We start from the raw sequence: 286,368 nt of genomic DNA on the forward strand, positions 1-286,368 counted from the left end.
ACCATCCTGTAACGTCAGTACCTGGGAATAAATCAAAAGCTTCCATGGAATTTCAGCCAGTTTAGCTGGAATAAAATTCTGGACTAAAGAAGCCCTTTGAAATTGTACTGCTCAGTGCATTGAATGCAAAGTAATCAAAAAGCATCTTTAGTACATTTTTTTTAATGTAAGCTTAAAAAATATAAAATAAAATAAATAAAATAAAATAAAATAAAATAAAATAAAATAAAATAAAATAAAATAAAATAAAATAAAATAAAATAAAATAAAATAAAATAAAATAAAATAAAATAAAATAAAATAAAATAAATACTGACCCATGATCTGAAGGGGAGATTGGAGTGGAAGCCCATGCATAGCCATAAATAAAGCAGGAACTATCGCTTGAGTAGTAAGAGTGAGCCTCAGATATCTCAGCAATAAGGTATCGAGCCTGTTCTGCTTGCCTCGGTGAAGGCAGGCACAGCGAGGCGCTGCTGCATCAGCTCACTGCGAGGGGCAGCCAAGAAGCAGCACCTGCAGTGCACAGATGAGGGGATTATGTTGAAGGATGTACATGCTAACTGTACAGACATGTCTGTTCTTTCAGCAGCAACAAAGAAATCATTCTGCTTAAAAAATGCACTTTACTGAGAAGCTGCTGTACCTTCCTTTGGAAATGCCCCAGGTTTTCCTTCTGGTTTTGCGCTGGGCTTGTGATCTCAGCAAATCACTCTGAAGGTAATGATGTGTGGCCAGTCACTTCCTCATGTCTGAGACTGTGCTAAAGCTGGTAACTTACATTAAAAGCAGATCCAGACCTATACAATCAGCTCAATTTCCATGACAGTATCCGAAGACATGATCCCAGCGCTGTCTCTGATACGCAGAGTGTGTTGAGCTGTATTTCACTCCTGCACTTGTAAAGTTTCAGAAGGGGGCATAGCTAAGCCAGAAAAGCACATAAGCATTAGATTCATATACACCTAGGAAACTGTATACACCTAGGAAACTGTTAACAGCATGCACAACTCCTTCTAATTCAGCAACAGACCTCACAGAGAGCTGGATGTAGACTTACCAAAAACAAAGTTAAAAACTTTTGGAGCAGGGCAGGAATCCGGGGGAGGGTTTTTAAGTGAGGAGGGTGAATGCACCTGAAAACTCACATTTTCACTACAAGACTAGAATGGCTACAGGCTTATTGCCTTTTCACTAAATTTCAAGCCCTCACCCTTCAGTGTGTTTTTGTCAGATGAGACATTGCTTTTGAGAGGAAATAATTAAATCAGGAACAGGTAGAAAAAGAAGAGGGACATTTAGCAGTTTGTTACTTTAGGAGAAAAAAAAAGAATACAGTCCATCACTGATTTCACATAGTGCATATTCTGCAGCCCTTAATAGAGGATGCTCAGCTTAAATCAGGAGTTTCAAAACATTGGCACTGGACAAAGCTACAGACCCTACTATAACAAACTTTGTGCCCATGTTCTTCTCTAGGATTTCTGCATTTGTAATGGTTTTACTCTTGATCAAAGCCCTGACACTACGGGGTATGGATATAACGGGGTAGCATATATACAGGGGGATGTGCCTACACAAATTGGGCTTAATATATTTGATGTAGTTTTGCTCTTTCCATCCTTGCTAAGGACACTCTGGGAAACCCAAAGATGAATTTATTAGGTTATAAGTGGTCCTTCAGGCTCTTCCAAGAGGGTTTTGAGAAGAGGAAATGAATACAAAGACAAATAAAACTTCATCCCCTGAAGAACTGGGGAGAAAAAAAAAAGTCTGTAAGCAAGAAATTTATGGATCTAAGCGAGAAACTATTCACCTCTTCCAAGAAGTGTCTGATGTGTAAAAATATGGCAACCTGAATTAATTTCATATGCCGTTTGTCCCAATTGCTCTCTATGCCATTTTCCTGTCAAAAGCTAGCTTCACAGTTGTGTCTTTCAAAAAAAAAAAAAAAAAGTAAGGAAAAAGGTGGATAATATACATTTGTAATTGCTCTTTCAGCTGCAGGTCCTTTGCACCATCTCCTTCAGGAAGAAATAAATCAAAGTCACACAGGAGAAAGCAGTAGTTACGACCATGATGATTACTACTTCCCATTATTTTGCAGATTATTTAACAATTAAATCAGAGGAAGGATGTTCTTGTGCGATCAGTGATGTTGGAACTATAAAGCAAAACACCACCCAAAGAAATGAGTTTAAGGGCATGGTTTTAAACACAGCAAAGCTGTTCCCATGGCAGGCTGCTGCTAAAATGCAGTCCCGTTTCCCTTCCCCACCCATGACCATGTGCAACGGCCTTGGGTTGATGCTTACCTGATCCTACCATGAGCTGGTTCAAAAATCAAAGCTAACAAAAAAAGAAAAGAGCTAGAGTGAGGGAAGGCTTGGGGACATGTATCTGCAATATGGGGACAGGAACAAGCTGGGGTGTCCCCATCCAGCAGCAGTCATTGCCACAGCTTCTCTGGATTGCCAAACAGAAACCTACCCCTTTCTGCCTTCTATTTCCCTTTAGTGACTGATTTTTGAGAAGACCTCCATTGGATGGAGAATCTTTTAAGGTTTGTGTCTTTTATTACAGTCCTCTTCATTCAGCTTAAACCACCTCCTCCCTCCCCCCCCCCAAAAAAAATTAAGTATTGCTTTGCATCTTGTAGATGCAAAGTTTTCTCTAATGCCTTTGGCTTTCTTCAACACCACACATTTTCCTTTTCTTTTTCTTTTTCTATTTTTTTTTCTATTTCTTTTTCTATTTTTTTTTTCTATTTCTTTTTCTATTTCTTTTCCTTTTCCTTTTCCGTCTTGTAAACATTTCTTAGTTCTTTCTCTTAACCAAATTTTGCTTGTAATTTCTTCTTTGGGAAAGCTAATGTCTTTCAAATACCAAAAAAAAAATAGACAGACAGTAAGTATTACAACATCTGGCTAGTCTTAGCTATCTTCAGTTGAGAGGGTTGTTTCTGATTCAATCTTTTTCCTAGCTAACTTGAAGAAGAAGAAGAAGAAGAAGAAGAAGAAGAAGAAGAAGAAGAAGAAGAAGAAGAAGAAGAAGAAGATGATTAGCTGCCATCAAAGAACTTCAAGAAATGTTATATATATTTCCTTTCAACATCCCACAAATGACTGAGGATTGCTTACTTCCATGTTACTCTATCCACCTGCTCTTCAGACCTGTAAGGCACGTTGCTAAGAAGTGACACTAAGATGCCAGCCCCATCTCATAGAGCCACTGAGGATCCTGCATGGAGAAGGGTCTGAGAGGAAGAAGAAGTTGCGAAAGAGGCAAATGCCATCACCAGGGGTTGAGAAGGCATGAGACATGACTTTAACATGGTAATCACATGGTTATTTAATGATGTGCAAAAAGTATCTTTTATCAGTATACAAGTGATAGCTCAGTTGTGACAGTTTGGAAGTAGGAGAGAGTGGCAGAATCTAGCTGCAAAATTCCCTGCATTTAGAGAACAGTTGAACAGGAAAATGTCTCGGCTTCCTGAGGTAGGGAAGGATTTATGATTGGCAACATAAAGAGTAGGGGCATAACAAAAATATTCAGTGGAAGTTTACCTTTTTGCATTTCAACAGTATTTTATTTGCAATATTAGTGAAGATGTTTGTTGGAAATTCTGGTTAATTTCCAACACACCCTGGTATAAAGGTTTGCCACTGTAGCAACTTATCAAGACATCATCAAAGTAGACCAAATGTAAGATTTTCTGTAAGGTTTTCAGCAGTTGCAATAAAGCTGCATATCCCTCCAGACGGGTAAGGGCATACCAGCAGGGATGGCTCCAGAATTTAATTTCATGTTTATCAGCATTAAGAGTTTGGTGGAAAACACTCTGAATAATAATTAATTGATGATATGATGATTGTATTTGTGCAAGTACTTTGTTCTCCCATGAGCTCTGTCTTTAACCGCATCCTAGCATGGCATTAGCTGTGTCTGCATTTTGCTTTATTGTTCAAGTTCAGTCATTCTTTCCATTTCTAGAGCCACCACAGAATTCATAATTAAACAATTCCATGTAAAAGAAAAATGCATTCTGCTATAATTAAACTCCCTCTGTGTGCTGCAAATATCATAACAAGTCAATCAGCCTTCTGAAATTTGTTCAAATGACTACAATTCTTGTAGCCTAAATTCAGATAATGGTCCTTTAAATTCAGAGCACAGGAACAATGGTTAAATAAGAATTTTTCCAAAGGAATAGTAAAAGGAGGAAAAAAAAGAAAACTTCTCTGGAAACAATAATGACCATATTATATTCCACCCCAAACTTCTAGCAACAGCAAGGCAGTGTCTGTACATTAAAAACTGAGCAAACCACATAGTCTTTCTCCTTCATCTTCTCCTGCTATACGATTTGGAATCATAATGCTGCATGATGCAAGGATGAAGGTCCTCAACTCCTTCTAAACTTCTCCTGGTGCCTATAATTGTGTAAGGACCTAAAGCACATAATCACTTCTGCCAGCCTTCAGCTTTAAACAAAAAAATCAAATGATGGGCAGCAGATAAACACTGTAGAAACTCTAGCTGGATCTTCATCACGTTCATCATTTTTTTTCCTGTAGGCAGCCTGATCAGATACTAACCTTTACTTAATTTGTTATCCAAGGTTCCTCTCCTTTCAATTCTAGAACTAAGCCTTAAGAAGGTAAACAACTGTCAAGAGACTTGTGATAAAATCATCAGAATCAGTGTGGAAATGCAGCACCGTGTGGAAATGCAGCACGTTAGGAATATTATGCGACAAAGATGGAAAGTAGACTACAAGAGGTAAAAGTCATTGCACACACAATATGGCAATCACTTCAAGATTAAACATTTTTCGGGTCACAGACATTCTTGTCTCTGCTGATTCATCCACAGATCACATCATGTCTGATTCTTTTTTTCCCAATTAAATAAAATGAAATCTTATTATCTGATTGCTTTTCTGGCAAGGACACAGTGTTTTCCTCTTGCACTTCTTAAAAAGAGACGCAGATTCTTTAACAGCTGGACGTCCAACAGCAATGATCTCATTCTTTAAATCTGTAGCATCAAAACAAGACAGAAATAACCTTTGAGTGCAGTGAATACTTTTGATGAGATTAAGGTCCTACGCAGGAAATGGGACACAGAATTGTTTTGAAAATCCTTAATATGTGTCTTCAGAAAAAAGCTGAACTGACTTTTGGAAAGGAAGGATGAAGTGGGTTTAGTATTTTCTTATGGCTGCACCATAATTAAAGCTATTGTTGCCAGGCTAATTTATACTCACTAAAAGCTTCTGCTTTCCCCTTTGATTGCATGAGGAATTTGACAGCAGGATGGAAGAAGTTTTTCCAGTATCCTGGGTAATCCCCGCTCTTCCTACCCATTGCTAAAACCATTCTTTGCATTAGTGTGGTTTTCAGCTGCATTTTATATCTGAAAGCAGAGCTCTTAGTTGGTGAAATGAATTCCAAAACATTGCGAATAATGCTACAGACAGAGCTATAAATCATCATGCCAATAATGGGTAAAGTTGAAAAAAAAAATGTATTCCTAGGAAACTCAAATTGTAATGTTTTTGTATATTTTAGGCACTCTGGCAAGCACTGCGCTTCAACTTGATTGACTCTGTGCACCATCCCTCAGGTTGCCCTGAAGATTCAGGTTTTTCACAAGGTATATACAAATCTCTTTGTGTCTCCATGAGATCCAGAGTCCTGCGGAGGCAAAAGAAGCAGTGAGCAGGTATGTACGTGACTTCCTGAAAAGCCCTCAGCTCCTGCTTCCTGAACGGCACTGCTCAGCACCAAAACACCAGGTGATTTTCAGAAGCAAGACAACTAACCTAGCTCACTTCCCTTGGGAGTTTTAGGGGGTTTCTCTTGTTTTGTTTTGGATATTTTTTCCTTTTTTTTTTTTTTTTTTTTTTCTAGCCAAGGAGTTTAAATAAATTTGGGGTGTATGCTGGAACAGCTAGAGAAGGAGAGCAACACTTGTGAATGCAAGGGATGTTCCCACTTCGACCGATCTTTCTCACATTTACTTGAAAAGTAGTTATACTTCTCTATGTATGCCCACATACATGAAAACATAATATACTGTAATAACAAACAGGATACTTCGGTCTCTGGAAAGAACTGCAGGGGGCTTTAGAAAGAGATACATCCTTCCTGTAGCAACCAACGACAGCAGCCACCACTGTGAGGTCAAACTGCAATTAATGGTCCTGGTTAATGTCACTTGGAGTCCTCCTGAAGCCCTGGCAGCACATAGCACTTTGACAAGTTCCTAGGGTGGGTCAGCCCAAAGGCTGCTTGCTGCCTAAATTTCTGCCTCAAGCTCTCTCTTTTCCCATCATTCCAACAGGTTCACAGGCTAATAAATGGGGATTTGGGGCCTTTGCTCTCCTCTGGGTGAGAGAGGAGGCAGTAATTTCAAGGACTGCGGCTGCGTGACAAGGACCATTGCGACTTAAGTCATGCAGAAGCACATCCAGCAAGCTGCCATTTCAATATTCCATTATTCCAAACGTCAGAGGACAGTGCTCCAGATGGACAACAAACCAGCTGTCCCACACACTCATCTGAGGGCCAGGCTGTCTTCTGTGCTGCTGTCATGGGCTTAGGATGATTAGGGATTGAGCTCTATAAAAACGTATCTCTTATGGCCTCCTCATGCACTTGGCAGTTTCCTTGAAGAGCTGACAAAACTGCTTGAAAATAAAGCAGCTGTGCCTGTGTGTAGATGCTGATAATGACACAAACAATTAGAGCTGGTCAAAAACACAAACACAGAGTTTTTTAATATTCTGCCCTAAATAAGGATGAAATGAATAGTTTTTTATCTAAGATGAAAAATTTTTAAGTATTTTAATTATAATCAGAAATATAAAAGTTATAATAATGCATTGTAACATAGAAATAAAGCATTTCCTTCCTTAACATGTTAACCTTTTAAAGAGGCAGAAAAAACAATATTCTCTTGATTTTTTTTTTTTGTAATTTTCCACTGAAAATATTAACACATGGAAACGAGACCAACAAAACATTTTGATTTTACAGAGTCACACTTTTACAAGGGAAATCATTCTGTAACAGAATTTTTAATTGCCTCAGCAGGTTACATTTTAAATTATCCTCAAGTGGATGAAAGGAGAATGACTGTAAAAACAATTACACAGTGATATATGCCATCAGCACACTTCTTAAACTAACATTTGCTTAACGGATGTATGAGATTTTTTTTCTTTAACCTGATGTTACTTTATTTGAGAGAGGGTACTGAAACAGAGCAATCTGTTTCAAACACTGTCACCACCTAGACATGACACTTGACTCTTACCAGTCACCTTGTAACACTGTGGCCTCCAGATGTGCCCCAGCTTGGGCTACCAAGATGGAAACACACCCTTTTTGTTGATCAAAAATGGGTCATACAGATATCAAATGGGCAGATCTATGACCAAAAGGTGAAAGGGCTTTGCCAGACCAGGTTAAGCAGCCTCACACCTTCACTCAAAACGTGGGGGATGGAGGTATGACAAACTTTTCATCATGTGGAAACTAGTGACTGGTTTCATGAGCAGCTTCTCATGGACCCAGAGCTCCCACAGAGATGTCCTTGGTGGACAGCAAATCCCACCTGCGTACAAAAGTACCCTGAGCTCTACAACCAGGAGAAGCTTGCTGTATCACAGGGAAGTGTTATTGCAAGCCAGTTCATGAACATATCCTTAGATTTTAGAGACAGATAGGCCTTATGTCTGCTTTTCTGACTACCCACCTATCACAAGACTTCCAATCTTGTGGCAAAGTGCACCAAACAAAGTGTATGTATTTTGTTGGAGGCACTTTTACTCCAAAGTTCACACTCCTCCTGCAAGAGCCCACAGTCTGCTCACCAGGGCTCCCAGGCTGCTCCAGCCTCCCTTTCTCATCTCAAGCTGCACCCAAATTCATCAGAGCAGATCCCCTTACTGCTGGCCTGGTCTCAGGAGAAGAAGGAAGAAGTTCCTCCCCCAGGCAATCACTAAAAAGGATGTTTTGGCTGTGCTGCTCTATTGTGTTTCCAAAGGAAAGCCTCCCATCTCTTGATTGTCTGTTCATATGCACCCTGGCAGGCCTACCTGACTCACACCATCTGCTGTTCCTCTGCTTGGGGAAAGAAATCAGTCTCTCCAGTCTCTGCAGGGAACCGTATAAAAACAAATGATGAAAAACTAGTTGTCTCTAACGTATCGCAAAGGCTTAAACCAGTAGTATTTATATCCCGAGCTACATTAAATTTAGGCTGTGGGCAAATGCCCAGACCTTTTTGCGAGTCGTTGCAAACGTTTGTTAACAGTAAACATGTGACATTAGTATCCAGGATGTCTGTGAAGGAAGAGATGTTAAAACAACACTTCTGCAGACAACTTGTTCAGAATATATTTTTGGAAACTTGCAACTGAAGTATGCTCCCTACCTTGACATCAGTTGTAGATTTACTATCTCAAGGCCTGAATGTTAGGGGAAAAAAGTCCTTTTAAAAAAACAAGAATGTCTTCAATGTTTAAACAAATAGAATAAGAATTGGTTAAAAAAAAATGTGACTGTGGAAATTATGCCCTTTATTCACCTTTATGGAAGTCCTTTTCTATACCTCACCTCTTCATCCAGGATGTATCATTGCTTTATTGTAATGCTTTGGGTCAATGAGATTTTTATCTGAACTGATAAGAAGGGCAAATCTTTAAGGAAAAAAAAAAAAAAAGAATATTAATTAATTGTGCCAGAATTTCTGGGTTTCATGAGAAAACTTTCTGAGAAGATTGAAGGGGCATTTAAAAATGGAAGCTTTTTTTTTTTTTTTTTTTTATTTTAAAAAAAAAGAGTACTTAAAGATGGAAATGTTAAATCTTATTCATAAAAAGTCTGGAGGGTGGTAATCTACAACAGCAGTTAGTAATAATCCTATTTCTTTTGCTTTAAGGAGCAAAATAGCTGTGAAATCTGCATCTTAGAAAAATTCTTAGATTATGTAGCTTTATTGGCTGCTTTATTTAAGCAGGAGTTGTCTGACACTGCCATAGTAGTGTCAGAAGGTGTTCGCTTCATAAACCATCTCTGATTAGACTGTGGGCAGATATCTTAGCATTAAGGCTATTAGACTGGTTGATTTCATTAAGTTTAGGAATACATTTTCCATAAGTGTTTTATTTTTTCTTTCAAACAATAAGATTAGAATTAAATACACACGTCTTTCTTTAATCAATGCATATTGTGAAGGACCTCCCACACAGCTTGTATTGTTCCTGTGATCTTTTTCTGCTTGCAGAGGATAATAACCTGCTGCTTCCCAAGTACACATCCCCTTGAAAAGGACCTTGCACCTTTTTGTGAAAGGTCTGCTCCTCCTCAGTGCTGTCAGATTAAGTTTCTCTGTTTCAGTGCAGCAGCGTTCTGTAGCCAGCTGGAACTTTCTTGCCTTTCCTGTCCTTTTTTTCATACTGCTTTCAAGTAGTGGGACAGGATCAACATCTTTCTGGAAGTTCTCTCACAGTTTCCAAAAGAGACATGAAGTACTTTGCATCCCAGATTTTCAGACAGCCATAGGGGAAGATGTAGACTTAATGTCTTTCTGTCTGAAATTGTTTTCATCATTGCCCTGGTACTAAATCATATCCAGAAAGTGAATACAAAATAATAAATAACAGAGTGGTACCATATTTACCTTGAATTTGTAGCAAGATGTTTTACATAGCAAGGTGCAGGACAACCAGAATTCACATCCTCTGTACCATACAGACATGGGGTTGTTGTGCTAAGGGATTTTCGGAGGTAACATCTAAAGGTAACGCTACTTGGAAGGTCATTATCATGGTCTGCTACAGTGGTGGTAGATGCCACATGGTCTTAAAGAACTGTACCAAGCTACTAACAGACACTGCGTTATCATTAGTAAGCAGTTTGGGTAAAAGATTTTTGTGAAGACTAGAAGTGGTAAGTACTTCATAGTCACGATTAATGCCAGCACTGTGGACAGAAAAGGTCAACACTGAAATATCTGGCAGACTCAGAGATGGACTGCATGTTGCCATGACCTAATTCTATCCAACTTACTACAGAGACTTCTTTATCACAACCAGCAAAAATATTCCATTAAAATGGAAAAGTCTGGTGATTTCTACACTTTCCCACTTGAATAACAAAAGAGGGAATAACATCTCAGAGCTGACTACCATCAGCACAGTGAACTTGTATCACCGTACAAATGCTACCCGGAGGTAGAAAGCGTTTCCTCACTCACCTTAAAGTGATTGCAATAAGCTAATTAAGGATTTTATACTCTGCTAGATGATTGTCTGCTTATGTGTAAAGGAGATTTTGTGTAGTCGAGGTTGGCAGCATACTTCTCACCTAGCAAACCCTAAGCTGCCTCTAGACACAAGTAATAGCAGGCAGATTGCAAGCATTGGCCTCTGGGCAAGAAGGGAGGTGGCAACTGCTTTATGTACAGAATTGGATTGTATTGGTCCTAAGCCTTCAGTTAGGCTTTGCTCTGAAAACTGTGAAAGAAAAAAATGATTGTGTTTTTCTTAGTCTGTTATTAATTGACATTATTTCTAGTTATACCGCCTTGCACCCTTTTTCTTGGCTTTCAGTTTACCACTGAGAGAAATGGCTAAGCAGACAGTACCCACGAGGTCGTGATCGCCTTCCATCTCCTTCATTTCAGTGCCAATTACATACAGGGAACTGTAGAGCAAGGAGCAAGGAACTGTAAAAGAGACAGAAAAAGGAACAAACATAACATTTTAAAGAACAACATGGATGATGTTACATCTTCTCCTCCCCCCTTCTCTCCCATCCTTTCCCCTCCTTCTCCTTCTCCTTCTCCTTCTCCTTCTCCTTCTCCTTCTCCTTCTCCTTCTCCTTCTCCTTCTCCTTCTCCTTCTCCTTCTCCTTCTCCTTCTCCTTCTCCTTCTCCTTCTCCTTCTCCTTCTCCTTCTCCTTCTCCTTCTCCTTCTCCTTCTCCTTCTCCTTCTCCTTCTCCTTCTCCTTCTCCTTCTCCTCCTTCTCCTTCTCCTTCTCCTTCTCCTTCTCCTTCTCCTTCTCCTTCTCCTTCTCCTTCTCCTTCTCCTTCTCCTTCTCCTTCTCCTTCTCCTTCTCCTTCTCCTTCTCCTTCTCCTTCTCCTCCTTCTCCTTCTCCTTCTCCTTCTCCTTCTCCTTCTCCTTCTCCTTCTCCTTCTCCTTCTCCTTCTCCTTCTCCTTCTCCTCCTTCTCCTTCTCCTTCTCCTTCTCCTTCTCCTTCTTCTCCTTCTTTCTCCTTCTCCTTCTCCTTCTCTTTTTTCCTACATGCGCATTCCAATTCCATGAAGTAAAGCACAAACAGCCTTGCTGGTTGCAAAACTACAGAGCAGTCACCACTAACAAAGCTTTGCTTTTCCACTTTTCTGTGACAAAGACAGCAAATCTTATCCATTAACAGGCTCAAAAGAAAAGGCAGGGGAAGATGCTGACCTCCAGGCACTGCGAATGCTAACAGAAAACATAGTCCAATGGTAGGTAATTTATTTATTGTCATTCCTTTGTGGAATCACCATATTAAATTCCCATCATGGGTATGTGCAAAGATTAGATACTATGTGTTCAATTGGCCTTAAGCATAGAAATAAGCTGCTTTCTGAGGTCAATTAACCTGTCACTGAGAGTGCCCATCATCTTGGTATATGAGATCAAGAACCCATTAACACAGGGAAGGTGGGGAGCCGTTGGGAGGCAAGCATTTCAGAAGGCATTTAGTTGAAACTAATGGAAGGTAGGTACAAAACCTAATTGGATAACAATAGGCTAAGAGTAATTATTAATGGATCAGTGTTAAAATTGAAGGATTGATCGTGCAACATTTTTCTGTTAGGCTTGGGGCTGCAGGAATCTGGCCCAGGTCCAGTTTCGTTCAAAGTTTCCTTTGCAACCTGGGTGATGGACTAGAGAACATTTCTATTAAATTTGCTGACAACACGAAACTGTGAGGCACTGAGAGGATATTGGCTGACAGGGTTAGAATTCAAAATGATTTTGACAATTGGAAAACTATTCAGAAAAAATAGATATGAGAGAGAATTCAGAGGAAATGATGCAAAGTTTTACAATTCAGTCATATTTCCACAATCCTAAGTATGAGGCCTGTGCTTTGATCAGTGCCCTACCATAGTCCCGCTACACTCCTGCCACCTCCCACTTTCCTTTTTGCTAGGAGTGGTTATAATGTAACTCCATGCTGAGACAGTCCAGGAGGCCAAGGGCTAGCTTCATCAGGAAAGTCATTATTTCTCAGGCAGAGGAGCTCCTGGTGCCAGCTCACCACCCAACTGTATGAGTTCACACAACAAAAGGGACAGGAGCATGCAAATGGTGTTGAAGGAAGAGCTGTACCACAGCAGCCCAGATGCAAATCACCTTCAGGTACCAGAGCACTCTGGAAAGAGAGGACTCAGCTGGCTGCACTGCTAAGACTTTTCTGTGAAGAATTCATCCAGCAAAGAAGAAAAAGGGAGTCCCCCTCCGGCACCATCTTGTCCCATGAGAAAAGAGATGTCTTGTAACTGTGAGCTGAGCCCCACGTGTGGGGGAATTGAATGTAAAAAATATGTTTGACTGTCTGAAGGCCAGAGAAATAGCCCTAAAAGAAGAGAGATACCAGACTAATCTTATTGAGATTCTGCTTCTCTGCTGTCCTCTGTATGGTACTTGCAGGAGCAAAGAGGAGCAGATGGCACAAGGCAGAGAGTGAGAAACTCAAATGCAGCCACAGTCACCACCTGTGCCTGCCACAGCTTGTTCACTCACCTGGGATAAATGGGAGGGCCAAACTGTGCAAAATGCCCCGATCGACTCTTTATGCAACATCCCTGACTGCTGCTTGCTGTGCTGTGAAATTATGTGCATGCTGGAGTGAAAGCAATAAAAAACTGCTTTCTGCAAATCTTGCTCATGGTCTTTTTTTTAATGACACTTGTGCTGCTTTGCACACTTGGACCCCCAGCCTCTGGCAGCCCAAGGGATAGGACTGGCATAGCCTACATCCAAAAGGTTATTATTTCATCAATCACTCTCAACACTGCATTAATAGACCCCCAAATTATTATTGTCACTATTCGTTTTGGCAAAAAGAGAGTGCAGATACAATCCAAGTCTATTAAAGTGTAACAAAATTAGTTAAAATACAACAAAGTGCTGAGCTATATAAAAACTGCAGCTCTGAAAGACACGGTATAGTGACAACAGCAATGCTTAAAATCCCACGTTTAACCACGTAGCACCTTATGTCCTGCTGCATCCATCCCATCCACGGTGGTGCAGCCTCGGGAGGACCTGGAGGGCTGTGACACCCCTGCCTATTTCTGATGATTCTCATGTCTGTGTCACTGCATTTGCACCCTACAGCCGACATACCAATAAGGAGATTCGCTAGGTAAGGAAGAGGATTATGGGGATTTAGTTAAGATGTAATCAGAGTCCTCTCTTATTACATTGAAAGGATGCTTGCTCAGAAATCAGAGGCCCAGACAACCCTGCAAGCCATACTACGAATGCCATTCCCCTTTTGCATTCATGTTATTACTCAATTACTCTTTTAATTGCTTTGACTATAATTTGCTTTAATTAATTTCACTCAAATAAAAAAAAAGAATTACTCTTACTTACCTAGAACAGAAGCATTTTGTAACTTGTGCTTGTACAAATAGAAAGCATTGGCACTTAAGTGGGCCGTATTCTGTGGATTTAATAACATTTCTACAACAGATTAAGTTCATCATCCAGTTCTAATGCTGTTATTCTGCCCTTCAGTATGCTGCATGAACAAGTAATCTCAAGAGAACTTCTTCTGGAGGCACTCTCTGCCTTTTCAGATAGCATCAGATGGTGCCAGTAATTATTCTGTCAATCAAACCCATTTTACTGAATTACTTGCAAGATCTGATTTCCCTATACAAGGCAACAATAGCAATGACATAGAAGATGAGCACAGAAACTGCTTCAACAGCCTCTGACTCCTCACTTTAACTTCTGTATAGAAAAGTTCATTTTGCTAAGCTTCTCCTCTTTTTGCTAGTCCTTTAGAAGATATCTGGTGCTTTTGCTGGTATGATTGTGTGCCTCAACCTCATTGTGTGTTTCGTTGGAGCTGTCTGGGTGTGTTCAGATAACGCTACAAGGAGGAAGAAGCCTGGAAGCAGTCACGGCTGCCTCCAAAAGGACAGGCCAAAATGCTGTTTAGTGCTTTGCTATTGCCTATACTCCAGTGCAGAATGAAAACATAGAATACAAGTTAAAACCACTTGACATCAAACCTTGTTTCGTTCTCCAAACCTTTCTTCTTTCTTCAAATCTTTTTCTCTGCTTCTTCTCAGGTCCCAGTACCCTACTCCATATTTATTTATCCAAGTGATATTTCTGTCTCCTGTATACATGTAGACAAGTAAAAAAGAACAAAGCAAAACCCAACAAATTCTTCTGCTGAATTCTTCTGCTTTCTTTTGGGTGGAGCCTGCTGCTGTTTCATCAGCTTTTTTTTTTTTTTTGTTGTTTTCCATTAAAGTCTTTAGTAACTTCTTAGAGTTAGTCTTGAACAAGAAATTCTATAATGCTCTATCCATGACAACATACTCGCCCTTGCTGAATGAATCCCCATTTTTTTACTGTACACAGGACTTTGGGCCAAGTGGAGAAGAATATTATAAAGCAATCCTTTCACTTCTCATATGAATTTTATAGGTTTCAAATATGTTTAATCTAGCTTTGTAGACTTTACTTCCCTTTGTCTTTGTCTTCCCTTCTGTTTATTTATACAGTTTTGGCCCCTCCAGCAACACTAAATAATCATTTCCTTTCTGTTAAAATCTACCATTGTATAATGTTTATTCCAGTGTGTGTTTACTATTGTTTTAGCTGCAAATCACCATCACAACCAGCCTGAGGAAGTATAATACAAGAAGTTCTTACTGCAGACTATTGATTAAAAATTTAACTCACAGATATTAGGAAAATAAAAGCAAACATGGCTGCAGTTCAGCTGTACAAACCTGCATGAAATCAGAGTTATAACATCTGTTTTTTTTATAATATTCATTGCATGAAAATCAAAATATGATTCATGCTATAGCATTTTTGACATGCATTTAACAGAAGGAGCCAACAGAAGTGTATTTCCCATTGATACTGAGTCAGTAGGTCTGATTCAGCTCTAGAGTGATTTCCAGTTTGCAGACCTCTGTAGGCTTCTGGTCCCAGAGGAAGAAAGGCTAACTGCATGTTTCTCCAACAGAAGGCTCAGAAAGAACAGACAAGATCTCAGGACTGTTGAGATCTTTAAAACACTAATGTGTCCTGCACACACAAAAGATAAGAAAAAAAAAAGTTAGTATTTATTGGGAGATTTTTTTTTTTTGTCAGGTTGAAAATAAAAGGGTATTGAGGGATTTTATTCAGTCTTGCTCTAGTCAGCCTTTAATATGCTCATTCATCCATCAGTACAGTCTCACTACTGCTTAGTCCCCACAGTCACAGCGGTAGGTACTGTTCTTCCTTTGCAACAACACTTTGCTATGTGTACACTTCCCACCTGAGAAGCTTTAAATCATCGTGGGACTTCCTTAACAAGACAGATCCCAATGCGTAATCTTTAATCTTTTATTGGCAAGGTATCCAGTAACGTCACCCAAATGAGCAAAACAGGTCATTACACCGAACCACTGAATCACTGCATACTTCCCATTCCTCTGCTTCACATGCAAGTACTGTGTTTTGCTCTTCCGTTTCATTTTAGCTATTTTTCTTCTACAAAGTGAGCCCAAAGCATCACCAAATCAAAGTTCGCCATTTGTTTTGATGATAGGTTTTATAACACCTTGGCAGAAATTGAAGTTTTGTTATAAAATGAGGTCATTAAAGGACTGCCATATGAGGTCATAGGAGAGCTCACAGAGCCTGTTACATACGATGTGAACTAACAGAAGTGAACTGCCAGTATCAATCCATGACAAGAACAATAATAATGATAATGATACCCAGCTACCCAACAGCTGTTTGGAGTTTTACACAAAAATAGCACTTTCCAGGCAAAAAGGAAGTCAGGTTGTGCTAATAATAATTTATGAAGATGACTTACTGTTTTGTAACATCAAGCATCACAGCAACACAAGGTCTAAACACTCTTCTGGAATAGATTATTATCCCCACTGTACTTCTGGAAAACCAGAACTGTACAGAGGAGATCTGCACCAGCTAAGACACCTGGCCGAAATGTGGCACAGCTGGGACCTCAGTGCCTGTGATTTTATTATTGCTGTAATGTAACAATGATTCACAGTAGCATAGGACAGAACCTTCCTTCTGCAGAGTGCTATAACGTTGCTTTAATTCTCATGCCCCGAGTTTTCAAGCCAATGATTGCAGTCTATAGCAGAGCTGAGCCGGCATCACACAGAACAGGGAAAAAACAAGATTATACCAAATAATTCACATAGGCTGTCACAGGGAACTTAGGATGAGAACAGAGGAAGGTTAAGCACTGGCAAGAGGTCCTTTAATGAAAATAGAAGAGGAGAGCAGTGAGTTTAGTCAGCTGATTATTTAACTCGTATTAAATTTTGCTTGAACATTTGGCTGTGGGATACAAAAATGCTAATGTGGCTCTTTGGATATTCTTGAAAGCATAATAGATTTGAAGAGTAGATAGATAATCTCATAGAAATAAATACTTTGGACCATGCTAAAATGGCACTCATGACAATACCACTTAGACATTAGAGATATTACAATAATTGCTTTCATGTAAAACAGATAGCTAAAGACATTGGATTAGTTCCCAGGGGTGTGCTAGAATACATCATTGAAGATGAGTTCTTTAATTGAATGCATATAGGAATAGCTAATAACAGCTTGAGCCATATACAGTATGTCACAAACCTTACAAATTATGGCTATGTTTCGTTTTGCACATCATCCTATCCCCATAAAAGAGCTCGTTTCAGATTTAAAGGTACAGAATTCCATCTATTTGTTTAAGTGGACTTTTATATTCTGTGAGGAAGGAAACACATCATCTTGCTTTTTACCAAAGAGAATCTAGTGCAGTCCTGGAGCAATATAAATAATAAATCTCTCTCTTATGCATTTATAAAAACCCATCAGTATGATACATATTTAACATATGTGCACTTTAAATTTCATTATAAATGTATACAAACATTAACCGTCCTTTCTGGGTTTCCATCAATTGTTGTGTATAACTGGATTATAAGTATGGGCCAAGTATTTTTATTTTCATTTTCCATTTTTGGAGTACATTTATAGAAAATGAAAAAGCATTTGCAGCTATGTTTGTTCTTTTCCTACTCGGGGAAGTGGTGTCTCTTCATTTTTTAAAAAGGAGCTGACACTATCTAACCCGTTTTTTGATTAAGTGCAGGAAATGAAGGTTTTTCATCAGTAGAGTGCACCTACCCTGTTCTGATTTTGTAATTGTACATGTGGAAAAGTAAATACAGAGCTACTCAAGCCTGAAGGACCATTGTGATAAAATAATCTGCCAGCCTGCATTAAAGAACTTCCTCCAATCTTTATTTTTTCCATAAAGATTGGTATCACAAAGTGAATTATTTCTACCCTATGACACCGAGCTGTGTGGTGAGGTCAACATGCAGGAGGGAAGGGATGGCTTCCAGAGGGACCAGGACAGGCCTGAGACGTGGGCCTGTGCCAACCTCATGAGGTTCAGCAAGGCCAAGTGCAAGGTCCTGCATCTGGGCCAGGGCAATCCTAAGAAAAAATTTAGGCTGGGCAGAGAATGAACTGAGAGCAGCCGTGATCATCATAAGGATGATCAAGGGGCTGGAGCACTTCTCCTACAAAGACAGGCTGAGGGAGTTGGGGTTGTTCAGCTGGAAGAAGAGAAGGCCCCAAGGAGACCTTATAGAGGCCTGCCAGTACCTGAAGGGGGGTACAGGAAAGCTGGGGAGGGACTCTTTGTCAGGGGGTGGAGCAATAGGAAACAGGATAATGGCTTTAAACTAAAAGAGGGTAGCTTTAGATTAGATATAGAGAAGAAATTCCTCACTACAAGAGCAGTGAGGCCCTGGCACAGGTTGCCCAGAGAAGCTGTGGATGCCCCATCCCTGGAGGTGTTCAAAGCCAGGCTGGATGGGGCTTTGGGCAACCTGGGCTGGTGGGAGGTGTCCCTGCCCATGGCACAGGGTTGGAATTCAGTGGTCTTTAAGATCCCTTCCAACCCAAACCATTCTGTGATTCTATCTTTGAGCAAAAACAAGTGTGCACTCTAATATCTCTCATTTGAGAGTTATCATAAGAAGACAGCTTTAGAAATACAGTGTCATATTTTCTGTGAGTGGAAAAATAATGAAAATATATGAATGGAAATCATGTCATTTCCTTGGGATGTTATATTAAATCTCTTGGTTGACTCTCGTAATTTGCTTTCAAATTAATGCACTAATTATTTTTCTTTGTTACACAAGAAACAATGTCATATTTACACAAGTTTTCCAAAATTTAAAGAATGCTTTAGAAAAAGTTTGAATTGCTTTCCAAGTGGTATATGTGCTTTGAAGCATATACTGGCATTCATTATAAGTTTTTTTGCAGAATCTGTTATTCCCTTACAGGAGCAAATTAGATTGTAAAGCCATAAATGTTAAATTAGGTTGCTTGCAGTTTGCACCAGAGTGGCCTCACTTCAGAGATGTTCAGAAACCACACACCTCCTTTAAAACTGTGGAAACTGTGCTGGCTCTGTTCTTCTGAAATATACTTCACACTGTCGCATTATTTATAGATGCTGTTAGCGTAAACTTTAATGATTCACACAGAAATAACAATCAAATCCAGCTTTTTGAATTCATGACGATAACCTGATTCAGATGAGTGTGACTGGTCACGTGAATACCAAAGCAAGAAAGATTTAGTTTTGGATTTGTAAATTTAATAAAAACACTGTCTGGGTATTTTTAAATTTAGGATAGCAAAAGCTAACAGTTGAATTAATAACCTGAGCTCAGAGAGCCTGAATCTCCCGGGTAGCCTCCCTGCTGATCCCAAGAGAGAGTGGATTGCATCAGCTTTCAGGACGGTGAAGATGCTTTCCATGACGTACCATTCATGCACAGGGGAAGAATGGGGCAAATCCTCATGCTCAGCTTACTCTGACCCATGTGGACAGACTCATTCTGTGTAGAGAAAGTTTTGTCATGTCCTGGGGATGCTAATGCAGAGGAATTAAGGGGCTGCCTTAGGCCCCTTACATACATCAGAGAAAGAAACTGCACTGCATGCAAGCACTACTGCATTGGAATTCTTAACAGAAACCCAGTTGTTAATATTTCTTTTTTATTGCCTTTTTTGGATACTGTAAATGTTAATGTCAACATAAATGATGCTTTTGTTTTTGTTTTTAATTATTATTTTTAATCAGGTATACTTACTAGCTACTACACACCAATCAATGTAGTGGCATGTCATTTGTTTTTCTTAATTGATAATATGCCTGCAGGTTTTTGTGCCAAGGCATGAAATGTTCATTGCTTACAGGACAGGGTATTAAATGTGTTTTGATCTTAAGTGTGGGTTCTTCCTGGACTATTTAGGTAATTTTAGGTAGCACCTCTTCTTTTGTTATTTTAAGGCACATCATGATTGCATCCCTTTTCTTCCTATCTAGACTTTAAGAACAGATTATTTTCTTTTCCTTTTCACCACTCTTTTAGCCACTGAAAGCTGTGTACTCATTAACGCTTTTCACTACCTTTTAGTCATTAGATGGTGACACCAAGAGAAAGACTGGCAGATACCTTAAGAGAGTTAATGCAGCTTTGCTCAAACACAAGAAAAACAGCTGATGTAAAAGGATTGAACTTTGTGGCATCCGTAGGTCCATACATTTCTACTAGAGTCTGTCACTGTCTGTCCACTAATCCGGCAAAGCTTGGTAGGGATCAGCTGCTGATAACAACAATGAAAGGAGGTCTTTGTTTTAATGCTCTTGTTTTTTTGTACATGTCGAAGACCTCATAAGCCTTATTCAGATGGTCTGGTACTCACCAAACATGAACAGTGCACATAATTCACTGCTTCAGACAAATCTGTATTCTTCCCTTTGCTTTTTCCCCTACTGTTCCCAATAATCACAAATGGTTTTATTTACCATTAGTGCTTACGATTTAATTCCCTACCCTCGATAGATGCCACATAAATAAACATATTTGCTGCCTTCTTTTTAGTGGTAAAATAACGATTGAATTGATAAAGTTCAAAGCTAGAATGTTTTGCCTATAGTGGATTTTTTATTACCATCATAAATGCTATCTTCAAAGAGTTAAAGTTAGTTAGTTACCCCAGCCCTCCCCATTTAATGAAATTATTTTGTTTCCTTAAACTGTGCTTAATAAGTAATAAGGGAGACTGGGAAATTAATACATATCTTACTGTATTGATTTAGTTTTTGTTCATTCTGTTTTCTCTCTGAAGTCTATAAGCCTTCAGGTCCTATCTAATCTATTCATTTCTGACATGCACATCTTTCTAGTGCCTAAGTGCCTCTGCTATTCTTGAAATAGCCTCCGAGATGATTTAAATCCTTATGCTTTGCTTTTTCATCTGTTTACGATTTCCCACATAATTTCGTAATGTACTTCAAAACATTATAATTGTACTCGAAGAAACTCCATTATCATACCATGATTAACTTAACATTGGACAGTGTTATCCACCTACAGTCCCTGCACCCATTGTCCTTTAAGTATAGGAACATTGCCAGACCCTCCCATGAATTCTGAAGGTGCCTGGCAGCAGTTCCATACTTAGGGCTGTGTTTTAAAATGGATAGAACCAATGTTGGAGGGTTAAGTTGCGCATAAATAGGTGAGATGCAAGCAAAGTTAAGACTGTACTGCTAAGAGAAGTGCAATGAGAGCAGACTCCATAATTATTTAGATGACAGCATAGGAAACGCAATGGCATACTTAAAACCCACAAAAAGCCAAAATCAAACCTATAGCATGTCGGGCTATAGTGACTGAGGCTGCTAGATTTAGCAAAATGAGGCACCAGCCATAGCATTAGCTAGCATATTTAGGGTGAGCCTGTCAGTTTGGGAGAGATCCTCATTTAAAAACAGGCTCCTAATCCTAATGCCAAGAGAGAATGAAGGAAGAATCAATCTCTGCATACCAGTTTTGCCTCGTTCTGGGTATCAGGCGTAAACAGATGGGTAAACACATCAGCAGTCAGACTGAACTACACAAGAATAGAAATTGTAGAGATCAAAGTACTTTTTATTTATTTTTTTTTTCTTGAAAGAAGTTTTAAAACATCTTCTTAGACTAATTTTGTTTTGTACATTGAAATAAGAATGTTTCATTTTCAGAAGCTATTACTAAATACTAAGAAAGAGATGTTACACTCAGAACTGGTACAGAAGGTGTGGCTGTTTTTAAAGTCCTGTGATTACAACATTTTATAGTCATTCTCAAAATCCTTGACTGTTTTAAGGAATTTTAAAACACATTTTTAAAATGTTTAAAAACATTTTAGTATGTTGTTCTATCTCCAAAAGTGTGCTTATGCCTTTTCTAGAAGACTTCAAGACTTCAAAACCTATGCCAAACATAGCTTAAGTTCTAGCAATTTAGCAGTATGGCTGACTGCACTCCAGGACCCATGCTCCACCTTTTACAGTTAACTTATCAGTATATATCTGACATGCTGTCCCCTTCAAAGGAGATGCACCAAGGTCTGTTCTGTTCTTCAGCAGGTACATTGTCTTGGTAATGTTCAGATGCACCAATTACGTAAACAGCTGCTGGGAAGAAAAAAAAAAAAAAAAAAAAGAAATTAGAAAAAAAAAAAAGAGAGAGAGAGAAAAAAAAAAGGGACAATGTCTCAATTCTGATAACTTCATAAAATCAGATCCACAACTGAATTGAAGTTTTGTATATAAAATCCTGATACACAAAGCACGGTCTGAAATGGAAGATGGAACAGCTGCACTAGTGTGTAAAATCATCCTCAGAGACAGCATCAAAATAAAATCAACTAACGTGGATTAATCCAGGGAGAACACATCCTTCCATCAGTGTCAGACACTCACAATCATCTCAAAGTCTGCCTTCTATACTGAATGCTTTGTAGATGCGTCTGTTGTGACGTGCAGCTTCAATTCCCTTTCCCCAGCTAGGAGTAACTGAGATAGGCAGCAATCACAGGCCTGAATCGTCATTACTTCTGCCTGTGGCCAGCATTCAAAAACGCAAGAGCATACAAAGTAAAAGTAATTTGTTAATTCAGATTTGACTTCTTCTGTACTGCAAGAGGAATGCACTGCACAGCTTAGAGCTGATCTGCTTTCAGAGTCTCTTCCAGTCTGCCACACTCCAGCACAGAGGTGCACTGGCAATGTACTTCAGAGATGAGGTCAACTTTTCCTTTGTCCTTCCAAGATCTGCCAAACTCAATGGACAGCACAGCTCTAAATTTTCAGCGTATGTCACAAATACAGCTCACCAGTCAGTCCTGCATTACCATGACTTGTCCTGTAGGAGGGGCAAGACAGGACATGTTACTGCTTCATCTTCACGCCCTTTCCATCCCCAACACTTCCTCTTTTTTTTCACCTGCAGGCCTTTTCTGGAAGACCACTTCCTTGCCATCATACCAGTCAATGCTACTACTATCACCCCTCAAACTCTGGCACTTCAGCCCACATCCAGCCCAAATTATTTGAGGTCCATTTCTGAGAAAGAGATGGTCTGCTGAGATGGAACCCCATGTGGGAGCCTGGGGCTTGGGCTGCCATGTGGCACTGTGGAAACTGGCCAAGGCAGAGGAGATAGGGTTGGCAATTGCCTCAGGATGATGTCTCATACTGCACAATCTCATGGAATAATAAACAAAGAGTCATCGCCGTTCTAAAACTGTGACGTCTGGCAAAGTGTCTCCTTGGTGGGATGCCTTAGAAGTAAAGAGAGTAGGCCATAACGGCAACAGTGTAGACAGTACTAGTAAGTAAGGACAGTATAAACCTAATTTTTGTCTACTCCTAGTCTTCACTCTCACTTCCCCTTTCTCCAGCAGTAACCCTTGGGCTGAAGTTTGTAGGCCATAAAGACACCTCACCCTAACTTACCCCACATTTGAGTATGTCAAGTGCTAGGATATAGTGTTAAGAAAAAACAAACATGGACAGAAACTTATTAACAGTATGAGTAACCTCAAAAGACAGCCAAAACAAGCTTGTGGTGAGGAGATTCAGGAGTGAGAAGGGAATCAGGGCTTTCCCTTGACAAAGGTCAGGAGTTAGTGTGACTGTGCGTAACCAGCAGACGTGCGTGCTATGTTGCTTGCCTAAGATAATTTATATAGATAACACATTATTTCCTCACTGACTATAAAAGGAAGAGCTCTGCTCTGACACAGTGTTCTTACTGCACTGCACCCATATCCTAGATAAGTTTCCACCTACGGCTGTACTAGTATTTTTTAAAAATTTGTGAAAGTCATTTAAGATTTCCTTCCTAACAGTCTGGCCACCTCTTAGCAATCCACAAGGAAAATGTTGAGTTTTTTTGACCATACCCTCTTTTTCTCTCTCATTATCCACGTAGTCACAGATTTCATGGTGCTGTACAAACTATGTCTCCTTGGTATGACTTGAGGGAATGACCTTCTCCACAGAATCCTTCCTGCCTGAGAAGCCTCCTGGGCCAAGTTGTACAGTTTCTGTAGGCTCTTTTTACTATTACTCAGAGTGGCATAAGCACTTCTAGGACAATCCAGGCCATTTCTAGGCCTGAAGTTCCAAACCAGCAAAGTACAACCATCAGGAACACCTGCAGGACCTTGTTTAGGCAGATCACAAGAGTGGGACTATGACCTCTGAAGGGAATTCCTTTCTGCACTGCCTGCCATGTCCCCCATCACAAGGTAGTTGCCCTGCACGGTAAACCAACAAAAAATGTTAGTTTACCTGCCATTTTCCTTGGATTCCTGAATACCAGCATTGGGCGAGCAACCAAGGCAGCAAAAGATGGCTGCTTAAAGGCATCTAAGGCAGCTACTTCATCACTGCCTGATCGTTCCCATTCAAGGCAAATTATCTGACAGAAGGTTGAGTAGGTAAGGTGAGGACTTTACCCTACAAGGCTAGGAGACTTCAGGCTATAAGACTTACTTTTGTTTATTAATATGTTCTCTACTTTAAAGGTTGTCATATTTGATTTAGCAGACATTCACAAAGTACATGATTACATGTGCTTCACTCTGATTGGGAGACTGGGAAACCAAACATAGCATGTTTTTCTGTAAAATTCTACTTTGTTTTGAGCCAAGCTTCACTGCAATGGGAAAATTCTGAATTTCTACACTTACATTACCTGTTAAAACCAGGTAAACTTCAGTTTTAGTTCTCTTTACTCTGAATTTCTATACTTAGATTACATGTTAAAACCAGGTAAACTTCAGTTTTAGTTCCCTTTTTTGACAGTCCTACTTCCTCTGTGCTGCTCAGGCCCTAGCCAGATAGAATTATATTTAATATCCTGGGGTTTCATAGCATTTCGAGCTGTCTTTTTGGAGAGAGACCACCTTCAAGTTTTTTTATCTAGCTTCTAAATTCAAATTCCAGTGGCGCAATGAAGCACTGTTATCTTCTGAACTGACTTTCAGGAGCCTCTCCTTGACAGCAAATTTATGAGACAAATAAAAGGCCCTTTGTGTTTGAAAACAATACATTTTTTTCCTTTTTATTTTATTTTTTTTAATTCCTGAATCCAGGAATATTCCTCTTGTTTCTTCACATTGTGCCCAAGGGACTTAGTGTCTCTTTATTCCGAAACGTGATTCAGTTGAATTCCATGTCATTCCTGTCACCTGAAGATGGAGAACACTGCTGATTCAGTGACTGAATTCTAATTCTGCAATTTCTTAGAATATAAATCACCTTATTGCAAATTACATGCCAAGGAGGTGATACCACAAAGCACAGTGTACTGAATATGGTCTGGTAAGTGGCTCACGGACAGATCTTGGATATTTTCATTGGTGATCTGAAGCTGCATTATCAGAATAAGATCAAAAAGGCAAGCTATAGAAAGGCAGTTCAGCTCCAGTGCATTACCTTCTTTGGACACTCTTGAGCTACCAACAGGACGGATGTGGTACTAGTTTAGGGGTGACATGAAACTTTGGGAATTACCCTCCAAAATGTGCTTGTTCTTGTGAATGCTGTGAATGCAGCAGGATCTAAGATTGCCTAGGTACTAGCAATACTGAGTTTCCCTCTTCTGAGATTGCCCTCCTGCCCTTTTATTAGCAGGCTGGTTTATGAAACCAGTGCAAAGACCCAGAGGCTGTGGGAGTGAGGGATAATGACAAAGGGTGAAGTGAAGGTATGCAGTGGAAATACAATCTGTACAGCATGAGTATCTGAACAACCTTTCTGTGTCTGTAGCAAGGTAACTCTTCAGCAGTTGTTCTCCCTGAGGGCTTCCCATCTGATTCACATGCTAGAGATGGCCCAGGGGCCTGAAGCTTGATCCACGCAACACAATCCAGCCTGAGGCATCATGAGGGGGGCAGCTCTTGAAGGCATCCTGAAATAGCAGCATGGAAATAATCAGTTTGAGCAACTAAAGTGAACATTGGATTCCAAAAACCTAAAACATTCTTATATAACACATTGGAATACACACGGTCATCCAGGGCACGCCTTACAAATGCGGTGATAACAAGATATCATTACCAAATTTAAATATTAAAAGGTGAAGTTCTGCCAAAGTTCAGTAAGTAACATTTCCATTACACTGACAGGTTTACAGACCGAGACGTGTTTGATTTCACTGTTTAAGTAGCACAATCCCCTGCTACTGGTTAAAAGAGCATCTTCTGGAAGAAGCAAGAAATTGCACAAAGTATCGGTAGTCTGTTTTTTTTTTTTTCCTTGCCCTTGTCTACATCATGTTACTAAGTGTTGTTATTACAACACTAGGGAAAATAGATCTTTATAAATTACCCACAAAAGTCTGAGAGAGCAATACAATGGAACATGAATACAGATTAAGAGTGAGAAAAGTACATACCGCACATGCTTGCATCATTGGCTCCCAGGTAGGCACTTCCAAATTCAAAAACACCTGAAAAAATATCCTTTTCGGAACTAACTTAATTTGCAGAATTTTTAGACAGAGGTGCAACACATCTGTGGAAATAAATCTCCACAAATACACACATGAGAGCAAACCCAACATTTTCAGATAGGAACTATTTTCAACAGAATAATGCCAGGAGTTCATTCTTAAACAGTAGACACTGTTATTCTAAAGCTGCTACACACTGTAATTAGTATCATTAAAACATGAGTTAGACCCTAAAAATCACAGGTGTAATTTAAAAATAGCCAAATGTCTGCTCTTTTAGGGTTTTGTACCTTTTGAAATCACAACTAGCAGCCTTTCTCTAAAACTATGGGAACCGGTTTTGGAGAGTGGAGTCTGTTTTGAAAGTGCTTATCTGAACACTGAACACCAGGAACTGATACTTCAAGTAAAGTAATAAATATCTTAAGAAGACTTTGGATAAAACCACAGGATCGAGTAACAGGGCTTATCACACAGTGTATAACCTATCTGCTCCAACTTGCATGTACTCATACATTTCTGAATTTAGCACCTACCTGCCTGAAAATTGTCACCCAGTAATTAGCAGCTGACAGACTACATCTATACGAGTGCTTATTTTTTAAGTTTGAAGATAAACAACGAGGCCAATGAGATTTTCTATGAACCACGTTCTTGTTGCATTTCCTCAAACCACACCTTTAATAGAATTAATAAAGAATCCCTGTAAAATACCAAGTACATTACAAAGGCCAAGGAAAAATATTTCCCAAGACCTTCTGAAGTTATCAAAGAAAGAAATTCTGTGAAAAAACATTGATAAGAAAGAGAGAGAGAGCAACTACCATGAAAGAATTGTTATTGAGCTAGTCAGTAAAGGGCAATAATGACACATGACTACTGTGGAAAAAGAAATCCCTACACATTTTGAGTCCTATTCCAGGCAGCTGCTTAAGGGATCATCGACTATGCTAACCAGCTCATCATATTTTTTCTCCTTGCTATTCTTACAACTCCTTCTGCATGCCCTTTTGTGAAACAGACGTTAACTTTTGCCTCTGATCCATGATGCTAACCTCCAGCTTCGAACTGTTAAACCTCAAGGAGTCAAGTCTTAAGTGCTTCCTCTCACACTAACCCTCCTTCTCGTAATGATTCCCCCTTAAACACCCCAAATCTATCTCATAGTCTTTCTCGAAGACCCTACTTAAAATGTCTTCGGAAACATTTGGATAATAGCGTGCCAAGATCACAGACCCCCATACAGACCAGTTATGGCCCAGTATTTCCTTATATTCACTCAATTGCTTTCCCACTAGCTAAGATCCCCAGAGACTGCCTTATTCTTTTGTACTTGTATAGCACCTGGTCTGTGGTTTGTGCTTTTACTTACTGACAGTGATAGAAATCAGTATTTTTTTTACACAGATAAAATTTCTAAAGGCTAAAAAAAAAAGGGGGGGTGGCAGGAGAGGGGAATGTTATTTTTAAATCTACCTTGTGATTTTGAAGGTCTAACTCATGCTTTTAACAATACCCATCGATGAAACTGTTAATATTGGTTTGAAGTCAGCATAGGATGAAATTTTTGTACAAACCAAGTTTCCCGATTTTCATATCCTCTGAAAGTGAGAGAGACCTAAATAAACCCTGGTATTTCACACCGCTCTATAGAGATGTGGTCTATGAATAACCACAAGTTTAGATGCTTTTCAGCAGAGCAACCTGCAGACTTTAGGACATTGTAATGAGACATTCTACTGGACCACTTACTTACAAACTAAAATAATGGGGTTGGATGCTGCAATTAAGTATTGCTCATAAATATGTAGAGGACAGAGCTGAACCATTATCATACTGGGACCAAAAATTCTTGTGAAACTTGAATGTATCAGTGAGGGAACAGGGAACCAAAACCTAATTTACTGAGGTGTTAGAACTATAAAAATGATTGAAGAGCTGAGAAAATACCCTTTCAGTGAGAGACGCGGGACTGGCACACACTAATAAAAGCGTTACGGCAGAGTAACAAGCTACCACATGTCAGTTGACCCACAGTCACCATCTGTGTACACAGTCTTGGGTTGTGGCCAATACAAAGCAATTCAAGTCAGCTTTGCCCTCTTTCAAAAAGAGGAGTCGATCAGCCTGCTTTACCAAGAAACAAAACTGAGAAATCTCACTACGGTGTATAAGAATAGTCATACAGAGAAATGCACGAGTACTGAATAGCTCCTTAAACCACCAAAAAAGTTGTAGTACCAAGCAATAGCTGGAACACAAAGTAATTGCAACTGTTGTCATAAAACACTGGTAGAAGCACTGGGTTCTCCAAACTTTTGAGTCTTAAGATTGGATGTGTACCAGAAAACCTTTCAGAACCAACCAAGCACAAGTCTTTAGCTCCAGGATAAAGGAGAGTTGAGTGAAATGCATAATCTTTTTGCTTGAAAGCAAAAAGACAGACCAAAGTACCTGGCAGGTTCATTGGGATGGCAAATATTTGAAGCCATTAAAAGATCAAGAGATACTGCTGAAATCATCCAATCTAATCTGCTGCATAAATATGGTGTATAGAATTTAAGGCTTCATTGTATAAGGACACTGCCTTAGGTGCATATAGTATCAGGCTGAAGATGCAACTGCTAGGGACATCATTGATATGCTGCTGATTTGGACTATATCAAATACAGCTGTTGCAAAACATTAAAATCTAGTATTACTTGCCTTTTGGTCCTCAAGTTTTTAATCCCCTTCAAATTTTGTAAGTAAATATGTCACATTGGAAGATATGATAGTTTGAGAATGCGAGTGTTTACAAAATTCAGATTAATAGTGCGATGTTAGGTATTGCTCTAATGGTATCACCATCAGCTGATGATACAAAAATTAAGATGTAGTATCAAACGTATTTTTAGGAAGAATGAGTATTTATGCTAAGCCTGGTCACACACAGACAAGAAGTTTAACCCATTAGCACTGAAACACTTCACACATGTACATGCCCCATTAACTGAAACATATACAAGTCTTAACAAAGAGAGAGGTTTATAATATAAAATTCTATGGAGACAGAAAATAATTGCAGCGATTTTTATGAGAGAAAATAAAGAAAAACTAGTAAGAGTTAAATAAAGGAAAGCGTATGCAGATAGTCACTGTTCATTTGTCTGCTTTATTACAGTCAGTAGAAGAAATGTGGTTAACAAACCTCATTGTTTGTGTTAAAGGAGAACCTAACAGCGCTAGAAGGATTGCAAGGGGAAGTAACATCTGGTTCGGCCTGCAGTTATGTACTTGGACATTTTACAAAGTGCAGCGAAAGAGTACCTGCTTACACATCTGAATTCCCCGGGGAGTTTTAAATCACAGTAATAAAGAATCACTCATAGAAAGCTAATAACTGTAGCACCAGAGGGGAGTGAAAAGCCACTGGGGAGTTCCTGGGTCAAAATACAAACTTCCAAAGCTTTCTGCACTAACAGGCTGGAAATCCTGAGGGCTTTGAGGCCGGGAGAGATCGCCACTGTAGATCACATCCTTGTGTTTCTAACACAGGCACCGTGCCTGCATGGCGACACCTTGTCTGTCTCCTTTCTGCTGCCTTAGTCACGAATCCCGCAGTTGGGATTGCTTTTTGCATTTTCAGCCTCAATTCATCCATGTGGCTTCAGAGAAAAAAGCACAAAAAGCATCTGCTGTGCTAACAACGCCTCCCCCTCCAGCACAGAAAAAAAAAAAAAAGAAAAAAAAAAAAAGCTTTCTAAGAAACAAGACACAAACGTTAACTTAGTCTGCAAGTATTTTTTATTATTTTTTGTGTGGACCTCTTGGGAATGACAGCATTTCTCAAACTTTCCTTTGGAACTATGCAAGTGAACTCTTAAGAGAAATCACTTTCTGCTGTGGAAAGGTGGAGAAGGAGATGAGGAGGAGAAGGATGAGGAGAAGAAAGGAGGAGAAGGGAGAGGGGAATGAAGAGGATGATGAGGAGGAGGATGAGAAGGAGGATGAGAAGGAGGATGAGGAGGAGGATGAGGAGGAGGATGAGGAGGGGGACATCCCTGCTACCTGCCGGCCGCCACACAGGGACAACGCGGCCACCTGAAGCGCTCCACCCTTGCAGCAGGTAGCACCCCACCCTCCCCAGCCTTGTGCTCGCTGTTGTTAAACCCATTTTTTAATCGCACGGCCGGTGCCCGCCGTGGCGGTGTGTGTGTGTGTGTGACGGGGGGGGCGATGAAGGCGAGGCGGGCTGGGCAGGGGGCCGCCATCTTCTGAGGGCGGGCGGGCGGCGGGGGGCGAGGGGCGCCCTGTGCGCGTGTGTCGGTGTGTGAGGGGGGAGGAGGAGGAGGAGGAGGAGGAGGGAGGGGAGGAAGGCGGGGTGAGGAGCCAGCTCCCCGCCGCCGCCGCCGCCGCCACCACCGTTGGGCGTGTGCCCAGCTCCCGGTGCTGCGTGCCCGGGCGGGGAGGAGGAAGAGGAGGAGGAGGAGGAGGAGGAGGAGTGTGGGTGCGGGGAATTTCCTTGTGTGGCGGCGGAGGAACAACGGCCGGGAGGGCGCTGCCGCCGCCGGTTGCCGAGCGATGTGAGGGGGGGGGGAGCCCCCCATCGGCCCTCCCTTCCCCCCCCACACACCCCGGAGCCGCCCGCTTTCCCCCCCCCCCATCTTCCCCTCCCCTCTGCCCTCCCCTCATCCCCGCCCCGCCATGCCGGACCAGATCTCCGTGTCGGAATTCGTGTCCGAGACCAATGAGGATTACAAGTCGCCCACCGCCTCCAACTTCACCACCCGGATGGCCCAGTGCAGGAACACGGTGGCGGCCATCGAGGAGGTGAGCCCGGGGAGGAGGGCAGGGAAGGGAAGGAGGAAAGGGGAAAGGGAGAAGGGGAAGGGGAAGGAAGGGAAGAGGGGCGCAGCCCCCTCGGCCTGGCTGCGGCCCCGCCCGGCCCCGAGCAGCGCCCTCGGCCGCCGCCGTGAGGAAACGGGGCTCGGCCGCCCGGGCACGGGGAAGAAAGGGAAGGGGGAAGGGACGAGGCGCTGCCCCCCCCAGGCCCCCCCCAGCCATTTCTGGGGGGGACTCGGGCTGGCACAGGTGGGGTTGGATCCTCCTCCCAGCGCGGATTTACCCCCCCGAGGCGTGTGTGCTGAGGTGAGCTGCCCTCAGGAGCCCTGCAGCCGCCCCAAAAGCTGCCCCCCGGGGGGCTGAGCCCCTTCGTTTTGTCTCCCCATAGCCAGCCGGGCTTGCTGCAGAGCTGTTCGCCTTCCCTGCAAGGCAGCCGAAGCTGCTGGGGAGAGGAGGAGAGGAGGGCGGCTGCTAGCAGAGACGGAGCCCTTTTTCCCTGCCGTTTCCCACCAGCCGGGGAGCTGGGACAGGTCTGAACACAGTTGGAGCACATTCCTCGTCCCAGCCCCGTGCACACAATGAAAGGAGCCTCTCTGCAGCCTGCCTCCTCCAGCAGCTTCCCTGAAGAAACTTGTGGGAGGGGAGAGTTGTGATGTGGATTCATTTGCCCCGTCTACCTGTTACATCAGTTCTGGCGGTGTGTGTGTGAGCGGAGCTGGTTTGTTTTTGCGCTAAGCGTGGCTTTGGGAAAGAGCCTCTTCAGCGAAAGAGCCCTGTCAGTAGTTAGTGGCCCTTCTTACAAAAGAGCTGCCACTAGCAATGGATTATTAAGCGAACAAAACCCGGGTTAGGTGTTTAAACACCCTTTTCAAGCTTTTCCTGTTTTGCCAGTTCCCAAAACCACTAAAGCAAGGAGCTGAATTCGAAATAATCTGCACAGAAGGAATTACTGTTTTGTTCCTGAGGTAATTTTCTTCCATGCAAGCTTGCACTTAAGTGCCTGGCTTTAATTATACCTTATTAGCCTGATAGTCTTAAGATCAACAGTTTTGTATCTAGGATTCTGTGAAAGGTGACTTAAAGAATATTGATAACAGTGAACCACTGAAGTTGTAAGGTACAGCTGCCTAAAAAGTGATTGACACAAAATAGAAGTTAGTGTAAGCATTGGGATCAAAAGCAGTTTTTCTAGGTTGAGAGATTTTTTTTTTTTTTTTTTTTTTTTTTTTACTGCTCTCACAAAAATTGGTCTGTGTCTTAGCCTCAGTTTCTCTAGCTCTATGTCTGTGAGAATATCACATAATTTCTCAGGAGAAAAATTCAGAAAAGTTTTTGTTTTTCGTGGCTGTTTTCTCTTTCATGTTAATTTTCACAAAATGTACGTAGGATATGGAATCTGTAACTTACGTTGTGCATCTTAAGGTCTTTTAAAAATTCAAATCAACGAGTTGCATCTTGAATTTTTTTTTTAATGTTAGGAGAATGATACGCGTTGAGAAGTTTGCTCCAGTGGATTCCTTTCTTATTTAATCTGTATGCTTGGCATTCTTCTTGTATCAGGTCGCTGATACACCGCTCTTGGATTTGTAAAGAAACTCAGGATGTTGAGTGTTAGTTTGTATCGCTGCATATTTCAGATATTAGACACTTCAAAAATTAGCTTTTTTTTGATACAGATGGTAATGAACGACCTAGTGTCTTACAGATCCAAGTAAAGTTTGCAAGGCAGATGATGAGAAATTGCACTGGCTATGGCTTTCTTAATCTTATTGATCTACCTAGCGCTTTTGGCAAAATATCAGCAGTTGCTGCCTGTTCATGCTGATGTCCTACAGCATGTCTTTAAGTGACTACTGATTTTTTATTTATTTATTTTGTGCTTTGATGTGTCAAGAACAACAAACAAATTTTCATGGTTTCACACCTGTGAAATCTGTAGACGTAACACTACTTCGGTTTGGTAATACTCAGGTCCGTCAACGTAGTGTGCCTGGTTTTTCAGGTTAAATGTGATCCTTTGATAAAAATGTTGATATAAATTGTGTAACAGAGAAGTCAGCACTCAGCATGTTTTTCTTCCAAAAGGCTAGGCAAGAATTGGTTTATGAGGTTGTGAACAAAGACTCAGTAAAGAAGGCATCTCCAAACGGACAGGTAACGCAGGGAACCCATCTGCATTTCCAGTGTCACAAGCACGGTGAAGCATCAGTTCCCAGTGTGCACTACTCTGCTGCAGAATACGGTACGGTATGGAAAACGAGGAGGTTTGGCTCTGTATGATTTAGGGAATGTGTTACTCAACGTGGTTAATTGGTAAGTTGAAACCTGGCTATTGGCTTTGTGTAGGGATTGATTTTTACAAAGCCACTGTGAAAGAGGCGGTTTGTTAACTGGAGGCAGTTCGGGATTCCGGAAAATGAAAACTTTAATACTTAAATCAACAAAATAAAAAGCTCAGAGTGGTAAATAGTGCTGTTTAGTGGATGTCCTTATCTGCTTTTCCTAGGTGATCTGGTTCTGGACCGGACTGAGCCTGCACGAAGCTAGCTGGAGCCTCCCTCGTGCCCTGTGCTCCCTCGCAGGCAGAGACGTGGGGAGGTAGCACAGGAGCTGGGGGCTGGTGTGACTTCGTAGCCTCAGCTCACCTCTGTGCAAACAAAGATATCTGCTTCCAGATCCTAATGGGAAGCCTCCTGCGCTTACCGCTAACACTGCTGGCTACCAGTTCTGTAACTCTGTCTTAGTTAATGAGCAGGTATCTAATAATGTCTTAAAAGTTCCGTTAATGAGGCCTGGCTTTCCGTGATGGAGTGGTAAAGGGCTTGTTAAGCGAGGAAATCGATGAGATGCTGGACGCTGGCGTGTGGATAATTTACCAGTTAGGTCTCTGTGGGCATTGGTGTTGCCTTAAATCAGCATTTCCTGAACTTGGATGAACTGACCTCTGTTGTTTGCCAAGTATGATTGATTTTTAATATCAGCTGGAAATACTTGGAGTCTTACTGTTTTCTGTAATTGTATAGACTAATTACAGACCGCTCATTACGGTCTTTGAGATCCCCAGAAGTGCACACGCTTGGAAACCGCTGCCTATTCAAGGAAGAGAATCTGATCCTTCGCTTTCGGGAGTGGAAAGGGATTAGGAAAGGCATGCTCCTGGGGCACGGAGTGATTTCCAAAGGCAAGGAATGGTGTCATTTCTGTATTGTTCTCAGACAAGGATGTTGCTTAGCAAAACGATGGGGATCTCTTTAGCTCCCACTGAAGCCAAGTTACCAGTGAGCGGTACAGCTCAGGCCTTACAGGTTACTGTTTAATCTTTGCGTGCATGATAATGACTAAGATTAAACAAGTTTTAATTGATACAGTCCAGAGCGTGGTCACATGGCCGGGGGGAGGGGTTGCTTGAAACCAGTAATCTCGTTTGACAAATGCAGCCTTTTCAGCTCACTGCTTCTGGTCTCCCTTTATTACAGGATCTGAAACCGCGTAGTGACCATTCTTAAGCTGCAAATGCTTAAAATTTTGGTTTTAGTGCTGCTATTACTTGGAACATATACTTCTCTCTTTTATGTGCTCTACGTTAAATGAAATAGTCCCTAAACTGTAACGGAGCCTGCAAAATGGTCCTAATACCAGTGATTACTGAAGATTTGGGGAAATTATTATTTTACAGAGTGATTTAATGAACAGTATCCAAGCGTGCCGCTTTATTTTGAAGCATGGGTTAAGTCTTACCAGAAAAGACTGGAACCAAAGCTCACAAAAAACTGAATTATTTATTTTTCCTATATTTTTTTTCATTGTGAGGTGCTTCTGGATCAAAATGTAAGAGGCAGGGGGGCTCCTGTTCAGGCTACCCTATAAATGGGGAGTTGTTTGATGTGCCCTGCCTGCTTAAACTTCACAGGAAGCACATGAAGAGAGGAGAATGGAAACACTGACAGAAGTTTAATAGGTTAGTGGAACGTCCCCCCCAGCACAGCAGCACTTTCTACCACGCTGAACGTGTCGTAAGTAGGCAGGACAAATGTGTGGTGGAACGATGGAGAGCATACAGGCAAAAGGAAGAGCGTGGTGGTAGGCAAAGATGGCCTCTGTTAGCTGCATGTAGATAAGTGTAATTGTTTGGGGTTTGTTTAAAAGCCCCTGTCCAGGAATTTCTGTAAAATCTGTGGAATTAATGATGTTAACACCATAACTTGTAATTTTGGCTCTGTGTTTGCTGTTCTTCCCTAGGTCCTGTTCCACGACCATTGCACCTCAGTGTGTCTGTCGTTTAACAGTTACGAGTAGTTGTGTGGCTTTTTGTTTTTGTTTTGTAATTTCCATTCCTGGGACTGCAGCATGTCGTTTCAGTATCAGGTCCTCTCCTTCCTCACTGTCACTTACAACACAAATTTTTGTATTGGAAATGAAAACAACTTCATCCCCTGTAAGGTAATCCCACAGCTTTCAGCTGATTTAGAGAGGCGTAAGGGATTGACTCTTGTCGAATTCCTCTTGTATGTTAGAGGTTTTTTAATCCTCCCTGCTCCATTGTGGTTCTGCAAAGCTAACGAGGGCAAGAGGTAAAAACAGCTTGGAAGATCAGTGAACATGAGTCTGGATACACATATGTGTTACCAAAAGTTGTACTTGCCCTGTTAGGTGGTTTTGGTTTGTTAGGGCTTCAGGACTGGGGTTCTGTCTTCTACTACGCTTTTGTTAGTGTCTTGCTTTGGAAATCTGTGTGACAATGTTTTTGTGGATTGAGAGGTAGTAGAAAATGTCATGCTGTATTGCATTTTGGAAAACTTACTGCTATTCTCTGTGTACTTCCTTCTCTTAAAATATATCTGTGTACCCACTATAAGGTGGTGCTCCTTCTAGAACATACTTGCACGCTTTTCTTAGCTCATTACCAAATACAGTTCCATAAATACAGTGTTGTTTAAGACTTTTGTGTTTTCCACTTCTGCTTCCTTTCTGGAGTCATATTTGTTTGTCATTAGCATCCAGAGAAGTTTCTGGAAAAGTCATTATGACACAAATGGCGTTACGATTTCAGAAGGAGTGTGGGAATTTGTTTCTTTTCTGAGAGGAAAATAGAAGATGGAAGTTGGGGAAATACAGGAACTGAGTTGTAGGTTTGCAGCTGGAGCTCTGCGCGTGTTATAAAACAGAGAATTGCAGCCTTGAACATCTAAGGTGCAGAAAATGCAGTCAGATAAAACCATTTCAGGTCATGCTGTGCACCTTACCTTGGTGCATCCAGCAGGGAATCTGCTTCCTAATACCAAATGCCTTGTTCCTGGTAGGAGCATCAATGGAAAATACACACGTTCCCAAATTATTTTACTAACCGTGGCTTTTATCTTCTAACTTTTTCTCTAGTGCTGTTGCATTTCTCAGAACCAGCTTCACTGGATTGTCTTCGTGCTGCTGATAAAAGAGAGTAGACATGGAAAGAGGATAATTCTTTCTGCTTCCGTTTAACCCACCGTAGGTTCCTCTCCGTTCGTTCATGCTGTTCTCTCCGTACCAGAATATCCAGCAGTGCTTGGTAAATGTGGGGCCTTCGTTTTGTCAGGACAAGAGCCTGATTCCTGGGCCCCATTCTGAGTAGCTGTTTCGTCCACTGTCTTGGCTGTCACTGGAGCTTCCCTGTATTTTGTTGCTGCTTGGTCTCCTCCTCCTTCTGCCTTTCTTAAAGCTCTGCTGCTGAGCGTTTCAGCGTTCTGTCCTGCCTCTCCTGGGGGGGCTCCCTGGACTTGTCCCCCCTTGGGTGGCTGGGTGCTGGAAGGGGCAAGGCAGCCCTGTCCATGGTCCTAGAGCTCAGCGGGGCTTCACGCCCCTGAGGCCCTCCCTTAGGGATGAGCAAGTGGCCTCACTTGCTTTCTGTCCTCACTGGCTTCAAATAAATGTTATGTTCTTGATGCTGCTGGAGAGGGGAGAACATTCTCCTGTGGATAGGGAAAAAAAAGAAGAAAAGTGGAAAGTCAGGAGATACTCTCTGGGTGAAATCTTTCTGCGGGCTTTCCTGCTGTGGTAACGTCTTCCATCCCCAGTCCCCTTCCCATTCTGTTGAGTGACGTGTGTAGGTTCTGTGAAAAATAAGCGTTGGTAACAAAACTACCAGGTAGGAAAACGTGAGGGTGTGATTCTGAAACAACAAGTGGGTGCTGGTGGCTGGGGTAAGTCTGATCAGAAGAAAGGGGATCAGAAGTGACGAGGTGGTTGGTGCTGCCTGCTTGGGAGCATTAAAATCAAAACCCTCACATTTGCTGCAAAAGAGAGTGCTATTGCAAGTACCGAGAGGGATGCTTTGCGCAGAAGACAAATGAAAGGCTTTTTAGCAGTATCAGGAACGGATGTGGCTGAGGAAGGCTGTATTTGTCAAGGCCAGAATTGTGTAACAATCAAAATCAAATGGTGAGAAGCTCTAAGCTGTGTAACAGAGGTACTGTGCAGGAGGAGTCTGCGTGGCTGGTGGTAGGTTTCATTTCAAGAAAACCTGTTGGCTATTATAATCTGGTAAAGTGCGTGCTGGCGTTGCAGGCGTGGAGGAAGAGTGCAAGGGGGAAAAACACGAGCTGTGTTGCAGCTACATTATGGTCAGACATCTGTGATGACAGGCCGAGATGTTCATTTTTGCAGGAGGAAGCGTGGAGGAGCAGGGGAAGCTGCTGTGAGAGTCGCTGATTTAAAGGCAGCAATCAAATGGCTGCTGCGGATGAGACTGGAAACGAGCAAAGTGTTTTGTTGAATCATTAGGGGTTGATTCATTGTATGTCAAAAGCCAAACAAAGCAATTAAAAACAAAAACAAAGCAAAATAAGCCAAAAAGTTGTGTTTAGGAGCAAGCCATTAAACTGAGAGCTGGCTAAGTCAGCAGAACTGAAGAGTTTATTTACTAAAGCACGAAAAATATTTAGGAAACGTCCCAGGAAAGGGGAAAACTATGGGGGAAAAAAAACAACTATGGACTTGAAACACCTGGAAAAGAATGTCACAAACGAGCAGAGCCTGTCAGAAATGGAAAGAAAAAGGTCATCAGAGGAACGTAGCACCCTGAAAAGTGTGGGTAAGATTTGGAGAAGTCTGGTTTCTTTAGCTATAGCAGCAGGCGGTAAGGAAAACAAAACCATTCCTTCGGCACGTGGAGCCGTGAGGGGAGAAGGAAGGGATGTTACGTGGTTAGAACGTAGTAGCAGGGGTAATGCAGGTATTGCCAGGTCTCAGTGATTGCTCTGCCACAGTTTGGGAGCTCAGAGTGGGGGAGAAGATGGAATGGATTGTGGGAATAGAAATGCAAGTTGGCAAATCAGTGAACAAAACTCTGAGCTTGAAGCACTCGATTTGTTGGGGCTGGTTAACTTATTTTCAGGGATTCTGAAAGAATTAGGATGATGATGATGAGCAAACAGTCCTGACAAATCCTCTGAAAACTAGGATGATAACCTATTGTAAGCACAGATGGGTAAAAATAAAGTCAGGATGGAAGTAAGAAGTATTTACAGCTAATAAAAATGATGGCAACAGGTACAGAGACACAGACCACGGCTGTTAAATTGAGGAGAAATGTTCTTAAAGATTGTCAGTATCCCTGGGTGAGTGGCAGGCTAGCAAAGTAAGCAGCTCCTCTTCCTGCTTTTAGAAATGTTTGAAAAATAGTGCAAAAAGGTCTTTTCAGCCACTGCCGTTGCCAGAAGACCATGCTTTCATGTTTGCTTTCAGTTTTGAAGCTGTAGTCAGATGTGCAAGAACTTCACACAGGGAAAACTGGTGAATGAAGGGCTTGGGGAGTTTCTCAGGACGCTGCGGAAGAATGCAGCAGAGACGGACAGCGGTGGCACGGGGAGGGCACCAGAGAGCTGACGTGATTGTTTAGGCCATGAATGGCTTCTGAAAAGATTCGGAAAGTGCTTTGAAGTCATGTCTGATCTTAAGCCTGTTTTTCTTCCTTTAATGCCTTGATTTTTAAGACTTGTTTAAACAGCGGTTCTGCTCCTCTGGGTCCGATGTGGTGGCTCCTCCTGCACTCCTTCACCAGTGCTGGCAGTTTCTTATGAAAATCTGAGTCCCTGAGAACCGTGCTTCTGAAGCTGTAGGGGATTATTACAGCCAGGTTTCGTGTGAAGGTAAAATCCCTGCTTTAGTGCATTTTCTCCAAGGCTTTTTTTCTTAAACCCATCTGGGAAGTGTGGGTGAAGTTACGGGAGAAGCAGAAGTTTGCTGTTTGTAACCATTTAGCTCATTGCAAGCTGATGATGGGGAAGTTTTTTGTTTTCCCCAGCCTTTTCCCCACGCTCTCACATTTGCTAGCGCTGAGCTCGAGCTCTTCTCTATTCAGAGTGCTCACTGCATGCAGCAGCTCTTGCTGGGATGTAAGCTGGAGGAGTTTTCGCTGTTAGCTAGTAGATTTTCCTGTGATTAAGACAACTACCAGCTTCTTTTGTTTGGACTAAATCCAGCTTTCTTGCGTGAAATTTCTGTCAATGTTGGTGTTGAGGGGAGGAGTAAACTTGGCTAGGAAGCGACGGAAGAAGGGAATGCAAGAAAATTACAGTCGGAAGGTAGCTGGATTGTTTGTGACGTAGCATGAAGATGGGTCAAAAGGGAAGAGCAAGAAAAGGGAGTCAGGGTTAAAACCAAACTTGGAGAGAGGGAATCGTCCAGCAGCAAAAGCTCGGTGGTGGTGTATGTGGGGTGGAGGAGCATCGGGGCTGCCCTCTGCTCCGTTATGAAGGGCAGAAGGACAGGTATCAGGAGCGTAAGCAAGCTCAGAGAAATGAGAATGGCCATGATCTGCAGGGGAAGGGAGAATGCAGCGGTGTTGATGTAGAAAGTAGGACACAAAGGGCAGAGGGCTAACGTGAAGAGGGTCGGCGGGGGAGATGGAGAAGGGGCAGCGATGGAGGAAAGTGGCCGCCTGGTGATACCACGGACCCATCCTACCCCACAGTTCAGGAGAGTGGAAAGAGTTCTGAGCATCCACATCCAGAAAGTGGAGAGGGCTAAGTGTTACCCAGACTTCGTTAGCTGCTGTGGACGTCTCAAAGTTAATTGTATTTGGAAAGAGAAAATAATTTGCCTTATGGGGGAGAGTTTATTGATGGAGGAACTGAGATACGGTGCTGTAGCTGAACAGTGATGTTCTTTTAAGCACCGCTGCTTTGCAGCCAGAAGCTTGGGTAGCATTATGTAGTGCTCGTCCAGAGCAGGAGGCTTTGTTTTCGAGGCAGTAGGTGTTGGGCAGAATTTGAAAAATTTTCCTTTTTGTGAAACAGAGCTCGCAGATACAAAGATATTTACTATGGAAGTGACATTGAGCGGTGAAACTATTTCTTTGGAGCGCTCTTTAAAAAAAAAAAAAGAGCGCTCCAAAGAAAAAAAGAGAAAAGTTAACGTGAAAGAACCTCTGCTGTGAATTCTGGCATCTCACTTCGTAACCCAAGGAAGAACAGAGAACCGAGGGGGAAAGCCGAAGCCCTGCTCCCTGTTGTCTCGGAGCAGCACGGAGCACAGAAGCACCTGCTGTTTGCGGACCCCTCGGCTCTCCCCGATTAAAGACGAGATTATCAATGGAGTACTGGTCTGAAATCTATAATTCTGTCTGGGCATTATGCTAAGCATGCGTGCAGATACATCCAAACAGCTGAAGTGATTAGAGCTGAGCAAATGACTTTTACGTTCCTGGAAGCTTTGTTCTACATTTAGAGAGCATATAGGAAGGGAGAGAAGGGGCGAAGCGACGTGGACATCCGTGGGGATTATTTTCTCGTGTTTTATGGCTTATGTTCTGTGTTGCTGCAAGATTTCTTTCCTAGAATACGCAATTTTAAGGAAGTTTAGACTGTGTTTTAGGGAAGGCGAGTGAAAAACAAATGCATTTCCTAATCATTTTAAGCCCCTTCAATCAAACAGGATTACGGTTGGGCTCTAGCACGACGAGTGGAAATTTCCTTAGCCCATGCAAACGCAGAGCCCCTGTTTGGTTGTCACATGCAAAAAAGATGCAGCAGAGAGCCTTGCGAAGCACATGTTTCTAATCATTTGTTTGTTTTACAGCCCTGTAGGTGTATGTTACACAACAACACAACCAGGGACAGCAGAGTCCTCCCACACTTGGCTTCATGCAGGCTAGACACTAGCAGCGCTGAAGAGGGGAGCGCTCAAGCAGCAATGAATTAATAACTCCTTTGTGAGCTGCGTTTCTTTTGCTTTCATTTATTCTTTTGCTTAGTTTGTGCTTTCCTGTTACTTAACTGCTCTGCTTGGCGGGCTTCTCGTGTAAGGATTTTTGCTCTGTGCTGGTGTCAGCCGCCTCCTCCCCAAGCCTTGTGGGTTTGGTGGTGGTGTGAGGTCGCGGAGTTTCAGGCACTTGTCTCGTGAGTTTCAGGCACCAGCCCAGTAGCTGTTTCCCATTTCTTTTAGGAACGCAACAGAAGTGCTCACAGGCACAGCCCTGCCTCTCTGCTCTAAATTACTGCGATTTTACATGCAGAAGTTGAGCTGGGTTTTGTCCTAGGCTCCAGCACAGCCTGCTACCTATCTTCCCAGTGGTCAGTGTGGGAGGGAAGCTCCTAATCACTGCATTTCAGAGAGATTTGTGTGTACTTGAACTCCCTGATTATTTTGGCAGATGTCACCCTGTAGGGAAAGCTTTTATTTTTACATCAAATATGGTATAAATAGGTATTTTATGTCTATTGTGGATGCACTAATAACTGTGTGGCTTAAGATTCGCACGCCCTTAGTGACAGGGGTGCCCATGCTGTTAATTGTAGCTGTATATAAAGCTGCTGAGACTCCAGCAGAACTTCAGGTTGTTGTTTACGAGGCTGTAATAGTGTCCTGAGAGCTCTTTCCTTGGGCACCTGAAACAAATGGATGCGTTCGTCCATTTAAAAACAAATTCCCTAAATGCAAATTAATAGGCTATTATTTTAGGGATTTTTGCAACAGGAACTCAAGCTCTTTCCAGATAGCTACAGCATGACGGCATCACCACAATGAAATGAATGCACTTTCTTTTTCCATTTAGCCCAAAGAGGAAGACATTGATGTTCCCAAATGTTTGATTGCCATAACTGGGCTAATCTTTTATTTGCATTAGCCGCTGGTAATTGTGCTGTCACGCAGTTCCTGTTCCACTGCAAAAAAAAATGTATTAACGCTGAGAAACCACGCAGAGATTTTCAAAGGCGATATATACACTGTGTTATGGGGGGGAGGGCTGCAAATCCCAGGCTGAAGTCCAGACCCTGCTAGAGAACACAAATAATTTCGTAATGTTTCAGGAGAAAATTAGTTTTATCATTGGACACAGCTTTCATGTCAGAACTGGCAAGTGCAACTGTACAAAATGCATTAAAATGTAAAAGGAAGCAACTCATCAGTAAAGAAAACAAAACAGTGGTAATTAATATGCTGCCAGTATCCTAATTTTAACAGCTTGTGCAGTGTTTCCTAGGGAGATCTGGTACTGTCGAGGTGATTTGTCTTTGTCTCCTGAATCCCCTCTAGTTATCTGCCATTCCTTGTAGGAATATTGTATCCTAAAAGTTGCAGGAGTGTCGTAAATTGGACAAAGTTTGTGTGCCTTATATTCCCTTTCACCTCCTATATATATATATGTCACATATATACAAGCCAAAGATGTTTGTAATGCAGATCTTGATTTATTTAGGCCTTCCAGTACCTACAGGGGGCCTACAGGAGAGCTGGGGAGGGACTCCGAGTCAGGGAGTGCAGTGATAGGACCAGGGGATGATGGCTTTAAACTAAAAGAGGGTAGGTTTAGATGAGATATAAGGAAAAATTACTCAGAGGGTGGTGAGGCGCTGGCACAGGTTGCCCAGAGAAGCTGTGGATGCCCCATCCCTGGAGGTGCACAAGGCCAGGCTGGATGGGGCTTTGGGCAACCTGGGCTGGTGGGAGGTGTCCCTGCCCATGGCAGGGGGGTGGAATTCAATGGCTTCGAGGTCCCTTCCAACTCAAACCGTTCTGTAGTTCTCTTACTGTTGAAAGTCTGCTGAGATAGATAGAGGTTTGAATGTGCTGCATTGCTGTAGGCTCTTTTCTTTGTGAATTTCCAGCCCTGAGAATTACTTGATAAATAAATTTTAGAGTCAAAGAAGCGCTGGATGGGGAGGGATGGGTCACTTCACTGCATCCAGTTTATCTGTGCACACACACCACAGAGGTTTCATTTTTAAGGTGGATTAAGTGCATCATACATAGGGAAATCTTACTACTTAGTTTTTGATTGTTTTGTAGGGATTGCAGCTGGGATCTCTGCCTGGTTTAAACAGAGAGATTGAAAGACGACTGAAACTAATTCAGGCCACTGATAAGGGAACTCTGAGCACCTGGAAATTGTTTCATTTGATGATTATGCCCATCTACAACTCAGAATTCTCTATTGAAAGAGCTCATCATGTGCTGTATGAAAGGGCATTGCGTTCTGCAGAGATTAATTCTTGTTGGTTCTGATGCTGTATGAAAGGATTTAATCCTAGGGGAAAGAGCACTGAATTGAGAAATCTGCAAAGGGAACGATACAGAGCACGGATCAGCCTCTCCCAGCAGCTGGGCTCTGAACTGTGAAGGGCTTTGGGGGCTGCAGACAGAAATGTGAACACAGAGCTGGGGCAGTGTTTTACCTCTGGTATAGGAGTGCTGAAGTTTACTGGGCTGTTCAACGCAGGAACTTTGTCTTCAGAAGCATGAACCTTGGAAAAATGTTACTTTATTTTATATAATGATGCATCTTAGTGGAAGCATGCAGTATTAAATACGTGGGTATGGGGTGTCAGCAATGGGCTAGTGCATCTTGAATATTAAACAAGAAATAAAGAAATGACTTTTATTTCCACATCCTTTCTTTCATTGTAAAGAATAAGTGCATCAGGTCTCCCTTTGCTTATGAGATCTCTGAAATCTGCTCGCCTTGGCTTTGAAAGCAGATCGCTGCAATTTGGGTGGTAAGATTGTTAAAAGAGAAGGTAAATAGGGATTACATTTCTCACTACAACATAAAGCAGGGGGTGGATGTGTTCTGGAGAAACAGTTGGTGTAAGTAAGATGTCTCCATTCTTTTTGCTTAGGCAGGAGGTAGAGTCTGAACCTCTCATTTGAGATTGCTGTTCATTGATACAAGCAGTTTTGTAGAGAAATCAGGTTTTTGGGGATCACCTACTTGACTTTGTGCAATGATTTTATTTTTTCCTAAAACACAACATTGTGATCAGGTGTGTTGGTGTATAGCAGTGTCAAATTTTGACACTCTGTAACAGAATTGCCTTTTTCTTACAAGTATTAATTTCCCAGAGCAACGGTGTTACCTTCTTCCACCATGCTGGATGCACAGAAGTTCAGAGCCTGAATGTTTTCTGCCAGATAGCCCAGAGCTGGTTCCAACAGATGGCCTCTGCATTGGGCCCACCAGAACCACAAACCCAGGTGCTGTGGAAATCGTGTGTTGGTGGCAAGGGGCTTCTCAGGGCCAGTTCTGCAGCAAACCCCATCCCTTTTAATGCCTCACAGTCCCTGAAGGGAACAAAGGGAGCGGAGAGCAGTTTGGAGGGGTGACAGAATTTAGGACCCTTTTTACCACCTTTCATAAAAGAAAAGCGGATTGCAGCAGTGCAGAGTTAATTTCTCATTTTTAAAAAAAAACAAAAAACAAAAAACAAAACCACCACCACCAACAAACTGGGATAAAATAGTTGTGGGGCTCTGATCTTTTGAGTCAGAGAGGAGGAACTAGAGCAATACCAGATTACCTGCAAAGATGGGCCAGAAATGTCACAAGATTGCGCTTGCTGGTGTGGCGTGAGTGTTCAACCCCGCTGCTGTTACTGCAGAGATAAGAGCAGTCCTGAAGCCCACGAACTGGCTCTGTTCTTCCTGCACCCTTTTCCTGCACTCTGGGAAAGCCATTCCTATTGGGATTCAGCATTCACAGCAGCCTCTGGCATTATTATTTATCCTGAAATAGGGGAACGCGTTACACACAGAATGATTTATGGCTGTGGAGTAGCCTGATGCTTCACTGCAAATTACCAGAACTGAGGGTGAAGTTAAATTTTGCTTTAAAGATACAATGTTTGAATGTTTGTACTGGATCTAAAATGAATACGTTACACTTTATTTGTATCTTTGTTAGTTAAATGTATGATATGGGAAAAAAACACAAAGATTAATTAAAGAAAAAAATTATCTTGAGACTGTACAAATTCAGGTCCAAATAACCCGAAATGTGAAATAGTTAATTTTAGCCTTTCTAAAATGAAGCTTCTGTGGGTGAGAAGAAAGGAATGTAGCAGAGACTTCCCACTGTTTGAAGTTTAAGAAGAAAAAAAAAAAAAGAGCAGAGATGAAGGCCTCCTTCTTCCCCTTCCTCTCTCACGACTTCCCACCGCACATGGCCGGCCAGGCACGCGAGCACTGGGACTGTGCTGCAAGAAGGCACAGGGTTGGCTTTTCTTGCCCATGTGTGGAGACTGAAAGCTTGGTTTCCTCTTTTCCTCTTGCAGTGTTTGCTGCTCGGGCACCTCTCAGGCTTTTCTTTTTATACTGGTCGCTGGAATCGAGGAGATTGCCCTGGGGAGGCATGGATGCGTGCCTCCCTTTGGTTGCTGCCCCAAATATGCGTTGCTGGCCACTCCTGAGATAGGATGCCAAGTTAAATGGACTGCTGATCTGCCTCAGTGTGGTTAGTTCTCTGTTCCTCTACAGAAAAGTAATGTTTTTCTGAGCCAAATTTGTGTAAAGCACTGCTGTCAGGGCACTTAGGTAAGAAAAAGACCCAGACTTCGGTAAATTTGGCAGAAAAGATGTTTGAACTCTTCTTCTAACTTCCAATTCTTCTTCCTAGCTTTGAAGTGGCCATCTAACCAGTAGAGCCCATGGGCTTGCAGTTTATGCTACTACTGCCATTGATTTCCCCATATCCCTTGGTTCTGTAAAAGGTGCCAAATTCTTCTTTAGGATGTGTAATTACTCAGTTTGTGCCCCCAGTTAAATAGGGTAAAAATAGAGCAGTTTTTCCCCGCACTCAAAAAGAGCAAACAATACATTCATTTTTTTTGTAGTCAGCCTGAAATTTATTAAATATATTTTCAGTTTGAACCACCCTCCCTTCCAGAAGAACCCTGCCTATTGCACAGAGCCACTTAGACAATGCAGATTTTTGGCCTGATGCGAGTTTTGAGGCTCTCTGGGGGAAGTAACAATGAAATGTTTGAGTGTTGTATTTCCCAATGGGCTGAAATCCTCCTAGGCAAGGTGAAATGGGCTCGAACAGATTTGTTACTGCTTTTATTTTAATTTATTGGGACAGATAGTGACTTACAAACTAGGGTGCCGAGCAGCGTTTCGGGATGTTTTACAAACTGAGGACTGCTTTCTCCCTAGGAAGATGGGTTTGGTTCTAACGAGCTGGCACGTTTCTTTATTCCAACAGAAAGCTTTGAAGCTGCTAAAATGGAAATTGGCCCTTGGCAAGTGAAACTGGACTTGGTTCCTACCCGGGGAACAAAGCTTTGCTGCTGAGCAGTCAGTGCTACTTGAGTCCTTCTCTTTCTACCCTAGTTCACAGTAGGATTTTAAAAGCTGTGCTTGTTTCTCTTTAGCTTGAAGGGAAAAAAAAAAAGCTTCTGCAGTCATAATGTATGGGCTTCAAAAGTTCATCTGCTTCGTTTTGTCATTTTGAAGTCTTCCGTCTGTGGCGCTCCAGATACCTGAAGCTTGTGTTACTGAATCCTTTGGGAAATCGCGGCAGCAACGTGGCCAAAGTGTGTTTGTGCTGGGTGCCAGCGTGTTAATGGAACTAGCTAGGGGAAAAAAAAATACAATTAAAAAAACAAAACTAAACTTTTAGTGTGATTGTTGTCTGTGAGCACGTGTGGTGGTGGCTCAGAGGGATAAACTAATTGAAGATAGAGCAGGAAAAATGAGAAACTCCAACTGAAGCAAACACGTTACCTGATGTTTTTCACTGTGTAGTCACTGTAGATTGTAAGGTCAAGGACTTCTTACACTAAATCACATTTCTGTGCCATTTGAAGGGATTAGCTATGCATTTTGAAGGAAAATGCTGATACCAAGCTCATAATTAATTTCCTCGTGTTCATTTATTTTAATCTGATACTGCCCTTTATTTAGAAACCTTGAAATTCATGTCAAGAGAACAGGATCCACCCTAGTTGATCGGAGCATATTTCTTCGGGGCTGCTCAGCAGCTGGGCTCTCAAACAAACCTTGTCTGTGATCTCGAGATGCTACAGCAACACCACCTAGATCCTGCTATAAAAAGAAGTGTACCTGAGGATGACGAGCGAGACGAGCATCATAAGTCACATAAAAATAAATGAACAGAAGACCCAAACACTGTGCTCAGAAAAATATTGTGCTGGTAAGGGCGCGGTGGAGAAGGTTGCTTGGAGTTGGTTGCAGTTTGTGCCACACACCAGCAGTTCTGCAGTAAGGTGTCTTCTTTTCTAATGTACCCTGTCTATGTCATTCATTCTCCTTTTTTTTCCATAAATCAAAGTTGTGCTTGCTATTTTTAACGAGAGGGAAGTCTGAGCGCTCATCAGGAGAAGCCGAGTGGGAGCATGAAAATAATTTATCGGGCCTCTTTGAATATATTGTGCTGGAATAAACAGATGCCAAAATAAACAGTCTTGCAACAAAAAGGGTTTTTTTTTCCTGAGTCGAAACTGGAAACGTTAAATGAGAGGAGAAAATGATCCCACCACATGAATTACATGGTTACTTTTCTTCTGGTTCAGAGGTTTACCAGGCATTGTAAAGGGGTAAGAGAAATGCTGGGACGTGCCCCATCAGAAGCCATCTTAAATTTCACTGCTCTGACTCTGTAGGGAAGTGCACAAAGCGAGTGAATGAGGGGAGGGGAGGTTTTGGCACACGTGTGTGCATTGCTGTGGGGTGTGCGGGTTTATGGAAGGGAAATACTGCCTTCACAATTGAAAATACAATGAGGCTGAAGCTCTATTTAACCTGATTTTTGTGATAAGATTTGGACAAAGGAAAGGATGAGCGAATTTGAATAGCGGTGCTAAAGACAAAGAGCTCACATTTTAAAATTTTAGGCTGCGAGGACTGCTTTGAATCCCTGGTGGTGAATAGGGACAACGTCCTTCATCTAAACAAAAAGCAAGGTACAGTTCCCTCCCCAATTTTGGGGCACTATAAGCATGTCTAAAATGCAGTATTAGAGATAGGAGGTGTTGCAGTACTTCATCCACCTGTCTGTAGGCAGTCAGAGCCCCTCCTAAATGCTGTACTCTTAAAAGCTTTAACAGAGGAGGGGGAGGACTAGAAGAAACCTTGTACAGTGCAAGTCTGGCTCCTTACCACTGTGGAACCATCATAAAATCCTTTATAAATTTAGTCAGGTCCCTCTTAAAATGGCTTGGTATTTTTTACCCTTTTTTCCCCGTCAGAAGGTTTTCCAGGATTGGATTTGTTTCTCTCAATTTCCAGGTGCGGTTCCTTCACATACAGCTTTCACTTTAGCTCTTCTTACACTGAAGGGAGTTTTCAGCGTGTTTCTGGGTGTTTATCCCTTTTTCTTCTTTGTTACCACCACTAAGGATTTTAGGTAGGACCCTTTCAAGGCTGCAGGGACCAGGCTACAGTCACAGGGTGGCTGAAGAAGCACCAGGTAGGGGCACTCAGGACCACATTACCCTACAATATCCTCTAGGTAATAGCCCAACACCCCTGGGTGACTGGGGGTCCTTTCAGGAAGGCAGCCTGCCTGCTCCCCCTACATCTTGTGCTTTTTTTACCTATAATCCCCATCATGCAGGGGATATGTGCTGCTTCCCTTTGGCTAGGGGCTTAGTCTGGCTGACTTGAAGTTTTCTATCGCTTATTCCCACTAAGCTAGTTACAAAACCAGGAGAAGTTCAAGAAAAACTTGATTCCACTGTCTTTGTTTATCAGATTCAGAAATGCACTGGTTTGGAAAGATGTGTAAGCTGCCTAGACCAGCATTTTGGACCTCTGCTTTTTGCATTTTAAAGAGTATGTAGCACTGAGTGACCGGTTTGTTTCCTTGTCTTTGGGGGAAGAAGGTGACCTCTTACGTCTTCGTGTTTTATTTTTTCATGGCTATGGCACTTTGGCACGGAACGGAATTGATGTTTGTGACAATTTGTTCATTTTGTTAATTACAATATTCCTTTAGCTTTCATACAGAGCACTGCATGTCACAAATTACTTCTTTTTTTTTTTTCTTTTTTGGCTGGGAGAGGGAAATGGTAACAGGTTGAGTGCACATCGCCCTGATACAAGGACAGGATGCCTTGCTGCTGGGAGTACTTTCTGTGATTTTCATGGCTTTGGGTGGGATCAGCTGCCTGGACAGAAGCTGGGCAGAGTCAGCCTCTCTTCCTAAGGTGGTATTTAGCCTTTGAGCTGCAGCCATATCACTTCCCAGGGTGTTTCAGCATCATTCTGCAAACTCGGTGTCCACTATCAACATCAAAGCGTGGTCCCACTTCCCAGACAAGCTAAACTGCCAGAACCTGATTTATCCTGGTAATTGTGTGCGTTGAGATAAAAGACGTGCTGAGACTCATGTGCGTAATGCTAAGGGATGGGGGGAAGCAGCTGCTAGAGATAAGAGCTTGCTACACTCGTGCAGCCATTTAATTCTTGTTCAGGAAAGTCGTTGGAGATTTTCTCCAGCAGATGAGGAAGAAAAGCAGCCCAGGTGTGTTGGTCCAGCTCCTTGCTCCTGTTTTTCCTTCATCTTTTCAGTTGAGTGGTGATGTGTAAAGGCACTGCCCGGTAGCTGGAGTTGGAAAACTGATCCAGCTGAAAAATAACTTATTTTCTTTGTGTCCTTTAAGCAGGGATCAGTTCTCTGCTCCATTTCTCCATGTGGCCTTACAAACCCTGGCACAGCTGAAAGGGCAGGAAAGGGGAGAAAGAAGGACCAAACAAGCCCGTCCTGCCCATCCAGAAGATGTGCCCCCAAGTATGGCCTTAGGGTCCGCTTGCTCTGCTGCCCTCAGTCTTTCTGAGGGGTTTTCTTTCTGGCACATTCTGGGTTTGTAGGGGTGAAGCAGCCTCCTGACATCCCCAGATTGTAGGATTGCCATCACCAGCGTGCTGTGGTGTTCGCTGTCTGGTCTGCTGCGTAACCGCGTAACCCCAGCGGAAGCAGGACTGGGTTGGGAGGTTTTGGCAAACCAAAATGATGACTTTGGTCGAGGCAGAATTGATTTATTTTTTCCCTTACTGAGTGTGTGCTTTCTGACTGGGGCATTCGTGGCCCAGAAGGTTTTATGAGTCTTTAGGTCTGTCCGGAGCCCTCACCACAGTTTGTGTGTGGTTCCAAATCCATCCCATGCATTTATCCTTCTTAATTTGGAGAAACACCATCTTCTCCTTTTTCTTTTGCCCAGAACTAAGGTGCAGGGGTTAAATAATTTATCCGCTGCACACCCCAATCTGAGACTTAGCTGGGAACTTAATCTATAACTTTTAAGACTCTGGCCATCGTCCTCTTTGGGCTGTTAGTTGTGAGGCTTGTAGGGGACACTGCTTTCTTTTTGTCTCCAAGGGACAACCTGCTGAAGTAGGTGAGTGAAGCCCTATGTCACTTTGATGGACTTTCTTAGGGATTTTTCTCCCCTCTTCCTCTGAACTTCAGAATTGCAGGTGATGGTGGCTCTGCTAAGAAGTTTCAGGTGCAAACGGTGAAGGTAAAACTCGTAATGGACATAGCAGTACTGTGACACTGAGGGTAATGGGAAGGCAACACCTAGACCTGTGGGTGTCCACCGAATGCTCCAAAGGCATTGCCCAGGTCTGAACGGCTGCATTTTAAGAAAGCTACCTTAAATTTGAAGGAGAATCTTTCTTTTTACACTCTGTACATTAAAATACTTGGCTGGGTTCCTGGGGACTGGCTTTTCTGCATCATTTGTCTTAGACAAATGATTAACAGTACACCAACAGCGGGTCGTGTTTGTTGCTGCTGTGATTCACCGAAACCCTTTGAATGAAAGCTGCAGCGGGTTTGGTGCTTCTTGTTGGCTGCTTTAGCACGTATCATGCTAAACAGCTCTTGGCATAACGCGATCTGTTGTGTTCAGCATTGTTCTTCAGTCAGGTCTAAAGGCATCATCTCTGCAATTCATATGTAAATTTCCTTGCAGCTTCACGGTTTTGTGTTTTCTTTCATTCTTTTTTTCCAAAATTTCACTTGCATAACCATAATTCTGCCTCTTTGTTCCAGAACAATTGTATATTTTGGGTCTGCCCATATTTCACTACAGTAAGCAAAATGGTCGCTTGCTTCCACTTCTTTGTGTCTAACGGGATTTAAACTTGAATTTTATGTTGTGTTGGTAAAGCCTTGTGTAGTAACAAAATGTGTGAAAGACCAAGTTGTATTTTTGAGAGAGAGGCAATTTGTTTTGCTCAGCACAGCAGTCACAGAGTTCGCATGGTCGGGAGTGCAATTAATTAACTAAATTATTCAGGAAAACTGAAATTAAATTCCATTTTTAATATTCTGCCTGGAGAAGTGATACTGCTTGTTTCTTCAGCATCATATGTCAAAACATACGATGGGCTGAAACTATTTCGAGTAAGCCTCTTTAATAATTGAACAGAAGATACTGTATAAATACTTCCATTTTGAAATATTAATAAACCCAGGTGGCGCTGGGTATAAGTGAATCTGGTCACCAGTAAAAGAGGGAAAATGTGTCTTTGTGGACAAGGGGACAGAACAGGTTGGTGGATAGGAGTGGGAGCAGCTTGCAAGTAAGTTAATAATTACAGAAATTAAATTAACATAATGGTGTTGTAAGTACAGAAGATTTCTAGGGCATGGGTTTACCAGAGGCCAGCCCAGTATTTCACATTCAAATTTCTCTTTTATTTCAGGCTCTGGATGTTGACCGAACTGTTCTCTATAAAATGAAGAAATCTGTCAAAGCCATAAACTTATCTGGTCTGGGTAAGTAGATAACAATTCCTTGTAGTCTATATTTCACCTGTATTGGTCAAACTGGAAGATCATCTCAGTCAGTCATCTCCCTGAATCAGAAAGAGTTATATGGGGAACTGAGAAAATAAAAAATTATATTTGAAATAGCAATCTTGAACTGGCTAAATAATAGTGAGATCAGTAAGGGTGAAATTCTGTGAGACAGCCAAACCTGCCATATCTTAACTGCTCCCAAATGGGAGCTCCTTCCCCCTGATGAGGGCTACCTGTTCCTCCTGCCACCCCTGCTGCACAACAGATCCCTTGGTGCTTGCATCAAGTTGCACGTGCAGTGAAATCAACTTAACTGGGGTTAGAGGAGCACCTGAAATGGCAAGGTGTATGATCCACGGCCACTGAGGGGTGAAATACCCCTTTTTGGTAGCAGTAACAAGCTACATTGGCTCTGCTGTTCCTAATGGCTTCCGTTTATGTGTGTTGAGAATTTCATGGCAAGAGACAGCTGATGAGCTGCAGCGTTGTTGTCCTAATATACAAAGTCAGACACAAAATAAAACCACCAAGAACTATTGCTGTGTACGCTGTTTAGATGTGCCCCAGTCTCATGGCGTTTATCTTTTTTGAAAAAAAATAAATGAAGCTTTTGTTTTTGTGGGCCATCAGCAACAAGAAACAGCATTTTGTTGGGTTTTATTCTCCCTTTGCAGTCCCTAGCAATTAGAGCTGACAAAACCTATATTATATGCAAAATAGCTGTGCCCAGCAGTCTTGGAGAGCCACCAATGTCTGACAGATCTCGTGGGCGGGTTGGTGTGCAGATACAAGGTTATAACAAGAACGTCAACTCCGGCATAATTCTTATCAGCTAATTGAAAGGAAATTCCTTCTTGCCTGAACTAATGAAGCCAGTTTTTGGCTCGTGGAGGGTCCAGTTTAAGCTGGAGCCATCTGTCTGGATGGAGCTGTGTCATGGAACATATTTATTTGACACTCTACTCTGTTGTTTTGTTTCTTTTGGGGGGACACTTTTTGGGTGCCTGACTATGCCTGCTAATCAGTGTACTTGTTAGAGTATTGCAGAAAACTACTGCATTTTTGCATATAAATCAGCACCTCGATAGTTTTTAAGATCATGTTGCCCAATCTTGACAATTAAAGTTGGAAGGCGTTTCTCTTCCAGCAACAGAAATATTGCTAACCCAGCCACTCGCCAGCACTTGAGGTACCTTTTGACAAAAAAAATGTGGCCCTGCACTCATAAGAGCACAGTTTTTGTTTTGCTGTTTGTTTTTAGTGTAGGTTCAATAGTATTAAGTGCACCTGTTCTTTTTCTAAGTGTATGAGTTTAGAAACCATTTAGAGGGTAGAGGTTTGGATGGGGATCCCAGTTTGTGCATAATTTAGTTTCTTATTTAAAAAAAGCCCTCAAAGCCTCAAACTTGGCTCAGTTTGTTTGTTCGTTTGTTTGTTTGTTTGTTTATTTATTTATTTGATAGATTCCAAACCTGTTGGTAGGAAAACTTTTAAAGCCTATCTGGAAGATACCAGACTGCAAGGAGAGTATTTTGGGGCAGGTGCTGTGGATAAAATAAAAAAAAAAAGACCGTTACCTGTTCTTCAGGTGCACTTTTGGAGTACCAGCTCCAATACTGTATTTCCACAATACAATAGGTTTCTGAGAGTCTGAACAGGCTCACAGGATCTCTGTGGGATCAGACAGGTGGCTTAGGAAGCTGGAGCCTGCTAGGTTTATTTAGCAGGTTGTGTAACGAATTCATAGAAATTTGGAGAAAGGACATTGCAACACGAATCCTTTGGATATTAAAATGCTGACATATACAAATGGGCCTGAAATTAAACTGGATCATTGCTTGTTTGAACTAAAATTAATCTTCTCTAAATAGTCTTCATGGTTTCTGCTGGTTTCATGTAATGGCCATGAAGGATCCTTTGTTCTTATTCATGCATAATTTGTTTTCCAGGGTGCTTTTTTTTTTTCAACTTCTTTTGAAGCACTAGAATTTTGCCAGAGCTAGAATAAGAAGTAGGCAACGTTAAATTTCTCAGGTGCCAACTTGAAGAAAGCTTTTCCCACGTGTTTGAGCTTAACTTGTTCACTAAGTTTGGGTTCCAAATTCTTTTTTATTCCCCAGGCCATGTTGTCAGGCTTTTTTTTTTTAATGTCTGTCCACAGTGACCTTGTATGCTAGAAACAGATATGACTGAGACCCCTCAGATTTCCCTTGGATTTGTATTAGGGGAACCTGCTTTGGCCTAGATTTCATAATAACTCCCTTGGCTGAATAACCTCACAACCCACAAAGTGGGTGCTGGATGAATTGCGTTGGTGCAGCCTGTCTTCAGAGCCTATCCTCTCCGTTAGGCTTCTGCTTCTGGGGCAGAGCTTGTGGTTTTGTTGTCTCAGGAGGGAACCTGGTGGTCATGAACTGTTCTGAGAACTCAATCAGCACATGGTGAATGCAAACTGCTGGGATTTGCTTCAGATTACCACTGTATCGCCTGCTCTTGCAGGGATTCAGGACTCTGGCAATACACCTGATCCCCTCTGATTCTTTGTTCAGCACACAGCACTTAAATGAACTTCTGAAAAGTTTTTTGTTTTTTAATTTAGTTGTACTTTTTGTAACCCATTATCCTCTTACTGTATGTTCCTGTTTTGCTCTTTTTGAAGCTCACGTGGAAAATGAAGAACAGTACACACAAGCACTGGAGAAATTTGGAGGCAACTGTGTTTGCAGGGATGACCCAGATTTGGGAACAGCATTTTTAAAATTTTCTGTGTTTACAAAGGAATTAACTGCACTCTTCAAAAATTTGGTAAGTATTTTGCTTGCAGAATAATGTTGCCTTTGTAACGGCATTACAGCTCCTGTATTTCTGAATTCTAGCAGCTCTTCAAGTTGACAGTGATTTGTGTTTTAGTAACCACCATTTTTATAAATAAATAAATACTACATTAAAAAAAAATAATCTTGGCTTAGGGAAACATCCCATGTCTTAGCCTTTCTCCTTTCAAATCTCAAAAACAAACAACAACAAAAAACCTCTTCCAACAATTCTCACGTCTAAATGCTTCCCACAACAAAGCAGTTATAACGTATTACGAAGTGCACATACGAAACTGCTTTAAAAATGTGAAACCAGTAAAATCCAACTGGGTTTACTCTGCTTTGACATTGCTTTTTCTTTACTTTTTCACACTATTATAAAGGGATGTTTTAGTGTCCCTGGAAGAGAGAGTCTCTTGCTTCTCAGAGAAGAGGGTCAGGGAGAAGAAATGTAATGCTCTAATGACCATAGTGTCCACTGGGGACCCGTCCTGTAACTGAAGCCAGTAAGACTTAAAAGACTTAAAAGTTTTACTGGCTTACTGAGCAAAATGGGATGGAGCCAAATGGAAGAAACGGAATTTTAATTATGAATGGATAATTTTCAGCCTCAATTTCACGTTAATCAGAGGGCACAAGCAGAGCAGATTGTGATTCTCCATGCTACTAGCTAGAGCTATGTCTGAACAAGTCCTGAACTGCATAGAGCCACAGAACTCTTAAAGTTGGAAGTAAATTAGGAGCCAGGAAAGGGAGATGATCCAGATTGATACAAACATTTCAAAGCCTGTTTGTCTGCTGAATCAATGGGATGCAGACAGATGAGATGCTTTTGTGAATCTAGACCAAATGTCTAGTTCACAGCCAGCTGGTCATAATCAGTTCTTTGGGGAATGTTTCCAGCTGATGTGATTTAGGGCAGTCCCATTTGTTCCCTGATGCTGTCCTCTTTTTACTCAATCATAATATTGAGGAGAGAGGGACTGCCCCCCAAATGCGTTTATCTGTAGTGAAATGTATTTCACGTTGGTTGTATTGATTTGAATATCTCTGGATGTACAAATAGATTCTGAGATTATCTGTCATAAAAGGATCCTTATCGAGTGCGAGTCAGTCATTTATCCTGAGTAGTCTCTTGCACAGCAGTAGGCTGCTCATAGGGAGGGGAAATAGAGTGGGTTTTCTGATTAATACCTTCTGTTGACTAAAAAGCCCCTCTCTATTATATTAATTGCAATGTGGTGACTTCATTAGACAAATGAATCTGTGAAATGTGATGTTTGTGTGGTTTTAAAAAAGCAATCTACTAAAAGCTGCATCCCCTCCCCAGAAAAAAAACTTTAATGTATTGTATTTTAAGAAGACTTTCAAAAGCCAAAAAGTGTTGAAGTTTTACCAAAAAAAATCTTAAGTATTTGTCCTCCCCAAAACAGTAATTATAGTCTTTGCCAAAAATTTATGACAAGAATAACTTTTCTTCCACAAACATCAAAGCAAAATAAAAATAGAATATATGTCTATAGGAAGTGGGATGCAGCTTATTAAGTTTGTCTTATCCAAGACATAACTTTTTGTTTGTCTTCTCCATAGGATCTTCCTGAATCTTTTTTTCCTATGTTCTGCTTTAATACTAAAGACCATGTATTTTTGCTGCAGTTTATATATATAAGAAAAGAATAAGTTGTGAGGTAGCAGCTAAATCTTCAGTTTTTCCTCAATTTATGGCTCTGATTTTCTCTGTTTTTGAAGTATACAATAGTTTTCCATACACATGATGTCATTTTTGTTTTTCTTAACACTTCCATAACGTTGGCATCTTCTCTCTTAAAAAGATATGTCTGGTGAAGGTTAGGTTTCTGTAAGGTTCTGTTCTTCTCTGATGTGCTTCGTATTGTCAAGATTTGGAGTTTTTGTTTTCTCCTGGAAACAGAAACTGAAAGGGAAAACTGAAGAAATAGATGAATGTAATGGACCTTGAATTTAGTGTCTTTTTTTTTCTTTAGGAATAATTCCATCTGAAAAGAAAATATATATGTGTGTATCTGTGTGTGTGTGTGTATGTATATATAAAGCCAGGAGACAGAACTTTAATCATTGCTCCAAAATACCATACTTATAAACAAGAATTACAAAATTAGGAAAGAATTCTAAAACAAAATTATTGGTTTCTATAACTTTGCCTATTAGAAATTAATACCACTGGAATAAGTTGTTTGTAACTCTGCTTGCTTCCAATATCTGTTCAAAGTTGACTGATGTAGGTCTAATTTTCCAAGAGATTACAAGGGTATTGACTAGCATAAAAAGTCCCAGCTAGTAGTTGGAAATAATTTGGATTTTTTTTTTATAATTACAGCCATATGTGAAACAAGCCCCATGCTTTCTCACAGTGTTGAGAAGTATCCAACTCTGAGTGCCTGAAGCATGTTGGCAGTACAAACACCCCTCTTCTCCAGTCTTTCCTTGTAGCACCCAACACATTTTGGTTGTAGTTTCATCGGAAACGTAGCTTGTGATATATAACCTGCTGCTGTTTAAGAAACAAAAATAACAGAGTATGAAAGGTATTGTTTTAAATAGACCTGTCCCTGAAGTTTCGTAGGACACTGAATTTTCACAGAAGACCAGCTGAAACGAGTGGGGAATGTGCAGGGAAGTGAGAGGACGTGTTCAGACTGGAACAGATGCCAAAGCTGTTAACGCTGGCAAAGCTTAAGGGCTACTGTCAAGTTTTGCTTTGTCATGTATTTTGATTTTATTTCTGGAAGCTGATGTGTTCTGTCAGCTCTTGGTCTGGGTGGCATTTAGAGCTGGAGCTCTGACGTGCTTCTGCAGAAAGATGTTCTTTTAAACTTGTCATCAGTAAGGTAAAGGAAAGATCAAGTTGTTCTACTTTAACAGATTTTTTTTAGGTCTTCTTTTCTCTAGTATTTTTAAAGGTTTCTCAAAAGACTTTGATGTTTTCTGGGACTTATCACAGCATTAATGTTTTAAAATATTTCATTAAAATCTGAAAAGTTTCTTTTTTTCTTGCAATCAAATTATTCAGCTATGAACTATTTAAATTAAAGTTTGGGTCTTGGAAATGTTTGGGGTTTTTATGTGTGTTTTGCTGTACTTCTTTTTTGAAGAACTCTGGTTCTTCAAATTTGAAATGATTTATAGAACTTCAGGAGAAGAAATAAATTGATGTTTATTGCATATCAGGCCCCTGTAACTGCTCACTTTAACCTAACACCTTGCTTTGATCTGTTTATGATAAACTCTGCAATTTTTTTCTCTAGACATAGCTCCAATACCAAGCTATATGTGGTCTTTGAACTTCCTTTGGATGAGATCAATTAAAAAGTCTTTTTTGGTAGTGAAATATAAGTAAAGGAGGCATTTTTACAGCTAGCACAGTATTTTTTGTGGCGCATACAGTATTGCTTCTTGGACATTTTTCTTACTGATGGTAACCTTGGTGCTAATTTTTGACAGAATGGTTGCTCTGACAGTTCCCAGGTAGGTTAGATTTGTATGGCACTTGCTTATAGTGTGAATTACTCTGTCTTCTACGAAATTTAGCGCCAAGTGATAAAGATGTTAGTCTTTATTATGAGAAATACTACACAGCATAAATATTTTTTTTCCTTTAATCCTGTTCTTAGACTGCTCAGCCAGGAGGAAATAAAATCTGTAATTTCGTGTTGACTTTGTCAGCACTCCCTGAAGAGAGATTTGATTTGTGAAAATGAAGTGGCTATTTAACAAATGCCATTTTGTGTGTTTGTTGTTGTTCTACATATTCCTGTCCATTCTTTTTCATTTAAATTTAAAGCTAATGAAAGATGCTGAATTGAGAAGACTGGAATTTGCTGTCTCAACTGTGTAGCTGGAAGGAAGAGATTCCATGTGAGAAGTTTTTCTATTAATAATTCTTGGATTTTTAGCCAGGAAAAATGGAAAACATTGATAGACTTTTTTATTTTATTTTATTTTTTGACCATATGCTCCTATTTTACTTCTTTTTTTTTTTTTAACTGTAAGAAGAAAGGAGATTTGCTTAAATGCAAAAGGTAACCGATAAAAACTGAAGGAAATATCTTTTCTGTACTGCATAATGAACTTACAGAATTTTACGCCCTGATTTTTTTCTCTGGCATAATAGGTCAGCCCAAGGTTTTAAAAATATATTTGGTGTCTGATCCTTCACAAAAGTATTTTGTGTTGTCTTAGTTAAGTACATAAAACAAGCTATAGATGCATATATATGAGTTTTTGGGGTATCGTGTGAAGATTGATGATTGAAGATTGATGATTAAAGAGCAGCACAAAGGAATTCCAGCCAGTAAGTCAGCTTCATCAGTGGCCCAACTTATATGCCCGTATGGAAATGCATATAGTATGGGGAATATCGTCGTTGGGCAGTGGGATCAAGTTGCCCACTCAACAGGTTTGCATGACACCAAGCTGTGTGGTGTGGTCAACACAGGAGCAAAGAGATGGCATCCAGAGGGACCGGGACAGGCCTGAGAGGTGGGCCTGTGCACACCTCATGAGGTTCAACAAGGCCAAGTGCAAGGTCCTACAGCTGGGTTGGGGCAGTCACAAGCCCAAATCCAGGCTGGGCAGAGAAAGGATTGAGAGCAGCTCTGAGGAGAAGGACCTGGGGGTGCTGGTTGATGAGAAGCTCAACACGAGCCAGAAATGTGCGAATTAGGTGGTCTTTAAGGTCCCTTCCAACCCAAACTATTCAGATATCTGTGATTTAGGATGTGTTGCTTTTGTTTTTCACTGTTGCTCTTTAGGAAAGGTTGGCTTCATAGTGAGAGGGGTGAAAAAAAAATGAAGAGTGCTGTTTGATTTACAGACGTCTTTCTAAAAAGAAGAATTTACAGCGTAGTATTCTAAATCATGGAGGGTGTGCCAAGAAAAATATGGACATGTGAGGACTGATCTCCATTTTTCAGTCTTTTTAAATATTATCTTTAGGAGCTACTGAAGACAGAATTATCTAAAGGTCTACAAAGATTGAAATAACCAGAAAGTAATGTAAAATTTAATGTAGGTCTTGAAAGGAGATGTTAAAGCTTGCTCTTGCAGTGAGATATGAAAGTACAGTCACCGCAACAGGCCTTTTTGTCGTAGGTGCTAGGAAAAGCAAGGAGTAATAATTCCTCCTTACATGGCATGGGTTCAGCTCCGTCTGGATCCTTATCTGTATTTCTTTGCCAAAAAGATATTGATCCAACTGGAAGAAACTCAGAGGACAGTAACAAAAAACTGATCAGGGCTCGAAGAGGTTGATTTATGAAGGAAGCATAGAAGAGTTGTAGTGTATGGTTTGGCTCAAAGATAGCTGCGTGCTTGCAGAAGGGGAACTTAATAAATTGCATGTAAATGGGATCTCGCTGTGAAAAATATTAGATGAAGTGGCCCGTAGAAAGGAGCGGAAGATGTTTTAACCTAGGTTAGAAAGTGTGCAGTTGGGAATTCTCCGCTGCCAAGGAAGGCAGGCTGGAATAACCTCAAGGCTTTTCTTCCTTTTCTACGCTTTATGCCTTTAAGAGTATATGAAAAAATACGGATTTCCTGTCTTTTTATGTTTGCATTTCCTAATGGAGAAGGTCCCAGTGTGTAGCTTGTGTATTATGGGTGGCTTTGCAAGTGCTGTGTGGCAGCAGCATCTGCAGCAGCACCATGCGTGGGAGCGTGGCATGGTATTAAGCTCAAAGTTTGTGCTGCAAAAATTTGAAAATTTTTATGTTACATGATTTTCTGAAGTCTTGTGGTTAGATGCTGAAAGCTCAAAGTTCAGACAAACAAACTTCATCTCTTCTCTAGTGTCTGTTTGGGTTTTCAGTCCTTCCCTGCTTGCGTTGATGGCCCTGTCCCCCTAAAGCACACATCGCTGGGAAAACCATTGGGAAGTATTCGGTGCAATGGTACTTGCCAAAGTAAAGAAGTAAAGTAAAGAAAGAAAGTAAAGAAAAAGAAAAGAAAACAAAACAAAACAGTTACTTTCCTATCAACAGGCAATCCTACCATCACTTCAAAACACCCAAGGTGGTGGTTGAGAAGCCCATACTGACTACGAGGGAGGCATCTAGAATTTAATGAGGTGATGGGAGTCGTATCAGATGTCCTGCAAGCATCTGAATTTTAGTTTGATTGAAAATGTCCGAAGATCCACTCTGTGTTAACTTTCCTTTTTTTTTTTTTCCTTCTGGTTTGGATTTAGAAAACAACACAACCTACTGAAGGACTGCAGGCGCTCGTATCCAGAGCTGTGCTGAAAAAGCCTCATTAAAATAAATAGGAGTGCTGGCAAAGGAACAACTCCGGTGTTTGGCCATAGGTTCTTAAACTACTTGAAAAACTTCTTTCCGCTTTGCAAACGTTGGCCTGTCTGTTGCCTCTGCCATCACTTCTGGCAGCTGCGGCTTTGTTTATTTTTACATTCTCCCTCCTGCCATTTCTCCTCCTCCTCCTCTGAGCTTTCTCCAAGTTATGAAGTTTTAATTTATTATCCCGTCTCTGTCATCTTAGCTCGCTGGAAACCGTCAGAGGAAAACGGTGAGTCTGCCAAAGCGGCAGTGTTGGAAGTGGAAACCAGGTCAACTATTTCTTTCTTCTCTCTCTTGAGAGAGAAAACAACACGTGGAACCTGCAGTGTTCCTCTGACACAGGATGGCTTTAATTTCTCTGAAGCTTTCCTGCACCTTCTTGCATGTCTCTTTTAAAAAACATTTTGAAACATAAATAATCAATAGAAGCAGCTGTATACATTTAGCTCTCTGTGTCCACACAGAGAAGGAGCTGCAGCGTATTAGTGCTTCCCCGTGTGCCAAAAATGAGTGTATATTTTTCTATAGTTCAGCTTAAGCTTCTCAGGAAAGAGGGAGAAATCGTTCTTCTGTATCCTGCTTGCTGATTTATAAATACCAACAAGTGTGATTCATCTAACTAGGCTAATAATGACAAGGTCATGCGTTATGTATGTTCACATTTGGTGCAAGGAAAACAGGAGCACAGGGAATAAATACACTGGACTGATAACAACATAAAGGTAGTAGCCCAAAGGAGTTCACCTGAATGGGCAAACACTCTCCATATTTTATAAAAGAATGGTTTTTTGCTCCCAGTCTTTTTTTAGAGTTGCTTTTGGAGCATTGTATCTGGGAGCATGCATTCATGCCCCGTGAACTAAATCTCTAGGAAACATCCAGAGCTGTTAGGAAGGCTGGTCTTTGAATGTCTCCCCTAATAGTTGAGGGTCTGCTCTTTTTCTGGTTTAAGGAAAAAACTCTTGTCCTGAAACTGCTGCTGAGAAATGCCTTACTCTTGGTTTCTGCCTGATTATGTGCATTTGAAGAATAATTAAATGGAGGCTGTGAAGGCATTGAGCTTTAGGTTAGACCTTTTGGCTACATCATAGCGATAAAGTAGAATAACACTGTAGAAAATCTTGCACGGGATGAGAACATAAATGAAACCTCTTTCTGCTTCTCCTCTTGGATAGCTGTTCTGGATGTCTGTGTCCATAGGGGCGTGTGTTTCATCTGTCTTCTTATAGACGTTTTTGTGTTTTACCTGAATTTTGGGTGATTTAACTGCTTCACTTATCTCTTCTATCCGTAACATAAAATGTTATTAACTTTGGACATGATTATATTGTTCTTGTTATGATTATGATGCTATGTGGATGTTGTAGAGCTGTTGAGAACTTCTGAAGGGCATGGTTTCCAGCCCTGCCAGCTAAGCATGTGTAGATGTTGCTCATTCAGTTTTTATAGGAATTATTTTAAAAACAAACACAAAGTTTGAATTTAACTTGATTGTAAAAGGCTGGGGTTGAGTCCCACAGCTCTTTCTGGGAGAAGTAGGGTGGAGGAGGGGAAATGGGATTTATTGTAGTGACTTAGTAAACCAGCTTTTCTTCATTTCTTCATTCTTCTCTATTCTTTTAAGCTTTAAAATTTATGTATGTTCTTTTTCTCTTTGGTTGCTGGCTGACATTTCAAGCAAATACAGTAAAACAGTATTTTTTGAAGAGAAAGGGTGGGGATTTGCATGTTTGTATGTTTTCAATAGCTGTTGAGCATCATTGGGCATGAGGACCACTGGCTCTCATGCTTAGGGGTTTGTTCTAGTGAGGACACCAAATAACTGTAGGCCGATAAATATCCTTTGTATTTTCCATTTTGGTGAGGCTGAAGTGTCACAATTGGCAGTATTTTTTTCTTGGTGTTTCCATTAAGTGTTGTTCCTTCTCCTGCTGGGTTATGCTAAATGGAACTTTTGATATTCTTTCTTGAAAAAGTCACATTAAAATATATATATATATAAACCCACCCCAAGGCAACTTTCGCCACACTGCTGTAAAAGTTAATCAGATTTTCTTTCCATAATGTGATTCTAAAATACTCTATTACTCTTCAGTGCAGTCTGGTCAGGTTGTTACAATTTAAACCCCATGCCTAGCTATTACGACCCAGACCTTGAACGTTGTCCTTGAATCATAAAGGATTGGAAATGAAGTGTTTCTTTTCCTGGTGTATGCTACTCATTGTATTATTCATGCTGTTTTTCTTCAGTCTTTGCCCTTATCAAAATATTATGGTACAGATACTTTATCTAGAACTATGACTTTCTTTTTTCTTCTCTTTAATCCAAGATGAAAAAATAAAATCTTAATTTACTTGCTTGCTCTTGAATTACTTGCTAACACAAAACCTCATAAAATCCTTAAACAAAAGCATATGCTGATAGGTCAATTGTAAACACATTACCTTTTAAGAACACAGGCAAAATATTTAAATAGTGGTATTTTAAAGGCCAGAGTCCTTCATCTTAACTTCTGTCAGAATAAGATACCATGTTATGTGAGAGTAGCAAATATATGTTATGGAATGGGCCTGAAGAGACTGCAAAATAAACAAGATTGATCTAAAACATTCTCATGAACTAAGACATAAATGCAGAAAAATGGTGTCATTGTTCTGATATGATTTAAACGGTGAAATCAGGCAGTGTTAAAAATAGTGGGCTTATTTTGCAGTCACTGTTGGATGAGGTACTTGCATCAGCAGCAGGTTTCCTGCTGGCTTGGGTTACAGTGTTTGCAGAGAAAGTTTAATTAACTGGTGTTGCCTCTATGTTTGATTACTGCTTGTACTGATAAGTGTCTTCATAAAGTATCATTTAGAAAAGAATACATCAGATTTTTTTTTTACTGAAATTTTTTGAAATGTGTGAACTAAGGCAACACACATTCTGCATTAAAATATATTAAATATTTTGCTGTACTTTTCTTGTATACAGATTCAGAATATGAACAACATAATCACTTTTCCGTTGGACAGCTTGCTGAAGGGAGATCTGAAAGGAGTAAAAGGGGTATGTTTATATTATTTATGTGTGAAATTATCATTCACATAATAAATACATTTAGCTAATATATTAATTTTATTTGATTTTAATCTTTTTAGTTTAATAAACAAGAGGATACATTTTTATTATTGAGTCATCCCTTCCATCTGTGGTTTCACATACAGCATGCTGTTGTGAATACATATACAAAACATTTGGAGGCTTTAAAAGCAGTTCTGAGAAGATAAGCAGAGAAGGAGGTGTAAGAACTGTAAATTTACAGATGCTTACTTAGTTGAAGGGGGATAGTGCTTTAAAGGATTTTCATTAATATATTTCCTTATCATTCTAAACAAACCTGGAACTTTACAGGTTTGGAAGAAATGCACATTATGCTGAATGAGCATGGCATTTTTCTTAACAAAGGCTAAACCTACTTGTGCCCTGAGGGTATTTCCTATTTGAAATAATAATAACTTAGAGCTCAGATGATGATATGTTTATAATAACTTTCAAAGCCTATAGCCAACAAACTTCTTTGGCTTACGCTTCATTTACTACTGAGCAAACAGGAAGCAACTGGCAGCTATTGTTCTAAGACACTGAAGGAAGAACGAAAATGTACACAGACTAAAAATGGCCTCTGTAAGCTACTGGAGAATGAAAAGATTATTTATTAAGATATGCTTACGACCTCTGTGTTAGTTACCACATTTTGCTCCTCTTGTTCTTCTATTTTTCTGTCTCAAAAGAAGTGCACTTCATACAGTGTAGCTTCATGCCCCTGCTTTGAGAAAATAATCAAATGCTGCTTTAATTAATTCCATAATTGTTGAAAGATCTAGCTCACATTAACTCCTAGAGATGCTTTTAAAAATCTGAATGTATTAATCCTATGTGCAGGATTACTTTTACACAGTCCTGAGGTGAGCTGTGCAGGAACAAGCAAAATTCCTTGTTCTAGTAGGCATTGCAAAAGGCAAAGATTCATAGTTAGATCTACAGTATTTTTCATGTAAATAAGTAACTGCATTATTATTTCTCTTTGTTTTTGACAGGACCTGAAAAAACCCTTTGATAAAGCTTGGAAGGACTATGAAACAAAAGTGTATGTATCTTTTAAACTTCATATAAAATGAAAGTATATGAAATGGAATTCCTATGAAATCTAGGAAAAGGTCGTTATTTAGTATTAAGGTCCCAGAAAGAAGTCCTAGCTGGGAAGATTTATTTTTTTTTTTTAAAAAAGGAGCTGTAGTGCATAAGCACAACCATTTCGAATTCTGTAATACACAACTTACCTCACGAGATACATATAGAATATATATCTATCTATATATATCTATCTATATATAGATAGATATAGATATATATTATTTTGTTTAACGCCATGGCAGTTAATGACAGTTAACATCTCTGTTAAACCTGTTTGCTTAATGAATTTCCAAGTAATCAGCATAATCTCCCACTACATATTATTCCACTTCAGTTGGGGAAGTTTTATTTTGATTGGGAAAGATATTTTTTTTAATAGTGTCCTTATTAGTACCCTGAATCTACTACATGTGAAAGTCCACTTCCTTTTCTGTCGTCCTCTACTTTTGTAGAACACTAAAAAGGAGAAATTATCACAGAATCACAGAATTTCTAGGTTGGAAGAGACCTCAAGATCATCGAGTCCAACCTCTGACCTAATGCTAACAGTCCGCACTAAACCATATCCCTAATATGGTTTATCCACCCTGTGTTTTCATCTTTTAAGTACCAAAAGTATAACAATGTAATTGTACTTCTTGATGTCATTTTAAGGATTTGTTGTTATTTTTCTCCTCCTCTTTGTGAACTTATTCACTGTAGTTAGCAAGTTTCTTTAGTCAGAAGAGCACAGAAGAAATATCCATGTGTTTTCAAAAGTCTTTAAAAAAATAAAAAGTCAAGAATACGTAAACCATACATAATGTTTCTGGCTCTAGCAGGTCTTATGGGACTTGTGTCCAGTGCTGAGGTCTATAGGAAGGCCTTAGTGCCTGCTGAGCCTTTGGCACTTACCAACAAAGTCATGAGGATAGTGTGGGACTAAGTTTGTTTACTGGTATGGCTCCAAAACACTATGTGATTCCAGATCAGTCCAGTACCAGGAACCTTACTGTACCACATGTATTTAGTGACGTTTATTTAAAGATATGAATGTTTTCTGCGTTTCCTGACAAGGTTGGATGCTCTCAGCAGGTGTACTGCACACTAGAAGTGGATGAATGCCTATACAACTCTCATCGACTGTGTCTCATGCTGTGTGTCTAGCCTAAGTTACTCTAAGCCACTTGTTGAAGGTGCAGTATGCACAGTTTAAAAACAGCCATAGTTTATAAACAGCCATAGCATCAGGTTTAAGACAATTTTATATCCAGAATTTTATATCCAACTAAATGAATCAAATAATTCAACAAAGCTTGACACCCAAGACCAAACAAAATTAATTTGATACCTCATAAATCTTTGAATGGCTTCGTGTCCTTTCTCAGGAGTAGTTACAGTTGCTGGGTTGGCCAAGTCAATTGTGTCAGCACAGCTGGTAGTCTCTGAAGTAGAATTTCATAGTGGGTTTTATTCCATGCTCCAATATTACCTGGGCTGTGACTATCCATTGAGCGTTGTCAGTTCTCCAGACAGCATCTTTGATCTTCTGAGGTCATCCGCTCCACATGTATCAGACCATTTCTGATGATGCAGGTCCAGAAGATTCCCACAGATCCCTGGCTGCCTAGGTTGGCTGAGAATCTAGCACCATTTTTTTTTTCTTTTTGCATTCACCCAAAAAGTAATGATTCTCTGGTGCCTACGGAGCTGGCCCCTCTGAAGTCATGTGCAGACATCCTTCAGAAGTGGTTCCTGGAGGGTGTTTATTCACGAAAGCAACAAGTTGAGCAAGTTAGATAAATTTCATTATTCCTTTTGTGAATAACAATTAAAAAAGGTATAATTACTGCTTTCCAGGCTTGATTTTTGAGGAGGACCATAGTGGTGTTACGTTTTTGAAACTGCCTAGCTATAGCTGGGTTTTTGTAACAAGATATTCTGAAAAGTTCAGGTAAACCTCCTGCCTGAATCCTTGGAAGACTGTAACTGTGTCAAGATTGTGATGGTTCCAGTGCTTTGCATCCTTAATTCCAGCGAATGATCCTGTTTGGTTCCCTGCCAATTTTCAGCTTTTGAAGTAATTAAGATTTCTAACCGTTGCCCATGTCAGTAGTTTATCTCTGAGGATGGGCTGTAAAGAACACCCCTGTAATTTAGCCCAATATTGTCTACCTGTGCTTGATTACTGGATCCAAAAGCTTCTTTAATTATGTATAACTCATTCATAGTGATGTCCCACAAAGCTTATGTGCAGAATTGAAAATAAATACGTGTGCAGGCTGCTGGGACACACACCAAGAACACTCTGTTCCTAGTGGACCGAGACCTCGGATGTTTTTAGCATTTCTCATAGAATATTCACGAGGGTGAGCATGTTCCAGTGATGCAAGGATTTGTACTTTGGTCCTCAGTTTACTTATGGTAGCAGGTGATATGGTTCAGAGCTGCATACTAAAAATATTTTCCTTTTTCAAAAAAAAAACAACTAATTAGTACTTGGGGAATCAAAATGTCCATAGGAAATGTACTTGAATGTGTGAATTTGGGAACTCTCATTTGAGTTTAAGGACAGTAGATACCTGGAAAAAATGTTTTGCATACACTGTTACATTCAGCACCTGAAAATGCAATGCTGGCATTGTGTTTATTTTCTCTGTGGGATTGAATCCAATGCTGCTGGTATGAGATCTTGAGATTATTATTATTATTTTTTCATTTTATGCAACTGTCTTGTAAAAACTGCGTTCTGACTTTGCTTTGAAACAAGACACTTCATTTTTGATCCCAGACTGGTTCTTTTCTCTCCTGTAAGGTGATGCTGCTTTCCAAGCTGCCTCTCTAGTTTTTGCTAGATTCTTTAACAAGTGAAACACATTTCCTTGACAGTGCTTATTTCTAATCTACTTATGTCACAGATTATTCAGCATCCAAAACCTGGAAGTAGCACACGTTCATCAGGAAATTCTTTCAGATCCACTTTCTCTGATACTTCTGGGTGGTGGCTTGGTGCAGCTGCTGTGTTTTTAACTGCTAGCTTTTTAAGCAGTTAGATGAAAGCTCCGCATCAGTATTCTGGAGTTGAAAGCTGTTTGTCTAGCCTGTTGGACTCCTTCACTTTGATCAAGACCAAAGGATCATCTGCTTGAGGCTTGGGATAGGGAGCCTGGGAATGCCATTTACAGGCAAATTCTTCAAAGGTTTTTTGTGAGTTTTTTTTTTGTTGGTTGTTGTTTTGCAAGAGCTTTTTGGGGCTTAAGTTTGGCAGTCAAGAACTAATACTTTTCAGTGCAATCTGCCTCACTTCTACCAAGGAGAGGACCAATTTTCCCTAGTTTTGTTGAACTAAATTCAGAACAGATCTTCACTGACATGACACCCTTGTCCCTGCAGGAGGACTGTGGGATTTGTCAAACTATCTCATGTGGAAGATCAATTTCCAGACACGCTGAGATGTTACTAGCTATTGGTATTGAGCCTTGGCCTTTACCAATCTCATGCTGCAAGTTTAATGATGGGATTTTGAAGTTCGGGTGAGAATGTTAATTTGAGCCTGAACTTGTTGAGGTCAGCTTTATCATCTACTAAGTTTTGGATATAGGAAAACCATGAAGTTTTTCTGGTTTGCTGGAGTTGCTATTATGTATGCCACTGAGGTTTCTAGAGATAATGACTGTTTTGATTCTGTGGCTGTTCCTAATGGATCTGAACTTCCTTCTGTCTGTGCGTTTCGGTCATCCACAGCAGTGAGGGAATGCGGAGTTGTTTCAAGAATTCTTAATCATGTGCTGAATTTCTTTTTAGTAGAATCTGCACAGCCTCTGCATCAAAAAAAAAAAAAAAAAAAAGGGAAAAAGAAAGGAAAAAAAAAAAGACCAAGGACTAACCTCAGTCTGACCTACAGCTTGTGCTGCCGGAATGGTGTGGTGGATGGCAGTGTTGATAGCTGCAGGTTTGCTCACTCTTCTTCAGTCTGTTGGATAAATCCTTGTTTGGCTGTGCCTACAGCCAGTACTAGGATTATGCTTAGTTAGCTAGATTTTCCAGTGATACTTCTGAATCTCTACCTTTTTTTTCCTTTTCTTTTCCCTTTGGGTTAACAAACCATTCAAGGCTTCTAGGCAGCCTTTTTAGTTTTGTCTGCCTGACTGTCTTTACCATATGCTTAAAATCATACCATTGGTCTTCATTTCCAAGTCACAAGTTCAGACCTGTGAAGCTAAACACCAAATAAATAGCAGTGGTATTTTCATAGTCTGTGGAGAAGTGACAAAGCCTTCGCCCTGATTTCTGCCATGATAAGGAGATTCTCATCCAATTCGTCAGCTTGATAAGCAGAATACTTCAGATTCTTCCTTGTAAAGACAGTATCTCACTTTATTTGCACGTTTTTGAAGACATAGCAGGTGTTAATATAAATAATAAAAATTTGGCTTATTTGAAAAGAAATTGAGTTAATTCAAAATTGCTTTTTTTCCTTCTTTCCCAGACTTTCATCTCCCAGACTTTCATTTCCCAATGAAATTGTGTGTTTAAAAATATGTATATATCTAGTCTTGGTTGGGAGAGTAATGTTAAGAACCACTCTTAAACTCTTGTATGACCATCCATCAATGTTGATTATTATGCAATGTTGATTATTATTATTATTATTATTATCTCCCTGTAGATACCTAAATCAGTGTAGTATTTTCCTCAAGATCACCTTAGCTGATGTAACTGAGGAAGGCTTTATACTTCGGAACTGTTCTTGAATAAGGGAGTAAGAGGAGCAAGTCACTCAGAGCTTTATGCCAACCTGCCTTAATCAAAAATTGGGAATATCCTGGGGTGACATTCGTGAATAATTCATCTTCCCTCACCATCTGTCATTAGCATGCTCCCGTTGTAGCCCTGAAGATTTTTAACTGGTTTTAAAGCTAGTTCAAAGCAGTGCTTTTTCTCTTAGACCTCAGTTAGACTTCGCTTTGCTTGTGTGAGCAGGACAACTCTGTCTGCCCCTGTGGGACAGCAGTGGGATCATTCTGCCTGTGTCTTTGCCTGGAACTGGTGCAGAGGGGGCTCTTTTTGTCATGAGTCAGTTGCTTTCCCCCATGTACTTAAACACTAATGGCAGGCACGCCGGGGGAGCATATGGGGAAGGAGCAGACGTCAGAACAACTGCTCGTGCTTCCAGCAGGCAGACCGTACCCAGCAAGGCAGGGAGCCAGATTTCACCCACGTTCTTTAGTCTGATCAGTCCTGTTGTGGTGGAGTTCGAGGTGGGTATTGCTCCTGTACAGGAGACAGAGCCAGAAACTTACTGAGGCACATCATTTACACCTTTTTTAGCTGTATGGCAATGTCTGTGTTCCGGACACAAACCTGTCTTTCCTGAAAAGAAAAAATGTTAATTTTTTTTCTAAAGACGACTTTATTTTTAGGCCTGGGAATATATATTATCCTCAGAAGTTTAATAAGTGCTCTGCTAATGCTATGAAAAATTAAAGCTTAATGAAAACTAACAAGCTTTTCTTGGGAAGTCTGGCTGGCTCCCTTTCCTCCTTTGCCATTCCCCTTTTAGAAGCTAGGCATGGAGTCTGTTATGCACACTTGAGTGAATAAAACAAGTCGTTTGAATGTGCTTATGGGATTATGAGATCAAGGCAGTAGTCTGAAGTGCATTACATCACTGTGCAGGAATGCAAGCACGCGTTTCTAGATATAGCCATCATCAACGATTTGCTTCTGAACCATCTGAAGTCAACAGGAGAATGAACAAGTTCTTATTACAGTCCTCAGTAAAGGTGTCTGCATAGCTCTGTGTTAGTAAGTGATGATGCTTCTAGTTTGTGAAACTCATTTTTTGAGCAATATTTAAGAACAATATCCAAATTTTCACAAGCTGTTCTCAAATTACTTCTTCGGGTCCATACCTTGGTTCAGCAGATCATTGCTATGCATAGATCATGGATACTTCTGCCACGTTTTCTTTTGAAGTACGTACATGAGGCAAATTGGAGGACAAATAATCTTTAAAAGAGTGGCATAGAAAGTAAATGCTAAATGAAGTAGCTTTTATAGACTGCTTTGAGCCTGAGATTTCATATTAAATCACAGAATCACACAGAGTCTCTAGGTTGGAAGAGACCTCTAGATCATCGAGTCCAACCTCTAACCTAACACTAACAGTCCCCACTAAACCATATCCCTAAGCTCTACATCTAAACGTCTTTTAAAGACCTCCAGGGATGGTGACTCCACCACCTCCCTGGGCAGCCTGTTCCAGTGCCTCACAACCCTTTCAGTAAAGAAGCTCTTCCTAACATCTAACCTAAAACTCCCCTGGTGCAACTTTAGCCCATTCCCCCTCGTCCTGTCACCAGGCACGTGGGAGAACAGGCCAACCCCCACCTCGCTACAGCCTCCTTTAAGGTATCTGTAGAGTGCGATAAGGTCGCCCCTGAGCCTCCTTTTCTCCAGGCTGAACAAGCCCAGCTCCTTCAGCCGCTCCTCATAGGACTTGTTCTCCAGGCCCCTCACCAGCTTCGTCGCCCTTCTTTGGACCCGCTCAAGCACCTCGATGTCCTTCTTGTAGCGAGGGGCCCAAAACTGAACACAGTACTCGAGGTGCGGCCTCACCAGAGCCGAGTACAGGGGGACGATCACCTCCCTAGCCCTGCTGGTCACACTGTTTCTGATACAAGCCAGGATGCCGTTGGCCTTCTTGGCCACCTGAGCACACTGCTGGCTCATATTCAGCCGACTGTCCACCATCACTCCCAGGTCCTTCTCTGCCAGGCAGCTCTCCAACCACTCATCTCCCAGCCTGTAGCTCTGCTTGGGGTTATTGCGCCCCAGGTGCAGGACCCGGCACTTGGCCTTGTTAAACTTCATGCAGTTGACCTCAGCCCATCGGTGCAGCCTATCCAGATATTTTTTATTTTTATATTTATTTATATATTTATATTTTTATTTAGAAGGAGAATACTTTTGAATTAATGGCAAAAGCTTTGAATGAATCTGCATATATAATGGGTGAAATACTGGAACGATTTGGACACGTTTTTCTCATTCTTCCCTCTTCTCCCCACCTCCCAGAGCAGGAAGAGTGAAAGGGAAAAGCTGGAGATGCCTTACTTCTCTTTTTGGGTGATAGGAGAGATGGTAGGTGGTGCTTTGCTGTCAGCCTTGCCAGGCAGTAGGATAAAATCAGTTGGAGGCTCTCCCACTGCAAGACCAGAACACCAGGGCTGAAGCTGCAGAGTCAGGCTGAAAAAGCAGACTAGATGAAGAAAGGATACTTGGAGGGAAAATGTGTAATACTGTTCTGTGAAACAAAATAGCCCTTGGAAGCACTCTGTTTGCCAAAGTGCAACCCCCTGAGCTTTCCAAGTGCTGTTGCTGTTGTTCTGTACCTTCTCACCTGCGTACCCAGACTGAAGTGCCTGGCTTACTGCTGCTGCATGGGGAGGGAGAGGAAGAAAGACAGCTCCTGCCCAGCCAGCTTGCTGCTGCTGTGTCTACACAGGGCGTGTTCCAGGTGTTTACCCACCTTCACTGATGGAAAATAAATGCCTGCCTTAGGCGTGTTAAACAGTAACAGGTCACGTCCTTCTGAAAGGTTTATTTTTTTATTTATTAAAAAGGAAAAGCAAAGAAAGAAGCCTACTTTGATGTTTGTTTATGTCATGGTATGTAGGGCACAAGTGACTTATTTGAAATTAAAATTTATACTGAAAAACAGTTGCTCCTCACATTGGAGCTTTACAGATTGTCATGTAGGGAGACTTGAATGGGCAAGGCCACTTATTTATCTCTTCTACTTTTTATTGGTTAGAGTTCTTCATCCTGTGTTTCAGCTGTACTTGTCTCTTACCCCCATCAGAGCTCGTTGTATCTTAGTCATGTGCAGCTGTGTTGTAAATGGGCTGAAGGATGCTCAGATTTTAATGTTAGTCAGCAAAGTCCATCTATATCTGCAATATGTGCAGCCTGAGCTTCAAGAACAGCAATTTTACAAAACGCTTCTTTCTCGTCGCTCCTAGAAGATTTTCTTAGACTTTTCCCTATTTTCTTCTTTACTTTGCTTAATTGATCTGCCTGAAAAACCTGAATATGCTGTAATATTTGGAAATCCCATTGCAGTACATCGTAGAAATGTATTTGCCAGAAGGATTTGGTGAATGTCACAGTGCAGTGCCACCTGATGCTGCCAGACCTGGACTTGCCCCTTGCAATTTGATAGGAAACACAACTAAACCTTAACACCCAGAAGATTTGCATGCGGCACAGCCTTACGTGGTTCCTTTGTTTCCCTAGAAACAGGATCAGAAAGGAAATGGCATGGTACTGTAAAACAGCAGAACAGGTTAAATTCAGGATTACAGAGCTGCAAAGGTAGTTGGAGACCAAAAGCATAAGCAAAAAGGAATTGCAAACATGAAGTGTACCATTGTGTACCTCTGGTGCTTGCTGCCAAGAGTGTAGTTTGCTGTTTTTTGTTGTTGCTTTAAAGCATTACTGAAGTTGTTGAAGCCACAGAACCAATTCCAAAGACCTCATCCTCCAAAGTGCTGCCTGTTCGCTGATGCCTCACCTCTGAGTTTGTTTCCTACACCATTTACGATGTGGAAACCTGCAGTTGCTACAAAAATACAAATGAAGCTCCTGCAAATGGCTTCAAGGATGCCTTGTTTCCCTGAATTATTTGCTGGATGTTGGTATGCTTTATTCTTGGTTTAACTACCTTACACCTCAGAGAGTATGCTTATCCTTTAAAGAGTAGTCTAGCCTATTCCTGAAGAGGAATTCAACTTCTAAAAATAATTCATGCTGTAGTATTGTGCTTATTGTTTGACTCTTTCGGAGTTAGCGGTGCTCTGGTTGAACTAGCATTTACAAATGCCTTACGACATGTAAATAAGCTCTTAATTTTAGGCATGGTTATGTCTATTGTTCTACACAAACAATAAAAACACTACTAGTTGACAGTTACTAGACTTGAATCACATCTCATTGAATTCTTTGGCCTTATGAACTGCTAGATGAATGTGGAAATTGAGATCACTGAAACCATCCTGGATCTTTGCTCTGAGGTTTGGCTTTTACAGAACTATCAAGGATCACAGAACGCAAACTTTCACCTGGTGTGCTGGAAAGGAGCTGCATATTTGCCATCCTTGGTGACTCTTTTGTGGCAGCATGTTTATTGTCCTTGTTCACACTTGGTGTCTGCTTCATTCTTTTGTTCGAATTTGGTTTTCTGTGGCTACAAAATGGCACGTTGACAGTAAGTCAGAAAGAGTATAGCCTTTTTTTTTGGATGAAAACAGAACGTTCTGGACTTGAGCTTTTCTTCGGGCAAATGAAGATTTTCAGACTATTTATTTCAAAGGAGAGGAGCTCTCAGAAGATCCCTTTCCTGGAGAAGTTGCTGTGCCAAGAAGGAGCGTAACGTTGGCTGGATGTGCTGGCTGCTGCAGTGCTGCAAGGGGCTGGCTCTGCCACAGCATCCCTGTGGGAATGCTGTGGGATTAATGGGATTCATTCTGCTTTTCCCTTGCTGCTCCAGGTGTAAGAGAAGATGGTTTCTCATTCTTGAGAAGTGCAGAACACGCTGCTGCCTGGACGTCCTCAGCCCAGCTAGGATGTAAACTATCAGGGCAATGTTAACAGCAGGTTAAGAGAGCACTTGAGACACGTCATCTTTTCAGAGGGAGAACCGAGAGACTCTTGACTGCCCCAGAGGAGGTGTGACAGTGCGTGTGTTATTTGGGCCTCTCGCCTGTTTCCTCTATTCCTGTGCAGTGCTTCCTCCCATCACAAGCAGGACAGCATTTCCTCAGGAAGCCCCCTTCAGCTTTTTCTGCTTCTAAGCTGTACAAGCGACAAAAGAAAAGTCTTTCTCTGTAAATACCCTCACGTATTTTGTTCTATTAGTATCTTTTTCATATCAGGCTGGGCTAAGCGGGGGATATAATTACACTACTATTCAATAATAACGCGAAGAATAACTGTAGGGTAGTTCTGCTTCGTCATGGGCACTGGCTATTCATTTATATTCTCCAGGAGAACCTTCTTCATTCAGAGCTCTTGGAAAATGTTTGTGGAAACTTTGAGGGAATTAGGACAGCTGGTCTAGCAGACTTCTGGAGTCTGCAACGCAGCCGGCTGGCCGGCATTCCCGGTGCCAACTGGCTCAGTAGCAAGTAGAGATGGCAACTGTGATTTTGGCTTAAGAAACCCTGTATATATAGAAGATGACTTGATGACAGGCAAGACTCAATAAATCTGGTGACATAATTGAACTCTGTTAAGCAGTGTTTGGTCAGCTGGGATTAAGCATGAATTTTAATTGAAAATGTAGGAGGATTATTTTGTAGATGGATTTTTTTTTCTTCAACACAAGAACTTAGTATCTTCCTCTCATTTAGGATCTTTTAGATTACGTCAGGAAATTATTTTTTAACAGATGATTGAATTAGATTTCAGCTACTGCATGTCATTGCTGATCTTTAGTCATTGTCAAATTTCAAATGAAATGGCATCTGGAAGTAAGTCACACGCAAAGCTGCAAGAGTTTGGCTCTGCATCTGTCAGTAGACTTTGCAAATAATCAGATTTCCTGATAGGCTTTGAATTTCGCACTTCACTGACTTGATTCTTTGCCTTGTAGTACAAAAATAGAGAAGGAGAAAAAAGAGCATGCTAAGCTGCACGGGATGATCCGTACAGAAATAAGTGGAGCTGAAATTGCGGAAGAGATGGAGAAAGAGAGAAGGTTCTTCCAGTTACAGATGTGTGAGGTAAGATGCAACATGAAATCGCTATTGCTCTGCTAATCTCTTTTAGGAACATTTAGAAAAACATCATTTTTTATGGCAAATGTGATGTTAAAGGGGAGTAGCAAGATATTAGTGGAGTCACATTGCTAAATCACATTTTTTTTTGTCCTGATGTGCTAACTTTGGAGGGAATTTTCTAATTTCGCTTGAAAGTAAATTGCAGAATAAACAATGCAAAGCTCAATTAAACGCTAAGAGATGATAATAAATAAGCCTTTATGCTCCTACTTCACTCTAAGTTATTTTAAGCCCTAGATCATTCACTACATTGTTCCCTGCACCGCCAGCTGTTGCAGCATTATGTGAGGAAAGACACCAGTTTAATACACTGTTGGCTGGTATTGAAAAAAAAAGTGCTAAGGATGGAATCCAGTTGTCTTTCAAGATATTTTAGAGCTCTGCCACTTTGAAATCTTTGAAATCTGTGAAATTACGTTAAATCTGGAAGAGCTGGGGCATGTCACGTTTTCTGATTTTCAGAAAAAAAAGATTATACTTGGTTAACTCTAATAAAAACTAATAATTTTGGTTTTGTTTTAATTAGTAAATCAGAAGTGCAACATGTTGGGAGTTGTATTATTAGTAAAAGCTGCTTCTCCAATTGTGAAAGTGAACCTAATACCAGATGCTTAGAGCTCCGCTTTGTACCAGCAGGAGTCAGAGAGGTGATTCTTCTGAGTACATGTTGTGTAGTGTGCATACATTTAGGCCAGTCGTCTGTTCATCAGAACCAGCTTGACAAGCTGCATCATTGAAAGCTGGCTTTGTTTTATTTGTTTTAAAATATCTGGGGTGAAATATTTATTCCACGTGGGTCAGCAAAAACCAGATGTGTTAGAGCATGTTCACCCCTTTGCCTGTAGGTCACTATCATTAAAATTTGCCCACATTTAATGGGCAGCTAAGCAAACCTGTGAATATCTGGCAATCTTACTTCTGCTTGCATGGCCATCATCTTTTGTGCTACGGCATTCAGGGGAGGAGCTGCCACTTAATATGAAATTTGTTCATGCGTAATGCAATCTAATTATACTTTTTTGTTGCTCGGTGCTAAGATTTTTTAAAATATCGTGCTAAACTGTAATTTTCTGTTATTACCGTGTGTAAGGAACTGGTAGAGAAAATGTTCAAATCAAAAGGCAGATGTAAAAAGATGGTTAAAATACCCTCCCCCCCCCCCCCCTTTTTTTTTTAATAAACTGCTTTCTTGCTTAATGACATCTATTTGGCAATGGGTTTAACAACCAGTGAGATACACATCTTCTTGGGCTGCTAGGTTTCAGAACAGGTTCCTAAATTCATGGCACAAACTTTTGTGCTTCCTTTAGTAGAGGCTTCCACTAGGAGTCGTGAGGGATGGGGTAACAATTTGAACTAACCATAGTGATGTATCCCCACAAAGTTATCAGAAAGCAGCAGTGGCAACTCTTGCTTTTGTGTGATTAACCCATGAAGCCATAGTTTGGCATATTCTTTTCAGGCCTTCTAAATCCGGAACTGTTAAAGTTTGAAATAGTACTGAAAATAAAATGTTAAATAATACTGTGGTAGTAATCATTAATTTATTTCATCAATTACTGTTTCAACAGTACCTGCTGAAAGTCAATGAAATCAAGATTAAAAAAGGAGTGGACTTGCTTCAGAACTTGATCAAATATTTTCACGCTCAGTGCAAGTATGTTTTCGTTTTTTTTTTTTTATACCTACACAATAACTGGAACAATATTTTGCTTTAAACTTTTGACATAATTGCAGTATCTTACTGCATTTTAAAAAATAGATTTATAGACTTATAAATAAGTAAAGATTCAATTGGTCTCATTAAATCTTTTGACAAATGACTTTTGTCAAACAGATCAGTAATTGAGTTTCTTACAATATTCCAAAGTATATAATGTGTTTTATTAGCACTGTAGAATATAATTGCTTGTTCCAAAGGAGTGCCACACAATAATTTGGTATGTTTTGTAAACTACTGCTGAAACAAAGCTATTTGTTTGATCAATTTGTTAGTGGTGTATTAGTTTTGTCGTTGGTTGTTGGTTTTTCACCTGTGTAAATGGCAATGATCTAAATTAATTCTGTACTCAAAGAAAATAAACTGCAAAAGCAGTGGGATCAAACTGTATTTTAAAGTATCTCACTTTTTCTTTCAAATTAATTGGGGGACTCAGTATTAAAACACAAAGAATGATGTTCCTTTCTATGGTAATCTTACAGATCAGTAACGTAGCAATAAAGCCACAGCTATAAACTTGAAAGAGCGGCTGTCAGCCTGTTAAAATCAGTGAATTTTTATCTTAAAGACCAGTCTGAATAAATGTAGGTTTTTTTTATATATAACTATGTTGCTTTAAAATTGGTTTCTTTCGTACTTGGTCACTCATCTCCTGTCCATTTAATAAAATTTCCACAACATAAATGCTGTGTTGTGTTGTCACTTTCATGTCTGCTTCCCACAGTGAAAGTATTTCTTTCGCTAACGTGGCAGCAATTTTTTAATCATATGTGTATACCTGTGGTTTCTTTGAATTTATTTTGAAAATCTTACCTATTTTAGAGAGCTGCAATATTCTCTGTTGGAATAGAGAACATTATTGTGCCAATACACTAATACATATTATACAGTATGATTTAGCACATTCAGTTTGCATGTAGGCTGTAAATAATGCTTGGGAAACAAAGAGGCTTTCCTTTAGAGGGAAGATTGCATCAGGTGTAAAATGATTGGGCTCTGAGAAGTCACAATGATTTTATGTCTGCTAGAGCGTGTACTGTTCTGCAATGAATCTTGCTATGTCTGCTTTTTTTTTTTTTTTTTTTTTTAAGTTTCTTTCAGGATGGGTTAAAAGCAGTTGAAAGTCTTAAGCCTTCAATTGAGACACTGTCGACAGATCTTTATACAGTGAGTTAGCAACCTTTCACTTTCTTTGTGCTTAGTTTTTTACAGTAGGACTGTGAACTTTTTTGTTCAGGCTACTTGACTGGTTTAATATTATTTTAAGGTTTTGAGGAGATTTTTGAGTAAAATTTTGTTCTAATATCATGTCCAGGAGCTTTAGATCCAGTTCAGAACCCCCCTGTGTAAAATGTTAGGAAAAGAGCCTCTACCATAAAATGCTTGCAGACTAAGTGAAAAACAACATATGGTTTCAAATTGAACACAAGGAAGCAAGAGCAGTGTGAGGCAATATTGAATTCTTAACCCAGCAACATCCTAGCTATTATCAAGTTTTCTGAAGATAAAAAGGAAAATAAATTTATCATGGTATCTTTTCTCTGTGTTTTCATTCTTGCTGAACATTTCTCAGAAAAATTAACCAATTAAGTAACGAGTTTGGAAGAACTGTGTTGAAAAAGAAACAATAATACTATTTTTAATCTGTGTTTTTCTTCATTCAAGATTAAACAAGCACAAGATGAGGAAAGAAGACAATTAACACAGCTTAGAGATATTTTAAAATCAGCACTCCAGGTTGATCAGAAAGAGGTGAGCATACAAGGTGATTTGATGTTGGAATGTCCATTATAATTTCTTCCAATCTAGTGTTAATTTTTGAAATGGAATTATTTTAACTTTCATCAGCCACATACCTTTTTTTAGTTTCTGCATCTTTGCTTTGATGGTGATGTTGAATGTTTCTGAAGGTGTTTTTTAAAGATATTCTCACTAAAAATGTATGAGACGAATTTATTTTTGCTACTGCTATTGCAAAACACATAAGTGGATGCACTGTCTGTGAGCTGACTGCAAGCAGGAGTGTCTGCATTGCTCAAACTGAGAATGGAAGAACTTTGGCAGTAACAAGGAGACCCAATTAATATAATCTTATCTCACAGAAATATTCTGTGCTGTGTAAAGATTATGTAAAACTGAACTCCAAATCCCAAAACACTTCTGTCACCATCTGCAAAAAGGACAATGAAGCTGGCTGTTCTGCTGCAAAGATGCCAGTTTTCGAAGGTGCAAAAGCTGGGTCAGTTCAGCAACCTAACAAGTTATTTTTTGAGCTTCAGTTGTTATTGCTGTTAGATTTAAAGCATTCAGGAGTAATTTTATTTGGCAAGCTCTGATCTGGAGCCAAGCATCTTTTGTATAATCTAATCCTAAACATTAGGTCAACTTTTGTTTCAGATTGCTAGAGCTTCCTCTTCATACAAATAAAATCCAGCCAGCTTCCTTTGTGTGGCTGCTGGGCCGTGAGTAAGTGATGAATGAACCCCTCCCTTTTCAGATTCTCCTTCCGAGAGGCATTACAAAGAAATAGTTTAGTCTGTAGACCTCGGACTTCCTTGATCTTTCTCAGTCTTGCTTTCATCTTCGCATGAAGTTTATGCTGGCTCATAGCTTTAATAGGTGGCAGACTTGCTGATAGGCATTAAATGCTCTTCACATCAAGGTGCTGTTTGTAGCCACGTGAAGTTTGTGGTAATGATGATTGTGTACAAAGTCCTATTCAGTATACAGATACTTTCTTAGGTTCTGCCTGGTGCTTAGGACTTACTGAGGTGTGTATTTGCTAAATAAAACTTTCAAAATTGAACTTTGTGGAGTGAAAGACTAGTGATTCTAACAGAAATGGTGAGTACTTGGGATTCACCATTGACTGCTTACTCTCATTAAGGAATCTTTGCTGTTAAGGGCATGTTAGCAGGCTGTTCTGTTTAGCTCTTTGTTCAAGAAAGGTAGTAGTAGCACTTGGGTTTCATGATGGCTGGGAATGTTGCTACTCTGTGTTCACCTCTTTATCAGAGATACTGATATTAACGTATAAGGAAGGCATGGTGAGCACACATCTTTTCACAGACTGAAAAATGTAATGGTATACATGGATTTTTTTTTACTTATACTGGTTTTGTTGCATGTAAAAATAGAAGTATTGAAAATGCTTTATTCTATATTCATTATATATCATTCTGCAAATACAGCTATAGATACTACCTGCAGAGCATGAGAAGTAATATAATTATTAAAGTTGCTTGAAAACATCAATTAATCGGTGGGATGCCAAACAATCCTGTTATAACTTGCTGTACAATCCACCAGTATTATTCTTGTTGCACTGTAATTTCCTTTACTATAACTGTTTTCTTTTTTCTTCCTGAAATGCATTTACATTTTGTGACCGAAGTCTAGGAGAGTAAGTGTCGCTATGTTTTAATGAAAATAGTTGGCATGCTTTCTTTCCATTCAGATTTCAAGAAACTGGATTTGTCCTCTGAGCTTTTTTCAGCTGGTGTGAGAAGAGTGCTTCTTTTTTCCTCCTCTTGTGTTTGTTGTAATACCTTCCCCCCCAAAAAAGGGGGGAGGGAGGGAGGAGTCAAGGAAAGTTGTCAGATTGATCTTGAGAAAGGAAATCGCAGTAGGTCAAATTACTAGTTTTCTATTTTCTCTCTTCTGGGAATGAAATCCAGTTGCTTGATTTGATGTTCTTGTAAGATTTTAAAGATGTGTGTGTTTTTAATTATTTAATACATGAAGTCCGTTTTAATAGAACATTGCTGAACATTTCTGTTGTAAAAAAAAAAAATGAATATTCACAGTCAACCTTTTTTTGTTGTGTCTGAATATATTGTTTCTTTCTGCAGTGAACTTTGTCAAACCTGATTTTTACTGGAACTTCTTTTTTAAAGGTCTTTGTGTGTCCATCTTGGTAAAAAGTTAGAATTGAAGGTAGCCTCAGAGTAGTATTTAGATCTCCTTCTGCTTCCTGTACCTCTTTGGTAGAACCTGCAATGTCTTTAGGCCACTGAAAAGTAGAATAAACTTTGTCTTAACAAAAATGTTGGTAGCTGTGCTGTAGGAGAGGCTGCCTGCAGGAGATCCTGGCAGATGCATCTGCTGGAAACACTGTGGGACTGTGATAGGTACGGGGTGGGTCTCTGAAAAATCCTCCTGGCGATGATACTGCAAATCCGAGAGAACCTCAGGCTCTTGGAAAGCTGTAAGGGCTTTTTGGCAGCTTTACGCACAGAAGGGATCCAGGCAGTCTGAGTGCCTGCTACATGGGAGCTGTGAAACAGCTAGCCAAAATTTTCAGTGCATAATAAGTTAAAGCACCTCGCATGGAAAGCTCTGTTGTGATCGAATAGTGAGGCTGATAGCCAGGTTTTTAGGCTCACTCTTGCTAGGAGTCACAGACCATCCTTATAGGATACTGCTGTCACATTTCTTGAATTTTCAGTAGTGTTATTCAGCTTGATTTAGAAGTCTTTATAAGAATTTGAAAGAAATCATTTCCAACCTGGTTCTGGTCAGAGAAGTGATTCACTATGAGCATGCTTCAATGAAATGACTCACCTTTTTCTGTACGCCTATCTGCATTTCCAAGCTGATAAAGCGGACAAAGTTCAGCTTCTTAGACTCGTGTACTTCAGTCTGTCCTGCTCTTAGTGTGTTTGAGAGAGATTTAAAACGGCAATGCTCTGTGCTAGGTATATCCTGTGTCCTGCCGTGATCCATTTCCCTGTAGGTAATGTTCCTGTTCCGCTGGATCTGCCCCTGGTATTTGGGATTTGGCCTCCTGTTACGTGGAATATGCAAACCAGAAATAAGGGAGCCCACACGTGGAAAAGGCACGCTGAAACTGCCCGGAAGGATGTGAATTGTTAGGGTGATCTGTCATACAGCATTGCATCTTTTAGCAACTAGACCAAAACTGTGAACTTGCTGGACAAAAGGCTGTGGAAAAGCATCACCTGGGAATCACACAGGGCACTAGAGATCTGGGCATGGCCCAAACCAGGGATTTGAAACTGGAAAATCTCCTGGTCTTGTCCTTAACTCCATGTCATGAAGTAATATGAATTTTTTTTAAAGACACTGTCCATAGCAATGAATGTGTGGAAATGCACGTCATCTGCAGCGGCTTCCTCCCTCGCTGAAATGGGGCAGGAAGCTTGTCGTGCTGGCTCGCCACTTGGGCCAAACATAGCAACTGGGAGTAAACAGCAGCTGAGGGAAGGTAGCTGAAATGCAGCAGAAAACAGGCCACAAAATGTAAAACCGGCGTCTTAGCTAATAGGAATTCTGCTCCAGGCAGGTGTTGGAGGTCATCTGAAAGCTCGGCGTAATTGAGGATGTGGAGGACGGAGATTAATTTCCTGTAAGGCCTCTGATCTTGGGAATGGAGTTCTGTCACTGAAGCAACACAGTAATGGGAGGCGGAGATTAAGGCAGTGGTAGGACATAACAGGCAGTGTCAGATCAGATTTTCTCCAGAAGTCACTAAAAATATGCCTGCGGGGATTGTGCTGCAGCCTGCCTTCAGCTCGCTCACTGCTGAGGCTGAGCCTGACGTCCTGCAGCTGTGGAGCTGTAAGTGCACCGAGCAGGGCTCGTAGGTGGTGGCTCTGTCCCTACCACGTCTCTGACCTGTTGTGCCTTGCCATTACTGCTGGGGAGGATCCTGGGCAGCTGTGGCTGCAGCACGAGCTGGGACAACAAGAATGTGCTGCTGGAGCTCATAAAGGTGCAGCACTTCATCTGTGCTGGCGCTACTGGGGAAGGGCACGGCCCAAGATTGTTCTTAGTTTTAGTTGTTTGCTTTTTTCCTCACTTAAATCCAGAGATAAGCCTTACATCTAGCCTAATGAAGTGTATGAATTGAATTGTAATTAGAGAGAAATCTTCTAAACTCGTACTATTTATATTCCTATATATTTTACTTTATCATGTGTACACTCTGGATTTACAGACTGATGTATCTTGTGACCATACTCGTAGCATATCTGAGACATACTGACTCATCTTCTTACAAAGGAGCATTTTTATCAAATTACTATGTTTATTTCATAATAGCTCTGAAGTGTTTGTCTAGATTAGCTCAGTCATTTCAGTGATGCTTTCTTTGAGGTCTTTTTTCCACTACACTTGTGTTTTCTGCCACCTATAACTAAGGTGTATTACACCTGTATAGAAAAGAAAATAAATTTTATAAGTATTAGTCATCGTTAGTGTATGCATTGAAAAGTTCACTCCATCATGCTGCTGCTGCTAAGACAGCATGACCCATCAGATCCCTTGCTGTGAGGCTGGTATTTTTCAAGGAGTTGGACTTTCACAGCAGTGAGTCCTGCATCTGGGTAGTTCTGAGAGCAGTGACAGCAGCTTAGTTTAATCCCTGTCATTTTCAGTCACATCAATTCTATGTTGTTTGATATAATTTGGTTTAAGTTATTATTAAGAAATAACTTCTAAATTTTTGCTTCTAATTCCTGAGTGCCTCCTGAACCATGTTTCTAGTAACTCTCCTGCTTTTCAAAATGAATAACGCAGCTCAGTTTCTACCAGGAAAAACCACTTTCAATTTATTTGTGTTTATTATTATTATTATTTAACAACAGAAGGATGCACTAGGAATTGCAGGTAATAATAATTTCTAGTGTTTATACACAGCAGTGTTCACATGAGTTGGAAAGCCAGCTGCTCAGTTACTGTTCAGATTAAAAATAGATATAAAGGCAGCAGCAAAGCTAAATGAAAGCAAGGGGATTTTAGCAGGTGCTGGTAATGCTTATTTCTTAAAGATTTTTTTGCCATCTGAAAAAGAACTGGATTTTGTTCTTCTCACTGAGGAGGAAAAATGTGCTTCGTTTGGCCTGTAGGATTAGAGCAGGAGGAAGGGCTCTGAAACTCATTAGTAAGAGAGAGATTTTGGTTGAAAATGTGGAATGCATTACAAATTGCTGTTCTTTATGTTTCAGGATTCTCAGATTCGTCAGAGTACAGCTTACAGTTTACATCAGCCTCAGGGAAACAAAGAACATGGCACTGAACGAAATGGTAGCCTGTACAAGAAAAGTGATGGGTAAGTACTACTGGACTCCACTGAGAGGGAAAAAAAAAAAAGGGTCTTAAGAGCAAAATGATGTAATAATATTATAAAAACTGAGTCGCTTTTTTTTTTCCCCTTTAAACCAGAATCAGAAAAGTGTGGCAGAAAAGGAAGTGCTCAGTTAAAAATGGTTTTCTTACAATTTCCCATGGTACAGTAAGTATTTGTTTACAATATTTTATGTACATGGTTGCTAATACAAAAAAAAGACAAACTATGCTGGTCTATATTTATAATTTGGAATTAGCTGCATTCCTGATGCGGTGCTTTCAATGTGATGGGTACATATTTTTAAGGCAATCTTTCAGAAATATATCAAGACATGCACAGTATCTAAAAATACAACTGCTTTAATGCTAATGATGCTAATGGAAAAAAAAATGCTTTTTTAAGGGCTCATTTTGTTCATATAAGCTGTTCATATTTTACCAGACTATCTAAAAATACAAATTCTAACTCCAGCATGTGGAAAGATAGGGTTGGGCGTTCAGCCATCTTTCACATACGGTTGAAACAACTTTATATTTAGAAGACAATCTGAAAGAATACTGAAATCTCATTTCTCCCCCAGACTTGTTTCTCTGTGGTAATGTGTAAGAAGGTAACTTTCCTGGAGAGCAGATGTTGGAGAAAATTAACTCTGGAGGCAAATTCTACCAGAAAGATGAGAGGGCATTAGAAGCCCCTCTTTCTTTGATACTGCTATTTGCAACATGTTAACAAACTTGTGATACTTTCTACTTTAATTTTTTAAGTTTCATACTTTCAGAATTTATACTTGCATAGTTGTTATTCTTGGCTTTGATCTCAGCTCTTTTCCCTTTCCATTAACCTTCCTCTTTTTATGTTGCGCTCTCAAAACTTTCTGAAGTTTCTTAAGGCAAAAATCAGCTCAGTGACAGTATTTCCCATTCTTTGTCCAATAAACAGTCCTGTTTCTTGCTCCTCTTATGAACCCTTCTGTTCTTCATCCTGTTATGCCTGTTGCTATAACTACATGTTGACCCTGGCAGCAAAAATGAATCAATCTCTCATTTGTGCATCTAGCCACAAGCTCTTGCTTTCTGAATTGACAACCAGGAACTAAAGAGGAATGCGAAAACAGGCCTGCAAAGCAGAGTCATTGTAACTTTGGGACTGTCCACCAGTTTATCCCCATTTGACTGTGTGTGAGTGTGTCTTTGTCAGAGAAGAATCTGTTGGTATTTCTGTACCAGAGTCTGCCTGTGCTGCAAATGGACTTGGCACTGGACTTGCTGTAGTGGGACCAGGAGGAGTGGAGCTAGGGCAGCTCAGAGCTGGCAGAGGTTACAACATCCACTTGTGGAGCAGATTTTTAATCCCAGTGCACTTACAGAGTTCTGTCAAGATACTCTTCTGTTCTTTTTATAAGTTGTCTACCAGATGGTCAGACGCTTTTAGAAGCAGATCCGTGGAACTGTAGCTGGAAATCAGTTGCTTAAGGTAGATGCTTAAATGCAGGTTTAGCTGTGTAGGTTTCACAAGTTTGGTCTTGATCTTTTTATAATTAAAAAAAAAAATAAAGGAATGCCATCTCATTTTAAAATTTACTTCACTTTTTACTCATTTGCTTAATTTCTCCTTATGTATTGATGGCAGTTTTGTGCAAAAATCAATGCTTAACTCATAGGCATTGAAAAGGGTAGAGACAATTTCTATTTCTTAAGGATTTTTTGGGCTGCTCTGAGTATCCTCTGAGACTTTTGAAGCAATAACATTGATTTCCAAGCATTGTCAGGGCTGATATTTCTTGGTCTCTAAAATATGACATGTCATTATCTTTTCCCAGCTGTTCATCAAAATGAACTATCTCTCAAAAATTAAGTTGTCAGTTTTGTTTGCCTTATTAAATACAAATTGTAAGTGCCTTTCCTTTAAAGGCTACCTTTTCTTCATGGACTTCTTTGGTCTTGTAGCCTCTCAGATTTTTATGAAGGACTGGGATTCTTTGATTAGTTTCTAGAGCAGGCTTCTTCAGGCATTTCCAGATGCTGTATTCTGGCTTAAATTTCCCTGCCAAGTGCTCTCCTGCTACAGACGGGGAGAATATGATTTGTTCTCACCTAGCTGTAATGCTGAACATGTCTATATCAGCATCTGTGCAGAAAGTAGATTTTCAGACATCTAAAAGCTTCAAAGCAATTAGCATTCATGGAGCAATGCAGGAGATAAAAATTGACTGAAAAATAGACACTGCTCCTTTGTGTAATTATTAGCAATTGGCAAATTTCTGACATCTACCTGACTGCAATTTAACATCAGTGGTTGAAAAAAAAACAAGATAGAAGCCAATTGAACAATATAAATAGGAATTCATAAGTAGTTTCTGGATCAAGGAAAAACTTACATTTGCAGAACCTCGGATTTTACAAAGTTGATTTGATTTTCAAGAGCTTAAATGATATTTGCTGCTTGTCTGCAAAGAAAAAGAAATATGAGAATGTTCTTATCAAGGAATCTTTTTGGTTGTTCTTTACTTCTGGAAACTTTAATCTACCATTATGATTCATGGGACAATCTGAGCACAGAAGAGTCGGATTTAATCTATTGATTCTTAGAAAGTCACTGTGGTAGCTGGAAAAAAAAATCAGCTCTGTATCACGGAACTGCTCGGGATGGTGTCAGAAGCCAAACTTTGTGATTCCTGCATGTGCTGCTTGTTGGATGTAATGCAGGATAAATCCTTTTGGTGGATGGAGGGGGACAGTTTTTCCAGGAAGGAACAGGAGTTCATGCGGGTCTGCATGCATGAGGGCTGGCAGCACATCTTTTCCGGGCACTAGTGTGTTAATGTGGATGTCCAAAAATTTGGTAGCAGTCTGAAGTTTATTTATCTAGTCAGAGACCAGCAAGAGAACAAAGCCCAGAGATTTCAAACAGAATTTCATAGCAGTTACGCATTTGCTACCATTCTCTGCTTCTAGTGTCTTGCCAAATTCTGGAACAACCTACAGTGTTATATGTCTAAGGGATTTATACAGCCTCGCCTCTCTTTATCCCGAGGCTCTGACTTGTCCCCTGAGGAACATCTGCCATGGGATGGAAACGTGTTGTTCACCAAGTAGTGGGCGTGGGGAGGCTGTTATGTGGCTGCAGGATAGGAGGATGGATGTGGTGATAACAGCCAAATGTTAACATGACTGTTTTAATTTTGGTTTGTTTGTTTGTGGGTGTTTTTTCTTTTTAATACCATTCTTAATGCTGACCCTCTTAGAGGGTCAAGGAGGTTCTCAGTTGACAGGCTTTGAAATACGGCTGCATTCCAGAATTGTCATGTTGGCCCAGGATGTGTTTTAAGTTGTTGCAGTCATTTCCACTGGTACTGAAACACTGATACAGAATTGTTATGCTGTGCTCTGCTATTCAGAGAGAAGAGGTCTCTGTGTATTGGGCCTCCAGACCTCTCTGAAACATTTTGGTGGGTCCACTTCCAGCTTCATATTTCACGAGTTACAGAAAATGAGTTAGATCCTCTTTGAACTTCAGCTCTGAAGTCCTGGGGACTCTTCTATAGTTTCCAGCAGGTGGATTCTTTCTTAACCAGAATTTACGTACATTTTTACATTCTCATACAGTCAGTGAGAAAAATACACGCTAGCTGCCCAGTGGGTTCTTTAACAAACACTTACATTTTGATTTTTGTTTGCTTTATTTTGTATTTTCATTATAGGCAGCTTCTGGACACTTCTTGGACAACAAACACATTAAAAATTGAAACACTGGAAACTGTATTGCTATGATTGTTAAGTATATTTAAACGTAACCAAGAAAATAGGCCCAAGTTGGCGTTTCCGAGATGTTTTCTTGCATATTTGTAGTTTCAAAGAGCTCTTGCTGTTTGTAGGCTAAAATAATGAAAACTGCATGCCCTTTTACTGCTAAAAGGAATGTCTGGAATTCAAAAAGCTACTTACTAGGCAGAGAATACAATGTGGTTGTCAATTAATTGTCATCTTACTGCTTCCAAAACCTCTCATGGGTACAATTTGGTTGACATAGCCCAGCAAATGACCTGCAGGTTTGTTGTTTCAAAGCATGAATGACTTTGTCTGCTGGCTATGCTGGGCAGAGCATGAGCATGTTGTTTTTCAAGGACGCTGTGACATTTAAAAGAAAAAAAAAAGAATATGTGATTGTTTTCCTTATGTTCCTCCCTGGTTTTGATCTTTTCCTGGTCTTGCAATATAATGATGTTGTTATCCTTTTTCTGCCAGCTACATCATTTTATCGGATTGTTTTTAGGAAATCTGTACGCCTCAGACTTGTTCTCCCTTTTTGAATGAAATGTTTTCATCTGCAAATTTAGAAGAGTTTAAGAAGATCTACATTTCTTATTCATTGCAAATTACTTAACATTATGCGACAGTTCAGCTTCATTTGATAATTCTTGTTCTTAGGTGATTAAATCTTGTCTTAGCAGCTTTATAGATTAAAAAGGTTAGAACACAACATTAAGCGTGGTAATGTGTTTATGTATATTTTGGTCTTTACAATAGTGATTTCTTAATTCCTAATCCGTCAAGTCGAGGTTGCAAACATAACGTCTTTCTAGGTCCTACCCCAGATCTGTAGACAGGCAGGCTAAGAGAAAGAAGAGATTAGTGCAGAATTGCTGTTTGAAAAGTCTTTGTAGCCTTTATGAGACTATTTCAAAATGAAATTTGCTTATTCATTCTACTCTTAATAAAACACTGCCATGTTTTATTCAGTAAGGAACTGAAGTAGGTGGGATGAACTTAACTAGGAAGCATATATCCCTATGAAATACAATATTCTGTTTAACTACATTTTTGATAAAGAACTGCATCAGTTTAGTTTGTTGCAAGACTTCTTTATCCAAACTTCTTTTTTCCTTCAGTTTGGAAGGTTGATTGGGATTAAATGTCTGCTGAGTCTTTCCCTTTCTTCACTGATTATTAAAAACTGAGATGACTAACTTTTTAAAACCGTATGTTAGAGGGTTAAATTAAAGGAAGACGTATGTGTTCTTGTTATACCTGACTGTTTGAGATAAATATTACGGGTAAGGTGATCAAAGTAGTGATGGTTAAGGTTCTATCACCTCTCCCCCCTTTCAAAATTCTAGTATTTATCCAGTTATCAGTGAACAAAATAGCCAAATAAAAGAAAACAGTTTACAAAACAGAAGAAAGCATAAATCAAAACCTGGATAGCTTAAAAGCTGAGGTAGCAGCCATTTGTCAAGTCTTTTTGGCCAGTCAGATGTTATCCCATGTTTTTGGACTGCAGGACTCTGTCAGTACGAGTATACTAAAGCTTGTCTTGTTTTATCTTCAAATAGGCTAACCGACCTCCAGCAAAGCTCAATCTGTTAACCTGCCAAGTGAAAACAAATCCAGAGGAGAAAAAGTGTTTTGACCTCATATCACGTAGGTTTGTTGTTTACTTCTTTTTACTTTTACAGTTAATATCAAAGGGGTTTGCATTATTTCTGAAGGTGTGTCAATAATCAACTTAAATATTTTAGCATTTAAAAAATGCTAAAATAAAATAAAGTCTTCATAAAATGCCCTTTCTAGGGCAGTTTACCATTTCATCCATCTTAGCATGATGCAAACTAACTACATCTCTTTGGAAGACTACTTTTTTATAGAGCTTTGTTTACTCCAAGTACTCCTATATTATTTTGTGCCACCATATAGCAGGGTAACAATATTTTTGCTGTGACATCTCTCTTCTTATGGAAAATGTCAGAGCTGATCATCTTAGGAAGTTATAACTTTGTACAGGATCAAAAGAAGGCTTAAACCATGCTTTCTGTGTTTGATTTAATTGGAAAAGCCTAGGGCTTATCCTGACTGTGTCTTTATCTTGATTGCGTCTTTGAGCCTGACAAGTTTGTTTTGCCTTTTTTGATTATTGTGGTTGAAGAGCTCGTTTGGAAACTTGAACTCTTATATACACAGATGACCTCAAATAAGGAGTCTATATTTTAGACACTCCCCTCCTTGCCATCAGCAGAACTTTAGACTTATGATTACTGAGGTTATATCTAGAATGTGGAAAAATAACTATGCTCTCCCACTGCTTGAGTAATAAAATCACAGCACTAAAGAAAGGTTCCTGTGTAAAGAGCAACAAGCCACCTTGTGTAAACACAGATGAACTAACTGTACCCAGTGCAAGTGAAACTTGCTGAATAGACTTCTTGGCTGTCAGTGCTCCAGTGATGAGAGTAGAGACCCTAGGAGTCAAACACCCATAAATCTTAGATTTTTTCCAAGTTTTCTGCAAAACCAGTTTTTTAATCTGTACATGAATTATTTATTGTGCAGATGACAGGACGTACCACTTTCAAGCAGAGGATGAACAGGAATGTCAAATGTGAGTTACTTTGCTAAACTTATTTCTGGTACTGGTATCCTTCTGAGATGCTACCGTGAACTTTAGAAGTGCCGAAACATTTAATAGCAAAATATTACTGCCATTTTAGATGGACATCAGTTCTACAAAACAGCAAAGAGGAAGCTTTAAATAATGCATTCAAAGGAGATGATAACACAGGAGAAAATAATATTGTCCAGGAACTGACAAAAGAAATTATATCTGAAGTCCAGAGGATGACTGGAAATGATGTGTGTTGTGACTGTGGAGCACAAGGTGACTCTATTAAGCATATTTCTAATTGGTAAAAATTCTATGTATCATGAGAGTGTTTAAGCTGATATTTTATGCTTTCTCTTTTACTCCTTATTTCACAAAGATTGTACACAGTAGAATATGCTAACAATTCCATTATGCTGCTTTAGTAAGATTGATTTTTTTTTTTATGTGCATATTTTCAGTGGGGAGAAAAGATATCGAAAAGCTTATTTTTCTCCTATGTATTTTGCTAATTGTAACTTTTGCTGATATAAATCAATTGAACTTTATTAGCCTGCATATTACCAAATTTACATAATACTTGGGCAAGTAAGGCAGTAAGATACTCAAGGCATTTTCCTAATGTACTATATATATATATATTTTTTAATCTTTTTATATTTGACTTTGAGAGTGAGCCAGGAGATGGTCTAAGACTGCACTTACTGGAAAAGAATGCATCTGCTGACTGTGTTTTGGAGCATTGGTTTTGGTTTTGTTGATCAATTCATTTCTACTTTAATCCTCTTCAAATTATTTTTAAATTCCTGCAGTTCTCAGTGTAATTTTATGTTACAGAGACACTGCAAGACTTAGGCTTTTTGGATTTGATGCTGTAGCTGAAAACGTTCTAAACCAGTATACATTTTATAAATCAATAATAATTTTCAGCAATAGATACTGTATAAAACTATGAAAAGAATCAATCCTGCTGTTTTTAAAGAAGAAGATTCTAAATAGCTACTACCACACCTTTATCAAATGAATAAATGTCAAGTTGCCAAAATCTCCGTAAATGACTTCTTTGACTGGAAAACGAGGGAATGTTATAGCATGAATGCAAAGTACTGGGGAAAAAGGACAAGGAAGGGTAATTAAAGAGAGGGATGAGCATTATTATCTTTGCAATAGTTGAGTGAGAACTCACTGTAGTGTGGTGCTGTGTGTATATTTCATAATCACTGCTGCTTCACATAGTCTAAAGTCTGTACTTGAAATACAAAATAAAAAACTCCAGACAACATTATGTTAGTTTGGATTGCACCTATAACCCCTGATTGAGAATGTGACACCATAATAATGGTGTTTGTAAAAATAAATAAATAAATAAAAATATATATAGAAAAAAACAATGTTGTTGAAGGTGTGGAGAAAGACGAACTAGACTATTTGAGCAGCTCCCTTAGGGGTAGATGCCTTTGACACATGCACACGCAAGCGCACACAAATTTTAAAAGTGCATTTTTGCTTCTTTCACCAATAAAAAAATAAAAAAATAAAAAAATCCTGGTTTATGTTTCCCAGCAGAGACAAAGTAAAGGCAAAAAGGCATAAATACTAAAATCTGGTAATTTATGTACAATAATCTTATACACAGAAATGAAATTCTATAAAGAAAAAATATGTTTTCTAGAATGAAGCCATTACATGTATTAATTTTAATTCTGTGGGTGCTTTTTGTTTCAGATCCTACCTGGCTTTCAACAAATTTGGGAATTCTAACTTGCATTGAATGCTCAGGAATCCATAGAGAACTTGGTGTTCACTATTCCAGAATGCAATCACTTACATTAGATGTGCTGGGAACATCTGAACTTTTGGTAATGAAATAGCTTTCATTGTCTTACAAATAGTACGATAAAATACTTCCAACACAACTGTATTTTTGTCACTTTATATATAGTTCCAGTCTTGAAAGTCGCCTCTTGATAAACCTAGTTTAAGGAAGTGTAATTCCTCCAGATTATGGGAGCCTCCCAGAACGTAGTGATTTACCGTAAACTTCGCCGGATCTTAGAATTCAAATTAATAAAGGCTTAATATTTTTTGCTTTCAAGGTTTTTGGTGGTGGTTGTTCTTTTTGTTTTGTTTATTTTTACTCTTGTCTGTCAAACAGCTGTATTCTTTTTAAAATGTCTCTTAGATTAAAAATTGAAGGAGTTCACAAATACCCCATGAAAGTTGTCTCCTAAAAATGCTAAATAATTAATCCTCAAAAGAAGAAAATGTATGTGGCTTTGCTACACAAAGAAGCTACCACTTATCAGCTGCTCTGTCACAATTCATGTGCGTTCTCACACAGCGCTAAATATCTTACATTTATTATGGAGACTGTTGTCTTGATTCTTCTGTTACTAGTTTGTGTGTTGAATCCCAGCTGAAAACTTGTCCAAAAAGGTTTGTTCATGATCACTGGTATAATAGCAGAACTAAAAATCAGAAACCAAAAGTCCCAATCCCTATTTTCCCTTGTCCTCCTCCTAGTATGTGTATGACAAATAACCAAACATATTTGTTAAGTGAGTTGTGGATGATTTTTTTGTTTTGTTTTGTTTTTGACAGCTTGCAAAGAATATTGGGAATGCCGGGTTTAATGAGATTATGGAATTCTGTCTGCCAGTTGATGAGATGGTCAAACCTAATCCAAGCAGTGATATGTAAGTAAAAAGCCACTACTTCTGAAAAAGGCAGGCATTAAATTTGACATTGCTAATGGCTTGTCCCCTCGTGGTTTGCACCAGCATGCCATGGAAAATTTGTAATACCTTATATATAACCTTATACTCAAGGAATATATATTTTTTTTATTTTCTTGATACTTTGCATGTCTCTTTTATTGAACTTTATCTGATCATACCTTCAGTAATAGCTGGGATTATGTTACCAGCTCTCTCGATCATGATTTGTGGGACAGGAAGAAATTAAATACAATTTCTTTGGAATTTTCAAGATGCATGAGGGCACACAAATAGAGATTAAAATCAACTCTATTTGTTTTGTGCTTTTTAAACACAAAATAGAAATGAGAATGAAGTATACATTTTCCCGGAAAGGTGCTGAATGTCTCCTATGTAGAGACCCTTCCTAGGACTTCAGTCCATAACTACAGAGTAACAAGAGAACATTTAACTGGATTCCTCAAAAATACTGAACTGTGGTGGCAGAGACACAGCAAGGACAGCTGCTGACTTGACTGCATCTTATGCTGTCGTAAGAGAGGTGGTAAATAATGCAGAAATAAACCCAGAAGAAATGGCTTTAGATGAAACTGATTTTATGTTATCCAGACTTACACCATTCTGACAGGGCTGGTGTTAAATTTTAACACAATTTTATTTATTATTAATACTACAGTTTTAATATTTTTTGATTGCTTCTATCAATAATCATATAAAATATATTAATAATTAAAAATCATAAAAAGATTACTGGATGCTAAATCTATAGCTTAAAATACTTTCAAAAATGAGACATTTTTAAAGAAGTCATGTACTTTGAAAAACCTGTATATCAAATTTGTGTTTTTTTCATTAAATAAGAACGTGAAAACAGACACTTTTTAAAACCAGAAAGGAATATCATCCTCTGCTTTAGGAACAAGAGCTATCCATTAATTTAGTCTATTATTCTTCAGATTATCTAGATGATAAATTTTGGCTTTGTCAGATGCCTTCTGTGCAATGTTGTGTAAATCCCAAGAGCTGGTAAGCAGCTATGCTTGTGAGATGCATGCCAGATCCTGTCGCAGAGTGATGGGAAAAGGAATAGGTGCTTGCTAGTTGTGTATTAACAACAGAAGTAGTAAGTCACGTACTGATTCAAGTGTACTAAGCAATAGGTTTCACCTCAATTTAGAGGTGAAACTAAAAACTCTGCTACATTCTCCCTGTCTGTTATAGCTGTGGTGAACAGTTGCTTTGCAGAACGTAGCCACTGCTGTGAATACAGATCTAAAGCATCAACCTGTAAGCTGCTGTTAGCAAACCAGGATCATGAAGCTTTGATGTATATTTTCTGTGTGTAAACCTGAGTATTCTTGATCTCAGTGTTACACCAGAATTCAGAAGGGAAAATTTATGGTGTGTGTCCATATTGTAGTTCCATTTCATACTGGAAATATGAGACTCCATGTCTTATATGCATATTTAAAAAGAAAAATGACAATGAATGAGAACCACAATCCTTCTCAGATTTTATTTCAAATGACTTGCATGTACTTATGGAAATTCTAACCATCTTCTGCTAAAAATTATAAAAGTAAATTATATTCAATTTCAGGAATGCACGAAAAGATTATATTACTGCCAAGTATATTGAGAGAAAATATGCAAGGAAAAAGCACGCTGACAATGCAGCTAAATTGCATGCCCTTTGTGAAGCTGTCAAGTCAAGAGACATTTTTGGGTTAGTCCAAGTATATGCTGACGGTGTGGATCTCACAGAAAAAATTCCACTGGCCAATGGGCATGTAAGTGTGGTAATTTTTATTAGGAAAAAAAAAAAAACACATTGTTAAAAAGTTCAATATGCTTTCGTAATAAAAAGAACTTCTTATTTGAGGCTAACGTTTGGAATGCTGTTCTGAACATTTGTCTCTTTAATGCTGTAATTTAATTGTAGCAAAAGAAGCTACTAAAGTTTTTAATCTAACATTGTTTCCAGATACTATAATAGTTAAAATGTTTTTAAACATTATTTTTTTCAATAATCTATTTGGTTTTTTAAACTCATTTGTTTATTTACTTCAAAAGAACAAAAGGGAAAGAACAAAGGCTTTGCAAGAGATATTTTAATGGTAACATGTTGGAATAATTTGAAATGAAATACTTTAATAGATCTAATTTATGCCTTATTAAAATTTTTGCTTCTCTGTAAATCAGAAGAAACCAATGTGGTTTTTATTTTATTCTTAGGAACAAGATGAAACAGCACTTCATCTTGCTGTTAGATCCGTTGATCGGACATCCCTCCATATAGTTGACTTTTTAGTGCAGAACAGGTAAGTGTACAGAAACTATTAAATTGTTACTGATGCTGCTTTTCCAGCAAGTAGTATCTAAAAAGAATTCTAGTATTTGCAAGTCTAATATTATTCTTTGAAAATCGTGTAATGAGAGAGGTTTACTAATTCAGAGTAGGAACGAACCTTATTTTAATAAATTTTCCTCTTCATTCCTATACTCCAATAGTGGCAATCTAGACAAGCAGACGTGTAAAGGTAGCACAGCCCTGCACTACTGCTGTCTGACGGACAACGTTGAGTGCCTCAAATTGCTGCTGAGAGGGAAAGCTTCTATTGAAATAGGTAAAAGGGTAATGTTCAATTTCATATTTGTAACTGCTGCAGGTAGAGAAAAGTGAGTGCATTTTCTCCTCGGTTGTTTAACATAATTTTATGAATAATACCATAATTAAAAAAAAAATATTCATTGTTCATTCCAAATTTAAAGTTGACTTATGCCTAAATTTGTTTAAAAGCAAGTGTAACACTAAGTATGTACCAAGGTTTTCAACTGATGTCTTGTTGCCTAATTACATACTGCTGTTTTATAGCTATCATTCCATATATGTGGCATGTAAAGTTGCTACTGATCCTCATGTTCAGAAGGCTGGTATTAGTTGGATCTCCATATGGAGGAAACAGATTAATTTTAGAGTGTGTTGGTGTATTAGTTCGCTATGTATCTGCGAGTATATCTCTGTCTTTAGTAATGGAGAGATTAATGATGACTTCTGTTACCCTGACTTTCTTTTCTTGATGTAATACAGCTAATGAATCAGGAGAGACACCACTTGATATAGCTAAACGCTTAAAACATACTCACTGTGAAGAGCTGGTAAGTGTTGCATCTTTCCATATCTTTGTGCATTTATAAGCAGAATCATGCCTGAATATTCAGTGGTTTACAGTTGAATGTTTAACAAATGTATTCCAGACAGAATAAGCTTCTGCTTAGAAAAAAACAATCAAGTTATGTGCTTTTACGAATAAAATTATATTTTTTCTTAGATGCTTTGGAAATGCTTAACTTCCTGGTGCCAGAGCATGATTCTGTTTGAGACATTGGCCTCAAATCCACAAAGTTTTATGTCTGACATCCTGTTGAAATCAAATCACCATACTTCTTATGGATGAAGGCCACAGAAACAAAGTTCTTGTTTACTTTTAGTAAACAAGAAAAATGGATTGATGGGGTCAAGGTTCCTTGATTAGCAAGTCTGTATCAAAAACCTGCCATTGCAGTTAATTTCTTTCTCCTGCAATTTCTAAACTGAAGCAATTAGGATGTGGTGTTTCTTGTCAAAAAATGGAGAATGGGCCTGCAATGGGTAGTGAAAAGGCTCGTTGCTTTTGATTTAGTTCTGTTGTGTTTGGGTGGAGCTTCATTCTTTGAACTCACTACAGTGCAGTTGCTTTCCACATTACTGAAGATTGTTTTTTAAAATAAAGATAATGTTTGTACCTAGAAACCAAGGTTCATTCTGTGTGTATTTTTAGTTTTAAAGTATGTTGTTTTAAAAGTAAGTACTGCACATACCAGTAGTGTCAACAGTCATCTTTTGTTCCTCAGCTTACTCAAGCACTGTCTGGAAGATTTAATTCTCATGTGCATGTAGAATATGAATGGCGATTACTCCACGAAGATCTTGATGAAAGTGATGATGATATGGATGAAAAGCTACAGGTTTGTATCAGAACGCTGTTAATTTTCTGTACATATATCTTTGTAAATAAAATCTTCATAACAATCTGAACAACAGTACTCCTTAATGTAGGTATTAAGGCATTGCAAAATGACATTCAATAATAAAATTAAATAACTCAAATTTTACTTTCTGTTTATCTTAAATTTCCTGTTTAATATAAAATACATTAAAAAAAAATGAACATGTGGTTATGATCAGATTGCAATTAGCCAAATGTGATATTTCTTTCTTAACAGACTCAATATACACATAGTATAGTAGTTGTTATTGTTTCAACGCATCAGGAATATTTAGACCTCCTGATCATCAAGCAGAAATACCATAAGCTAGGAAAATTGCCAGTACAAGGGCAGGTACCTTACAGTATCTCCTCATTTTTGTGAGAAAGCTCTAGTTGCTGCCTCTAATTTTGGAACAAATCATGCATTGACTTGTCTTCAGTGGTGCTAAACTTTTGCATTAAATTAGGCGTGTTCACTAATAGCAGGCTTGGGTCTTAATTCTGAATCTTCCTCTAAAAATATTTTTGTTCTTCTCTGTTTTTGTACCTTAATGGATGTTTTGTACCTCTGGAGTTGGTGTGGTGTTACTGGGTCACAGGATGCCACAGAATGGCTGAGGTTGGAAGGGACCTCTGGAGGTCATCTGGTCCAACCACACTACTTAAGCAGGGTCATTTAGAAGCATTGCCCAGGACTATATCTATTTGACTTTTTAATATCTCCAAGGATGGTCATATTATAAGTAGTCACATGACAAAGTATTCTGGTAGCATAGGAACTTCATTCCATTAAAAAAAAAAAAACACAAATTTTCCTATTCTAAGCACCAACTTTTTTAAAAAAGTATTTAAGCACCTAAGCATACAGACAGGGAACAAACTACCAAGTTTTGATACCTGTACAACACTGGAAAATGGTGAACACTTTTTTTTTTTTTAATCCCTTTTGTGATATCCTGTCTGCATGGGGTTCTTTTCCCGTGTCTTATGTCCTTAATCTGAGAGAGCTATTACCTCTAACTCTTGCCTTTCACTGGATTTAGCTACAAAAAGTAAAATAAATGTCATGAGCCATCCTTTTCAAAGCATAATTGCTACATTCTGAGAATTTTCTTAAGATTTCTCTGGAGAATTTTGGTATCTGTGCAAGGATCTGTAGTCTGTGAGCTGTTAAATCCAGTTCTGGGTGAGTTTTTATAGTATATCCCTCCGTTTATCTACTCCTGTATATTGTGTCACCATCCAGATTATAACAGCAGTAATGATGACCTTTTTGATAAAACAGCTTGAAACTTTCTGGTATGTTGTGGTGTTTTGTTTTTTTTTGTTTTGTTTTCTGCTCTAAAACCTTTTATGTACTGTACAACTAGCTGTTTATCAAATCATTGCCTTTATAGGACACTCTAAATTTTTATTTTTTATTCGTTTTTTTCTTCATTTCCTTTATTATTGCCAGTTGCCCTCTGCAGTTGTGTTCTTTTTTTGGTCCGTCCCTTGAGTTCCACCTTGTGTAAGAAGTTATTTGCTACTCAGCATTGAGGCTGAAGTAATGAAACTGCTACTTCACTGCCTGCTATTAATAGGCTTATACTACAGGGACTTTTGAAAGAAGAGTAAGGACTATTAATCACAGACTAGTGTCGGTGACTACATTGAATGCACTGGTGAATACTGCTGGTGCTTAGGATCACATCAGAGTTGTGTTTACAGGCATCGGTATATTAGGCTTGTCTCTTTCAGGTAAAACAATTGAAAAGATTTTGTTGCCTTTGTCAGAAAGGGTAGCTTTCAGAAGCTTGGCAGCTTCTGAAATTGCAGAAAAGCAAACCTAACCTGAAAGAAGGCCAGAACAATACAACTGGTTTCTGCTGCAGGGTCCTAGCTCATCTTTTGCCTCCATTCTGGCATATGTTTGACCCTTTATCAAGCTGTTTCAGTTTGTTAAACCAGTGAAAACCTAAGTCAACAAAACAAAACAAAAATTTCTGATGGTTTAGAAAGCAGAAGCAAGCATGGGCTGAAGTACATACCAGAACCAAGACAGTGGAGAGGTCAGGGAAGGGGGAGAGTCAGCCAGTGAGGAGTGAGTCTGCTAAACCAAAGTAAAGGTGGGGATTGATGTGGCTGGCTGTCACGTACATCATTCTGGTAAGTCTTTGAGCTATTACACTGTGCTGGAACATGTCTAAAGGTCTTAAATGATCTATCCAGAGTGGGCACTGGATATATTTAGAGGAAAATTGATTGCTTATTCATGATACTGTTGGTGTAAATCTATTCTGCCCAAATGCTTTTACTCTAAATGGTTATTTTAATTTCATAGAGCCAGTACATCAGCTATGTGTTTATCTAACGCTATTTCCAAAGACATATTTATGCTCTCTGAACTATGGAATGTTGCAACCCACTCCTGCACTAGCCATATGAACTTATAACTTGAGCTATTTTAATTATCATTTGATAACAATAATTATCATGCTTGCTGTTGAAACAGGAAAAATAATGCTAAGTGTGCATAGCGAACAGATGACTTGCTGCAAATCTCAAAGACAACTAATTAGAGCTCATTTGATAATGTGCAGGGGTTGAGCAATGTTCCATCCCAGCTGCCAATTAAAGTAATCTCGCTAACTGCTCCTGTGATACTAGTGAGCTAAAAGGAGTTCATGAGAAGGTTGGGCTCCTAATGTGTTGTAGCTTGAGCTACAGGTAGAGTACTTGGGTGCAGTGTTGTTCTGGTTTTGAGTTGATTGTAATCTATTTTGGGCTGAACACTGCTGGATGAGGCTTAGGTTCTTCAGTTGTTTCTGTGTCTTTGAAAATATTACCTGGTGGTTTTCTGCAGGAAAACTTTCCTTGATCTGGTCTGAATATTTATATTGCCTATATTATCTATAGCAGCATAGTCCTGTGTGTATATATAGGATACAGTAATATCTTTTGCACACTTTTGTCTTGAAGAAGGTGGAATGTAGATTCTAGATTATGTATTTGCAGCAATAAAAATGCATTTTAGAAGCCATTTTTACTGTCTAGAAGCTAAGAACTTCCCATTAATAAATAAAGCGAGTAGAAATAATGTGGTATCAGTGAGTGCTTTTGTTATTCTGTTTAAGCAACCCAGTCCTAATCGGAGAGAGGACAGGCCCGTCAGCTTCTATCAGCTGGGATCAAACCAACTTCAGCCTAATGTAGCATCGTTGGCAAGAGATGCAGCGAACATCGCTAAGGATAAGCAAAGAGGATTTATGCCAAGTATATTACAGAACGAAACGTATGGAGCAATACTCAGCGGCAGTCCACCTCCCATTCAGCCTGCAGTACCTGTTACAAGCAGTGCACCTCCTCTACCTCCAAGGAATATTGGCAAAGGTATTAACACTGGAAAACATCACTGTATGTTAGAAGAATGGGATCGTAACAATTTTTTCCTTACATTTTTAAGTTTTCTTTTAGCATTATATTGCACAGGTAAGTACTGGAATAGTTTATCAATGACTTCATCTTGAATACTTGAAGTTAATCTGCACAACCAATTCTGGGTTTGATTCTCAGTGTACCTGCAAGAAAGTACACAACAGTGTGTGGAAAACCAATGCCCATGAAACCTCAATAAAGTTAAACAACTTTAGGAGGGCTGCAATGGATTTAGTTCAGCAAATACTTTTTGATTGTATTCCATCTTTTCACACTTCAGATACTTGAAGATGTCATTGTCAGAGTGAAAATTTAAACATGTAAAATTTCCACAGCATTTGGCTGCTGCAGAAAATGATTTTAATACCTGGGAAAATGGAGAGTCTATGCAGAATGTGAGAGATTTTAACATCTCAAAATCCTTTCTTATTAGAAATGTGCTTCAAGGTTGATGAAATAAAATGGAACAAAGTATGAGTTTCACGAAGCGAAGAACTGGATATAAATTACACAACTGTTAGCTGACTGAAAATGTAACTGCAGGTGACTAGCTGAACAATTAAAAACGTACTGGTCTCATACCAGTTCAGAAACATGTGCTTGCAAAATCTACCATTGAAGCTGACACTGTAAACCTCATTCTTATGTTCGTAGCTAATCTGCTTGGATCATGGTGGAGAAGTGTAGAGAAATTTGTACGTTATCTTTATGCAGCACACATTCAGTGTGCTTTATTGCTTCATACCTTTATTAATCAGCATCTCTCATGTATGCTAAATTTATGTAATGTTAAATTCCAAAAAGATGGCTGTGTAAACACATGATTTTCTATCCTGCTGTGATTCAGACTCCACATCAGGAGATAAGAGTGGGTCATGTTCTAGGCATATATGAGGAATGTCTGCCTTTGGAAGCACTACACAGAGGTTAAAATACCTCCATACAACAATGACCATGTCTGAGATTGCAAACTGAACATTTGTGTAATATGAAAAGTCAGTTGTTGGTCCCACAGGAATGGCTGCAGCACGGAAGTCGGATACAAATATGTTGTCCTGAGGGCACAAAGAAAAAAAAAAAAAGAGGGAACAATAGAACAGCATGGTGTTGTCCTACTTTGAAAGGGTGGTGTGAAACTGGGAGAAGTTTAGCAGCATATAAAACTATGTTCCTTAACTAAGGTGGGATTCCTTTCATCTAACATTTTTGCATGAAGTCTAAATTTAATGTCATTTTACCTGACAAAAAGGAATGCTTCCCCCACCAAACAGGAAAATTCACCTAGTTTCTCGGGCTTTTTGGCTGTGAAGGATCTTTTACTATCTGTTTAACTGTTAGATACTACCCCTAAATTAATACAGCTGGATGGTTAAAAAGACTCTCTTACCCTTTGATGTTATTTTACCCACGGCAAACCATGCTATTTCACCCACTGTTTGCCCTTGATTAAATGACACTAGAAATGGTGTCATTGTAAATTCACTCCCAACCCCAGACTTTTTGGCACCAGGATAGTGCAACTCCCACCAAGAAAGCATGCTGCCTGGCTCAGAGAGGTTATTAACTCATATTCTTTTTACTCCAGCAATATAGTAGCCTATTATTTTATATTTCAGTTAAAAGCTATGATAGTGTCACCGATCTCAGGTTCTTGTTGATTGCTGATATTGTTGTTGGTTTGCTTATGATGAATTATTGTTACTCCTTTATCCTCTTAGCTTTAAGCTGTTCTCCAAGTCTTTTGAGCCTTGTACGCTTCTCCCTGCAACCTGATATTTATTCATACCTTACTCTGTTTCATCTTTTCTTAATATGATGCTCATGCTCTGAGTAGGGAAACGTGACATGAGAAGTGCAAAATGTTGGCCTCATGGTGAAAATCTATAGTGTTTTTATAAAATGGAGATGCAGCTCTTTAGCCTACGAATGGAATCGTTTAGGAAGCCCTGAGGAAGCAGTACCTTGTAACTGATACTAGTTTCATGACTAGTTGTCAGAGCTTCTTGTTTGGGTGAAATTCCGTTTTATGTCGATTCCAAATCAAAACTGCTGTTTCACTTTGAGTCAGCAATGTCTGCTAATACCCAAGGTGAGGTCCTTTCCTTGGACAACCTGCAATAATTACAGCTATCAGTCAGGGATTAAAGAGGGTAGATGTACCTTTTCTACTTGTTAAAAAATGTCTGCTTTTCAAATGTTAACATATTTTAAAATAATGACTGGAGACAAATTTTAGGGTAAAAAGTTAGTAAGACTTCAACCAGAAACTTCCATGGAATTTTACGTCCATGTAATTTTACATGGACTCTGATTTCTGCTCTGGCATTCCTGCAAGATGGCAGTGGTTCTGAATATGAACAAATTATTTTGTGAATGTAGTGTTTGTAGTGTGTAGCTGCACCATTTTTAAAAGCACGGGTGTGAATATTAACGCTTTGTGCTTAGGGTAAGTAATAATAATAATATAGTATTTTCCTCTCTTTTTAGTCCAGCCTTCAGTTCTTGGCAGTGGTATTCAGACAATTTCTTCATCTAATACAATGTGGAAGACAAATTCTTTAGGAGTGGACAGTATAAGCAGGCAGAGATCTTCATCTGATCCACCAGCTATTCATCCCCCTGTGCCGCCATTGCGTGTAACATCTACAAGTATGTTTCCACTTTCCCCTGTTTTCCCTTCTGCTGTATCTAATCATAGTTGGCTTATTTTTCCATTTTCACAACTCATATTTCCTCTTTTGGTGACTGTAGCTTCGGCCTATCGTTCCCATCCAGTAACTTAGTACCAACTGTCTTCTCTGAAATCCCAGCGAATGGTGCAGTGCAAGGTCAACGGGAAGTAGTGGCTATTACTAGAGCTAAAGAGCTTTCCACTTTGATATGTAGTTTTAATGATGCATATCTCACCAGTGAGCTGTAAAAATAAGTGTTACATATAGGCCTGGGGCTATGTCTCCACATTGTGCATAATTCTTGAAGAGCATAAGAGTGTAAAAAAGATGTTTTAATGCATTGCCAGCTGCTGTTGTGTTGGTTTCAAGAATTCAATAGAAATTTAATTAATTATTCAATATAATGTAAAGTTTCGTTGACTAAATATTAATTATAACAGGATTTTTAAAAATAATTTTCTCTAAACAAAATTTCTCAGACGCTTGCTCAAATACTTTTCCATAAAACACCAACTGAAGGCCTTGATTGAGCAAACAACAACATCACTCTAAATATAGTCATGTTCTTGAAAATGTTAGATCAGAATGACTTTGGTAACACTTGAGAATTTTCTTTGCTTGTACGTTAATGCTTTGATGAATTGAAGTATTTGTGAGCGCTCTGATCTTGAGTAGGTGAAACAAAACGTAAACCTCTTTCCAAAGAGGTCACCCTTCCAATAGAAGGATAACTTCATGTTTTAAGTTGTTGATAACAAGTAGTAAAGCATTTTTTTTTGATGAAGATAAATCCTGTAACAGGAAGACCTGTGGATGAGAACCCAAGAGACCAAATGGCAACTAGAAGTCTAATTCCTTTTCATTGTCTAACTTTTTTCCATAGATGTGCTTTCTCCAGCACCACCGCCTCCAGTGGCAAAGACAGCCAGCATTATGGAAGCTTTGAACCAGCAATCTAAACAGCAACCAGCTCCTCCACAAACCAAGCCAACCCCACCACCACTACCCCCACAACCTCCTAGTCGAATCTCTCAAAGAAAGCCTATTTCTGGGTAACTGATGCCATTTTAGTACTTAATGCATATATTTCATAATAATTAACTTTTCAATTTCATGGTATATAACATGCAAGTCATCTATAACGCATGCAGTCTTTGCCAATGATGTGTTCTAACATATGTGACTGAACAGAAGACAGATACTTAGGGAGCAGATTACAAGGATTCCCATGGTAAAAACAGAACAGCCGAGCAATTTAATACTTTCTAACTTCTACGGTATCTACAGAATGCTTAGCCCTGATGGAAATAAGGCACAAAGAATAATCCATTTCTAATTTTCTTCTGATAACAAGAGATAAGGGAATATTATGTCTGAATGTGCCATTTGTTGTTCACATGCTTATCCTCTGTTCAGTTCCATTCAATATTTTCATTCATGGAAGGAGTTGAGACTTGGAATAGAGAATACGATCTTTAAATTTGTAAGAAAAAGATGTTACAAGTGACAAATGGGCTAGTGAATAGGATTATATTTAAACCAGCCTTAAAACTAGTAGTAGTCTGGGAAGAAGAGGAGTGTTGTTTAGTACGCAACGCTTGGTACTGAAGAACAGCCAACTGTTGGAGTATGGAGAACAGCTAAGTATGGTGAAGCAAAAGTCTTCAAGAAAAGAATCTGCAAAGACATGGTGAATCGTAGATAAGACTTGTGCTGCTGTGGAACAGGCAAAGAGAAGGAGCATTGTTTGATTATAACCTGCAAAATTTAGGAGTTATTTATTCCAATTGGCTCAACGTCAATAATGTCTCAGCTGGACTACTGTGTTCAGTCTTGGTTATTGAATTAAAATAAAGATACAAAGTAGTAAGGCCAAAACCAGAGAAGATCAATAATAAGAAGTCTAGAAAATATGGCCTGTGATAAAAGTTTGGAAGAAGTAAGAGTCTCTCATCCTTAAAATTAAATAAATAAATAAATTGGAGCACAGATGCAGGTCTGTGCATATGAAGTACTGCATCACTCCGCTCCTTTTTACATTTCATAGTGGCTCTAAAAAGAAAACTTCTAAGTTGTGACAACAATAATGTAGACACTATGGAAAGTTTTCCCAAAGTAAGCGTAGTGAGATATGTTAGTAAATTGTCTTGGAAAATTTTGGATTCTTAGACACTGAATATTTGGTAGAGTATCGTTTATGCAAGCCTAGTTGGTTAGCAGGTATAGATATGTGTATATGTGAGATAATGCACATGGTTGATGCTTTGTGAGTGAAAGAAGCAACCAACCACCGAGTTTCCTTTCTAGCCTGTTAATTGCATATACATGCAATTGTAAAAGGGAGAAGCAACTTTCTGAAGTTTGCTGTAATGTACACGATACATATTTTTAACAAAGCACACCAAAGAATTTTTAAAAAGTAACGTTAAGAACTTCAGAACTTAGGGAAAGAAAATCAGCTTTGTACAAACTGCAGAAATTGAATGTATGTAATTCTTCTGCCTCACGTTTTTAGATTAGGTGCAATTTACCATTGGCCTGCTCAGAAATAGGGAAACAAACTAATATTTTAAAATACCAGACACTGGAATATACTGAAGATGTTACAAGAATTTTATAATTTGGAAAATAGTCTGAATGCTTGTGGTTGGAGTTCTTGTTTGTTTCTTAAATGGAAATTTTTCTATTTTTTTTTGATCAGGACTGAGAAGTCATCTGGCTTAGCAAACAAAGGGCAGTCTAGAGGACTTGGGTCTCTACAACAAACTGGTAATTATGCTTTAGAGATTTATTTTACTGTAATTAAGCTATTGTTATTACAGCCTAAAGGAGAGTGTTTTCAGTTTACCTTGTAAATTTAAACACAATCAGTACCAGCATTTTTGTTTCTTTTCTTGATTGTATAGGCCGTTATGCTTAAAGCTTTTCTGCATGAGCTGGGGACAATTATGTCAGTGGAACCGTGTAGCAAGAATCACAGAATGGTTGAGGTTGGAAAGGACCTCAGAAAGTCATTTGGTCCAGATCCCTGCTCACAGGGATGCCCAGGACCATGCCTGAATGGGTTTGCAAGATCTTCCAGGGAAGGAGATTAGGAGACTCCACAACCTCTCTGAGCAGTCTGTGCTAATGCTTCATCACCCACACAGTTTAAAAAAAAAAAAAAAAAGTGTTTCCTGATGTTCAGAGAGCACCTCCCATGTTTCAGTTTGTGTCCATTGTCTCTTGTCCTGTTACTTGGCACCAGTGAAAAGAGCCTGGCTCTGTTGTCTTTGCACCCTTCCTTCAGATTTGTGTACACATTGATGAGATTCTTCCTCAGCCTTCTTTTTTCTAGGCTAAACAATCCCTGCTCTCTCAGCCTTTCCTTCTGTGAGAGATGCTCCAATGCCTTAATCATTTTTGTGGCCTTTTGTTGGACTCTTTCCAGTATGTCCACATTTCTTTTGTACTGGGGAGCCCAGAACTGGACGCAGCACCCTTTGTGTGGCCTCACCAGTGCTGCTCAAGAGGGGAAGGATCCCCTCCCTCAACCCATTGGTGATGCTTTGCCTAACACAACCCAAAATACCATTAGCTGTCTTTGCAGCAAGGGCTCGCTGCTGGCTCATGTGCAGCCAGGCCCTCCAGGTCCTTTTCTGCAGAATTACTTTCCAGCTGGGGCCCCCAGCACAGCCTGGTACCTGGGGCTTTTTCTTCTCCTTAGCAGTGGGTCCACATTTTCCTTAGCCTTCCTTTTGTCACACATGTGCTTACAGAAACCGTACTCCTTGTCTGACATCCCTGGCCAGCTTCAATTCCAGCTGGACTTTAGCTTTCCTGATGTCATCTCAACTCACCTACCCCCCACACACACTCAAAGAGAGGATGAGTATGAAAGTTTTAATTAGTTCACTCTCGTTTACATGCCTCATATATGAGGCAACAGGCAAGGCCAAAACACATTTTTGCACAGAAAAATGTGATTATAGTTTTAAAATGAAACTTCATACATCACATCTAATTAATGAAATTGCAAATTGATCCTGCTTTTGTAACGGTTTTAGTGGAAGTTCTTCTGCCCAATCTATTCTTCCACTGTTATGTTTATTGGTTTGTACTTTGATTCTTTTTTATTTCCCTTCAACATTTCCGCAGAGTTGGAATTTGCAAATCATTATCAGAATGTGTCAGAAGTCTCCTGTGAAGGGTACAGCATCTTGATAAAGATGGGATTTATTAGGAAAGAAAAGTTCTTAAATCTTCAGTCTGTAGAGAATGGGTGGGGAAATGGGAAATTTGGTTCTGGTGTCATCTGTTTTATAGGCTTTTTTTCTCTTAGTCATATATCTGATAGCTTTTCTCAATATAACTATGATATTAAAGGTCTTAGGTAATTCTTTTTGGGAAAAGAGGTCTTCTTTGGTGAGGAAAAGAGTAGGAATGCCACATTCATTGTAAACAAAGAACGACATTAAAGATGAAATACTCATGCTATACATAATCCTTTGTATTCGCTAATTAATAATAATGATTTTGGTTTCAATTTGTATTGCTCTTGTTGTTTTTTTTTCTTTTTTTAAAGCATGCCTAGCGTTTAATCATTTTACTTGCCTTAGCAGCAGGAGAATCTTCTTCTGTGTGTGAGATCCCAGTAACACAAACTGGTTCTACAGTGAATACTTTGGCACAGATCCAGCCACCAGCACCAATGCCAAGGAAATCACAAATAGTAAGTAGACAACCTAGGCTTAGATGTTATTAAAGCTTCCACACACTGTCAAACGCACAGCTGCCATAATAGTCTGTTCTGTTAGAAATGAAGTGTGTGAACCATGGAAAATACAAAACCCCCATCCTCTCAAATGTGTGACTTGTGGTAGGTATCTATGAAAATGTTGCTTCTCTTGCATTTTTTATGCAATGATATGTGATCTTACATGAAAAAGAACACCAGCAAAAAAGGAGAAAACAAAGACAAAGCTTGGATTCACTGCTTGTGTCTGAATTTGTAGAATTTATGGTTTGATTTATTGAAGGTAGGTAAGCTTGATAAAAGAATAGTAGGTCGCTTGTAAGCCATATGCAACTCACTTTTTAAACTTCAGTGAAGTAAGTAGTAAGGGAGGTTTCTTGCTTACTTTTACAAGGGAAGTAAATACACTTGTTTACATTGGTGGACCAAATGGCTTCAGAAAAGACTGGGAGGAGCTAATTTCAAAACAAAAGAAATTGGAACTTTGTGGAATTGTTTCACTTTGCACCTCTTTGTCATGCATTCGATGGGTGACAAGAGGGAAATCTGTTGGAGGTTACTAAGTACACAGGAATCACACCTGATGTGAGGCATCACAACCAGAATCATAGAATCATAAGGGCTGGAAAAGACCTCTAGGATCATCTAGTCCAACCATAAGGTGGCTGAAGGGGGAAATGGAAGGCTGGAAGTGTTGAGCTGGGAGTGTTGTGTATTCTTCTCTTCCATCCTCCCCTAACCATACAGTGACTCTTAGATACTGGACTTAGGTGGACTCTTGATTTCATTGTGTGGTCTTTTCTTACTCTTATTTAGGTCCATGAATGGTGACACACGTAGTAGTGTCAATATTTATATTCTTGTACTGGTGTAGGTGAAGGGACTTATTTCTGGATGTCAGTTTTGCTGTTCCATATTGTGTAGTTCAATTGACTCTTTGGCCTTTGCTCCAATTTTACATTGTTTTCTTCTGTGGCAGACATAAAACATTTATATGCTTGGTCATGACAGTATTTCTCTGCAGCGAGCAAATCACCATACAGAGAGCTTGTGCTCTTGAGATACTTTATGTGACTAGATCTGGGCTGGTTTATGCTTTAAGGTCTGTATAGTTTAGTAGGTAAATAATGAACTGAGAGGTAGGAGCTGTGCTGTTCCTGGCCCTATGATTGTGTTATTAGTGGGCTGCAATAAAACATCTTGCCTTCTTTGGTCCTCTGTCTCTCTTCATTCATTTTTATTTAACCATATCTACTGAAGTAGTAACTCTCCAGGACAGGACTGCAGCGTGTATGTGTGCATAGCCTTGTGTATTTGTTGTGAGTTCCTGGAACTCCTCCTAGCTTTTGTCATCTGATCATGCTGAAAAAAAGAAACACAGAGACATGTGGAGTTCATCTTGCATTAGTTGGGATTGTAAAATCTTCTGTTTTCTTGCCTCTCCCACTCTTGTTTAACCAAGTTACTGCCTGTCTTGCATCAAAACGATTTTCATGGTTTAGGCTGTAGTAAAATTTAATAATCTGGTTAGTGAAAAATTGAATAGCTGTCCCTTTAGCTTAGATGCACTAAGGGAATTGCCATACTTACTCCATGAAGCTGTTGAACTCTGATCACAATTTCTGCTGTGTGCTCTGTGATTCAGTGCTGGCTACATCCATTGAATACATTATCAGTTCAGGAATAGCTCCCTACCTGGCTTTCTGTCTAAGTTAAGGTTGTAGTAGTTCTCTATTTTTTTTCCTTCTTTGTTTTACAGGGCAAATTGCTTCACTTATGTGTGAATGGGTTGTCCTGGCTGTTTTTTAGGAACAGTCTCTCTCCACTCTCAGGTTAATATTAGCTGCACGTCGTATGAAGAACAAATCTGAGTCTCCAAATATCTCTAGGGCATCAGTAATCACAAAATTCAGCCTGAGAAAATCAGCTGGATGGTTTTCTTCTGTCATAAGACAGAGAAGTAAAGAGAAACCTGGCTCAGGGGGGTGTGTGCTAGTTAAGGTGCTTTAGCTAAATCAATCTAGCTAAAGCATCTTAGCTGAGATTTAGTCAAGGGCCCCTCAGCTAAAGAGCTTTAGCTAGATCAGTCTAGCTAAAACACTTTGGCTAAATCACTCCCTTTAGCCTTATACTTCACCCTTTGCTGCTAAGTCTGCCAGAGAATCTGGAAGCCAAACCAGATTTAGGAAATGATTGCAGAAGTGATTCCTGAGTAAAGAAAAAAGAGACCTCGTTACAGTGCACGTGCAGCCAGTGAGTTACCTGCTGTACAGTGCATTTATTTACCCAATAGCCCATTTTTCAGGAGGAAGGTTCCTGATGCTTCTTTTTTTCTCAATGCATGCTAGAGATTCTTGAAACCATGTTGTAGATATATGGAAAACTTCCCTGTTTGTTAGTCTCCTGGGAACGGGGCTTTGTCCACAACAGAACATTCGGCTGGTCAAAAGAAGCAGACTTGTGGACGGAGTCTCTTCTCCCCTCACAAGCTTCCAGCTCCATGGCTGCCCTGAGTAGAGATGAGGACCAGTCCCTGAGGAACTCCAGGATGGTGGTGAGACCTGCGTCTCCTTACCCCACCTGGAGCCTCTGTCCCAAACACCCGCTGCAGTAACAGCCATCTGTTGACCTGACTGGCACTTTCAGCTCTGCTCTGGCATCTGAAGATAGAAAGGAAAGGGTTTTGCTGGCTGAGGCTGGGGAAACTGGAGGAGGGGGTAGATTAACGTAGAAAGATTATGCTCTGCCATCCCATGCTCCTTGCATGGAAAGACAATGCAGGTAGCATTAGTATTTGGTATACTATTGGTAGCATCTCTGCTTGCTTTACATCAAGTCTATTTTGATTCTTCCCTGCTTATTACTCACATTGACTTATTTTTATATTTCAGTCAAAAACTAAACCCAAAAGAGTAAAAGCGATTTACAACTGTGTAGCAGATAACCCAGATGAGCTAACTTTTTCAGAGGGAGATATCATTGTAGTCGATGGTGAAGAAGATCAGGAGTGGTGGGTGAGTATTTCCTATTTTCTATCAACTTACTTTGAAATAAATGAAATCTAGAGGTTGATGCTGACTTCAGAAGATCCCTGTTGGGTTTCCAAATAAGAGAAGTTTCATCTCGTGGAAACTTGATTCCAAATGTTTCTTTTGTTTAAAATTCAGGCTTCAGATAAACTTTTAGCTTTTCTCCAGAAAAGTTTTTACATTCAGGAAAAAAAAAAAACAAACACCTGGGTAGTAGGGTTCACAATACACAGGGGGCATGGTCTGTGTGACTTTAGGAAACTCCTGGGTGGGTGTCAGCAATTGGAGAATCTGCTACTATTTCATCTTCCTTGAAGATGCTGTGTCACAGTCCTCAAGAGACAGCTTTGTATTGTCCTAATTCTTTAGCTGACTGAGATTGAGAAATGGTTTATTCTGTGTGCTGGGAAACCATCTCAACTATTTGTACCCCAGAACTGCATCAGCTAAAGTAGATTTGGAAAGTTATTATGCATGAAAACACTCCATCTAGTTGTTAGCTAGTAAAGAGGAGAATTTCATATTGCATCTAAATTGCAGGCGATAAATTATCGCCTATTTGTATAAACACAAATAGATTAAGAAACAAAACGCTTGAGATCTGTTGAAGCTTGATCCATTCTTTTACCTTTCACTGAGAAGAGAAGGCAGCAGAAGCAACTTAAAAGAGGCATGATACGGGCTGCCAGGCGTTCCAGAATGAACTGAAATGATGGAGTAGTGGGACCACATCAAGAGGTGTTACTTTTAAAGAACTGAATAAGACAATTTGAAAAAAAAATAAAACTCTATAGTTGAATAACAAAGGTCACTGGTATTTGTTTTGGTTCTAAATACTTTTTGACATTGACTTGAAAACTGTCTGAACTCTTGCAGATCGGCCATATTGATGGAGACCCCAGTCGGAAAGGAGCTTTCCCTGTCTCATTTGTGCACTTTATTGTTGACTAAATTGCTACTGATAAGTGGAGACATTTCTCATTTCCAGCGGTCACAGAAATAAGTTTTGCTCTATTTCATTTCATCTACCTATCTGCAGACACCTTGCCAGAGCACTGCCCAAGTCCTAGGTACTGTAGCTTACTTTTTTATTACCATTGTTCTGATTTTGGGACTTTTAGAACTTTTTTCTATGTGAAAACTTCTCATGAGCAGTTTACAAAAACAATCAGAAAAAAAAAACTCTTCCTGTATTTTTTTAAGGTGAACTGAAAAGCTTTAACAATCAAAACCCATATGTGTGTGTCGACATCACAACATTATGAATTTTCTTTTGAAAACATTTGCTGTAATTTCATTCTCTGTTTGGTAACATGACAATACCACAGTTCAGTGTTGCTTCCCCAGTCAAAAGAAATTGTGTGCATCTGTAACAGGGCAGTGAATTTATCCAATTCTCAATACCGTTGTAAGGATTCAGAACCAAAACGTGCAAGCTGCTGCATAGTTCTCAGTCGGACTCATTCAGCATCTTGCCAAACTGGCTGTCATCCAGGATGTCAACTATTGCAGAAGAACCAATTTTAACTAGGTGTCTTTGGCCAGGTAAAAATGACAAAGTATTTCAGTTTACCACAGGAGAAACTTCTTTCTTTCAGAATGGATGTAGATATTTGCTTCAAGTTATCTGAAATCTGTGTTAGTCGTTGAACTTTCTAGTTCTGATTTTGTGAGCTTGAGACTGTTTCATTTTTCTAGGCTGCACGTGTGTGGAACCTGTTTTTTGAATGTTCTTTATGTATGTTACATCCATTTTGGTCATTTAATGTGACTACTGCTGGTTATCTAAACGATGGCAATATTACCGAGTTAACTGCATTAACTCAAGGATATGAAAACTGCACTTCCTGAAATGTACTTAATCATGATGATGGATTGCAGAGCATTTCTTACACTTGTATCATTATAGTGGTTAGACTTTTTTTTTTAAATCTTGAAATTTCTTAATCATCCAGCAATGTGTTCACACAGAGAACATATTTGGTGGAGGATGTAGGTAACTATCCGTGGTCAATAAGGTCTCTGACACCTCACAAGTACACTACGTTATGTTCTGTTTGATAAAAATTTGTGTGCCACTACCTTGCAAACAAGGATGGTTTGCTAACTCACTCTGTATTTATATAATATACCCACATATATGGTAGCTACACTGTTGTTAAATTTGTTTTACTAATTTGTGAACAAAGGCTAGGCTATTGGTAACTCCCGGGTGGTTGGTGGAAAACACCGATACAAATCAGACATCATTTTGATGTTGGCAGATTGAGAGATTGTACCAGTTTTTGCTTGTGCTACAGGAAACAACCGATGGCATAGGATAAGAGAAATCTATGTCTAGGTCAAATTGGCTTTGATCACGTTCTGTGAATATTCCATCTCTAGATTTTCTGAGAAAACTTTGAATCTCTGGACAAGTGGTGTTTAAATTGGCCACTTCGTATTTAACAGAAAGGAAAATAGGCCACTGCGTAGTCTTGTTTGGAGAAAAATCACCTTGCGTTAATGCTGGAAGAGCAACACTGATCTTCCCTTTATCACCTTCCCTGAATGGTACAGTTGGTTGATAGCCTCTCAAACATGTGGGTACAGCCAGGTATATACTGACCTTTCATTTTCTAGATGCTGTTGCTGCAGTATAAATGGGGAACAAACTGGAATGTTTCAAGATATTTTTGTTGCAAGTTGAAGCAAATTAGTCTGTATTTTCAAAGTTCCCAGTAAGATGATAGAGTAATAGTTTAGCACTACAGTTTTATTCACTTACTGATAATGTTCAGTTTGCAACACTATTTTGTATGTTTCTATCCCTGATAGAGTCTAGAGAGTAAATGGGCATATTATTTTGCACAGATCTCCTAATGTACAGTATTTTTAACACAGAATCTTATAGTGTATGTAACAACTCGTAAAGTTGAACAATGATGCGAATTTTCCTTAGGCTCTGCTAGAAGAGGAACACACTTTAAAATGTCACAATCCTGTTCACTAGTCACTTAGAAAACGTTTAGACTTCAGTGTAATAGCACTACCCCTGCAGACTGTTAAAATGTTGAGGACCAATAAGGAGCAGCTAAGCAAAATTTATCCCAAAATTTTCAACGTTTCTCAAAGTTTGCTTGTCCTCTGGCAGAGGAAAAAGAAATTCTAGAGCCTGTAGATATCTATTTATAATATAAAAGTAAGAATTTTAAGTCCAAACCTTTGGCGTATTTCATACAACTTTTCAAATCTGATCAAAATAATGATTCAAAAAGCTGTTAATAGACAGACTATTAGGTTGCTGTGTTAACTGTTTAAAAAGGAGCAAATGACATTTAAAAATGCAGCTTAGAATGCTATGAGATGTATAATATTCAATTCAGTTGTTTTTATTTTGTTTAGTTGCAGAGCAACTGTATATATTGTATAACCGAAAATCAACTCTTATTTTCAATGTCCTGGATGCAGTGATTTATAATTAGAGCATGATTAATAAATTTTACTCTTGTTAACCAGTCAAATGTCTGGAAAAATAAAACTACTTTTAAAATCACTTGGGCTACTTCTCTTATGTCACCCTCCCTTGCTTTTTGATATGTAAAATGAGAAATACAAGTAGTAAAGGGGCAAAAAAAGTACATCTTGGGGATTCTCACTGGAATGTAAGAACTATGGAGGCAGCACATATTACATTACATTAGGCATGTAAAGCACTAAATGACTACTTATTACTACTCTTCTCTTGTTTTAAGATCTATGTCAAGCAGAACTGCATTTTATATTAACAAACCAGTTTTAAGACAAAAAGATAGAAGCAAGTGTCAGTTTTATTTTACATTTTTACAATATTGACATCAATATACAAAACAGATTTAGCAAAAAAATATCATGTTAAATACAAACGTCTGTAGTCCTGGAAACTGAAGGTGGAGTAATTTCTTCAAGTCACGTTTGGGGAATGACAAAGTACCATGTACAAGGTTGCATGGCTCTTTTTTGCACAGCAAGTCTTTTCTAAGTTCATGTGTGGCTACAGCCAGTCTGTGGTATCACAAAGGAGCCCCGTTTCTTCCTCGCACAAAGGCCTCTTGTCCTACACGGTCACATGCTGCTGAAGAAAATCAGGACTTCTCCGACATTAAAACTGAATCAAAGGCTGTAGATAGCACTTTGCAAATAGCTTGTGCTTGCTCCTGCAGTGCATAAACACAGGCACGTTAATACTTGCTGAAGGACTCCTAAAATTCTCAAAACTCACTTAAAGCAGTTGTTTAGCAGAGAAGCAAAATGGAGTAGTTTGATTTTGTGTGGGAAGCTGTTTGCAGTGAACTCTTTTGAACAAGCCAGTTGTTCAAAATGAAAATACTGATACCTGAATTAAAGACTGCAAGCAAACTCTTACCAAACTATTGCACTGATAAACCCAGAGGCTGCATTCTTCAGACGCTGCATCTGTTGTCTTCAAAGCCAGTAAACTCTTCCCTGCTCCCAGCCCATCATCGTAGCAGACCATCCGTACAATTAAATAGAGGGCATGCCTGTGTAACACATCCTGAAAACGTTCAGGAAATGAGAGTTACTGTGGAGCACTGCGACAGCTGTTTCAGTCCTCTGCACATTTTGATCCACTCTGACAGAAGAATACTTCAGGTTTATTTACAGGAGAAAAGTACTCCTTGGTAAAACCATAACTAAGATTTTTAATTAAGAATTTATTCATTTTTTTTAACACAATGATTTAACACAATTTTAGCTTTAATTTTTGCTTGAGTTGCATTTGTATGTGCTCTGTATTCCTAGCCATATTACCAAAGCACACATTTGCTTCCCACCTATCCCCAGTCACCCTCTGTACTTAACCTGCCTCTTGCCACCTTATTGCCTGGCAGCAGGTCTGCTTTGAGGAAGAAAGTTTTATGAAGTGTACTTCTTGCTTTATTGGCAAGTTCCACTTCCGAGCTTGGCCGTTCCACACAGAGATTTGTCAATGATGTCATTTGGTACACGGTTTCTGCAGACCAACCCTACAAAGCCCTTCTTAAGCTCTCCTACCCAACTGATGACATTTATCTGCTTTATTCCAGTCATACTGCTTCTAGGTCTGCGTATGAATGCAGAGAAAATAACCTTTCCCTCTTGGAACTGTCTGAAAGAGAGTTAGGTGTACTAACACTGAAGGACAAATTAAATGTCAACAGTGGCACATATGCAAAAAGCCAGGATTTGGAAAACAGAATGCAATGCAATAAAATGCCAGCTCAAGCTAGCTTAATCACATAAGGCTTTATCAGCTTGTGCTTGCTTTCAGCTCAAAGCCAGAAGAAAGAGAATGATGAACAAAAAATCTTAAAAATACCTATTTGACCTTTATCAGAATACAAAAGAATGGTAAGTAATAATGTGACCCGTGTTCTTACTGAGAATTAAGAAATTAGGAGGCCAGCAAAAACAGAAGTGTGAGGACCAAATGCTATACTTCCTCCCAGGTATTAGGAAACAAGCGTTTTATTTTCTGAAAGGAGCCTTTCAGGCCCTCTTCAGAGTATTCAGCTATTGAGCAACGCTATCCACCGCTCTCACACTTGAGGCTTTTATGATCAGGCATTGCTGGGTTGTTGATGGGTCGTGACTTTGTAAGGCTGAGTATTTTAGTAGCTGGGGCTCTGAGGGCAACCAGAAGGAAACCACATGACTGCAACACAGAGTTATACACAGGCAACTGGAGGGCCCTGGGGAAGAGACCGGCTCTTTATTTTTAGCGAAACAGCTATCTGAAGTGCACTAAAGGAACATAAAGCACATGGAGGAAATAATGCAAACAAAAAATGGGCTTGATCAATAAAGTGAAATTACATGGTTTTCGTGCTGGAGTGAGCTCACACTCGTGGATTGGCAGCACAAGGCTGCAACTTTGAAGAAGAAGACAAGATGCTTTTTTCAAGGATGCATTTTTCTTTTCCTCCATGCTAACAGGAATTGAATTACTAACTCAGGCCCAGGAACCTATGGTCTTGGGCACCAGTAATGTCCTTTTCCCCACAGGCGAGGATGGCAGAACAGCCACAGAGAAAGACGGGCCCAGAGAATAAAAGCCTTCTTGCTTTTTGGCTGATGCTCTCTGTCAAAAGGAATGGATTCACATCAAAAATCCAGCAAGGGAAATACAGAGCCCTAAGGAGATATAAAACAAAGTGGTGCTGCTGTGAGAGCTTTTTTTAAAAAAAAACAAAAAACACTTGCTTCAGGCCAGAAGTGACATCTTGGTCACTGGGATTATCTGTCAGAGAAATAAAAGAAAGCACTTTTCAACTCTCCCCAAAGTTTGCTGTGAATCACTTACATACTGATCAGATGTTGAAACTTTAATGCCGTATTTGGAAACTCCCATTATAAACTCCTCTTCACCTGGAACAAAAGGTAACTTTCCATCTTGCTTTGGAGGGAAACAAACAAAAGCCTTTAGTGCAGACAGAAGAACACAAACAATGAAAATACATAGCCTAAAACGTATTTATTTGTACTTCAGTCCGCTGGATTTGCAACATCACTACCCATGTGTATCTTAGTGTCTGAAGTCTGACATTCTTGCATTTGCCCCATCTCTTTACGTTATGTGAAGCACTGCATGAATCCAGAAAGGAATTTGTCATCTGAGGTGGGTGGGGAGCTTGGCCCTGTTACCCTGCGCTGACCCTGGGTGATCCTAGTTCCACGCTAGCAGCACTTTTGTGTTTGGCTGTAAAAATAGTTTCAGATACTTGAAGTGTCAAGCTGCTGTCAGATAAACAGACATTCTGTGCTTGTAAGGGTACAAACCATCAGCTGCCTAACCAGGACATCCAGTCACAGCCTTTGTACAAAAAAAACATACAAGCAAACAGTACGGCAAGGATGACCCAAACATTATTCAGGTTCTATAATCATAGGTTCATAAGCAAATGTAAGCAGAATCTGACATCTTCCTCTACAGGAAAACTTACTCTGTAGTACTGGTGAAATTTGGAGATATTCTTTGCTTTATTCTATTCTATTCTAATCCTAATTGTGCTGAAAATGAAGCAACAGCTTTCAGGTGGGACACTCATTCCATAACAATTCATGAGAAGGATCTTGGCTCTGAGTCTGCTTCTTCACAACTCCTTTTGGGTGCATCATCCCAGATACACAACAGAAGGGAATGGAGTACAGCTTTTGAGATCATAGCACAGTGACTGGGATATACTTTTTAAATTAAGCTATTTTATTCTAGTAAGTATAAAACTTGTAAGGCAAGATGTTAGACTGCATGATAACATGAAAAAAATACATCTAAGTTTAGGATGTTCTAACAATGTTGGTATTCTTTTGTAATGTACTTACCTGGGCAACATCTATGTAGTTTATCAAATCCAGTGGCCCTTCTAGATTTTTGCTCTCATTAAATTTCAACTTTTCAATGGCACCAACGTATTTAACCCTGAATTCTGCACATGTATCAGAATTACTATTGCTTTGTCCTGCAACAAAATAAAACAGCCATCCTGAAGAGCTCAAGAACAGTAATTCTTTTCTAATTAGCGTTAGTGGGGCTAACTTACTCAGTTCCTCAATTTTTTGCAGACTTTCCAACACTTCACCTCATCACAGTATATTAAAACCTCTCTTTAATGAGCTGGCCTGGGTTGATTCAGAACAGCCCTTGGTAAAAACAATTTTATATGAGTCCAATAATTTTATATAAACATATAGACTTGTTTATACTAATTCTGATTTGCAGTTAACAACTTTAGTCAGAAAACACAGAAAAACTGATTCTACTTTTATATAAATATGCCTTTAAATAAACTGTTTGATCAACCATACACTGTGATCTGGTAATCAAGAACAAGTAAAATCAACTCCTATTTCACTTGTTTCAGTGCAAATGCAAGTTTTTAAGAGCATGAAATACAGTTTCCCAAAAAGTTATATCAGATTTGTGCTGTATAAGACTGCTAGAACAGCTGATTTTTTCTTAGTTAGACACATTACTTTAAAAACAATGATTTAATACTAGATGACTCAGTACTAGATACTTCAGAAGCCTGAAGTTATGCATGCATAAGTCAACAGGCTAACAGATTCATTCCATTATTAAAAATACGTACTTCAACCTTTTTTATTTTCTGCTCTCATAGATAAATACATACAAAGTTAGTTTTGCTCCATACATTGCTGCTCAAACTCTGATTACATACCTGAACTTTTTGTGGAGTCTGTATCTAGACTAGCCACAGTACTAGACCTGGAAAGTCCTCCAAGACTGGAATCTACAGACTAAGAAGAAAATAAATGTCATCAGAAAGCTACTGAGAACATACTAGCAATTCACTTTTAGATGCCCTGCCTGAACTCTTTTTTTTTTTTTAAATAAATTAATATTTATATTTCAGTTACCTAAGCAGCACTGTTAAATGGGAAGAAAAAAAAACACCCTATGCTTTTCCTGAAGTTATCTTTCTGCCTCATTGTAGGTTAGATCAATATATATTCAGCAGAAACCCTTTAAAAGTCCACAAATATTTCAAATAAGGTGGAAATAAAAGAAGAAGAGAAAATGAACCTTAAGGTTATGTCCAGACTTTTCTGGTACTGCATCTTAACTTGAAGAAATTGACAACTACATGCTTGTCACCAATGCTTGAAATAACATAGCGGTGCAAGGGGAGTGAAACGGCACCTTGGAAAATCCAGAATATTCAACTGATCATTCCAAAACCTATCAGACAAAATGAACACATTATTTAAAATGAAGAATAGCTTTTAGAGATGCTGAGTAACCAACTAATACTGAAGAACAAACTCACTCTCAGTGCCTTGCACCAGGCACCTTCTTAAAGGCAGTATTTATCACTAGAGAACAAGTGTACTACTTTTTCTTCCAAACCTTAGTATGTGCTGCCAGAAGAAGCTCTTGGGGGCTTCAGTATGGAAATAGCAAGCAGTCTTTAGAATACAAGGGCCTTATAACATGTACTTTATGAAATCACATCCTAGTATCGGTGCAAGCGAACCACTCAGCAGCCACCTCATAACAGGTGAAAGTTTTGGCATAAAGATCAAACACCAAATTCAGCTTACCTTGCTTTTAGTACTGATCTCACTGCTTTGTGAGCTGCTGCTGCTGTGTCGTTTTTTTCCTTTTCTGAACATTTTTTCATAATTGGATCAATAAGGACGCTCTAGGTAGCAGGAAAGATAAAAATTAAACTCTGGTATCATCAAGGAAAAGAGCTGCTTGCAAACACCACACTAACTGTATCCAAAGCATACAAAACCCAGAAATCACTAAGTTAGCAGCTCTAGGAACGTAAGCAGGAAAGTTCTTGGTGTTTTTAATTTGTGGCTGGGAAAAAGTCCCTCGAGATCTCTGCTCAGACTTCCCCATTCCTCTGATCCACCCCAAATGCTGCTGCCTAGCTTTGAGAGCTGCTGGACTTTTTAATCTCTATAAATATACACTTTATATCAATAACACATATAATAAATATGGATATGTAAAAATATACTCACATAATATGCACATATAATAAACACACACATACAAATATGAAGATACACAGAAACGAGACAAAATTGGAAGTGTTTTTCCCCACTCAGAAGCATCAGATGATTTTATCGCTTTAAAACACAGCTTAATTGCCTTCTTACATGCATCCCATGCAACCCTACCCCAAAATTACACCTCAGTTTCAAACTTAAAACCCAACAAACGCCGAGGCCCCCAGCCCTGAGGAACAACCCGGGCAGCACTGCCAGGGGCAGCCCCAGCTACCCGAGGCGCTCCTGAAGGCTACGGCAAGAGTCACCCCAGGCTTAGTGCCTCAGGGGACGCACGGGCAGCCCCCCAAAATCCTTTTTTCCCCTATGAGCCCCCCAAAAACTCCCTTCTCGCTGGCAGCCCCCTCACCTCGCCTCACCTCGCCTCCGGCGCCGCGCAGCGCCCCGCCCGCCGGGGAAGGGCGGCCGGGAGGAAGAGGAGGAGGAGGAGGAGGAAGAGGAGGAGTGAGCGGCCATGGCGGCGAAGCGGAAAGCCGAGGCCCTGATCCCGGCGGAGGAGAGCGACCAGCTGCTCATCCGGCCCCTGTGAGAGCCCTGGGGCCGAGCCGAGCCGAGCCGGGCCGGGCTGAGCCCCGCCGAGCCCCGCCGCTGGCGGGTCGGGCTCCAGGCAGCCTGAGGGGAGGCGGGGGGGGTCCGGCCCCAAAAGGGCTTTTTGGGGTTTCCCTCTCGGGTTTTGGTCGCTTTCCGACGGGCAGCGAGCCTGGAGGCCCTCCTATATCACCTGGCTCACGCTAGGAGGATTGCATCCCTTCCTCCTGCAGCTTGGAAGCAGCTCATCCCTCTACCCTTTACGCTTCAACAGCAAGCCCTTCTGTGGGCTTTAACTCGTTATGTATATAAATATTTTTTCCTCTGCTAAAAATGCCAATACAAGGTGTTCCACGGCACTGTCCCAAGACTAATTTGTCCCCAGTAGTTTGTTCTTGTAGCAGCTTTTCCATGTGTTATGCATCTCAGTGTTGTGACAGACAGCTGCGCAGTAAACACAAGGAGGCCAAAATCATTTCCCCAAACTAGGGATCTTTTTCCTCCTGCAGTATTAAATAGTCTATAACTTACTCTGAGATAATTTCCTGCTGAGATACTTTAAGTGTCTAAGCTTAATCGTACTCTGCGGTCATTATTTCAACACAGAAGAGTGATCCCCCAAAAGGCACCTGTATAGGCTGTGTGTTGTTTGAGTCTCGGTAACACTGATGTCCTTTTGCAGAGGTGCTGGCCAAGAAGTAGGAAGATCATGCATTATTCTGGAGTTTAAAGGAAGAAAAATAATGGTAATCGCTTCATGAATGGATTTGTCACACTCTCGTCACAGTACTTTAGGTCACGAAAAGATGTTACAGGTTAAATCCAGTTCTTCCCTGAAGTCAGCCAGAAGAGGCAGGTTTTGTAGCTTTCTGAACAATGTAGCATATATGATAGCAGGCACTACAAGGTTTGTCCTGTAAAATAAATCCATATCCCCAACAGAATGTGGGTGTCTGAAGTATGAGTTCTGAAATCTGTGTTTGTTAGGTTTCACTGGAACCTAAGGGTGCAGGTGTGTGTAAGCAGCCGTGTGTAAACACATACACGGTCTTTTCCCCCTTTTCAGGTGTCTTCTCAGAAAGTAACTAAAATATCTTGCAGATACCAGTTCTGTATATTCAGGTAGTGTTGAAGGGTGGATGAAAGCTTGCATAGGTACAAAATTATATACAAAGAATGGAGCCTTTTAAAAGGTGATTCCCCATGGAGATAAATCATTCAGAGAGACACCCTAGATGTGGTATCCTATACTAAAAGCAGTGTTTTTTTCTGAGTAATGCTAAATTCTAATTACTAATTTCTTGTAATTATATTTTAGGTCAGAATGGAAGAGGGTTTTTTAATGTGTTTTGTTAGAGGGGGCGGGTTGGACCAGGTGACCTGCAGAGATCCTTTCCATTTTCAGTCAGCATTAACTTTTTTTTTTTTACTTTTTTTTCAGCTCGATTGTGGCATCCACCCTGGACTGGAAGGAATGGATGCTCTTCCTTACATAGATTTGATAGACCCTGCTGAGATTGATCTCCTCCTAATTAGTCAGTAAGTTGCACCTAGAAGAACAAATACACTGAGGTCATGGTCTCAGCCACACTCACACTTGTAGGTTGAGAGGCTGAAATTAGGTGTTACATAGATGGTAGCGGCATGGCAAAATTTTAGTTTCTAACTTTTTTTAAATAAAGGATGTTCAGTCACTTTTGACCATTGTGACAGCTTCTAGAATGAATTTGCTACTAAAAGACTTCTGAAAATTATTGTTTGTTGTTGTTGTTGTTGTGTTTTGTTTTGTTTTATTGTCTCTGTATGAAAACTTTTAAATGTTTGTTTTGCCTGTATCTCAAAAGTAATTCCTTAGAATATGTCAAATTAGAAGTGTGACCAAATAAATTTATTTAAAGTTCATGTTTTAATTACTTTTTCCCACTCTAAATTTCTGTGTAAATTAAAAAAAAAAAAAAAGTCAGTTCTAAAATTGTATGGGCAAAATCTTCACAGTTAATGGCAAATTTCCTGGGTTACTCTTACCTTTTCTCAGTTGTGTTTCCAGTTTCTGATGTACAGGATATAGACCAGCAAAGTTAACAATGAGGTTGACAATTTTCATGATGTTATGTCAATATGGTAAAGCAGTGAATTATATGGTAGCGTTGTGTACGGGTAACATATTAATGGGATTCATGTGTCTATTTTAAGTTTCCATTTAGATCACTGTGGAGCTTTACCATGGTTTTTGCAGAAAACAAGTTTTAAAGGAAGGACGTTTATGACTCATGCCACAAAAGCTATTTACAGATGGCTTCTTTCAGACTATGTCAAAGTCAGGTGAGCTGTCCTGTTGGTTTTCTCTTTAACTGCTGATTTATTTCCCCTGTATACCCAATGGGAAACTTAAGGTGAAACTGCCAAACATGGCTGGATGAACCTGGGCATTGCCACTAGTAGCAAGATTAGAAATAATGAATCATCTTACTGCCTCAGGGATGCTGTGTCTCTAAAATAATTTCCTATCAATCAAAATAAAATTTTACCTTGTTTCCTCTTATTCTTTTCATTTGCCTTATTTGGACCTTGAATCTATTAGTGTCTCTTTCCTCCACTCCCATCTGTTTTTCTTTACCCATTCCCTCTCTCTTAGTTAATTGCTCTTATTTGATCTTATTTAATGACAGTATTTTTTTTCTTAAGCTTTGCAGAAGTAGTGAATTTTAAGCCCCTAAAGATATAACTCACTCTTCAGGACAAGGTCAAATTAAGTATTAGACCTAGGCAAAAAGGTACAAAGAGTGTTGCTATTTGCATGGTGGTTTTTTTTTTTTAAAAAAAAAAAAAATTTTTCTCCCCCTTTGTCCGTTAACATGTCTTGAGCACATCTTTACTATGTGAATGCAGTGGTCCTGAGCTTATCTCAGCTCAGCAGATTTGGGTCAGAAGTCTGATAAACAATCCTTTTGTAACTTGTTTATTCTAGGCAAATGGGAAAAGTGGTTGGGGTTGCTTTGTTTTTTGAGGACTGATATATGCAGAGCAGATCCTAAACTGCAAAGACTGTTATAACATGGCCTTTAAAGAGACATGTTAACTCTACTGAGGTGAACTATATTAGAGTTCCTGGACTTAATTTGTAATTTAGAAATGTGTCTAATGCCATGGAAGCATGACATTTCTGAATGGGAGTCTTATTCTCAATGGTGAAAAATCCAGGAACGTTTTTTTTCAACTGCTGTATAACCTAAGCTGGTAAAACTAGCTGATATTTAGCCATTTCATTTTTCCAGTAATATATCAGCAGATGACATGCTGTATACAGAAACAGACCTTGAAGAAAGCATGGACAAGATTGAAACCATCAACTTCCATGAAGTGAAAGAGGTGGCAGGAATCAAATTCTGGTGCTACCACGCAGGCCACGTTCTGGGAGCAGCCATGTTTATGATTGAAATAGCTGGTGTGAAGGTATTTTCTTTTTGCTACACAGTTGAAATCAGGCCTGAATTCTAATGTAATCATTAAGTATTATTGTCCACCAAGCCTCGCTGCTATGGTTGGAGCTGTCAGGCAGGCTTGGGCATGCAGGTGGGAAGCCTTGACTTGGAGCATGTCTTTTCTCATTGATTAAAAGGAGCAAGTGACATTTGTATATTGAACCAGGTAATAATTTGGGGTTTTACAGGAGTGAGTTATGTCTCAGACTTGGAATCAGTAAATGTGTGGTTTTCCTTGCTGGTCTGCTGATACCTGAGGCAATCTTACTGAAGTTGCCTTTTAGTAAAAGCTATAAACTGGAGGCTTTTTCTAATTCTGATTTACCGTGTCTGCCCATCTGGGTACGTAAATGGCCTTTATCAAAAGCACTCTAATGCTAAAGTACCTAAGAAAGTACCTGTTACTTGTAGACAAAGAGAGATTAAATAAATTATCTATAATCATAGGCAGCTCTGTGTCAATGCCAGGTATGCAAAACTAATCTCATGAATTGGAGTTCAGTAGGATAATCACCACCAAAGAAAAGCCTTGAAGAGGGAAGAGAGGCCCCAAGGCTTGCTCTCTGGCAGGACTTTGTCTGTGGTTTATAATGCTTGAGAATTCCAGACTTAATAAATTTTAAAAACTTATTGGTATAACATGATCATTGTGTTTTGAAAATCTGTTTGACTACAGGCTTTTTGTAAGCATCAGAATTTTTTAGAAAGAATTAAAAAAATAGTGGTTATTCCTTGTATTTGCATTCTGATGTGCAAATGCCAATTTATCTACTTTGTTTTTTTCAGGTAGTACCTAGTGTAGTTTTTCATGTCGGTTTGTACTTTAAATGGCAAGTGCATATATGAAAAATGCTGAAAATGACACCTTTATATACCAAATTAGTATGTATATATATATTTTTTAACCTAGTTTTGTTGTAATTAAGGTACTGCCTGAAATACCTTTACTTATTGTAGTTAAAATATATGCTTTTATTTTTATTTTTTAGATGTAACTGCTTCTCTTTGTGTCTCTCAGCTTTTGTATACAGGTGATTTCTCAAGACAGGAAGACAGACATCTGATGGCAGCTGAGATTCCCAATATTAAGCCTGATATTCTTATCATTGTAAGTGTTACAAAATTATTTCTTTATATTAGTAATTACGTATGTACAGGGGTATCAGTAAATTAGAACTGAAACGGCATGAGAAAGACAGTGAAAGTTTAATGGTAGTATGTGACTGGTGTTCAATTAAAGAGTTCTATTAAAGAGTCTTAACATCTAATTTTCATTTTATAATTATTCTGATAATGTTTCATAAGCCTCTGATAACTTTTCATAAGCCTCTAGACGTGTCTTTTCAAGCGATTTACCAAGTTTCAGCTTGTGTTTCCTAGATGTATGGTACAAACTTCAATGTAGACTGATCTTTTTCTTTAATAAATCCTAACGTAAATGTTTTATTTCAAAAGGACCGGTGGGATTTTCTAGAGTAATGCTGAAAATATTTCATTTGTTGTGTCCTGTCTGACTGTTTTCTGTAAATGATAATTATTACATTTTAAATCACATCAGAATCTTGTATTTTATGTAATTCCTGTATTTTAGATTAGGTGTTTCTAAACATGTACCACTAGTGAGCCATGTTAATGTAATAACCTGTTCATCAAAGAAGTGGCAGCATTTTCAGTTGGGAAAATGTGGTAAAATTGAAACCTCTTAAAACGAGCATCAAAATTTGTAGTTCTACCTTTTATTATTTTTATTTTTTTAAAGGATCTCTTTCCAAATTGCTGGTAGGAGCTTGGGGGGAAGGTTATTTATCTTGGTGGAGGAGGTGGTTATGGGAATTTGGAGATGGGAGGTGGTTGATTTTTCCCTTCTTTCCCCTCCCCATTCTGCCCCAACATACTATAAAGCTGAGAACTTGGTGCATGCAATGTAATGACACAAAAATGGAAGTCCTTAACGGTAAAATGAAAGTTCTGTTTCTGCACGGTAACACCAGTGTTTTTCTGAATTTTATTGGATTTAGAGAAGATCAGAAATTAGTCTGTGTCAGTGCTTTTAATACCGGGTTTCTCTGTATGTAGGAGTCCACCTATGGTACTCATATTCATGAGAAAAGAGAAGAACGAGAGGCAAGATTCTGCAATACTGTTCATGACATTGTAAACAGAGGAGGTAGAGGTCTTATTCCTGTGTTTGCCCTGGGTCGAGCTCAAGAGCTACTTTTAATTTTAGGTATGTATCTTTCCAATTTCTCTTAATAAAAGGCAAATAAAAAAGGAGAATGTTTTCACGTGCAGTTTTTCCAGTATATGAATTTTTAAAACATAATCTCAGCAATTTTTCAGTACGCTAACTACTTGAGAATATGTAATATTGTTTGTTCAAATGTAAAATTAAAAATAAAAATCAACCACCCAAGAAGCCTTTTCAAAATGTGTTTATAGTACAGGCAGTTTGGCTGCATGAGGTAGAAAGGAGACCTAGAAAGGAACAGGTAATTCCACAGTAATACGTGCTTAACCTTCAAATCTTGTTGAACTGGGATTTCAGCAAATGCAAAATATTACCTTAGATTGCAAAGTTAGTAATCAAAACATGACTGTTCTATTTCAAAAGCTTTGCTAAAAAGAGGTATGCTTTCTTCCAAAATTTTACTATTTTTGCCCTTTAATTCACAAACCAGCGTGAAATCTTTTTAGGAAAAGCTGAGAAGACCATAACCACAGACACTTCTAGCATTTCTAAAGTGTTAACCACAATGGGAAAGCAAATTAGGGTTTGGTAAGAAGAGCAAAATGGAAGGGAAAAATTATACGTGGTCATAATAAGCTACTTCACATAAAAGATAGAAATAGTTGTTGTAAGGCACTTCAGATACAACAACTTTTAACGTATTTCCAGGCTTCTGTGCTTCCTTTTAGCACAATTTGTACTATGATGTTTAACTAGACTTTTTCTTGTGCAATTGCTGTCAGAATCAAAAGATAACTACCTCAAACTTAAAATGCTTATTTTTAGAGGTGTTAAATCTAAAATGTTACCTACAATACTTGATTTTTTTTTCTTACTTTGCATTTAAGTTTAGATCAATGTGAAAAGCTGGTATTTGTTTTCAAAATGTATTATTGGTTTATTCAAATGTTAATAAGAAATTTGGATCTAGGCATAGTGTAGTAGTCCATGTTGTATAGTAGGATTATTCTTAACGATCAAGGTACTTTTTTATTTTTTTATTTTTTTTAAGAAAAGAGGTAAAAGCTGAACATTTGAAACCTCATGTAGCCATTAGTTTGGAATTTGTTGGTCTTTCCTTGCTGTGTGTAGATATTAAAGTGCCATTCTAAAGGAAAGCTTGGAAGTACATCTACTAAAGCTAGACACGCAATTGGATGCTTAATTAGGTAGAAAATAAAATTGCATCTCACATGCCTACACAACTGAACCTGCAGGCTTCTGTGTTTGTATTCCTTCCACATGTGTCTAGCAAAAAATAAGATACTGTGTTATGATACAGAGATGTATGATGATGGGTGCAGTCTCTTGATAATAAAGTAAATCCTACTGTTGGCCATCGTTTCACTTTTACGTTTGAGCTTATTAAGATATTCATGGCAGAGAGCTGTTCTGATGTACTCTGAAAACTTGGTCTGCAGACCAAAGCTGTTAAGTTAAAGCTGTATCATTTAATGTACAAATACAGCCAAAAGAGCATACTACTCTTTTGGGTGATTGTTCTGCAGTTTTGCAATATAAATATGTTTTATATTAGCAGAGCTGTACCCAAGTGAGAAAATGAGTTATGCTTGCGTATCTGCATTCAGATCTCTTCTTCATGTTTAGTAAAGGTCATCACTACTGTCGTCATGATAAAAATAAATTAAAAATAAGTGGAGGATTTTTTTTCCTGTTTTTGTTTCAGTTAAGCTTGTAAAATGTAACTGTTGGTGATAATACAGGAAGCCAGGCGTGTAACTGGGTAATCCCTTCACTCCTTGAACTCCCTGGATTTGTTTTACAGAACTTTGATATAGTAAATTCCCACAAACCCATCTATGTGCAGATGTCTCTGGCTGTCAGATATATAACTTATATTTGTCAGAGATATTTAAGCTTTCTTGCAGTGGTGTGGTAGAACATATTTTGTTGTAAAAGTAAATTTAGTGCTGTGTAGTACCACATATTCTTATACCTTGTGGCTGAAACTGGTGATTGACTGGGGTTGGCCAAAAATATTTGAAGTTCATCTCTTTCTTGTCCATTTGTTTGTAGCAGAGTTACCTACATTTGTAGTTGATGATTGATTTTTCTTCTCCAGTAGGCCAGGTGAAAAAAACAGACCGTGATTGTGATTTTCTGTAATAAAAATGATAAAAACATTGCTAAATCTGCTTTACAAAAAGTATAAACACCCCTGAGAAGTATGCATTTTGGGGCTAATGCTGTGTTTGTGAGCTGTTTGATATGTAGGTTTGTTTGTTGTTTTTTTTTCAGATGAATACTGGCAAAATCACCCAGAACTCCACGATATCCCTATTTACTATGCCTCCTCTTTGGCCAAGAAGTGCATGGCAGTTTATCAGACATATGTCAATGCCATGAATGACAAAATCCGCAAGCAAATCAACATCAACAATCCCTTTGTTTTCAAGCATATTAGTAACCTGAAGGTAAGGTTGTCTTATAATAGAGGAAGAATGATGGAGGAGTTCATATTTGCTGAATAGTTTGCATGTGTAGTATCCTAACAGATTAATAGTTACAGGTTTATATCTGAATTTTCTGCTCTCCCATTGTTTAGAGGGCTGGATGAGGGGAGCTTACATCCCAACTTTTCTTCCAATATTGATCTGTATGCTTATAATTTGCCCCTTATGGGCATTGGGAGGAGGAGTTTTCCTATGAAAACCCTTTATTATGAGGATGCTGTGTAATCTGTGAATGTAGGGCTCTACTTCTGTGTTGTTGAAGGATTATGGTAACTGCTGCTGCTGCTGTTTTCCACTTAGAGTATGGATCATTTTGATGATATCGGCCCGAGTGTGGTGATGGCTTCCCCAGGTATGATGCAGAGTGGCTTATCCAGAGAGCTGTTTGAGAGCTGGTGCACAGATAAGAGGAATGGAGTGATTATAGCCGGGTACTGTGTTGAAGGAACACTTGCTAAGGTGAGTTGTTAGCGCACCACAAATTCTTAATACAAACTAGCATGCATGTTGCATTTAAAAAGAATTGGCCAACAGGAGGTGTGTTTATTTGGATTTAGGGAGAAGATTGCTGTTAACTGCACTTTACCAATGAAATATACAGAAAATTTGCATATGGTCATTTCCAGTGATGTTACAGAGAATGAGCTGTTCTAGGAGCAGTTAACTTGTCATGAGAGAGAAGGACTGATACTTTTCTCCATGCTTAGATCTTTGAGAGGGGGAGCCCTAGCCCCAGTGCTAGAGGAGTCAGCATTAAATCTAGCAGATCATGCCTTGTGCATGTTGTGCTGCTGTCTGCTTGTAGAGAAGGAAATCCTTCCTTCCCAATTCTAGCAGCTAAGGGCAACCAGAATGTTTAGCTTTGCCTTTAGAGATAGAAATCAGCCAGTTGTTATAATTTCCATGTAAATTTTAGAGAGATGTATGTGGAGGAAGAATGAACTGCCAGATCTGCTGGGCATGTAAAAGATGAAATTTGTGTTTTGTGCATGTTTTTTTTTTTAATTTTTGACTGTTTGTTTTGTGACATTTTGAGGATTTATTTTCACTTCTTCACATTTAACTTGTCTGTTGATATTATTTTGTTGATACTTGAAATGTAAAGCTTTAGTTTTGTAGTGTCTGCAGGAGGTTTTTAATTTTTTATTTAAAGAAGTGCTCTTTTTTTTTCTAGCACATCATGTCTGAACCCGAAGAGATCACAACTATGTCAGGGCAAAAACTCCCCCTGAAGATGTCTGTGGATTACATTTCTTTCTCTGCTCACACAGATTATCAACAAACTAGTGAGTTTATCCGGGCCCTGAAACCTCCACATGTGGTTAGTATACATGCTGCCCATTTCTCCAGAGTGGGATTCATCAAACCAGTTCACAGCCTTGAGTCATCAAGGCCCCGATTGGTGTCTAGCAGTAGCCAGCATCCCTGTCATTTGAGTAATAAAAGGTGAAGACTTTGCCTTTTTTCACTGTGTTACCTTAGTGAAGTAAAGATGAACATGCTCTTGACTGTCTGTATGTAGGAATATCTGGGAATTGTACATTTATTTGTATATGTATATATTTATCTACATGCAAACACAAAAACACAAGGCTAACTTTCATGGTTGAACTGAAGTTAATGCTTCCTTTCATAACATAACAGTGTGTTCATGTACAAAAATTAAATGAAATCTATATAACGTATTCTACTTGTTTGTATTTTTCTACATATAGTGTCGAGGTATTGTGCTTTTGAATAATGTACAGAATTCAAACACAAGCATAGAACTGTGTGAAACATTAGTTCAATTATTCTACATATATTATGGCATCATGAAATGCACGTTTTCACAAAGATTAAGTACAGGATGGCAGTTTTAGATAATTTGCTTGCTAAACATGTCTGGTTGGGAAAATACCTTATGTAAAAAGGAAAATTGTCTTTCTTACAGATTTTAGTTCATGGTGAGCAGAATGAAATGGCCAGGTTGAAAGCAGCATTGATACGGGAATATGAGGATAATGATGAAGTTCATATAGAAGTTCATAATCCTAGGAACACCGAAGCTGTGACATTAAACTTCAGAGGAGAAAAACTTGCCAAGGTATAAAATTAGCATTTTCTTATCTGTACAAGAGTATTTTTCTCTGGTTTAAAAACTAAATCCTTTAAAATTCTTAAAATTCTTTCAAGATCCTAATTTAAATTGCTTTTGTATTGCATGTGTTTTACAGGAACTCATTGTGTGAATGTTACTGGCTGGTTTTTCTTTTAGTTTTGTGGGGAGAGAGTTGATTTTTTTCATTTTTGCTAACCTAAATCTATGCTGCTATCGACAAATCTGCTAGTGCTTTCAGTCCCATCATCCCAATCCATTTGCTGTATGATCCAAAACAGCAGTCCTCGATTTTCTCCCAACAAAGAACATCAATTCCAGTCATGTTAGAGCGCTGAATTCTGTGCATAAATAATGTAATAGATTTCATTTACATTTCAGGAAGACGCTGTCAAACACCCATTCCATCTATACGTACTAGAAGAGAATAATTGCTTTGGCTGAATTAAATAATTACATGCTTGACTGTAATCAGACATTTAGAAATGCTGTCTCTAGATACTTTAATCAGTGAGACAGCTTGTAAAATAAAATCCTTGTAAAAAGGATTGTCTGGCAGAAGAAAGTTTGTAGCCATGACTGTGCGGTGTATTTTGTAAAATGATTTTTTTTTAAAGCAGCTAAAAGACAATATTTTACAAGTTTATATGCATGTGTTCTTAGTAGCAATAAATGTAATGCATTTAAACTACTATGACAATATTTTGTAATACAACCTTTAAATATAACAACAAAATCTAAATACTGAAATAAGTAGAAGCTAATATGTACAAGAAATTGTAGAGAAATCTATGTTAATTGAACTACATTCTGCTTCTAATCAGAATCTAGTTTAGATCCTTCAAAGACGACACTTTTTTGATGACTAGTCCCTAATAGCCAACTTCTATTAGACTCAACTGAATTTAACATCAGTTTTCTCATGGTACATAAGTTTGAAGGAAAAGTGATTGAAAAGAATTAACTGGTATTTAATAAGAACCTAATCTTAACTCCTTATAGTCAATGTCAAAAATGGCACTGGTGTTACTGACAGGCAAAATGTCACAGTTTAATTTATCAAGTACTTATTAGCCTAGAAGTAGAACTGGAACATAGTGCATGACTGCTTTGTGCAGTGGAGTTACTTGTAGATAACGGGGACTTGTTATTATAGATCTGAACTCCAGCACAGCCCTAAGATGAAGGATCAAGGTGTTAATTGTCTACTAATGACATCTTTGGAGCAGGGTGCAATGCGCTGCTGTGCACAGGTAGCTACCACACTGGCTGGAGCGCTGTGCTGAAAAGAAATCGGCTCTTCCCCGGGGTTCTGTGATAAAAAATTCTGTACAGTGCAATTCGTCTTTTCTGTTTGTGAAATCTGTATTCATAAACTTTGATTTGAGCCTTTTCAGTTCTCCTGAGGGAGTCCAACTTTCTTGTCAAAGCAGGACCAACTACAGCAGGTGGCTTAGAGCCCTGCACAGTCCCATTTTAAAGGTCTCCAATGTCTACATAGCCTTTCTGGGCAGCCTGCTCTGGTGTTCAGCTACCTCAGGGTGAAAAAATTCCAGGTTTTTCCTAGAAATATGTAAAGATTAGAATGGCATTTCTTCTCACTGGGTAACAGTGCTCATCTCTCAGTTTGTGTGAAAACTAGGAAGCGTTATTGAAAATTAGGACACCTGGCTATTTCTGGGAGTTAGTTACGTGACCAACATTTTATTGTGTTACATCCCAGAATGTTTGTTGTCCGTGTTTATGCTGACCTTCCTTTATTTTCAGAGTAATTCTACACCATGCTTGTTTTTTTCTGAGGAACCTACATTTCATCTCCGCAGTTAACTTGAAGCTATGAAAACTTCAGGTTGCCTTGTTCCACTACATGCATTTTTTCTTTCCAGGTAATGGGCTCTTTAGCAGATAAGAAGCCAGAACAAGGACAGAGAATTTCTGGAATCCTAGTTAAAAGAAATTTTAACTATCATATCCTTTCTCCATGTGACCTCTCCAGTAAGTAAAGAGAGTGATGTGCTTAGTGGGCAATTGAAACTAACTGTATCCTTCTGTCATTAAAACACATACAGCACTGTTTATTTTTCCTGTTCTTTTTGTGTTGAATAAGTAATTAGTGGACACCTTAGTTTTACTTCAGCTTAGTTTTGCCTAAGGTACTAAACTGTCGAAGTGAGAAGGCATTCAATTCATTGTCCTCTGAAGTTTAAGATCTTTTCTGTCCTTTCTCTGAAAGTGGAGCAGCAAAATTGTTGTCTCCTACTTACTTAAAACTTCTTCCTATGTTTGAATGTGTATCATAGGTACCAGTAAGAGCAGAAGTGCACCTTGGTCAGTTGTCCTGCTCGTTTCTAAAATGTCATTAATTCTTAGCATAAAAACCAGGATACTGTGAAAGTACTGCATATTTCTCCTATGCTGTATGTTGCTATATAAATTGATTTATTCTCAAAACAGAAGAGTAATTAAATGGAGTAGTAAGGTCAAAAGAGCTGAGGGAAAGCAATTCTGCTGTCCTAGTTCATTGCCTGTAATGCATATGATAAAAAGCTTTTGCTGGTTCCTTAACTGCAGATGGTGTATTTATCTCACAGTCTCACGATATGCTCTACAAACTGTCCTTTTCAATCCTCTTTCTTAAATGTTTTGGTGATTATTTGGAATTATTTCACTATAGTGACAACTTTAGTTTTTTTAGGAAGCAGTTTTAAAAGCTCGTTTTTAATACATTCTTCTAAAAAATCTTTCAGATTACACAGACTTGGCTATGAGCACTGTAACACAGACACAAGCTATTCCATATACCGGCCCTTTCAATCTCCTTTATTACCAGCTACAAAAGCTTACTGGTGCGTATTTGGGAAGAAATGTTTGTGATTTATGGTGGTCAATTTTTAAAAGAACTTACAGTCCCCGGGGAACTTCTGAGTGGAAATTCCTTTGCTCTGCCAGTAACTGAAGTGTCACGATTTGTTTTATATTTTAAAACTTTTATTAGATTATGAAGCTTCTGCCAGATCTAGTTCATGAGCATGACTAACCCTCTATAGAGATCCTACTGTAGCTGAAATACAAAATCACGAGCATCTAACAGTATAGAGTTTCAGATGATTTTTGTTTCCAATCAGCCCCCAAAGTGAATACTCTGATGAAAAATTTATTAAATGATTTTTTGTCTTCGACCCCAAAATAGAATGGTTATTGACATCTAATTAATAAAACAAGACAAAAACTGTGTCGTACAGCCTCTTTTGTCCCTCCCCATGAGGGATAAATCGTCTTCTTGGCGATTTTCTGAGTCAGAAGCTGTTTAAATCTGCTACTAGTGTGATCCCCAGTGCCTCTGTCTAGCTTTCTTAAAGCAGAGAGGCAACTCCAGTCCTAGTTCAATAAAGGCACCCACACTTTCCAGGATGCTTTCCCAGATTTGAAGCTCAGGATTCTTCTTTTCGTGGCAGTCACCTAGTGACAGAGTCAAATTCGTTTCCCCAGTAAAGAGATACAGTGAACCTGTATTCAGTTCTGATGCTACCTCACATAAAAATGCTTTTGTTTCACATTGAATAGAGTGAACAATGGGTTATCCTTTAATGGTAGAGTAGGAGCTGTTTAGTCCTGCAAATGGTGCACTATACCTCTTTTTTTTTCCTTTTACATTGGTGTAAAAGGAAAAATTTTCCTTTTACATCAGTGTACTGAGGCAGTCAACTATAAGAATCCAGAACAAATAAAACGGTCAATAGTACATATTTATAAATATATATATTATTTTTTTTAAAGGGACAACAGAACAAATAAATCTTTCAGGTGAGGGAAGAGAGTATGCACTCCAGGCTTAGAAATGCATTACAGACACCCTCGAAATGACCTGTTTTCTTATGCAGATAAAATTGGTACTGTTCTCAGTATAATTTTATCCTTGCTAACCACTTGTTGCTACTTCTTAGGTGATGTAGAAGAAATAGAAATCCAACAAAAACCAGCCCTGAAGGTTTTCAAAAATATTACTGTGATCCAAGAACCAGGCATGGTAGTCCTTGAGGTAGGCACTGGTGGGGAAGAAACAAATCCTCCCTTTTCTGTAGAATAGTACCGTATTGATGCCATGCAGGATTAAATGTTTTAAGTAAAGTTTCCCTTGAGCTATGGCCCTGTGTTGATGCATGTGTTTCACTTGGCAAGTTTCTTTTTTTATTTTTTTTCCAGTAGTTCAAAATTCTAATGGTAGATTCAATGTCCTTTTTTATTCAGTGAATAGTAATTGGAAATTATGTCAGATGGTGTTCTCTCCTTTCCCTACAGCCCCTAGTTGTGTTAATTAATAACTATTTCATAAATGTGTTCAGAAACATTCAGTGGCCTGAATGTTTCATGGGAGGTTACTAGAATATATCAAGCTACAAGTAGTTAAAAATAATAAATGTATGAGAGTCATTTTAAGCTAGAATTCAGGGAAAAAATAAAAGAATGCCATGAATGTTGATTCTGTGTTGCATTATTCATTCAGCCCAAATAATATGCTCACATATATATTTTTTTTTTTATTTTCCAGTGGGTGGCAAATCCTGCTAATGATATGTATGCAGACACCGTGACAACAGTGATACTGGAAGTTCAGTCAAATCCTAAAATACAGAAAGGTAGCAAGTTTAGTGTATGTTTATTTAACTGAGGCTTTCTTCTTAATTTTTGATATCAAGCTAAAGGGATGTCATGCCTTGTAATTGATTTTCCATTATTGTCCTTCATCTCATTATGAAACTTCTTCAGATTTTTTGCTACTTAAATACAGAATTACAACTTGACTTTCTTTATTTGTAACACATTCGTGTGTTGAAACTTTCTTTTATACATCAACTTACATGTATAGCTGACTATGGAAAAATGCAACCTTACTCTTTGTTTCTTTTTTTGTATATAAACTATTTAAACTGCATAATTGCTGATAGACATTGAAATATTTCAGTTTCTTATTCAAAAGTTATGGTTACCATCCATGAGTAGTATTCCAGTGACCATACAACAGAAAGAGATAGATAGGTTATGCTATAAAAAGTCTGACAAATTTCACAATTACACTTACTAAGACCCTGTAACCACGTGGTATTAGGGGGTAATGGTAGTGCCATCAGATACCAAGTTTTGCTTTGCTGTTCAAGAATGAGAGGAATTTTGTTGGGATTACCAGTGATAACAGTTTATATTTTTTTGTTCCACTGTTTTGTTTTTTTGAATATGTATGACACTATGCTAAGAATCTGGAGTGGGTATTGAATATTGGGTTGGCATCCCTTCTATGACATGGAGAATAAATTTTGGCAGCTGGGCAAGACAGTAATAATCCATTTATCAAAATAAAATACTTTTTTAAAAAATTATCATATAGGGTTTAAAATCACTTTTTAAGCCATTACTTGCAATATACATTATTATTTAAAAAGATCTTACAAAGATTATTAAATTCTGCATTTGTGTACCCTTGCTCTCCTTGTGAAGTAAGTAGCAGTTGAGTATACATCTTAGAGAGGTATTTACTTCGGATTTGGATGAAGTCAGGCAAGCAGAATTCAAAATTATATTCATCGGGTGTTATACAAAAGTATTCGTATGGCGTTAAGTGTTTAGTCTCACGCCTGTCTCAATAAATCTGTTAAAAATTCTTTCTCCTGAGTTGAGAAATTCACACAGCAGTGTGAAAGCAGTTCTTTCACTATTTTTGCATAAAGGTTATACAGTTCACTTGATCTAAGCAAATTTAGAGTGTAATTTTCATATCTTGGTTGTGATTATTTTTAGCATGTATCTTCTTGTCAGCATTTCTAGCCATGCCCTCATGTTCTGATCTACAGAAACAAATCAAAAATATACATTTCATTTTTGGATGGTACTTTAGCTTCTTCATTTTTTTCTATCTTTCTTTATATGACTGAAAATAAAAATAATTTGTTTTGTAATTTTTAAAAAAATTCTTATGGTAATATCTGACTTGGCTTGACTTTTCTACTTTATCTATACAAGTTGGTAGTGTTGATTTTGAAATGAAGTGTAAAACAAGTATCAATATTTTTATTCCAACCTCTGTATGTTGGAACACATTCCTGGAATGTCTGCTTATTACTGCTACTCACATTAGCTCTCCAGTTTTACTTGGTGTTCTCTGTATGCTCCTGGACTCCATGATGCCGTATTTTCCTACAGGTAGAGAAAGTGGAGGGATTATATACAAGTGATGAAAATGGATTACTTTCACTTTTAAATAAAGGAAATGTGAAAAGTAATAAGTGTAAACAATTAAAAGAAAGAGAATTAAAAAGTGAGTATTAGACTTGCAAAGTTTACTATTCTAAAATGTGTTAAGTACAGGGAACATAAATGGAAGTTGAGCACTTCCTTGACTTTTCCATCTTTTCTTTAAATACATTTTCTTTATAAATTGTCTAAATGCATGTGTTTTGCATAGCTTTTAGATTATTTTTCTTGAGAGGAACTAGGTTGTTTCAATTAGCCAATTTTACCTCTCAGCAAATGTCTGCGAAAGTAAGATGACTTTTTCTTTTCAGCTGCCGTGCAGAAAATTTCTAAAAAAGTAGATATGGATTTGTACAGCAAGAGAATGGAGATCATGCTTCAGTAAGTTCACATACATTTTTCTAAATGAAAGTGATCGCTATTAATCATGTGAATGTAATATTTTTTGACTGTTTACGTGTTTAAAGATAGAATTATTTTAAAATAGCCTGTCCAAATTAACATTAGTTAAATTTCTGTGAAGGCCAGGAATTAAGTAAAGGCAGAGGTACTGTTAAAAAAAAAAAAAAAAAGTCCTCAGCATCATTGAAATTTTGAATTCAGGACCCAGCTATTTCTTCCAGAAATGGTTTTTAATTATGCTATGAATGCCTATAAAAAAACATTTGAGATCATGTCTTTAAAACTTATTCTGATGTTTGTTCTGTTACTTAAGTAGAATTCTTATCTCTTTTAAAGGAATCCTTCCCTTTATTTATGATGAGGCTTATTTCAGTAAAATATTTATTGTTATGTGACACCCTCTCTCATAATAATTTAGATCAGCACTTGTTGATTTATCTAAGTGGGTTAAATAATAGTTTCTGAAATGAGATACTCTGCTGTCAAAATGCCTTTGGAAGCCTAAGATTAATGGAAAGAACACAAAAGTTTGCTGTTTGTCCATGTCTTATGTGTATTGGCCTTTGTTTTAGGGATATGTTTGGAGAAGACTGTGTAAGCTCAAAAGATGGCTCTGTTCTGTGTGTCACAGTAGATGGAAAGACTGCAAATGTCTCTCTGGATACTCGGGTATGAACAGTGAAGCACTTTATTTATCTGTACTATGTTCAATAGGAATTATGCTAATAAATATTTTGGTCATCTTGATCCTTTTGTACTTATTAATAAGATATTAAAAACCTGGGTAGCAGTAATATATTCCACTGGAGTAGCTCTTGGGTGCTTTTCTTAGTGATGGCAAAAAATATTTTAAGTGTTCTGCAGATGCAGAAGAAAAGGTTGGTTCCTGCCCAAAATTTCCTGCCCATTTCATAACAATAAAGCAAGATACATTTCAATATATACATAGTACACAAAAAAATACAGCACTGATGAAAAGAGGTCTTGCAATAGAGAAAAAATAAATAGATTGGATAAAAGTGCAAACTGCTTAACCAAAACATTAGGTTTCATTTTTGTCTAATGTTAAATCAAAACTTGTTTAATACAGATCTGAGTAAATGATGGGCTATGTGGATTTTCTTTCCATGTTAACTCTTAACCCAGTGTTCTTACAGTAGCTTCCTAAGATGGTCTAAGAAATCGAGAAGTTACTGTCTTAGTGCTTAGAAAGTCCATGGGATTGTGAATAATATTAGCATGTAATTGCTGCCCCTCGCTTTTGAGAGAGCAGGCACTTTGAGTGTTGAGGAACTTGCATGTTTGGATGGGGCATCCATAATTTCTCTGTGGATACTTTTAAAATTGTTATAGTGATAAAATAATAATGTTTGGGTTCAACTGTAATGGAAATGTTACCTCGTGTGGGAACATCAGTGTGGAGGTGGAGTACTGGTACCAGTATCTCTGAATCACCACATTTCACAATATTAACCTAATACAATGGGGATGAATTCACAGATAAAATTAAATCTGCAAGGACTGAACATTGTGTGGTTTTATTTGATTTTGAATCAAATGCAATCTATGGGACTTGAGGCATTTCACACAGTAGTTTTGAAGCAAATGACTAACAAAACATGAAATTAATTTTCTTGTTCTGTAGCAAGACTTCAATAAGTCTTCACTGAACTCTTCTACATGGTGGTGGACCATTTAAAAATAGCACCACTGAAAACTCTAAAGAACTTTAGTTTTAATTCGCATAGCTACTCTTTCCTTTCCCCTTATCACCATTCCTGATATTCTGAAAAGGAATATGAAGTGCTAATTTTCCTAACTTACTTCTTTTTTTATTCCCAGACAGTTGACTGTGAGCCAGGAAGCGAAGATGATGACTCCCTTCGTGAAATGGTGGAACTCGCTGCGCAGAGGCTCTATGATGCCCTCAGCCCAGTACACTGACCTCTGTAGATAAACAGTTCAAATTTATTTGGACTCTTTTTTAAAAATAAATAAACTTTTTTCTTCGGTAAGACAAATGCATCAATTCTGTGACTGTGAAACTGCTAAATTATTTCAAATAATGGGTGACCAACATTATATCAACTATATTTGTACATATAGTTCACAATAAAATTAGGCAAATTATGCATATGCTCCTTTTTTCTTACATGCACATAAAACAAATAAGAAAAAATTATTAACCTGGTGTGGACTGACATGCCTTCTAAATGTTGAATTACAGAAAGAGTTTCACATTTTTGGAGATTGATTAATATTTGCAGGATAAACTGGATGGTTTGAGTTTGCAGAGTCAAACTTTGATATTATTTTGTTCCTGTCAGGGAAGCTTTTACCTGCATGCTTGTATCTGCTTGAAATCAAGGGGGCTTGAACACATTCCAAATGGAATCCAGGTTTGCATAGTGAGATTATCTGCAATTTTAAAATTGTGCATGTTTTAAAACATTGCCATTGACTCTGCTGGATGAACAACAGAAGCTTCAAGAGAAGTCAGTGCTTGGGACCTGGTAACAGCCTGAAGTGCAAATGGTCCTGTCACTTTCTCAGACAGTCAGCATGCATCTGCTCCTGCTGATGGTCCTGTAACTCAGCACTAGTGAAACAATGCTCCTGGACCAAAATGAAAGAGGCTATTGGAATCTGTAGGGTGTAGGGAAATTCAAACACAAATGTGATACTCTGAGTCAGCTGGGGTGGTTGTCAGACAGCAAATCATGTTGAAAGAACAGATTTTCTCTGGTACACATAATTTTTCTACTAGCTGGTTAATGTGGGACCTGATAATTTTTACAGCGCTATTAGTGAAGTAGGCATGTGTGTGTCAGCTTTCCACTCTGCATTGTGTATCTTTGGTTAGCCAAGTATGAGTATGAAGCCTTTTTAAGGTGATAACAGCATTGTGTTAAAAAGGAATTCTCTCTTTGGCAGAGGTAAAAATCTTATTTTCAAAATCATGTTTTTGTTTTTTGTTTTTTTTTTTAATGTGTTTCTGATAAATGCAATGTGGTTTATTTTTAATGTATTGGTGGAATAGGTCTCCAAAATTGTCATTTAATATTTCATCTTTCTGGTTTGTGCTGTTTCTTTCAAACTGATGCTCACAGCTGCTTCTGTCATGGGGCAGACAGATGTTATCCTGCAGTGAGTGCATTTTCCCCCCAACCACAGTCTCCTCCGAAACCTCTAGTGGGTTTGTAGGAGGATCTACATCACTTAAAAAGCTTTTTAAAAGGGCGGGAAAGTAGTAAAATGTTAAAATAAAAGTGAAGAGAAGCAGCTGCTCAGGATTTTGTGCTGGGGAAAGTTTTGTTCGGCGGTGTTTCAGCCCAGCGAGCCTTGCCAGGCAGGTGAGGGTGCAAGGTGGGGGGAGTCTCAAGGCCTCAGCTTCACTCCCATTTCAGTTGCGGGCCCAATCCCTTTTTATTTCCTGCCATTTTAAGGTATTTTGCTGGAGCTTTGAGAGCTGCAGAAGCGCTCGTTAGGACAGGCAAACAGCACTAGAGTAGCCTTAGGACTTGTCTCTGTCCCTGTGGGGTGGGAGGCCCTCAGCACCACCTCCCAAGGAAGGATGCTCAGCATCTGAATGGCTGTGAAAAAAATGGGGATTTTTTTTTAATTCCCGCTCGACACGAGGGGATCTGACTGCGGAGCTTAGCAGCAGCCGCTCCTTTTCCTCCTCCTCCTCCTTCTTCTCCTCCTCCCGCTGCTGCTGCTGGCGGATGTCCGGCAGCCGCCATGGCGCTGGCAGAGGCGGGTGTTGGCGGGCGGCTGCTGCTCTGGCCCCGCATCGTCCTTTTTGGAGACTCCATCACCGAGGTAGCGGCCCCACGGCGCTCCCCGTGTGCTCTCCTCGCCGCTATGGGGCCGGTGGGGTTCCCTCATGGAGCCGCGGAGCCCCGTGAACGTCCCTGTGCCTCTTGTGTGGTATCTGAGGGGCAGCCCCGGCCTCGGCGTCCCCTCAGGTTTTCCACTGCTCCAGCAGACTTCCCTCGAGGCCTGGTGTTGCAGTGGTGTTATTTACTACTGGTTTTTAAGGAAAAATGAGCATGCTACAGCTGTGGTGTGTGTGTGTGGAGGGGCGGGGGGGGGGGGTTGGCTCAGCCGCTGTCACCTCAGGGGCAGGAGGGAAGCCGTGAGGCGGGAAGGGGAGCCTGCTGAACCCCCAGGGACACCTTTCAGGGGGCTGTGTTTTAGGAGATTCACTCCCTTTTTGCAGTGAAGGCCACATATGAGAAGCATCAGGTAAAAGTGTAACTGCTGGTGTGTCGCTGGTGTTTTCCAGAGCCTGTTTTTTGTACCAGCTACCCTTTTGCTGCGCCCCCCAGCCCCAGCCCTGTTCCTGTGCAGCTCCAGCCCCGCAGCCCCAGGGACACGTTTGGTGTCGGGGTGACCACGCTGGGGTTATGCAGAGATTTCCTCTGAGGCAATACCCCCTGGGGCATGCTGGTGTCCATTTTGGGGCTCTGTTTCTTTTGGGGATCCCTTTTGGGGAACGCAGGGGCTCTGCTCTGTGCTCGATGCCCTGCACCATAGCACGGTGAAGCAGATCACAGAGCTGGGCTCTTGTTTCTGGAAGGGGAGTGGTTCCTTTTACAGGCAGGTTTGTGTCTAAAGCAGCTCTCTTTGTAGTTCTGTAAGCAGGCAAAACCCTGTAGCAGGACGGGTGATGCAGCAGTGGGAATAAGGAAAAGGGGAAGGGGATTTTGATCTTTTATTCCCCACTACTAAAAGAGGTGGGTTTCAAACTGCGCTTGAGGTAGCATGTAGAGAAAGGATTTGTGAGAGGTGCTCCCCAGAATGAAGTCACAGTGAAATAATCTTAGTAAAGAACAGGAAAATAAGAAAGTAAATGCTGATGACCTGCTGAGGAGTGAGTGCTGCTTCTAGTGACAGTCTGATGTGCTCCCTGTGTTTAGTTTTCCTTCCAGGAGCATGGCTGGGGAGCATTCCTTGCTGAGAGACTTGTCAGGTAAGAGCTTACATTTTAAAAGTACTTACCAGTATGCAAAAAGTCATGCAGCTGTTCAAAAAGAAAAGCATCACAAACTAGTGTTTGATGTGTGTTTATTAACATTTATTTATTTATTTGTTTATTGACATGGGAATTTCTTGGTGGTGTCCATCCCAATGCTGGTGGAAATACCCATTGGAGGTTGCTGTAAAGCTTGAGCGGAAAGAAAAAAAATATCTTTTTTTTTGTCAAAGTTGCTTTTCTAGTTTCATAGTCTAAGTAAGTGGTAACTCAATACTGTAGCTGCAACCTGTGAGTGCACTTTTAAAACATAAAGTTACAATTCTGCTAAATCTCCTGTGAAATCTCATTGAGGCTGAGATGCAGAGGCAGTTATCCTGACAAAACAGGTCAAAACTTCTCGAGTTTCGTTCTGGTGGGGTGAGGTGTTCTTTCTGATACGTGTGTCTGTTTCAGAAAATGCGATGTTGTAAATCGTGGACTCTCAGGGTACAATACCAGGTGGGCTAAAGTGATCCTTCCAAGACTGATCAGCAAAAATTCTGGTGCTGAGAGTACTGTTGCAGTCACGATTTTCTTTGGAGCTAATGACAGCGCTTTGAAAGGTATGGTAACTCTTTTTTTTTTCCTGTGACCTGTGCTCTTATGACAGATTTATAGTTTAGTAGAAAAGACAGAAAGTTACACAGACTTTTTCTGCTTCTTCTCTGTGAAATAGCTGTCTTTTTTTTTTTCATTTTTACAGTGGATCGATTTTTTTTTTTTTGTATTTAAAGCATGCACTGCCTTCCCTTTCTCTCTGACCAAGTTTTAACAATACCAGTAAACTTGAAGGTGCTCAAGAATTAATCATATATCCAACACTAAAAACTGGAGTTGGGCTGATTTTTCAGCCCTTAAAGCAGCCTGATGGATTCTTGGCAGTTGATGAAATGAGGGAAGATAGCACTTGGATTCTCTTTTAAGATAAGTATAGCAGCATGCAGAGCTTAGTGTAATAAAAACGGTAAGATCAGTACATAAAGAACTGTCTGTAAGCCCATGGGACTTTCCAAAATTTTCTCTGCATCCAACAGAGTTAAAAACCTTAGGTTTTGTTTTGGGTGAAGTTTGAGGTGATGATGTGGTCTAATACTAAGATACAGACTAGGAAAAAGCATGTTCAAAAAAAGGTGTTTTATTTTTTCCTGTGCCTCATCTGTATTAGTTTAAATAATGCTGTGTTTAAGCTCCTGATTTGTCTGCTCTGGATGTTGAGGAGCTGAATTTTCCCACCACACCTCCCGAATTAAGCAGGTGAACTGCTTACCAAAAGTGGGAAGTGCCCACCTTTTTATTCTGTATAAAAATGCTTTACTTGTCATGTAATAAATGTGCAAGCAACTCAGTTTTACATCACTAACACATTTCCTGCACCCCCGACAGATCTGAACCCTAAGCAGCACGTTCCTTTGGAGGAATACGCGGCGAACTTGAAGAGCATGGTGCAGTACCTGAAGTCCATCGACATTGCTGAGGACAGGATCATTCTGATAACGCCGCCCCCTCTTCAGGAGTCAGCTTGGGAGAAGGAGTGCCTTGCCAAAGGTAAATGCATCTGGGCAGAATTTCTGCTTTTTAGCCCCAGAGTTCAAGTCAGCGAGCCCAGACGACCAGTTTTGCATTGGCATTGGTGCCAGAGCGCGTTCGTGTGCTTTGAGCTGATGGGCACCGACTGCTCGCTGGTTCTACACATTTCTTGGATGAGCACGTGGAATAATAGCGACTAATGAATCCCATCCTGAAAGTGCTGGCTGATCTGCTCGTGCATAACACCGACAGCAGGGGCTGCCCCTTGGGAAGTTCCCATGCTCCTTCTTTGTACCTGCTGAGTAATGGCAGGCTGGGCAGGATTGGCACGGCAGAGAAAAAGATAAACGGGCTGGGGAGATGCTGTGGCTTGCTGTTTCAGGGCTGGCCTTGACTATAAAACATCATTGTTTTGTTTTTCAATTAAATTTTTTGAAGCCAAACTGCATTAAGTACCAGATGTTTGCTTCCAGTTCTGCAGTCCCCTGCTGTTGGGAACTTTTTGCTGGAGATTGCTGAGCCTTTCCCTTGTGCCTGGCAGGTGACAAACTGAATCGCCGCAATGCCACCACGGGGCAGTATGCCCAGGCCTGCGTGCAGGTAGCCAGGGACTGCAGGACTGACGTGCTCGACCTGTGGACACTGATGCAAAAAAATCAGGTACGGCATCGGGGGGGAGGCTTTGGGACTGAAATCGCTGGAATGATGCCGAATCGCTGGAATGATGCCGAGGTTTTTAACCTCCCCTGTAGGATTTCTCTGCCTATTTGTCTGACGGGCTTCACCTGTCAGCCAAAGGGAACAGCTTTCTGGCAGCCCAGCTTTGGAAACGCCTGGAGAATAAAGTGTCTGCGCTGCCCTTCTTGCTTCCCTACTGGCGGGAGGTGGACCACCTGCACCCCGAGGCCAGTCTGCTGTGAGGATGTGGCGCAGGAGCGAGCTGAAGGAGCCCAACCTGCCCCACAGAGCAATTCTGCTGATGGACAGCCGGTACCTGCAGCGTGCTGCAAATGTCAGGATAAAGATGAGCCCAGGGGGTGGTTTGGCTGCATGCATCCTGTGCTGAGGGCTTGGGAAGTTCTGGTGATAAACTCTGTAAAAGAGATGGAGGAAAACTGCTCTGAGCTGCCCTGTAACCGCAGGAAGGAAGGAGGCTGCCCAAAGGACTGCCTGCCCCAGCTCCAGGGTGATCCATGTGGTCTGTCACACCTAGGTGCTGATATGTAGCAGCAGCATAGATTTCTTTTTTTCTTTTGTCAAGAGTAATTCCTGCGTTTGGCTGTAATGAAGCAGTAAAAGCTGTTATCTGTGCTTTGGCAAGGTCTTTGATAGTGATAGATGGTAGCTTGGGGGGTGTGGGGGTGAGTTCAGGCTGGGCACCAGCAGCAGCTTCTTCACCCCTGCTTCTTAGTGTCGTTAAGAACTGAGGCAGCAGCCAGGACCTGCCACCTACGGTGCACCAGCGTTATGAATGGGCTTGCAGCTGGTTATTCTTCATGTCTCTGGAGGCAGCCCAGAAGCAAGTTGGCTCTATTTGTAAATGTTTATGAAGATTAATCTGGCCTGGCTGCTGCGTAAGGATTTCCTGCAATAAAGGCTGGCTACGGAGTGGCAGGGCTCCCTGTGGAAGCTGTCGTCTCCCTTTAGCTGTACAGAACAAACCGAGTTCAGTTTCTGAAACCCTGATCTGATGAGATCTTTCCAAAAGGACGGCACCAAAACAGCTCATTTAATTGACTTTTCTTTTTTAATATAAAAAGCTTTTATTGTATTGGGAATTAAATTAATTAACTCCTCACACGTGTGCTTTGCCTGGAATCAAAAAAAAAAAACAAAAACCAACAAAGGCAAACCAAACAAACCAAAACCAGTACACAAAACAGGAGCTAGCCAGGTAGGAATACCGTAAGGCACACATTCAAGTATTAGTGTAACAAGATCCTGGGCTGGGAAGGCAGAGACACGACAACTCTCTCAGCACAGCTTTGGTTACTTCCCATCATGTTTAAAAACACAAAGGCTTCCCCCGGCTGCGGCTCCTTTGTGGCTGAGCACAGGTTTGTAACAGTTAAAATGGGGCTGCTGTCGTTCACGTCTCGGGTCAGTTTGATTCATTCATTATTGCAGGAGAAAGCAGGCAGAATTAAATGCATCTTTGCTGTCGTGACAGCTGCTCTGCAGCTCCCCTGTGTCAGTCCAGTTGCTGCCAGGCTAAAATACCTCTCAGCTCCCAGCCCACAGTCCCCCCGGTACAGAGCTCCAACCTTCTGTGCAGGTACACCGAATTAGAGGGCACCACGAGGTACCTGCTCCTAGCATCGCATCGCCTGCATGGGAACTGGAATTCCTAACACCTCCTCAGTACATGCCCTAGGAGTTTCATCAAAAAAAAAAAACACAAAAAACACAAAAAGCTTTGTTAAAGTCACAATTGTTTTTAAACAACCGTGCTCCTGCAGTGGAGTGTGGCATTTTCTCGTTTCTTTAGCAGTAGGGGCTTCCAAAGGCCACATAAACCCTGAAAGAGGAGGCTCAGCTCTTTGAACAGCTCGATGGTGGTGTTACCTATTGCAAAGTAACGCTCAGAGAAACATTTCTGCACTGAAATGACTGTAAACAATTCGTTGGAACAGTTCCCATCTGCATAAATGATTTCTCCACTTACACTTCTTCCTTTTCATCACCACCTGCAGCACACACAGCTCCTGCTGCGGAGTAGGGAAACCATCTCCCTGCCACAAAAACACCAGGCAAGGCAACCTCTCTGTGAGAGGCAGAAGTTTCACGCTAGAGGAGCTCTTCCGTGCACTGAATAAGCTTTAACCACCTCTCCGAGCCTTTTTGTTTTTGTTTAAAGCCGTATGGAAAACTTCTGGATTCGGATTGTGCATCTCCATTAGATGCCGTTAAGCCATGACTGCTTCCTTACTCTCGGTTTGTTCTCCAGGCACCTGTAATGTTTAGATGCTTGCATGTACCTCCAGTGAGCTGTTCCATCAGGAACATGCTGCAGTGTTTTGTTTTGTTTAAAAAGCCCCTTAATTTTGGCTATCAGTGCCATCAGACTACAAAACATTATAAAAAAAAAAGGCTGATATACACAATATCCAGGAGGATATTCGGGTTTGCACCACAGGTTGAAGGAAATGTTAGAGGTCAAGAAACCAGAAAAAAACAAATCCAAAAAAAAAGCTTTCAAAAACAAGCCACTTTTAGTTTGGATTTTTGCTTTTTAAAAAGATATAATGCTCTCAGAAACGTAACGTAAGGAAGGTCATACACATGACCAGCATCTGCAGTAGGTCACTTCCTTATTTCCCCCCGCTCCCTCACAAAAATATATATCCATATAGATCCATATTTATAGCAGTGAAATGGTTTCAGATCCCGCCGGGCGGGCAGCGGGGCGCTAGCACTCCGTCTCCTTGCTGTCCACCCGGTTCTGGCGCTGCAGCTTGAAGGACGCCGCCTTCTCGCTCCTGGTGACGGGGTGCTCTGTCAAGTCCTCGAAAGATTTGGCCGCCGAGCTGCTGTTGGGGAAAGGGTCCTTCTCGAAGGCGTCCTCGTCGACGTGGGAGTCGGTGCTGGGGTCCTCCTGGATGGTGTCCATGCGCTGGTGGTCCTGCTTGGGCGCCGCCGCTGCCAGTGGCACTGCAGCCAGGGGCTGCAGGGGTTGCAGGGGCTGGTGCCGGCTGCTCGCCTGCGCCGCTGGGAAGGGCTTCACGATGCGCACAGAGGCTGAATCCAGGCTGCTCAGCATCTCCACGTTCTGCAAGGGGGAGAAGCAAACGGCTGCTAGCTCAGGATTCATTCAATTTGTTCAACTGTTGATTTCTGCTTCTGTCTGAGTGTGGATTGGGAAATATCCGGAGATTTCCAGGGGTGAAAAAGCCCTACAGACCTTAGCAAATGCTAATAACGGGGAAGGGAATGGACAAGGGAGTGACATGAAAAGTAGGGTAAAACATTTAGATGCTAACTAGTGAGTTTCTGAGCTGCTCAGTACTCAGCAGGTCCAAGAGAAGCCGGGTTTCTCTGTTAAACCTGTTACTGGTGCAAGGAGCCCATCCAGTACAGCTGCAGCCTACAGCCAGATCTGCTTCTGGAGCGTGTTCTTGCCTGGATCCAAGTGCACAGATCCCAGGTGACTTCTATGGCATAAGAGGAATTATGGGGGACTCAAGGACTCGAGCTAACATCACCTCTGGTTACATGCACGTAGCTTACAGGGGCAATTTGCCTCATAAGCCTGGCTCCAGGATGCTTCTTCCAGCAGCTGAGGAGCTCTGCAAGGCTCCTTTCCCCTTCCCATTACAAAAATGACATAAAAATGACATTTCCTTAATGCTGCTGCAGTTATTAATAAAAATCGAGCTGTCAAAGCACCAGACAGGATGCCCAAAAATCTTTGCCAGAAGACGCCTCGAGCTGGACTGTAATTAAAATTTATCTCTGCGCTTTTCTGCTCTTCCCCTCTCCCAAATCAGCCTCTGCACAGCGAGACGTGTCACCGCCTGCCATGTGATGGGTCCTCGCACCCCGGGGCTGATTTTTCTGAGTAAGCGGAAAGCCTCAGCACGCCCAGCCGCTAAAGGCCCTGCAGCAGAGATACCACGTGCTGCAGAGATTTTTCTGCTCTGCTGAGCTTTGCTGACACCGCTTAGCTGGGAGCAAGCACCCTGCAGCAGGAGCTGAGTGACCCGTGCCGGCGGCTTCCTGCCTCGGGGGCTGTGGTTGTGGTGAGGAAGCTGCCTTGTCAGCAAGGTCAAGGCCCAGCTCTCACATGAAGGAACCACCAGACCTGCGAAGCCGCAGTGCTCGATACATCAAACACAAGCTGGGGCAGGAAAGCAGAGTTTCCCTCAAATCGGTGTGTCTGGCCCCAGCTGGAGGTGGGGGCTGCAGGAACGTGTTCAGGCAGCGACTTACACTGGGGCAGAACAGAGACTTGGTGTTCTCCTCGTACTGCTTGTCCAATTTCTTGTCCTGTTGGGAAATAAACACAAAGTAAACCAAAGCGCACACACACAGTTAATCTCCCAGATACAAACAACGCCCCTGTCCCCATTTCCCTGCAGGGACACAGCGGGGTCGGGGCTTTCTTCCCCCTTCCTTCCCATCCGCCCCCCATGTTGAGCTCACAGGCAGCAATCCTCTGCCCTAACCCCACACCACGTGCCCACATTCGCAGTCACCGTGACCTTTCTCTCTTCACCCGTGCACTCAACCAACACCACTTCCTGCCCCGGGTGTCCCCACAAATTGTGGGCTAGAGAAAAAACTTTGATGCAAGCCATCAGAATGATGTTTGGGCAGAAAAAATCTGCCTAAGGGAGAACAGGAACGGCTCCAGGAGACAGCCATGGGAGCACGGGGCTGCTAGAGCCTGGCAGAATTTAGCAGGGAAGCTCCCTCTGAGCTTTCCTAAAAGCCTCCCATCTCCTCCTCCCGCAAACATTTGCCATTCACAAGAGGAAGGGCGCTCTCCTACAGCTCCACCCCAAAGGCAGTCATCTCCAGGCAGCTCACTCACCACACAGTGCACAAGGATGCTGAGAGGAATCCAGAAGAGCAAGGAGAAGACGAGCACGGAGCCCACTATATTATCTGCGAGGAACTTCCCTGGGAAATCAGTTCAAATCCATCAGTGACTGAGCAAAGAGCATTTCCTGACTGCACACACAAGTTCCCTTTCCTCTGCAAGCCAACTCACGGGATTTCTCAGGGACAACATGGGCTGCAGGACCAGCCCAGCATAATGCAATTGGTTTTTGTTTTTTGTTTTTGCCTTTTTTAAGCATATTTGATATAATTTTCTAAAATTATTATTTGGGACCAAGGAGGCACGCGTACCCTCACCAGCCAGTGGCTCAGGCACGCAGCTGGAGGTGGTTTTATTAAATGAGAAACGAAGTTCTCCTTTCCCTGTCTGCTGACATTTAAATCCCACCAAGGCCTACTTCACCTCTGCTGTGCTGCAGCGAGCTGACCCCTAACAAGGCCGCTATTTCCTTTCCTCTCGTTGCCCTACTTACTGGTACTTAGACAAGAAGCTCGCTGGAAGAGCTGCCGCCTCTTTCACAAGCTTGGAAGATGAGTAGGACAGAATGGAGAGGAAAAATGCAAAATGCTCCCAGCCCTTCAGCCTCAAAGGCAAGATCATTGTTATCTTATGCAGAAATACATCTGGATTTCAGAAGCACAGCTACAAACTACCCTGTTGTACAGGCGAGCAAAACCAGCCAGCTAACTAACACCCCTGTGGTTTCGAGCTTTGTGTCAGGAACTGAAAACCCCAAAGGCTGTGGTTACACATCTCACCAAAGGTATTGATACTGAGCTGGTCTATGAAATCCCAAAACCGTTCGATCACGTCCTGTACTTGCTTCTCACATTTGCCCTGCAAAAGTAAAATAAATAAATAAATAAATAAATAAATAAATAAAATAAATAAAAATAAATAAATAAATAATAAAAGTCATCTTAGGCTATGCAAGCATTAACTACTTGCTTCCTGGAGGGGGAGGAAGAGGCAAAGATTGCAATGAAACAAAAACTGCATGGACACAGAAGCACTTCACACGCATTCTGAATAGATTTACTCATTCACAGCTTCACTGCTCCATTTTTCTTGCCTCTATTTTGCCTCCCGTGGTAGGGGACACAAAGCTGAGGTTTCTGGAGAGGTTTAAGGACTGGAAGCCAAATTTCCCACTTCCCACACCAAAAAGGTTGCAGCTCTCAGGCACTGTTGGATACAGACAGCCTTCCAGATCTGGCCGTGCTGATTTAAAGGCAGCAGAGCATCAGCCCTGCAGCAGAAGGGCTGAGGTACGCCCTCCAAAATTCACGCCTGCCAACACCCAGCTCAGCTCAGCCAAGGGGCCTGCAGGCTGCGGCTAGAACTGGCCACCGAGCCACCACCAGCCAGATCTGCGTCAGATTGCTTCATTTTAGTCAAAATTAATTGGGCTGACGTGCACGGCTGCGATAGCAAGCACGGCTAACCCAGCTGAGCTCTTTGTCACACTACCACGCGGGAGCACTTACGTTGGTGTCGCAGAAGCCCACGGTACAGGGCTTGCCCTTGCGCAGGAAGAGAAACTGGTCGTTGGCGTCAACGTACGGGACGCAGCGGTCCTGCTCGTCGCGGCAGCACACCTTGCAGGAGTTGTCCGTCTCTGTAAGAAACCCACAGACTCCCTCATCAGCCCAAAAAACCCCAAATCGGGCAGATGTCCCCGGGCTGGCCATGTTCCTGCCCAGCTTTCCCATGGGGAGGGCAGGAAGAGGCAAAGCACCCAGTTTTGGGCACCCCAATGCCAAACTGAAGCAGATGCCCTGTTTGGGTTACTGGGGGACACAGTAGGACCAAGCTCCATGAGCTGATGCCCCAACACTGCAGGAATTTACTGCAGGTGAAGAGATTCCACTTATTGGAGGCCATGTCTGTGCAGAAGTCATTTAGCAACTCCTTACGATCAGAGGACAGCCCAGATTCTCCCTCCTGCGTGCCTGTGGCTGAGGAAGAGGAGGGTCGGAGCACCCTCTCCTTTAAGCAGGGTGCCGGCCGTATGTCTCATTTAAAATCCTCAACCCAGGCCTCCGGAGGACAGGAGGACATTTACGTTTTCCAAACAAAAAAGGACTTTTCCAAGCAGAAAACGCGAGCCCTGGAAAACCAACAGCTTAAGCACCAGATTTTTTTTTTATCAGAAGTCTCAGAGGTCCCATAAATATGGCTCCCCAAGGGGTTTTTTCCCAGCTCTACCCGAGGAGCAGAGCCGGGACCCTTTGGCCCAGCCCCACGCCACCCACCGTTGCAGGCACAGGAGCGGAGGTTCTTCTCCCTCTCGCAGAAGGGGACGCACTCCCCGTCCTTGCACTTCCCCATGTCCACACAGACCGTGTCATCCAGGGCGTTCCCCGGGGGAGGGCACTCGCTGCTGTTCCCTGCGGGTGGGGGCAACAACGGCAGGGTTAGAGCAAAGGGCAGAGCACCTCGGGGTGCGAGAGAAAAGGGGAAAAAAAAGAGAGAAAAAGCGAAATCCAGACTCATCCCAGGGAGAACCCCAATAGCTTTCTCTTAGCTTTCAGCACCTCAGGCATTGGGGCACTCTGGCGACCAAGAAGACCCTGGAGGCCCCGCCAGTGAAGCACCAGCAGCCCTGCCTTGTTGTCTTGCCTCCAGAAAATATTACGAGGAGGAAGGAAACCAGTAGAGAAGTGAAGCAGAGCCACCATAGAAAGGGTGGAATCACTGCAAGGTTCAGCTCATTCCCGTCCCCTCCCTGTGACTTGCCCTGTTCTTTTTGTCTTGAAGGGGAAGAAAAGGAGGAGGGGGGGAGAAGGAATCACCATTCTCCATGTTCTCCTGGGCAGAAACTCACCAAACGGCTCCTGAACTACAATGAAACTCATTATGGGGCGATTTCGTGATGCTCAACTGCTCTCTAAAATTAGTTGTCCCGGACGAACAAAGGGCGCTAGTCTGGGAGCTGACCTAACAGCACGCTGAGCCCGGAGCACTTGGCTACAGCTGGTGTAGGGGAGGCAGAAGCATGTCCTACCCGTGCAGAAAGACTCTCCTTTACAAGTGGCATTTATGGCTTCTTGGCATTTCTTCTGCGCGCTTTCGAACTGGCAGCCTTTGCAGCAGGGGCTGTTCCGATCGCTGGGGAAACATCAACGTGAAAGGAAGAAATATTGAGCAACTTTTCTTATTTTTTTTTTGTTTTCCAAAGAAGTACGAGCATGACAAAGCCAGGAGAAGAGGATGTTTAGCAAAACAGCTGCTTCAAGATTCACTCACTAGTTGAAAAATCCCTGCACCCCCTGTCATGACCATCCTCTACCCACTCTTCACTTACCAAAGAAGATGAACTGAATGCACACAAAGCACTGTGAGACAACACCAGGGCTCTTATTCGAGACTTTTAAATTCTCCTTGTCGTCATCAACTTGCTGTGCAACCTGGGACAGGATTTTGCAGTCTTCCCCACAAATTTCCCCCTGCCTACCTGTCCTGAAGCTTTGCTACCGCATTTTGTACTCTCTTTATCCTTCACCTAATGCAGGAGTGCCCTCAGCACAACCACACGCATTAAAATTGAGGGAATTTCTTGCTAAACAGTGAGTTCAGTGAGTTTTATCTCCTGCAGCAGGGTGCAGAGCCGAACTGTTCTCTCCCCATGCACCAGAAGCTGCAGCTCCTTTCCCCTCACCTGCACTTGGCGCCGTCCTTCAGCTTGCAGTCCGCGGAGCAGCAGGGATCAGCCTGCTGGTGCAGGAGGCCGGGATCGCACTCCTCCCCCTCATCCACCCTGGAGTTCCCGCAGACTTTGTTGTTGCGCTCCTTGAAGCACTCCTGGGCCTTGATCTCAATGGTCCTATGGATGGATTTTTTGCTGCAGCTTGAGAACATCTGGAGAGTCACGAGGGGAAAGAGCAGCACTGAGGAGTGAACCTTGCTGTCAACAAGTGCATCTCAGACAGTCCTGGCCTCCTCAGACCTCCAAATTCTGGTGTCTCGGGAAGCAATGATCCCTCCCTGCTGACATTTTGAGAGCTTGGAACAATTTTAAGGCAAGAAAATCACCTGGCTGATGACTTGCTTTCAGGAGCATTTGGCCACAGCTGATTGCAAACAATTGACTGCAAACACTACTGGGACACGCTGTGAACTCCAGTGAAACTCAGAAAGCAAAGCTCATCTTGCAGAGAACCCAGCTGCACACAAACATCTTTTCTTTTTATGCCTGTTTATTCCCATCTGTTTCAGCCTAGAAGAATCATAAGCTAAACAGTCTTTCTGTGCAAAGGATCACTGATCACGTTGGAAAAGTGTGTGTGAAAGCAAAATTATGCAGCTTTACCTTATTGTTTTCATGATCTCCACTGACAGCAATGGGATACATGACGTATTTCCCTCCCTGGTCTTCAGTGGGGGCACACTCTGGCAGACTGTCAGGATCGTGCTCTGCTCCGAAGTTATGTCCAAGCTCGTGCGTCGTAACCAGGTCAGCCTCCTTTTTTGAAGAGTAAAAACAATGATTGCTGAAAATAATCAGTCTGAGCAGGACAGAAGAGGCGATCCCAGCTACTTCCAAGCCACCTACAACTCTCAGATATGCTTAGATGGAAAAGCAATTTCTCCATTATCATTTTTTTTAGAGGTGGGGAACTAAAGGCAAGTGAAATTACGGCCTGATTCCAAAAGCACATTCCAGGACTAGGTCTGAGTACTAGAGCACTGTTAGAGGCAAACTGCTGTCCTGGGATACCAGTTCTGTTTTGTTTTCAACGCAAAGCAGATACTCAAAGTATCTAGATCTGATTTTAAAAGGCATAAATAGAAAGTTCAAACCAAAAACCAGTCCAAACACACACCAGCTACCACGATTCGTCAATCTCTTGCTCCAACTGATCTTGCCATTAAAATTATTCCTTCTAAATGGACGATTATATTCAGGCTGCTGAATAAGCTCCTCTTTTGCACGACTCCTAGGAAAGGCATCCACAAACGCAGCCCAATGGGGGTGAATTCCCAACATTTTTACGTGGCAGGACTCCTGCCGAGGATCCCAAACGAGTGCCTCTCTGCACGGCCTTGACCAGCAGGTGGTGTCGAGCTCTCAAGGCGACAACCACAAAGAAAACGAGCCCAGAAATAAAAGTTAACCACAGGGAGACTGCGTGGCTCATGACAGAGAAATAAGTTGGGTGAGGAAACAGTCGTTTCTGCTCTCTTCAAGCACAGGAAGGACTACAGCGCGTTGCGTTTGGGTGAGGGTTTTAAGCAGATTTTTTTTCTTCCTTTTTAAACCTGATCAGACGCTGTGTAAAAACCCTCCCTGTGAAAAGAGCCCGTGCACACCTACTGCTGCATCCAAGCTTCGTGCCTCCTGCTGGGAAGACGTCAAACTCCATCTCCTTTGTCAGCCAAGACAGGGCTCCAGCTTGGAGACTGAGCAGCAAATGCAAATAGCATGGCAACAGCTCAGAGCTCTTTGTCAACATCCCTCGAACACAAAGCTTCACTGTCTTCTTTTTTCCTAGCTTCTTGACAGCTTCTGTGCCAAGTTTTAGCCCACTCACCAATTATGAATTCCATTTATAACTGGGCTACAGCGATGCACAGCTGAGAAATCAGCAGAAGGGAAACGTCCAGCTACAAAAATGTGGGAGCTGCAAACGCAGGCACTGCTGTGGTGTCTTTACAAGAGAAAAATCTCACGTTCAGGCCTTTATGTCTTTACCGCCTCGTCAGCGATGGAAAAACTCCAGACAGCATCAGTTTCCATCAGTATTAGCACTAATAAGCCCTGCCTCCTCTACAGTTCTCTGCCCTATTCATACAGACACACAAAAATCAGGTAGAGGAACTCCATGAGAAGGTCCAAGCTAACCTCCTACTTTGCCTGCACTTTCACTGTTTTACCCTGCACGTAGAACAGGCCCAGCATTTCTATCTTCCATAGATGCATACAATAGCAAAAACATGTTTTGCTTTCTTTCAATCAGCAGACTAATTGTATTCCTGCTGTAAGTCCACCTGCTGTGTAATATTTCTTGTCCCGTTTGAGAATAATTTTTTGTTTTAAGTAAAATACACTTAATTTTAGGATATCAAAATCCTGTTTGTAGTTGGATAACTACGTCTCCTATTAGACACTGGCTACATTTCCCCATCCCTGCTCTCAGTGAATTCAGTCTTCAGTTGCACTCAGCCCTGACTCTCCTTGTCAAGAAGGACAAAAAAAAAAAAGATACGGTCTCTGTGACCTAGATCCTTGTCCCCTGGGATTGGACTCAACCTGAAAGCCAGCAGCTTGCTTCTGACAGCACAGAAGCTTGTCACAATCCCGGAAAACACCGACAAACACATATGTACTCCAAACGTTCACTCTTTTACCTTCGTGAGGATGGTTTTCCCATAGTTCTTGGTGCTGGTTAAGCCACTGTTCAGATAGATGTCTTTCTTTGCAATCTGACTGTAATAAGCTAGAGAGGTGAGAAAGAAACAAATCAAATTGGCAAGCGTTTTTCTCAGTTTCAATTTTTTTCCCCTTTCTCTTTTTTGGAAGTGGATGTGGGACTATTCCTTGTTTGACAAAATGAACAGCTTTATTGTTCTCAGACTCACCAGTCAGCCTCTTGCCAGTTTTTTTTTTTTTTTTCCTTCAGTGGGAGCTCTTTAAACCACAGCACAAACAGCTCATGTATTGCAGTAAAGGGGATAATACAAGAAATTTCCAAGACAACAGCATCTGCCATTCCAGAACTGTTGCAAGATGCACCCAAAGTGGAACTTTGTCTAGCCAGCCTGCGGTGGCTTTAACAAAGCTTGTTCAATCCAGATAGCCTCGTGACTTTTCTTCCCTCCCTTCTTTTTCCAGCTCCAGCCAAGAAAATGGCCATCTATTCTATCCAAAAGAGCCACTAGAGACTATGCAAATAACATGTCACGATCCCTGAAAGCTAGAAGAGGATTAAATACAAGTAACAACAAAAAAAAAAAGTAGCTTTCTACCCACAATTGGAAAGGAAGAAAAGGAAGTCTTGCCTTTAGGACAAATGCCACCGTGGCTGTTAGGTCTGGGAGAGCCAACATAAGCCAGTCCAAGCGTTCCCATATCAAAATCTTGATACGTGAAAAGATGAGCAAGGCACACATGAGCTGCTTTCTCAGCAATATCAAAGCTAAATTGCTTTAAAGGAAAAAAATGAACAGTGAAATCTCTGTAAAACATGTTATAGTGCGTATCAGATATCTATAAACATGAACATTAATCTAATGAGGCAGGCACCTTCTGCGTAAGTTAGGGAAAAGCAGCTGTTAATCTGTTCTACAAATGTGAAGGCAGTTAAAATGAATACCCAAGCACCTTGTATGCATTTCTTTACGTAACTTGTCTAATCATTTCCCCTTTTTCACATGGAGGGGAAAACCAACTACGCTCATTTGATGCAGGTCACAAGGCAGTCTCAGGGCCAGGTGTCCCAGGACCGCCTTTTTCACTCAAGCAACATATTAATTCCAGTTGGTGTGCTCCATAATCACACAAAGAACCCCCCTTACCATGGGCTATGGGGCACATCTGCTAGTTTGACTTTGTGCAATATCTACCCAGCATGTGAAGGAACTAACAGAGTTTCATGCGTGACTACAGAGCAGCTGTGTGAGTAATTCTCTGTGAGGGACAATTTTTCAAGGGTTACTACCTACCTCTAGCAGCATTTTCACATCCCAGGCATCCTTTTTATCATCGGGGTAACTTTTTGCCATGTTGTAATGCTTCTGTCCAGATTGCACTGGATTTGGTTCATTGTGGATGATAATCTACGTTTCAAAAAGGGTGACAAAACAACAGCGAAAAATGTTGGTCAATTTTATAACTACAGAAAAGTTTGCAATGCAATTTTAAATATCTCAATAGATCTGCAAGCAGAAAAAAATTCAGATTCAGCATGCTCCCAATGTTAAGTTTTCAGCCTGTTAAGTTTCCAGCCTCTGTTAATTAAGATACACTAACTAGATCTTAAGCAACTACAGCTGCCATTTTAGAACAACAGAAGTTGTCACTGAGATATTGTGCTTTGAGATGCACATTAAATCAAAATCAACACAAAACCAAACAAACCTTAATAAATACAACCAGGATTTACATCATTTACATCTAGTATAAATAATCCCAAAGCACCACAGAATTCTAGTTAACCAAAACATACTTTAAAGGATTGCTGCTTTCCTGGTAGCCTGGAATTAGCGCATTCATGTTGCTTTCCCTCTCCAGTCCCCACCAATTCTCTCCTTCCTTGTTCCTGGAGAGCCTTGCCCAGAAAAAGGGCAGCTAGCTTGTACCATGAGAGTCCCCATGTGCCACATGACAGTTTTTGCAGAACTTAAAGCAGATGGACTCATTTTTAATGCAGTTTGCCAAATTTCTATGTGCTAACTTCCAGGAGCCATCATATGAATTGAAGCCATTACATCCTCTCCATCCAGCTGCATGCTGTCTTCTACACTATCACGATATTACGCTGTTTAAGTGCAGTCAATAAAGCTCTTCAAGCAGGATTTGTGTTTTTTCCATCTGTGTTTGCGAGCTAAGCATTAGCCAGAGACAGAAACATTAAGTATATATCTAAAGAATATGTCTGACAGAGACAAAGACTGCTCACATTCAGGAAAGAAGCACCTCTGAATTGAAATTACATATAGAAAGATCCTCCTTGAGAATTCCCATCTAAAAGCTGCAAGGAACTAAGAACAGATATGCTGTGTCAAATCATCAACACCACCAAAAAGAAAAGCACTTTTGGACGCAGTTAATAATGCAAGATTTGGTTATTTTAGCTCTAATCCAGATAAAAAAAATAAAAATCAGAAACCCTGACATTTAAAATATGTTCTTGTGCTTTCAGTTGGAAACCCTCCACACAGCTCAGTGAATACCCACCTGCTCTATCTGGATGCCATAGCCTTTGAAGGCCCCGTTGTCCCAGGAAGTATTTCGGTAGATGTCATCTACTCTGTCTATCAACTCAATCTATGCAGGAAAAAAAAAACAAGTTATTTAGTTCTGAGCTTTTGTGTACGGAAGTTCAAGATGCCCAGAGAAGCTGCAACGTATTTATCTTGAAAACACTCACTTCAAATTAAAATTGAACCTCATAAAACACAACAGACGTATTCACTGATCCAAAACCAACAGCGCTTGGATCCAGAGAGTATTATCAAATATCCCTGAAAATTTTCCGTCGTAAAAAAGCAGCACAAACTTTGCTACTTATCCCTTTCATCTGTGTAGTGGAAGAGATAATGTTAAGAACAGGACATCTTGGGAAACACTCCGTCCATTTAGCAGTTTTCCAAGTTTCTTTGAGGGGAAGGGCAGAGGGAACTGTTTTTACTGCGTTGTTTTAGCGCTACACTTAACTGACCCCAGGGCTTTTTTCCCTCCCCCAGACAGTAAACTATTATTTTTCTCATTATGGTCCAAGTACAAGGTTCCAGAAAGTCTGTCGTCAGTGCTCACAATCAATAGCTCCTTTTTTGAGCTGCTCTCGTCTTCTTAAAAATCACCGTCTCCTAAATATAGACCATCAAAATTGCTCAGAATGAAAAATGACATTCACAGACACTCAGTAATAGCTTGCACTTGTTTTTTCCAATCACCGTCCTGTTTACAGCACACATCAACCCCGAGAACACAACGGTAGGTGAGCCTGAAAGAATCGTATGTCAGATGCTGAGATAATCACATCTCCGAAAACAGATGAATTAAGGCTCTGTTACCTGGGGAATGTAAACAGTTCTGGAGACAGAAAGGTCAAAAAGCCAGCAAAGATGGAACAAAGTGATTAGCATGTCAAAAAACTCCGGCTGAGGAAGAGGCTCTTGAGAAAGAACAGATCTCCAAGCGTGGTTTCACTTGTTTTCATCTCCAGTCCCCAAACCCATACTCTATTTCTGCTATGGGGCTGAAGGCAGGTGTTCTATTTCATAACCCCATTTCCAACCCAACTAGCTGTCCACTGAGCCTATTTCTACTTTTATTGTTCTGGAGACAGAATCCTGGAAGAAGTTAAAGCAGTATACAAGTTGTTTTTGGCTCCCATGTGAACCTTAAATGTGTTTGGACCATTTATACCCAAATTCAAAGTCTGGGAGATTGTAGAAAATGGAAAAAAAAAGTCTTTTTTTTTTTTTATTTTTTAGGGAGAAAATAGGATAGCTGCAAAGGGAAGGGATTTGAAACGTAAGGACTATTTAACTGCAGTATCACTACTACAGAATATTTTAAAGCATGAATTAGCACCTCCCAAGATGAAAAATACACAAGCGTGATGTAAATACATGCTGTAGAAAAGCAGTATAAGCAGTTATAACTACTGAATCACATTTTCTCCCAATTTACTCCAACAAATTGTAACAGGGTGTATTTACTTACCAAATAGTTTATGGTCGTACTCTCTTCCCCCCGGCCCATGTACTTGAAGAAACGATGATCTGCCACTACCAACATCTTGCACGTGTTTTTGGAGCTCTCTGGGACAGCTCTTTTCTTCCGGGAGACGCTTGCTAATGTGAAAGTTTAAATACAAATAAATAAACACTCAGTGAACTGTCTATGGCTACGTCTATTACCCATATTTAAGACCTGAGCATGAGTCTGGATGGGTTTTGGTTGTTTTGTTTTGGAGGGTGTGGGGAGGGCACAACTCTTCAGTTTTGTCTTCATAACAGTCCTCAAACTTGTTCTAAGGAGAGGAACATGTAGTAAGGAAATTGAGTTATTAATAGATTTACCTACAGGGTTTTTATGGTTGTCACCTCAGTCCTAACTCTCTTGCTCCTGTCCCCAGTCATTATCCCCATTCCTGCTGATGCAGTAGAAAATAGAGGACAGAGGGATTCACAGCTCTCAAAAACTCACCATAGCTCAAGCTGGATTCGTGGAGTGGCCACAGATGCCAAACAGCTCCCAGGGCACAGAAGAATTAAGTTGTTTGAACATTCACCTTAAAAAGCCTATCTACACTAGTGACAAGTTCCTTCCTTTCATCATTTTGGGTTTAGCTGGTTTTTCCTCCAGTGATTTTAAAGAGTTAAACTACAAGGGACAACACAAATTATTGCTTAGGTCGTGATCTTACTTGCCTACCCAGACAGAATTCAAGCTCTCCAAGGTTCTGCTCTCCCAGATGCTCACCTTCATTTTGCTTGCTATCTTCCAGTCCTTTTGGCAACAGCTCTTCTTCGTTCAGCTTTAAATAACCACACACTTTGGGGGACTGCAATCGTGAGAAGTCTTTAATATCTTCAGATCTGTAGACCAGCAGTCTTTCATCTTGCTCATTATCTATAAATCTCCACAGTGGCTGACAGCACAAGAGCAGCAGAAATGCAGGTAGTTAGGAACATGGTGAACGTAAAGACTAAGTAAAATATATTTATATATATATACACACAGCCACATCTCCACAGCTTTGTGTGTACACATACACACATAAATTGGACTACAACGATTTAATACCTATAAATAAGTTTAGCAACAGAAGTACAGTCCCAAGGAAGTCAGCTGAATTCAACCATTTATGCTACACGGGCATCCAAAGACCTAAGGATGTCTTAACAGAGCAGCAGCAGCCATCTGATAAAGCCATCAAAGAGAATTTTTTGTTCCCTCCAGAATAAAAGCAATCTGAGGAGGCATCTCGAGCTCCTCTGTTCCCTCCAGTGCAGTTTTAGGACTGGCACAGCTCAGGAGGAGTTATCTGGAACACGCCAGCAAATGTGCTGACTGGAGGCACAAGTTATCTTCTAAGATAAGAGATGATACATAAGTGTGCACCACAACACCACCGGAGCAGACTCTTCAACATTCCTAAGTCACTTACAAGTGAGTGAAAAATCCTCAAAAAAATCAAAGAAAACCTCAAAATCCCAATAAAAGCAAATGATTTCATAGCAATTGCATACAGAACATCGTTTCTTTCTAGTGCCACATCCCTGCTATTATCTCGAAGTAACATCTACAGCACCCCCACCACACGCAGCCCACCCAGAGGCAGTTTTTTGGGCAAGGCCGAGCAGCCCAGACTCCAAGACTCCCCCCTGCAGACTACTTGGCTCTCAGTTTCCCCTGGGCTTTAGGCAGCGCTCTCTGAACTTCAGACAACTATTTCTTTGTGATAGTTAACTATTAATTTCAGTTTGCAGCAATAAGGCCTTGAAACACAAAGTCTGTGCCAGGCCAGCAGCCATGCTCACCTGTGGTGTAGAACTGAGGGCAAATACCCCATATCTCAGGATCAGGCAGGAGGGCATTAGGGATTTATATGGAGGCCCAGCTTTTCCAAACAGTGAGGGCCTTGAAGTAAAGGAAGGCTACAAGGGTGCATCTTTGTCCTTACTGCCTATTGGGAATGTCCTCTGGCACCTACTGACCCTTACCACCACGCAGGCATGATCTCAGGGTGGTTAGGGACCAAAGCTGACCCCGTGTGTTGGGTTTACGTGGCGAGGTTTTTGTTAGCGGGGGGCTGCAAGGGTGGCTTCTGTGAGAAGAACCCACAGGCCACATCAGAAGAATCTGAGGCCACATTATTCTTGGACCACAAACACTAAAACTGCTTTCAATCACAAACAGCTTCTACATGCTCTTGGTGCAAAGCACAAGTAGAGTGGTTTGGGGATTCCAGTCACATTTTTGTACCAGTAGGACCGGGTTTCTCAGGCTTACCTCTAATTCTGAACGTCTTCTGGTTTGGAGACAATTGCAATACCCATATAACACTTAGCCATAATTACTGTTATTGAGCCATTCTAATACAGCTTGTGCCTGGGAATGAACTGCTCTGAACAAGTCATTAGGATAGTCTTTAATTTATTAAATTTTTTTAAACCAATAGTTTAAGACAACACAAATGGGGAAAAAATAAACGAGTGAGCATGGGAAAAAAGGCACATTTTTTAAACAAGGCTCAAAGAATGGGAAAAAATCCAAGACCTAGCAAAGGCAAAACTTCGGAAAGCTCAAACCTCAACTCTGCTCACAAGTCTGCATTGTTTGTTGTTCTGAAGGAAGTGATCACCACTAATTACTAACGTTATCCATCCCTGTTTCGAAAAGGCCGATCTCCTCCCTGATACATCTAAACTATGCAAATGTGACAGAACGGCACTCACTAATAAAAGTCAACACAAAGCCAAATTGGTTTCACATGTTTCTGCCCCCTCCCTGTTCACCACAAAACAACCACCACCACCAAGCCTATATTGAGCTACAGAGGTGTCACTGTGACTAGCTGGAAACACCCACAGGAGAAAGAGCTGATTGTCTGAACGTTGCTGTCAACAGTAAGGCATACCTCAATATTGTATTCTTCTCCATCAGTATTGATCCTTACTGTAAAGTCTTCATCCCCAATATGTGCCACAACCTTGGAATTATGCTCCCCTTTAAAGATTAAAAAAACAAATCAGTTCTATTTGCATGCATTCCTACAAAGACAACAATTTGTTTGTTTTTTATATTTCAAGGCAAATTAACCTCCTCAGTCTCTGGAGAACACTACAGTGAGCAGTTTAAAATAAAAAAGGGAACCAGCACTCTTTCTTCAGCCTTAACTTCCCAATGGTTATAAGCATTAAGTCTTGGATTTAACTGCTAATTTTCAGGTAGCTTGATGGCTCTGAGGATGAATAAAAGGACACAGAATATTCCTGCCAACATAAGCAGCCTGGATCCTACCCCTATCAGCCAGCAATTTCATGGCGTCAGCCTTCATTCCAGTGGAAGAGGCTTTCACCACATCACAAGGGCAACATAAAAATCAAAACAACTTAGCGGAAGTATTAATGGTAGACTAAAGTGGAGCAAGACACCCCTTCCTTCCAGAAAAGAATCCCATTTATCCCATAATAACCCCCAAAGAATCCCATTAAAGTAGTTTAATATAACGATCTGGGCACCGTTGCATTGCCACTACCTGGGTTTTGCATTCTGTGACAAGAAGTATTGAAACCCCAAATTCCAGATGGAATTAAAGCCATCATTATCATCTTCAAAAAATGAAAAATAAAATCACAAGCTGCTGCGTGGGCAAATTTTATCCTCATGCTCTGCCAAACTACATAGAGGAGCCCAATCTTAGGAGCTTGCTGCAACAGATTCAAAACAAAACAAAACAAAACAGCAAAGCAACAACAAAAAAAACATCGACAAAAAAACACCACCAGAAAAAAAGGAGTGGCATGAGAATAAGAATAAATTCTCCTGATTTATCCTAACCATATTTGATGAAATGAATGCACTATACCATTTACTTTGGCCAAGGGCCCAGCTATGTGTTCTCAGCACTGACACACAGCCGAGTCCATACTAACCAACGACGTGTCCAGTGAAAAAGTCTTGCCATTGAACACGGTACTCCTTTTCCTTGCCTTCGCCATCCACAATTAATGCTTGAAATTTTTCTGAAAAGTGTTCAGCAGTTGCAGTTAAGTATAATTTAAAGTGCCTGTAAAAGAATTTACTTTCATTTATTCTTAAGCAAACTATACACAAGAGAGAAACAGAAACAGCTTCCATTTTACTGAAGGCCCCAAAGAGGTTAGAAATCATTAACTGTGATAAGCAAACTACAAAAACATGAGGTATGTAATTCATAACTGTACATTTTTAATACTTTATGTAGGATTTTGAAGTGTTAAAGATGTTAAACAAATCCACAAGACTCATGGTTTGCTCACGATGCACCTTCTCCATATGCATTCAAGCAAAACCAGACACTGCTAACGTATCTGACCTACAGGGAATCAGCCCAGGGAATCTGTTCACTTGTTTTAAGTTAAATCATCTTAAAGCTCTCGTTTTCTAACAGAATATGTTCAGAAACCAGAAGCAGAAATCTGAACTCTGTAGATTTTTATGTGTCCCAAAATCTCAAGGCTATCACAAAGAAGGAGTGGAGACCAACTCAGGGAAGGATCCACGCTGGCTCTTGCCTTCTGTGGTCTGTGGGTCAAAGATTTTTGGTACTTCCCTCTGTAATTATTCTGCAATCAGCACTGGCAGCATTGCAAACTATTTGGTGCAGGGGAACCTCACCATGAAGTCAGAGTGCACGAGGCAGGGCAAGACAGGGACAGCCAGACAACATCTGACCCTGCTAACCTTTTATAATTGCTACTTAAAAATTAACCCCCAGCATTTAGAGACAAAAAAACATAAATACAACTTGCACGACAGCTGCAGTTGTAGGGGATGGTTGGAGGAAGGCTCATGAGAACAAAGTAGACAAAAGATCTCAGTGGAACAAAGCTAACCTACACTTGTTAACACAAAATGTTCTTCTCACCTCCCTTCCCCACTTCAAATTCACAATTTCAGCACTCAGATACCCAAAAGGGACTTGTAAGAGACTGAACAGCATCTCTAAAACTTTGATGCCTGCTTTCTTCACCACACTTCTCCCCATTTCCCGAGTGCTTGTAATTCCTATTTTGTTAAAATAGGAGTGTTTTAATCAAATTCAGGATTTACACACAGTAGGAACGGGATTAAACCTCTGGGTGGGGGGAATATCTCTCAGGGAACATGGCACACACTCTCCCCAAATTGAAGGCAGAGATTTTCAAGAACCAGAGGACAGTCAAACATGACAGCGTTGCCAAGATCAGGTAAAAGCAGAATCCATCCCAGTAGGTGGAAATAACCTACATGAAACTAAACCTAATAAAAAGACCTAAGAACAAAAAAAAAATAAGAAAAAAGCAAGAGAAGTCTTAGATGAATGGCATTTCAACAAACAGAGTGATACAATGGAACCTGACATATTTTTGTGTTTCCTGAGTCTCTCTGAAGTCACTCACACAAGTTCAGTAACTTAAAAAGAACTGGCCAGTCATGGCAGAAAACACAGTAACTATGTCTGAGTTTGGAACTGTGTATTGTTCATCACCAACTGAAGGAAATGTTACGCTATTTCACTGCTGATGATTTAATTACCTTTGCAGGGCTGAGAAACTTAAGAGCCTCTCTACGTGTGTCTCTGGCTGGAGGTCTCTCTTCCTCAGTGAGTGCTGCTGGATGCTGGACTGAGAAAGGATGTCATAGTCTGAGAGCATGGATTCAACCGAGGCTGAAAAAAAAACAGAGAAAACGTTGGAGTTTCAAGATCCTTCAAAAAATGCACACATAAAATGGCAAAATGGAGCCTCCTGTAGCAGGATCACAGTGGGCTCCAATTTTAGGAAAACCACTGCACATTTCTGTAAAGATGCATTTCGTGCAGCCAAGTAGAAATCACAGCATGAAAGAAGACGTGATCAGAGATGGAGAAACAGAAATTATTTCACTCCTTACAGCAGTTTTAGAGCAGCTAAGCCGTCTTTTTCACTGCTATGGCTGTGCAGAGCTCATGTCCTCCCTGGCAAACTCCTGGAAACCAAGCTGGGGAGAACATTTCCCAGTGCTCCGGGATGAACAGCTTCCCTACCTCGCCTGCTGCTCCCCACTAATTTAAAATAGTTTAATTTTTACCAAGTTCACTGCAGGTCAGGGCTGCAGTTATTATTTCTGTCCAACAGCAGCCAGAAAATGGATGGCTGCATAGCTTGATTCATCAGAAACAACCAGGCAGGCACCTCGCAGGGGGCATCTCCATGCTCCCCAGCCCCTTACCATCACATAGACTCCTCTGATTTCCCTTCTATGAACACGAAAACCCCTTCAGAGGCTGGCTTACACCACCCAGCCACATCACCTCACGCGTTTATTGGGTTTGAAAGACACTCATTGCCACCACTTAACCCCAAATCAGAGAATATCGAGGGTGGAAGGCACCTAGAGCCCAAAAGAGCTTCTAGGAACAGGAGCACCACTGAAATCCTGGCCAGCACAAGCACCTCACTTCATATTTCACAAGAAGGTCGGTGGGGAGAACAAACCACCAGCATGTGCCTGCTCGTGTACGCTGCTAGGGGGGAGCTGAACAAAACAAGAAGCTCCTCGCCCCCCTCTCAGCCCTGCACGGGGCCACCCCAGCACAGGCACATCCTCCCCAGCCACCAGCCTGCTGACAGCGGGGCCAGACATCTGCGTTTTGGTGCCCCAGAAGCCACAAGGCAGCAGTTCCCAGGCTGCCCCGGCGCGAGCCGCCGCTCCCCTGCCGCTCAGCAGCACAGGAAGGGCAGCGTGGTTGCAGTTTCCTGATTTCTGTTTACAGCCCTTGCAGGTCGAGAGCACCTGCAGTCGATCGCCGAGCTTTGGGGATTGTATGCAACAGCAAGTTTCCACCACCTCCCTCTGCGGCGTGGGTTTCCATCCTACGTGCCCAGCGCCTTCATCGCCTGCTCGCTGCTTCACTGCGGGGAGAAAATACCTTAATAAAAGAAACAAATATCTGTTTTCTTTGAAAAAGCACGAGGTTTCACACTGCTTTCCGCCCCTGCGTGCAAAGCACAGCCCCAAAACGGGGGAAAGTCAGGCCAAAAAAGCAACGGGCTTTTCCCAAACCACTTTCCTGCAGTTCCTTCCCTTCTGTCCCCTCCTAAATCCCTGCATTCCTCTCTTTTTGGAGGACACCTCAATTTCATCCTGATATCCCCAGTGCTTATTCATTTTTTATTATTATTTTGTGATAGCCAGCCTTCAGCTTATGCTATCTTCTCTCCTGGGGAGAACTCCCCAAAATACCCACTGAAGGCACTCAGAAGCTGGGAAAGAAATTTGGTGACAAAGATGATGATCCCAAATCCACAGCTGGGGATTCCCTTGCTCACAACTCTGAACCCACCTTTTTATTCCACTTCATTTTAAGGCTAGAAGCCCACTACCCCCAGGCTTTGCAATTTCACCCAGGAAAGTATCTTTTTTTGGGCAATTACGTGCCATCATGCATTGCATCAGACTCCTCCACCAGCTCAAGAATGTGCTGGGCAACAGCTCAGCGGGGCTGGAAGCCACCGTGTATTTGCTAAAGAGGAGGAGGCTTCTCTCCAAGTGTTCAGCCACCAATCCAAATACCAATGGCATCTTCCTCCAGCCACCCTGGCTCTCGCACGCGTTCTTCTGAACTGCACTTTTCATTCAAAGGTTAAGCTTTTTGAGAAACATCAAGTTTTAAAGCAGAAGACGCGATTAATATCCTCAAAATCCTCCTCACAGTTATCTGATGATGGAAAATAGCTCTGGTTAAAAACGCAAGATCCAACAGTATTTTAAGATGTTACCTTCGGGAATTAAAAGTGACCACAAGAGGATCAGAGGAGTTTGCAGGACTGATTATGGATATTGCTCCTCCAACCATCCCCAAAGGAATAAAACCAGAAATAAATCTGGTGTGAAAAGGCAGAGGGATGGGAAGTTTGGCCTAGAGAGTAGTCCTGGGACGAGCACAGCGAGCACACTTGGAGGATTTTGCTGCGTGGCTTACATCAGAGATGCCTCCAAGCCAGAAAAAAGGACTCGAGCCTGTGTTTTGTGCCACCTGACTAACTTCCAACGGGTATCAAGCTCTCAAAAGCTGGTCAGCAGCTCACGAATAACTCATCTGATCCAGCTGGGCAGTGACTGAATGGCCGAAGGGCTCCATGGTCTTCGTTAAACCACCCAGTGCTATTCCTCTGTCCACCAAAGCACAGTAACCAAACGGAGCCACCTCAGCTCCAACTCTCAGCCTAATCCAGACCAAAAAACGCAGCCTGGAGCCTTTCCAACCTCAACCACCCGAGCTGGAACAAGGCTCCACGCCTGGTGGCAGAGCTGCCCTTGTGCTTGCGGTGACAGCGGGTCAGGAGGTGATGCTGCCGTGCCTAAACACCTCCAGGAGCCTTCTCTTAGTCACCAGCACGGCGCAGATGAAGCCTCGGGGTACGGTTACATGCTGGGAGGGAAGGCATGCAGCAGCCTCACGGTGTGCTCTGCCTGCAGCTTCAAACTCCTGCACACCCCTGAGGCTCGCAGAGGTGCCCCGTGGGGGATGCCGTGGAAAAGCCAGCGAGCTACAACCCCCCTCTAGCTCATTTCAGGATAAACTTACTCACTTTACACTGCCTCAAAGCGTTTTCCTTTGGTAAAATATCGACAATAAATATCCGTAAGTGTGCAGATTTGATTTAGAAGCCACACAGATCGTTAAACTGCTGTTTCTGGTTATTCTGCATGCAGCTGAACGCCCCTGATGGCTTCCACGTGTTACCTCAACCACCACCAACCCTGGCGTTGTTCTCCTTCACCGAGCACATCTTAACTGGGGACCAGCAAGAAACAGCATTTATTGTTTGACCTGCTTGGTTTAATAACTCCATCTGTCTTACCTGAGAAAGTAGAGAGTACTTTTTGGAGGAGAAAAAATAAAATACTGCTCAAATATTGGCATTACAGAAATAAGGAAGGCCCCTGGACTAACGTCCTCACACTCAAAGTGAAACAAGGGCAACACAGCCGCCCCGTCTTAAACCAGAACAGCATCATGTGATGTGATGCTCCAAAAAAAACACCCCCAAAAAATCCCACTGCTTTCGTATATCCTGCAGACATGGAGAGCCAAGTCACAGGATGTAGCCTTCTCTGGAAAGAGATCATTTGTCTGCCCCTCCCCAAACTGTCTCATTATTAAGTTTAGACACTCCACGCCACAAAATCCTGCTGTTTTCCCCCCAAAAAAGATGAGTTTGACTGGAGCTGATTCTAGGTAGAGCCTAGTTACTGTCTGGGCTGCCTGGGTGAGACCAAGCCGCTTCTCCCTGCCTGGCTGTGTTGCTTCTCCTTTGGGATATGACTTGGCACTCGCTCCTATGGGGCCTTCCAAAATTCACATCGCTAGTACCAAGGGGCAGAGCTTGGCAGCTTCAGCAACAGCCTGAAAGATGAAAAATAAGATCCAGGAATGCAAGGATGCCACGTACTTGTTCAACGCTGCATTAATTGTGGGTCAAAACTGAGGAGGTAGCCGCTATGGGTTCCCCTCTGCAAGATCTGCCTTCTCCTCTCAGCCCCCAGTCCACGAGCAATGTAGGATAAAAATGTGAATTTCAAGGAGAAAAAACACCACCAACAACTAGTGCGTATCAACAGCTGCACAGGAAGACAAGGCCAGATAATGGGAACGGAGATTAGGGCGTGAATCACACCAACACGGGCCAAAAAGTGGACAAGCTGCAGGCTGACCAGCAGCACGGTCACATACCTGCGAGGATGACAGCCAGCAGAACCACTGGGGTTGCAGAAAATCCCCCAAACGAGCAAGCTGGACAGTGGCACATGAATCCTGTAAGATCCCTAAGAAAGGACGGCCCTTGATTGATCTGGGAAAGGGGCAAACTCCTGCAGTTTATTAAGATCTGGTGGGTAAAAGATTGATTAAATCAACCTGTTTATAGCAGATGTTAAATATAAACTTGTATCTCAGATATAAATCTCTACCAACTATTAAATGCATAATTAAATCCCGGTGTAACTTTAAGGTTCAGCTGGGAGAACGCTGCGCTGAGCTGGCTGCGTGTCCCTTCTCAGCCCTTCCAATCTCAGAGCAGAAAGCCATGCTGGAGTTTCTGCACACACAAAAAGTTCCCGAGTAGCAGGAGAGTGAAATTGAGATGAGTTACTGCTGCTGTCAGCCACTGAGGTGAACAGCAGACTGTACTTTTATTACTTAGCCTGTAGTGCTGCCTGGGGAAACCACTGCATCCAGAAATGCCTGCAGTGACTCTGAAATAATCCCACATCACCCTGGGCTGGCACCACACGCTGCAACACCCTGCTGTTTGGCTTCGTGCTCTCGGATTCTCCTCCACGTGCTGTGCTGAGATACACACCCGAACTTCAGCTTCGGGACACAAACTGCTAAGCTGGCTCCATCCAAAATAGCTGTCTAGCTTGAAAGGGTATTAAAATAGGGTAAGAAATGTTACCTGCCCCAGATAGTAACAGCTGCATTTCTTTCAGTTCCCTGCTTAATTTGTTTTTCCCTCTCCTTCGTCCTTGCAGAAAAAGTATGAACTTTCCAAGAGACGAGCAAGTTCTTAACCATAAAATGGCAATCCTTGAAACTTCATTAAACAGACTGCTGGTCAGAAATCTCAATTATTTCAGCCCAGAAAACTCACCCTCTGTGATTAAACAGAACAAATCAGAAGGTATGTTAGAAGGTATCTTAGAAGACTGAGCTGTTTATGAGATTAGGAAGACAGAACTCTAGCAAAAGATGAACGTAAAACCACAGGAAAGGAGGAGAAAATATTTCAAAGCGCAGCTCGTCAAAGACATAAAGCTAATAATGGCAACAGCTTTTATTAAAATGAAAAGAAACAACCCAGATAAATAATCAAAGGGGCCTGTAAAACAACTAGGCTGCAAAGATGACCCCAAGAACGGATGCTAAAGGCCAGTACCAAAGGAATAATTCACCTCTGCATTCACCACAGAGGAGGCTAAGGTTTCCCAAAAGCTTGTCTTGACAGGATGAATCTAAAGAACTGCCTCCAGTTAAAGACTCAAGAAAAGGGGCTTTAGAATAAACCAATAAAATTACCAATAAGTCAACAGAACATGAATGTATTAACTCAAGAGTTATAAAGCACTTTTTCAGATAAAACTGGTCAACTCCTAATGCTGCTCCTGGTGGACTGAAAGGTGTAAGAGCAGCACCAACTTCCAGAAGCCTCCAGGTACCACACAGGGGCTTAATCGTAAATCCACTCACCTGCCCTGCCACACTGGCAATAACAACAGCAAAGTGTGAATTACTTGACTTGTGGCTAAAGAAGACAGTAGGGAACTGTCAGTCTTCCTCTGTATGGAATCAGTGGCTGTTTATTTGCTGTCTGAAAGGATGAAGTGTGTGGATAAGTAACATTATTAATCAAGCATACCCTTATTTTAACAAATTTTAGACAAGCTCCCTCAAAAAATGCTTCTATGGATTTAATTTACTGAAGGAGAGAACAACAAAATCCTTCAAGAAAATCAGGGTGGAGCAAGTGTGAAAAAACCCACAAGAAAAAAAAAATCCTCACTATGTTTGTGACAAGCATTTCAGCATGGTTGAAAAAAAATTATCTTGGAGTGATGATTCAACAGCAAGCAGAGAGGCCAGAAAATTACTCAGAAAGAAAACAAAACCAAAAGCATTCATCACTACACTTCATCACTGTAAATCCACGGTAGCTTTGTATCACGAATACTACCTGCAGTCCGAGTCATGTATCTCAAATAACTAAAAACCCAGCACAAACAGAAGGTGCGCACACAAAGGTAACAAAGACCAATTAAGTCATGAACTTTTTCCTCATACTAAGAATTATTACACAGACCGAGATTTTCCCACTTGAAAGAAGAGCGTGAAGGAAATGAATAATTGTGCTCCACATTCACCACTGTTGGCAACAGAAACCACAGAAACAGACAATGTTCGGAAACAAACGGAAGAAAGGATATTTTCCTCCATGCATTACTTAATAAAACTGACAAACTCTTAGTCCAGGCGTGGTGGTACAGAGGCCAAAAATACAAAAGGCATCAGATAAAGCTCAAGTGGGTCCCTTAGAAGGCACGAAATCTCATGGTCCAAAATGCAAACTCTGCTTGAAGAAATCCCTAGGCCTGCCTGCAGTTGGAGGGATAAGCTGCATTTGTTGTGTTTGTCGCACTTCCTGGAACATCCACTGCTTCCTACCCCTACCTGCTTCCTGCAGTGACTAATTGCTGTGGCCTGCACAGAACAAAAAGTCAGCCTGAGGTGGGGGAGAGTGGGACCAAGGTACAGCCTGCATGACTGACATGATATCTGTCAAAGAGAGAGAAACAAAGAGAGGGGACTTGAAGCAGTCACCGTGGGCAGCACCACCTGGAGACATCACATCTGACGGGGTAACAAGCAACCGCTGCCTCTCACAGACACGTCTGCCAGTTCAGAGAGCCTTTTGCTCACCAGACAGAAGTTTGCAGCTTAAAATAAATGCTCAGGTGCAAAAGTAAGGTTACAGAAGTAAAATAGGAAGGCTATGTTCAGCTTTCTGGAAGTCACATCCAGCCCCAACAGCTTCAGGCTCTCTCTGCAATGGTGACTCTTCAACCAGAGCTACGAAGAGCAGCCTTTTACCTGATCATCCTGCTCTAGCATAACGCAGACTCCTGCAAGGAAAGCTCTTCAGCAGACCACCAGCATGAAGATAACACGGTCATCACCTCCCCAAAGAGGCCGACAGGCCCCAAGCACCACGCATCAGTGACACCTTCAGCTATGGAACAGTGCAGCCAGCAGGAGCAGGGAGGTGATCGTCCCCCTGAGCTCTGCTCTGGTGGGGCTGCACTAAGTGCTGTGGTCAGTTTTGGGATGATACAAGAAGGATGTCAAGGCCCTGGAGTGTGTCCAGAGAAGGGCTACGAAGCTGGTGAAGGGCCTGGAGCACAAGTCCTGTGAGGAGCAGCTGAGGGAGCTGGGGGTGTTTGGGCTGGAGAAGAGGAGGCTCAGGGCAGATCTTGTTGCTCTCTGCAGCTACCTGAAAGGAAGGGGTGGGGAGCTGGGGGTCGGCCTCTGCTCACAGGTAACCAGTGATAGGACTAGAGGGAATGGCCTCAAGTTGCGCCAGGGGAGGTTCAGGTTGGAAACGAGGAGATGTTTCTGTGGCCAGGCGCTGGGATGGGTGACACGGGGAGGCGGTGGCGTCCCCGTCCCTGGGGGTGCTCAGGGGGAGGCTCAGGGAGACCCAGTGCTTGGGGACACGGCGCAGCGGTGACACCGGCGGTCGGAGCAAGCGATCTGGAGCCCCTCTCCGTGCTCAACGCCCCTGCTGGGCACAGCCCCTCACGCTGTGTGCCCGACGGGTCCCGCACCCCCCCCGACCCCGACCCCAACCCCAACCCCGACCCCGACCCCGACCCCGAGGTCCCGCCCGCCCCTTACCGTAGCGCTGCCTCTGCGGAGGGCGCCCCAGCGCCTGCAGCTCGCCCGTTGCCGCCAGCAGCAGCAGCAGCAGGGCAGGGAGCAGCCCCAGGCGCAGCCGGAGCCCCATGGCTCCCCGCCGGGCTCCCCTCGCACCCAGCCCCTCACGGCCCCTTCAGGCCGCGCCGGGTCCCGCCGCCATCCTGGGCTCGCAGCCGGAAGCCCGCGCGGAGCATTGTGGGGCGGGCGGCGCCGCCATCTTAGGGAGCAGGGCGGGGAGAGGGGCCGGGGGGCGGGAGCGCGCTCGCTCCCTCACAAATACCTCATCCCTCCTGCCTTAGGGCTCCTCGGAGATAGTATTAGTGCTTTTTGGTGAACCTGAAGGGCTTTTCTAGTTTTGTGTGCTCCCGAGGGTTGTTTGCAGTGCTCACTACTAGCATGGGTCTGTGGGTTGTATATTTGCAAACAGCAGCTGTGCTAATAAAGGTGCACGAAGGCGGTGTGTGGGTTATGGCTATGCTGTGGTGCACCAGTTAATGCTGCCCTGGCCTTCTATTTTTAGCTGATGCACTTGGCAGAAATGAAGAAAAATATCACCTACCCTGCTTCTTGCCACACTGTACGTTAATTAACCTGAAACACTTACATAACCATGGCATATAATTACTCATTTTTTCACAAGGACAACCATACTGCTTAAAACGAGTGTTTGTCTCATGTTTTTGTTTGTTTTTGTCTCTAGTGATCGGAAGATAATAAACAGCTGGTGAAGCCTCCTGGGAATATGCTTGGAGTTTCCAACAATTTACATCTGTTGATTCCCAAAATCAGGGGTAGCATCTTGCTTGGCAGCTCGCAATGTATACATCCTCCAGAAATTCATCCAGATGACTCTCTGCTCCCTGTGAACTTGCAGTACATGCAACATCCTGCAGTAGGGCGCTCCGCAGTGTAGTCAATGCAGGAAGAATCACTTTCTTTGCTTTCAACCTGACACCTTGTGTCACTTTTCGGCTACTATTCTATGAACTTTTCCAGTTCTAGCATGTGCTGTTTGAGATGGTAGCGTTGAAAATGCATACAGTGTTCACGTTACAAACATACATTGGATTTAGAAAGTGGCATAACTATTCTGTGTGTTCTCAAAGTATTTCCTAAATATTTCTAACGTTTAAGACATTGTTGAATACTGCTAGGCACTGAGCTGCCGTCGTCCTAAATATACCTATTAAATTTCCAAGATTACACTCCTGAAGTGCAGGGGTCCGCTCAGTCATAATTACTCATAATTTTGAACATTTTTCCCCACTTGCGTCACTGAAAATCACTTTATTGCCAGTCACTGAAGGCCCAGTTCAGTTGCCCAGATCTAGGTGTCTAGCTCTACTTCAGGTGACCCAGGGTATCTCACTGAGGCTTCAGAAGGGCGTGGGACTCCATCAGATCCCCTGCAAGAACCATTAAGATGTCTCCCATGTGCAAGGGCGTGAGTGTGGGTAATTGAGCCCTGAGTATTTAAGGTCTTTTTGTAATTCTTCTCAGCCACACCTCTTCTTTTCTTCCATGAACAATGTGGTATGAGGAGGATTTGTCTTTTCATTCTTCACCTCCATATTCAAATTATTTACATATAAGGACACAGATATGAAGGATTATTGGTGACTTACTTTCACTGTGAAAAATTACTTTACTTAGTCTGTTTCCTATCTTGTAACCACATTTTGCTCCATGCAAGGATTTTCTCTTATTCCATGCATGCTAAGTCTCCTTAAGAGCCTTAGGTTAAAAAAAAAAAAAAAAAAAAAGTGTTGAAACTCTTTCAGAAACCTAAGCAAACTGTATCTCTCCCATCTCCCTTATCCAAGCACTTGTTGACATTTTCAGAAAATTCCATACCAAGCTTGAACACAAGATTTCTCTTTACAAAAGCAATGTTGACAAAACCCGTATTGACTTTTCCCTAGAAAAACCCTATGGGTTTTTCCCCTACCTGCTCATGTATGCATTAATTCTAGTTGCTACTAATACCTGTAGTGCAGGTATCAGTTTTTGTATGATGTAACATTTGATACAATCCACTCCTTAGATGCCAAGAAAGTTTTAGGCAAGAAGTTACATCACAGTTAGAATTTCAGTTATTGCATCCTTGAGTTTCTTGGATGAACACTGTCTAGTCTTGCAAGTCTGTTATTGTTCATTTTGTCTACTCTTAATTCAAAAACCTTTTTAAAGTCAACATTTCAGTTTGAAGTGGATTTTTTGAGAAGACCCATGATGAAGTGTTCAGCAGTAGAGCACAAACACAGGAAGTTCTCTTAGGATTTCCACTATGGCCTTATCATCTCTGAGTGCTGCTTTTATACCCAACTCACTGGGTTTCAGAATTTCTAAAAAGTTTCTGGCTTTTTACACTAAGATTATTGAAATTCCCTCAAATCCTCTTTGAAAGGATTTATTGTTGAGTTTTATACCTTTCATAAGTATTTCCTTCAATACGTTACCCACCAAGCTTTTTTTGTTTGTTTTTAGTTCAAATTAAAGGTTGTATTTTGTTTAGTCTTGTGTGAAATATTTTTTCATATTTGTGCTTATTCTTGTTGCTTCCTTCTGTATTTTTAAATATATACTACATCCATAGTATTTATCCTTTTCCTCTGCTTGTATCTTAATTTTAGTGACTTTCCTAATTTTTGACCTCCACTCAGTACAGAGTTGAGATTTCAGCAAGCTGAAATTCCAGCCTGATTGCAAAATCTCCTTTCCTAAGTAGTGACAACGAAACTAGTGTTCGTCATTGTTAGTATTTGGTGAAGGTTATAGCTCGGCATTTTCATTTGCTGTTTTATCAGATGCCATTTAATATTACAGGATCTTTCTGCAACTTTTCAGAGTCAACTTTAGATAGGACTGTTTGGAATAGTTTTATCTGCAAACTGTTTATGCCTATTTTCAGATCATTTATGGAGCACAGTACAGATCCATTTTTTTTATTGATGGGTAGAATTTCTTATCTTTTACTAATTTGTAGCTTGTCTAGGCAAGATACAGAAAACCAGGTAAAAGCTTTCTTTTTCTGTTATCAGTTTGTTTTCCTACTCAATATGTTTCTTTCTTCCATTTATTTATCTCACAAGGACACCCTAACATTACAAGTTGTTTGATTGTAAATATTTTTAGGGTTATGGATTGTCTGCGATCTGTATTTTGATGAAGTCTAGCACAAAGCAGTTGTGTGGATTACATTAAGATATTCAAACACTATAATAATAAAATATAAGTAGTCATTGAGAAAAGTGTAATTGATTTGGCATTATTGTTTATCCCATGTTAATAAGAATCACTTATTTTCTATTGGTAGGGTAGTTTGATTGCATATCTGGGTGCAATTTATTATTATTTTCATTTATACAAACATCATCTTGCGTCCAGTACAAGAGCAGTCTGGGACCTTTCCCCATTAGGGAATTTGAATTGTTCTTCATGTATTTAAGGTCTACACAAGGAAATGATAAATACCCAAGGATGTGATCAGAAATGAACGGGAGACAATATTTAACGTGTTTTGGTGCGGAATAGCAAAAATGCAGTACACTGACTTACAGAAGACACAAATTTAATATAAAATGTCTTTTCCTCTGTTAGCATTACAAGCTAGAGAAGTGCAGAGACAGCTAACAGGACAGCTGACCCTGCTCAGAAGAAGTTTTAGGATTAAGTATTTAGTGAAAGTCATTATCCCACCAACTAGGGCGATTCCTAAAATATACAATTGGACAATTTGGTTAGAAAGGAAGCTAGATTTTGCGTCAGGCCCTGGAGGACGATTAAGGATTACCTTTGTTTTTTTGAATGTTTGAATAGTAAATGATGCCCCAAAGGCAAAAGGCCTGATCTTGGTTCTGAGCTAACGAGATAAGCAGAACCCAACCCCACCCATGCGCCAGACCGTGGGCTGCGTAAAGCTGCATCTTTTCCCATGGGAATCACTGGAACCCTGGCTGTGTGCGGCTTTTGAATCTAAATTGGGCAAAGTCCTGGGAAGTGTGGTGTCTTATAAGGAGTGTGCTTCCTCTGGGAGGAGGGTGGAATGAGTGATTTCGTAAGTATCCTCTACTACGACTTTCAATATCTACAAAAGAAAGTCTTTAAAAGCTCTTGGGAGATTCTGAAAGCAAAATAATCTCCCCTACCCCCAAAAAACCAACCAACCAAACAAACAAACAAAAAAAAACAAGCAAACAAATAACAGTAACAAAACCAGCAAACCATCGGTCGTGTTTGTGTGACGCAAAGAGGGCTTTGTGTTTATTTAATACACAGGAAAATTGGACCTGATGACAAGAACAGACCCACAAGAGTTAACAGACTCCAGAAGACTGGGATACTCACATCTTTATGGCCGAGGTTAGGTTATTTCCCTCGTGCTGATCGAGATGGTTCTGATAAATGAGATCTGGACTCTTGTGGCATGCCAATTCTGTACTGCACATGAAAAAAATGTAGGAGTTTCTGTAGAATCCCTCTCTTCTCCTTTTCCTTCTTGGTTCCCCTCTCCTCTTCTACAGTTGTCTCTCAGCAAGTTGTCTGATAGTCTCCTTTCTTTTATCTCCACAGATATTTTTTCCCCATACACCCTTTCATTCCTCCAAAGGCCTGACCCTCCCTTAGTGCTGTGAGGCCTGGTGTCACTGCCTAACCACGCATTACAGCCTTCCACAGGAGCGGCCCAGCACTTCACAGCATTAATAGTCTTTCCCCACTAGTTCCCCTACCTACTCAGCAAGACAGACACTTGGCTTTAACTCTTGAAATTAACATATTCAATTATTTTCTGGCTACAGGGATCTTTTGTGGTCTTCTACGGTCTTCCAAGACTCCACTAATAACTGCAGCCTGCCGACCCTACCTGCTGTGCTGCTTGGGAGATTTGCTATTGCTGCAATCTAAAGGAAAACAGAAGGGCCAACCTGGGAGCTTTTTTTCAAGAGAGAAACAACCTGAATTTGTTCTTCATAATTGTGAGTGTGTGTTCCCCATAATTATAATCACACATAATGCTTTTTTTTCCCCGGAGCATATCGAAGTTAATCTTCCAAGGGAGGGAATGCGCTCTTGTGAAATTACTTCCTGTTACAGGCTTTTTAAAACCCACAAAGAAATTGCTTGTCCCTACACTCAGACACAAAGTGGTCCCCATTTCTTAGATCTGCCAGGAGATGGTGCTGCCATTCTTCCTTCTATTCCCTTCCAGTTCTTAGGAAAGGTGACACACGTATATGTAGAATTACACATATAAATATATTACATACTTCTGCTATCTAACTGATGCACTTTTGCCCTAACAGGGAAGAAAAACACACCAACCTTTTCATATTTTAAAGCTTGCTACTCTCTTTGAGCTGGACATACATATTTAAGATCCATCATGTATCAATGACAAAGCCATTCAGGACTTTTCCAAAGTTTTCTAATGCTCTGTGTCAGGAGGATGAATATATAAAACAGTTTTCTGGGTAGTTTCCACACCTGCCCTTCTCACCTTTACAGACATCTCAGGATGCACCCTGGCAAGGTGGCTCGTGCTTTCACAGGTATCCCAGCCCTGTCCAGAGAACCAGAACTGTAACACTGCTTTAAATGGAAGCATGAGGCATTTTAAATCTTTTCTTAAATCACATCAGGCAATTTAGGCAATTCTCTTAGCATCAGCGTTGGTGTGAACAGGACTTACGGCCCCTGGTTCCAGTGTGCATGCCTTGCAAAGTTTGGCCTGGAAAGACCTTGCCGCTTATATCAGAGGGACACATTCTAGTCTGTTTGATCATTTTGACTGTGACAGCTTATAGTTTTTAGTCCACTGTCAGCACAGGACTTACATTTATAAATATGCATAAATACAGCGGAGCAACATACTTCCCTTTAAATTCAAAGCATCCATTTTTTAGCTTTGCTATCTTGGTACCAGATTTTCTTTTCACCAGTGAAATAGTTTGATAACACTCATGGCTACAAAAGGAAAGAAAAAAGGACAAAACCTCATTTCAAATTCCTAGGCTTTGTTACGTTTTGATTATAAAATTTATCCTAGTGATTTCTCTTTCCCACAAAACAGATGTCATAGACACTGATAAAAATTAACATCTTTGGCACTGATTCCATGCTTTTCAGATGATATCAGGTATTTTTATTGTTTCTCTTTTCTTTCCTAAGAAAGCAGGCTTCTCTGATTTGAAGTACAATCGAAGGAAAGGGAATCAAAATATTAGGTAAGATAAAACATACTTCTGGGCAATATATTTTGATATGGCTAATACATCTCTGAGAAATACTGTTAATGTAAGGAGTGCTCATGTGGGTCTTTTGTAAAGTAATGGAACATGGGCTGGTGTCCAGCTGTACTATTTTGATGTATGAGACGCACAGGAAACTGATTGCCAGCATATGCCAGTAACCCAAGTGCAACCTGGCAACTGAACAACTAACTAAAAAAAAAATTACCAGAAATTTTTACAGATTAAATCTGCTCACTTGAAGATTTGGGAAGATCTGCTGGGAACCTACTTTATGCTGACTGCTTTGACCATGTATTTGTGTGTATGTATCTACGTCTATGGCTCTATATAAATAAGCATGGCTCCTGTACAGGCTTAGTTAGAACTATAAGGGAAGCTTTATAAGGGACAAATGAAACTCACTGGGACAAACTCTGAGATCAGTTTACAGTGACTTTAAAAGCAGGCTTATTCTCATAAATGAGGGTTGCAAGGTGGAACTCTTGTGTTTTTTTTCCACAAGTTGCATTGGCAATACCCAACAGTATAAATAGAGACTTGAATGTTATGCAAAATTAATGTATTGAATGCTGTACAGTCTCCATTACCAAGAAACAGAAAAAGAGTGGGCTAGAAAAAGGCATTGCTGGAATGCATTAATGCCATCTAGGTTTTTGGCAAGGACTCAGCTAGAGAGCAATTCGTGGAATACAAGGAACGTAGCGTTAGACTCTGCTTGGTATTCTCATTAGAGCTGTAGTAGACCACACTTGTGAATGTGGCATTGCTGAGAATTGCTCAGCAAGAGACAAATGCCTCAGCCGAGCAAATATGACCATGCATCTTCTTGGGTTCCACGCTGAAAACAGGAGCTCGGAGCCTCTTGCAGAGCCAGGTGCTCTCGAATAAACATTCTGCTGCATTGAAATGTTGCAGCGATTCTCCTCTTATAAAATGAGAAATTTTGTGTCTGTCTTAAGGCTCCTCTGGGTACCATCTTGAAAGCCTCTGTTGAGGGAGAAGGCCAGGACAAGAGGAGGAAGAAATCCGGATCTCCTGTAACGGCCTAGTAGCAGGAGGACAGGGTGGAATCACCCTAACTTGCACCACTGGCTGAACAAACCTATTTGCACCATAACTGGAGGAACGTAGGCAGCTTTTTGCTGCGCTGGTACAGCCCTCGGTGTCAACATGGTATCAGCCTGTTCAGAAGGCCGATCCTCTGTCTATATTTTTGACCCTGTCAACTCACTGTTATCGGAACAACATCAGTATGAAGCATTACTGCTCCAGGTAAGTGACTGCACAGAGCAGAAAATCTGGATCCAACTCCTCACAGTTCTTTCTCAGGCAAAATAGACCTGCTAACTATGTGAGAAAGACCAAGAGGATTTATTTCGAAGTCACTTCTTTGCAAAGGTCACCAAATGCCTCAGGTCTATGAACACTATATGAGCAAGATCCACACATACCATCTATTTCCAAAGAGTAAAGGAAATCTCAGAACAGCCTGTGTCAGGGACCCCAGTTCACCACTGCAAAATGGGACAGCACGTGTCTGACTCGCAGGTGACCTTCTGATGTCAGGCTCGGGGGCAGCAGCTGCCTCTCTTTGTCTAACAGCCGTGGTTCAGATTACCCAGCTGGGCCTTCCTCCAACACGAAGGAGACGATGCAGGAACCACACTTGAACTGCTTAAGACCTACGTGTTGTTCAAGAGTCATCTGCCCATTGACTGAGCTTCCAGTCATTGCATTTATGCCTTTGTATTTATATGCCTTTGATCTCTCATGTTTGTGGTGCCTCATTTCTATCTCCGTGCGGGCCTTTCAATTCCACATGCTGAAAATGTGACTCATATAATTGCCCCTCCCCAGTGCTGCCTGATTACACTCCTTTATGATTTGCTTGCCAGCTAGATCTGTTGCAGGACACACAGCAGGAAGATAAAGCAAAGTATGCTTCCAAGGGACACTCCTGTCTCAGAAGAGTGCTGCTGGAAGGCATGTTCCCTGGCTACACCCGCACAGGCTGTCATCGTTCTCCTGGCCTACCTGTACATTTGGAGGTTTGATTAAAAGTATACACTTCGTAGTGGTTGTAAAAAATCTTGACATCTGCCCTCTGGGTCAGCAAATACGCTGCTGAGCTACCTCATTCCTTGAGCTGCAACTTCGAGTGTGATGGTAGCACAGCTTTGCCATCATAAGGAGCAGTTTGGTGATTTCTCTGTTCACAAGTGTCCAGCTAGGTCAGTAGCCTCCAAAGAGCTTGGACCATTAGAGTGTAGTCAGCTCTCAGAATTTATTATACTCTGTTATTAAGATCCTACCTGAAAATTCTGTTGAAAACACATTTTTGTATTATGTTGCAGAGCCAACACTAGTGGCTTATGGGCCGTAGTAAGGAAACAACTGGCCAAAATACTTTAACTGTAACTAACTCAAGGTACCTTTACAGAAATGAGGAGACCTTCCACTGGGTCTTTCTGTATGTGACTCAGTTTTCCAGTGGTAGAGCTTGGATATTGATACACTTTAAGGATATCCATGTAAATGCTATGTATTTGGAGTTACTGTGCATCTGTTGAGGTAAAGCACCAGTTTAAAAGAACTGGGAAATAATCTGAAAATGAGCACAGCACTAGATGCATTTTAAGTGATTATTTTAGAGGCAATGGAATTTTCTTTATGAAAACAGTAACACTTAGAGCTTCTGTTTCTCACCTGTGACTGCATATTATTAATGGTGAAGAAGTGGTAGGCAGGAAGAAGCTTTTAAGGTCCCTTAAGTTTTGAGCATGCACACAAAATCTACTGCCAATCTAGGACAGAAGTCATACTTGGTTATCACTCGTTAATGTTTTTGATCTCAAAAGAATATTGCTTTATACTTAGCCAGGGATGTTAATAGGGCTGTTTGTAAATGGAAGTATTTTGCACTTGAGGGAAAAAATAATAAAGGTAATGTTTGAGTACGTCTGTTCTGAGCAAATGCCTGTTAGTTAAGGTAGTAGGTAAACAGCTCTGTAATCAAAGGAATCAAGCTCTTTTGAAGTTGCTGAAGAAACATGTGACAAACATCATAAAGAATGCAGTCCATATCTCCAAGACACACACAGTAGACCTGATTCTGATCTTATGCTACTTGTATGCCTGTCTTCAGGTGTACAAGGCTTCATTTACTCTGCTATCAGAAATCTGCAGTGGGTAACTCTTCTTGCTTTCTCTGGGACACAGAAAAGTTGACCCCATGGGATCAGGGCAAAGGAGGACTCTGAGACAGGCCAAGAAGGCAGCCATGAAAAATGTGGAGGTCAACAAGGTAACCAAGAAAAATCACATCTAAGGAAAAAGATCAGACTCTGTAATGCTGTCAGAGCTTTTGATCTTGCAGTTGTCCCCTTGATAACCTTGTCTGCTCTGCCTTCTCTTTTCCCTTTGAGCTTCAGAAAAACTATTCCAGTTTCACCAGTTAAATGGTACCAAGGATGGGTTGTCCTTGGGTGTATCTGTAACTAAACTGCACTGAACTTTTAGGTACAATGTTTTATTTCCCTGTCTTTGGAGTACACATTATTAGCTTTTATTAGCATCTGAGTAATAGCAATCTAAACTGTAATTCCCCAAGTCTCACTCTTCAAAATGCAGTAATAATTCACCAAGAATGAAAACATTACCACCGACTATACATATATACTGGTACTCAACAGCTTATCGTAACAAGGAATCTAAAATAAAATGATTGTCTAAAAATAAAAGCAGTTAAGATCTTCGGCTAATTTACTGTTTATAAGTATAGTGAAATGACTATAGTGCTGAGTTTTAACACAGGAGGAGTCCAATGTACCAGTGGATTAGTAAGAACAACTATGTTAATGTTTTCAATACTATGCAGAGTATCAATACTATTTAGCATAAATTGCTATTTAGCATAAATTGTGTTTCAAAGACAAAGCCCTGAGCAAGATATAACTTTGAAGTTGAGTCTGCTTTGAGAGGAGAGTTGAACCAGCTCATTTTCAGAGTTCCCTTCCAGCCTCAGTGGTTTTACAATTCTAAAGCATTAGTAAAGCAAGGCTGCTTTTATTAAAATAGTTGCAGTATTAGTTGCTGACACCATTGTCTACCTGATGGTAAGAATAATATCAGCGTGGGGGTAAGATATAAAAAGTTATAATCCATAAAGTATAAAAACATAAGCCAGTTTATAAATGCATGTGCAATTTGTACAATGTAGAGTAAAATAGTTTAGTATGCAGAGACATTTTTGTAAGATCTTTAAATGCACATTACTCATCCTGCTCCTATTAATGCAAAGATTTTGCATGACTAATAGAAAGTAAACCTTTACAGTTTTTTTTTTTTATTGTATGAGTTTAGCAAACTTTTACATTGCTTTTTTTTTTTTTCTCTGCAAACCTCTAGCATTTCCTATAATGACTTAATGTTCATATGAGATATTTGAAAAGTTAAATTTAACTAAAGAACAGGTATCTAACTGGTTATTCATGTTGCACTACGAGAACATACAGCAAAAAGGAGTTTCTCTCTGTTTAAGGACTGTTACTCGTATTTCTGTTTTTCCAGACAACATGACCTGTAATTACCGTGCCAAATGTGTTTTCAAATGACCTAACACGCCATAGTCAAAGTAATGTATATCGTGCAAGATTTGAACTTTAACAACATTTTTTCTGTCTCCACTTGAGAACAGAAATATGAGTTATGAAAAGGCTTGAGCGGCTCAGAGGACTGAAAACTTACAGCTGATGATGTGTGGTTACTGGCGTGGGTTCAGCCTAGGTCCTTGGTAACCAGAAGTTGTTACCATCTGATTATAACCAATTTCCAAAATGAAATGAGTCAGTCTTCTACAAACAGGCATGGTCACAGCTCATAAATAATACACAAAAAATATGAAGTATATAACACACATAATATATGATGTATACGAATTATCACATACCTATTTCAGTATACACACACGAGCAGTATATATCCCACCCTTTTACTTCCTACAAACGTGCTGCATTTTTAAGTTACAGCTTTAAGGTGGGGATTCGAAATGCTCTTGGCTTCCCTCTTAAAATTAATAGGAATCTCACCCTAGATTATTTCATTTTAGTCAGCTAAACTCTTAGTGAACTAATTTTTAGTGGATAATTGTTTTATTAATCCACTCTTCTCCCATTTCCTTGATTACAGGCAATATTACCAGGACATTTTGTTCTGAAGCACTACAAAAAATGTCCTCCCACACAGTAAAGCATGAGAAAACTGAAGACAAAGTTTGTCTATTGATGCTTAAACTTATTAAACCTCAACCCAAGTGCAAAGGTAGGAAGAAATTTTGATCATGCTGAACAAGCAAGTACTGAAGTAAGACGTTTGCTTCTTCTGCCTCTGTTCTAAGGTGCCCTTTGGATTGATGGTTCGGATTGATGGTTCTGCTTGGGATACCAAGGTTCCCTACTTGTTGAAGATCATTTTTTTATTTTAGATAGACAGACCTTTTCTTTCTGTGTGATTTTTTGTATGACTTTTGAATCTTGGGAACTTTCATTACTGGACAGTTTTACTCCTCCTCGAGTGATATTTATTACGCAGCCTTCAGGAATGTGACTCTGGTATCATGTTGTTTAAACCAACATAAAAATTACAAGACCAAATCCAGAATCCAATGCAAATCAGACAAATAAACCTAAGTCAAACAAATAGGGGTGTTCAGAAAGTCAGTCATGCATAGTCTTTTGTTGGTTATACAGCCAGCACTGCATTAGTCCAACACAATCTGCATTACCACGGGGAGGGACAGCCCTCATCTCTCCTCCCACGGGCTCCTCTTGTTCCAGAGCCAGCCTGCGTGGGGGTCAGCACACGGCTGGGAAGCGAGACGTGAAAGCTGTCCATTTTCATAATCAGTTTGGCATTCAGGCCGCCTAATGCCAGCCCGAGGGAGGCACTAGGGACGAGCACAGCTGAGAAGGCAGGAGGTTTCAGAGGCAATATGGTTTGTGTTGGATTAAATCGACCACAGAACTATGGCCTCAGAGGGATACACGCAGTGCAGTAGCAGGTTATCAGCACAGGAAGCACAGTGAGAGAGAACAGGTTGCCAGTGGAGCTTTCTATCAAGGCAATAGCCATTTAATGCAACAGTCCTCACGCAGCACTGGCAGCAAGTATAAATCAGCATAGCCTTTGGGTTGCTCTGATTTCTAAGGCTCAGCCCGATACATTTCATCACACAACACTGCTTAAAAGCTAAGCCCAGGATCCGAACAAGGATATTTGAAATAAGAAAGCAAGTAAACAAATTGCTAATAGCAAATAGAAGTTTTGGGAGTGGGTGGACACACGTGGATATGAAAGCCGAGTGACAAGGAAGAACAACAAAGGAAAAACATGCCAAACTGCATTTACTAGTTACTTCTGTCTCAGTGAAGTAGGGCTCTGAGGGAGTTTCCCTGAACAGCATCAATCTCTATTCCATTTGGAAAAGGCAAGCATGGAAAAACTTCACAAGTCAAGGGAGAAACAAGAGGCAACAGGCAGGAAAAATGCTGTTAAAATGTAGGATTTTGAGTTTTTGGTCATTTCTTCCACAAAGGGCCCTCTGTAGTAACAGGCATTCCTCATTTCTACAGTTAAACTTCCTTCATTATCAGATTACTTTTGTTATTAACCAGTAAGATTTTATAATCCACATATATTTATTTCTATTTCTGAAGAGCTTAAAGATTGTTTTTTCTTTGTCTGTGTTTTAGAAATTGGGGTAGGTCTGCACAGGAACATGCTTTACGGAGAGGAATGCAGGGCATGGAAAACAATTGACATTCCTGTATCGCATCCTCGTCTCTGACTGCACTAGTGACAGTGTGAAGAAAGCTCTTCCTCTGCCCACACAAGGAGACAAGAGCTGACTGCCTTCTCCCAGGAACACAGAGCTGGTAACTGAGTCTAATCTTTTACATCCCAAGTAAGCCTGTGGTAGACATCTACTCCAAAAAGCTTCACAGAACAGCTACTCTTTATACCTGGGCTGCAATATGTTTTCAATATCCTATAACACATCTTACCAACAGAAAAAGACCTAAATGCACAACCATTAAAAGTAAAATCACGAGAAGTGAGGAGAGATTAGGCGCTGGGATGACCCTGGGTTTCTACAGTAGCAGAAATATATGAAAAGTTCCAGCAAGGAGCACTCTACCCCACATTGCAGAGGAGGAAATAAAAATTATGTCAGTTACAAAAGTGATCTGAAGGATCTCAGCTGCCTGGATCAGCATCTATCTAGTATTTGCAGATCAGAGTTGTGAGGAATCTCAAGGGTAAATACAGGCTTTCAGATTATGTAGTTGTTTTGTACAGTTTTCTATCAAAACAACGTTAACCCTCTTCTCTTCATGTAAAAGAAAGTCTTAAGTGCATTCTTGTAATCGGTTCTCATCTTAGTGCTAAATGCAGGATTCTCTGGACTTTGTTAGCTGGGCTTTTTTGTAGGTACAATATGAATAATATTAACAGAATGATACAGATGGGATACATTAGGTGGGAATAAAGTTTCAGATACAAACTCTGAAGTATGAGGCTATGGCAATAACATATTACAAAGACTTTTCAGATGATACTGTTGTGCAGTAGACACTTATTCCAAAATTCTTCACATGCCAGATAAGATCGGACACAGGCTACCTGGTGGAGAGAAAGCAGTCAGCTGGCAAGAATCACCAAATGATGGGAAAGGAAAATCTGACACATCACCAGGGAAGATGTTACTTGCCAAAATTAAAAAAAAAATCCTTTGGATTGTGACCGTGAGATCACAGGTGATTTATGGACAGTAGCAAAAAGCAGTCTTAGCACCATTTTAACCAGCTACGTAGGGAGTGATTTCACAGCTTGGTGCGAGTTGGCACCGCTTACCTTGTCATTTGGATACAAGACACTGTAATGTACAAGTAGTCAGTGCACTGCTACTCTTTCAAGATCTTGTTATAAATTGTTTAGGATATCATTCATGCAGGTAGATCTAAGGTAGATTATTCCTGCAACTGCTTCTTTAAGTTAGCCTTTCTCAGATCTTGCTTATATTCATCTCTCATCTGCATCAAGCAGATGTCTCGTGCAGCTGAGACAGTTCTGAATTCCAGGCAGAGCAGATGGCCAGTCAGTTTTAAAGGTTGTATCTAAAAGACCAACATAAACACAGAAGACTATAAGGTGTTCACGTAACTCCATGTGCAAGGTGGTGGCATCAAACACGGCAGGCTGCTTGTCACACAGGGAGGTAAGTTTGCCATATTTTTACCCTCACTGTCAGTCATGTGCCTGCATGACTAGCTGCAGAATCAGAGACAGCTCTAATGGAAAAGAGAAATTAGGTCATCTGGTCCATCCTCACTGCCAGGGCATGACTGTTCCCTACAGCGTATCGCTTCCCACACAGCTATCTTTCCAACTGTCTTCTGCAAGATGGAAATGTAATTCAGAGTCCCATTTGACTACGACTGCCAGAGCTGACTTCTATTTGGACGAAAATGCTTAATGAGAACTGGAGACTCAGAGCTAACAATTTTAAATACATGGAAAGGAAAAAGGGAGCACACCCCAAATCTCAGAATATACCAGCAAGATTCTCATCTAGTAAAAAAAAAAAAATGAGATAAAAATTGTGCAATATTTGGGATAATCAGGGACGCTGTTTTCACTCAGACAGGAAATAGTTTATAACTCAATTCTACAAATTAAACAATGGGTTTCCTGCTAAAGAATCAAACAACTAGTTCAGTAAGTAGTTTAGGAAGTAGCCAGCACTTGTGGTGCTCTGGGCAGACTCCCATCAGGAGACTCAGCACTTGCGGCAGCTGACTGTAGGTAGATATTCAAGGTTGCCTTGATGAATTACTCCAAGCGCTCGAATCCCCACTGTTCAGCAGAACATAGCGTGGAAGCACTCGCTGTACAAAGCAGGATTGGTTTACTGAGAAAAAAAATGAATAAAAAAAATGGACAAACAGCGATAGTGACATTTCCTTACATGCAAGGAAGTGGCCAACTGCTTCCCTTTCAGCAGCTTTAGCATTAGTAACTTCCATGCTCCCCGCAAATGGGAATAACTCACCCTTCAGTCCCTTGGCTCTATTACCACAGTAATCAAATATCTCCAGTGGTTTGAGTTGGTAAGTAGCAGTCCAGATGTTTCCTGACTGATCTCCTTTCCCTGTTTGCTCTGTTTTCAGCAGTGTAGCTTGGCCTGAGGATCCACTTCCTTAAATTAGGCAGGGATTCTCTGAATTCTGCTCAGCTTTGCTATAGCTTTCGGCACCAAATTCTCAGCCTGCTCTACTTTCACGTTCATCTCCGTTGGTTCCTGTAGTGACATTTTGATATCATTACCTTTCACTGGAGAATTGTGTGTGCCCTGCACCCTTGCATCATTTTCACTGGAGAGGGCTCAAGAATGTTCAAGGGACTTCAGCAGAAGCCCAGCAGCTCAGGAACAAGCACATCATGACAAAATGAGCGGTTTCTTCTCCAGAACACCTCTGGAAAGATGACAACCACTGCAACCTCAAACAGAAGTGCATTTTTATGTCCCACCAGAAGACCTAGTAGAAAACCTGTACGCTTTCTTGGCAAAACACAGGTTTTTCCCCTTCTCCATCAAAAAGGGTGCTTTCTTCTTTCTGTCCATGTCTCAGACTTCAGGAATTAAACAGATTGCTCTCTGCAGTTACCTTAATAAGCGAGCAAATTAATCCGCAGAGCTTTCCCTTTCGTCTCCAGAAAATTAGACTCAGGACTACAAAAAGTGACAAGGTTATTTAATCTCTTCTATAACCCCACAAGTCACAGTCAAGCTCTTACCATGCCACTTATCTTTTAAAGTCCATGAACGTACATTGCAGTTAATTCTTTCGGTAAAATAATGATTGACCTTGTTTTAATTTAAATGGGTTTTATCCCGTGTTTTTACATGGGATAGTTATTACTCAGCTAGTACGAAAATGTCAAAAGATGTCAGTCATGGAAGCAGGTTTGCCCTTTCAGGTGTGGTTTCCTTGTGACATACACAAGCAGCCAGGAAAGTCCGTGTAATACCGTCCACAGCATGGCTGTGAAGCTTTACCATAATAAAAATGATTAGATCCACTGTGCGATGACGATTTTAATCAGTTTTCTTGAAGTAACAGGTTTTTAGACTCCACTTGGCGAGGAGAAATGTGATTATCAGAGGAACGCACTAAATTACAGTGCTGTTGGGGGCGTAACAATTCCATACCATCAGAGAGAAACAAAGCCCCATTCTGGTATTGCAAACCCACCGAACAGTCATCTCGCCTGTTATTCTCCCTGTTCCACTGCTTAATTCAAGTGATTTATTAATTAGCAACGAGGCCTGCCTCATTGTTTCTACAAGTGAAATTTTGAGTCAAGGAACGAAGTACAAGCCTTCAGGATGCTGATATCCATCTCAGATCTGTATCTGCCTGGGGAAAAAACATGTTCTGTGTTACGTTTCAAGGGACTGAGCATCTTTAAAAACCAAAGTCTCTTTGACAAGGATAAGCCACCCTTTCTCTTCTGGTTCTAATTGGGGAAAAAAAGGGTATTTGCAGTTGACCCATCAATCAAAGCAGACAGCCAAGCAACGTGGCGTGCCAGTGATTAATAACCATCTCCTACGGAGTCACAAGTAAGCCACCTTTATAAAGAGCACCAATTTGAAGAAAGAAAATGCCTGTTATTTCTGAAGGTCAACGCACATAACAGTAAAGAGCATCCTGTTAGGCAACTAAGAGTTTAAAGATTTCTCCTTCTGCAGCTGGTTTCCTTCCAAAATACAGGTTTTGTGCACACACAGCACAAAACGCCCTCCCTGCCTATGAAATAATCATTGACAAAATGCCAATCGAACCACTGCAGACCATCTATAACCAGGATTCCTGCCTAAAATCAGCAAAACTTAGAGCAAAACGACGTGCGGCATTGAGATCTGCCTCTGAAAACCAATTCCTGGTTTGGATAAATGGAAGCTCTGCAATTCCTGCCCGGCACAAAAGGTGCCTGAAAAATAAGCTTTGTATTTGAATTTCTAGCTCTCAGCAGAGTCAGGGCCTGCAACGAGCTTCCAGTCATCGAGGAAGAAGAGAGCCTAAATATAAGGCTTCATAAACATGCTGTGTGGTGCCTGCGAGGGGCCTGAGTGGGATGTGATGATCTAGGAGGTCGCCTCCATCTTATTTTAAGCCATGGCAAACTTTGTCTCACTTTGAAGCAAGGTTCTCGAATTGGCTAGGCTGGCACACTTAACGCTTCCTTCTCCACAGGACCACCTATAGCATTGCTATAAATTAGTATTTTGTTACATATCAAAGCTGCTGCTTTTGAACCACATCGCACAGCTCCACCAGAGATGACTACGCATTCAGCACGGACCAGCATATAACAGCAATTTTTATTGCTTGTGAACGAACGGCACTCTGTATACACCGAGCTATACAAACATTTTCAGCCCCAGATCCATGGAAGTTAGTAAGTAATGAGACTGGGACTAACAAAACCATCATTTTACATCAGTGAGTTTATTGGAACTGTCAAAGACCGGATAAAAATTGAGGGAAGGGACATGATGGAATAGCAAAACGTGGAGTCAGACTGTCCACAGCTGTAACACCATTGTACACGAGCATCCCTACAGACCTTTAGGTACTCACTGAGCAGCTCCTCCTGGTCCCCCCAGTGATCAAGCCACCAGCCATCCCTCATGCACGGAGCTTGACAGCCAACAACCATGACAGTGACCAACTTCCCACTTGGCAGAACACTGACCAGGCATTAACATTTACTTCAGGCACTCAGCATAGCTAAATATTAACACATTTACATATGCACGTGCACGAGAAACCTCAGCAGAAGGATGCAGTTTTCTACGGTAGACCTAAAGCTGTTATCAACAGCGTTTGCATAAAACCCTATCGAAGACCTAATCTATACAAACTGAATCATTTTAAAGACAGAACCCTGAGAACATAACTCATTCTAACATTATTCATCACTTAATTCACTTTTGAAGTTCACCAGCTGCTGAAGTCTTTAAGTCAGATAGTGTGATCTTGTTCAGACCATTGATTCCGAGGATTTACCAAATTAGCTAACAAATTGAATTTAAGCCATCTATACATTGAAACCAATAGAAGTTATGCCACCAAAAAGGGTTTTTATGGCAGTCCAGTTTTCTCACAAGAGATGACAGAGCCATTTTTATGAATAGCACTGACTTAAGTCTTACTGCACAGCCCCACATCCAGTTGCCTCCCAGTTCACACATTCAGACAACTGCAGGCATAAATTCTTCCGTGAGAACCTGAAATATTTTCTAACCTGAACTTAAACAGGCTAATCTAAGGCATCCTGCACTACCAAGGCTATGGTATCTCCGAGAGATGCCCCAAATCTTTCTGAAAGACCGAGTTATGTGAAAAATGTCATTATGTACAATTTTGATACTGTCACTGCTGAGACCAAATTTCATTGTTCTCTGTTTACAGCATTGGTTTTCCTTGGAGAGCGCAGTTTCTGTAGCTCAGAGCACAAACAAAACATCTCTTTTCTCCCCCTCCTTTTCCTCCTTCTCTTCCATGACCACAACAAGCCCCTATGATTGTTTCCCAACAGATTTATGACAATCCTGAAAGACCCAGCATCTGCTCGGCACCAACACAGTCAGCAGCCGTACATTCATTTGAAGACAGAAATGAAGAAAATGAGAAAAAAAAAAAAGGCAGTGCTCAGCCCCAGCAAATCTTACAAACTGTCTTTTTGTTTGCAGACCTAGGGGGATTTCACAATAACGATGACCACAATAGAAGGAATGAGGATTTCACTAAGCATGGGGACTGGACGACTGAGAGTATCATTTGTAATAGAAGAGCTCATGAGCCACTTCTAATGGCATTTACAGAATCTCCAGCTCAGATGATTTTTACGCTGATGTCAGAGCACAGCACGCTAGAGACACACATGCCTTAAACAAGTTTTCACGTACAGAAATTGAAATTCTGAATCACTTAGTCACATAGTTTGAGGCCAAAATTCATTATCAGATGGGTACTTACGTCTCTCTATCAGTTTGCAGATTCTGGCACAAAGACTAGAAGTACCTCTACAAAGTTAGTCTTCACAGCGTAGTGGAAAACATCGTGGCAGTCATCCAGGGCTGGTACTAACATTTCACCCTTCCCACACTGGCATTTTATTCAGCTGAAAGCTGGCCAAGCTGTAATTGCTGAAGCTTCCAGCAGTCATGTCATCTGGCTACGCTTACACAAAAGAGGGCAGTTCTACAATGAAATTCCAGATTTTTGGTATAAGAATTGCAATTTTACAAGTGGGATTTAAAGTTTGTAGCTTTTCAGTAGTGTTGGGAATAAGTTTCAGGTTTGCACTTTCCTTATATATGAAGTTTTACCAAATTTCAGGTGGTGGTTCTCAGATATTGTTAGGACATTACTTCGGCTGTGTAGTCCACACTTGAAAACCACATTAGCAGGAAAACCACATTACCAGTTAGATCACTGATACCTTCTGTCTGTTCACCTAATTTCTAGTTACCTGAAGCAATGTAGCAAACTAGCACGTGCTTTATTTGTTTTACATTATCATGAAATTTATCTTCTGGCATAACAAACAGCCTGGTATCACACCGATAAGAACACTAAATTAGAATGGAAGAAAACAGTTTCTCTTGATATTACTATTTTCAACAAAGACCTTGAGAAATATAAACCTCCCCGTTTGGCTGCTGATCTGAATTATAGCACAAATGTCTGAAAAGAAAAAAAAAAAAAACGGATTCAAGTGGAGTACCAGCTTTACCAGCCCATCTTTACCACCATCACCATCTGGCAGAGAAGTTGTGAACTCCAGAGCTCATTTTTTTCCATAGCACTCTGAAAATACTAAGAAATCAGTGGAGATGATTAACATACTAGTGTGAAATCCTTTGGAGAGATCAAAACTGAAACCCCGCCCTGTAAGATTCACTGCACACAGCTATCTTTAGCATATGATCATCACATCTATAGCAAGACTGTTTTAGCAAAGAGACTTGGATGTTTTTCACTTGTCCACGCGCCTTGCAAAGAAGCAGCATGGCTCAGGGTTTGATGTATTCCCCTGTCCGGTGTTCCCTATGCTGCAGGGCACATCCTCTCAGGTGAGGTGGGGCAGCAACTAAGTGCAAATTATCTCCTGGAACTGGAAAAGCCCTAATACCACATGAATGTGCTTAATTAGCCTGGGTGTTACACTAATAATGGGACTTACCTGGGGGAGGGATGTGGACAGGGGACTTTCCAAAGGTATTTAGGAAATTATAGTCTATTATTTTTCTGTATCATCATTCTATTCCCCTGTACTTTTCGGTGCCTCGTGGAAGTAGCAGTAGTGAAAGCAGTACTGCATTCAGCATTATTAAAATAAAAGAGCTGATGCTGCCGTTTCAACACGTATCTTCTGCACAAAATGGAGGTGCAATGGACAAAACAGCTACCATTTGCCCACCTTGACAGACATCAGAAGGAGCATTTAATAAGTTGAGCTGTAATCTAGATACCAGGCCCAGGTAGCATTCCCGTAACAAACACTGACAACTCACTCTGCAAGTTGCAAAGGGAATGAAAGAAAAAGCCGTGTGTCAGCTGACAATGTAGCATATGCTGAGACAGCAACCAAAGCAAACTCTTAAATGAGCAGATAAAACCGACTGCTACCATGTATGCGCTGAAACATTTTTACAGGAGAACGAGCACTTAGCAGTTAACAACCTTTAAGGAACAAAGGATCAATAAGAGATGCATGGGGGAGGGAAAGAAATTATGAAACCAAAACACGGATTAAGAAGCATATGAGTTTATGTAGAATCCTGCCACACAATACTTTGACAGCAATTCAGAGTGACTGCATGAAGAAAATGGAACTGATACATTTGTTTGTTTTCAAAAGCAATGCATGTCAGTTGAAGCATACATAATCTGAACAGTTTTATTGTCGGAATACTCATTGTGCACGCTGAAAAGAACAAACGAAACGCATGGAAGGTGGAAGATGTACCATCAGAAATCTACATGGACTAGCAGTATGTCCTTTTTCATAATGTCATATCCCGTCTAGCCAGGACACTAACAGGAGTTAAATATTTTCAAAAACCCACCAACATGGGGAACTAAGAGGTAGAGGTTTAGAAAAAAAAACATAAGTGATCTAGAAAAAAGAAAAAAAACACAGGCAGAACAATTAATTATTACAAAAAGCTCCAAAAATTGAGGAAACAGTAATACTAAAAGCAGACTAAGAACAACAGAAAGCAGGTTATGATGTGGCAGCACACAAACTAACGAGCTAGAAGACAGATTCCTTGGCATTCCTAAAAGTGTATCTGAAACACCGTAACAATAATGATGACCAGTGAAAAAATGGGAGGACAGAACAGAGAATTTCAAGAGATTACAAAAAAGGCATAATTTAGGTGATAGGATTTGCAAGCCAGGGAAGAACATCAAGAACTTGGCTATTTTTTCTTAGGTCATTAATAAGGTGAAGCCATTAGCTCAAGTAGATTTAGTTATTGAGAAGTCCACATGTCAGATTAATTATGGAAAGTTATCCAGCATTTTTTCATAAAATGCAAATTGTTCAAACATGCCATGAGTTTGAGAGCAGACTTTTTACAAGTATGCGCTATATTTGAGAAAGACTTCTAGCACAAGATGCTTAACTTTAGCCCTTAGGCAATTACATGGAATTGTTACAAGTCAACAGTAAGTGGTTTATAAAATGTAATTTTATTTAATGTTACTTTGCTGTTACAGAGGGCATAACATTTTCACAAGGCTTTTTTGGGACTACAATCAATGATTAGCAACACACAATAGTGGTCCGAACTCTCTAAATAACAATCACTGGACAAACTTGACACCTTCTCACATGTGCACAAACCTGCATGGAAAAGTACTAAATTTTATACTTGGACATGTGAACTTCAATTGGTTTTCCCATTCCAGTGTATTAAGAAATGACATGCACTTTAGTCTGCCAAAAAGCACTGCCTGTACTCCGGCAGTAACATGCTGCTTCTAATACATAGTAAAGTGAATACCAGAACTACAAAGGCAGGAGTGTAAGTGAACTTTTATTGGGAAGGGATATCAACCGAAACAGCAGCAACTGAAAATTAAGAGTAGCCCCTGTTTTCAAACACGCAAGCTCCTGCATTACATTACAAATTGATTTGCTTCCTGTATAAATTTTCAAACTAGAAATGCTCAATTTTGTCTGGCCTGATACTTCTTGCATCTCTACCGAAAAGAATACACAGTAGCACGTGGAAGTCAATTATGGGAAGGAAACCCTGCATAATAAGAAGGGAATGTGGAGAATTAAAAGCTATGTGGAACACTCTTTAGTTGCAATTAACTACATTTCCATATCTTACTGTAATATAAAACACAGTCAACTGGCAGGAACTGGTTCAGATTTGTTTTTAAATACCAGGTACACTTTAGTCCGCTACATAAGTGTTTGGAAGTTACTTATGTTTATATGAAATGAAGCTATTAATACTTTTCTACAGCAGTAACCGCACACCAGGAAGGCCAGGACAAACACAAATCAAGGAATGGAGTTTTCCCAAAGCTGCAGTGTGAAAAGACTATAAATTGATTTCCATACACATGGATGGGTTTTCTTTGCTATAGGAAATCCAAGTGGAGCTATAAGGAATGGAGACGTGTAAAAAGGTTTCTTGAGAAGGAAAGGGAGAATGACATCCCGCGTGCAGTTTAGTTTTCTGCACCTTCTGCAGCATCACATTCTTCTCCTGCACTGTCTGATGTCCATAACTAGAAAGAAAAGAAGAGCAGCGTCAGCTTTTGGAGGGAGCTTTACTTTCAGAGAGGGACAACTACTAACTGTACAGAAAAAAATGAGTTAGATTTAAGGATCTCTGCAAAGTATCAGTGTGGTGGAGCTACAGATATAGAACCCTGGCTTCCAGCACTTGCTTGGGGAAGGGTAATTGGAAACGGTTCCCCATGCAGAAGGCACAAGTAGCTCTGCCCCTCAGGTGTTAAAGGCAGAGCAGGAACCGTTCTCAAGTCCAGACTTTTGTGCTTAATAGCACAGTACAAAATTAATGATAGACCATTGAACAGCTCCTAATGACAGCTTCCTGAATAACACTGATTTCAAAAGCAGAGGTCTGGATCCTAAGAGATTGCCATTTTGGTTACTGAAGTAAAGCATTTTACAGTGCTAATAAAGACGTTTCTACTGAAGGGATATTGCAAAATTTTAAGTGTTGCTGTAATTTCAAGTACAGCAAATATTCACAGAGAGGATATTCTCTATAAAATCACCTTAGTTACATGTTTTAAGAGCCTAGTGGCTCCATTAGGCACTTTTCTTAAGCAGCTGATCGTTACAATTATACTCTAACTCATCGTATCTTTAATACACTGAGATTTCAGACCTTTTGTTTTAATGAAAAAAAATCAGGAAAATGACTAAAGCAAGCCACAATGGATGTACAAAAGTGAAGATGTTGTTTCTGAGGTACTGGTTAAGACGTTTTTGTGATCTTTTGGGGATTCTCACTCACTACTATTTCTGGACTCCTTGTCCTATTTTGTACATTAAAATAGCTGGGAACGTACTTTCCCCCTTCATTGAAAAGGCTAGCAAAAAAAATTAAAAACAGGAACTATCCACAATTTTATCTGCATGACACACGTAGTTGCTGACATCATAACTTAGTTTGAACGCAGCATAAGTTGAAAAGGTACACCAGGGTAAACAGCTTGAGTCAGTGTTATGTTTTGTGCTAAGTGTTTTCATTTCATCACAAATTCAGTTTAAGCAATTATACAGCTACAGAATAAATAGCACACAAGAATTCAACTCACTGTTAGGTTGTCTCTAAGCAACTGCATGATGAGAGTACTGTCTTTGTATGAGTCTTCGTTCAGTGTATCGAGTTCTGCAATGGCCTCATCAAACGCCTGGAACAATTAAGAGCAATTAAGCCTCTCTATTGACTGATAATTAAAAAACCATAAGTTGAGTTTACCTGCAAAGGCAGCTTTAGAAGAAAAAAGTGTAACATTAGAAATTAGTGATGAGTTAGTCAATTTTCTAATGAGGCACAAAGGCAGTGCTGCTTAAAATTTAAGTCACACTGTAAAGAACCAGCCTGCTCGTACCCCTTTAATTCCGTTAACAACACGAGCATGGAAACCAGATACATTAAATAGGGTCATTTCCTGCACAAACTCTAGGAAGTCATCGTTCAGATTATTTTAAGTATCAACTCTTTTCTACTGCCCCTGGGCTTAGAAGCAGAAAAAAGCGACTTACTGTCTTTGCCAGTGTGCAGGCAAGCTCAGGATTGTTGAGGATCTCATAATAAAATACAGAGAAGTTAAGAGCTAGACCCAAGCGAATTGGATGTGTTGGTTGCATCTCCTTCTTGCTGATATCGAACGCCTCCTGATAAGCTCCCTGTGAGTTTTCTATTGTTTCTGTGAAAAGGAGGAGAAACATTTCAATATTAGGTAGGGTTACTATGCAATAGTAGTATTTTTTTTAAAAGGTATAACCATTTAAAGTACTCCCTTAGCAGGAGACTAAGTAGTCCTCCATTTAACCCTCCTCTTCCTTAAATCATGGTAATAACTTGAAGCCCATTTTAAGTAGAGCTACCACACTGACAAACCACAGGGGGCAGATTAAGCTGCTACAGAGCACAGGTATTCAGAAGGCAGATAAACACACAAAAGTTGGTAAACACAAACATCAAAAATTACTGCAGTACCTCAGCTTGTCATACAAATGTATAGCCTTTGATTCAATGCAATCTTTCGTTATTAAAATTGTACGTTTTTTCCTACAGAGATCCTGCTTCTTTCCCTGCACGGGATGCTTGTGTTTTGAGTTGGGCGTGGAGCATAAAGGTGGCAGCTGCTTGTACAGCCCCACCTCTTCGTGAGTTAGTCTAGAAGAGGCAGACTGCATGTTCTTGAAAAATCTGCCTTCAGAAGTCGGGTGGAGAGAAGTAGGAGGTCAAGATAAAAAAAACAAGGTCATACCCAGATTAGCTTGGAGAAATGCCACTGAGAAAAGAGGTTAACAGGGCAAAGTAGATGCACTGGGAGTGATACACAGTCTAGTAAAGATTTTCTTCTGGAAGACAACCAAAGGGCCAATAGTAGCCTTAAATGTGCCTGCCAAATGAAAATAGACTGGAGAAGAAGGAAAGCTAGTCTCAGAGCTCAGATTCCAGTTCTCTGAGGAACAGCACCTTAAGTGCTCTAAAAAGTATTGGTAAAAAAAAGTTTGGTAAGTAAAATCTGTTAAGTATTCAAGAGAGTGAAGCTTTTCAGTATTTACAATGTAACGAGCACTAATGAACTATTGTTTAAACCAAGATAAAGACAAAAAGCCTAGTAAATACAGGAAATAAATTAGCTTAAGCACATAAAGACATATTTGAAGCAGAAAAAACAAACAGATGCTTAGAAATGGGGCATCAGAAAAGCCTGCAGTAAAACTCAGGGGAACTTGCAAAAAGCCAAGCACAAAGTGCAGACATGGCAAAGCGTGTAACACAAGCTCCTCGAATGGAAAGCACTAAAATCTGCTAATAAGGTTATCAATCAGTCCCTCTTCTCCAGTAAGCACCCACATCAGCACACGTATCACTTTACATGCGGTCTTTTCAGCCAAGATAAGCTGGTATTTCTCTGCTTAGACAGCCAAAGGTTTTTAACTCTTGCTTGAGACAAAATTAAGAGTATTTTTAGTAGAGACAGCTTGGCTTTAGCTTTCAGACTTGGACCTGCTGGTGTCATTTAAATAAGGCAAAAGGGTAAAAATTTCTGAAACCAACTCATCGATGCAAAGACTTTCTACTTTTTTTCCTGTATTTTCATCTTTTAACTTCAATCCTCTTACGATACAAGGAAACAAAGCTTTTGTTTAAGTGACAATCAGCTCTGTCTTCCCACTTTGCAATTCAAGCAGTTTAGACTAGCCAGCACTGTCAGATGCCTGCCATGCCCAAGCCAAAGGGACAGCCACTTCACTCTGCCAGCTCCCAACCATCTCTCTCCTTTGCCACAGCATCACTCCAGGACTTTCTTTTTTACACAAAAAGACATCCCCAGCTTATGCCATACCATGAGTTTTTAAACATCTCAACAGTGCCTGGCACCTAGCAAGATAATTCTGATCCTGCATTCAATACATCCTCAGAATAAAGTTAAGATACTCCCCAGAAGAGCTCTGAGTTACTTCAGGCCACCTCTGCACATGTTCTAACCGCATTTTTAGGATGCCCAATATCAAATGACACTACCAGCTGGGACGTTTTCCAGGCCTTTTCTGCTTGGTCCAGCAGGGCAAACTAAAATTACAGGGATGCATTATCCCTACCAACAACTTCCAAGTGAGCTCACACTTTTTCCAGGGTACACTGAGCTAGTAATGCTTACTGATTTATAATCTTCGTCAGAGGACTACAATAGAGCTTACCTCACACTTTAATAGTTACAATTTATAGACAAGACTCAACTCACTGAAGTAGTAAAAGAAATTGTTACAGAACCGTTTTCCTCAATGATTTTATTTTAATAAAGAAATACAGCCAGCCAACAGCAAGTATGTTCACAGATCTTTACCTAAACTGATTTCCAGAAGTTCTAAGTAAATGCTGTCAGACAACCATCCAAAAGTTTAGGGTAGATGGCAAGAATACCAGCCCAAATTCCCTTTCATCCCATGTTGAAGGTCTATTCTCACTTCTGTCTATACGAACATTTGGAGATCTCCACTCAGCCTGCCCCTGTGCTGCGAACTTTCACATAAATTCAGAGGAAGATGTTGAGGTGTGCATTTCATTTGTTCCCTCCCCTACAGCTCAAAACTGAATGTCATTAACTATTAAAGACCCAGAGCAGCAGATCACTAGGTACTTACGTTTTCTGTCATCACCACAGGCAACTTCAGCAAGGTATCGGAAATAATCTCCCTTCATCTTCAGGTAGAATACCTTGCTCTCTGGGTTAGTTGCATTAGCTATTAAATATTTGTCCAACAGCTCCTAAAGAATAAAAAGAAACAGACAACATTAGCTTTTTACAACACTGAAACCAAGTTCAATTTATTTTTCTTCTCTTCAGTAACTTTGGATGGTCTCAGATTAGCTACAAATTAAGAGGGGGAGAGAAAGGGAAGAGTTTAAAGAGCATTTTGGATAAACCATTTAAACAAAGTGCACAAATCCACAAAGCTAGATAGTGTATTACAACGATCAGACTGCAGAAAGTAGCAGAAGAGGTTTACTGGCAGATGGTTTCAAGAACATTCTTAAAATGAGAATTCTGAAACCACTGCTTGAAATGAGTAAGCTCTTACAGGAAAAATGAAACCCTATGCATTCATTGTCAAAGCTATTATAAATAAGAATTCATTTTACTTCACAGGAAGAAAAGAATTACGAAGAATAACCGTGATATCTTGTGTAAAAGCTGCATTCAGACTTGCAATCACACAAACCAGGGTTGCCAGCCTCCAGCAAGGTACGAGAAGGCTCTCCGCAAGGTTAGTCTTTGCAAGGTAGGGGTGGAGGAGAATGGGAGCAGAAATGTCACATTTTCCCCCTGCCACAGCAGTTCTCAGCTCTCAGGTGCTTCAGAGAACTGACAGGGAGACCATTTTCGGGCTGACCTCCTTGTCCCCAAGCTCCTGGGATTTTTACCTACTTCATTACCCCAGAGCAGCCACGCTCTCTGGAATTTACAAGAGATGCCAATGAGCTCCAGCACACTCCAGGCAGCCCCACAATACACAGAGCAACTTTACACTAAGAATTTAAGTGATAAAGATCTGCATTCAGTTACTTGGAAAATAAACAGGTCATAAAAGCAGCAGAAAATTTCCACCCAGCTTGCAGACTGTGGCTAATAAGAAGTTTCTTACAGGAACATGTAGCCAGACTCACGAAGCGGTACACAGGTACTGAGCTTCAAGGAACTGTAAGCTTCTAGGGAAAAAAAAAATTCACCTTGTAACCAAAGCACTACCAAAAAGGAGTGAATTTGAGATAGAAGCCTCCGTAGAAAAACACGTTGGTGTTCTGGGAGCAGCAGCAGAACCTGAGCTATGTTTCAAAACAAGAGTTCAGGCAGCGTAGGCAGCTGGCTGGTACAGCCACACATTAATCCTGTTATTTCGTGTGAGTCATCTGCATCTTACAGAGAGGTATTCCCACCCTACAGGTTTCTGCAGAGGAGAGCTTGAGGTTTTATCTCTGCCTCACTGTTTTCTTGATGCTTTTCTCTTCAGATAGATGAGGATGCTACCAGGAAGCTTCCTAGCCCTGGTTCAGCCCTCAGATTATCTCATTCTTTCTTCACAAGGGTAGTGACAAAGTCACCGTGGTAAGTCCAAGAGTGATCAAAAGAAACTTCATTGGCGAAGGGATCAGGTCTGAGAAGCTCCTCAGGCCCTGCTCAGGTCTGAGAAGCTCCTGAAGCACACTGACAATAATTTTTTGATAGAGGTATTGAGGGAGCTGACTAAGAAAGGTGTCATCCTAGACCTGCTCAGAAACAGAGGTCTTGGGGGTGACGTGATGACTGGTGGCTGTCTTGGACACAGCAATCAGGAGATGCTCAAATTTAAACTCTTTGGTGATAGGGAAGAGACCTGTCAGCAGAGCTGCTACCTTGGGCTGGGGGACTGAAGGCTTTAGGCTGCTCAAGGAACTGTTTAGTGAGGTCAACCTGGGAATCTGATTGAGGTCAGTGGGGTCCATAAAGGCTGGTCACGTTTTAAGAGCAGTTTTTAGGAGCAGAGGAACAGACAATCCCAGCATGTCTGACGCCACGCAAGCAGTGCAGAAGGGCAGCTTGGCTGAACATGCATCTCTTCCTGGGACTTCAACACTGCTGTGTTCCTTGGAGAGCTCAGTCACCTCTCAGATAGGGATCAGATAGAGCACAGACATGTGAGGCCTTCTTTGCCTCCGTCTTTAACACCCACAATGGGCCCTGAGCTGGAAGATGACAGCCACGGGAGGGCTAAGCTCCCACAGGCACGGAACTTGTGCAGGATTTGCTGCTGAACGCACACAAGTCTACGTGGCCTGATAAGGCTCATCCCAGGGTACCGAATGAGTTAGCCAATATTGCTCTGAGCCAGCCCTCAGTTATTTGCCAATGGTCTTGGGAATCTGGAGAGGTTCCAGTTGACTGGAAGCTGACAAATGTTATTCAGGAAGGGCAAGAAAGAGAACGCAAGTAATTACAGGCCTGTCAGCCTCACTTTGGTGCCTGGTAAAGGTATGGAGAAGATTATTCCGAGAGTTATTGAAAAAGACTTGGAAGACAATGCAGTCATTACGCCTTCGCAACTTCATATCCCTTTGTGGCAAGGTTGCCTACCTGGTAGATGAATGGAAAAGAGTAAATGTGGGTTTTGGGGGGTTCAGGAAAGCTTTTGGTGTTGTCTTTCTGCACAAAATGCCCAGTACACAGTGGCCAGGTACCCAACATGATGGGCACACGACTTGTTGATGGGTCAGGTTCTGAGCTGTAGGAGAAGGGCTGTGTCCGGCTGGTGGCCAGGCACCAGTGCTGCTCCCCAGCACTCAATTTTAGGGCCAGCTCTCTTTGGTGCTCTTATCAGCAACCCAGGCACAGGAGATGAGCACACACTAGGTACGTCTGTGGACAACACCATGTTTGGAGGAGCTGTTGGTTCCCTTGATGGTTGGGGAGCCTCACAGAGGGATACATCCAGCGTGTCGGTGCATCCTCGAAGAGCTGCCTGCACCATGCACGCCTGAAAACTCATGGTTCTGCACAGACATCCAAGGATTTTTCAAAAACAAACAAACAAAGAAAAAAAAACCTGCTCCTTGGAATGAACTGCAGGTTTTCAGACAGCAAAGAGTGGATTACATACATGGATTTCCTACGTGCTCTTCAGGTGGAGGAGTGGAGCTGCCCAGACAGCAGCTCCCACTCCCAATTCATCTCTGGGGCCTCCTAAATCCTTACCACACGGTAAGAGCTCTGTGCCTCTATCAGCTAGGGCAGAGCATTTTAGTTCCAGATCTGTGCTTTTCTTCTTCCTTTTTAAAACAGCCTTGAATGGAACAAGATTTCTTATTTATCAATCACATAAGGATGCAAAAGAAAATAAAACCAGACTGAGCAAAGGTAATTTATCTATGCAGACTGTTTCAAATCAAAATGTATTTGGTACGCTCAGTGAGCCATTCATCTCAGATATCACCATCGTGTCTCACCATCCATCTCACCCTCCCCTCTAATGGATGGGAGATGTCGGTGGGGCAGTGAGAGTAGACAGGCATGGTAAGATAAATGATTTTTGATTGTTTATCAGGACTGTCAGGCAGTCTTTGACACTGCTGCAATCAGTTAGAGCCAAGAAAACTCAAGGTTTCCTACGTCTGTTCTCTGTCTTCCCCCGCTTGGGGTTTTCTGCCTTTCCATCAGACAGCAATCAGTCACGAGCTCGCATGTTAAGCACCAGTTTCTGGTAGGAAAAATGAAGACTGGTAGTCTGAACGATGAAGGAGACCTCAGCCACCTCAATTTCTTATGAAAAATTTTACCTGAAGACATAGTCAGGCACTCCCACAGGTATGATTCTGAGAATTTCCTAATGCTGCAGCCTGCCTTCGTGTTCATATAAAACAGATGTGCCCATCTTTTTATTTTGGGGTGGGTTCGAAAGTTATCTATCAAAATACAGCTGCCACCATAAGATCTGCGATGGCTCTTTGCACCTTCGAAATCGAGGCTCGACCAGCCAGCAGTTACCTGCTCTATGAAGTGAAGCACACCTTAGATGCTTCCATGAAAAGCCACAGGATGCTCGAGCTGCACCTGAACTGTCTGCCAGCAGCCTGCCCTGCTGCTGAGCGACTCAGAACCACGAGCAGCACGAAGAAGCAGGATTCTGAAGTCTGTTCTCAAATCAGACCGTTTGTTTTCAGCACAACTGCTCTGGAGTAGGTTTGCATGGTGATAATTTGTTGCTGGTATCTGCTGCTTCCTTGATATTGAGCTGTTCTTCTCAAGTGGCACGCTGCTCCTCTCGTGCTGGGACAAGATCTCCCCTCTCCCTCCCCGTTTGTGTTGCTTCCATGTCTGAATTCACTTCTACCTTTGCAACGTGCTAACACTTTCCCTCCCAATATCACTGCATTCCCACAGACAATATTCCTTCTCCCTCCTACAGAAGGGTGCCTTCTTTGTTTATTTCTTAAAGAGACACCAGCAACATGAGCTACTGGTCCCTGGAACAGTTCCCTGAAGAAGCCAGCCAGGAACCTGGCAACAACCCACTTCTTCCCCCTTTAAAGCTGGAATTCATTGGGACATTCCCTCCCCCCATTGGGGGGCTTATTCCTTTACATGCCAAGAGAAGATTACATTTCAGTTGCATTTTTCCATCCTTCTCCAGTTTTTTGCTCTTTTCCAACTGATACTGTCTTTTTTTTTTTTTTAAGCAGTAACAATGGTTAACAGTGTCACAGCATCAGCCCATTGCAACTCACCTGAGCCAGAAACACTGAGTTCATCTGCTCTCCTCACTTCCTTATCACTCCAGCTTTGTGAAAAGCAAGCCCTGAAGGAATATGCCAGCTGCATCTCTACTTGGAGTACCTGAGATAGACAAAGCAGCTCCCTGAAGACAGCTCCTTCATAATTATTTGTTGTGTGTGTGCACCCAGCCAGCCTTTCCTTACACGCACCATACACACAGCCCTACAACTTGTGTACCAGCCACATTCTACATGTTTGCTGTTGCCTTCTATCCAGGAACATCACCTCACCCCAAATCCAAGTCTATTTTAAAGGCAAGCCTGACTGAGACATCAAGTTAACCTCAGCACTCACTAAATACCTTCCATACAGCTTAACTGTGCGCTGTGTTCAAGTGGCAGAGAAATAGTTCCTGCTATTTGAGCTGTCCGTCTCTTCCCACATACTTGGCTATAACCAATCTTGACAGCAAAGATGAGTTTTAGAAGATATATTCTTGTGTACTAAATTGAAACGTTTACTGTCTCCAGCACTTGAATCATCTAATATGTGATTTTCTTTCTGAAACCCATCAATATAAATCTACACACACATCCCAATGGCATTACCTAACAGCTGCATTATTCATGTTTCCCAGTTCAGGACCAGAGGATGAACATGAACCAGCTCAGCTCCAGAGATTAGCTACTGATCACAAGTAGTTTAAAGTCTATTTCTCAAAGCAAGCTAAAGTTACCAAGTTACCATGTGCCTAGGCACCTCCAGAAGTTCTCAGTGTGGTAAACTAAACTCCTAACTCAAAATATTTCCGATGCCACCACCGAGACATGACCTAAGCCTGTCATAAGCATTGACATCACCAGCACCAAGTTCTTTAACAGAGAGCTCTGCACTGCCTTTTATCACAACTTGGCATGGTACCTCCTTGCTTTTGCTCCATCAGAAAGACAACCTAAGTAGCAACATTCCCCAAAAATCTGCCTCTAAAAATAAACTGCTTAAGTTGCTGCCTGATCTTTAGGAAGAAGCCTGCTGATGTTCAAAACCCTGGCACAGGGGTTTGTGAATAAAGTTTAAATAAAGCTCCATTTTTCTAGTAGAACCACTTCAGCAACATCCTTCCACTCATGCATCTTCCTTCAAGTTATTTAAAACTTATTCCATGGCCATCTTTTGGGTGTATGATTATAAATGTTGTTCTTAAGAAGTAAGTGTGATAATAGTTTGTGGGGAAGCAATTTATATTTGCAGGTTTTAGCAATTTAATATTAATTCTGTGCTAGGCTTTGACTAGTATGATACAAAAAAAAGCGTTAAAAGAAAAGAAAAATCCAATAGAATTGGGCAATCTCTTTGTCAGAAAAGGAAACTAAACAGTATCTGTGTGTATACTGTTAAAAAATTTGGTATTCCTCCTTCCTAACCCAACACCATGATGGAAGAAGTTCAACCCCATGGAATAAAAAGACCAGCTTCAGCTGCTCACAGCTTCTCTGCTGTCCAAACACTCTTCAGCTCTGCCAGCAGAGGTGCTCCCACCCCCAAGCACCTATTTTCAGAGGCCTTTCAGAGCCTAGCTTCAGTTTATTAGTGCTTCCAAGGCATTCTCCTTCTCTTCCCAAGCTGACATTGAATTTTCTTTATTTTAAGCTTTCATTTATTGCAAGTATTGAACAGATGTTACACAGGTGAGAGCAAGGATCTCATTACTTTGTGGTGTACTTGCCTGTAACAGCAGAGGCCAAATGGTCACATGCCAGTGAAGAAACTGCTTCAAAAAAAAATCTATTTTTTATGCTAGGTACCTTAAAAAAGCATCTCATGTGCAGAGTGCACGTCAACACCACTTGTTTTTTTAGCAGGTTAACTCACCACTCTGAACATGGATTCAACATCACACTCAGTCCCAGCTGGAAGACAAGCAGCTTGAGGCCAGCAGACACGCCATGTAAAGTGTGTGACACTACATAAATTCAGCCAGGTCTACAGCGTACAAAATACCTGGAAAAATCCTCCAGTCTGAGGCATTTCTCAAAGCCCATCCAGTTTGCGGAAAGCCACCTACAAGCAGCACACAGGGGCCTGGTTTCTACCAACTGCAGTCAAAAAAAATAAAGCTGAGAAGTTGGTGACAAGACTCAGCCCAGTATAATTCCCTTAAGATAATTATCACCTGCAAGTGTAAGCAGCCCAAATATTGGGTGTTCCAGGCCGTTTGACATCACCCACCATCAGCGTAGGCTCAGCCCTTTCAGTGATGCGTGTACTCACAAATGACCGCCCGTTTTAATCACCTAGTAAATTGGCGTTAAGGCTCCTCGACTGCTTCAAGTTGAAATCAGTCATTCCAAAGTCCACAGAGTGACTCACTGCACGCTAGGTGTGTTTTAACATTCACCAGTTGGTTTCTCCACAGGAAAGGGAGAGTCCCTTGCTGCAACAGCACCATCACTTCACTTTCAAACCCGTAATTCAGCAGAAGTAAGCTCTTCATCCTCCTGGATTCGAGCTCTATGCATCAACTCCTTTTGGGGGAACATCAGGAGGTCTGCAGGAAAACCGTTTAAGACATGAGTATTTGGGTTTTTATACTGAATGTGTCAGTGCCTTTCCTACGCCCTGGCCTTACGATGGCTTCAGACAGCCTGAGAAAGCGCTGCTGAAAGCAGAGGCAAATATACCTGCCACGGAAACGGGGAGGGTGATCTAATTCATCTTTTCCATTCAGTTCTGACTATTTGTCTACATAGCTTTAAAAACTGGCAGTCAGCATTCGGGATTGGCCCCGAACAAAGGATCTGGAATCCCACTTAGCAGATGCACTGGAAGCTTCAGCTGCAGCAGCATGCCTGCCCACACGACTCCCACCTGGGGCCAAGATTGATTTCATCCAGCATTTACATTCGGTGCTTACATTCCTCCTGGAACAAGGAGCTCTACGGTCCCCGAAGGGCTACGTAAGCCAGGAACTAGAAGCGTGTGGAAACGCGACTTCTCCTTTCTATAGATTTTCATCACAAAAAACCAACAACCTGGAGTCAAAGGATTATTCGAGATTTTATGGAAGAGGTCTAAAGTTTTCCAGTTCTCCTCCTGCCAAATGTAGGAATGAGTCTTCAAAAAAAAAAAAAAAAGCCATTTTTCAATAATTTCAGTTTTTGCTGAAATAACAGCTGCACAGCACAGCCAAAGCTTTCAGGAAATTTTTTTAGTATCCAACAGATTTATCTCAAATTGATTCTAGCATTTTTCCATGACTGCATTTTCCAGATTTCTAATTCCTCCAAATACTTCAAGTGCTATTTTCCCCTTAGCAAACACGTATCACTGACAAGCCCTTCCCTTCAGAACCCTGACCAACTAAAAGTTTCTTCCAGCGTCCTCCAGTTGTCATCTTCCATAATATGATGGAATCAAGCAGTCCAAGTCTGTTTAAAGCCTGCATTTAAAAAAATCTGTGCTTTGGAGCTACAGAAGCTCTGAAGTTACTGAAATACAAGACTAAATTCTCAAAATGAGCAACAGCAAGCTGGAACTAGTGGGGTTTAAGATGCTAGTGAGTAAATAACTCATTTTTAAAGCCAGCCTTTCATGCTATCAAATGAATACGTAGGGTAGCTATCCAAGTTTGACTTGGTTCAGCTCTGCTGTTTGGAAGCCCGAGATCAGAGGCTTCTTAAGACCAAAATCCAGAAATGTAGTAAGATTTAGATGTGCTTCCCTGCCGTTGTTTTATGCTGCTGGAAGAGCCTTTTATACTGTTCAGCTTTACATTAACTTGAAGGAAACAAAAATACATACACATTTTTTTCATTTGGCATATTAGCAACATGCCAGTAATGTTATTCCACAAGGCAGATGAGCTCCAGCTACAAAGCCTCCCCTCCAAGCTGGAGAGCTGAAAGCCAACTTTCCAGATAACCTTGTTGCAACAAGTTCCCACAGCAAGTGAACCTTGACTTTTGTGCTCAGGCCCTGCCCGCTCGCTTCCACTTCAAAACAATTTCTGCTTACAAGAATTTTGCAAAACGCGCTCACCATAAAAACTTCCTGAAGTTTTATGCAGGAAATAGAAGGGTGTCAGCCTGATAAGGCAGCGTCCAGTGTATTTGGAAAATTTAGTAACAAAGCCAAAAGAGCTTTCTGTTTCCAGAGCCTACCACGGTTCCCTACACCCAGCTGCCTCAGCAGATGGGCAGTGTGTATTAAAGGCCAGACCAAGATCACCAGAGCCATGTAAAGACCTTCCTCAAGGTTAGGAATTCAGAACTCAAAGACTTTGTTCCTTTTACAAATTAAGCGCAAGGCACGAGCAAGATTACAGCTAATTGAGGACCTCGCAGTTCACAGGTCTTTACGCCTTGCGTGTTTTGCTGGGCGCAGAGAACCACAGGACACCAAACTCAGCACTTCAATTATTTTTAGTGCCTGCTCTGTCTACGGTGCCCAGTTCCCATGAACTGCTCGTCAGCTGTATGAAGTGAATTAGCAAGCTACAAGCTCACAAGGCAGCTGTGTGCTCTGCTGGAGCACTGTGATACTGCTCCGGCTTCTGGGACACAGGATGAGGAGGAATCTGTGAAGGAGGAACCTGTATCTTCAATATACAATTTCTTTTTTGCTTCAGAAAGACACCCACTGTATCATTACCTAATGCAGTTGTCTTGCTGGCGCCTTTCCTAGCTGGCAGATAATCATGATAGTTATTTTAAAAAGTCTATTAAAAGTGTTGCTGCATCAACAGAATAAATAGAATTTGTGCCTTGGCTGCCCAGTACTAGCTAGCGAGTACACCCTATTTGCTCAAGGCCACCCAGGCAATAAGTGACCTCCACCAAGTTTAATAATTCTCACCGCACAAGCAGACTGCGGTACAGTACAAACAAAGCTTTCACAGCCTCGACTACAGCCATGCCAGTTAATTTATAGCTTAACCTCATTAAAAAATGGATCTGACACTGGAGATGGATGGAGCTTTGGCTGCCCTACTTCCAACAGTTGGGTCACCTGCATTACCAGTATGATTTCCTATTTTCAATTACTCCACATCCTGCTTCTCACGGGGTGATAACATTCGGGAGAGGTCTCTCTGAGCTGCTGGCAGGCATGACTTTGCAGAAGTGGTGCTGACCATTTCTTGAAACTTTTCCGAACACACAAGCTGACTTTCATGCTCTCCTACCTTCAGCAGACATGAATTAACCCCAGTCTCAACATTGCTATAACCACGCATATCAAATCAGTGATCTAAACTCACCCCAGTAGCTTCTGAAAAAGGAAGTGACACTGCATGCACAAATATAGAGGCACAAGTTTTCGGAGCCTCAGACAGGATACCTTGCAGCCATTTATCTTCTATCTTTCACCACTTCGATGTGTTTTAGAAATTCAGCATCTCGCTGGAGGGCGTGGGGGGTATGCAGCAAGTGATGAGGGCATGCGATGGAGGCCTCAGCTACCACCAGAATTCCTGCAACTATTTTTAGTTGGGCTCTAACAGTTTTCAGCCACTTCAGGAACTTCAGTGCACCCTAGGCTTTATTTCTGTAACTTTCCTAGAGATGCATTCAGTTTTCTTCGTAGGGAAGCGTAGTACTCCAGCAACAGATTTTAACAAAGGGAACAAAAAATGTCACAATACGAGGAACAACGATGAATAAGTTAAATTTAGAATTCACGATCTGAACTTAAAGCATTCATGTAATGCTAACTCTGCAACTGTGGATTTGCCAGGAAGCGGTGTTCCCAATCTAAGGGCTGGCTTTGAGCCACGAAGTAGCGAGTTTTTTAGTCAGTTACTTAATGAGGATGAGTCAACAGCATTTGCTTTAACTTAAAGAAGGCAGAAAACTCCTTGAGACACTGCCCCAACTACTACAGGGACAGCTAGTTCCAGTCCAAAAGTAGCGTGAACTTCAGTGGTTAGTGCATCAGATCTTCAGAACACAACTGCATCCTACACAGTCCCCAGCATCAAAAGATGAACATCCCTTTTACTCAGATGCCAGTTTCACCCCCGTAACATTATGGATTTCTGCACAAATTTTGGCAGTTCATGTAGAATAGGCAAGCGGAGAAATAGGATTCATTTATAAGATGAAATTCTGCAGTGTTCTTACATTAGCCCAAAGCTCACACTTCCTCACCCTAACAGATTACTACGTATAAAATAAAAATCAAAATTTCACTTTTCTGTAGGTCAAAGGTAGCAGTGGTGAAGAAGAGGCTTATGTTCAAAGCGTTTTCATCATCCAACATCAGATATTTCAGTTCACATGAGGAGTCTGTTGGCTTCTGCACGAGAACACCAGCTCCATTTCCAATGAAGCTCTGAAGTTGTGCTGTTGAAGGTCACATCAAAAGCAGCCTTTTCTAATATGTGGTTTGATTTTTGACTTTTTAATTAAAGGGAGTAACTCTAGAAGAGATCTACAAAGGGGGCGAAACAAGAACTGGATGTAGATTCCACCCTTATTATTAGCACTTAGTCTCTTAATTACACAAAGCAGAAGTATTAACAGCACTGCAACCTTGGGGGGAGGAGGAAGGAAGGAAGGAAGGAAAGGGGAGCTGGCAAGAGCAATACGCTGCGCCGGGCTTTCGACAATTGGCGCTGCAATCTCGCTGAAGATCAAACATTTACAAGCATCCTCTCAACATTAAGACAGTAAAAATTGAAATAAGGCAGACCTTACAGCTCCAGACTATTGCAGACACCGCCATGGGGCACAGAAAAGCATCCCGAGCACAGGTAATGTTACTGTGAGGCCATTTCCAGAAGCTCACAGTGCACTCGCTCATTTCTAGAAACACTGGGTCTGACAGTGCTACATAAAGCTTTCTGCAGAGGATATCCTAAAAAAAGGATGTTTGGAAACAAAGAGAACCTCATATATGTAGCTATGCTGTGGTTATCTAAAGAGATATTAAGAACCTTTTGAGTTTCAGCTGGAGACATGAGGAGTAAATAACCATCAACACACTGTTGTTTCCAAGCCTTAATAAAACTTTAGCCACCGCATCTTCTCCAAGTTTTAAACCATAAGTCATCAAATCTCAACCTCCATTGCTCCATGAAGAGCTCAAACTGCGCTGGGACCAAGTTTTGACCACATGCAACATGCTATCAAACACACACGGAAGAAAACCCGAAGTTAAAGGTGGAGACTGAACTGCTTCCAGTCAAGGGTTGGTGCCCTCTTTTCCACAGCACTGGAGTTCTCCCTAAAGAATGAAGGAACTTGAACATTTTGCCAATTATTGAAATGAAAAGGGATCAAGGTTTTCAAACCAGACTCTCTGCATCCCCAGAGGGGTTCCCCTTCAAAAGATCACTTTTGGAAAGTGTGAACTCACTGAAGCCATCGGGTATTTACAAAATAAAGCATCAGGCTGGTATCACGTTCCTTGTTCCAAGTTTCACACATGTTTTCATTAATCATGCACAAGTTGGTGGCACATCCATCCCTCCTTTCTAGCACCCCTGCCTCAAAACCACTCACAGAACTTAAGGGAACGTGAACTTTATTCTCAGCGTCTGAAACAATGTAGCTCATCTGTACCTTGAAAAAAGCAAAGCTGCCAACCTATTTATTTATCCACGAACAAGAGAGTTTCAAGAACAGCGTGGACTCTGATTCTTAAGGGACAATTCAACATTAATTCTCTACATTACCGAAGAATTAGTGAATCAATACAGGAGCTCCAACAAAACCTGCTGGTGTACCTTTCAAATGAAGCACTTGATGCCAGTTGTTTGACAGCCAGACCATTTCTGCACTGAAGAGCCACTCTCACTTGAAAGACCAGTCTCACAATGAGCAGTTAAAAAGCACTGAGATCACATCAGCTGCTACTTGCAAGGCAGACAATTAAACAAGTGTCTCCACTGCTTGGCATGAGATGGAATATCTTGCCATGGCCACTGAGTGTGCACTCATTACATAATTAGTAAATATGTAGGTATGTATATGCGCACATGTATATATTATTACGTACATATTATGTATATTTGATATATTTATCAACCTAATTTTGGATGGCTATATTCTAATGGTGATGAAATTTAAGTTCCTTTTCAAACCACAGCCTAAAATAGTGCCTTTAATTAGTTTGAGGCGCTCTTTACAGGGAAAAAAGTAACTGCAGGTTCAGTGTTACCGCCTTTTTAATCAATAATCAGAAGGGTTTCATAACACCAGCACAAGTATTTCTAAAAGAAGGTCTCTACAGCAGCAGACAGACTTCGTTTTGAAAAGCTGTGCCACACCAGTAAGGAAAAAAAACTTTTGAAAAAAACTGTTAGTAGTATGACTAAGAGCAGCCCCACTCCACCCAACATCCACCCTTGCTAAATTCAAATACTCCAGCTGACAAGCAACCTTTCCGTGCTGTTTGCCAGCAGTTGCTTCAGTTTAGCTGCCTCCCTAGAACTGAAGGCGCATCTCTGAGTCAAGTTCGCAGATCTAAAGAGCCGGCAGCAGTTACTCCAGCATCAGTGAATCAGGAATTACCACCCAAAGGAGTCAGAAGTGCTGGGTGGCTCAGCTTTAAGAGACCCATCTTTTGTAGTGCCCGCACGTTTGGGTTTCAGCCTCTCTTGCTGACTCATGGATCGTGGGAGCAGTAGTTAGATGGAGGAGGAAAGAAGCAGCACAGAACTGCACACGGTACTCAGAGGGAAAGCAGAAAGGTGGAGGCTTGCAGGAGCAAACTGTCACCCCCTACCAGCAGAGGAGGCACACCTTTGCCAGCAGGGCACAGCAGGAAAGGCACGCTGATTTGGAGGCTTGTCTTCTCTACTTCCTGCAGCCTTCCAGGCAAGGAGGAAAGGATGAAGCTGCCAACCAGGCCACGGCTGCTAACGGGGAAAAAGACTCGAACGTAGAGAAGAAGTCGGCTAGGACAGGAAGAGCTTGCTTTCCTGGCATTAAAGGTTTATGTTAGCACAGCTCCCGAGCTACCTGTGGTACACTGTTTGATACGACTGGAACAATTTCAGTATAGCCACCGTGTGGCTGCCTTTATCACTCAGAGGCATTCCACCTCCCCCAGAAGCACCAGCTCCTCGTTAGGACAGCACAGCAATGAGATTTTGCTCATAACCTCCTCCGGGGAACTATTACCTAGCAGGACAGAGGGAGATTAAACAGCCTGGAGAACGAGCTTTATGGCCAGGCCCCAGGACGTGGTTCCCAAGTGAATCCAAAGGAGATTGAGACAAATGACAGCAGCACACACACTGACACCCTGCCACGCTAGGGCTAGTGGCAATCTTGTGTGGGGCACTGATTCTCATTTCCTGTGACAGGTTGCATAATTTCCACAAAGGTGAAGTTTCGGCAACTGAACTACGCCCATAACTGTAGAACAGCTTCTCTGAAAGACGGGGATTCTTAATACATTAAGGAATTAACTCAGATGATTCGTTCAGCTAATGTATCTTCAAATAACTTTCAAGCAAAGGCTTGAAAATTTTGACTGATTTAGAGAAAAATCCAGGTGGCATCACACAAGGAAGCATATACGTATTTCCAACACAATCCAAAGCACCCCTTGTACACGAGCCCGAACACAAATCAAGAAGCAAATTCAGCTACTTCCAAACCAGTCAAATTTAAATTCCAGTCTCCTAGCCCAATTTAAGATACATTTACCTCAAAAGTTGTTTATTTCCTTATAGACTTGCTTCTTCCTGTTCTCATGTTTGCAATACTAGACACAAAAACATGACATACTTTTTTTTTTTAAACCTAAGAGGAGCAAACCACTGAAGGTTATCTGCCGTGCAATTACTACTGCATTCCACACGTGCAGCTTCCTGCAGCCAGGTCGCCCTGGGCATGCAGAGCAGTGTCCAGCACCCTGCACACTGCTGACACAGGTCTGTTCCACTCCTGCTGCACTGCAATATGGCTTTCACTATCAAAAGCACCTGGAATTCTGCTGCTCGTACACAGATTTATTCCAGGGCTTTGGTGCACGCTCAGGTCTGTTACGTCTGTCTTCAAATTTTTGTTTTATATGAGTTCACAATTGCTGCAAATTCATCTTGAGGCATCCCCAAGAAATCAACTTAACCTGACAAAGCCAATTTCTAGACATTCCTTCTCATTTCCTGTGAAGATTTCTTACCCCATAAAATCACCATATATATATATACACACACACACAGAAAACCCCAAATCTCAAAATGTCTCTTAAAGACCCCATGAAGAGTGTTTTTCCTTACCCAAAGCAGTAAGTTAAGTGAACACCATGCTTTTAAGAAGTTATTAGCTCAGCCCTTTATTTCTTCAGGTCATTCTCATTCTTTTTAACTTATCTTATGAATAGCTAAGCAGCACAACAAACAGGCATGAGCCTGAATTCTCAGCATCTCTGCAGTTACCTAGTGCAACACCGCATATGGATCACTCCAAACAAAACAGATCTCAAACACAATTGAGCATATCTCAAATGCCTCTGCACTTATAGCACCCATAGCCTGGTGCAGATGATCTCCTTCCTCATGGTAAGGCATGTAACAGTTGCAGAAGTTACAGCACTGACTTCCCCTACCCGGGCGTTACACTTCACATATTCCCCAGCCAAGTTCCCAGTCCTACTCCTGACAAAGCAGCATACACGGATACTATTTCTTTCTCTCAAAAAAAAAGAAACCAGAAGAGAAAAAAATCCCCACTCACCAGCACGGTGGTGCAGATGGACCTGAGCTCAGACTCCACCTTCTCCCGATAGTCCTTGATAAGCTGCATCTTCTTGTCGCTGGTGTCTGTCTTCTGCTCGATGCTAGAGATGACCCTCCAGGCAGAGCGCCGCCCCCCCACCACGTTCTTGTAGGCCACTGAGAGCAGGTTGCGCTCCTCGTTGGACAGCTCGGCACCTTGCTCAGTTACTGCCTTCATGCAGGTGGCCATGTCATCGTAGCGCTCAGCTTGCTCAGCCAGCTTGGCTTTCTGGATCAACTCGGTCTTATCCATGGTGGCTGGCAGTGGGGCGGGAGAGGTATGGCAGCGAAGGCAGGAGAAGCTGGGGATGTCACGCTCCCAACGAGAGAACGCACCTCAAACCCTGCCAGAAAAAAAGGCAGCGACCGTGATCAAATGTTAATGAATGTTGTTGTGCATGACCCCTCGCAGAGCCCTAAAGAGGAGGAATGCAGGGAGTGTGTCTCCCTGCCCATCTCGCAGAAATGGGCTGGGATCATCACGCCCTTCCACGTAGGGCTGAGGGGAGCGGCTGCGCTCCCCAGGACCGGCTGCTGGGGAAAGGGCGGCCTGGAAATTCATCTAGGGAGCTGAGAGCCCACCGCTTGGGCGGGGCGGGCGTTTTCCCCTCACCTTTCCCTCGTGAGAGGGGGGCGAGGAGGCTCGGGAGGGTACCCAATTCCCGCAAGCCAAGCGGGCCTCGCTTAAAGCCACTCCCCGAGGGAAATAATAATTAAAAATAATAATAAGGAATGAAGGAGCGAGCCCAGCCTGGGGGCGGCTTCGCCTCCTGGCGGCGGGGCCGGGCAGGGCCGGCTTCCTCCCCCCCCCACCCCGCTTCCCCCGGGCATCGCCCCGCAGGGCCGAGGAGCCCCTGAGGCAGCCGAGGGGGAGGGGGGGGAAAAGGCGCCGCGGGGCCACCGGGTGCGAAATGGCGGCGGCGGCGCCGGGCGGCACCTCCCTCCCCTCCCTCCCTGCCTCCCGCCCGCCGCCGCCGCCGCCGAGCGCCGCGCTCACAAAATGGAGGACGCTGAGGCGGGGCCGGGCCGGCGCCTCGCAACGGTCGCCCCAACGGTCGCCCCCAACGGTCGCCTCAACGGCCGCGGGGGGAGCCGGGCTCACCTGAGGGGCCGCTGCGCTGCGCTGAGGCGAGGCGAGGCGAGGCCGGGCCGGGCCGGGCGGGCGGCGGCGGCCGCGGGGCTGCCGGGCTGCGGGGCGCTGGCGGAGAGAAAGGAGCCGCTGCCGGGCCGGGAGGGGAGGGAGGGGAGGGAGGGCGGCGCACGCAAGCTTAGCGGCTGCTCGGCCCGCGCCCACGCGGCCAATCAGCGGCCGGGCTCGCCGCCAGGCCCCGCCCCCCCGCCGGTTGGCAGCCAATAGGAGCGCAGCGCGCCGCCGCCGCCGCCGCCGCCGCCCGCGGGGGCGAGAGCGGGCAGGGCGCAAAGCTCGGTTGGCCCGTGGGCTGCGGCTGGGGCCACGGGGTTTCCTCCAATGAGATGCAGGGTGAGATGACGTCACTGTCGCCATGGAGATGCTGCTACAACCCCCCCCCCCCCCCCCCCCCTCCCCCGGCCGGGCGGGGGCTGAGGGGCTGCCTGGGGGGGGGGGGCTGTGGGATTTGGGGTTTTTGTCCGAATACTCTTTTTTTTTTTTTTTTTCCTTTTTTTTTTTTTTTTTTTTGTCCCAGTTACCCCCGACAAAGGGCGTTTTGCTCCTTCGGGGCTCGGACAAAGTGCATATCCCCGGGGCGGCGGGTCTGCCACACGCCCCTGTTTGTCCCCCCCGCCATGGAGCCTGAGGGGCTTCTCCTCAGCAGCCTTCCTCGGGGACAGACCGTCCAAAGCCATTTGTAATCCACAGAGTCACAGAACCCACCACATCTAACCCCCCTCCCCCCCTCCTAGGATCCAGGGGACACGAAATTGTTCACAGCGAGTCAATGTCCCTGCCCTCCTGAGGGGATGAAGGGCAAGCGTTTGACATCAGCACCAATAGATATATTTACTTTTATCCCCCCCTCCTGCTTTCACCTGGCGTTAGTTTTGAAGAGGTCAGAGACGCAATGCACAGAGACCGGAATTTTAGGTTGAATAGTAAAATCCCGTCCAGTCAGGAGTGAATAATCATGAGTCAATCGCTGCTCCGCTTCCAAAACGCTGCTGGGACGGCTGCTTGCACTCAGACTGCCCCAGTCTTGGAAGAAATGATAACAGCATAGCGGGTTTGTGCTGCTCATCACCACATTCAGCATATGAGACCCAGGAGCGGATCACAGGCGTCCTGCCCCTCAGGCCTCGGGCTAGCTCAGGGTCACCAATGCCTTTGGTGAGGACATTTCTCACCTTTCCTTCCAGCATCGCCAAATTTAGTCATGTTCAGCAACTTCAGCATCCAGATGGGATGATGAATGCCATGAATCAACCCCAGGATGTTATCGTCTCAGCCCGTAAAGCTCTCGGTCTGTGTTTGGACTAGGGCTGGGATGATGCATGTGGAAATTGGGTCCATGCTGTGAACAAACCCCCGCCTTTGTAATTCAAGTCTGAGATGCATTCATTCTGTTAAAAAGAAAAAAAACAACACAACACACGATTGATAATACCCCTTTCAAAGTTAATGAAACTCTCACAGAAAGGATTTTGGAAATATATTACTCTATTCCAGAAATTACTGTCCTGGCAATTTGCTACAGTCTAAGGTCGCCTTTTTATTCTTCCTTGTCGCTAGGATATTCTCTCATATTCAAAACCCCAAGTCATCGCTTTTATTAACATGTGAAGGAAAGGCCCGAACTGACCAATTGTGCAACCAAACCTTGATTAATATCACGTCTCCATCAGGGATGAAACCAACCATTCTGTGTGTAAGGCACAGATGAGTGGATTTTAGCTCAGCACGGACAGCTCACCTAATCAAGGCTACCTCCTTCACTGATTCTGCTCAAAAATTGGGAAGACCTCAGTCTCTCATGCACTGTAGTTCAAACCCTCCCTCCCACCGACTGAAAACTTGCATTGAGAAATGCAAAACTGTCTTAAAAAGCTGGGAAGTGCTGGCTACAGAGGTCTGTGATGGATCTAGATGTACTGCCATGCAGTCACTGAACACTGCATGGCCCGAGCATCTACCTCCAGGCCTGCTACGTGCTCCAGCTGCTGCCTGGGCTTCTGTTCCATTTGGGGTCCTTTGGGGTTTTGTGTCTTAGTGTGATACGGTTTTAAAAGACGTAGCCATAATCTCGTTTCCCCAGAGGAACCCTATCTCTGAGTTGGATGATGACCTCTGGGAAGCTTTTATGAGAGGAGGCTGGAAGAATTTGCTGTGTTGATTTTAATAAAGGTTAAGAGGAGATTTGACATTGTCTCGAAAGGAGGGAAAACATGGCTGGAGAACTTTATTAAATTTGTAAATGGAAGACAAACGGGTCCAAAATGGGCATAGATGAATTTAGACTGGGAATTAGGAAATTTGGGACTTTCATGAGGTTATGGAATGACTTTTCTGCACAGAGGGCAGGAAGCCCAGCTGCTTTGAAAGAGGAACCTGATCAACCTATAAAAGTGCCTATGTGGTGTAGTCGCCAGAGGCAGTAGGAGACTGAACTTCAAGAGCTTTCCAATTCTTTGTTTCTATTTAATGTTTCTTTTAATGCTTATTCCATGTATACTTTAATGCACAGCTTACTGCACAGCACCACCCTCCATTGAAGAAAAAATATTAATTTCCATTAGAGCGTTTCAGGAATGCTGTCGTCCTGCTAAACATTAACGACTTTATCTGCATAATACCATTATGAAATGGGTGGCATTATCTTCTCTTATGTCCAGGAAAATAAAAATATCAACACTCCTTCGTGCCTCTGTGGAGAAATATAAGGCTTTCTCTTCCAGAGTGTTAAACATTAAATCAAGGACCTTTGCTTCTCCTTTCTGCCGCTTGATGTGCATTGAACGTCCACCTCCCATTGACTTCAGATGCACCTCCTGAAGTGCAGCATCTTGGCAGCTCGCTCTGCAAATTACCCAGTTGGGGTGGGGGAGCAATATGAGGAATGTATACAGTGCAAATTCCTGAGACTTACGTGTGAACTTTAGGATGGAGTCAGAACCCAGTTTTCCAAAGGTTCAGTTGTTTGCCATAACTATAAGACTGTTTGTAGTTGATTTTTGTCATATTTGCAAAGGCTTTGTGTTCTGGCAGTTACAGGGCTTCTCGTTTGTCCCCTTGCTACTTTATGTCCTCTTCTTTGCCCAATTACTTGTCTTCTAATTTGCACTGCTGTCCTCTTTGGTATCCTGCCTTCTGCTCAGCTCCTGCCCATTCTTCCCCCATCCTATTATTCCTATTATTCTTTCCTAATATTTTTTCCCTAGCTGTATTCTCTGCCCTTCTGTTCTTTTCTCAAATTTCAATAAAGCTTGTGGGCAGAAAAGAGAGCTTTCCTTGAGCATTTAGTAGTCTTACATGAGAACCGGAGAATGGAGTCTTAGGAAAATTTTGCTTGCAATTTTTAAGATATTATCTGAGAATATTGAAATTGAATTTTCTCTTTAGGTTTACTGTATTTGGGTAGTTTTCCTTGAAACCAGCAAAAGACACAACCTGAAACAGGCCAACTTCTTGGTGAGTTTAAAGGAGCCACTTTAGTGGTTGTAGATGTCGGAGCTCTTCGATTAAATGGTTAAAAAGTTTATTAGCATGGGCAAAATTGGAATTTCCTCTGATTTTCTCTGTGAGAAAAAAATCTAAACCATTTTATCTAAAGCATGAAAAGCATCCTAAGTGTGTCCATGCAGACCGAGCTCTATTTAAGTTTGCAGAGAGGAACTAACATGATGGCTACAACTTTTCCAGATCCAGTAAGACATTGCTTAGATTTATTTATATCCCACATGGTTGGGGGACTTCAGAACAAAGGAATAAGGAGAAGACCTGCTGTTGCACTATTGTATTTTGTGTTCATATTGCAAAGATGCTGCATAAGTGCTCTTCTACTTAAATTAAAAATAAAGGGTCACCCCTGTAGGAGGTTAACGCATCACATCCAGTAAGTAACAAATAAATGTGAGCTAGTGGGATCAAGCTCTTTAGACCTTATTCAGCACGACTCAATATTGTATCTGTACTGTGCTGTGAGGAAGGCCACAGGACTTATTAAATTTTGAAAATACTTGCATGGCTTGTTCATTACTGGGATAAACTAACTGTTTCAGGACAAGCCCTTAAAAGAAGTTGTTGAATATGTAGCTTATAATGGGTGCAGAGTTTATGCAAACTGTGTTCTGGTGGGAGAAGAGAAATCGAGGCATGTTTAGGTGAGGAAGGTGAGTGTCGGTGTGGGAGGCTGGTATTGAATTTCAATTTTGCTGCTGAGTGCCATTTGTCTGGCTTAGCTTGCTGCATGAAAAGTGTGTCTGTGCTGGGAGTCGTTTGGGCTTTGCTGCTGAAGGATGATATTGATGAATCCTGGTGTCTGCTGTAGGGATAAATGCTGCTGTAGTTGATAGACCGAAGCAGTTATTGATCATGGTTGGTAGCAAAATCTCAGCATTTGACACTTTCTTTTTTCATACCAGTGCAGTCGTTAATGTTAAATTCCATTTCTCTCCCTGGGGGTGAAATAGCTATCACGTTATCGCATACAGCAGTGTTCCTCTTCGTTCTGTCCTTCTGCGTTGTGTGGTGCTAAAGATTGGAAAAAGCTCTGGGGAGTACAGCCAGACCTCTTTTATCTGGGTGAGCTGCCTACCTCTGCCTTGAGACATCTTCTCTTCCCTTCCCTTCCCTTCCCTTCCCTTCCCTTCCCTTCCCTTCCCTTCCCTTCCCTTCCCTTCCCTTCCCTTCCCTTCCCTTCCCTTCCCTTCCCTTCCCTTCCCTTCCCTTCCCTTCCCTTCCCTTCCCTTCCCTTCCCTTCCCTTCCCTTCCCTTCCCTTCCCTTCCCTTCCCTTCCCCTTGTGAAGTGGCTCCAAGGCCCCAGGGCCTCCCTGTGCTACAATTGCCAGGAGAGGCTCGTGGAAGGAGTCCCACGGGGATTCCTCTCCAGGAACACCACACATGGGTCTAGTTAGACACAAAGCGTGTGCACATCTCCCTTGGGCCTCTCTTTTTTTTTTTTTCCGTGGCTGTGTCCCATCAGTTGTGACTTGCAAGCAGGAGGACAGAGCAGCCAGCTGGGGTGAATGATGCCCATGCAAGTTGAGGTGTGCCTTTTTTTTTTAATGGAAATGAAACAAATAGTCTCTTAATGGTTTTCGTTTGGTTAAATGCAACTTGCTCTGCCAAAACACAATAAAGGGCCCACTTTTGCATGAACAAACAGGAGGAGCAAACGTGACTGAGACTGCCAAGGAAATTTTGTCCTCCTGAAGCTTCTCCTATGGGGAGGTAGCAGTAGGGCCCCAAGAATTAAGATAAATGCAGCTAATTTCCCTTTAATGGTGATTTGATTATACTTTCATTACAAGTAACTAGTTCCCTTTTCTAATTATATAGCTTGCTTTTATCCAAGAAAAATTACCCAGCCTATGGGAGCGGACCATCAAAGTCACTCATCTGTGAGCAGTTCGTTGTGGTGCTGGGAGACTGCGAGTTTTGGAAAACGTCTGTATTGCACGAGGTACGTAAAGATTGCTAGCTCTTGGGCTGTTTGGCCACGGCAGATGAGGAAGCAGGCAGCGGGAATGGATGTGCACGGCAAAAAAGGGGCAGAGAGCACGAACCCTGCACCCATTTAGCACGTCTTTGAAGGAGAGAGAAGGAAGGAGAAGAGGGGAAGGGGGCGCTGAGGAATGAGACAGAAACGCCTGAGGGTGTGCTGCTATTTGGGAAGATTCATCAGCTGGTGGTTTAGTAAGCTCAGCGAGAGCTCTGTTTGACCTCTGTACTTCTGGCTTTTTATCCCCATCTCTTCCTCCCCCGGCAGCTGCCGTATAAGCAGGTTCTCCAGCGGCGTGGTGTGACATCAGTCACCCAGATTGTACAGTTGGGGCTGGGCAGGGGGCACGAGGATGTGGTTGGGAGCATGGGGAGGTTGCGAGAGAGCCTCAGGTCCCGCGGGCAGCTTGCTGCTGGCCACCCTCGTTAGTCTGCTTCACTAAACCTGTGTGCCTGTGATGAGCTAGGGATGCAGGCAAGCAAAGCTGGTGCAGAGAGGCAATACCTCTTACTGGATCAATGAACAGCTGGGAAAATAGACAAGCATTTGGTCTGAAAGCATCCATTCCCTGTGTAAGTGAAATCCATTCCTTTGCTCCATGCTGTATAACACTAAGGCTGGTAGATACTTGAAGGTCAGGTGTTCGTCTGTACTGGAACCATGCATTTATTTCATTTTATGATTCCAGTACAGACAAACAAACCGACTGGTAGGGAAATCATGAACAATTATACCTGTACAATTAGGTACCCTGGGGTAATTCCCCATGTGACAACTGTGCTAGAAAGAGAGGCACTTTTATTCTGAAGCAGTGCCTGCTAAGGGAGCACTAGCAGCAGAACTATAATTATCCGATCATTCCCAGTGTTGGCAAACCAAAAGAACGAAGGAAGTAAGGGAGAGGACAGAAAAGACAGGAATGCAAAGAAGGCAGACAAGTGGTTAACCAGTGATACCTGTGGGAAGATGCGGGGCAACCGTCCTGTCTCGTGTGAACTTCATTGGTCAAAATCAAGGCTGTAGAAAGAATCAGACAAGAACTTTGTTTCAGGGTAAGATTTTTTTTCTCAAACTCAGTTTTGAAGCATTCTTCTGTCAGCTTAATGTGGCCTAATGGGTACGTATTGAATTTTTCCTTACGGTTTGTAATGTGAAGATTCTCGGTTAGGAGTTTAATTAGGACTTGGTGCTGCCTTCCTTGTACAAAGATCTGAAATCTGAGGACTATGAAAAACGCATGTTAGGTCTCTACCTAGCTATGATTATCTGCCTGATCAACAACAAGGATTTATATATGGAATGAAATTATCCTTCAGGGGCAGAGGGGGATGGCATGCATATACGCATACATTTATCCATATTTTAGGCTGAAATGCTCCTTGACAAGCCCAGAACAGGACACTACATATGCATCCTTAACAACTGAATGCACTGTAGTGGTTAGCATACAACGTCTTCACTTTACTGAAATATTTTATCCCTGGCACATGCCATAATTATAAGCAAGCTGCTTAATGATGGCCTGTGCTCATGCAAACTGTACCACTTAACTACTTGCATTAATATTGTAGGAAGCCTCAGATGCACGGGATGAGCAGCCATGGAGCTACAAGCAAGAAAAAAGCTCGACTAGTGGAAGAAGTATCTAGGCAATGAGTCGCCTCCTACATTAGTGGGATGAGCTTCCCTCCGGGAACTTTTGCCTTCTGGAGAAACCTAAATGAGAGAGATACTCCACTGCCCCACACCCTTCTTCTCTTCATGCACTGCTGCTGCTAAAGAGACTGTCAAGCTTCCTGTTGAGATAAAGAGCTATGCTTACAATGTGTAGCCCCAAACCAGCGAGATAACACGCTGCCGTTTGCTGTGTTAGGCAATGCCATTTCTGTAGCGGGGTGGTATTTCTGAATGGGGAGATTCAAACAGGGAACTGATCTGTGGGTGAGCGTGTGAGGAGTTTAGTCTGAGGGTTCGAGATGTTCCGGATGGTAAAGAGCAATATTGGGAGTTTTCAGATCATTTTCCACGTACTTAACCACTAGAGACTTTCAAATAGAATACACGACTATAACTAAATTCCGGTATTTATTTCATTGTCATAATTGAAGGGAAAGCTTTAGTATAAAAGATGATGCTAAATGTACAAAATATTCCATAAATCTCTGTTTTTCTGATGTCGTAGATTGCCACCTTTCTTAGCTATTTTATTTAAAACTTTTCAGGTTCCCATCATGCTATTTTTTATTTCATTGGGTTATTTAGATGTAAAGTGATTTTTTTTAATTATCTCCAACACAAGAAATTTCTCAAAGTCAAAGTTTTATTGATCAGTAATTTTCCAGCAGCCCCTCCTTACGTTTCAGCAGATAACTCTGGACCAGTGCCAGCTGTTGTTTCCTGGCCTCAGCCCAATTTTTTCCCTGAAAATGAATACCCAAAACGTTCATCGTTCCCATACCATGGAATCAATGTGCATAATACAGAAAAAATGTCAGGCTTTATAATGCGATGCAGAAAATTAAACTCTAGTTTCTATTCGTGAGTAGGTTTTCCTTCTTAGAATGCATAATTTAAAAAATATGTTGTGGCTGCTATTGTGGCTGTCACACTATCCCATACTGGAATCTGTGTCAGAATTATAAAAAACTGCTATATGAGAAGAGAACCTGGGCAGATATTTTCCTAGAACATGTCAGAAGCAAACTTTTTGTGAACAAATGAATAAAATTAATCCTTCTCAAGGCAACAGTCAATTTGTCCTTCTTCAGAACCACAAAAACCTGTGGCTTACACACATTGTTGCCCCAAATATATTGTGCCCAATGTGCCAAATGCATAATTTTCTTGTTTCTCTTAGATAGAAAATGGCAATCAACCATACCTGTCAAGCCTGGAAGGCCTTTCAGCTTGAAATGTTCTTAGTTGCTGGGACATCTCACAAAATATGATGTAGTTGGTGTACTAATAGGCTTTCTCTTTAGACCAGCACCTTGTTGTGTTCAGGTTTTTGAACTGTAAGGTAGTTATACCATTCTAGATTGCTCATCTTGATTCCAAATATTGTTGCAAGAAAACGTTCCTTTTGTAAAGAAAGTTGGCTGGATTTAAAATTCTTTAGGATTGGTGGTAGCTGCCCAGGTAAGATTTAGGCGTGGTGGTGGCAAACAGTCCACAGAGCAGTAATGTGAAATGGCAATGACTTATCTGACCAGCAGTTGTTTAAAATTAATTGGTTCTCCAGTTTTATGATAAGTTTACAAGGGAGTTAAGAACCCCTTTTGGAATCTTGTGGGAAAAAAAATAATAATCATGCAGTAATAAAAACTACTTCATCAAAGCTTTACTGAACACGTATTTATTCTCACAGGTTAATAGAAGGATGTATCCTGGAAACGTCAAGTCTGTTTTCCAAGATCTTGTTAGGACATTTCCCAGAAATTTTGAGATAGGTTTCTCTGTTGTGGGTGTAGCTCCATGTTCCTACAATTTTAAGCAGAGTGGCCCGAGAGGACAATTCTCATCCCACTGCACCTCTGTAGGTGTCTTTTCCAGGATCCTTTAGCTGCAATATGAAACAAATTGAAATAGGTTGAACATAAGCCAAAGTCTAGAAATATGAGAGTGTTTGGATAAATATTCATTATGGCTGAAGTTTACTCCTAATGAACCAATGCAAAGACTATGTACTAATTAAGTGCAGGTTAAGTTCACTCAAGAGGCACCTAAGTGGTGATCAGGCCCTCACTGTAGTCTGTACATAGGGCTGATTTTTATACTGTCCAAACATCATTTGTCAGAGGGCTGACTTCTACAGATTTTCTCCTTTTACATCATTCATACTTTCATTTCGTACATTTTCCAGGTGGAGACGAATATGCTGTGTTGCTGATGCAATTGACTTTATTATTATTCTTGGCACACAGCAGCTTAATTGGTTTGAAGAAACAGTAGTTGCAGGGCCTGATAAGTAGGATGATTGTCATCAGGAGTCGTTTAGTGCTTTGCTATCACAGAACAAACTCCCTGTGACTCACACTGAAAGGAGAAGGCCAGATTTTCATGTGGCGTACAGCAGAAGAAAATGTTGCCTGTTGTGAATGCGTGTGTCTTTTGTGTTTAATTAATTACTTTAAGATTTTTCTTACCCACTGTAAGTTTTGTATAATCCGATTCAGTCCAGCTTTGCATTTGAAATTCTTCTGTTATGCCTCTCTGGACACTTTCTGTTTGACATGTATCTCTGTGATGGGAAAATTGGAACAGGACACCAATCGCAAGGTGAGACTATATTGATTTAGGCAGTAGTTTAATGCTTTCAGTTATTTTTCCTCTGTCCAATACTTTCTCATACTTTGTCAGCTCTTTAGAGTGTTTCTGGACACTGTGCAAATGTTCTCATTTTGCTGACCACATCAATACTCCAGTGATTTCTTCCAAAGCTGTACTTCATAACATGGAGTATCCTCCTGTGCTGTGTGTGTGTTGTCCACTCAAACAGCAGTTGTTAGACCTGCATGCAGTTTTTCACAACCTTATCTCGGGCTTCTGTTTTGACTGTCAAATAACATTGTGTCACTTGTAAATTCGCCCTGCTCGCTCCCTTTTCCAGATCATTAGTCAAGACACTGAGCAGTAGTCTGCATCTTTGGTCACTGTGCAGTTAATCTTTGGCCTCAGTTAAAGTAAAGCATGTTCTCCCAGCTTTTTGCCTACACCAGTGACAATGGCAAAAACTGATAGGGCAGCTAAGAAATCTTCTTGTCCCTGTAGGCCATAGCATTGGTTGAAATTTGAACCCGTTTGGATAAAAGATTATGCGGCAAGCACCCGTGGTGGCCTCAGAATCTCCCTTGGTGGGTGTTTCCTCTGTTATTCAGAGCCATGCAGTAGTTGTTGCCCATAATCTACCCACCAAATTGCCACCAGTTGGCAGATGAATTCTCGTATGGGAGGTGAAATGTGGGCTAAGCCCATGGGTGCATGTTCTGCTCTCTAAAATGGGCTCAATCCTGCCTGGTGCACTGAGGATCGTACACAGTCGACCAGGTTGCACCGGGATCAATGTAAGGCTTTCTATGCCTTTTTTTTTTTTCTCTTTCTCTCATCAATCTTTCTAGTTATTAACAGAAAGGGTATTTCCACACATAGCTTGTCATCACTGCGGTTCATTCGACAAGCCTGGGGTAGTACGAAAGTCCCACAACCCCTGGAAACTCAGCTCTCTTCTTTGTTGGCAATGCGATATTCCCAGGGCTTGCACCTAGGATGACTAAATCCTGGCACCTCTTCCATTCCCAAACGATTGCCTGGCCCCTACTCAGCGAGGGGCTTTCCACAGGTCTCGTGCTGCTGAAATATTGATGCTGCTTCATTGCAAAAGAGCTGCTTAATGCCCATGTTTAAGTGTGAGAGCCTCGTGTGAGATGTTCCCTTCTTTCACTCGTGTCGTCCCTCGGATGCTCAGAGGCGGCTCGTGGAAGGAGCGGGTTGGGCTGGGAGGGAAGAGAGGTGTGAGCAGATGGAGAAAAATGGGATCGGATATCAGAACGCCAGGGTGGGATTCCCAGCTGAGAAATATGAACAAAAAGAAGCGTTTCATTAGCTGGAAATAGATGGTTATGTCTAGTCCAATTTGGCAGGGGAGATCTGCTTTTTGACACTTTGCTAAGGCAGCTTCTGAGGGAGCCGCTCCTGCCGGCCTCTCTCTCCTCTCAGGTTTGCCTTTAATTACAAACTGTAGAAGCAGGTGCCTTTGGGGAGGCAGTACGAGGGATGTTGGAAGGCTCTGTGCTTGCTCACAACACCAAGTCCTGTGCACACATCAAGGCAGGAGCCTGCCTGGTTGGCACCTTCTGCTTCAAACGCTGCGAGTGAACCTTGCGATCCACCCAAGCTGCCTGCACAAGCATAGCCTAAGCCCCCTCCTATAAGTGAGCCTATTTGGACCTCCCTCCTTCACCAAGGCAGCCTCAGCACCTGTTAATCCCTAAATACACGACTTTATACTCCGGGATCTTCGTTTTTATCCTGCCGGTGTTACTTTTTAGCCCACCCGTACAACAACCTGCTCTTCCTCTGCATTGTGAGCCTTTGAATCTTGTGATGCGCTCTGGTTTCATTAGCATGTTTTCATTTTCTTCTGCCAAGGTCGTTAATGAAAGTATTAAATAAGATCTGTTCCAAGGTCCCAGGCTTGAAGAAGCCCTAATTGGTTGTGCAGGGTCTGTTTTGTAGATAAACAAAGGACGCGGCACGGATCCTCACGGGAGCCAATCAGCCTAATCCCGGTGACTTCTGGAGAGTTATTCTGGTTATTTGGGGGATTCTGCTTCATTTCAGTCTTTTTCCTGCACACAGATAGCAAAATAGCCCCTTGTCCTATGGCCCGGGTAGCTTTATAAGGACAACGAGATGATTTGGAAGAAGCCGTGGTTAGATGGCTAACACCAATGTGGAGGTAGAGGCAAGACAAAAATGCCAGTGTCTGACTGCCGCGTGCATTTTGCAGCCACTTTGTGAGGCCAAAAAAATAGAGAGGGTCTTGTGCGGTTGTGGGAAGAGGCAGGGGATGTACCAGCTGAGAGCCCTGAATAGCGATATAAGGAGGCCTCACAGAAAGGCTGTGTGCTCTCAGGGGCATGGAGTCAGAAACGTATTGTGCTCCTGGGGTGACTCAAACAGCCACTTGTGAAAAATAGATATGCCTTTGTACAAAGCATTAGTCAAGCTTATTGCATGGCTTCTTGTGTGTGGGGTACCATTATCATGATTCATGTGGACGTTTTACCTTATTTTACGTGCAAAATTAATCGCACTTTCTGTGGAAAGGACAGACATTTTCAGTGATCTTTGTAATAAATAACACGGAGTACATTGAGCTAAACATTGAGCAAAAACTAGCATTAAGCATTTGAAAGCTGTTAGGAATATTAAAGGCAATGGGCTCCAGGGGGCTTATCTGCCTCTCTGTGATCCCCCAAAACTGATGGGCTGTACTGTACCAGCCCTTCTCCTTCCCTGTTCTGTCTCTTTTTATTATCCTGATGCTCTGGGGAAACAAAAAGAAGAACAAGAAGTTACTTTCCAGCTCATAGAGATTACCTCTGTGCAGTTTTCCTTTTCCTTTTCTTCAGGTTTGCATCTCCATTCTCACAGAGACTTTACAGACCTAAACAAATCTGAAGTTACAAGGGTTTAATTTTCCCAAGTATTTGCTGGTCCCCTGGGCCTGCCGTACAAAGGCAGTGCCTTGCTCTTCTGATAAAGCAAAGAGAAATTTATTAAACACAGCTTAGATTATTAGTTATCCAGGGAAGGAGCAGGAGGCTTGAGGGCTGTTAGCTGGAGAGATATTTTGGGATATGTGTGTGTGTATCCCTGTTAGGAAGGTTGATGGCTGCTTTAATACGGGGTAGCAAAGTGCAAAATAGGCAAATTAGTAAGTGGGCACCTCTAGGGCTGTCCTCAGTTTGAAGGAAGGCCCTGTCAAGCATGTTGCCAGCAGGCAAAATCAAATTTTAATAAGGACAGAGTGGAAAAAAATACATTCTAGTCCCCCAAAATCGTGCCCCCAGACTAGACACAAGCAGCCCTCCACCCAGCGCGAGCAGCGCAGTCTCCGTGCTGTTGGAGAGCACCACGTTTGGCATAGGTTCATGCAATTCCAGCAGGTCAACATGAAGCACACTGCAAAATGACAGGAAAGCTGCAAAGAATTCCCTATAGCAACTCTCAGAATTGCTTTATTTTGGCAAGTGTCCGCACAGGCTGAGCTCGGCAATTTCCCTCATCGTAATAATTGATGCTGGCTCGAAGCTGGGGCATTAATTTAACTGTAAGCCAGCAATGTGTCTCTGGAAGGTTTTCTTCCCCTTGTTCAGTAAGCAGTGTGAGAATAAAAGAGCTTTTCCTTCCAACTGATGTGGTTTTCTTTTGCTGTCTCTAGCCTTCGGCCAGCAGGGCGAGGAGGTGATTGTCCCCCTCTGCTCTGCTCTTGGGAGACCCCACCTGGAGCCCTGGGTTCAGCTCTGGGGCCCCCAGCACAAGAAGGACGTGGAGCTGTTGGAGCAAGTCCAGAGGAGGCCACGGGGATGATCAAAGGGCTGGAGCACCTCTCCTATAAGAGGCTGAGGGAGTTGGAGTTGTTTTGCTTGGAGAAGGCTTTGTAGGCCTTGAACATTTGCTGTGTAATGTGCTCTGTGATTCCTTCTGGTCCTTTCCCTAGCCTGTGAGGTGGAGTGATGCTCCAACGGGGATTCAGAGAGAGAACCTGAGCCGTCAAGTCTTTGGGAACAATGTGCAGTAGCAGGACACGTTGATAGGATCGTAGGATGGTTGGGGTAGGCCTCACGAGGGCAGAGCAGAGGGGCACAATCGCCTCCCATGACCTGCTGGCCACCCCTCTGTTGATGCAGCCCAGTTTGGCTTCTGGGCCGCAAGCACACACTGCTGGTTCATGTCAAGCTTCTCATCCACTTCTCCAGCCTGTCCAGATCCCTTTGGATGGCACCCCTTCCTTCTGTTATATGGACTGCCCCACTCAGCGTGGAGTTACCTGCAACCTTGCTGAGGGTGCACTCGATCCCACTGTCCATGTCGCTGATGAAGATATTAAACAGTACTGACCCCAAAACAGACCCCTGAGGGACACCACTTGTCCCTGGCCTCCACCTGGACATACGGCCATTGACCACCACTCTCTGGAGGTGGCCTTCAAGCCAATTCCTTATCTGTGGAATGGTCCACCCATCAGATCCATCGGATTATCTCCTTGTCTCCCATGTGCCTTGACATTGCTTCCAGGAGGACCTGTCCCATGGTATTCCCAGGCGCAGAGGTGAGGCTCATGGGTCTGTAGTTCCCCTGGTTACCATTCTTGCAGCCTAGCTTTATTTCCTTTACTTTTATTACCATGGAAGTCCTATCCTTGTATCCCTCACCTGCTTTTTTTCCTGCTCTAAGCACCTGCTAGTGAGGGAGCCAGGAAACAGCCTTCTCGAAAGGCCACAGAGTCCAGACTTCAGTATGGGATTGCAGTGGTAAATCAGCTCACCAGCAGTGAGAATACTGCAAAAAAGCACTTGGCTGTTTGCCACAGCACCAGAAAAATAGAGGTAGCCAGCAAAGTTTCCTTCAGTGGCACTGATCTCTCTTTCTACCAGTTCAGAAGGCCGAAAGGGAGGAGGTGAACAGGCCTGTGCCTCCTTTAGTCACGGAGCCACATCTGACTGTACAGCATTGCCCTTTTTCATTCCCGTGCTGGTATTTAAGCTGTAGTTCCACTGTTGTGCTACTCCTTAGGCTCTGAGCGCACAGGAGCAGGGATTGCCATTCCCTGTGGGGCACAGTTATTATTATTTATTGTGCATTGAGCATTAATCTCAACGCTGTTAAATTCAACGAGCCTGTGAAATGTGCTGTATATAACTCTTAGCCCTCTGACGTCCCTCCAGCTGGAGTCAGGCACGGAAAGGAAAAGAAAGAAAGCCCTCCTTTGACTCATCTCGTACTGGAGGAGATCACTTTTGTTCCATTTCCCCACATTCTTTGCATTCCTTTGCAGTTAGGTCTGGGTCTGGAGCCAGCACCAGCCAGACTGAGAGCCTCCTGCAAAGCCACAGGCCTGAGGCACCAGGATAAACCTCAACAAAGCTTCACCTGCAGGAGACGGAGACTGTGCCTCGTACAGCACCTCTCTTTGTGCACTAAAGGATTAAGGATCTGTGTCTGCAGAGAAGGCACATCAGGGACAAATATTTTATGGTCGAATCTCTTCCTTTTCAGTGGTGGGGGAAGGAAAAGTTCCTCACTCTGGTGAAAGTGGCAGGACCAGCAGTAGATTTGGTCGCTAAACACAGGACATCATATTATCCACCTTCATGTGTGAATTTTAACCATTCATGTTCCCCAAAGTCTGGGCAGTTTCCTAGCATACTTCCAGGAGGGTTTTCCACACATTTTAAGGCACACTATATACAGTGAGTCTTTTATGTACAGTAAGGGGCTCATTCCCATTCTGGTTGTAAGCTTTCCCTGCCAAATATTTGAGAGCAGCTTAGTTCATATGGTAGCGTGGGTATGCATATGCCAGGGTGGATCTGCTCTGGATGCCATTTGATTTCTCCAAGCATTTGTCCTTTGAAGCACTCGTCCTAAGGAGACACTTCCTTTGTAACTCCCGGTGAAGGGCAGCTTGAGAAACCACAGCAACCTGTGCCAAGGCAGCTTCGAAGCTGAAAGGAGGAATATGTCCACAGCAGTGCATCATGCCATTAGGGAAAATAAAGCTGGATTTTTTTTTTTTATATTATTTTTTTCCTGCTCCAAGAAAGCAAAGGGAAACAGAAGCCTCACAACCTTTTGTGTCAACCTAATCGAATAGAGAAATGAAGGGCATCAAGTAATCTGGACTTCATAGCTGAAATCTAATCTCTGTCAAAGCATTTCTAGGATGTGCATCATGCCTGTTAAAGCCATTACACCCCTGGTAACAGAACTTGCACACCGATTTGTGCTGCCCTTGCCACGAAGCACCTTGGTGATTTTCCTTCTGTCCTCATTTTACAGAGGCAGGGAGGCTGAGTCCATGTTAAAACTCGCAGTCTGGCAGCGAGAGCGTCTGCCTCGCCCAGATGTGTCAGTTCACACTTAAGAGATATTGAAAAAGTTCAAAGGCAATTATCTGAGGTGGAGTTGTGTGTTTTTTTCAAGCACTACTGTGCAACAGGCAGTGACGACCTGCGTGTAATATCTCTGGGAAGCGTCTATCACTTTGTCATCATGACTGTACTTGGCATATCGGAGGGAGTATCACCGTGTGCATGACTGCTGCTGGGTTTGTTTATTTAGTCACCTCCGTCTCAGCTGAGCCCTCTCCCATGTTATGGGAGCTGCTGAGCGAGGACATGAGGCACTTTCTGATGAAGAAGCATTCAGAGCACAGGAGGTGACTGCATGTGGGAGCCCAGGAACCCTGTGCTTGCTCAGAGCAGCTGCAGAACAGAGGAGGCTGTTCGACAGCCCCTGCTCTCACCAGCTTCCACTGCATGGATGTCACCGGGGTGCTGCTCTGTCCTCCGGCCCAAAGAAGGGTCACATTTCTCTCACAGCAACTTCCAAGCTTTGTCTGATTCAAGAATTAGATTTAACCTCTGCTGCAAGCACTGTCTGAGAGCTTGTTAAACCCGATGTTAAACATCCAAGTTGTATTCCAACACTTCAGTTATTTTCCCCTTTTTTCCCCCTCTTAATGCTGTGTCTTGCCTTTGTTTAAAGTCCGCTTCCTTGCCTGGCTTGTTGTGCGTGCCAACACAATATCTGAATGATTTAGATTGCGGTGTGACACACGTTTCAAATATTTGAATCGCAAGCCAAGGACTGTTTTATAGCTCATCATTTTAGCTGAAATCATTAGGAACCCTGAAGAGAGCTGGCTGAGCCCTAGGCCCGAAGTGCCGTGCAGCTCCCTTGTTGCCTTTCAGATCTGTTTTCACCCTCAAGTTCCCAAATGTTAGAACTCCCTCAGTTTAAGAAAAAAAATAGAGATTGTGTTAACAGTGGTTATGCAGCTTTAGATTCTCGATTCCTTGATAAACACCTCAGAAGCATCATTAGAAGCTGTGGGAGCTGGGGCTAATTGGTATCTCCGAACTGGCTGAAGGTCTCTGACACCGGGAGGGAGAGCCAAGCCAAGCCACCAGCGAAGCACGGTTCACCCTCCAGATGCCTTTAGCAGGTCCTTTCCCAGGGCACAACCTGTTGTTTACAAGAGAGGAAATCTTAGGGCTGAAACGCCGTCCCCAGGGGCACTTCCCCGCCTCTGCACTGGGAGGAAGTCAGACACACCTCGCACGTGATCTCAGCCGCTGCTTTCCAACCTGTGCACAAACCTGGGGTGGGCAGACACCAAAACCAGCCCTTGGCTGCTGCTTTATCACGTAAAAAGCTGCAGGGTTGGTAAACGCATGCGGGCTCTCAGACGCTGAGATGTAGAAAGACCGCCAGATACCGAAGTGCTTTCGAAGATCACACCCGGCGCCTTTTCCAATCCAAAGGTCACACATTGCTCTGACGTGCCTGGAAATAAGAAAAGCAATCCTTCTCCTTGATGAGAGGAAACTGGCACTGCATGCTGGCACAGATACACTGCCCAAGTGATAACAAGGATTGCTTCTGGTTGAAAACCAGAGCTCCGCATCGTCAGGACGCTGCATCCCTCCTGGAAAGCGCTTTGACTTCATCGGCACCTGGGGCTGCTCAGCATCTTCTGAGAAGTCCTCAGCGGTTTGCAGGAGCTGTGTTCAGAGGAAAATTGTTCTCTGTGCTCCTCCGGATTATAAATAGGCTGTGTCCTTAGCTAAGGGCTGCTCAGAGTTGGCTGTGGCCAATGTTTTATCGACGACGCTACCTCCGTCTCAGTTTTGAAGGCAACCAATGTTTCACAACTGCTGAGCATCTGTGGTTCCTGTGCCTCTGGGAGCTCATTTCTGAGCTGCAATTTATAAATTCAACTATGATATTTGTTCTGCATTTGTTATGCAAGCTGTGTGATGTTTTTTTCATAAAGCTCTTTTGTTAACAACAGGCCTAGTTGAGATGCAATGTTTTTTTACCCCAAACGTTGTACTCAGAACTTGGTTTTGATAAATACTAAGCAATTTGAAGGAAGGAAATATAGTCAATCCCTCCTATGATCATTGCTATGCTTAGGAGAGGACTACAGGGGAATCCTATGTATTTTTTTGGAGGCTGATGAAGCCCACTGGCTGTGGTGGGGGGGGCTCTGGGCAAAATCTTCTCAGGGTGACCAGGACAGGTCAGAGCTCACATAAAGAAAATATCAGAAATATACTTACTAAAATACTCTTGCAGAATGGTGCCCAGCTCTATAACTAGCACAGAGGAGAGCAAAATAACAGAAAAAAAAAATGGGAAAAAGAACCCGAGCAGAGTTCTCTGAAGGTAATGGTTTAAAAAGTGCCCTTATATAACTTGTTGAAGTCACCCAACATGAACCAGGTCCAGCAAACTCATTCAATTGCTCGTCCTATAAATAGCTCCCTCTCTCCAGCCGCATGGGTTTAAGGCTTAATAGTGGTTTGGCAGTTTCCAGTTCTAACAGGGACAAACCTGAAGGGTTTGCCAGTTCTCGGCGAGGGAGGAGCAGAGGCGTGGCAAAACGCCCCGCAACTCCTTTCCATCAGAGCTCACACGCTGACTTAAGGGCTGAGCTTAACCCCTCCATGAGATTCAGCATATCGGGTATCCAGAAAACACTAGAAAACCTAAACCTCAGCAGAGGTTTCCTTCCCCAGCGCCCGCCTGCCAGCCTGACTCAGTGCTGGAGCCTCCTTGGCTCTCCCTGCTGTGTGGTGGCACCTCGGGCTCGTGCTTGGCAGGAGATCCCCGAGTTTTTATGCATGCCAATTGCTGTGTGGTTCTCCCAGACTTCTGAGGAACAGGGAAGAAGCCCCCCATTTAAAATAAATAAATAAATTTAGGTGATTATCACTCATAATTTGCTTCCCCAACTCAGCTCTGTGTTGCTAACTCAATGCAGAGCTAAGGGAGGCTGGAGAAGCCAGGCAGGAAAGAGAAAACAATGGCTTGGGTAAAAAACATGCCCCCAGCCAGAAATGGATAGCTGGGCTTAGAGGGATTCCTGAACTCCAGTCCCTGGCTGCGAGGCTGCTTGTGAAGGCAGGGGAGACTCGGGGGAGCCGATCTGTGCGAGTACAAAGCCCGCAGCAGGGGAGAGCCACTGGGCTGCAGCGGTGGGATGCTGAGAGCCCAGGGAGATGTAACGGAGCCAGAGCTGTGAGCACTGGCTGTGAGCAATGCTGGCTGCTCCTGCAGCTCTCGGGGATGAGCAAACGGGATGTGCCAGGGCTGGGAACAGAGAGGATGGGTAGGCAAGGGAATAGGCTGGGATGGTATGTGTGTGTCTGTGGGGATGCACCTTGGCTACGTCACGCTTTGATTTTTGGTGTGAAAAAGGTTAGTTTGGGATGGCTGCATGTAATTCATGGCAACTGACTGCTGCCACAGTTGGAAAGCAAACCTTTTTCTGGGAGAGATGAAGTAGCTGTAGTTGGTCAAAGCATAGCATAAGCCTCGGTAAATTGCCCAGGAGAGGAGGCACATGAGCTCCTTTGCTCCCTGAGCATCCCTGGGGAGACTCCAGAAGGCAGGCCAGTGTCTGTGGCTCAGCAGCCATAACAAGACCAAATTCTGATTTACTGCTTGCTGCCTTTAGTCTTCAGTTCAGAAATCATACTGACACATCAGAGTCATCTTTACCTCTGCTGTGGGTCCTCCTGTTTGTGGAGGTGGCCCTCGAGGGAGGGCAGTGGGCTGGCTGCAGCTGCAGACCTGCTTAGTGTCACTGGCACAGCTGTCCCCCGATGCCACATGGGGAGCCCGTGGGGCTGGTGCTCCTTCCCACTGCCACCGCAGGGGCAGCCAGCACGATTAACACCACCTCGCTGCCAGCCCTTTCCTTCCAGAAGCATACCCTGCTCAAACAGGAAAGGGAGGGTTATTTTCTCCAGAAGACACCTAAGAGGATCACACGAAGAGAAAGAAACCCCTCAAGATTCTCCTTAAGGGAATTTTGGATGGATGCCCCCAGCCAGAACAGCAGTGGGGTTTCCATCTCAGTAAGTCACAAAGCCAACACACCTCTCCCATAGTACTGTCTGGGTTTGCCTGTGTCTCATGTACTGGAAAGGCCCAGGTGATCTACATAAAAAGTGGGTTCTGGTGACACTAAGGGACTTGATTTATTGGTGGGACTCTGTAGATCAAATGGATAGTTGGACTGGATGAGCTTGAAGTTCTGATCCAACCTCGATGATTCTATGATTCTGCTGACTCATTCCTGCTTCCCAACATATTTTCCCATTGAGTTTTGGCCCTCTGTTTTGCCCTAGGATCTCACCTTCCCTTAACAGTGTTTCCTTCTCCAGGGCAGGGCATTGTCATCATCATCTAGCGGTCAGGTCCCTGCACATGTCCTTGCCTCACCTTTGCAACACCACTGGAGATGGGATTCACTGGCTTCTCTGTTGGCCTAGATTTTGCCTGTGGTCACTTGCCCACTGTGGATGCTCTGTGACACCCATTTTCTGTGTGAGGCAGCGCAGGAAGAACAAGTCTTCTCCAAAAATGTTGGAGAAAAATGTCTCCTGCATGGCCAGGGTGCAGTCCTTGGCCAGGCATTTCCAGCTCACACAAAAAATGGAAGCCCTACTCTTCAACATCTAAAGCTATCAAGAGGGAAGTGTTTTCCATTTGTAGATGTCTCTGAGATCCTTCTCCATTTGACTTTTTTCATTTTGATTCTCTGTACAGACAACATTTTTGTTCTTTTAAGATACGGAGGATGTGTGTTGTTAATTAAAAATGTATTAAGTATTTCACCAAGGAAAGTGTTTTAACAGGCATTCCTGGTTTCAGGCACTATTTACTTGTGATAGCTTAGGTGAAAAGTGTTGCTTGAGAGAAAATGTGGTATATTTATGCCAAGACAAAATTTCTCTCAGCCCAGATGATTACATTTACTTATCTGTGGCCCTGATCAGAGGAGTAGTCAGTAGTCAACTAGCTCATAAATTGACTTTAATACCAATGGCCTGATGAAAGACCAGTGTCCTCAGACTTTAAGGACCACGTGGCACTATTTTGCGGAAGTTGTGCAGTTAATATTGATATCCCAGCCCAATTTTTATGTATAGAATTAAATGTTGTTTTGCAGACTGTTCCCTGAATGTGGAAAGCACTTGGGATTAAATCTTCATTTGGGGTAAATTGTATTTGAGACATTGACTTCACCGTGCCTGTATTTGGTAAGTCCATATGGAAGTTAATGTTAGTTAGGGCTGTGCTGAGACACTTACATGTGACGTACATTGTGCTGCTTACATACGGAGAAATGTCTATAGGAATATAGGACTACAGGATGCGATCTGTAGTTTGATAAATTGCCAATGAGCTTGTAAGTCTGACACAACATACCCATGATGAGGGATGGTTGAACCAGGGATTGAAAATGAGCTGTCAGAGAGGATGTCATGAAACCAGCCTTCGTCTGCAATGCCAGCTTCCAACCTCTGATTCAGCGGGAAGGGGCGAGCTCTCTTCTCCCGTGTTTTAGTATTTAAAATGATTGCATTAGTGCCTGGAAAAAAAAAAGAGAGAGAGAGAGAAATAGAAATACAAAGCAATCTGTTTCTGAATTCTTTTTCAACCATAAATCAAGTGGTATTTTGGGAAGATTACAGTCCTATCGAGTAAGTGGCTTCACATCAAATAATTTTCTTAGAAGTAAAAAGGTTAAAAAGGAGATTTCTGATCTTTCTCTTTCACCAAAAATTGTTGTCTTCCTTCTTGGCAGTATGCGGAGGGTAATTCAAACACAGTGGGCCCGTTTCCCTCTCCCACACTGCAGCACAGATCAGCATCTACCCGAATCAGGACTCATCTGCATGGGAATCCAGAGTGCTGTAATTATAGATACACTGCTGCAGTTCCACTACTGCAATCTCCCATGTCGATCCCCTTATTACAGGATAAAGGGTGACTTTTTTCAGCTTAGTTTAAACTGTGTCTTAAGAACCATCAGCTGTGTTGAAAATGGCCACTGTTCATGTTGGAAGGGAAACGCTCACGTGGGAAATCAGGTTGCCAGCACGATTAATTAATTTCACACCTTCCTTTATCCTGGCATAATTCCCCTCATCCGTGGCTGGTGTCAGGTTCGGCAGTGCTAATCCTTCCTTCAGCCTGTTTAAACTTCTGTGGCGAGTCTGCTCCTGGCAAGCTGTCCTAGCAGAGTCCTATGGCTGGCGGTTCAGCCCCAATGGCAGAAAAAGGCCAAAAGCTGCTGGTATCTTTGCCGGTGCTGGTGATTCTTCCCCCACAGGACAGGTTGGTTATACCAGCACCGATTTCTGCAGAACGTGAGGGGTGCCCAAAAACTTGCTCAGGCCCCTGCATGACGCTGCAAAGGGGTGGCCATGAGGACGTGGGGTTGCAGGCCTGCTCTGCAGGCCGAGGGCCGTTTCTCCTGCTCGTTTGTCCCGAATTGTTGCACATTAGAAACCAGAAGGATTCCCCTTCCATTTCCCGATCTTTCTGACAAAAAGATGTCCTATTTCCAGGTACAAGAGTCAGCAGTTTCTGTGCCAGGAAGGTTTTTTGTCAGCAAATCCACCCTGGCTGGAAGGAGGCAGCACACCATTGACAGCTCCCATATTGTGAGTGAGCTGATGCCTTCTCACTCTGTCTAATGGCAAACTGAAATAAAATGGATACTCTTTATGTTATTATTAAATATATGCCTTCTTGGCTTTAATCCATTCCTGAAATTAAATTCTGCGTTTTTATTTTAGTGCATGCAAACCTTTGAAAACGTTAGAAATAAATACAAGAAATATTTAAAAGCCCTTCTTTGACCACTGTGAGCAAAGATAAACCAAGAAACCCGTCTGGAAAGCAGCTTTGCAGAAAAGGACTTGGGGATGCTGGTGGACACGAAGTTGACTGTGAGCCAGCAGAAGACTTCTCCTGGAGAAGAGGAGGCCCAGGGGGATCCCATCAGGGCCTGTCAGTGCCTGAAGGGAGGTGCTGGGAGGACAGGGCCAGGCTCTGCCAGTGGTGCCCAGTGCCAGGACAAGAGGCAGTGGGCACAAACTGGAGCACAGGAGGTTTCATCTTTTTCATTTTTTTTTTACCAGGAGCCCTCCTGTGCTGTGGTGATGGGGCCCTGGCTCAGGCTGCCCAGCGAGGTGGTGGGGTCTCCCTGGAGGCCTTCAGCAGCCGCCTGGCCGTGGTGCTGGGCACCCTGCTCTGGGTGGCCCTGCTGGAGCAGGGACTTGGACCAGATGACCTCCTGAAGTCCCTTCCAACTTCAACCATCCTGTTATTCTGTGATTCTGTGCGATAGAATTGGTAGTTCTGGAGTAGATCTACCCAGTGGTAGAACTGGGGTTCTGATAGGTTTAAATCTGAAGAACATGCCCATCTTTGAAGCATCCGACTTGCTCCATAAGAAAGTGCACAGAAATCCCCTTCTGCTCTCTTTGTAAGAGGAGAATGCATGGTGCCTGTGCAGGCATGACCTGGGTTAGAAACGTGTAGCACAGCTCAGTGGGGCATTGACCTATGAAGTCAGATGGGATCATACTTGGGTTTTGTCCCTCTCCTGACACACCTTGAATCCATAGAAGGTGAGGCAAGCTGAAGCATAGTCCTTGCGTCACCCCCAAAGCACAGCTTTATATTTTTAAATGATAGCAACAGAGTGACTGTACCAGATAGACCACACCAGTTTCTCATACAAGAAAATACTATTCCAGCTTGAACCCACACCAGGGCGGCTTCTGTGATCAAACTTGCTCCTTTTCCTCAGCCTTCACTAACCTTCGAATCCTGCAAATAGAGCCCAAAGATCTTGCTGAGCGAGAGCTGATCTGCAGACGTGGTGATGAATATTTATGGTGCAATACAGGTTCTTTCTTTAGCTGTGATTTTCCAGGGGCCAGCTCAACATTGTGCAATGAGCTATATAAGATCTCAGCCATGTGTCACACGCCACCCCGTTCTGCTTCAGATGCAGGAACTTCTTTCACCCCATCTTCGCTGATAACAGTGCGGGGACAGGGACGCACCTAAAGAACGAGCATGCCATAATCCTCCTGGAGAGGGGTATCCCATGTGGTGGGTGTTGATCACATCTGCATGAGACTGGGTGGGTGGGTGGATGACGTGCAGGAATGTGCAAGATGTACTTTTCCATACAGTTTGGGTCCAGTCCCTTTCCCTCAAGGGATCCTCATGTAATAGACCTGCTTCCTCAATACGTTTTAATCTTTCTTGACCTGATATGTTCGGCATGCAGAGGTGATGCTGCTGATCTGAGTCACGCCCATGGGATGAGGCAACGCTGCTGACAGGTTCCCCACATGCTGGGGCATCTTTGGCTGCTGTTCCTCCTGGGGTTGGCGATCTGGGGGGCCGTGGGGATGATCATGGGGGCTGTTCCTTCCACATCTCACTCCTGCAGCAGGCTGCTACACTTTCCTATTCTTCATTAAATTAATGAGCTGTGCTTTCTGTTTGATCAGAGGCTATTCACCCTGTATGCCCTGTATATACATATATATTTATTTATCTTCATCTCAGGTGCCTTTCTCCTGGAACAGGCAGGTTTTCCTCCAGCACAGCAGTGTGCTTACAGCTCTGTCATAGCTGGCACAGACAGCATGCATCTGGGAGGGGATGCCCAGGTGCTCAGACAGACCATCAGAGCATTAGTTTTTATTTATTTTTAAATGTACGTTTTGTATTTTTTACCTATGTACAAAGGCACAATGTGGCTGACACTAAACCAAAGAACAATTGCTTGTGGACGAGGCTACAAAGAGAGGTAAAATTAATTTATCCATGCAAATGACAAGGCTGAGCCCCCTGTAATACTTGAATATGTTTCAGAGCTTGCAGGGCAGACTGAGAGCCCCACATATCCATGTGGCCGTGCTCTGGGACTTGCATCGACCCCACCACATACACAGACAGCAGCAGCCTGGTGGCAGTGGCTCTGCAATAGCTTGCCTGTGCTGGAACCTCAAGCCCCATGGGTGTGTGGAGCAAGCACTGAGCTCTGCTGCTTTGGACTCAGGCTGCTGGGTCAACATTTTTCATGTGTTGGGTCGGTACTGTCTGTCTGTGCCACTCTAATTGAAGGTGGATCAGTTCTTATTTGTTCTCCCAAAGATGGCAAAAGCAGGCATAAGGCTCTAAAGTGCATTTTGCTAATTCCTTACAGATGTAATTACATGTTGGTGTCTCCTCTAGAATGCATACATACCAGTGGTTTATCTACTATTGCACAAGTCTGACATTAATGCTGACAGAACCACTGCCCCAAGTTCTCATGAAGAAATGGGCTTCAGTAGGCCTGATGGCTGTCAGAGGTGGTGAAGGTGCTGCTCTGCGGTAACAAAGGACAGATTTGCTATGAAACAGTGAGTGGCAATAGGTAAAAAGACAAAACAGTAAAAACAGAAGTTTCCCATCACTGCCACCAGTAGTTTATCTCTGTGAGCATTGCCACCATTGCATCCCTCACGTTGTTGAGCTGCCATTTGCCACTGATAATTTCAAAATAAGTTGGTTTGGTAGAAATTTGTGAGGATGCACGTTCCCATAGACATGTATTCCAGTGCATAAACAAGGTAGGAGATGCTTTGAAGACTCTTTGAATGAAGTAGGTAGTGTCATGGGCCCCGTTGTGACATGGGCTCATGTCATGGGATCCGGTCTTGGGGTGCCAGTGGCCTACAAAATATCTGTGCCCTTCCCAAACCGCTCACAAATCACCTGCTAGGTTTTATCACAATGCTTCAGAAGACGACGCAACACTGGCTAGCCCATAAACCTGTGATTTAAGTGGAGAACCACACTGGGAAGACGGTAACACACCTCATCTAGCTTTATAATAGAAATACCCACATTCGGTTGAGAGCATCGCTCTCTGAAGTCTTCAGCTCTCTTACGCACGCTGTGACATTTCCCTTCCATCTAATGGCATTAATCCGACTCTGGGATTGCCTTGGCTTGTTGCTGGGATGCTCTTCTGCCCAGATTTCTGCTACAGTTGGATAATGAATATTTTGTGGTATGCAAAACCTGCCGTTTGGGTATTATTTTTGTTGCATGGATTTTCTTAAGTTCCAGAGCCACTTTTCTCCCTCTCTCCCTTTTGTGCGTTGCTTTCCCTGTAGCGTGAGCCCATCTGCATTTAGTTGGATGAGTGGGAACTGTGGGCACGCAGCAGTACATGATCCCTTCTATTACATAATTAAATTGCCATAATGTATATGACTTAGGAATATGTCTGAACAAGTTGCTATGAATCACACATTTTTCAGCCCGAAACTGCCCTATTTAGCTTTTATTAATCATTTCACTGCTCCTACATTGTGAAGGAAAGCTTCCCCTTTCTTTCAAGACAACAACATGGAAAGGGTGAAGCACGTTTTGATCTCAGTTATTCTGGTGAAATAAGAGCATAAGACAGATTACACCACGTGCAGCTGAGATCAGAATCTGGCACAGTGTCTCTGCACCCCGTGATAATAAAACATCTCTGCAGTCCCAACCTACTGAGCTTTCAGGATTAGCAAGTGAGTGGATGGATAATTGTTCTAATTCAATTTTCAATTATTATTTATTTATTTATTTTTTTGGGGTTACAGATCTGCGGGGCTAGTAGAGACTTATTTATTTATTCATTTATTTAATGGTCCTTAAATCTGTTGTCTTCTCTTACCAGTGGTCATTTGATCTCTCCTTGTCTTTAGCAGGATCCAATTTGTCCTTATCGGGAGCTATGCCTGATTAGAGAGCAAGGATCCTGCCAAAAACGTGGAAGAACTTTGGCTGCAAAGAAATGCAAGAAGTCAGTGGCAAAGGGAAAAAAAGGTCAATGTTTACTTATCTCCTCTGAGCAAATCTTTGTCTTCACTGGAGTTAATTTAGCTCTCAGCGTGCGACTCGGAGCAGAGCTTAGCACTCAGGTGGCTGAGGTTCTCCAGCCTGGCTCAAGCTTGCAATGAGTAAACCAGGTAGCCGAATTGCTGCGTCTGGGGAGCAGACGTGAGTCAAAAGTGACACATCCCTCCAGATTAAAGAAACCTGCCTGGTTAAGAGCCACTGTTACAGTGCAGGCAGCATTTGGCAGGGCAGCATCTCTGCTCCTTGCCCAGGGAGCTGCTTTGTCGTGGCCACCGATGGAAATGCCTGCCCCATGTCTCCATGGTGGGTGTGTTGCTGGCTCTCCCCCAAAAATCAAGGGTACAATCCTTCCCTGCAGAGGGGCGAGGTACTGAATGCATGCATTTTGGTGGTCTTTCCCCACATTTCCTTACGGAGCCTGCTTGAAATGAATAGTGGATGCCACGGAATTCCTTCGGATTCAGCAGAAAGCAGCAGCAGTTTGGAAAGGGAGGGGAGCCGTTGTCAGGCAGATTAAAGCACTCGCCTTCATACGCACAGGGACTTTCTTGGCACAGCTGTGAACTTCCTGCGGCTTCTCTTCTTCAGCTGGAAGATTCACCACTGAAACCGAGGGTGCTCCTCACCTCTGAACCTGTCAGGCTCTGAGGAGCAAAGTTTCACAGCTGGCCGAGCATCTAAAGGTTGACTACCTCGAAGATGCTAATTAGGGCAGAAGATCTGGCTGGACACGACCCAGCAGGTCAGTGGCACACACAGAAAAACAACCCTGGAGGTCAGTCCTGTGACCCCGTACCAACTGCAGTGCTCTGTCTTCCACTGCAGTAGTGGTTGCTTAGACATTTACCGTCCCTAGCAGTGTCCCCTGAGAATTGTAACACATTCTAAATATAGGGCTTTTGTCCAAGTGATTTCTTCTGTACAGTTTTTTCAAGCTGCTTCAAGGACGAGGCCTTGATGTAACTCCAAATGTACACAAAGTCACAGAAAATGCTCTAACACAAGACTGACCCTATACGAAGGATGATCACATGCATCTGCAAAGCTCACAGCACCCTACTGTTCAGACACAAGGATCTGTTACATGTCTGTCTTCATGGGTGCAAATAATAAAGAAACTAACCAACACCTTTCCTTAGTAAACATTATTGAATTATTTTTTAAATATTTTTTTGATAACTTCTCCAGCGGAGACCATGAAAATGCCTGTCAGGGAGTGCTCCAGGTCTGCAAAGCTCAGGAACTTAAAAAAATGAAAGAATTCAGCACTTTTTCTGCGATTTCCACTACAGGCTTTTCACCCCGCTGGGCCAGATATCAGCTTTTAGTATAGTATCTCAACCACTTTTGCTTAGAAAATTAATTAATATTCATCTCATACCAATGCCTCTACGTTAACCCTCAGTTTAGATCAAGAAGTATGGATCAGAGAAGTCACTGCAGGTTTTTTTTTTTTTTTAAATTATTATTATTTTTTTTTAATGAAGGCCTACTCAATAATGTGGCATTCCCTTTATTATAGTGCAAACACCCTGTGTATCTCTGTTTAAAGAAGGATGCTTCTGCATTTCTCTGGATGTTTCCAGCCCCTGTGTAATACAGGGAGGGAATAAATGAGAAGAAATGGCAGAAGCTAAGAGCTATCATTCTCCCTACCACGTGATTTTCAATTTTCATTGAATTTCCTACTGAAAAAAGGACTCAAACAAGATGTGCAAGGAGGTGCAGCTGAAAATTCATGGCGCCAGGTGAAGTGCCCAAATCTTGAAGTCAGATGGTCCCTCAGAAATGCAGCTCCCATGGTCTGTAACGGGAGAGCAACCCACCAGCCAAGGGCCTCAGCACCAGAGAATGAGCACAGATCACTGTCAGCCCCAAAACTCTTCCCAGGAAACTGAAGCCACAATTACGCTGATTTAAAAGGCATTTGTAGTCCGCGTTTTATTCCAGTCAGCCGTTGCTTTGATTATTTCAAAACGTGTCTTTCTATTTTTATCACTACTGATCAACCAAAACAAATCAATTTGTGTGTTAAATTAATGAATTTCCCATTGAATTAAATCAGTTTGTTTTTTTTTTCACAACTCTCGTTTTTAAACTCTGAGCACAGCCTAAACACCTGCCTTGCTGCAGATAATGCTTCCTTTAGCTTAACAGGCACAGATGGCTTGGAACGCAAGAAGGATAAGGATTTGGGGAGATTCACCTTCTGGGTTCAAAGAACAGTTCTGTTCCTGGGTGTTTGCGTGTTGTTTGTGTGTTTGCTTTTAATCACAGAAAGAAAAGTAACTAGGAAACCATTATTTTACATTAAAGGTGAGGGATGCAAACTCCACCAAACGCAGAGCTTTTCTCTCCGCGCTGCTGCACTCCCAGGGATGCTGCCCAAAGGCTGTGGGCATCCCCTGCAGCATCACACCACAGCTCTGAGAACGAGACCTGTGGGCAGCTGGGCAATTCCGTGTGCCTTCAAGGCCTGGCCTTTCATGCAAATCTCTTAATCATCTGATTTGCTTACTTGCAGCTGACTTGCTGGCAGTCTTTAGAAACAACATGAATCCTGCGCTGCCAAAAGGCAGCACTGGTGGCTGAGGCTATTGCTGCTGCTTCAGGGAACGACCTGCACAGCCTTCACCTGCACGCTGCCGGCAGCCTGGCCAGGCTTGAAGTCAGAGGATGAGTTATTTGGAAGGAGTCCGGGGCTCCTGCGAGCCTCACCTCACCTCCGGCGTATTGCAGAGGCAGCAGACTGGAAGGATTTAAGTGTGATGGGAGCAGCGGTGCCGCTCTGCAGGCTCCCAGCCCTGCTTGCTCCACGCTGGGATGCACGGTTCCAGGCTCTGCAGTGCCTGACCTTTTCTGAAGTGAAGCTTGAAAAAGAAATGTGTTAAATCTAAGGCTGAGCATGGTTTAGGATGAAGAAAGGCTTCCCCTCACCAGATTATATTGTGAAAGGGTCACATAGAGCACATTCAGTCTAAAATGGGTTGTCTCCTGTAGGATGTGCACTTACAAGCGACCTTCCCTTCCCTTCCCTTCCCTTCCCTTCCCTTCCCTTCCCTTCCCTTCCCTTCCCTTCCCTTCCCTTCCCTTCCCTTCCCTTCCCTTCCCTTCCCTTCCCTTCCCTTCCCTTCCCTTCCCTTCCCTTCCCTTCCCTTCCCTTCCCTTCCCTTCCCTTCCCTTCCCTTCCCTTCCCTTCCCTTCCCTTCCCTTCCCTTCCCTTCCCTTCCCTTCCCTTCCCTTCCCTTCCCTTCCCTTCCCTTCCCTTCCCTTCCCTTCCCTTCCCTTCCCTTCCCTTCCCTTTTTCTTTCTTTCCTTCTTTTTTAGACTAAATAAATAAGATTTTGTGTGACTGCTGGCCAATATTCAAAAAACAAATCTTGGCTCTCTCCCTGGGAAACCATCTGTCTTATACCTAGCAGGAGTTTGCACCTAAGCAATCTTTTCCCTTTCTTTTTGTTTGCTCGTAGTACGAGCTATTCCTTACCCTGGATTTCTTCCATCTCTGCCTCTCGTGTGGCTGGGCCGCTCGCATATGTCAGGTTTCGGCAGGCAGCAGGCTTGCTGCCCAGGTAGCAGATTTAATGAAACCTCTCTCTTTTTGCATCCAAGCAAGCAGCTATCCTCCCGCGTGTGCATGGAGTCACAGGCCAGCAGCTGTCAGATCAGCGACAGGACTCCCAAAGGGCTTTTGGGGACAGCAGAGAGCTTGTGAGTGTCCAGTCCTGGATCCTGAGGATTTGAGGAACTCGCTGACATCTTTATAACACCCCCTTCATTCCTAGTTCCTACCTTGCTGTCACAAAATGAGGTAAGCTATTAACACCACAACCAGACTGTGGACTGCAGCCATGTGTATGCACATGTACAGCTAGAAACAGCTCAGGTTCCCTTTTTTTTTTTTTTTTTTTTCCCTTCTCCAAAACTGCCCAAACTCTTCCTAACTTCTTAAGAAATTTAAGGGGAGGAGCTCGAAGCTCATTGTATGGAGGTGACTGATTTCATTATGCCAGGCTTGCACTTTGCCCATCCTCCTTTGGTTTTAGCCACAAGACCAAGTGCTGCTCTAGTGAAGCAGCATGCCTGGTGCCTGGCTGACCCTCACCACAACAAGGTGCCCCACATTGGGATGGGACAGCATGAAGGAGGAGTTACTTCACTGGTTTGTGGGCTCTCTGGGACAGGTAGGCAGCTGGAACCATGGTGTGGGCTCAAAGCCACAAGACAATAGTGATAAAAAATGAAGATGTGAGGCTCTCATTTATTTTTTACGTCACTTATGCCCATGGCAGTAGCTTTCAGGCACGACAGGGTGCTCAGTGCCACACAGGAGGCACAGAAAAGCCAGGATCTTGCCAACCCTAATGTGGATGAATAATGTGGATGACCCCTGGCCTCACCTCTCCACCCCAGAAGCTGTTACGTCCATCATCTAAAGAGCTCTGCATCAGCCGCCGCTATTTCTGCAGCTATAACAGCTACCCCAAAGCAAGGCTGAATAAAGCCAGGTCACTGTGATCTAGTTTAAAACTGCATTGAAACAAGAACAAGTAGTTCTTGTCGAAGCATTCAGCACACGGGGTTGGTATTCCCTGCAGCTGTCTGACACAGGGTGCCTCCAATGTGAGCGATGTCCAATTTTGTCCCCCCAGCACATTTCTGGTCCCTGCAGCTCAGTTTGAAACGTTAAGCACTGAAGGCAGGGTCCAGCCATAGCTGAGCTGAGCCAGCTGGCTCATAAAACTCCATTTCAGGGGACAGAAAGACTCGTCAGAAATGAATTAAGGGTGTGAGAAGAGAGAGGTAAAAGAGGAGGAAAAAAGTAAGCATGAAATGCAAACTGCAGGAACTCCTTCCTACCAGGCTGCGTGGTTCTGGGGGAACATGGAGCAGAGGAGGTTTTGTCTGTCCACATTCGTCATCACAAAAGCACATTTTAGAATAGATTTTGAACTTTTGAACAGTTTCAATAAACTGGATTGAGCTAACAGTTCCTTTGCACAGCTGCATTTTTTTTTTTTTTCCTTCTGTTGCAATAATTTTGGAATTGTTAAAACCAGTAAAGACTTTGAAGGTTAGGCCAAGCTTCAGGGATGCTTCAAATTTAAGTGAAATTTGATGAAGACTTTGAGGAAGTCAAATTCAGCAGCAGCTACTGTGAATAAACCAAGGATATTTGTTCATATTGGGCTTACAACAGGAACTAATGAAGGCTCTGGAGTAGGTGCTGGGACCAGATTCTCTATTCCCTGCTTGTTTTCTTCTCTGTCCTACTTGCATTGAACTGGATGAGGATCCCATCAATGTGCTTGTGTCACTTTGAACTTTCCAGCTCCCACTGGAACCAATTTGCATCGCAGAAAGCAATTTCTTTCTATTAAAAGGGACATTAAGGTGATGTAGCCGAAATTGTTCTGGGCCTTGAATCTGTATAATTTGTTGCTCTTGAACAATTTGGCTCAGCTTCCATTACCACGGACTGACAGCAACAAACCATTTTATCTCGCAGGCCTGTCAAATCAAGTATTTTTTAGAGCACTCTTGTAACTTCATTTCTGAGAGTGACTGTGACAAACAAGAGGCTGCATTAGACTCAGTGTCAATAGCAATCTGATTTGCTCCTCAGAAATTTCATTAGCCAAAAATAAATGAGAAAGTGACATGTGCGCAGCATGGGAAGTTCAAAACCATTGAAAAATTAAGCCCTCTTGCCTTTGACAAAGCAGCTCGGTTTCTTGTGCGTCCCCTAGCAGAATCACTCCTGACCATCACCATCAGAGCCAACCACGGCATGGTTTGTGCTGGAAGGGACCTGAGGAGGCCCCAGCCCAGCCCCTGCTCCAGCAGGGCCACCCAGAGCAGGGTGCCCGGCACCACGGCCAGGCGGTGCTGAAGGTCCCCAAGGAGGACACCCCACCGCCTCGCTGGGCAGCCCACACAGCACAGGAGGGCTCCTGGTGTTCAGATGAAAGCCTCAGTGTGCTGTGTGATCCAGATCTCTCTGTCCTCCCCAGTGTTAGCTGCATTTGAGGTATTACCAGCAGTGATTTTGTGTCTTGTACAGATAATGGATGAAAACCGCAGAGGTGCCAAGCTCCTGCTGATCTTCCGAAGATCCCACGGATAACAAGCCTGTTTGATGAAGAAAATACTTTTTGAGCTGTTTATTAGCCACTTCTTCATCCACTTAATGCTTTATTAATGTCGCATATTGTATATTGATAACTTGTAATAAGAATGTCAATATGAGGCTTAGCAAAAGACCTTGCAAAAATCTATCATGTCCTTGCAATTATAAATCAAATACATAACCTCATCAAAGAATGAAATCTCTCTGGCAGCTCTTGTCCTCCACAATTATGAGTCTACTCTTGCCCTTTATCATCTTTTTTATCTTTTTTTTTTTTTTTTTTTTTTTTTTTTTTTTGGTCTGAAACCACAGCTCTCTGTCCTTCAGTTGCTGGGGCATGCTAACCTGCTATTTTTAATTTGCCACTACACCAGCTCTCTCCCAGCCTTCACAACTGGCTCAGGAGGCTGAAGTTTATTCAACGTTAGCACCGGCAAGTTGGACATCCCACCTTTTTATTGTCATCTGTCCTGCCAGCTGTAACTTTTTCTTCTAGGTACTTCGCTTCCTTTATAATTTTGCTACATCTGCTCCTGACTTTTCCAGATCATTTATGAGGATGCCGTCATGTGAACCATATGATTCATATGATCTAAGCCCTGGAATAGATCCCTGTGGGACTTTGCTGGTAATATTCCATGTCTGAGAACACTGAACAGAAAGAGACACGAACGAGAGGGTTATGCCTGCTTGCTGGGGCTCTTCTGGCCCCATCCTTGGAGACCTGTCCTGATCTCATGGCACCTGGCAGAAGAAGAATTAACTATATATCAAACTCATGCAGGCTGAGTCCTGATTATGCATTTGACTGATGGAGAGACGGGTGCCTGGCAGTGCTGCATAGCACAATGTTTTTGTGATAAGGGGAAAATTTCATCAGGAGGGGTTGAAGGTGGTGCTGGGCTTGCTATGGGGAGCTTGGAGGTGCTTCCAGAAGAGCAGAGGACACAGGCAGTGCCACCAGCACATGTGCCAGTGCTGCAGGGAGCTGCAATGAGCCAACATAACCCACAGCAGCAGAAGCATGTATCACTGGCACGCCTCTTTTCTTTCTTGGTGGCTCCATGGGTCTGAGTGAGGACTGTTTTTCCACCCAGGACCACTCCTATCCCAGGAGCACAGGGGTCCTTGGGACTTTGTGTTGGCGATGCAGTGAGGAGCAGGTTTTTCCCCATGTTTTCCTTTGGAGCAGAAATCAGAGGAGTCCTTTAATACTCTCTTGCTGTGTGCAATTTCCTTTACACAGGCTGATGCACACCGTAGCACCTCCGTGGCCTCTTGAGGATGTGGAGAAGCTGTCTTACACAAATACCTCTGGTTAATAAGCACAATAGTTCACCTTCAGTGAGCGGTGAATAGCGAGCAGTTCAGAGGTCTTTCAATAGGCAATTCCATTATCTGGTGATGGTAATGGATCATATTTGCAAATGAAATCCTATTTCCCTGTGTGACAGCTTCTGTTCCAGCCAGATTCACATTCTGATATAAGAAACTTGCTAATGAGCACTAGCACAGAAATATAGCAGCCGTGGCTATCAGAAAATGGTCAGGGTATTTTCCCTGTAAGAATAACATTATGTTAAAGAATATAATAACGTAGTGAAGACCGAATGTTTCGTTTGGGGATATGTAGGACTTGTGGTGAGTAATGGGCTAGCCCTGCTTAGCTGCACTGATAGCATCGTGCTCTGCCAGTCCGACCTGGTGGGCTCTGTCTTGTTGTCCCTGAGGTGAGATGGTTTCCTGAGGCCTGCAGAGGCAGCCCAGCTCACGTGGGCTTTTAGAGACCACCGAGCACCACTACTGGGCCACAACTCCCTGCACCCATGATATGTGCCCCCTCCCTAAACCCTCCTGGCCCTATTTCCCTTCCCTCTTCTCCACAAGGTCCCAGGTCCCTCCACACTCCTTACCTCTGCCATCTGCCTCACCTCGGCCCCTCAGCCCCTCCACACCTCCTACCTGACCCCAAACATCCACCCCTGAACCCCTCATGTCCCCAATGCCCCCACCACCTCATTAGCCACCCTCCACCCACCCAAGAAGACCTCCCCCATCCCATTTGCTCGTCCTTTAGGCTGGGCAAAACAAAACAGAGATGACTTTGGGTCCCTGTGCCTGGTGGGCCACTTGGCTGCTCCTCTTGACCTCTGGAGGGGCCACGTGGCTCCTGCTGCCCCTTGGCAGCTGGGGAGCGGGCTGGTCACCCCACAGCCCATATGCTGCACAGATTTCATCCTATTTTCTCTGAACATTTCTTTCTTCTCTCTGAAGCTGCCTGGTTGCTCTCTGGGAGAGGGCTGGATCTGGTCATGAGTTTGTTCCAGTCCTTCTGGCAGGGGTAGGGATAAGATTTAATTTTTAAGAGTCCCAGCGGATATATATCCTTGAAGAGGGATGCTAAGAAACAAAATGAAATTCATAATCTACTGCTGACAAGCCTAAAAGCTTTCCAGTAGAAAACAGCCCTGCAGAGACAGCATAAACTTACACTTCTCCCCACTCTTTGTTTGTCGTATCCAAGATTTCCACAAAAAAAATGGGTTGTTTTTTTTCTGATCTCTGTAACAAACCCTGCTGATTCTACGTAGCGAAAAAGCCTGGATTTCAGTGGGGAAATGCACAGAGGAATAGATGACCTTGCATGAACAAAACATTTTATTTTCAGGTAGATGTCTGCGATAAACAGGAAGGGGGGAACTGATGCGTGAGCAGACCTGTCTCAGCACGGTAAAGGTTTTCACAAGACAGTAGCAGCTCCTTAGCACTCACGGTTTGGAAATGGTTGCTGATATCAAGGCAGTGTTTAGCTCCCTGAAACCAAAGGGTCTGGTGCCAGCTTTAGCAGAGAGCTAACACACATGAGCTTGGGTATCAGGGCTGGGGACGTGCTCTGCCGTCAGGTAAATACAACGAGCTTTGGCCAAGCTAAAAAGCAGCAATGTAGAAAAATAAAAAAGCTTTCATTTGTGTCTTGAAACACAATCTGTGAGAAATTCAAGCCTGCAGCTCCAGCTCTTCAAAGAAAAACATTAAATATTTTTATCTAACATGTCTGTAGCAAAAAGAGTTCCTATTTGGTAGCTGAGCTGGCTGCGAACAAGCTGAATTTCCTTGTGCAGGATGGTTTGTGTTCCCTGGTACTCGGTACGTTATTCAAGGGAGGGGGCATAACCGTAATCTTATGGCATTGCTATGAGATCAAGATAGCCAGATGCAAAGCACATGTAAAATGTTTGGGCTGCAGAAGGTGGGCAGTGCAGACATGTGCTGTGCAGACCGAGAGGTGTTCGGTTCCTACACGGCTGCAGACGTAGGATTTATTGTGCTGACCTTCACCTCTCGATGCACCTGGCGACTCTGAAGGCTCGTAGTAGTGGATTATTTCCCCCCCCAGGGAGAACGATGCAGATACCATGTGAAGGAGCAGCCCTGCACAGCACGGGGTGCTTTCCTCATGAGCTGGTTTGAGCAGATGAAATGAATTCCCACCTCAAAACCTTCTCCCTTCTTTTGCGAGGGCAAGGTGGCTGTTGCCTCGCTAACCTTCACTAATGAAAGCATTCACTCAACGCATACTCTTATTTGCAGCCTTCACTTTTCATATCCTGCCTTGGAAACTGCCTTGGGAATATCTGAAAAGTCCCAGTTTCTCATTTCTTTCTGACAAGCTGTTTTTTATTTTCAACAGCAAGATTTGTGCATGAACAATTTGCTCAGCAGCTACTGATACCAGGCAGTTCTGAGGAGGCTCTGTTGAATAGAAAGCTATAGGGCAAGTGGGAGTAAATAATCCTACAGATATATGTATATATTTTTTCCCCTGAAAGTGATTGATATTAACTCATGGTTGTCACTGCATGATAAGCTGGGGGTGAATGTACTCTAAGTGCTACTTCACATCTTCCTCTGACTTCTGTGGTGCTGGACACTTGAATCTAGATTGCTTGGCTGCTTGATTTGTTTTAGGAAAGCAGTTTGGGTGTTCTTCCACAGCTTGTGATGAATACCTCACTCCACAGTCTCTCTCACAAGCCCATGTTTTGAAAGGGTAGCAGAGCAGTGGGTTCTGCCTCATAATAAAAGTTCAAAGCAAAGATCAGAAACACTGCTATGGATTTGATTTCATACAGAAAAAAAGATCACAAGGTAATAGACCTTGATGGGATCTGAGGATGCTTTCTCCTGCTCCAAGGATCAGCTCTGACTAACAAAATACTGGCGAATATTTGAAAAGAAAAAATAATTTGGGGCCAACTTTGCCCAATAAGGTAACCAGACCTGTTCTGCATATGCCATCACATAACCCACGTCTATTTTGTGAGCACAGCTTAGGCTTCTGAACAGAGAAACTGCTCATCCACCCCATTTCACTTCCTAAGGCAAAACAGTGCCTTATGACGGTCAGAATTTCCCAAGAAGCATTTTTAGGCTGTTTATGCAGACATCATATCCTGGGGTAAGGGCTGTTGACACGCGGATGTAAATGCCCCATGGATGACTCCGAACGTTGTCACTGAGATGCGGCTGCTCGGGCACAAAGTGTGACCCTCGTGTCCAGGAGGTGCCAGCAACGTCTGCTGCGATGGCAGCAAAGCCACCCTGAGGTTATGCTTTTGGGGGAGGTCTGTGTCAAGCAGAGCCTGGAAACAAGATCTATTTCCAGCCCAGTCTGTCTCACCTTGCCCCCACTTAAATCCTGTCCCTGTCACTCCTGTTATAAGATGAGAATAATAGTGCAGGTCAGCTGGCGAGGGCTGGTTTAAGCAAATGAAATGGATAAATGAAATGAAATGTATAAATGTGATGTACCCGGCGTTTGGTTCTCAGAAACATTTTCACGTAAGTGAAAGGCAATCTCCCAAATTGCACATGGATGTGTTTTCCATTCAGCAGCTTCTCCGGCTGGTGCCCATCAAGGTTCAGCTGAGCAGCACAAGAGCACCCTGTGGATAACCCCCGTACACCAGAGATCACCTTGCTTTCAGAGCATTTTCAGGCTTCAATCTGAGACAAAACACATGATTGATATTCCACAGCTTAAAGAGCCCAACTAATGCCTTCTGATTCATCTAGGATTTATAAGTGTGCACTTGCACCCATACAATGAGGGGATGGCTCGGTGACTCAGGCGTGACTTAACGGGTGTGCAAAGTTTGCCCTGTGTGTCACTCTGCAAACCTTCGGGCAGTGCTGACGAGTTTGCTGCCTCGTGTGAGTTCGCTGCCTCATCTATGCCTCCAGGCAGAGTCCCCCAAATCCCCGCTAAGAGCAGCAGGGAGGCAGAAGGGATGCCCTAAGCCAGGCGTCCCGTCCTCTTGGGTGGGATGCAGGAGGTAGGGCTGGCGGCACAGCCACAAGTGATTTTGTTCCTGCAGTGACTCCTCCAACAAACAATTGCTATGGCAACCTCCTCGTTGCATAAGTCTCCTCACTTCCTATTTATTCTAAAACACGGGGACAGGCTGTGACTGCTTCGAACACTTACAGATTTAAGCCATTAGAGGCTTTGGAGGGGAAGGAGTGGGCAGTGGTCAGTGCAGAGAAACGTGACCGGCCCAGAGCACGAGACGAGCCCTGCGAGGCCTTGTTTACCTGCAAATTTCATACCCAAATTTCAGGCAGGAAATTGTAGTTTTCACGGTTGCCATGGTTTTCTGATCAAAGCACAGCGAGGCTGATAGCAGGTGCTGCTGTTTGGGGAGGGAGGGTGCTGAGCTCTTGGCCGCTGCGGTGTGCCCAGGGCCGGGGCAGATGGACCGGCTGAAGAGGAACATTCATCAGCAGGCAGCTCAATTAAACCTCAGTGAGGTACAAGAAGACAGTTCAACAGGAAGGCAAAAAGACAAAACAAAGCAAGAAATCCAGGAAAGGCCATGACTGCACCTCCTGCTCCAGCAGGGCTTGCCACCAGGCACAGAAACCCAGGTGTCTGCAGGTCCACCAGGCTGCACTTCCCCTGACTTTTTAAACACTTAAAATCATTACAGAGATTTTGTTTGTTTGGGTTTATTTTATCACCTGCCTGATATTTTTAAGCCATTTTTAAACAGGAATCTGAAGGAAAGATTCACCATGAGAATTTCCGCAGAGTCACCGGAGCTCCTGGATGCCCCCCTGCCAAGTTCTTGCTTCCTGAATCACCAGCCTTCATTTTCTGCTTGAAAGAACAGCTTGTCATTGGAGAAAGAGTAACTATTTTCCAGAAAGAGAACTATTTCCAGAAAGATCCGTGTCTCCTCTGTGCTTAGAGGGCCCCTGCCCTGCCTTATCTCCCGGTACAACCTAAGCAGCAGCCCTGAAAAGGAACATCTCAGCCGAGCTCCTGATCAGATGCTGATTGAAAACTGATCTTTCCCAGCCCAGGCAGGCTGTGAATCTCTCCATCTAAAGTCTCTTCCTGGCCCTGCCAAACAGGGCAAATTGGGGAAAATAGTGTGTACTGCCTGTGCCTGACCTTGCGTGTATGCAAAGTGAGGATGAGATAAATTAATTTGTTGGGGCTTATGAGATTTGTTACAATCATCCTTTGAGATCTGATTAGCAGGACAAAGTTCAGGCATTTATTGTTGCTTTTTTAGCTCAGGTTGCTCTTTGTAAAAACCGGTAGCCATGCTCTGAGGCTGCTTGCGCGATGGCGGGGTGGAAACCCCTGCATGCAAACCCCTGGAGGGAAATGAGTGGTGGAAGGAAACCACACACGGCCAGGCAGGAGGGAAGAGGCTTTCCTGCAGAGGTGAGTCAGCTCCAGGGGTGCAGGGAGGCTGCATCTGAAAATAACAGCACCAGCAAACAGCCCCTCACTGCAAACATCACCCACCTGAGAAGCTGGAAGACTTGTCAGCAAGTTTCTTCTTCTATTTTTGGGAAAATATTCCTCTGGCCTTTGAAAAAATACCTTGGCCGCACTCGTCTCTGGGTCCACAGGCAGTTCAAGGCAACCCCAAGGAAGGAATTTATCCCCAAGGGTCAATTTCTAATTCCTCCCCTTTTTGAATGTGAGTTGATTAGCGTCTCTTTGCTCTCAGGTTCAAGTAGTTCTCACTAATCACTCTCCTGTGTTCAGCGTGATTATACCAAGTTCTGAATATCCCAGTATCTGTTATTCTTTGTCAGTGACAAACATCTCTTCTTTAGTTTTCCTATTTCAGCATTGCTGCTGAAGGGCAATTGTAAGTGGTGATGGGCACAACAGAAATATCCTGAGCTAGCAATCCCTGGCAAGTCTAAAGCAAAATTTGAACTATTGTTAAGTGGAGAAGCAAATCCCTTTAAAATCTAAACTTTAATATGGTTTTCTTGATACAAAGTCGGCAGTTCAATTACCCTATAAGAGGGGAAGTTGGTTAATATGCGGGACTGCCACAAAGGTGAGAGTCTGGGAGCAGAAGAGGGTCAGGAGTGATCACTCATGCAAAGAATCCATCATTTTACCTATTTTTGTCCATCTTGGAAGGAAGGAAGGAAGGAAGGAAGGAAGGAAGGAAGGAAGGAAGGAAGGAAGGAAGGAAGGAAGGAAGGAAGGAAGGAAGAGATGCCAGCTGGCCTTTGCAGATGATGTGCTGCAGAGACTGCAATTTTTACTCCAGCCCAAACAAGCATTTTGGGCAGGTTTGTTCCATATATTTTTGGCAGGAAGATCACAAGAGGCCAGGAAGAGCTCCTGTCCCTGCTGACCTGCTGGGAGCATGTGGTCTCCAGGAGCTTCAGCGGGGTGAAGTGGTCTCGGGCTGCAGCTCCTGTGCCGCTGGGATCTCAGAGGAAGGGAAGAAATAAACAGCTTCACATAATCAGGCTCATAAAGAAACAGCCTTCTTCAGGTGACCTCGGCTCTCCTTCTCGTCCTGGGAAATGTCAGCGATATGCCAGAAACATCGCTGTACCGTTCAGCATCTCTGTGCTCGTTTGTTTTAACATATTAAACAAGGTTGGGAGCAGGACAGGAAAATTGGAGAAGCCCCATTGCTTGCACGGGGCAAAATAAAGCAAGGATGGAGCCAGTCCTCATGCTGGAAATCCAGACAACATCTTTGGTTTCAACAGGTTTAAGCCAGATTCAGCCCGAGACATTTCAGCAAATTTACATGTTGGATTTTTAAGAACAAACATGCCCTGGGATCTTCAGGCAGAAACATCTGTGGATGTTCAGGTAACCTCTATGCACACATTGTCAGCAGTGTGAAATCACAAGTCAAAGCAAAGGGGCAGGGAAAAATCGCTTTTCAGGGACTGTAACAGCCAAAGGCAGAGCTTTCCATGGTGAAAACAAAAGTAATCTGCTGAAGCTGAGGTTATTGTACACAGCAACATGGAAAAATTGGGAAGAACATGTCTATAATGTGATAGTAAAAGCTAGAGTAAGCCATTCCCCAGGAAAACAGTCTGAAGGTTTGTCTGGGCTACCTGTGTGCCCGCAGCCCCAAGGTCTCCATCAGAGCCCTGGAAAGATTTGGTATCCAAGCCCTGTAGGAGGAAAACCATTCAATAATGGGTTTGCAGGTAAAAAAAAAAACAACTGTAAAATAAAAAATGAACTGTTCCATGACAAGCAAAAAAAAAAAAAAAAAAAAAAAAAAAAAAAAAAAAAAAGTTGTTAATCACACTGTAAAACCACTCCTAGCCTCCTAGCCTGAGCTCCATTTTCCCATACTTCAGAAACTGGTTTCCTAGCATGGACAAACACAGGATTTTCCAGGCATGCCACAGCAGCACAATGCTTTCTCAGGAATTTCTGACAAATAAGCTTGAAAGGGGTGAGGCCACATTCCCAGATAAAAACGAGGATTGTGGAGCAGGATGGGTTGTGGAGGAGATACCACCGGTCTGGGTCAGTTTGCCTTAAAGCCTCACTCGCCCACTGACAGGTGTGATCTGCTGGGATTTTCCTGGAGACTAGCACAGGATCACAGAGGATGGTTAGGGTTGGCAGGGACCTGAGGAGGCCCCGGCCCAGCCCCTGCTCCAGCAGGGCCACCCAGAGCAGGGTGCCCAGCACCATGGCCAGGTGGCTTCTGAAGGACTCCAAGGAGGGGGAATATCCCCTTTACACTGATTCACCACAGCAGTGCTCCTAACCTCCTTTTCCTACAAAGGATTTCATTTTCCTTGAATGGGTTTTCTCCATGTTTGTCCGAAAAGCTTGGATCCCTGCAAACAGAAAAATCATCACTTCACATAGCACGTTCTGAAGAGCGTACTTGGAAATGCAGAGCACCAATATTGTGAAACTGCAAGACATACAGGGCTCTGCACACGTGGAGATGTTCACGGCAGGAATTTAGCAGATGTCTCGTTAGGAGTGGTGCCTAGTGTATTATCTGTGGGAGAAGAACAAAATCCTCTGGTATTTCGAAAGCAGAGAAAGAATAAAAGCATAATATCATCACATGAACTAGTGTGAAGGCAGACTTGGTCGAGCTCCTTGTCATGAAATGTATCGAGCACAAATGTATTTATTTTCTGGACAGTACACAGCCTGTGAGCCAGCTCTTCTTTTCCTTGGTTGTACTCACTAACCCTTTCTTGCAGACTGAATAAATGACAAATTTTCAGCCTCCCAGCTTTCAAGTGTTTGCATCAATTACACATGCTGCAAGGCCGTAAATACGCACCATGGTGTATTTACCTGCAATTCAGCATCTGTCCCTGGTATTCTTGCAGCTACACGAAGATAAATCCTTAATAAGCAGCAAATGTGGATTTGTGCAAAGGCGGGGAAACACCAGGTTTTGCGAATGTGACATTAATACCCAGCAATTCTTTGAAAGCAAACTGTTCTGAGCTGCTTTCTCCCAGATCTCTTAACCCTCTCCGTGCAAAGACTCCCCTGCACCAGCAGTTGATGTGAAATGTATGGATTATTCATGCTACTTACTTGCAAAGCCTTGAAGCCAGGGAAGGGACCAGAAATGCTGTGCATCTCCCTGAGCCAAGAATGTGGATTTTCTTGCTGTTCATCCCCAATTCTCCCACTTTATCTGGTGACTCAGCTGCCTGATGCAAGGGCTTTACAATTGCAGCTTTGCCGATGAGCTACGCCAGGTTGTGTGCTGCCGGTTTCTAGACTCCACACGCAATTTTGACAAATGTTTGTACTTTGCAACTTCATTTCTGAAAACAAGACAGCTCTGCTGTCGTATTTTGTGGGTTTTCTGGCTGATGCACCCCAACAACCTGACCATGAGAGCCACCTGGAAGCCAAGACACGAGAGCCAGCAGCAGGCCACACCAAGGCCCGGTTCTCCTCTTAGAAAACACTCGGTCATTTATTTGCTTAGTACAGGGGATAGCCTCAGGGCAGACGGGATGGAAGGCCCACACGAGCTATGTCTGAGCGCCAACAAGTCCCCGACAGCACTTGGTTTCCCCAGGCTCAGCTCGGAAATGGCCTCCTCCACGGTGCTGGCCCACCAGGGGCCTCCTGCTGCATGGACGAAGCTGTAAGGGAGCAGCAGAGGAAGGTTCCCACTGTTTGTGCCTGCAACCAAAATAATCTCCCTCGGACCATGCCAGCATAGCGAGAGGAAAGGCCCCAGGGCCTGAAATGGTCTCTGCTTCCTGTTTTTCCTCTTTGCAGAGTAAACAGGTTTCTGAGGTCTCCAGAGACCGGCCTGCACCGAAGCCTCTGATCTGGCCATCCTTGAACTTGTGGGAAGCTGGGATTCAGTCCTGGATGCAGAGATCGCAGATCAGACGTGTTGTTAGCTATATTTATCCCCATTTATCCCCCTCCTCGCCACACGGCAGCGGGGTACCTGTGAGCTGAGGTTGCGGGGGAGGATGAACGAATGGGGAGGAGGCACCTCAGCTTGCCAGCAAGTTGTGCAATTATTATTATTACTATTTTGTGTCATTTTGTGTCATTTTCCCAAGCAGTGGTGCAAGCCAGATCGTTCAGTTATGTACTGCAACTTTCCAGCCACAGTTCATATGATTTTCAGTTAGCCTTTTGGTCCCAACGATCATTAAATACTGATTACTGAAACATCAATTAAGTATTAAAATCATTGTAATTATTCCCAGAGCTCTATGGAAAAGAACTCGTTTCAAGCTTTTAATCTGAGACAGGGCTTTTTTTTCTGTTAGAACTTGAGGCCTGAGTAGTGTTTTTTATTTTATTTTATTTTATTTTATTTTATTTTATTTTATTTTATTTTATTTTATTTTATTTTATTTTATTTTATTTTATTTTTTATTTTATTTTATTTTATTTTATTTTATTTTATTTTATTTTATTTTATTTTATTATTTCAGTTTCCGTGGTCTGGGATGGTAAGGTTGGTGTACCTGAACTTTTATACAGCCACTGCCACCCACACCATTTGGGGTTCCCCGTTTGCCCCCTGGGTGCCACTGACATTTTTGGAAACAGGAACCCCAGAGAGAGCAGTGAGGGGGTCTCCTGCCCATTATGGAGATACCCAGAGGGTTTGTCCACCCTGGATAATGTGCTTTGGAAAAGTTATTCTTTAAAGTGTGCAGGTGAGATTTTGGAGGTGTCCCTCCCCAAAACACACGTTGCCAGGCTGTGACCCCAAGGGTTGACCCAACAGGGCCATGGAGAGACTTTAAAAAGGACCAAAAAAAAACATGGAACTGCTTGGGCTCATGCCAAGCATGTTTGGCTGAAAATATCTTGGCCCAGCAGCAGGGATGGAGCCCCAGGGGGGACACCAGCCCCTGGCAGAGCAGCAAAAACACCAGGGTGGTGTTGAAAAGCATCAGGCTACACCCTCTTCCCCAAGTACCTAGCTCCTCTGGCCACTCTGTCTTTCGATAAACTGTACCTAGTGGGTGACTGGCTAATGAAATGGCTAATGCACGTTCCCAGGAGCAATCTCAGCAGGGTTGCAGAGCGGTGGCACGTGCTCACGTCTTCCTGCTGCGGTGACGTGTTCCCAGGGAGAAGCAAAGTCCCCCATCTGTGGCCTCCCCGGTAAGTAGGGCTTTCTGCCTATTAAAACACCACTATTATCCCATTAAAGTGGAAGAGAGTTCCTCCATCCACTAATGTGCTATTACTTATTCATGTAAAACCACCACTACTCCGTTTAGTGAGTTATCTTCCTGCAACCTGTTTTTATCTGTCTCACAGGGGTTGCGTGCACTTTAGGATTTGTTGCCTGGGACCAAAAGCTGACGCTGCTGGGCACAGCCACGTACAGCCCAACCCACAGGCAGGCAGGACACGCAGGACTGTGCCCGGACATCTCACCGCTGCAAGCATGGGTGAGCTGCAGAACCTGCTAAAGATGTGGATCTGGCCACACAAAATCACTTGTAAAGACCCCAGGACAAAAATATTTAGTTATTTTAGAGGAAAAGCTTCCTTTCCCTTCACTACATGTACTGTGTTGGTGTTGGGTATCCTAAGGCAACTGCTGGTGAATTTGCTGGGTGACCAAAGGCCCAAGAGATGGATGCTGCTCTCTCCCAAGTCTTGTCTCAAAATGCTCCCCTTAAATATCTGCTGTAATCCAGGGTGCTCCTTTTAGTCACCTACTCATTTCTATTCCTTTTAACTCAAATATCACCTTTTCCCCCATAAACCTGCATATTCTAGGGTGTTTCTGTATGTCCCACTATATCACTTGCCGACAGAAGTCAAGCTAAAGGGAGTTCCTGCATTAATGCAGCGGTAGCCATAAAAATAATCACAAAAGCAATAAATAAACAAATAAATAAATAAATAAAAGGAATTTAATCATGAAGAAAAAGCATCTAGATATAATTTCTTAATCTGCCCTCCGGTGCAAGGTGGCATTTTCTTTCCGGGCAAAGACCAAGGGTGTGGGTGTGCACTTTTTTGTGTGTGCATGTGTGTGCTTTCGCCTGCTTATTTGGGTATTCTGATTAATTGTCCCCTGTGAAAAGGGGGTTCATCCTCCTGGCATTACCTGGGTGCTAATAGCATCGGAAGAAGGGAAACTGCCTGCTAAGTAACGGCATTAGGCAAGGAGATAATGGCTTTTAGCTTTCTGTTTCCCACATGCTCTCTGTCCCTGCGGGGCTTTCAAAAATCACATTCTCCGGAGCTGCTATCCGACTGGCTCTTGCCGTCAGACATGCACGGTGCTTGAAAGCGATCCCGAAGCTCCTCCACAAATGTGCACCCCCGTTTCGGCTGCCTTTGAGTCCAGGGAGGGCTCAGCGTGCTGGCCGGAGGGCCATGTGGATGGCCTGGGGGCTGCCGTGGATGTGTCCCACCACTGATGTTCTGCACAGGGCTGGATGGGGAAGGTTTGGGCCTCCAGCTCAATGCAGCATCTGCAGTTTGGGACAACCCTCCTGGAGCACACGTCAGCTTACACTTTTTGGAGCTCAAGAAGTGAGCTGTGAGTGGCTCCGACTGCAGCAGTGGTGAAATCTGTGCTGGTAGCACGCTGCTGTCACAGGAGCTCTGCAGGCACACAGAGGTGGTTCTGCCACCACCCTCCTCTGAACCAGGAGTCCATGGATGTCCAAAGGGCTGGAGATGGAGAAGACAACTGGGATGTGCTCCTTCCACAAGGCACTGCTCCTAAAGCCATCGCCAAGGCGGAGTCACGTCCCTTACCAAGTCACTAATGAAACGATTCTGCTGAAATATTTCATTTAAAATGAGTTTTCCCCTCTCCACCTCTCTGCTGCCACTGTAGATGCTGAGGTGCCCCATTCCTGTGGGCTTTTGCAGATGAACGGGTCCCTGCCACCCGCTGGGACACTGCTGGGGACACCTGGGACACGGTGCCACCTGCCTGCCTCACCCCCCAGCAGTGCCTGCAGGGAGTCACAGGAATCAAATGCTGAGTCCTCTTCAACGGAGACAGAAATACCCATATCATGCTCTTAAATAAGATTAATGACAATATTAAAGATTAGTAATAAGATTAAATAAACATTAAATCACTAAATGACTCCTCTCCCAGTTCCTTCCTCTCTTTGGGTGATTTTCAGGCAGAGTAGGCACCGAGCTGTAAACAACATTTTTTTCAGCCCCAGCTCACTCCATAAATGGTTATCCTGGCTGCACTGTGGCAGGTTTTATTGTGTAATTAGGATGACAATGTGCTAATGCTCTGCCCTAGACCTTCCAAATTCCTTAGGCAGATTTTACACATCCGAGAAAAAAAAAAAAAAAAAAGAAAAAAAAATATATATAAAAAAAAACAAGCTGAGGAAGTGCTTTCTGTGCTGGAAGTTTTGACCCATTGTCATGCCTCGGTTTTCAAGGTCGTTCTCTGAACATTGCAGCCTTGGTCAGATGCTACATGAGCATCTCATAAGCCATTTATCTGACCTTCAAAGGCCTTTTCTGTGCGCTTCCCCCAGCACAAGCATCCCCAAGGGATGAGGGCTCTCAATGGGGCAAGACCACCATGCAAACCAGCCCCCGCCACAGCAGCTTTGCATCCCCCAGTGCTCAAAGTGCCTCCAAGACAGAGAAGAGCCAAAGGATGCTGGTGCACGGGGACCTCACCATGGGTTCATGGCCTGGGTCTCTCTTCCACTTCGTGTCCAGATGTTCCACCAGCTGCTGAGGGCTCCTCCACCCACCTGGGGCATAAAACCCAGAGGTAATTTATTTCTGCATCTTCTCCTGGGGCCTTCGCACTCAGGGAAGCATGTCCAAGCTTGGAGGGTGAATGCTTTTAGCTGCACTGATGTGGTTACAGCAGCTCGGTTTCCAGTGCAGACAAGCCCAGATCTGCCCATCTCGGCCTGGGCTGGATTAGAGCTTCCCTGGGTGCTGCTGGAAAGGTGCAGCTTGAAACAGCAAATTGTAATTACCTTGCCTGAGCAAAAGATGGACTTTGAGTGGTAGAGCGACCACCACAAAATAAAAGAACTTGAAAGAATGAATGAGAAAAAAATCCAATTTTCACTTTGCAAGACTTTTCTCCTATGTGTCATCCCGGTGATGGACCTGCCTGTGCCCACTGTGCTCCTCCAGCACTGTGGCCAAGAGGATCGGTGCCTGCAAAGGCAGAAACCAAGCCCACTGGCAAAGCACGACATCGCATCTCACGAGGCTGTGACTTACCCCCTGATTTAATTCTAACTTTAGGATGGGAGCAGATCTAATAAGAGGCAGCTTATTACCCGTTATTGCTACTTCCTTACGCACCTCAGGCAAGAATCTTTCTGGCAGTTTGTTCAGGTGTTTACCCACACGTATGCACGGATCTCACTGCAGCATCCCAACCACCCTCAGTAGGGCAGGTACCAGCCCTGGGGCTGCCTTTCGAGGCCGTGATGCCCGGCGGCACCAAGAGCAACCTCGCAACTTTTTCTGATCCTATAAAAAGAAGTAGGTCTCTGACACGGGAGGGAGGTGCTGAGCCTTGCCAAGGAAAAGTCAGCAGAAAATGACTGCTCAGAGCTGTATCAAAAACCCAAGTGTTTTTCAGGTGAAGCCGGTGAGAGCTGATACTTGGGTTTGAACTGAAAACCACCAGGAAAAATATGCTGTTGAAAAGAAGTTAGAAAAAAAGAAAGTCATAACATTTTATTTGGACAATTATTTCTACTTCATTAAAATACTTCTATGAAAATATGTAGTAAACTCTGCTAAGCTCAAATATTCTTCAGAACTCTTTTGTTTAGTAAAGCTGTTTAATATGTGAGCATAAACACCTTTCCTCTGGAGGCATGGCTGTTTTATGGGTACATTCCATCCTTTTCAGTATGTTTTTTCCCCAAAAGACAAGTGAGAGGATGTGTGCAGAGCTTTTACTCTGCAGGGGCTAACGGCCCTCGTTGGGAAGGGTCCTTCAGCTGCAGCTCTCCTTAAGGAAGGGATGAGTTGGCCAGTGGAAGAAGCCTCAAGCCAGCCAAAAGAGCAACCTTTAGGTGTTAAAACCAGCTGCAGACAAGGACCTAACAAAGACATCAGGCTGCTTGGCCAGAGCAGAGACAAATCATGCAGATTTGGCTGGAAAAGGAGCAATAACCCACCAAAAATGGGTCGGTCCAAGGCTTCCCAGCACACAACGGAGCTGGTAGGGTTTCAGGTGCTGTGCATTGAGCCATCACTCTCCAAATCCTGCAACGCTGGCCTCTGGGCAGCCAGGTAGCTCATGCGCCCAAGTCTCTAAACTGATGTGTTGAAAATATTCCAAAATTAGCTTTTCCGCAGTCCAGATGGCGGATCGTGAGTGCTTAATGGCACAGCATGAAGGTTTTATTGGCACTCACGAGGGACGAGCAGAGCAGCTTACTTGTGCCTCTTCCATCCGTGAGTAATGCATCTGCCGAAGCCCGTGCCAGGAAACTGCATCCCACCACTTCATATTTCATGCGCCTGTGTGTGCAGACAATTACTAAATGACAGTAGATATTATTGAAAGAAAATCGAGGCAAGCCACAGCTTATATTGATGTTGTTTTTAGGATTCACTTAACTCCCTGTTTTCTTGCCTCGTGCCAGCTTCTGCTCACCAAGTGCTTCCACTCCCTGTTTGAGTTGTGGCTCTGGTCCTTGGCGTGCTCCCTATTTTTGACCCCCGAGGGACCACGGAGCTTTTAAGATCAGCTGGCTGTAGGGTCCCCAGACTGAAAATCAGCAACCAGAGGGCCCTAAAGATGGGAGCATGGACCCGGAGTCCCCACGCCTTCAACCAGTGCTCAACCTCCACCAAGCCCAAGGTAAAGCTTTGTGCCATCAACCACGATAATCAAAGCTCCTCCCAAGAAAAAAGCTGCCTCTGAAGACCATTTAAATGCTCTGTGTAACATCAAGATGAACATTCACATCTTTCTTTTATGACATTAAAACCCATTAATAATTAAAGAAGCGAGTGGCAAGCAACCTGGTGCAGAACAAATGAGCGTGGTTTCCTAGAAGTGCCAGTCATGGCTGGGAACTGGGAGAAAGCACAGACCTGGGAGCAAATGCCAGGGCACATAAACGTTAGGCACTGGCATTTTCTGGTTTTGCCTGATTTTGCTGATTTTTTGTCTCTTATGGTAAAAAAAACTGAGGTGAACTGTGTGGCACACAAGGGTCATTAGTCAAGTTGTGCCCTCACCTTCCTATCCATCATGTAATGCTTATTATTATCTTTTTTTTTTTTTACAATAAAAAATTAAAGTTTGCATCCCCGTTCAGCCACAAATGTCTATTATTTTTTGTTTGTTTCCATTTTTTTCATGGTGATCCTCCTCCTCCCTGCAAGGCCAGGGATGGGACCCTCGTGCTGCAGGGTCCGTGAGTCCCTTCTGCAGGGGGGAGCCTCCAGGAGCCCTACCAGAAACCTTCATTTTCAGTTGCCCTTGCACAGTAGCCATGGAAACGAGGACGACTTTCCCATCCCTTTCTGGGAAGGCTCGGCAGTCGCTGCCATGAGCTCTGTTTGAATAAGATTTGGCAAAATAGCTCAGCAGGGGTGTGAGCTGCCTGTGCTGGTAGCCATGGGCTAGGAGATGCTGGGGGAAGGCAACCAGGTGAAGGACTCACGTGGCTTCAGGAGCAGGGTTGGGGCCAGGCACTGCCTACATCGCTGGAAGGTGTCCGTGCACACAAATGCACAGTGCTGGGGGATGAAAGTGAACCCCTTGGGATGGAAAATTCCTGGGAGTTTTGAAATCCTAGGGGAAAAGATGTTTTTCTCACCAAAATTTGGGAAAATTATATAATCTCATTACTTATACTGCTTAAATGATTTTTTTTTTTCCTTTTTCCTAATTCTTTAAACATGAAAGCACTCTGTAAAGCTGGCCCAGTGAAGGAGCTGCTGGATATGTGCATGAAGCAGAGCACCAACCCTGTCCTTGCCAGCCAGGAGAGAGGTCAGCACCGCGTGCTGATATCCTGTTGAGTTTGGAAGAGCTGAGCATAGCAGAAGCAATGCCTTGTTAAACACCTCTCTGTCCTTGCTTCATCATTCACTCTAAGCAAAATCAATTTACACAAAGCTTTCTTCTGCATCGCTTCTCCAAGTACCCAGTATTCTGTTTCAGAAAAAAACAAAAACAAAAACAAAAAGAAATAATCTTTTATTTATTTACTTTATTTTATACCAAGCTCTGCATTTTCCAAGCTCAGCATGAGTGTGGGTTGTGAAACATCACTGATGGCACTTTTCTAGGTAGGGATTTCCTCTTCTGAAGCATGATGTGGATGAACCCCACTGCCCCAAGACCATGCTCTCAGCAAAGGAGAGGCAGGCTGCCCTGATGTCCCGTGCTGCTTGTGGCCAACACGTGCATGGCTGGCACACTGCAAAGCCAGCTGTAGTTTTGTCAGAGCTTTAAGGAGAGCAATCTCCTTCCCTCGATCTGTGCATCCCCTGGCAGCCTGGAGCAACATAGCCAAGGCAGAGATGGGAGACAGCACTACAGACCCCCAAATCCTCGCTTCTCTCCAGCCTCCCCATCTCCCGCAGGCTTCTGTGAGCACCACACTCCTCTCCCTGCCTCTGTCGCGGGGCTCAGCAGACAGGCAGCAGCACGAGGGACCAGACTCAGTGTTTGTTTGGTGGTGGTGCAGAGCCCATGGAAACATGCAGGGTTTTTTTTTCCTCTCCCTGCTTGAAGCCCTACCTGCTGGTGAGTCACCACGGGGCTGGCTGGGTGCTGTCTCCTGCATCACTACTTGGCAAAGCAGCCCAGCGTGCTATCTCCTGTAATAGGGTGTGTGATTCACGATGTGAGCAAGGACTAAATGCAGCAGGAATGCACTCGAGGATCTCTGGCCTCGCTTACTCCACCCGCCGCAGCACCAGCCAAGAGGGCTGGCACTCCACGGGCGCTCTCGCCCAGCCGTGCTGTGATGCTCTGGGATCAAAGGTGCTCTGTCTGCCTCTGATAAGTGCCAACGTAAATGCAAAGCAGCCTTTGTGTTCTGCGCTTGTCTCCCGAGGAGCAGCAGGAAGGCAGCGTGTGAGCAGAAAGCTTTAGCAGGGCGTGCTTTGGTTTTCCACGGCCGGGACAATATTCCCTGCGAGAGCATCCCTCAGCACCCCTCAGCATCCCTCAGCAGGTGGGAGGCTGAAAACCAGGAATGGGGAAGGGGAAAGGAAACCGTGTTGGCTTCTAGCAAATCTCATGTCTGGAAAGGCAAGGAAGGGTTTTCCAGCAGGGCTGAGCTGGGTTTGCTGGGTCCCACATTGCCTCCGGGGTGAGGAATGAGCTGAGCAAGAAGAGTTTGAGGATGTTGTCCAGATGAGGCCCTGTGCATCGGGGTCAGGCTGGGTGTTAGGTGAAGGATCTGCACCCAGAGGGTGGTTGGGCACTGGGACAGCCCCCCCAGGGCCGTGGGCACGGCACTGAACCTGCCAGAATTTTTTAACCTTCCCCTTCCTCACACAAGGAGCTTTCTGCCCTTGGGCACTGAGGCGATTAGGCAGGTAAAGCTTGAAAAAATCAATAAATTGTGCTGAGGAGAGCCAGGTGCTAGTGGGGCTCCTGCCACAGAGGCCCTGGGGACATCTCCGGGTGTCCTTGGGTGCTGGTGCCTGCATGGGCTGGGGCTGGCCCTGCACCTCCCCTGCAGCCCCCTGGGGTCTGGAGTCACTGCAAAACAAATGGAGAAACATTCTGCCTCCCATGTCGTCATCCCAGTTTGCTAATTGGGGAAATAATTGTGTTTAAAAAGCCCTGTGCCAGCGAAGGCATTCTGAGGAGGCTATGGAGGGAGGCGGCCATTTTGTCCCATACAAAGCAAGCTCACGCCATGGCTTCAGCCAATTTTGCGAAGTTTTGGCCCAGTTGTGCTCCCCTGCTTGGGGCTTTTGGTGTTGGGTTGGAGGGTCTGGTCTGGCTTTTGGTTGATGTGGTGAGCTTTTAAGTATGTAAAACACAAGATTTATATTTCAGTGTGCAGGATACTGAGAAGACAATCCATCTCACAATGAAATCCCCATTGCAGATCTTGCCCAGGCTACAGAGACAAGCAACATAGAAGGCTTTCCTCATCCTGCCAGGGCCCCTGAGCAGCTCTGAGTGCAGTTTTCCTCCCTCTAAGGAGCAGGCAACAACCCTGATTTGCAATGATGCTCAAGCTCTGAAAATGAAAAGTGCTGTTTTGCCTCTGTTTTGACTTTTTGTTGTATTCGCTTGCAAGACTCCTGTAATTACTTTGCTTTGTTTGTTTGTTTTATAGAGCAAAGGAACAACACTCCAGCCTAAATTTAGTGCCCCATGTTTGTGAGCAATCTGCAATTAGCAACCAATGCATCCACGTGCACAAGGGCAGCGGAGAAAGGGGGCTGTGCTGGGTAGGTGGCACTTTTTTCTCCTAAACAAACACCGGATAGGAAAATACCAAAACACCGCCAAGCCGGCATGTTTCTAACTACTCCTTTCCTGCTGTGAGCATGGCTCGTGATGCTGGGGATACCAACGCAGGCTGTCTCTGAAGCGCTTCCCAGGTTTCAGCAAGCTGCATCCACTCCTCTTACAGTACTCCCAGTCCCTCGTTAAGCTGATGGTTGCAAAACCCATTATCCCTGCTCAGCCCAATTTGTTCACGTCCTAAACCAAGTTTTCCCCCATTTCCCACAGGATGGATGCACCTCCATCCCTCCACCTTCCCTTTCCTCTGCCTTCTTCTAGGATGTGCTGGGGCTGAGTCCAAGCCTCCCTCTGCAGGGAGTGGTTGCTCTCCAGCGTGCTCGCTTGGGAAGGGCTGGAATTTGCATTTTAGCTCCGAGGAAGGAGATCTGCTGCCATCTGCACCTGGGCAGAGAAAGAGCTCCCCAGCTGGAGGCGGCAGGCATGGCTCTGCCTGCGGAACAAGGCTCGATTCTGCGCTGGATGAGCATCGAGTCCACAGATTCATCATCAGGCAGAGGGATTTTAGTCACAGGATGGATTTGGATCACGTGCAGATGGATCTAGGCATGGCAAACAATGGCCATAGACATGCAGAAAGGCTTTTTTTCTGTTTCCATAGTCTGGGCAGCAAGATTGCTGGGTTTTTAACCTGGCACCCATAGGAGCAGGTGCTAAGATGGCACAGCTCAGCTCATTCTGCTGGGCAAAGAGAAACTTTGGGAAATGTGTCGGCCCCTTGTCACGGTGTGGGGCTGCTAAAGAAAAAAAAAGAAAAAGGAGGAAAAGAAATTGCAATGCTACTTCCTTATTGAAGGGCAAACACCCTGCGTTAGGTGCAGGATTTCCCCGAGAGCAAAGTCCAGGGCTGGGAGGGACACGGTAGGTGCTGGCAGGTGCAGTAGAAAATTGATTTTTCTAACGATGAATGCTGCTGTGATGCAGCCAACTGCTGCTCCAGGGACTGCATGTGTTCATTTGGGACAGCTCTGGCAGAAGCAAACCCTGGCACCCTTGGGAGCATTCTTACTGAAGCCCTGGTGGGTGACACTGCCCCAGACACCCCAGCATGTGGCATCCAGCTACTGGTGTAACTGGGAGTGGCTTTGTGCACAGTGCTGGAGATTGCTGCAGCACTCCAGTCCCGAGCACTCCAGCTTGGGTGGTGTGAGAGGGAAGGTGCTGTGCATCATACCTGACTTTTCTGCAGCACTATGTGATGTGCCACATCCAGAGCTCCCAGGAGAGGGAGAAGAGGTAGATAAGAAGGAGCAGGGCCACATCTCCAACCATCTTGCTGCTGGAGCACTCAGAGATATGTGCCAGAAAACCAAAAACCCAGCTGTGCCCCAAGCACAGCAGTGCTCACCATCTAGATGTCGGCCAGCGTTGGGGCTGTGTCGTGTATCAGCCGAGCTCCAGTGCTCCTCGGGGGCTCAGGGCAAAAGCTGGGGCTGCTGTGTTAGGATTCCCCTCCCCATAATCTGTTTGATGTAGGATCTGTTGGGCAGACCAGGATGTGTGTGGCCCCAGCTTCTCTGGGTGGCACAGGGCACGAGGGTGCTCGGGCTGGGTTCCTTGCCCTGCGGTTCCCAGCTCAGTCACAGAAAAGCTGAGGACACTTAACTCCCTCCCCTGCCTTTTTATTTGCCATGAGTCATTCCCTAAGTAAGCAGCCAAGGGAAATGCCCGGCCGGGGGAGGCTTTGGCGTGGGCTCCAGCTCTGCTCGTGCTGAGCACCAGCGTGCTGCCAGCACCAGCTGCAGATGGAGCCGTCAGCAGCCTGCAAAAACCACCAGTGCTGTAATCAGCCGGTTCCTAGGGCAAACACGAATGAAAAGCTGATACAAAGCATGTAAGTGATACAGTCATAGCATCCAGCCTGGAAAAGACCTTCAAAATCATCAAGGCCGACCATCAGCCTGACCTATGGGGTCCCATCACTGAGCCTTGTCCCTTAGTGCTGTGTCTCTTAAATGCCACGTGGTCTTTGCTCCAACGTGCTCCCATCCAGAGCCACCTGCTCACATCTTCAGCTCCATCCCTGCCTTTTGGGAGGCTGAGCTGCCACCACAGCTCTGTTTTGTGAGGCTCAGGTGATCCCATTGATCTCCAGCTGCTGGAGATCTGGGGTGACCTCCCTGGCACCGCTGTCCTTATCAGCATAGAAGTGATAAGAGCTCCAGATGTGGCGTAGGAGTGCAGTGACTCACCCCCTTGCCATGTGCAGGCTGGGCCTGCTGTGCAAGCACAGGGCAGGGAGTCACCGGGACTGGCCCTTCCCCATCCCCGTGGTGCTCCCGGCGCCGTCCTGCTGGGTGTTGATATCAGATTTAGCTATTTCGGGGAGGAGACGGGAGCCACGCTGAACTCCGGTGCCTTTTCCTCCTACGGCTTGGAAAATCACGTAGGATCCTTCCTAGGCTCCCCCTGCCCTCTTCCCCTCTGTTTGCTTCCTGCTGCTCTGCTGAGTCAGAGCCGCCGATTTGGCTGGTGAGAAGGAAATTCCCCCTTCCGAGGGCGAGCTGGGGGTGCAGCTCCTGCTCACCAGAGCGGGGCGTTTTGCTTTGCTGGCCATTTCCCCACAGAGGTGCTCCGAGGTGCACGGCTGCTCCCTGCCTGGCTGCTCGCTCCCTGCTTGCCAGCATCCCAGCACCGGGCTCCCAAATTAAACCTTGCCGGGACCGTAATGAAGCACGAGCCCGGCTGGTAGGAAGAGGCCGTGAGACTTTTCCACGCCCATTTGCACAATAACTCATTATAAGCCTCCCGTCCTCACGACTCTGGATTTTAATTCTGTTTTAAAGTATTGTGAAATGCTTCATTTGACACAAACCATACAGGGGAGGAAAAAACAGGCAGCGGGCTTTCACCCCACAACGTTACAATGGTTAACAGGATGTCCCTTCCAAATCTGTTTTGATGTAGAGGTTTTATTAGCTGAGGAAGTCTTTGGGGACTTTATCTTCGGGGATGCAAGCTTTGCACTTAATTGCTTTTGCTCCGAAGGGTTACACAGAGATACTTTCACTGGGCTGCCGATGACATTTCCCTCACAGTGTGGGGGACGCCTCGTCTCCGGCTGAAAGAAAAGCTCAGTTCTGCGCCCTGCCTTCATAAATGGGCCTTTCAGTAGGATGCCCTGCACAGGCAAGCCCACGGAGCAAAATCAAGTTCTTTAAGAGCCTCCCTTGAAGAGCAGCACTGGGGATTTTCTTTTAAAATTTTTAGTATAACAAGGAAAAAAAATAATTAAAAAAGTTGCATTGCCAGTGCCCATTTTGGCTGGTAGTGGGTTGTTTCGGAATGCCATGGTTTTGCCTAATTAATATTGACCTCCCTGCTCCATGTGGGTCATGGCAGCAAAGCCAAAGCCCCTAGCAATCCGCAGTGCCCACGAGTTAATTTACATTCATAATTACTGGCTAAAGTCTTTGTCTTGTCTCTCCTTCTCCAAGAAATGTTCTGACAAGGTGCTTCCATTTTCAGGGGCTGGAATCAGGGGATGTGAACCTTGCTGTATGAAGGTTCACGAAGAAGAAGCCTCACTTCAAAAAAGATTTAGGGCTGGGATTCCAAACAAAAACCACATTTTTTCCAGCATGAAGCACTCCGGTAGGAGTTCTGCTGGCGCTGACCGAGCACAAAACCCTCTTGGGTGTGAAGGGACATTTGGGGTGACCTTCTCCCACAGGTGACAGCACTGGGGTCTGCTCAACCTCTCCTTGAGCCACTGCCTGGCTGAACTCCGCCGTGAGGACAGGAGGAAGGAGCTGCTGGCTGCTGAGGGCGGGTTGTGTGGCTCGGGGATGTTTTGTGGGGCCACCAGCAGATGTCAGGACGTGTGGCTGGAGCTCCTCCAGCTGCTGGCCACTTTCATGCCTCCACGGAGGCGTAGAGCAGGGATTCACTTGGGGTGAAGCCCTTTTTGTGCATGGGAAAGAACAAGCTTCACTAATAGAGGGCGTAATTAAACAGCGGGTAATTGACATTTTCATTTCCTGTACCCTGCCCCGGGAGGATAATGACAGGTTGGGCTGTATCAAAATGTTCCTGAATACCTTTGGTGACACAACACGAGATGGTAGCTGCAAAAATTTCTAGAAAATTGTGGGATCAGCAGCAATCCTTGGCTCGGCACTTTGGGTCTTGTCCTGGCTTTTGGAGGTGCTCACGAGCAGTGTCTTGGCAGCAGGCAGTTCCCATGCTGTCCCCGTTGCCATCTGGAGATGCCAGGAAACCTCTGCTCCTCTCCGTGCTCAGGTGAGCAATCCCCTTCGCAGAACGCCTCCTTTGGTGGAGAACTGCTCGGAAGGAGGAGTAGGGGCGAGGCAGTAAGCTCGCTTTCCACGGGCAAGGCAGAAGATAAAAATAGGACCAGCTTCTCCACCAGCCATCTGGTGATGAGACGGGGCTGCCTGTAGCACAAGCGGTCAGCGAGGCAGCTATTATTTATAAAGCACCGTGGATGAGCATCACGCTTCACGAGGGCTGAATCTATTATGGAAAATGGAATTCATTCCCTAAAGAAATCCTATTTTTTTTTATTATTATAACCTCCTGGCCAGCAGGTGGAAAGCAGCAGCCCACGGCGAGCAGAATGAATGCGGCCACTTCAGCCTCCTCCAAGCTCCCGTGCCGTGTCCATCACCGTGGTGCTCATCACTGGAAGATAACGAAGCTCTCCTACCACCACAGGCTAACGGATTGGGGTTTTCTACTCTGCTCCTCCGTCCTTCCATCGTATTATTCCAGCTCAGCAAGAAGCAGAAGAACAGTTTATAATTCAGGAGAAGGGCTGGGATGTTTCCCCTCTTGGGGGAAAAATAAACACGAGTGTTGGCTCTGGTTTCCTACCAACTCCTACTCGCTCCGAGCCTGGTGCGTCGGGAATCAGAGTGCAAGTTAATAATAAATAAGGGCACAAACGCTGCAATAAGAACTTAAAGCTGGTTTCAGTCCAAACTGCTGAGCTTGCTACAGCATAGGCAGTGCTGGGGCTCATTGCTGCAGGGGTGGCAGCATGGGTTAGAGCAAAGGATGGGCCTCTTTTGGAGGGGGAATGGCATTTGTAACGGGGTGCTGGTGATGTGTGAACACCATATGGGGTTGGTGTGAGTTGCCCAAGGTTCAGAGACCCCATACTCAGTGGCAATGTGCCTGGAGAGCAGGGTGCCAGCCCCAGACGCCTTTCCCACCTCTGCAGCCCAGCTCAGCAGTGCTGTTGCACCCTCAGCCCCTCCAGCCCTGCTGGCAGCATCCTTGCTGCTGTGTGGAGCCAAGCAGCCACTCTTTGTACGCCCGAATCCCAGGAGACCTCATTAGGAAGCAGGCACAGCAAATGGTTGCTTCTATTGGGATGTCCAAAACTCAACCCATGGGGGAAGGACACCCAAAATGTGGTGGGACATGCTCACAGCTGCGTTTCCACCTCCCTCTTGGTGTCTCCCCTTCCCCGGCGTCCCAGCCTAAACGGGTCTCTGGGCTGGTGAGGGACAAACAGGCCAAATTATCTGTGAAAAATCTATGGAAATAATATTCCTGAGAGCTGGCCCATTTGCATGTGTAATGGCCAGGGTGCTTTCCCTGGCTTCTGCCGCGGCAGATGCCGGAATGGCCACAAGGCACGTCTGCTCTAAGCAAGGCTGGAAAGGGCTGGGTGGAGCAGGGAGGGGGACAGCGATTACGTGCACAGGGCCATTACACATGTAAACACGACCTTAAAAATAGAGCCGGCTGGGTGCTGCCAAGCCTTTCCCTGACCACCCGTCGGAATTAAGGAGAGCCGTGGGTTTGGCTGCAGTCCCTGCCCTTCTCTTCGCTGCTCCTGCGATAGCCAGAAAATGCCTGTATGAAATGGGCAATAAGCTGGTGTGTGCCAGCATTTGCATCAGAAAGTTTTGCTCCGTACGGGGTGGGACGGCACAGCAGCAGGAGAGGATTCCTGGAAGCTCTCACCACGGATTTGCATCTCTCCCTCCCCGTGGCAGGAGCTGCCGGGATGCGACTGCAGCGAGTGGAGAGCACCGAGGGGAGAGGAGCTGGAGCCAAGGATGCTGATGCTGAGAGGCTGAAATTGCTCCTGGAAATGCAGAAAGGGTGAAGAGAAGAGCCACAGGAATGATATGAGGACTTGGAAAAAAGTCATTATCCATGAGTAGTTCAATCAGTTTGGCTTATGATAAGAAGAGAGATTGAGAGATGATGTGATTAGGGTATAAGGTTAATTTAATAGGGAGAAAGCAGCGCATACTGAACAGGCTGTATAACCAATACTGCCTCCTTGTTTCCTCACATTTTCCCACCCATCTCTCATATACGACCATAGCAGGAAGGAACAGGACGCAGAGCTGGGGTGAAATTTTTCCTCAGTGCCAAGAGTAAGGAGGAGACTTCATTTTCACACTCCGAAATTTGGATCGAGGTGGGTCTGGTGCAGACAGGCCAGACTTTCCCCCACCTGCCTCTTCTCTCACCTTCCAAGTGGGGAAGCCCTGGCCCGAATGTGAGGGGGGTTTCCCCAGGGCTCAAGGGGGATGCGAGCATCTTGGCACGTGTCAGGTCTCCTCCAGATTTCCAGATCTCTTCCAGATTTCCAAACAAACCAGACTCGTGCTGTCTGGTCAGGGGTGCTGGTGGGAAGCGAGGAGTGGTTAATGGGATTGTGCTCAGCCTCCTGGAAACCTCGAGGGGTGCGGAAAAGTAATATCATCTGGTCCTGGGAACTAACCTGCTTTGAAGGGAATTAAAGAAGCAGAAGGAAAAAGCAATATAATCTTCAGCTGCCACCTCTGTCCCTTGTTGCTACCTGAGGGATTAAGCCATTAAAACCTAATGTGCAAGAAATATTTCAGCTCCCGCCTGGACCTAAATGTTTTTTGTGCAAGCGGTGGCAAGACACAAACCAAACCCATCCCCTCTGCGCTCGCACACACATGAAAGAGAAGCAGCGTGGCCCTGGCGGGGGATATAACCTACAAGGTGCTTCTGCTCTCAGAAGCTGGGAATAAAGCACAGAGATTGATAAAGCAGATACGGGGTCGGGCTCGATGGGACCGCCGAGGGAGGGCGGTTTCTATGGCGATGGAGAAGAGCCGTGATGGGAGGCATCGCGCGTGGGCGGCAGCGAGAGGCAGCTCCACGCCCTGCAGAAGTGGGTAGTTGCTTTGGAGACAGGTGCAGGGGCTGAAAAAAGCACCTCGGGGGGAAGGAGAGGGAGAGGGGGGCTTGGTGGGGCCCAGCTGCGCTGGACGTGTCACTTGGAAAGTCTGAACGGGGGAGAAGCTGGTGGGCAGGGACACCTCCCACCAGCCCAGGTTGCCCAAAACCCCATCCAGCCTGGCCTTGAGCACCTCCAGGGATGGGGCATCCAAAAGCACTCCCCTGGAGACCTGAAGACCTCTGAAGAGATCCTGTCGTGTTTTTGCTCCCGTATGGGTTGTGGCTGAAGGAGTCAAGGGCTTTGCCAGGTCCAGAGCCATCAGAGACAGCTGAACTACCACATGCAGACACTCACAGTTATGGTTCCTCTACCAACACATGGTGCTTTTTGGGCTGTGCAGCCCCAAGGATGTGCTGAAGGCAGCGTGGAGGCAGCTCACTGCCCCTTCCCAGGCAACCAAGAGCCTCCATCCATCATCAGCGGCGGTGCTGACACCGATCTGTAGCTTCCCCTGCCTTCACATTAGTGTCGTCTTGCATGCTACGGCCATTAGGGCTGTTGCATTAGTGATGGATGAGCAACCTTAGATCCTCCTCCTGAATCACGGGGCTGGACAGCGGGACCGAAGCTAAAGGATTGCTAATTAGCAAAACGGGACCAAAGGGAGTCCCTCCTCCATCCGTCCTGGGACAGGGCGCTGTGGTTATATTCACAAGCCTATGAATAGCGTGACTTTAACGAGCTGAAAAGGGTTTTAAAAAATAATGAAATTATAAAAAATTACATCTACAAATGTGAGGTTTACTGTGCTCATGGCAATGCTGTTCATACCCTGGGCAAGATCATCGGACTTACTCTGCAGAGAGAGTCCTGGAAAGGCACTTGCTTAATTGGAAAATGAAGATTTATAAAGATCCCTGATTTAACCAGTTTAAAGACCTGAGCAAAGTCACTGTGCAATACCTCGTGCACGCAAATTTATGCTCCCCTTTTTTCCCGAATCACATCCTTTTGCTGCCTGACAGGGCTGAGGCCGTGTGCTTGCCCCCTCCCAGAGCAGGGACACGGATTTCCATGCACCCTAACATCCTGCCTTGTGGGCCAAGAAATAAAACCGGAGATATTATGAGAATTAAAACCTTTCCAAACAAAGATAACTCAGACAAAACACTTTGAAAATAACTCCTTTTCCATCATTTCAGCCTCATTTGCTTTACTTTGGAGCCAGTTTCTTGGCTAGCTGCCTCCAGGATTTGTTGTTGGCTTATCCCTGGAAAGCTGCTAACACTTATTTTTTCTCTCTCAGCTATACTGGGAAAGAAAAGGATTTTAAAAGCAGGTAAGCCCTCTGTTTTGAGGGTTTTCTTTGAAGTCTTTCAAGCACACGTTATATATGAGCCCTTTCTGCAGCAAATTGTGTCTCAGGGAGCTGAAATCAAATAACCTGAGTGTGATATGATCCAGGTGAATTTGTTGCAATGTTTACAAGGCAACCCTTTTCCAGGAAAAAAAAGAAAAAGAAAAAGAAAAAGAGAAAGGAAAAGGAAAAGGAAAAGGAAAAGGAAAAGGAAAAGGAAAAGGAAAAGGAAAAGGAAAAGGAAAAGGAAAAGGAAAAGGAAAAGGAAAAGGAAAAGGAAAAGGAAAAGGAAAAGGAAAAGGAAAGGGAAAAGAAAGAGAAAAAGGAAAAGGAAAAGGAAAAGGAAAAGGAAAAGGAAAAGGAAAAGGAAAAGGAAAAGGAAAAGGAAAAGGAAAAGGAAAAGGAAAAGGAAAAGGAAAAGGAAAAGGAAAGGGAAAAGAAAGAGAAAAAGGAAAAGGAAAAGGAAAAGGAAAAGGAAAAGGAAAAGGAAAAGGAAAAGGAAAAGGAAAAGGAAAAGAAAGAGAAAGAGAAAGAGAAAGAGAAAGAGAAAGAGAAAGAGAAAGAGAAAGAGAAAGAGAAAGAGAAAGAGAAAGAGAAAGAGAAAGAGAAAGAGAAAGAAAAAAAAAGAAAAAGAGAAAAAGAAAAGAAAATTAAAAAAGAAGCTTTCTGGGAAAACAAAACTGAAATCATATTGCTCATGATCTTTAAAAAAAAAGGTTTTGAGCAAGAAAAAATATTTAAGCAAAAAGTCTTGGAGCAAAATGTACCCTAACACACTGCACCAGGGCTGCGACCAACCCTGTGCTCCCCTCCTGCTGTTCCTCGAAAACCTCCCGGCCCATACTGGTGTGAATCTGTCCCGCTCAGTTCTTGACATTTAGCTCGGCCACAGCCGGCGGTGATTCATAGAAAGCTCCTTGTTCCGGCCCTGTGACGAGTGTCCATGTTCCAGGGCCTTTTTTCCACGCTGCAGTCTTCTAAAAAATGCATGTGCAGGCAGATTGTGCTGCAAATCCTATGGCAACCGGCTGCACCACGGAGGGCTGGCTGAATTACAATGCGCAGGGCTTGAGAAACGCTACGCCGAAATGGAGAAAACTTTCTAGAAATATTAATATTCAGCACCCACTATCGAGAGATCATAGCAACCCAGCCAGATCTGACTGCTTCGAATTATTATTCATGTACCATGGAATATGTATTTTTTTTTTTTTAAGGAGCATTGTAAATTAACGCTAGCAAAACGCAATTTGTAATTTAAATGTAAATCAGAATTGACTAAGAATATAATTAGGCTTCGAATGCCTAGGTAGTGTCTGCTAACCAGACTGTTTTGCGGCGTGTGTTTTTTTTTTTTTTACAAAGATTTTAAAGCGCATTATTTACCTTGAATACTTCAATGCCTATTATCTGCGTCTGTGCGCTATAAAAATGTAAATAATAATAAAAGCTTGGGGTGTGTGCTGCTGAATTCTGGATTGATTCTGCAAAACTGAAGGGTGTTTCACGCAGAGGGTTAGACAGCTTGTGTGAGACTGCTGAGACACTGGGAAGAAATAAAGTCCCCCCAGAAAGCTGGTGCTTTTGCTACCTGTGCTTTCCACTGCGATGCAAGTGGGAGCCACGACATGGATCAAATATAACCAAGTCACATAGCTTTAAGTGGTGGTGGATGCTTGTGTTTGCTTCACGGTAAGATAACTCCAAGTATAAATATAATAAATCTATCAGCATATCTTCATAGCGAGTGGTTGGGCTGCCTCGCAGCCTTCCCATCACTCGCCCAGCCACTGCTGCCCCTTCCTCACCGGTATTTCCCCACAGACACACATGGGGCTGAAGCTCTTAGCAAAAGGATTGAGCTCCCCAAACCAAGCCCACCATGAAGCTGCACCACTGGGGAGAGCCAGCTGCGAAACGTCATTCTGAGTTTGGCGTAACAGAAGTCTTTTCCTGTGGAAATGGGGAGTTTGTAGCAGGAAGCAATTGGCCTAACTGTGCTCTTGAGAAATTTCAGATATTAAATTCAAGATATTCCTGAGAGATTTAAGATACTACATTTAAAACAGAGAGGTGGCGCTGAGCAACATGAAATAAGTCAGTTCAGGAAGACCTGGACACCTCCATTTTAAAAAGCAGTCGAGATTTACAAATAGCTCTTTTGGTCTGCACGCTGGGGGCAGATATCAAATACGAGGACATTGAAAGGGGCTGCAACCCTGGGCAATGGCAGCAGGTTACTCACTTCTCAGTACTTAACGTACAGATTCCTCCTTGCTCCTTGGTTGAAAACGAAGCACGGGGGTGTTTTGGGAGGAGAGGGGCACAGTGGGCCCTGTGCTCCAGCACCAGCCCCGCAGCGATGGATGGCGTTGCCTCCAGGTGTGCATTGTGACTGCAGTCTGAGGGTGCCATTAAATCCAGATCCAAGAGACAACAAATGAGTGCCTGAAACACCAGGAAAGGCTGTTTTTGAAGCACCAGAACTGTAAAATGCTGCTTTTGTGTCTCAGATGACTTTAACATACCAAGGCATCTGGAGCCCAAAGCCTTCTGTCAGACACGTGGCTCCAGCTCCTCTGAAAAGCAGGACTGAAATTATTACTGACAGCTGAAATTAAGATTTTAATAATTACCCGAGCTCCTCTTTGCATAGGCCCAGCAGGAAAACATCCTACGGTGTGTGGTGTGTCAGCCACTTCTCTCAAAGTAAATGAAAGCTGAGGCTTTGCAGCACTGGGAAGGTGTTCAGCAACTTTCAGCACGCTGGGGACAAATGTATTTTCTTCATATAAAAAGTGGATATAATTCCAGTTGGACGCTTGCCCTTTTATGAAAGTGAGGACATATATACCTCAGCAGCATGCAGAGTGCAAATGGCATCAGAAACTGCTCAAGTGTAACAGAGAAAACAGAAAGGGAGCAAAATGTTTTGAGAGGATGCTGTTGAATGCTTCTCGTCATCTGCTTGTCTCGTCTCCCCCTCTAGAGTTGGATGCAGTGGCTGGAAGGCCAGCTAGGGTTTGAGCTAGAGATCTGGGGTTGGGAACCTCAAATTTCACTCTCTGAAGCTGCTTCAAGGAAACCTTTGTTTGGACTGACCTGGGATTTCCTGAAACCTTCCCCTAAGCAAAAAATCCCTAAAATCATCCTTCCCCTAAAATCACCCTGGGTGATTTTTCAGACTCACTGTACCAAAGTTATGTTGGCTGGGGCTCTCTGGTCCAACTTGCAGCTCAAAGTGGACGTGCCACAAGGGGCAGAGCAAGGCAGCCACTGCTTTCCTTATCTCCGTTTGGAAACCTCCAGGAAGGAGGTCCTCCAAGGACAGAGACCTGTCCCTGCCTAAAAACCCACCCCAGCTCTGCGCTACCCTCCTGGTGAAAGAGGTTTGTCTCTGGGATGAAGGTCTGCTGGTGGGCGTTGGGACCACTTCCCCTGTTAGAGAGCAGGAGGAGGAGTCCTTCCACCAAGATCAATCAGCTGTGGCCATTGATCACCTCATCACGTACACATTGCCCTCATCAGATCTCCTGCTTGTTTATTAATCCTTCTCCCACGGGTTTCAACCCATTTAGTTTCTAAGGGGGTTGTGACTTTGTGATCTTGGCAGCACAAAGAAGCTGCCGATCAGTGACGTTTCCCTTGACAACGTGGGAGCGTAGGTGAGTCCTCATCCAAGTCGTAGGGGGCATTGGAGAAGGGGCAGCACACTGGAAGCCTGATGCTTGTTTCACTGAAAATTTGCAAGACATTTATGTATCTAAGTCTGTAAATCAGGTATTTGAATACCCAAAATGTTATTGTTTATATGGTGAAATTGCTTATATGCAAATTCTGAATAACTCACTGCCGTAACAATCTCATCAGCTTATCTTAAAACTAGTACTTAATTCAGGCCTACGCACATTCAAATACTTCGCTTTTCTGCTGAAGCTGCCTTCTGCCTTTTGCTGCCAGGAGTCCTCCACCAGCCCTGCCTTTCACTGCTCACTGCAGGCTACTTCTGCTTTTCTGTAGCTTCCAGAAACGCAGTGATGGGGATGCACTGCCTGCACCAGTAACTCTGTGATGTTCTCTGATAACCAGGGCACATCCAGCTCAGACGCTGAGATCAGGTACAAAGCTTCAAGCCATCAGCTATCAGGGCAAGAGCAAAGAGAGGAGAGATCTTGGGAGAACTTTGATGGCTTTTCCATCTAATACCTGCTCTTATTTCCTTAGCTGGTGCTTGGTTATCTTCTCTCCTCCCGTTTCAATATTAAGGACCTGAAGGAGGCAGGCAAGGGGCAGAAATAACTTTTTTTTTTTTTTCACTTCCATTAAATTTGTGGTGAGAACTTTCCTCCTCCATCAAAGACTGTCACATTGTGCGTAGGCAAAAGGTTGGGGGATCTGGCTGTGCTGGGGCTTGTTTTATATACACCAGAAGCTGTCAGGTCAAAATACAACTTCTTAAACTTCCTGAACCATAAATATATATCTCCAACAGTTAAGGCTAGAGGTTTCATAGTGAGGTGTTTAGGACTCTTCCCACTAACACAAAACCCTGCTGCACAGGTCTAGAATGAAACCATTTGTATCACTGCCCTTCAGTGTGGGGAGCAAGAGGATGAGTTTTAAGATAAAGCTGTAAAAATACATGAACAAATGGTCGTTTTCAACAGAAGTGACATAAGGAGCCCAGAGGTCTTTTTAAAATCTTATGTCCTGTCTTCCAGGAGAAATATTATAATCAGAAAGGCTTTAAAAGTGAATAGGGTTAATTCCCTATTGGGGAAATGGGACTTTTATACAGTGATATCTCAGGAAAAAATGTAGAAATGTTGTCATTTGGGACATTTAAAACTGGATGGGGTAGTACCACTAAAACACAAGAACCCATCGCAGGAAGGGAGAGAGTCAGCATTCTGCCAGACAGCCTTTTTGTCCCCAATTTCTATTATGTCTGTGTTTTTCCTAATGGCTTATTTATTTGTGCACAGTGACTCCTCCTGAGATAAACAGAAAGGATTAATCTCGACAAAGCGACTCTCTGAGAGGCTGGGAACCACAGAGGAGGAAGAGGGGAGTAATACAATTATTTTTGTGCTTTATGAATAATTTGTAGCCGGAATAAGTAAAATTACACACAGCAAGCAGCACTCGCATACATTTTCCTCTCTGCCCCCGAGGGAGTTAAACTGTAAATGCAGTGAAAAAAAGCAGTAAGAGTAAAATTAGTTTATAGAGAGTTGTATCTCGAAGAACAATATGCTCCTGTGTGTCTGCCCCTTCTCACGGGATATGGCCCATCAACTGGAGATCACAGATGTCCTCCTGTTGGTATTTGTGGTTTGCAGCACGCCGAAAATGGGAATATTTCAGATTTGTTAGCTGGTTTTACCGTGAGTAGTATTTTCCTTGTTGGAAACAGCCTGCCTGAACGATCCAGCCTTCTCAAGTTTGTGCACCACCTGGTGCAGAAATGCAGGAAGAAAGAAAGAAAAAAAGCTGAATGGATGTGAAAAGTTTATGAATATGCAGAGCTTTGGCACAGAAAATCATCTTCCTTCCAGCAGAGCATTTTCCATCTCTTTATTAGTGTGGGAGCTTCCAAGGCCTCGTCTGTAAGGAGCTGCTCCTTTCTGCTTTCCACGGGATCATGCAGGAGGGTTGGGGTGTGCAGGGATCTCCAGAGACCCCCGGCCCAGCCCCTGCTCCAGCAGGGCCACCCAGAGCAGGGTGCCCAGCACCACGGCCAGGCGGTGCTGA

General features: G+C 42.5%; 6 protein-coding genes and 3 long non-coding RNA genes across 20 annotated transcripts; 5 read left to right on the forward strand and 4 right to left on the reverse strand.

Moving 5' to 3' along the window:
* The first annotated feature begins 30,501 nt into the window (after nucleotides 1-30,501).
* ASAP2 (ArfGAP with SH3 domain, ankyrin repeat and PH domain 2) lies at nucleotides 30,502-115,488 on the forward strand. Of its 4 annotated transcripts, none has more exons than XM_072036422.1 (28): nucleotides 30,510-30,985; nucleotides 51,923-51,995; nucleotides 54,679-54,824; nucleotides 64,142-64,216; nucleotides 65,248-65,297; nucleotides 75,981-76,110; nucleotides 77,739-77,824; nucleotides 78,979-79,054; nucleotides 79,553-79,639; nucleotides 84,856-84,959; nucleotides 85,073-85,142; nucleotides 90,310-90,397; nucleotides 91,304-91,352; nucleotides 91,462-91,628; nucleotides 93,078-93,211; nucleotides 93,954-94,048; nucleotides 95,670-95,859; nucleotides 96,305-96,390; nucleotides 96,581-96,696; nucleotides 97,161-97,228; nucleotides 97,964-98,077; nucleotides 101,217-101,472; nucleotides 104,005-104,166; nucleotides 105,073-105,241; nucleotides 106,891-106,958; nucleotides 108,791-108,900; nucleotides 111,816-111,938; nucleotides 112,830-115,488. In XM_072036422.1, the coding sequence occupies exons 1-28, from the start codon at nucleotides 30,860-30,862 to the stop codon at nucleotides 112,902-112,904; spliced, it is 3,093 nt and encodes a 1,030-aa protein (XP_071892523.1). In that variant the 5' UTR covers nucleotides 30,510-30,859; the 3' UTR covers nucleotides 112,905-115,488. The 4 variants fall into 4 exon arrangements, with proteins under 4 accessions (XP_071892524.1, XP_071892523.1, XP_027311009.2 ...); XM_027455208.3 differs by having other exon boundaries at nucleotides 30,519-30,985; nucleotides 108,788-108,900; XM_072036423.1 differs by lacking the exon at nucleotides 104,005-104,166 and having other exon boundaries at nucleotides 30,502-30,985.
* Nucleotides 115,489-115,744: 256 nt separating this feature from the next.
* Nucleotides 115,745-122,000, reverse strand: ITGB1BP1 (integrin subunit beta 1 binding protein 1). Of its 3 annotated transcripts, none has more exons than XM_005014097.6 (7): nucleotides 121,864-122,000; nucleotides 121,035-121,135; nucleotides 120,152-120,230; nucleotides 119,295-119,431; nucleotides 118,276-118,368; nucleotides 116,338-116,487; nucleotides 115,745-116,128 (listed from the first exon to the last, which is right to left on the reverse strand). In XM_005014097.6, exons 2-7 carry the CDS (start codon nucleotides 121,104-121,106, stop codon nucleotides 116,057-116,059), a joined length of 603 nt encoding a protein of 200 aa, XP_005014154.1. In that variant the 5' UTR covers nucleotides 121,107-121,135; nucleotides 121,864-122,000; the 3' UTR covers nucleotides 115,745-116,056. The 3 variants fall into 3 exon arrangements, with proteins under 3 accessions (XP_005014154.1, XP_012949843.1, XP_071892525.1); XM_013094389.4 differs by having other exon boundaries at nucleotides 121,874-121,989; XM_072036424.1 differs by having other exon boundaries at nucleotides 121,467-121,866.
* Nucleotides 121,908-141,101, forward strand: CPSF3 (cleavage and polyadenylation specific factor 3). The gene is made up of 18 exons (XM_027455210.3): nucleotides 121,908-122,039; nucleotides 122,725-122,788; nucleotides 123,484-123,581; nucleotides 124,236-124,364; nucleotides 125,318-125,495; nucleotides 126,543-126,632; nucleotides 127,601-127,751; nucleotides 130,011-130,186; nucleotides 130,526-130,684; nucleotides 131,400-131,546; nucleotides 132,159-132,311; nucleotides 134,210-134,318; nucleotides 135,071-135,169; nucleotides 136,268-136,362; nucleotides 136,873-136,960; nucleotides 138,881-138,950; nucleotides 139,544-139,640; nucleotides 140,814-141,101. Exons 1-18 carry the CDS (start codon nucleotides 121,969-121,971, stop codon nucleotides 140,913-140,915), a joined length of 2,076 nt encoding a protein of 691 aa, XP_027311011.1. The 5' UTR covers nucleotides 121,908-121,968; the 3' UTR covers nucleotides 140,916-141,101.
* A 1,535-nt stretch (nucleotides 141,102-142,636) lies between these two features.
* Nucleotides 142,637-161,657, forward strand: IAH1 (isoamyl acetate hydrolyzing esterase 1 (putative)). 2 transcript variants are annotated; one of them, XM_027455213.3, is made up of 6 exons: nucleotides 142,637-142,793; nucleotides 143,894-143,946; nucleotides 144,406-144,554; nucleotides 145,375-145,536; nucleotides 146,060-146,178; nucleotides 159,946-161,657. In XM_027455213.3, the coding sequence occupies exons 1-6, from the start codon at nucleotides 142,713-142,715 to the stop codon at nucleotides 159,970-159,972; spliced, it is 591 nt and encodes a 196-aa protein (XP_027311014.2). In that variant the 5' UTR covers nucleotides 142,637-142,712; the 3' UTR covers nucleotides 159,973-161,657. The 2 variants fall into 2 exon arrangements, with proteins under 2 accessions (XP_027311014.2, XP_027311013.3); XM_027455212.3 differs by lacking the exon at nucleotides 159,946-161,657 and adding an exon at nucleotides 146,271-147,316 and having other exon boundaries at nucleotides 142,638-142,793.
* ADAM17 (ADAM metallopeptidase domain 17) lies at nucleotides 147,247-175,169 on the reverse strand. Its single transcript, XM_038177651.2, has 19 exons — nucleotides 174,940-175,169; nucleotides 167,040-167,172; nucleotides 165,416-165,549; nucleotides 164,398-164,486; nucleotides 162,237-162,405; nucleotides 161,475-161,605; nucleotides 159,981-160,070; nucleotides 158,747-158,860; nucleotides 158,084-158,228; nucleotides 157,433-157,521; nucleotides 155,394-155,546; nucleotides 154,743-154,942; nucleotides 154,089-154,192; nucleotides 153,337-153,471; nucleotides 152,569-152,699; nucleotides 151,840-151,918; nucleotides 151,052-151,140; nucleotides 150,448-150,504; nucleotides 147,247-149,287 (listed from the first exon to the last, which is right to left on the reverse strand). Exons 1-19 carry the CDS (start codon nucleotides 175,046-175,048, stop codon nucleotides 148,928-148,930), a joined length of 2,511 nt encoding a protein of 836 aa, XP_038033579.2. The 5' UTR covers nucleotides 175,049-175,169; the 3' UTR covers nucleotides 147,247-148,927.
* LOC106015289 (uncharacterized) lies at nucleotides 175,093-180,056 on the forward strand. The gene is made up of 4 exons (XR_002399529.4): nucleotides 175,093-175,404; nucleotides 175,481-175,537; nucleotides 175,661-179,322; nucleotides 179,760-180,056. It is a non-coding gene; the product is annotated as an uncharacterized lncRNA (long non-coding RNA).
* Nucleotides 180,057-196,096: 16,040 nt separating this feature from the next.
* On the reverse strand, nucleotides 196,097-219,790 carry YWHAQ (tyrosine 3-monooxygenase/tryptophan 5-monooxygenase activation protein theta). 3 transcript variants are annotated; one of them, XM_038176709.2, is made up of 6 exons: nucleotides 219,573-219,790; nucleotides 217,525-217,909; nucleotides 202,233-202,356; nucleotides 199,614-199,777; nucleotides 199,163-199,258; nucleotides 196,097-198,100 (listed from the first exon to the last, which is right to left on the reverse strand). In XM_038176709.2, exons 2-6 carry the CDS (start codon nucleotides 217,816-217,818, stop codon nucleotides 198,041-198,043), a joined length of 738 nt encoding a protein of 245 aa, XP_038032637.1. In that variant the 5' UTR covers nucleotides 217,819-217,909; nucleotides 219,573-219,790; the 3' UTR covers nucleotides 196,097-198,040. The 3 variants fall into 3 exon arrangements, with proteins under 3 accessions (XP_038032637.1, XP_027311016.1, XP_038032638.1); XM_027455215.3 differs by lacking the exon at nucleotides 219,573-219,790 and adding an exon at nucleotides 218,668-218,830; XM_038176710.2 differs by lacking the exon at nucleotides 219,573-219,790 and adding an exon at nucleotides 218,179-218,203.
* Nucleotides 219,791-219,847: 57 nt separating this feature from the next.
* Nucleotides 219,848-227,534, forward strand: LOC119716422 (uncharacterized). 4 transcript variants are annotated; one of them, XR_011808558.1, is made up of 5 exons: nucleotides 219,848-222,165; nucleotides 223,167-223,278; nucleotides 224,035-224,158; nucleotides 225,063-225,314; nucleotides 225,769-227,534. It is a non-coding gene; the product is annotated as an uncharacterized lncRNA (long non-coding RNA). The 4 variants fall into 4 exon arrangements; XR_011808556.1 differs by having other exon boundaries at nucleotides 225,063-225,249; XR_011808557.1 differs by lacking the exon at nucleotides 219,848-222,165 and adding an exon at nucleotides 222,173-222,589 and having other exon boundaries at nucleotides 225,063-225,249.
* Nucleotides 227,535-281,066: 53,532 nt separating this feature from the next.
* LOC119716646 (uncharacterized) lies at nucleotides 281,067-284,160 on the reverse strand. The gene is made up of 3 exons (XR_005265006.2): nucleotides 283,469-284,160; nucleotides 283,251-283,380; nucleotides 281,067-283,062 (listed from the first exon to the last, which is right to left on the reverse strand). It is a non-coding gene; the product is annotated as an uncharacterized lncRNA (long non-coding RNA).
* Between the last annotated feature and the right edge of the window lie 2,208 nt (nucleotides 284,161-286,368).

This window comes from Anas platyrhynchos, chromosome 3 (genome assembly GCF_047663525.1).
Source record: "Anas platyrhynchos isolate ZD024472 breed Pekin duck chromosome 3, IASCAAS_PekinDuck_T2T, whole genome shotgun sequence".
Taxonomy (NCBI): Eukaryota; Metazoa; Chordata; class Aves; order Anseriformes; family Anatidae; genus Anas; species Anas platyrhynchos.

Excerpts from the sequence above, each read along its gene's own strand:
- IAH1 (XM_027455212.3), top strand. The coding sequence starts at position 142,713 with ATGGCGCTGGCAGAGGCGGGTGTTGGCGGGCGGCTGCTGCTCTGGCCC. Across the intron at positions 143,947-144,405 it reads CTTGCTGAGAGACTTGTCAG|AAAATGCGATGTTGTAAATC; the intron begins GTAAGAGCTTAC and ends TGTCTGTTTCAG. Across the intron at positions 145,537-146,059 it reads GAAGGAGTGCCTTGCCAAAG|GTGACAAACTGAATCGCCGC; the intron begins GTAAATGCATCT and ends TGTGCCTGGCAG.
- ITGB1BP1 (XM_005014097.6), bottom strand. The coding sequence starts at position 121,106 with ATGTTCAGAAAAGGAAAAAAACGACACAGCAGCAGCAGCTCACAAAGC. Across the intron at positions 119,432-120,151 it reads AGACTCCACAAAAAGTTCAG|GACAAAGCAATAGTAATTCT; the intron begins GTATGTAATCAG and ends ATTTTGTTGCAG. Across the intron at positions 116,488-118,275 it reads TTTCAACATCTGATCAGTAT|GATGTGTTACACAGGCATGC; the intron begins GTAAGTGATTCA and ends GAACGTTTTCAG.
- CPSF3 (XM_027455210.3), top strand. The coding sequence starts at position 121,969 with ATGGCGGCGAAGCGGAAAGCCGAGGCCCTGATCCCGGCGGAGGAGAGC. Across the intron at positions 122,040-122,724 it reads CAGCTGCTCATCCGGCCCCT|AGGTGCTGGCCAAGAAGTAG; the intron begins GTGAGAGCCCTG and ends GTCCTTTTGCAG. Across the intron at positions 130,187-130,525 it reads AGCATATTAGTAACCTGAAG|AGTATGGATCATTTTGATGA; the intron begins GTAAGGTTGTCT and ends TTTTCCACTTAG.
- ASAP2 (XM_027455208.3), top strand. The coding sequence starts at position 30,860 with ATGCCGGACCAGATCTCCGTGTCGGAATTCGTGTCCGAGACCAATGAG. Across the intron at positions 105,242-106,890 it reads CAAAGAAAGCCTATTTCTGG|GACTGAGAAGTCATCTGGCT; the intron begins GTAACTGATGCC and ends TTTTTTGATCAG. Across the intron at positions 108,901-111,815 it reads TGCCAAGGAAATCACAAATA|TCAAAAACTAAACCCAAAAG; the intron begins GTAAGTAGACAA and ends TTTATATTTCAG.
- YWHAQ (XM_038176709.2), bottom strand. The coding sequence starts at position 217,818 with ATGGATAAGACCGAGTTGATCCAGAAAGCCAAGCTGGCTGAGCAAGCT. Across the intron at positions 202,357-217,524 it reads CCATCTGCACCACCGTGCTG|GAGCTGTTGGACAAATATTT; the intron begins GTGAGTGGGGAT and ends TTTATTCTTTAG. Across the intron at positions 199,259-199,613 it reads CCTGCACACTGGCAAAGACA|GCGTTTGATGAGGCCATTGC; the intron begins GTAAGTCGCTTT and ends TAATTGTTCCAG.
- ADAM17 (XM_038177651.2), bottom strand. The coding sequence starts at position 175,048 with ATGGGGCTCCGGCTGCGCCTGGGGCTGCTCCCTGCCCTGCTGCTGCTG. Across the intron at positions 151,919-152,568 it reads TGGGCTTCTGCGACACCAAC|GGCAAATGTGAGAAGCAAGT; the intron begins GTAAGTGCTCCC and ends TTACTTTTGCAG. Across the intron at positions 150,505-151,051 it reads GCATCCTTGTGCACTGTGTG|GACAAGAAATTGGACAAGCA; the intron begins GTGAGTGAGCTG and ends ATTTCCCAACAG.